General features: G+C 41.3%; 6 protein-coding genes and 1 long non-coding RNA gene across 13 annotated transcripts in view; 4 read left to right on the top strand and 3 right to left on the bottom strand.

Moving 5' to 3' along the window:
• ddah1 (dimethylarginine dimethylaminohydrolase 1) overlaps positions 1–50,334 on the bottom strand; it is an 81,216-nt gene extending 30,882 nt beyond the window's left edge. Inside the window, exons 1-3 of one of the 3 annotated variants that reach the window (XM_040129585.1) lie at positions 50,161–50,334; positions 47,118–47,237; positions 43,275–43,602 (exon numbers count right to left, since the gene is read on the bottom strand). In XM_040129585.1, coding sequence (XP_039985519.1) covers positions 43,275–43,568 — 294 coding nt within the window. In that variant the 5' untranslated portion in view covers positions 43,569–43,602; positions 47,118–47,237; positions 50,161–50,334. Of the gene's footprint in view, positions 1–43,274; positions 43,603–43,702; positions 43,726–47,117; positions 47,238–50,160 lie in introns of those variants that run through there. The other 2 variants (XM_040129586.1, XM_040129588.1) reach the window with 2 other exon arrangements.
• Positions 50,335–51,641: 1,307 nt separating this feature from the next.
• ccn1 (cellular communication network factor 1) lies at positions 51,642–54,465 on the top strand. The gene is made up of 5 exons (XM_040129521.1): positions 51,642–51,898; positions 52,105–52,333; positions 52,670–53,014; positions 53,160–53,362; positions 53,481–54,465. Exons 1-5 carry the CDS (start codon positions 51,851–51,853, stop codon positions 53,781–53,783), a joined length of 1,128 nt encoding a protein of 375 aa, XP_039985455.1. The 5' UTR covers positions 51,642–51,850; the 3' UTR covers positions 53,784–54,465.
• Positions 54,466–62,634: 8,169 nt separating this feature from the next.
• znhit6 (zinc finger HIT-type containing 6) lies at positions 62,635–97,841 on the bottom strand. Of its 3 annotated transcripts, none has more exons than XM_040128466.1 (10): positions 97,639–97,840; positions 95,362–95,427; positions 90,091–90,197; positions 89,666–89,751; positions 86,699–86,802; positions 75,682–75,750; positions 75,286–75,366; positions 72,890–72,970; positions 65,716–65,840; positions 62,635–63,421 (listed from the first exon to the last, which is right to left on the bottom strand). In XM_040128466.1, the coding sequence occupies exons 1-10, from the start codon at positions 97,752–97,754 to the stop codon at positions 63,027–63,029; spliced, it is 1,230 nt and encodes a 409-aa protein (XP_039984400.1). In that variant the 5' UTR covers positions 97,755–97,840; the 3' UTR covers positions 62,635–63,026. The 3 variants fall into 3 exon arrangements, with proteins under 3 accessions (XP_039984400.1, XP_039984403.1, XP_039984401.1); XM_040128469.1 differs by lacking the exon at positions 97,639–97,840 and adding an exon at positions 96,932–97,023; XM_040128467.1 differs by lacking the exons at positions 72,890–72,970; positions 75,286–75,366; positions 75,682–75,750 and having other exon boundaries at positions 97,639–97,841.
• LOC120790682 lies at positions 96,864–102,024 on the top strand. 2 transcript variants are annotated; one of them, XR_005707573.1, is made up of 4 exons: positions 96,864–97,133; positions 100,917–101,028; positions 101,467–101,630; positions 101,910–102,024. It is a non-coding gene; the product is annotated as an uncharacterized LOC120790682 (long non-coding RNA). The 2 variants fall into 2 exon arrangements; XR_005707574.1 differs by having other exon boundaries at positions 96,864–97,187.
• On the bottom strand, positions 99,489–194,896 carry LOC120790680 (collagen alpha-1(XXIV) chain). Its single transcript, XM_040128465.1, has 60 exons — positions 194,620–194,896; positions 184,493–184,563; positions 178,063–179,450; positions 172,475–172,528; positions 169,017–169,070; positions 163,421–163,474; positions 161,794–161,847; positions 158,698–158,742; positions 157,586–157,639; positions 157,025–157,069; positions 155,179–155,232; positions 154,420–154,464; positions 153,367–153,420; positions 152,636–152,680; positions 146,412–146,465; positions 145,981–146,025; positions 145,486–145,539; positions 144,919–144,972; positions 144,003–144,056; positions 142,120–142,173; positions 141,980–142,033; positions 138,946–138,990; positions 138,677–138,730; positions 137,280–137,324; positions 133,817–133,870; positions 132,490–132,543; positions 130,489–130,542; positions 129,871–129,924; positions 126,719–126,772; positions 126,424–126,468; positions 125,536–125,580; positions 122,728–122,781; positions 121,993–122,046; positions 121,800–121,853; positions 121,463–121,516; positions 120,151–120,204; positions 119,595–119,702; positions 118,711–118,764; positions 118,258–118,365; positions 117,594–117,647; positions 116,467–116,520; positions 116,267–116,323; positions 115,405–115,458; positions 114,419–114,472; positions 113,726–113,779; positions 112,131–112,184; positions 110,902–111,009; positions 107,367–107,474; positions 107,114–107,221; positions 105,738–105,791; positions 105,556–105,618; positions 105,193–105,246; positions 104,860–104,895; positions 103,762–103,797; positions 103,259–103,285; positions 102,531–102,596; positions 102,154–102,322; positions 101,866–101,975; positions 101,363–101,599; positions 99,489–100,980 (listed from the first exon to the last, which is right to left on the bottom strand). The coding sequence occupies exons 1-60, from the start codon at positions 194,670–194,672 to the stop codon at positions 100,834–100,836; spliced, it is 5,187 nt and encodes a 1,728-aa protein (XP_039984399.1). The 5' UTR covers positions 194,673–194,896; the 3' UTR covers positions 99,489–100,833.
• A 25,730-nt stretch (positions 194,897–220,626) lies between these two features.
• On the top strand, positions 220,627–224,780 carry c6h1orf52 (chromosome 6 C1orf52 homolog). Its single transcript, XM_040127699.1, has 3 exons — positions 220,627–221,077; positions 222,120–222,330; positions 223,042–224,780. The coding sequence occupies exons 1-3, from the start codon at positions 220,790–220,792 to the stop codon at positions 223,194–223,196; spliced, it is 654 nt and encodes a 217-aa protein (XP_039983633.1). The 5' UTR covers positions 220,627–220,789; the 3' UTR covers positions 223,197–224,780.
• A 10,109-nt stretch (positions 224,781–234,889) lies between these two features.
• Positions 234,890–285,203, top strand: syde2 (synapse defective 1, Rho GTPase, homolog 2 (C. elegans)). 2 transcript variants are annotated; one of them, XM_040128700.1, is made up of 8 exons: positions 234,890–235,174; positions 245,533–245,834; positions 245,988–246,384; positions 257,083–258,224; positions 264,342–264,468; positions 273,937–274,118; positions 275,475–275,706; positions 280,106–285,203. In XM_040128700.1, the coding sequence occupies exons 1-8, from the start codon at positions 235,048–235,050 to the stop codon at positions 280,837–280,839; spliced, it is 3,243 nt and encodes a 1,080-aa protein (XP_039984634.1). In that variant the 5' UTR covers positions 234,890–235,047; the 3' UTR covers positions 280,840–285,203. The 2 variants fall into 2 exon arrangements, with proteins under 2 accessions (XP_039984634.1, XP_039984633.1); XM_040128699.1 differs by having other exon boundaries at positions 234,890–237,151.
• Positions 285,204–288,358: the final 3,155 nt, after the last annotated feature.

Genomic DNA, 288,358 nt, shown 5'->3' with positions numbered 1-288,358 from the left:
CTAGAAAAGCTGTTGTTGAACAGTTAAACCAGACTGTACTGAATGACATTGGGAAACAGTATGTATTATGGCAATATGCTTCAGTAGACATCTGCCAAAAAGTTTTGTCGGGGTACATATGGTTGAGGACTAAAAGCTGAATGGAAAGTGGAATAGCTGACAACTGTCACCAGAAGTCATTTCCCATAACCTGTCAGGCTTTCCGAGTGCTGTCGTTAACCGCTTATTACCCTTACAGAATCAAAACCTCATCTGTACCAAAGATGATTTAATTGAGATGATATGAGCAGGAATCCCCATTGTTTGTTTTTGTTCAATGGGTTGAGGCCCCTGGAAAGCCAAAGTATAAATACCCAGAGCTCCCACATATTTAAGCTGTTTCAACATTTATGAGGCCCAATGTGTGCCACAGAACGGAATGTCCAACCAAACACAGTCTGCACAGATTTGTCTGAATTTATGTGGCCCGGTGCCTGACCTACCATGGCCTTTTCCAGGGGAGAAGAAAGATATGTTTGATGCTTTCAGTGCAGTGCAGAGGAGAGAGCACAGAGCTACAAAAAGGATGTTGAGAAAATAGGCATGAGTTTTTGTTGAAGGCTTCCCCTACTCTATTTATTCCCTCCGAAACAGGGAGTCCTCTTAGTGTATGGTGCCTGCTTGCTCGGAGAAAGAGGAACTCCCGGCTAAGAGTTCAGGGAAGCTACACGTGAGGATGGAAGAAAGGGGAGTCAGAGTCAGAGAATTTTGACCTCACTGGATATGAGGAGTCTGACTGACAAGAGCTGCTCCCTGAAAAATTCCTCCCACCATGCGCTCCGATACTGTTAGTTTTTGTTCATGCTATTGACATCCTGAATATCTGCAAAAAAGCAAACCAGAATTTGGCTGAGGTTATATAAACACCGTATTTCATCAGCTTTTGAAGCCACGCATACTGTCTAGATTTTAAAAAAATCTGTTGATGTCTTTTCATATCTGCATTCTTTTCATTGTTGAGGTGTTCCAGTGGCTGTTCTTCTTTACTCTGTCCACGATACTAAAAAGAAGCAAAAACATCATCATACCACACGGTTACACCCACGCTTCCCAAAGAATGCAATTGATGTCTTCCCAAAGGGGGAAAAAAGTTAAATTTACCAGGCAAAGTACAGACTAACTGCCCATTATGAGGGATTTCCCAAAACAGCCATGTGAAGTTAGATGTATGGGAGGGGCTGGTATGGAAAAATGAGGAAAAGGAGTATGTGTTTTAATCTTGTAAGGGGAAAAAAAAACAAGATGGGCCAAAAGGTTTCCCATAAATGTTAATGAAGGGCTTTCCCAGAAAGATTTTTTTTCCTCTTAACAGCATGAAACAAGAGGTCAGGTGCTAATATTAACCAGCAGGGCTGGATCCAGACACCTGTCTTTAAAGTAGAATAGAAGAAAACCATGTGGAATTAACCATACTGCAGGGATTTAGCAGTGAGGTAGCTAACTTTGCATGATGATGTGTTAGGAGAATTGAGCAGGCCCTTACACAGAGAAGGTAACAAATCTGAGAAAAGCCAAGATGAGTGCGTCATTTTTTACTTTTAGAAATAGCTTCAACCTATGCAGAAAGGTTGACCTCTGTAATGTCTCAGGTATGTTTCCAGACAGCTGTTGCTGTGGCTGCACTGTAGCGGGCAGAGTGAATATTTAGAAGGTTTATATGCTGCTTTTGGTGGGTTGTTGCACATTAGCTAACATAATCTTTGCATAACCGCTGCATGGTTGCTTGGCATTGCTGGTATCTTTATTGTTCAGGGTCTTTGTTAGCTTCCCGATACAATCTGATTTCTGCCTGTCAAAACCAGTTTTCCCTGTAGCCCATGATGGTTGAGTCATTACTGATTCCGTTTTCGTCAGAATCAATAGCTGCTTCAGAAATTAATTTAGGAGCAATTAAGCACAACACTAAGTGCTGGCCCAGGGTAATAGAGGCAGGTTCAGCTAGTTCTAGCTGATCGATGTAATGTCTTCTGAAGGTGCTGCAATCCAAATCATTTGTGTTGTGAGGAGTATATTAAATAACCTCAGTGACACAGTTTACCTGCGCTCACACACCTAACCCTATGGAATTTAGTATGTGCTAAGCCAAGGCAACTGGACTTGCTTGAAGTTCTTCGCCTCTCATCTGAGAGGAAGTTGCCTTCACTTTGCGCTTACAGAACACCAGGACCTGGATGACTGAGAATCTTCACAGACCCGTGGCATTTGAATTCGTGACGCTGGAATTTGATGTTTACATTTCTAGTCTAGGCTCAGTGTCTACGTTCTCAAATGATTCTGTAGGATTATATGTTAAGATACACAAAACTATTCACAGGATTTTCACGAAGGAGTAAGCAAGAACCAAATCAGAAGCTGTTCTGGGATGCTGAATAAATGCATGAATTGGATATTGACAAAAACATCATTGTGGAACTAATGCACCACTTCTTCGCCACTCTCTGTTCTGTAGCATAACACTGAATACTCATGAGTGCAGCCATATCAGATGATGAAACATACTCTACAAATTACCCCCGTACTGTTGTCCAGTGTAATCACCTCATCTCTGCTGAGAATCGTGTCAAGAGCACAGTAACTGAACCCAAGACGGACATCCTGTGCCGCACGAATATCTTAAATCTTAACAAGAGTTATTGTGCACACCTTTTTTTCTTTGATAGTGTGACAGTCCACAAGATTTTGATTTCGAGATGCCAGGAAAGACATTAAAAGCAAGTGTGACTGGTACAAAGTGAGACTTCATAGTTATGTAACTGAAATGTAGGATGTATTTCCCAACCAGGTATCCTGACAGTGAGAAATATCAGAGACAACTGAACTCATAAAATATAAAATATTTATTTTACCAAACCATTTGGCAATTCTACTCTCAGACAGTAAAGCAGCAAGCGATTCAGTTGTGTCAGTGTATAACAATGATGTTCATGTTAGGGAGAGGATTACAGTAGGTAACCCGTGCACATTTACCGTCCAAACAGTTGATATTCTATACAGTTTCTAATTTTGCATCACCGAAAAGTCGCCTTAACGGCATCATTACACTTGTATGCCAAGCCGGGTTGTTGGCTGTGTGTCAGTCTCCATTGGGCCAGCTTATTAAAGCTCGCTACTGATGTCATCATAGAGGCTACCGCCGTCTGAGGATGACTAAGCTGATAAAACACTGAATAAAAATTGCAGAGATTTTACTTTGATCAGCGATCACAAGCCAAAGACTTCTTATCACCCCAGTACAGTCAAAACTGAAACTTGATGACTGATGGTGCTTAGCTGTGTTGTATAGCGCGTCTGCCAGCTAGCTCGTCAGTAACTCTGCTATCTAGCTGACCAGTAATCCTGTTATTCCTATACTTGGCCACCGCAATCATCTAGCTAACTAGTCTGAACCCAGTCCCTGGCAGTCTGCTTCTGCTTTCCTGTCAGTGATAACAGCCTGCCAGCACTCAAGCCAGTCCAGCTATTTCTTTGAAGCTCCACATGTAACACATGTGTGTGTCTAGGAGGGCAACAGCCACTCCTTCCCCTACCTCGCACCGCTGAGGCCTGGGCTCACAAGGCCACAGAGCTCGCCTCTTACCCCCGGGCCTCCATGCAAAAACATCACCACTGCTGCAGTGAAACGAGACAGACTGTAATGGAAACGGCACACTTTCCAGACACTTGGGGGAATAGCAAGCAGCTCCGCCTGAGCCCTGTCAAAAAAACATACAGACTACCAACCCTGCCCCCCCCCCTTCCCTTCTCTGCTCGTCTGGACAACGGGACATCTTGTCTTTCAGGAAATAACTGGGCAGGTTATAATGATTAGAATACATCAGAGATAATAAACCCTCAAGTGGGAGGATTTTTCAAAGATAACAAAAACAATGAAAAGCCAAATTCATCTGGGATTCAGCATTCAGTATGTACCTGCTGATTTTTTTTTGTGATGCAGGTTCCACAGTATTGCTCACTTGAGTTTGGAAGTTCAGACATTCCTTTGACTCATACTTCCGTGTTTTGTGTCGCATACTGATCATTCTATGATTCAACAGACTTCCTAGAGGGTCCAGGATAGTTTAAATAATGTGAAAAATATGTTTCCACTAAGTCTCTCTTCTGGAATTTGAAGCCTCACCTGTGTACCTGCCAGGTTTGGTCAAGGATGCATTTGTTTCAGGGGGCAGCGTGATAGACATGGATGTCCTTTTTGTATTTCTCTTAGTCTTACAGTCTCCAGACTTGATATTACTGTGACTGTCATCGGCATGTATGGTAGAGCTAAAATGATTAGTCGATTGATTGTTTAGATGATTGACAGAAAAAGTATTCAGCATTTTTTTGACTATCAATTTATTGTTTAGATAATTTTTCAAGCAAAAATGCCAAAAGTTCTTTGGTTTCAGATGAGAATTTACTGTGTTTCTTTGTATCATATGATGGTAATATGTATGTATGATATGTATAGTATTTTTTAAATACATCAACTTGGGCCCCTGGAAATGGTGAAGGGCATTTTTCCCAGTTTCCTGACCTTTCAGACCAAACAGTTAATCAATTAATCAAGAAAATATTCAGCAGATCAGTAAATCAAAGTACTTGTTTGCTGCAGTCCTACTGCAGTCCGTTTGAGCTCATATAAACAGCAATCCAATTTAATCTACAACTGATTTGGGGGTTAAATTAGGATACAACCTACACTTAATATGGGTCTGACAAATTGTGAGTGGAGTATTGAATCCTGCTATTGGTGTCAGGATAGAATAATTATCTTAAGGCGTCCAAATTATATTTAAAACAAAAATGTAAATGAAGCAGTGTTGAAGTGAAGTCATGGCATCTGCTATAGGTGGATCGCAGATGAGTGAAGAAGGTATAAGGTGAAGAAGCGTGTCGTTCCCTCCCCCCTCCTTCATGTCACCGTTATAGAGTGGATCGCATTTCACCCTAACCCCCTCTCCATCAGCCGCCTTCCATCTTATAACATATAGTGCTGTTCAGAAGCTCTTAAACCTCGCCATTCTTCACATTCCCAGGATTCTGGATGGTGTGACCTCATTGGATGAGCAAAGCTGGTAGGAAAATAGCCCACGGCCGAGCCTTTGCTTCAACATGGAAACTTAAGCTAACAAAGAATGCATGACTATGTGCAAACTTGACTGTGGCTGCACTTGTGAGTGAAAAGAACATCTTTTCCTATGCGAGAATGTTTTCATTTCAAGGTACGGATTACTCTGTAGGTGCAAGTGTCAAATGTAAGTGTGAGCATCTGTATGGTTCGAGGCGGCACACACGCTCACACAGCACTGGCAAATACACTGGCACTGCATCTATCTGCACCTCGAATTGCATCAGACTGGCAAAGCCACTGTTTCAGCTAGAACCCGATAACCTACAAATCTAATCAAAATATTACCAAAGTTAGGGACATTAATAATGGAAGAAGAAAGAAGAAGAAAAATTTAATTAACTTATTCAAGGGGCTCTTTTCAGCTATCACCGTGATTCGCATGGGTTCAAATGTCCCATTAGCTATTAGCACTTCCTGCTTGCAGTGTATCCACGGATGTACAGGTAACGATCACGGAATTATTTTGATACTAAAGGAAACTTAAAAACTTGATGATAAATCAAGGCAAGTTCTGCAATTATAAGGTTTTTATTCTATGGCTTCAAATTTATGGTCATTTATTAGCAATGGACATTTCAGATAATGATATTGCTATTAAGTGTAGCCACGCTGAATCTAAAAATATCTTTATCATCTCTACGTGTTCAGATTAGATGAAGCTGACCCTGAGAAAGAGTCTGATTTTTGATGCAAATTGCAGCAATTGTGGTTGCTAAGGGTTTTAAAAGTACCTTAACTGGCTCCATGAGCTGTGAGTCACATCTTCTGCTGCAGCTCCAGCTGACCGTGTTGTTAAGTGGACCAAATCATTAGGCTAAGCAACAATAACTTATTTCCCATTGCTTTCAGAGCGCCGGCATGCAACAAAGCAGTAGCTTTGCCTTTCGTATCTCCCCTTCAACCTCCTGGGGAGGTGCACCCTTTTCTGCACCACTGCCAACCAACCAGAACTTCTTCAACTTTAAGAAATGGAAATGTTCTTCCTTTTCACAGGCTAATGCTAGAAACCCAATATAAGAAATTATTTGCCCCAGAGAGCAAAAAACTTCCTGTTGAATAATTTGATATTTCAAACTGTGGAAAATAAACTATCCATTGGAGCGCATCTCAACTGATGCTGTGTGTGTTGAGAACCAGAGTACCAGAGACTTTGAAATGATTTGGTAACAAATGATAACATAAAAACTATAATTTAACAATTTAAAGCAATATAAAGAGATTCTTTGATCACCAGGGGAGAGTAAGGCAACCAAACAAACTCACAGAATCACTGACTTAACATCAGCTTGGTAAAATGTACTTGTTTGCATGTCAATTTTGTAGATTCCTGATTTTTTGTTTATTTCATCTTTTTGCTGTTTCATGCTGGGCGGCCTACAGTTTTCTAAAGAGGGTTGACGTTGGGCGGGTGCTAATTCTGTGGTTTGATACAACAAACAACCCTTTTCACAACTTGGGGAGTCCCTTGACTTAATGTCAGCATCAAAAAAACAGATGCAGAGGAAGAGGAGATTGAGGAGGATGAAGAGGAGGAGGTGGCAGCAGTTGTTTGGTAATGCTTGTCACAGTTCTGACGGTAGAAAGCAATTATAACGCTCTCTGCTTTATGGAATGTTCATGGAATACAGGGGAAGGTGATCCATTATGTTTGCTAATCAGGCTGATTGTGTGTGTGTGTGTGTGTGTGTGTGTGTGTGAGTTTGAGTGTGTGTTTGTATTTGTGTATGCATGTGCGAGTGAGTTGCATGCCTCTCACTGGAGCACATAATTACTAGCTGGTGATAAAAAAGAGGAGAAGGGGGCATTGTGGGATAGCTGTGGCGTGATGGGGCCATTTCTACTAGGGTTTATTGAATGACTGTAGGTGGACATGATTAACTACATAGCTGGGAGCTCAGGTATGCCCTGACGCACATATAGGCACACACACACACACACACACACACACAAACACACAGGGATACATGCACCTGCATATAGCAGGCGTCACATCTGAAGGTGCATCAGAGCTAATCAATACTTTGTCAAATAAATACCAATATCTGCAAATGCTTAGAAGAACGGCACATGTACGCATAAAATGTCCCGATGCCTAAAATGTGCAGCATATACACATACACAAACCACAAATATGGAAAGATTAGCATGTCAGGTCAAAAAAAAATGGAAAACTGTTTATACTCATAACCAGGCTCTGAAAACAATCATTTAGTCAGGCTCTGCTGAATCATTTAACAAAACTGAGGTGGAAAAAAATATATAAGCACGGAGTCTGGCTTTTACGTAATGCCAGCAGCCAGTCAGTCAGAACCACAGGATGCATACAGGGAAGCAGAGAAAACAAACACTGAAGGATGTCCTTTCTGCATACTTGATGCTTTTCCCAGCCACAAATACCAAAGTTCACCCAGGACACTGCAAAACAGATTCACTCTTAACCGACCTGTGATTTTTCCTTATAAGGGTTTGAATACTCTAGGCCTTAGGTTGTGTGTATATGTGTATACGTGTCTGTCTGTCCGTAGGTTTGCTGGAGGAACTAGGTTTTTTTTTTTTTTTTTTTTTTTTTGGGAGGACATTTCCCACAGCTGGTGAGTCTTTGTTATCATCTAGAGATGGTGTCCCTGGCAGCAACAGTGGCAGTTTAGGAAAGCTTAAAGCAGATGAGGAGAAAAATTCCACCGTGACCACTTCATCTAATGTCGTTCCATTCCTCCGGTCCATGCCAGCAAACACACACGTACACACACACGTACACACACACACGTACACACACACGTACACACACACACATATGCACAAACAGAAACACAGAAAACCTCCTGGTGGTAGGTCTGTACTGGAACATTGTTGGAATTCTAGCAACCTCAGATCCAAACCCTCCCTTCCTCTGCAGTTCTTGAAGATTCTGCACCATTAAGGCTAATATATGCTGCAGTCTCCTCCGCCGCCACTGGAGGAAAACTGTTTAGCATTCCACACATCAGAGGAATGGTAACTCTCTGATCATTGTTACTTTCTACCAATGCTGTGGTCTTTTTGCAGGTGGATTTTTAAAATCTTATTCTGGTGATTAGCCCTTTCTTGGAATTTCTTACCCAGTGGAAATTTGTTATGGAAGTGTAAGTTTGTGGGTTTTGATACTGTTCAAAGTACTAATTAGCAGTACTAATTAAAAGTCCCTTTTGTCATTCTAAAGATATTAAATATTCTTGCTACAGCTGTGATTGCCTCCACTGCCTCATCCATGTGATTAAGACTAAAATGGTGCTAAAAGGTCTCTACAAATGGAGGCACCTGGTGGCTTAGAGGTTAAGACACATACCATATATTCTGATCGTAACATCCCTGGTTATGCTCCAGCTTTTGACCTTTATTGCTTGTCACACACAAACAAACAGAGAGACACAGTTTGATAAGCAAACCTAATGGATCACCTTCCTCTGTATTCCCTGAACATTCTTTGTTGCTTGATACATGCCCCTTTTTCCTCACCATTTCCTTTCTGTGTATCCACTGTGACTTATCCAATAAAGACAAAATGCCCATAAGACCATAAGAAATCATTTTTAAAAAATGGCTTCTACAAATCCATAAGATTTTCTTTTATCTTAGAGAAGAAGAATAAGAAGAAAATCACGTGAAAGACCAATGCTTTAAGAGAATGGAGACTACTGAGAATGATAATTGCCTCACAGCTACGGAATAACTTGAGATCAGTCCTATGCGGTATGAATGGTCTGGTCTGGGCCAGGGGAAGTGGTTTCAAAGTAGTTTTATTAACTCAAAACAAATGCAAAGATTTCGACCTGGATTCCTTAACAATTAAAGAATCAAAAACAGTAATTCACCAATCTCTCTAATAGATGAAACAGCTGAACATAAACATCTGCAAAGCATATTTGCAGAACATGAAAATCTGTCCTGCTAAAATAACAATACGGAGTCTGCACTTTGACGCCATATAGATCTTCCGATATTTGCAAGATTTACTTTTATCAAATTTGTAGGAAGACAGGGCAAACTGGGGAAAACTAGTGCTACAAGATGTGAACATACACATACAGTAACTCATCCTGATATAAATATGGTCTTGAGTGACTTGCTGCTGATAAGCTTTGTGTATGGTGACTTGACAGAAGAATTCTACAAAATGCCATCTGTTCTGCTACACATTTCTATTTTTAGACTGTTAAAACAGTTCTGATCTTGCTTTGAGGCGAGAGCTGTCAGATAACCCAGATCTCATCTGCAAAAGGAAGTTGACTGAAGTGAACCTACAGCACATCAGAACTAATCACGGTAGTACTTGAGACACAGCTGTCTAAAGTCTGACACTGAATGCTGATTAAGTCGCCCAGACCTTTGAATAAACATGACGCATGAACGAGCTACCTCAAGTGCACTCCTTATGGCAAGCGTGCAGGGACGAAGCATGCCCGACGTTCTGCCTTACAGGGACAAGGCCACAAAGTTCAACCTTGATGTCAAGAGGACACATGCAGCAGTTCACAGAGACAGCACACGCTCACTCAGCCATGCACGCATATAATCAGGCATGAATGCACATGCATACATTCAGGCCGAGTCAGCCCGTAACTGTCTAATCAACAGCTGCTGAGGCAGACATATGAGACTGTTGACTTCGTGCCAACAATAAGAGTAATACCTCACTTTTGAGTCATGGTTCAGGGCCGAACATGATGATAAATACCGTTGTGAGTGCCCAACAAAGGCTTTTCATTCAGGGTCCGAGATATGTTTAGCCCCCTGCTCAGGGCATGCAATGACCGGACTAAACAGGACTTCCATGCATGCTGTAAAACACTTGACACACCTTCTATGTGCTCACACCAGCAATGACATCAACGTACAAAGTGGCCTTCAGTCATTCATTTCAAATGACTGGATTGACAAAGACAGGAGTGCCAGACAGACAAATAAACAATTTAACTGGAGCAGAAGAGTTCAACTTAGAGCAAATAAGTAGCAAAATAGTGTATTGATGGCTAAGAAAATGCATTTCCTTTGTTTTATTTCCTTATAAAATTTCTTTGGACTTCAGCTCCTGTGTGTCAGTTCCTTCCAATTGCAAAATGCTATGTAAAGCTAACTGTACCTATAGTCAAGTTTATTTTTTTAAAATTCCCACTTAATAGTTTATACATCAGTAAATAACATGACAAATTATATTAAAAATCTAAGGTTTTCTGAACAATGAATGTAACACAACTATGAGAATCAAAACCAACCAATGAACACAGTTACACTGGGTACAAGAGACAGTTTGAGGACACGCTACCAAAAAAAAAAAAAAAATTATTGCCATAGAGTGAAATCAAGAATAATACCTACAAAATATACAAGAGCTGGAAAAATGAAAATGAAATTTAATGTCTTATTTAGTGATTTAATTTCCCATTAATGTCAAATGAGCAATGTCACGTTCACACTCACTGCCAGCAATAAGTAGTTCTCACCAGAGTTACATACATAATACAAAAAGGTATTTCTTTAATTCAGTCCATACTCTTGACAAACAATCCCAGCTTCCCAAAAGAGACTTTTTCAGAGGCTATCATCAGCACTTACCGTTGTAATCGAAAACACGCCAAACATTGGTCTCCGATAACAAACACCTTTCCTTGGTATCAGGCGAGGCCTTGGTGTTATCATTGGTGTGGATGGTGTTCTGAGAAGAACTTGTACAAGTCTGAAAATTTTTCCATCATGAGAAGCTTAAGAAACTTTATAGCGGAGCCTTGAATATTCGCAGGGATAGAGGTCTGGAGTCATGCAATGATCATATGACTGAACAACCGGAAAACACAGAGCCAAAGCCTATAGAAAACGCAACAATCGTGTGGACGCTGTCTTTGGACAGTGAGTGGGTGTATAAAATATCTCTCACACTCTGTCTTTTCCAACTTTAATTTATCATTCCTTTCCAGTTAAACTCTCAGTTCAGATGGCGAAAACTGCAATAAACGAGGCTCTGCTCAATGAGTTCAGACCCTGGCTTGTGTCTGTGACTAATCATGACCCTGCTGATTCATTTCCAATTATTCCTTCAGCTTCTCCACAGACCCCAAATACCCCTACTGGACGGCTCGAGGAATCTGCTAAACAATTGCATAATACGGTGGATTACAAAATGAAAAAGTAAAAACAAATCACTTGATGTAAACTGGCAATTTAACCATTTGTAGGCAAAGGCAAGAATCTAAAACAAATGAAAAATTTCAAAAACTGACTGACTGGTGACCGCAAATGAAGGAGGGACAGATTCAGTGGAAACTAGTTTGGGATGACTAAGGCCCTGTGGGTGACTTCGGGAGTGCTCTCCATTCGTAAAGGACCCTAGATGAACTTCTGGTCCTAGTTAATGTGCCGAGTATGTTCAGCTCCATCCCTTTGCTATAAGCATTGGAAACCAGGACCAAATGTTCATAAAGGAAAAAGATCTGACAGAAACAATCTATTCGCACATCACTGCAAAACCTTTCTAAATCCCTTAAACTTTGTTATGATTTCTGGCTCAATCTATTAAAGAGTTCCCCCGAAAAAGCCGATGGCTCCTATGCTGTTATCACCAGATGATGTAATGGGCCCAATCTGAGAGGATTATACAGATGGTGGGAGAGCTGAACTGTGTGTTAACTGAAGGAAAATGTGGATTCCTTTGACAAACTATGGGAAGAATGACGGGGAATTTGGCTTCACATTAATCTCTTCCTTCTTACAGAGAAGGTTTGGCTCGATACCAAATTGTTCCATTGTAAATGCTCATGAGCTGTAGCCTAGTGATTGTATTTCCTCTAACAAAAGTAAATTCCTCCTCAAGGCGGCAGGGAAAAAAACAAAAACAATGGGTCTGAGACAATGGAAGGGGAGGCAATCAAAATGCCACTCTGTGTCAGAAAAATCACTTCAATGCACTTGGTTTCTTATGTTCCATTAGTCACTGTCCTTGAATGGGAACCGCAATTGAGGGGGAAGAACATAGCAGTTTCATTAATATGATTCCACTTCCATTACATATCAACTTCTATAAACAACAAAGTAAAAGCACAAAACATTTCCCAAGGACAAAAGTACATCAGATGACTAAGTAAGTGATCAAATATGGTATTGTATGACAAACACCAAGAATGGCATCTTTTGCTCAGTTGAAAAGCACACATATTTTACATTCCGGATGTTTCATTTCAGTACATTGCATCCATCATGCATCATTCGAACCTCTTCCTATGCTTAATCTTTACTCACTGTGCTGAGCTCCATAAATGGTTTGTTCTTCTTTTCTAGGCAGGGTTAATCCTCCCTGCTTGACTTGTGATTTACGGGAGAGCTGTTTAGGTTCAGAACGGATGTGCAAGTATTTAAATCGGTTCCAGCTTCATATTTAGATCTCCTTGTCTACTTCTCGGTAAGAACAAAAAAATGTCAGCTCGAAGTTCCTTTAGTAGCTGTTCTGGAGCTTTGGGAGCTTCATCAGCAGGTCTTCATCTCCCGATTAATGTGTTATCTCTAAGACCCTGATCAAGACAAGATCCAGAACAGCTTCTAAAGGGACCTTGAGTGGAGACTGTTTTTTCAATTTTTTTTGTATATTTTCTTTGTAAAGTACTAGATAATATATAAATTTCAGCATATGCAACCCTTGACAAGTGATTGCAAGTAGACATAGCTGTGTTTTACAGGGTCAAAGGGCAAAAAGGTTGGGAACCATTGACCTAAATGATCAAGGAGACAACAGGTGTCTTTTCTATCCATTCCTCATCTACGAGTTTGTACGATGAGGTCATAGATACAACACTGAGTCATGATCCATACCGGCACCACAGCCTTACATGGTCAGCCTGTCCCTTTATGCATCTACCAGTCATGCTGACTAGTGCCAAGCAGGTGACATTCCTGAGGAGACTCTGATGCTGTGCCAACATGACAAGAACATTCCTGTGAGCCGGATGCGTGACTCTCCATCTGTTTGCGGGTTTATCTGTAACGTGGCCAGCATGCTGACAAGCATGATGTAAATGCTGAATTCGGGTGATGGGCAGGGGATCTCATATATGGTTCAAGCACACAGAATGATTCAAAATGAACAAATCTGGGCTGTGACGGCAATGTAAAGATAACCTTGTCAGAATCATCATATTTGAAAGCATCATATTGTCGGTACGCCTGCACACTAAATGTTATGTCCGTCCAAAATAATATACAAATTAGAAGCGTAAAATCAGTTGTCTCTTTTTCATGGCTCCACATGTGGCGATGGCAAATGATTAGACTGTTAAAACTCAAAGCAACTGGTAAACCTGTGACCTAAGCAATCAAGACACATAGTAACTGATGTACTGAGTGCCCCAATCACACATGAGATGACAACGGCTAAGAACATAACCCCCACATCTGGTTTACTGCCTCTGTGGTCACTGCAATTTAAGTGATAAGTGACAACTTTTTTTAGTACCCACTCACACAGATATTGCACCAATCAAATAACCAACGACAGACCGTCGTTACCAGTCAGAAGCAAAAATCCACACCCCCTTGAGAACACAAATGTAGTCGACACTGTCACTGCAGGGGGAAAAAAAATTAAGTTTCCTTATTCTTCTTTTTTGGTAATTACATTTTTGACCAAACAGGCACATAAGTCTAAACAAACACCCAGGACACCAACCTGAAGTCAAACATGCATATTCAAGAAATTCATCATTGAACTGCTGAAAAGTGGGTGCAAGTATGGCTGGAGAGTTTTGCTCCTAAACACCTTGATCAGGCTTGACAATTATTTTTGAAAGACAGAAATGTCAGCATATGGCAAAATAACTTTTTTCTTTGCATTCAGCCTTTATCCAACTCAGATTTATCATGGCCACTTTGTTCTAGTATGTAGTTTTGTCCACTGTGTCATTATGTAATGTGATTCTGACTTGCACTATGCACTAAAAGAGTCAAAAGCAATTGAGCTTGAGTCCATAATTTGAAACTGTGCATTTAATTGTAGTTTATGAATGCAGTACTTTCCCCAATTTTCCCATCAGTCTGCATGTATTTTCTACTGTATGTGTATGATCAAATGACATGTCACAAAATGTCACAGCAAACATAAAATATAATCTTAAAAGAAAAATCAATAATGAGTGGATCAATACAGATACAGGGATGGATCCACAGACTGATTTGTATGGAGGGCTGCGTAACAGTAACCACTATCACCCATTTCAAAAAGAATAAAAACAGCAGACAGTGTCAAAGAAAAAAACAAGTCTTTCAAACTAAAGGTGTCATTTATTTTTCTGTAAACCTTGAATATGATCATATAAAAGCAGACATGCTGTCAGCGGATTGGAATGTGAAATGGAGCACAGTGGGAATGTCTCACAGTCTCCTGGTGCGTGTGTGTGTGCGTGTGTGTGTGTGTGTGTAAAACTCCTCAGGTCTGGCATGGGACAGGTGTGCTTCTTGGGACAGAACAATCCCTGTTATTGCCCAGCCAGCCTTGTACTACCGCTACGTAAGCATCCAATCACATCCAAACACTGGTAAACAGGTAGAAGAGAACAACCATCAATCACTGTGTGCGCTGAGACCCGTCTCATTCCAATTACACACCCAAAAAAAAAAAAAAAAAAAAACCAACCAGCAACACAAAGAGCAGAGTGTATTTTTGGAGGTCAATCCTATTTTTCCAGGCATGTTTCTGTCATCATCATTCCTGGAGTAGCTCGTGTTTGAAGTCAGCGGGCTATAGAACAGCACAGCACTCACTCTGCACAGAGTGGGATGGCTACGCAGAGATGATGGGGAAAGCAGGTGCTGTGATTGGAGCTACGCTAGTGCCACAGAGGGAGAAAGACAGACAGAGAGAAATAGAAAGGAGACGGCAGCAACGACGACAGTGCGAGCTTTCTGACCTCATTTCCCCGACTAGACCCCAACTCCTTCTGATTTGTTTTCATTCCCACTTCCCCCTTGCTGTCTGATCAGTCGGTTTATTCTATCACACCCCTGCTCTGTCTATCCAGCCATCTGTGGGGCTGTGTTTATGTCTAATAGAGAGCAGGAGTGGCATAAGAAGGGAAGTTGAGCTGTTTTCCTACAAAGAGGGCGATGATGCTGAAAGCTCATGGCAGCCCCAGGCATTACAATCACTTTGGATTTTTACATATTTCACTGCTGCTTTCAAATGATTCGAACTTTGACCTTATTTGCCACTGACCAGTAGAACTTTAAAGGAAAGGTCTGTTCTATTAGAACTTGGGTCTTATTTTTTTTTACCTCTGGCCAAAATATGTACTCAACAAAGTTATTGTTGAGATCTGGGAACATGGCAGCAGCAAAGCATTGTCTGACCGGGCGGGAAACACACAGATCAGACCGGCTGTAAACAAGCCAACAGTTTATCAAGATGATCTAAACCACTTTATTTGAAAGTAAAATTGTAAAGTGTGCACACTTGAGACGTCAGTAATAATCCTTCATGGCACACGAAAAACAACAACTGTGTGCTTCTACTGCTAGATTGAACGACAACAAGTACATTGGGCCACGTAGAACTAGAAAGACAGTCTGAACTGTGATGAACGATTACAAGGTCAATAGGCAGTTTGGGTTGTAATTTTATTGTTCGCCTTCGTTTTTTGTTCCAAATAAGCTTGGCTAACCTCTTTTAAACTTGTATGGAACATCCGAGCGCTCGTATTTCTTGTCCCCAGTCACATTCTTTTAAGATCTTTTTCTTATCAAAGAGAAATAATCTTGTCAAAGCAGCATATGAATCATATATTAAACTTACGTTAAGGAAACTGGCCTTCATTTCTGTCTCTGTCTTTTCTTCAGCTACATCTGACCAAAAAACAATTTTGAAATGTAGATTGCAACGAAGCAGAAAATTTCATGTGTTACTGAAAGGTTTTTTTCTTTATATTCTCTATTTAAAGATTTTTGCACCTTAATTGTGTTGAATTAAAAGACGCATCAGTTCACTGCTCATATCAAATCCTTTGTTTATTAGTGTTAGGGGTCTGATAGTATTTAATAGTTTTATACTCATTTCATGAGATCTTATCGGGTAATTTGTGCTTACCCTCTTGGCAGATTTTTTTAATTTCATACACGCAAATCTCTTTAGATGAAGTAATATTATGCAGGTAAAAGGGAATTCTGGCAGTACATTAAATAAGTTACTAATAGAAAAACAAGCAAAACTACAATGATAAAATCTAAGTTGTAATACAGCAGACTTACCCTTTAAACACTTACAAAGTGTCTCTATTTTCCCCCTAGATAGTATAAGTCAAAAGGCAACGTATATTAGTTTTTCCTCTTCAGCATGAACCTAACAGTAAACATCTACACAGCAGAAAAGCCCTGGTGAGCTCTCCCCGGCTCAGCACAGACTGCTTATGTTTACTACTGCTCATGTGTCGGCAGCAGACTAAGTGAGGACGGGGATATTCGGTCTTCAATGTGTGCGAGGGAGTGTTTTCAAGAAGATACGGGGCTGATGTCCTCTTCGTCACGGACAGTCAGCCGAAGACGCAATGTGTGAGTGGAAGCAAAGAGGGAATGAGGAGGTGAGGAGGATGTGGGCGGTCGGGCCGTTACGGAGGTCAGAGGGAAAAGACTGATGTTACCTAATGGTTTGGTAATTTTTCCGTGACTTCTACTACATATCAATGGCAGGAGACGGCCTATTTAAAGGGGATGTCAGCATGCAAAAAACGTGTCAGTGCATGTCTGAATGTGTGTGTATGTGACAGAGAGTGTGCAAGTGAGTGTGTCAGAGGCTGACAATAATAGTAAGTAATGCGTGCCCTAAGTTCACAGCTAAGATAAGCATTTTAAGGGAGAACCTTTGATCCGAAAGGCAACATGGAGACCCGCCTGACATTTACATACACCATCATAATTAATTATTCAGACCAAAATGCACTAACAACAAACACAGCAGCCGTTGACAACCTGGTGCCTCGTTTTGATCATTCAAGACAAGACAAGACCAAAGATACATGCTGCGTGACGAGCTTCAATGGTCAGATGATTCACCACGATACATGGACATTATAATTGCAATGTTTTTCTCACTCTAATTCTCAGCAGCCAGAGAGGGTCACATCTATTCACATCTCAGTAAATAAGATGACTGTTTACAGCCCTTGAGTACCATAACCTCAATTATAGAAAATGTCAGAAACAGCTGGTTTTTATTTAGTGCTCACGAACGTGACACCTCTAGTGGCACCAAAGCTATTCAGTTAAACATTTTACTCTGCTCTCCATCAACAGTGGATTTGCAAAGTGAATACTGAGTTGACGGGCCAAAGTCACATTAGGGGTTTTAATCGTGTTGTGATGAAAAGAAACCCGGCACATGACAAACTCCTCAGAGGCCCGAGGCATGAAGAGTGGAGCTGCAATGGCTCAGGCCTCAGGAGCTGGCCTACACTAGTAACACACACTCGGGCGTGGATATGGTATCAGCCCTCCACAGCAAAATCCTTCAGGGTTCTACAAAAGATACATACAAGTTTATTGCAAAACAGTGGCAGGAAACAGAGCATGTGCACATGACACCACCAACACAAAGTTACATAGCAGATAATAGTGTCAAATGTTAAATATGTTTAGACTTGCGTACGGTGCCTGCCAAATTTATTTTAATCTCAGCATCGTCTGTTATTAATATCAAAGTACAACTGAGGCTGACAAGGTACCCTGTCATAAACGTAGGTGTTACATAAATGGACATTATGACATGTTGGTGGCATTAAATAATAAGTCAGAAATTAAAAAAGTTATTAGGATTCATCCTCTTTGGACCACGAATGTCTGTACCAATTTTTAAGGTGATCAATCAAAGAGTTGAGAAGACTATCTTTATTATTATCTTATACTGTATTCTATGTTCAACCAGTTGATGAATGCACTGGATGACCAACCAACACTGCCAACCCATGGCCACCTCCCTGTATTGTCAACAGTATATTGTGTAAATCTGGAGTTTGTCCAATGTTGCTTTACTGTACTTTGAATTGGAAACGACAAAACTGTTATCCTCAACAGCCATACGAATTTTCAAACAAGACCTTGTCCCCAAGAAACCCCCCAGAACGTTGACGTAAGTGCATCCTGGAGAGGCATGCTCAGCATAATGTACAGTACATTTCCACAGCATTAATTCAATCAGAAGAAGCAATTTATCATACCATGTGATTGGATTTCCATTAAAATCAAACAGAAAATTAATCAAAACTACATCCAAGCTTCCAGTTTTACATTTAGACCGGCCTAGATTTTGATTTGTTGGGTAAATCGTTAACATGCTGTACTGTATTTACCGTCACTTGAAACTGAAAGAATTATTTTGTCCTCCTCCCGGAACCCTCAGACCACTGTTTAGGGACTCAATAATATCTCAATATTGGCTGTGATGTATTATTTTGTTCGTGTTATACGCTGTCTACAAATTACCCTATTTGTCATTAGTTGTCTCCAATTTTGTGCCATGGTTCCCTGACCACTACATGAGCATTTACACTATATGACACAGTCTAACACTGGAGCTGCTGCTGTTCCATAGCCAGAGCTAATGAGGCGGACGAATTAACCAGCTAAGGATCAGTGAACCTGAGGCTCCTGGCTAGATCCATGGAAATCTCTGACAGGAACACATAGGAAGGCCAGTGATCAGATAAACTGCTATTCAGGTTTAAAGTGTGGTAGCATGTAAAACACACGCGGACACTTGTGCACAAAGCAGCGGCCGGAACAGCTGACCTGACATGCCTGGTTAAATAAGGTCAATCAATAGCATCCCAGAGCAGAGCAGTGAGGAGGAGGAACTGTGCAGTCTGTTATGGCTGGACAACAAGCGCGGCTCTCAGCCAACAGGACACACACAATGAGTTTGGTTCACTGCTTCTTGCTAACACACACAGTGGGTGTGTCTGGAAGGGATGTTTGTGTGTACTGGTTTGTATTTTGAGTGTATTGGACAAGCTTTTGAGGGTGTGTGCTGTCCTTGGACTTTTGTTTTTCAGTCTGTTTTCTTATCTAATTGTGTGTATATATCTGTCTGGCTCTGGATACATTTGTGTATTTATCTGTAAGCTTCTTTGTGTGTGTCTGTGTGTGTGTTTGGGTGGGTAAGAGGGTGGTCTAAGACACGTGAAGGAGAGGAATCGTGGACTCAAGCTTGGCATGTTCTCAGTACTTCCTTCCAGACTGCTTATGTCAGGATTGTGTGTATAGTCTATACCAGGGGTTTTCAAAGTGGAGACAAAATCGAGACAACTGTACCCCCCACCACCTTCTGGCCACAACTTAAAATAGTATTTGTCAATGAAGCCTGGTAAAACCAATTAGTTAGCTAAACTTCAAGCTTATCTTAAGGACATAAAGACCTGTATGACCAGCAACTTTCTGCTGTTAAACTCAGACAAAATTGAAGTTATTCTGCTTGGCCCCCAACACCTTAGAAACGCCTCATCTAATGATAAAGTTACTCTGGATGGCTTTGCCCTGGCCTCCAGCACCACCGGAATCTCGGAGTTCTCTTTGATCAGGATATGTCCTTTAACTCTCACATAAAACAATCTTCAAGGATTGAAGTGCCATTGAAGCTGCCAAAAATCAGGCACATCCTCTCTCAAAAAGATGCAGAAAAACTCGTCCATGCTCTTGTTACCTCTAGGCTGGAAATTTGTAATTCCTTATTATCAGGCTGTCCCAACAAATCTCTCCAGCTGATCCAGAATGCTGCAGTGTGAGTACTGACAGGAACTAGGAAAAGAGATCACATTTCTCCTGTGTTAGCTTCTCTGCATCGGCTCCCTGTAAAATTCAGAATAGAATTTCAAATCATCCTCCTAACCTACAAAGCCCTTAATAGTCAGGCATCATCATATTTTAAAGAGCTCATGGTACCCAATTACTCCAGTCTCCCAGAACTCAGGCTTACTTGTGGTTTTTAGAGTCTCCAAAAGTACAATAGGTGGCCGAGCCTTCAGTTATCAGGCTCCTCTACTGTGGAACCATCTTTGGGTCCGGGAGGCAGACACCCTCTCCCCATTTAAGAGTAGGCTTAAAACCTTCCTTTTTGATAAAGCTTACAGTTAGGGCTGGCTCAGGCTTGTCTTGAAGCATCCCCTAGTGATGCTGCTATAAGACTAGACTGCTGGGTGACTTCCCATGATGCACCAAGCTCCTCTCTCCTCCTCTTCCTCTCCATCTGCATGCATTCATATGGCATCAATGCTCGTTACTAACTTGACTTCTTCTCTCTCCCGTAGTTTTGTGCTTTCTCGTTTCTCTCCTCCCTCTTCCTGTCACTTTCTACAGGTATTTCTGCACCTGGTGCAAGAGAGTCTGGATCTGTGACTGCAAACCACCTACTGCCCCCATGATCCTGCTCAACACCCACTGCTTCAAATATTATGATTATCATCCATTATTATATTTAGTTTTATTAGTACTATCATTGACTATCATTAATACATTATTATTAGTTTTATTATTAGTCTCATTATTGTTACACATCTTTATGTTATACATCTACAGTGCTATGCCCCCCTCCCCCCTTTTCTCCTCCTCTCTCTCTCTCTCTCTCTCAACCTGTTCAAAGTTCAAGGTTTCTACCTGTTAAAACAGAGTTTTCCCTTACCACTGTCAACAAGTGCTTGCTCATGGGGGAATGTTGGGTTTCTGTAAATATAACTATAAAGATTACGGTCTAGACCTGCTCCACATGAAAAGTGCCCTGAGATAACCTCTGTTATGATTTGGCGCTATATAAATAAAATTGAATTGAATTGAATTGAATTGGTGGATGTAAACAGGAAGCATAATGTTGCCATGAAGTCATTTAGTTAGTTGTGGGCTACAGCTTGAGCCCTGTTTTTTCTAGCTTCATTTGGCAGACTGGCACCATTAAAAGTAAGCCAAATAAGATATTAGCAGTTGCTGGTTTCCTCGAATTGATGGATGTACAGATAACTGTGGCCGGGTAACTTTGATACTGAAGAAAACTTGAAAACAGAATGATTCTCAGGCAAGTTCTGGAGTTAGGAGTCTCTTTTTTCTATGATTTCTGATCAGATTTATGGAAGTTTTATGTACAATGGACACTTGAGATAATGGTATCCTTGTGAAGTGCACGTCACACTGAACCTTAAAGTATGTGTCTAAGGTTTACCTGTGATTGCCATGTGCCATGTGATTTATGACTCAAAAAAAGGAGAGCAATTTTTGATGCAAATTGTGGCAATCAGGCGCAGTGGGTTTTAAAGTACCTTAACTGGCTCCATGAACTGTGTCAAGGCCGCTGATACTCCAACTGTTGACCGTATTGGAAAGCGGGCCAAGCTACAATAACAAACATCCCGTCATTTTCAGAACACCAGCATGAACCTGTCCCTTTCATCCCACGCAGTATCGTTGCCTCACGTCTTTCCCTCTGCGCCTTCCCTTCAAGTCTCCCCCAAGGGGAGGCACACCTCACAGTTTGAAAACCTGTGATATATACTGTATTTGTAGCTCTGAATATAATTTTGTAGTGTTTCTGTGTACATGTACATTTTGGGCTGCACTGCGGACTCCTCAGCTAAGACAGACCGAAAGACTGGTAGAGTTGGAATAGATTCAGCCCAGCACTGTTGAGTTACTGGTGTATTTTTGAAGCTTCTACCGCTGAGTAAACCTCTTCCTTTGGTCTGTCCACATTATCTCTGGCAAACAAGACCCAAAACATGACCTGCACACTCCTCTCCATCACATGTTGTTCTCCCTGAAGACACGTTTCACTGCATTATGTGATAAATAGCTTTAGACAAGCATTTGTGTGCAGATTTCTCAAAGTTCAAAACAAAATGATTTTGTGGTAAAACTAAAATTTCATTCTCTGGACCGATTGCAGCAGATGCCACCAGCTAGAAAATGTCTTGTCTTTAACAGTGTCTGACATTTTGGTTTATGAGCAATTATTGCCATACATCTCACCAATATTATGCAATTCTCTAGGAGCTGTCAAGCAAACTTGAGGGTTTAGACAATTTCCACTAAGTGACAACTGTGTAATTTCAAATTTATTCGACCCAATGGTTCCCATGTGCTTCAACCATTACAGCTGAGTGCGCTGAAAGGGAAATTGACCCATTACTACTGAGGAAAAGATGGCAGTTTCTTCCTAATAGTTCCGCTGTAATGACCATGGCATCTGCAAGACACTTTACCGTCTCCAAAACATTAATGGAGCTACTTGACCATCATTCAGCCTGGCTGGACCCCTGCCGAGAATTGTGAACCCTGTGATAAGGCGAAAGATCACAGCAAGCCTAATTTAGTCTTTTCAGAGCTTATTTGGCTCCAGGCTATCTGAGTCATCACCACCTTTCAAGTCATTAACAAATTCCCCTGAGTCATGCAAGGCTTTTTACATCTAACAGTGACTGAGTGTGATATGACTCGATATCTCTTACAACTACAGTAGTTATGCTACTATTGTCACTGGGCCAACAGATGTAACCAAAACACACTCTAGAGTAATTATCAAGCCTGATTTATCGATTAGTTGACTTACAAAAAATTTTGAGCCAGAATTTTGATGATCTATTAATAATTTAATTCAGTTGTAAAGCAAAAATGACAAAAGAAAATCTCTCATTCAAGCTTCTAATACATGAAGATGTGCTGCTTTTCTCTGTTTTTAAGATTTTGGACTGATGGTCACAAGAACAAGCTTGAAGTCACCTTTGATATTAAAAAACTATGAAGGGCATCTGTCTCGACTTTTCCTTGTTTTCTCGCCCAAATATTTAATTAATTACACAGGAAATAAAAAACCTAAAGTTTAATCAATAATGGAAATTCTCCTGGACAGTAGAAATCATTCTAGAATAATTATCAAGTCAATAAAGTGCAAATAATCAGTAAAAACTTTAATAATTGATTAATCACCTCAGTGAACTATCAAGCAAAAATGCAAAACTCACTGCACAACTCACTGGTTCCAGTTTTCTGTTAGTGTAAAATTAATATCTTTTGGTTTTGGACTGTTGGTCAGACACACACATTATTTTAAGACATTACCATTGAACTGGGAAATTGGTAGGAACATTTTTCATGGTTTTATATTCAAAACAAGTCCTCAACAAGTAGTTGATGAATGAAAGAAAATATTCATTGGTTGCAGCCCCAGTTATAATTATAATTATTATAATTATAATATATTTATAATATAATATAATGTTATTATAATAATCAAGCCTGCTGCTGCAAATTTTAATAGTAGTATTGGTGTTCTACTTAATGGATTAGTCAATTGATCAATTGGTTCTTTGTCAATTTTCATTATCTAAATCATTTATTTACCAAAAGTGGCCAAAACCCCATATTTCCAGCTTCACAATTACAAGGTTTTGTTGGTTTTCTCTGTTTTATATCACTGTAAACTGACAACAGAAGCAACCTGGAGATGTCAACTTGGGATCTGGAAAACTATGATGGTCTTTTCTATATTTATAAGAAAATAGAATTAAAAAATAAAAAATAAATAATTACTCAGATAATTTAAATGATCGAAAGAGAAATCAATAAGGAAAATAACCATTAGTGGCAGCCCCAGATCCACAACGAATCACTACAAATATAAGTGGCGAATGCTATAGCTGGAGCACATTCACTTATGGTTGCTGATATGACTGTGTGACCTGTAAAGCTGATACTCGCAATCGGGCTTCCTGGAGTGCTAATGTGCTGATCCAGTCTGCTAACCAGCTGATAGGAACATCCTCTACTGGCCAACAGGATTCCAGTTCATCAGTCTGCCTCCTGACCCTGCAGCCCCTGACCTGTGATCACCTGCCAAGACTGTTTCCAGTGAACCTGGGCAGTGAGTGAGAGACTGGCCAAGTGTGATTTACCCCCTGCAGTGCTTTTATTATTAACCTGATCTTATGACAAAGATACAATGGTACCCATACATAAACACACATGCACTTAGAGGGAGACACGTGCTCTTTTGCTTTGTGCTATCAAAGATCTGGGGAAGGGGAAGACAAGCACAGAATTAGCAGATAGCAAGTGTGGGTTTATCTGTGTACATCAGTAGCTGCAGGAAGAAAAGGTCTAAATTTGTGAAAGATAAACTTACTAGCTCACTGTGTGTGTGTGCACACGTGTGAGCCTTTTCTACACTTTCCAATCTTCCGGAAGTCTGTTGGAGCCTCCCACTGCTCTGGGCCCCAGTGGATGAGTTATTATTGTGGGTTTGGAGCCCCAGAGCAATTAGATGAGTTTATGGTAAGCGCTAAGAAGCGGAGAAGCTTGTCATTCTGTCAGAACTGATTTCCCCCGCGCTCCAAACGCCGACCTCTCTGGGCTGCCAAGGGTGGACGTGGGCCACAGCCGTGCATTTAAAAAAAAGAGTTGAGGGAAGTGGAACGTTTTTGAACCCTGCAGTGATTCAGTTTTTACTTCCTGGAACTACATTTTGTTGCTAAGTGATTAGAGCCAAAACATGCTTGCTGGTGGCAGCTGTATTTGATGCCTGGCAACGTAAATAATTCCATCCAGTAAAGGGGGACTGATGGGAACTTGCAGATTTTGGGATACATTTGTGCAGAAAGATGGACCCAAAGTGCCTTGGTGGAGCACACGGGGTTCCCAAGGGCTTCTGCTCTAATCAAACGATTCCTAACGTAAGATTTTGTTCATTATATTTACAGTACAGTGCATGCATTTTGAATAGAAGTGTTCCATTTGCAGTAAAAATCCCCAACCGTGAGCCTCCTGTCTTATTCACTGAGCTACAATGTCTATCAACATACGATGCAAGTGCTGTGGGAGGTTGTAGGTATTCATAGGCTGCAGAGGGAGTCTGTAAAAACACACAACAGCTTCAAAAGATACCAACAAAGCCAATATAGAAACAAACCATGGGAACGTGTTCCCTAGCAGCATGACACAGGAGTGAAATTCAACAAAATTCTTTCCACAGGAAGAGTAAAACACATTATAAACAGTGAAATTACTAGCATAGCATTCCCTACATGAATGAAAGAAAAAAAATCTATGTTGCACCACCCTGTGCAGTCCCAAGAGAGTTTCCCAACATGTTGATGTCTTTTTTCCAATTGCAGTGCCAACAAAATACTTCATCTGCTCCACCTTTTAGGCCTGTGTATCCTCCTGAGTCTCTGTACTAGATTCACCTCTTTACCAAAGTGTTTGCCAGAAAACTAAATAGACAATCACACAATGGAACTTATGTAACTAACACCAGTCATGCTGTTCCTCAAACGTGACAATTTTCACAGCCCTGAACCTGAATACCCCACATGCGTGGGTGGGTGGGTATAACTCAATATAATGTACTGTACATGTGGCCGTATTTAAAATTCAATATCCACTTGTGTATTCTCGCTTTCAAATTCTACCACATAGTTCTGAGGTAAGGTGTTAAAGGCAAAACTCACCTTACTCGTGCTGCATCAGTATATAGGGTGCTTTGGGGATTACGATACGATCAGCCCCATCCGGCACTGCTGTACTTTCTAAATTTAGCAGTGCTGCTGGTTTTTAACTGTGATACTTGGTCAGACATTTCTTGAGTCAATGGTAGAAGGGCAAATTTGTCTGCCGCTAAAAGAATACCTAAGACTCAATTGATACAGACGACACTATGTTTGCTTTCCAGAATGAAATTAACATTAAAAAAATGACAGTTGAAGAGCGTCACCCGCTGAATTCCCGACTTACAAGATTTTCTTGTAAACAACCCTGGCTGCCGTATAAGATACAGTACTGTCAACATGACACTGCAGTCAATATGTGGATAATAGACTACTATATTTGTACTATTTGACTTCTGTCAGGCCTTACTCAACTTCCCTGAAATCTGATGCCAAAGCCCAGAAATTTTATTTGGACAAACATAAATAGTCTCTTAGGGAAAGTAATGGTTTAAATGTTTACTGTGCCAATTTTTTTTATTAAAACTAATGGAAGTTAGAAATAAATGTTTAGTCCTTCAGCTGCTGGCAGTAAAAAAAAAAAGAAAAAGAAAAGTATTCCTACGCTCAGTGGTGTCTTACGAGTGAATGTATGTGAGAGCTAGTGGAAGGCCATTATACAGTGTGAAGAACTGTTAAGACCAAAACGACAACATATGCTTTGAGACAGTTGCTTCAAGAGAGAAGCTATCTTGCACAAGTACGTGTGTGTGCTTAGCATTACATATCTATGTTTTACTCTTTTCATTGTGCATTATTTTATGTACATTTTATTACATGCCTATACTGTAAATACACAGTAGGGATGCAACTAAAGGTCTTTTAAACGATCAATTTATCCCTCGGTTTCTTCAATTAGGTGTTTAATCTATAAAATGTCAAAACCATGACATGAAACGTGACCATCATAATCTCCCAGAGCCCAATGCATCATCTTCAATTGGCTTATTTTGTCCAACCATCCATCCAAACCTCAAAGATATTCAATTCACAATAATAAAAAACAGAGAAAAGCAGCAACTTCTAACATTTAAGAGGCTGAAACTAGGAAATTGGGCATAAATCACTTAATCAATGAATTGTTTTTCATTTTTCCTATCAATGAATTAAATGACTGTTTCAATAATGACACACATTTTTCCTGGCTCTGCGTGTGCGTGACTGAGGAGAATGGTTAGCAGAGAAGAAGGGTGTGTTTTCAGTATGATCCTTGGCGTGAGAACAGACTGACAACGGACATCACACCACACTGTGACAGCCGAGAGCAGACAGGGGAGGCAACACACACCTCCTTGCCCAGCCCTGATACCTGCCCTGCCCCTACGGACCTCTCACACATCCAAATGCTCATACACACACAAATTGTCATCCATCAGACACATGTGAATACATACATGCACACACATACAGTACCTTTCACTGCTTCATGTGAAACCACTGGATAAAACGCAATTGACACAAGATTCCAATTATCGGAGGTTAATGGTGGTGTAAAAAATTGGATTCATATTCTTCAGCGACAACTGTGAAACTGTAGGGACTAACAGTTTTCCTTCTTGTTCTTCAACCTTTTTCATAATACACTTAACATGCAGAAACTTCTAACAGCCTATTTATGAGCATGTCCAAATCTGCTGAATAAAGGATTAACAGACTACAGTCAGACAAAACAAATATGCAGTTAATGACCGATACTTGATTATTTTGGCTGAGATCGCTCCTCCAAGTCTGAGCACTTCTTTCTCTTGTCAATTAGATAAATACAGTATGACATCAGAGGTGTTGGCAGACACATTTAAAGCGACTGTACTGTAAAGCACCGGGCACGAATGTCAGCGCAGTCGTGCATATAAATCACCACAAGTCACCATAATTACTTCCGCCGAGGAGGTCATGTAATCACCTGCGTCTGTTTGTTTTTGTTGGTTTAATTGTTTGTCAGCAGGATTACGTAAAAAGTACTGAATCAATTTGCACCTGGTGGAGGGATGAGGCATTGGACAGGCAAGCACCCATTAAATTTTTGGGCAGGTCCAGATCATTTGCTATGAATATGAATTTTTTCCACTGAAGCCTGGTGTATTTTGTTTGACATTGGCCTTGGCGGAGGTCTTTGATCTGCTTAGCACATTTTCTAGTTTCCACATGTAGCCACAAGCTGTAGGCCACTTCTGTTGGGTATATCAGCGTTTTTCCCGTACATAGGCTCTACTTGGGCAGCCCGCCCACGTAGATTCAGACGCACCCAGGTAGTCAAAATCAATCAGTTTCAACACAGGTAAATCTTAGTTTAGAAGGCCTTATTTCACTCTTTTCAGCATCTACCGATAGCTTGCATGTGAGCCGTTTGGGGGACACCTGTAAATTGTAGCTAACCTGGGTTACACTCTCCCCCTCTAAATCTGCACGAGTCTCTGCATGCACATCGATCACACGCCGCATTGCCGAACACCAGAAGTAAATTCCCAACCTCTGGGAAACACTGAGTACATACTGGTATGCTGAGAAAAACATTAGCTTGTTGTTAGCAGCTAATAAATAAAGCCTTGAGCTACATACAGCATAATGAGCAGCGGAATGACAGAATATTGGTGGGTGGATGACTAGAAAATACTACTTTAAAACCTGGAACTGAATTTAGTTTCCCAAGGTGTGAAAGTGCTCTCTCTTAGGCCTATTCTTCTGTAGGCAGTAATTCCAAAAAAAGCTTTTCACAGCTTGGTCTACAGAATATCCACAGTAACACGGACATTAACTCTGAAAGACACGGCATTGTTTTGTTTTCAAAATGTTATTTTTCAAAGCTTTAAGCCCCCCGAATAAAAATCCATTCAGCTCCAATGTATTAGTGTGGCAGCAACAACCTGAACCTATAAAGTCAAACCTTTTTTCATGGCTCCATACACCGAGAGATAAGTGATAAAATACTTTGTAATTTGGATTAACCTATACTTTAAAGGTTGTTTGATGTCAGCAGCACACAGAACAGATGTACCCGAGACACACTACTGTACACATGCACAAATTACACATTGGTGCAAGAGATGCAAAAGATGAGCAATCTCCCGTTGGCCTCCAGCCTCCTCCTGACACTCTGAGAACATTGTGGCACCCAGACGACACATACTGTCTCCTGACTCACCCTCATGTGGAAACTAGACACCCGAGTCTCACCTCCTGCGTATGAGAATGAATGGACATGCGCACAGACACAGTAAGCATGTCTGTGTGAAAGAAGTCTTGCATAACACATGCAAACACACACATTCATATGATGAATTAATGCATTTCAACAAGCAGTAAGCATATACGACAAAAATGTCTGCTTCAGTATTTTACACATCACAGTCATCACAGTCTTGGGGAGCACCACTGCATTGGTGAAACAGTTGTAGCATGTCTCTTCTGGCTACAGAAGGATCTGCAAGATATCTGACAAATTAAAATGCAAGAAGTCTGAAAATGAAACTAGACCTCTGTAGATCGCTCCTCATCTCTGCTTGAAGCTAGTGGCTCAAGGCTACATCAACCACTCCTGCGTTATAGGTAACGTAGCTGACAGGTTTTGACAGAAGACGGAAGAGGATTACATGGTTTATAAAAAAGATGTTTCTGGGTCTTCTGCATCGATTATGTTTTTTTTTTCATTGTCCATTGTGAGTCCAGCCAGTTATGGGAAGGCAATGTTAAAATTGGCAGAGCACTCTTTTAAATGAGAAATTACTGTTTGTTGTTTTGTTTTTTCAAATTGTTTGTTTGTTTTTTGGTCACTCGGGGGCAGCGGAACAAGCTGTTAACACAACATGAACATAGCAGCACCTTCCAAAGTTGTTGTCGCTAACTTGTTAGTAGTTGTCTATTTACACATCCAGCAGACACGCAGGAACATTAGGATTAATTTGGTATTGTGCTTCTGGCCTCCTGGTGAATGTAAGTCCAATATTCAGTGTCTTTTAACTCTGTTTTGGTCTCCACCACCTCATCAGGGAAATATCTGGCTTTTTAGCTGCTAAATGCTCTAATACCTTCACCAGCCAGTGATTAACTTTGTCTGCCTGTTGTTTGGCGCTGGGCATTCAGCATACAGTGAGTTTGTTAGAGCTTTCTTGATGAAAACAGCTGCCTGCTAGGATTGAAAATGGGTTCATAAAAGCAGAAAGAGTGAGCCAAAGCAGTAAATTTGTGGGGCAAACAACCAAAACAATGAACTGAAAGACGTTAAAAAACTTCATATAGCTTAAGGTAACTACAGGGTTCCATAAGCCTCAGTTTTAATATTCTTAAATTGAACTAATCACTTGTAATGGGCTTTTAAATCTATACACATTCTCAAATACATGCTAATACCCCGAGTAATCCAATTTGAGAGAAACTTTATGCTGAGCGGACAGACTATCAGAATAGTTGTAATATAATTTAACATTCAAATTGTTCAGTATCAGAATGTTGATATCAGCTTATGTCTTCTTCCTGCTAAGGACTCATAAAAAGAAATGAACTCACTCCAGCTATGCGTGCTCCTGTACAGAGAGAATTCAGTGCATAACGATTGTGATAAAATCACTGGATAATTAGCCTGGCCTCTGTTAATCTCACTTAGTTCAAATTGCTCAGTGATTCAGCGGTCCAACAGTATTTCTCCAAAGGGAATAAAAATCACAGTGGCACAGAAAAAAAAACACAATATCTTGCTCAGAAACATGACATTAAAACACATGGCTACAACAGGACCCCACATATGGTTAAGCAGCAGAGACACTCAATATTTTGGCCAATATTCACTCACTGTTAAATTCTGAGAGTGCCTTGTACTTTGGCATGATTACAAACTACTCTGCAAATGGCATTAATCAGACTGAATGATGGAGCAAAGAAAATGGCAAACTCAAAGAAGGCTGTTCTGGAGCAAAACACAACATCTGAGGTATATCACTTTTATCAAAGACCGATGTGTAGCCCTTTCCAATGAGCCGGAGAGCAGAAGAAGTTCATACAGAGGCACGAATATTCCATGCTGTGATGGATAGGCAAAAGAATTAAGAGACGACACGTGACGCATGCATCAAAGACAAAGTATTCACGCTGATGATGAGTTCTCATCAGTTTGTGATTAGCAAATATGTCAACAAGCACATAAAGACGCATTCCTTTTCAGTTCCAGATTAAACCTACATGAATCTGCACTAAGGAGGTTTGTTCTGGAAAGAGAAAAAGAAAAAAGTAAATTTTGCAGACAAGAAACAAGAAGACAACTGGCAGGAATGAAGTATGAACTGGAGCGTGATGCAGAGACAAATCTCTTCATGTTCCAGTCAGAAAGATAATTTTGAAACAATACTGGCTCTGTGTTCTGAGAGTCGAGCAGATGTGAAAACAGTGTTTTTTCCTGGGCAGTGCTCTGGAGGTTTTGCATTTTCGTCAGGCACCGCTACAGCGATGTAGAAAATATGACTGAGCCTCGCTCTAGCTTGTCCTCCCAGGACGCCATCCAACAATGAGACATGCGATTGTCATGCCTAAGTGTGTGCCTGCCGTCTATAGCACTGACAAAAGATAGATGGCGAATGGGTAGAGCGTGGTTAAATGCAGGTACGTCTGCAGGTAAAAGCTTTTCACTGTGTGAAATCTAGCACACCTCCATATGCGTACCACTATAGGTTAGCTCTGTGTGCGTGTTTTTTTTTGTTTGTTTGTTTGTTTGTTTTCCCTGATTTAAAAAATAATAGTTATACTGTGAATGACTAAAAGGGTGTGGATGGCCAGTCTATTTTGAGCTGCGTGCTGAAACGGATGTTGGCGTCATAGCAGCGTGTCACTGTGCCTCAGGGGTCTGGTTCTTAATCTTGATGTGTAAATGCAAAACCCAGCCCCTCCAAGTAATGTGAGGTGAAGGGGTAAAGTGAAGCAGTTCGCTCAGAAATAACCTGAGTGGAATTGACACGGAGGGCCTAAAGTTACTGTAGCAATTGGAGGAATTTCAAAAGGAGAAAATGCAATGGTGAACTTTTTTCAAACTGCCTAGAAATCCTTTATGTTCATTTTCATCTTGTGCCTCGTTTCCCTTGTTCTTATCTTTATGATATGATTGGTCGTGTTCAATATTTCATCGCTTACTTCACTCTTGATGTAACTCCAGATCGCCAGGAGCGCTGCTCTGTTTCACACAGAAACACCGTGCCAAAACCAAAACACTTTCAACCATGTTCTTTCAACACTGCACTGAGCCCTGCCTATATACGACATGTCTGCATACTCACTGCCTGATCGTGTGCAGAATTAGATTATTTCCGTTACCATGAGCTCATTGGAAAGCAGACCATTTACAGAAAGTAGTCTGATTGTGGGTTCCTTTGATCTTCTATTAATTTAAACTGCCAACTGGGGAAAAAAGCAATCACACATCAACCTCCCGGTGATAATTACAAGTAAGATATGAGCCGTGTTTTGACAGTCTCCCACTTGTAGTCATACGCAGTGGAGGAACGACACATTTGAACATTTTTCATACTAACATTTCCGTTAACATTCCCAGGCTACTTCAAAAGATAAACATGTTAATTAACACAGTCATATTCTTCAAACAGCAAATCTGTAGACAGACTCTGTTACTGCTGCAACTAATGATCATTTTCTATTATCAATCAATCTATTGCCTTTAACATAAATTTAAAAAAGGTTTTGAAAACTTCAACTTACAATACTCCACATCCCAAAGTGACATCTCAAAATAGCTTTTTTTTATTTGTCTGTCAAAACACCCCAAAGTGTCTGAAGGGAAAAAAGCAGAACGTCCTGGTTATGTTAAAAGGGAGATCTGTTTAATGTAATATAAATGTCAGTGTTAGACAGTGTAGTTCAAGCATCTCAAAAACAGAGGACCAACAGCCAAGGGCCAACTGGGGTTTTTGCTCACAAGCCCCAAGACTGGTGCAATAAACAAACAGTTTGACTGACAGCTGATATCTGTGCGGTGCAGTACTGATACATACTGTACATTACTGTACGTTGAATGCAGAGTAAGGGCAGCAGGTCCGCTATTTCCTCAGACACGGGTATATCTAATTTTTGCCACTAGAGGTGGAAACCAAATCCCATCAATAGGCCTTGAGATATGAAGGCTGTTAAGACAGTTGTTGTTCAGTGGCAGCAGAGAAAACTGGCCATCTAACCGTAACTGTCCACTGGACTAACAGGCAAGACAGATGGTTATAGCCTGCAAGATGTAAGAGATTCTTTTGGCTCTACATCTCCAGCAATCAGTAAAGTTGATGTTGACAGTTTGTATCTCTCATGGACCTCTCATGGCGTCTTTTTTTTTTTTTTTTTTTTTTTACGAGTGGGGAAAAAAAGGGAGGGGCTGAGAGTTAGAAGCCAAAGAGCGACGGAGAAAGTAGAACGAGAGAGAGACCGGGGAGAGAGACATTATTAGAGTTTGCAGAGATTTATCTCAGTTAGTCTTGATTGACATCTGCTATGTTTGCAGAGAGCAGAAAAATGTGACAGAAGCAATCACGGTATTACCAGTGAAATATTTATTTGGTTAACCTAAGGCCACTAAGCACGTAAATACAGTCTTACTAAGTTCTCAGTATTAGAAGGTTGTGTTGCATAATCTGCCATCAAACAACATCTGTCAGTGCTGTTTAAAAACAATATATATGGCCAGCATGCCCAAAGCAGGGAACCTAATACAAATGATGTAGTAGTTGGTATTTCAGAGCTCTTCTCGGCGTTTTAATAAGTGCTTTAGAAATCCAAAAACATCAGTATTAAGGTCGATGAGTGCACCCTTCAGATTCCATGAAATAACAAAGGTCAAGATGTAAAGCTCTAGTTTGTGCACAAGACTGAACGTAATCATTTCCCAGCACGGGTTAAACATTACCAAGCAACCTGCTCTACCATGCAAAGGTACATTTTATAGAGAGAGCTACAAACAACCTCGGAACATTCTTAGGCATATGCAAATCCTTGGCATTTGTGTTTTTTTGTGTTTATTTTGACATAAAATATCTTTCTCTTTATCCTGAAAAAAATCATTCATAAACCATTTACACAAAAGTAAATCTTCTCTGGAGCCAGGTCTGCACAAAATCTCCTGATCTCCTCTCAGATTAATTTACTCTGTATTTCTTCCTATGATGGTTATGACTCAGACAGCAGATAAAAGCTGACATTTTTATGAAATGAAAGGGATTTTGAACCCCAACACCTTCAAGTGAAATCTGGGGTTTTGTCTCGGCTTATGCTGCGCCCTCTTTGACCTTAGCACGACTTTTCTCAACACCACCATGCCTGGCCCACTTCCTGTCTTCCACTGCTCGGTCTCACATACCAAACCAGACGTTCACACACCCACGGTGACAGCTGAGCGTGACCCGGTCATCGTGCGAGGCTGAGAGGAGTTCCTGTTCACGAGTCTCCCGAGCTGTCTCACAGGCTGCTGCACTGTGCTGGCTTGGACGGGTTGTGGTGGGTGAACCCGGGGCCAAGAGGGGGCAGGGTTCCAAGGTGACGGCAGGGTGGGGAGGGAGCCGTCTGGTCTATTCATGCAGCAGTGTCTTTACACAACAGGCATGAGAGGCAAGGTCCTGGCACATGTTGGCCGACCCATACGGAACACACTGTGATGATGATGCTAAAACAAGAAAAAAAACAACTGGCCTGGAATGGATTACACCAGCTATTATTAAATCCATCCATAATTTTGTGTGTAAAGTCCTTCCTAAAATCTTAGTACAACTAGCTAGTTACACACCACTGATTTGTAAGAAGAGTCTTTTAGGATGACAAGCGATATAGTTTTAGGTAAACTTCTGCTAGCTGTTGCAAATATAGGAATGCTGTTGACGTTATGTTAATGTCTTATTTATACATGCATACCTGGGGGAATACGTGTTTCTGAGTTGGCAATATTCATGCAGTTTGGAATAAGTGGGAAATGTACGATTACGCTAACCGAGCTAAAGTTATTCGGTCATTTAGCTTAAGGTACTGGTATGAAGTTTGTAGTTTCAGGTATAAAGTGTTATCTTTGTGAAATGCGATTTAAAATGTAAATTTAAAATCTTTTTAGAGCTTAAAACCTTATTAAATATTATTTTATCACGTCAGGAACATGTGCCAACCACATCCCATACTACCTCTTTTACTCTTAATAATATATTAGCAAGCTATCGCTACTTTTGTCAGTCGGCTCCGTTAGCTACACAAGTTACCCCTGGTAGCTACTGGGTGTAAATATTTAGTAATAACTAATCTCTATGTATGAACTAGTTTGTATGGTGCAGTCCATTTTTATCCACTAACTCTCCACTTAGTAGACAACTACTGTATGTTACGACAAGGCCAAGCTCAAACTTGAGCACGGCCGTTGCAAGCCCGCTCCTGGCCTTTTTTCCTCTACAGCCTTTAGAGATTGCATCATTTAAATATTCCACTCGTAAGTCTGTTATTTAGTCTGGTTTAGTATAAGTAGTAAAAGAGGCCAGGTTGAAAATGTCCACCTTATTGCCAAAGTGTTTTTAGTGGAATGCAAAGACCTCATTTTCATCCCACTGGTGGTTCTCAATGTGTTTTCAACGTGAGTACATTTTCACGCCAACAAAAGTCATCTTGGGAGCGCAGTAATTTACCATCGCTATTACCGTATTACTGTAAATATAATTTATTAATCCTGTATTGAGAAATTGGGTAACCTATATTGCTCAGACAAAGAGGGATTTTTACTTTTTTACTGGCAGATCATCTACGTCACTGAGTTGCTGATTCATGGCAACAATGATCCTGAGGTTATATGTAACCAGCTTCATCTGAGTAAGACCTTAGAAAACCTTAGGCTTTGACACTATCCTCTGTGAGAAAATGAACAAGAGACAGAGGATGGGAGAGGCCGCAGAATGATGAGACGAGGAGTCAGACAGACAAACAGTGAGGGGAAAGGCGGGTTAAACGTGGTAGGAATGTGACAGACAGTTGGGGAAGGCACGTTGACCCCAGTCCACATACTACTAGTGGGTTCCAGGTGTCTCACCCGCCTCCCCTGTTCACACGCGGATGTCAAGCCTCCCCGAAGGAAACGAGGTCGGTTCCGTTAGGGAAGTCTTATAAGAGCGGGGACGACGGCAAGGAATCTGCATCTGCGGGCTGTCTAGTCAAAACAAGCCCTCTGTGCTGTCTGGTGTTAGTTTAGGGGCAGCTACGTGAGGCATGACCGGAAAGGGGCCAGCATGGACACATAAACTGCGAGGAACGAACCTAAATATTACGTCTATAAAAACATGACCTAAATATTGTGTCTGTGGAGCAGGATTTTCCATCCTGTCTCCAGACTTAAATTGACACCTAAGCCTTTTACACGTGTTATGACAGATTTTAACACTTCAAAATGACCATTATTTTCCAGGCTCAGAAAGCGTAACTTACAATAACTCCTTACAGCAGTATACCGTTATAAGATACAGTAAGTGTCAACTGGCACTAAGTCATCACAGTGTCTGAGCAGTACCAGTAAAAGGCGGTAAGTTTAGTAATCACCCCATGGTGGATTCAGACTGAAGTTCATTCAGCTGATAAAGTGAAATCACACATCACTGCTCAGTTCACTTGTTCCGAGCTCAGTTTGTTTTTGCTTCAGTAGGAACAGTGGCAGAAAAGTAGCAAAAGTGGGGAATCAGAAAAGGATTTTCTTTTCAGGCAGTTCAGTTTGACTGAGGGATTGCCAGCACACAGTAAAGAGAAACAGAAAAAAAACCACCCTGCAACTGCAGCTACTGGGAGACAGTGGAAATTATGTGAAGCAGTTTATGACAGTTCAGCAAAATCGCTACTTGTAATGGCTGCTGGGTTGAGGGTTGAGTACAGTTTTGATCAACGGTACTGCAAAAAGAGTACTGTACAATGTAAAAGTGCTGCACTTAGTCCAATTTCAACAACACTTCCAGGAAATCCTTTAACCTCGGCTAATTAACCTCTTGTAAATCTCATCAGAGCTATTCATCTGGACTGATATTTGAGTAACCTTTCCAAAGTTTTAAGAGAGGGAGAATCTAGAGTTATACTTGTGAAGTGGCTTCACTTTGTTGTTGTTGAGTATGCAGTGAAAATGTCGTTGATCCGCTACATAATGTGTTTGCAAATGAGATTCATTGAAGCGATGAAGTGGGATGGAATCGGTACCGTCAGACAAACAGGTGCAAAAACACCACTTTGATCAAAATGTCTTAGTACCAGATACCCGCCCCGATCGTAAAGCAATAACCAACAATCACCTATAGAGTAACATTAAAACCACATTAAATGAAAACCACATATCTCCTGAAGCAACACTATCAAAACTTTGCTATTCTCTCCACAAGTTATTTGTCATTGGGCTCTATTAACATGAAAGGGTGCCTGAAGTTGCAGTGCTATTTCCCTCACTTACAAGTCTAATTTTGTGCTTGTTTGGTAATTTCAAGGCTCCATACCAACCTGCTTGTGCTGCGGTGGGTGAAGTGGCACAGCAAAGGTTGTGTTTAAGCAGATTAGGCGGTGCAGCGCAGCTTTGGAACCAGTTCTGGCTTGAAGTGGTGGAGACACACAAATAGACCTCTTCCGAATCACAAAAGCCCATTTCGTGTATATATGGTATGTATGCTTTGCCTTTTTACAATTTGATATCTGAACTGCTAGATACAAATGGTGAGGTGAACCGACCCTTTAACCGACTGAACGAGGTAGAGCAGCAGATGGACTGAGATTGTTCAGCTCTCCACTCTGCCACGGAGAGGAAACCCAGATCCCTGCGGGGGAAAGCTCACTTCGGCCACTTGTGTCCAACAGCTGTCTGTTTCAGTCACTACCACCAGCTTGTCACCACAGTGAGAATGAAGAATGAACGGTAAGCTGAGAATGTTGCTTTGTGGCTCAGCTCACTCTCAGAAAAAACTTAAAGCAGAATTGCAGCCTAACCATTCGATATACTGACCTTCGGAAATACAAACATTTGTACACAAATCACCCAAAGCTCGATAGCAACACTGGGTCAAAACCTAGCATATGACTGGACCGTGTACGGTCAACGTGCAAAATTGAGGACGTAGTTATGTTGAGGAACCGCTGTAAACAACTACTTCCAATGGAAAGTAGCTAAAGCCTGCTCGAAAAGTCGCTAAATGTCGCTCGATAACACAATATGCTAATTAGCATATTCCTTACGTCACTGCGTCGTATTTCCATTCTGCCTAGCGTCAGCCGCTTTCAGCCCTTTATCTGTTTGCTTCTCTCCTCGCTGTGCTCACATATACAGTAATTTAATACAGCTGTATTCCCAATAAATCTGTTCTCATTCACATGTTTTTCTATGTCTGTTGTCAGACAACGGAACCAGTATGAAATACTGAATGAAACGTCACCCGTTAAGACCACATGTTAACCAGCAGTCACTCCCAAGCCACTTCCAAGCTGCTGCTCCGCAACGTCTAATCTAAATCACCATACACATAAGTTAAAGACAACGGCTGTGCTGTGGTTTCAGTTATATTTACTTGCAAAATGATCACTCAGAGAGAAAGTTAGAAGCTCGTTCACGTCTGTCTCAGCCGCCATGCGGTCAATTGAATGAGACGCATAAGGGGCTGTGCCTGCGCAGGGAAAGACAGACCTCACGCTCCCGGGGCAATAGCGGCGACTCTCTTCTACGGAAAGTAGAAATTATCCTTGCCTTTGTTGAATTCTCTCATTTTCATCTATCCAGAATTCATAGAAAAATTTGTCCTATTTAAGATAGTCAACAGCTTAGTGCAACAGATGATTTTATACGTCTATCCTAAGTCTGACCGTTAGTTAGATCTCAGCCATGGTTAAAGTCAATCTTTTTGTAAACAGCCCCTGGTCTGTGTGCAATACATCTGTGCCTTAAACTCTCCCAGTATCTGGGTATGCAATTCCCCTTTTACCCTCCCAAACATAAAGCTGTAGATACACCTGAACTCCTTAACCTGAGTTGGTGCTGTAAAACAATCAATAAAGTATGTATGCAAGCAAAAACATGTGAGTTTTGATTGGCACAAGGAGTGCCAGCAGTTCAAAACCTGCATCAGAGCATCTAGAGAGTGCAGTGACGTCACTCTGTAAAACTAGCGCAACAATAAAATCAATTATGAATTCATCCACAGCACGTCTGCAGTACACTGACTTTCCTCCTTTATGCCAAACACAAATACTTGAGGGCATTTTTAATTAGAACATTAACAAGCTGTTGGATTCACTCTTCATTAATTTTAAATATAAGCAATTTAGACAGTGAAAGGCACAGGAAGGAAAGTTTGGCAGCATCTGCTACTCTGCGACCAACGTGCAAGGTCTGGACGGTTGATGGGGAAATATTTTCAAGTAAGTCATTCCATGCCTGCAGAAAAAAATTCCAGTGAAACAATAGAGGTTATTATCAGTCCGAAAACTCGACATGTACATAAAATCTGTCTGCAACTGACTGTGGGTCAGTGTCTCTCTCCTGTAATCACGCCGCACAAGTTGGGCTGTGCACAATAAGAAAACAAGCATATTACAGTATGGTGTCAAATTAAAAATGTATAACGAATGCATTTCATGGCCCAATGGGTCACAAGTATAAATGCTCATATCACTATTTCAGTAATGCACTCCTGTCGGCCCTGAGAAAAGACTTCTTTATCTCAATTCAGAGAAAGCTTGAAAAAAAAAAAGTTTGGTATGGTATCTCATCGTAACAAAGTTACTAATAATTGAAAATAATTGGTAGTTGCAGCCCGAGCCATTTTTCATGATGAATAAATGGATTCGTCACAAGAGAGAAAGTAAAGGTCGCCTGACAGTCTGCAGCTCTGCGTCCAGCTTGGTGAACAGTTTCAGTTTAGCGGGCTAATGTCTAGAATTATGGAATAATTAACTTTGGCTTTTTGTTGGAGTGTTTTTAGACAGTTCTCCAGTCTGCAGAACACAATTAGGCAGTCCACTTTGGCAAGCATTTCCACTAACAATAAAGCTTTTAAGCCACAGCCTAATGGATGAGATTCCTGCAACCTAATTTATTCCATCCCATATTGTCTTGTGGAGTTGAAAAATATCAACCTTTATAATGAATTAAATCAGTCACAAAAAAAAAAAGATGGTCTCAACCTTTCCAAGGCACCGTGGAGAAGGATCAAATTGTGTGAACCAACTAGTTAATCTTCCCTGCAGTGACTTTGTAAGACGATTAGAGGAACAGAAACAAAGGGAACTTGAGGCAGATCTGATTGGAGAGGCCACCAGACCAAAAGAATTCCCACATCAGTTCTCTTACTGCATTGCACACCTGCTCTCTACAGTATCTGGGTCAAAGATTTTAAGCACAAGCTCAGAACAAAGTTCTCCCCTGACATTCCAAGAGACGCGAACAAAGTCCAACTTGTACTGCACGTATAACTATCCTGGCGAATGATAACATAAGAGGAGTTTATGATTGTCTTCGCAAAAGTAAGATTAGGAAATCACTCGCTTGACCCCACAGTATATTAATATCTGTATAACTCCAGAACGACTTACAAAAGTTAAATAACTGGCCACGTTAACAACAAGCAGTTACAGGTTCATCCTTCTGTCTGCAACTGAAACCAACTGAAGCCTGCCTCATGCATCTTGGCAGTAGTTTGGCCGCAACAAACGGAAGACTTAGAGGGCTGAAAGTATGGGAATCAAGGCGGATAGAATAGACAACGCTGTGGCCAACCATGCAATTGATTGAAAACCCATTTCCTGATAGTCCCTCATTAATCTTTTCCCTGGTAGTCCCTCATTAATCTTTTAAGGTTAGAAACCAGACTCGTCCAATTAAAGACAAGCAGTATGTTTTGTTGACTCCTGAGAATAAAACTCGATTCTCTTGACTCCAGTCCAATACTGAACTGGTATCGCAGCATTTCGGACGCAGTGGTGCGGCGCAGCCTAGTCTACATGCAAGGCTGCCGAAGCCAGGTAAAACTGGTGAAAATCGGCCCTCACTATTCAGTCCGCAGCAAATGGGAGCAGTTAATTGTTTCAACACGGGCACGTCTGCAGCTAATACTTATGCACAGAGCCTTCAACATGATGACATAATTGTAACTGACCGAGCAAAAGCAGGCAGGAAAAGCATTCATGGAGACTACAGGAAGTGGTTGTTCACGCAATTGCAGTTCACTTCCAGCTCCACCAACATACTGATAAAAGGGCTGAAAAACCTAGAGGCTCCGAATTTTCCCCTAATTTCTCAGGTCAAGAAAGATGCACCTAATAATTACAGCACCATCTGCTCGGAGGTGAATAGCAAAGCAATGCTCAGACACTGTGAGGGTATGTGCTATTTTTAAACTTACAGTTACATTAGCGGCTGACAAGCGCTATGATTATTATTGGCACGCAGTGTAATCTGTTACACACCAGGGAGGCTCAGGCGACCACTTTGACCGTTAAAGACGTGCTCCCAACTGACCGATCGCCGGGGCCGGGCCTGTTGCCATAGCAGCTGTTATTAACAGTGGCCAGATAAGAATCGGAGGAAAACTTGCTCAGACCGTATCTGCACTGAGAAATGTTACAGACTGCCATGAAGATTCACCCAACTGAGTTCTATAGTTGATAATAACTATAAGGATCAAATGTGCTTCCGATATACTACACTGCATGTTGAGTGTGGTTACGGCCATTATTCCTCAGTTACAGAAACAGAAAAAGGCACAGATATTTTTATTATTTGACTATATTCAAATATGAAAAAGGCCCTCTCCTCTGTGTGCAGATATAAACAGTCCAGAACCATGGGCCATGGCATTGATGGGCCCTATTACCAGCCAAATCACCATTCCTTGCCTCTCAGCCTCAAGCCACTACATTACCTCAACTGTCGAACAAAAGCCTTCATTCTCACTTCGATGGCAAGCGTCATTTTGTTGACTTTTCACAGCGCATCCAGCCGGCCACGGCACTTCAACTCGCACAGTAATAATGAAAACGACATCTCATTACGAACAAAAACATCCAGTTCAGCTGAATCCCTTCTACTTCTCCCCGAGACAATAAATACTTAAGCGTTCACTGGAATCCGGCCGTGATTTTCACAGGCCTGTTTTCGCAAACACGTTATTTATGCGCTTGTGCCTCGGAGTTTGCCAATTTTTCATCAATCACAGCTCACGTCTCCCGTGAGCAGAATACGGTAGAGACGCCAAACTATTACCATCGCTGTGTGAAATGTGAAAAAATTTCGCAATTTGAATGTGAGAAAGGGTTTTTGGCGGAGTGCTGATGCGGCTTGCACATACATGTGCATGCAAATGTAATTGGCACCAGGTTCAGCACAAATGAAAAGTGGTGGCGGGAGGTAGCAGCACCAGGCTTTTCAATCAATTTCCCGGCCGCCAATGAAGGGGGACCATTATCACCAGTGATCCAAGTAAAGTGACTCTGATGTGACATGACAGGGGCTTTCACAGAAGCTGTCCTACCGTTTACCCTCATTGTCATTCACACACGCACGCACGCACGCACGCACACACACACACACACACACACACACACGCGCGGCTACCCTACATTGCAGCTACCCTCACTAGGCAACTGAATGCACTCATGCTGTTGTTTTGTTTTCAAAAAAATGCCTTAATTCATTCATGTCAGCAGTCGTAAATCCTGTCCGCTCTTAAACTACAGGCCCCTTTCTTTTCCTTGTTCCTTTTTTTTTTTTTACTCGCTCCTTAGGTCTTGTCATGATTCTAATCAGGCAATTACTGTTTGAGTTGTGAAGTGAGACCTCTTGGGATGCTTTTGAAGGAGCGTCCAACTAATTCTACTGGCAACCTCCGAACAATAAAAAGGTGACGACAGACAATGATAACCATACACTACCACAAAAAGTGCACTGTATACACTACTAGATACGCAAAAAAAAAAAAAAAAAAAAAGAAATTGAATCTTTTTCAAACTACTGCCTGAATAAGAAGATCTATGGTGCGGGACAAGCACATATTGTTTGGAAAAATAAAAAATAAAAAAGGCATTGTCGTCGTTGAAATGGGCGTTGCCTGACGCCTAATCACCACGTCCCTTTTGCGTTCCGGTGTTGAACAATATGGTTAAAATGATGATGGTCTCGATGTGGCCACGCTGGTGACTCGTGCAGCCTTCGGCGATGTTGGCCCAGCGGAGGGTGCACCCTCCACTAAAAAAAAAAAACCCCAAGTTTAGCGCATTTTTTTTTGTTTTTTGTTGCAGGAGACCCCGCTTGGCGGTGCACAGCGGGAGTGAGCGTTAATTGGGTTAATTGTGAAGCGAATGAAAGGCTTCGAGGGGGAAACCGGTGATTTTACAGGAATCGTTTTTGCCTGTTTGAATTCCATCGCTAATAATCACCTACAGACTGTCACCCACTTTGGTATTCACCACTACAGCATGCATCCCTGCAGCTCATTAACTGCATGTCAAGTGAGAATAACAGGCAAACTGGGGGGAGGCGGGGGGGGGTGCGCCTTCCTATCCTCTCTCCCATCAAACTTTTTTTTATTTATTTATTTTTCATTTTCGGCTTAATGAATCAGGCTGCGGAACATACGCTGGCACCTTCCTACCTCTCTCCTCCTGCTCTCCGCCCCGGGTCTGGTGATGAGCGCCGTGTCACCGCACACCACGGCCGCGTCCTCCACGAACACGCAGTCCGGGAGCGACTCGTCCGCGGGGAGCTCGACCACCTCCAGCCCGAGCCTCGTCCTCAGGACCTCGACGTACGCCTCGTGCTCCCTCCGTGCCTTGGCGAGGTCCACCTCCGACTGGCTGCTCCGGAGCGCTTCTTTGGCCAGGGACGCGGGGATTCCCCGGACGACGGCGTGGGTGAAATGAGCGAAACCTGCCATTAAACCAGCCATGTTTTTGCTCTCTCTTTACTTGGCACGCTCAAATCTGAAGGGGGGGGGAAGAAAAGAAAAAAAAAAAAAGAGGACTGAAAAACACCCTCACAGACAATTCAGCGAATGAATGAAAGAAACTACTATCACTTAACCAGCTGCTGCCCGGCTTGCTTATTTGTTCCCCGTTAGTTTTTTGTTTTTTTTTGCGGGGCTTTTATTCTTTATTTACAGTAGCCCCTGCCGCAGACGGTGTCAAGTCAGCCCCGTTCCAGCCTCCGGGCGGGCGACAGCGCTTCGGCGACGCTCGCCGACCAGTCACGTGCAGCGCTCGGGGAGGGCGCCCGGCCCAGCGAGCGACGGTCGAGGGACGCGCGGAGCCCAGCGGCTCGGGCGATCCCGCGCCTCGGGTCTGCAGAGTAGAGCAGGCGGGTCACAATCTCTCAGGCTTTGGCGGTCCCCCTCGAAGAGTCGACAACAGAGGGTTCCGAAGGGCTCCCCAGATGTCACTATACATCTCATATTGTTTTCTCCCTATTTCTATTGTTACTTGTGGGGATATTTAAAGGGGCCCCAGTTAGTTCTGAAACAAATGGCTGATGGAGTCATTTTTCAAGCAAAAGTGCAATACGTCTACCAAGACTATATCTGAATATATATATATATATATATATAAACTGAATAGATCTAGGTGTTGTACTGTTGGTGAGACAAAATAAAAAGGAGCTTTGGCAAATTGTGATCGTCTTTTTCCACCATTTTTTCTTCTTTTTTCTGTCTTTTTTTTCTTAGCTTAATCAATGAATGACAAGATGACTGTTGCTTGCAGCCTGATCTCTACTGTAATGGTTTTTTTTTTTGGACCACTGTAATATTCCCGTATTTTAAGACTTATATACGGGGTGCTTTGCTTCAAATTTTGCATGGTTTTAGTTAAGTGACAATCAAGAACAAAGGAAACAATTTGTTAAGAATATGAGAACAAAAAGTTTCAGCAGCAGTGTTGGAAGTTGCGTGAACACATGGACGCCAATCATTTGCACATTCTCTGGTCATGTAACAAGATTGACATATGTTGGGAAAATACATTGTTTGACCTTTTAAAAAGGTTATGGGGTCCTCAAGATATTCTATCTTTGTTTTATTACAGAAGAAGTAGTATTAAGAAGTGGCCAGTATCTCTGTGAAACCTGACTGGTTGCCTGCAAGAAGACAATAACTGAAAAGTGGTATAGAGCATAACATCGTAAACAAATGGGTGGACACAGCAAGGGATATTTTGGAGGAAAACTGATTTTTGATTTGAGGAAAAAGTTGGGAGATCTTGCCTAGAAAAATGAGAGGAATGGACCACCTTTACAAAGATAGTATCATATCTGGACCTGCATAAAGCGGAGGACATAAAGACAGTAGAGTAAGAAGTGTACAGTATACCCTACTCCATTCCAACGCCTTGTTAAAATGCATTTCAATTGCTGCAAATAAAAAGCAGGAAAGAGACTATAAGAGCAGACGCCTGTTCGCCAACTTGAGAATCTGAAGACATGTGCAACTGTTTCACTCTTGGCAGACTTCCACAAATGTACACAACCGTCAAGGGCAGAGAGTATATACAGTATGAAGAGGGATCTCTGCTTGTCCTGCAGTGTGTGAAGCCTAAGGCAAGATGAGTGTGAAAGGAAGAGCAGTGGAAGGGTGGGTGGGGGCGGGTTAAACTCCCCATGGTGCCATCTAAGGAAGGTTCTGGGCCCGGTGAAGCTGTCTGAATGGATGGAATGTTTCTTCAGACGTCCCAGAAGCACATTCTTCCACCGCGGGACCTCGGTTTGTCTTTTCTTGTTCCAGATTCACTCAATTATCCCCGACTGCTCTAAACATTCCAGGAGCCCCACATTCCTTTTTCCGTTCCAGCCTGGATCACCCACCACCACCTTCCTCTCAACACTAACACCTGCCCCCACCCAGACCTCTTCTTTTTTTTTTCCATCATTTCTCATCACGGATGGACGTGGCCCAAGAAAAGACCCTCTCTTTTCTCTTTTCTCTCCATGCTGAGGAATTTGGGTTACTCTAGATGAAGGCAGGCCCTCATTCTTTAGGCACACCTGGCTGGTGCATTGTGCGGCTATAAAAGAAAATGAGTGAATGCAGGCACCGTGCTCCAGCTGCGGCACCAGAAGCAGCACCTCTTTATTTGTCTGGTAGGATTGGACTCATGATGAGATTGGAGACGTCTGAGGTGACACAGACATGCATGATTACACAGGTGCACAGAGCATATTTAACTCTTGGCAGTCAGGCAGATTCATAAGCCTCATCACCGCAGAAGATAAAGAGAAGAACTGACGTGAGATGAAATGATACAAATGGGTGTTTCTAGATGGAAACAACTGTATGTGAGACATTAGGATAGCAGCTACAGTTGGGGTCATATACAAGACGTCCCTCAGCATTCAACAGCAATGGACGAGAGAAGTTTCATTTAGAGGAAAGGATGCAGTGACATTATCATCACGTACTATTGTCCAAAAACGAGTTGTTTAGCTGTTTACGTGCACTCGCGCCGGGAACTGAAAGCAAAGTCTTAAAAGGACCTCGGAGCAAGTAAAGTCCCAAACAAAAGATGAAACAGATGCTACGGATACTATAGGTAGGCGAGTTCTTTTGAACATCGAATCCAAGATACAGCGTGCTGCTGCTTCTGCTGCTGCAAATACTCGCTGGTTGCACAAAATGTGTAATAATCCGCGGCTGAAAATAGTTCCAAACAAATGCACTATTTACCCCTGTTTGAGTACAGTTCGCTTAAAAACTGCACCTCTTTAAGGAAATTACTAGCCCATTTTCAAATGAAACTGTGTTCGTGACCGCGTGTGTTTGAGGGCCACAGACATGCTCGGGAAAACCGCGATGTACTGAAAGACAGACTATCACACTGGTGTTTTCTGGTGACTAACCACTTTTGTGGTTTCGGTGTTTCCATGGGATTTTCTGACTCCTCCTTTAAGTAATGTATTCGCACGTTGGGGGATCTAAAACTAGACAAGGCTGGTTGAGGGGAAACTGGACACCAAAAAAGTACAACGCTGCATCACACAGTCACTCCTGGAATGCAAAGAATTGCACTGGATTGATGATATTGTGTCAGAGTATCAAAGAGAGAATTTTTCCGGGGGCTTGTCTCTCCTGTAATTGATGTAGACACAAACGGCAGACATGTTTCCGCGTAATCATAACTGCTGATTACATGTTTTGACAAACCGAAGGCTCCTCTTTTGTCTTTTTTTTTTTTTTTTTTCTTAAACAGGCCCAGAAGATCCCTCAGATTTTTACATTCATGTCCTGACAGTATGTGGGTGTTTAACTGACCCTGTTTCACTGGGATTGATTTGTCCTTCTTTGTTCCACAGGCTTTGGGCAAGTTACATCATATCTGAGTAGAGATATTGAAGCTTCTCATCTGAATTATGTCCTTAGCCAATCAACAGAATAATTTGGTCATCCTGGACCAGTTTTTGCACCTGCAACAAAACAAATTAGGTTGAACTTCTGCCCGTTTGTCGCTGTTACCTTTACAGCCTCCACATATCCAGGTTTCGATCAGTCAGCAAAGTGTATTGCCGCACTTTTTCCTCCCTCGGTCAGTCAAGTTCCCGTCCCAACGGTTGATGACTTCACTCAAAAAGGCATCTAGCCCGAAAACAAAACACACGGCCAGGACTGTTAAACCGCTTTGAGCGGGTCTTGAACACCTAGCGTCGCTGCTTTCTCTTGTTGCTGCCCTTACATTAACACAAGTATGACGGATAAGCTAGCTCTCCGCTTATAAAACAGTCCACAGGGGAGAAAAAAGCCAATATGTTGCCGCAGCGGGGCATTTAAAGATGGCTGTAAAGGAAACACGTGTGATTTTTTTTTTACATTAGATTCCCCATCATGACAGAGAAGAAGAGGGTAAGCTGCTACGTCCATCCTTTAAATTTTCTCATCTCTGCCAGCACACCAGTTCTTTTGTTTTTTTGTAAATGTGTTGTAGCACCTTCCTGATGTGTGATATTTGCAGCTGATGTTAGCGTCGCCTTATAAATTCTGGTCTACACATTTCGCTCATGATGCCGTTTCCACCGTTGCCCGTTACTTGTGCGGGCTGCGCCACGGGCCTGAGTGTCCTCTGCTGTGGCCTTTAGCTTCACCACTGTAGCCTCAACACGTTGTAGCTCAACACCGGCCACAATCCTACTGAAGGGACCAAACACTGAAAGTACACCGTGTGTCAAAAATGTCCTGAAAATTACGACGGCAATAAGCGGGAAATGTACAGCAGGCATGAACCGACTTCTCTTGGTTTTTTGCACAAGATCCCAGATGGGGGTGGACTACTTTTAGAATATTTCTTTTACTTTTGGAAGATTATTTTGATTACTTTGAGGGGGAAAAAAAAGCCCTTTTCAAGCGTAAACTGCATGAACCAAAAATAATCTTGGAGGTAGAAATTACGCATCACAGCATATGAAGAAATTTTACCATAACAAGATTATGAAGGATTAAAATCCTTTTTTCCGCTTTTAAAGAATCAGCAAAACCTACCAACCGAAGTTAAACAAAAAAAGAATGGAACTGAATTCTTGTGAATCTATGTCCTCCCACAGCCTTTCATATTTCTTCAGAACTTGGCCTACTATTCCAATCGTCAGCATTATCTCTGGCCCCGCTTACACAAGAACGACCCATAATTTAGAGGACTTCCTCCCGCACCATGAACTGACAGACAAAGGAAGTGTTGCTCATAAAAGCTGCATACCATCTGTGACATTTATGTTGGAGATACTACAATAGGAATCTGTTTTTCTAAACATGCCGGGCGGTCCTGTTCTGTTCCATCTGTTGCTTAGGAGGCCGAGGGCCGCTCGCCACCGACTTCCTGAGAACCGCTTCTCTTCTGCTGTGAGCACTCGTGGTGTTATGCGAGCGTGGGTTTCCGTTACACTGGGGCCACAACACACAACAACACAACACAACACAACCCAACACACCGCCGCTCACACGTTAAGTCAACATCCCAGCTGGAGGGCGCCAGGCTGCTCCGAGATAGCCACGTTACAGGAATGGCGGCGTAGTCAGGCCGCCATTTCTGTAAAGGAAAGACCCCCCCCGGCCTCAGTTTTGGGGGGCAAAGGGGCATCTATACTGCATGTGCGTGTGATGGAGGGGGGGGGCCTTCTCAGACAGCCTTAATGGAAACTATTTTGACAGGACAATTACAACACAGAGCAACATGTCCGGCTTCAGGAATGTTTCCTGAGCTGAATGGGTAATTATGGAATGAATGTTATTCTCCATTGACGCACAATGACCAAACTGTTTCCTCTTGCCATAACAGACGCGTACACGCAGGCAGACTCGCGCACAAACCCGCTCATGCACACTTGGGATACTTCAGGTCAACCCAGGGGAGGACGGTCCAACAAAACATGACAGAAGACCTGCTGTCCGAGCGGTCCACAGACATTAAAGGGGTAGTCCAGCACAATTTGGTGCCGCGCCTCCGCAAGGTCGGGAGACTTGTGAGGGACCCTGAGAAAAGAAGGATCAGAATGGGTGCTCGGGATGTCCCGACTTTTAGCTCCTTGTATGGGCCAAGGTCAAAGAATACTGCATCCTACACTTCCCATAATGCAACCGGTACCGTGTTGTTGTTCAACCAGCCCCGCCTGCTAAATGTCCCCCGTGCCTTTCAAACTACTTGAGCCAGTTTGTAATTCACTCTCTCTCCTCTTCTGTCTAGAAGCCCAAAGCGAGACAGATGACATTACCAGGGTTGGGTTTTTTTTTTTTTTTTTTCTTTCTTTCTTAAACCCTGTAAAACTCCCGCCAGGGCCCTAGCAGACCTCTTTTTCCAACCGTGGCCCCGACGCTGACTGGTCCTCGCCACGGTGCGTAGCGCTGATGTTGACGCGCGAGATCGATGGTGGGCTGCCCCCGCAGGATCCCAGATGAGATGTTTACGTGGGCAAAGGGGGCTCGCACATTTGCATAACACAGCCAAGGAATAAACACGAGAGAGGGGAAAACACGTGCTCACGCGGACACACCCCCTGTCCAAACGGGCTGCACCGACACACACACTCAGGCACGCAGGCACACCTCCTGTTCACACACACACACACACACACACACACACACACACACACAAGCGGCGGGCTACACGGATCAGCAGCGTGGTGGCTCCTGAGTGTGACCCGTTCTGTTTGGACACCGGTCGCTCTTGACATGAAAACACACCATCCACAAAGCCATAGCCCCACACATCACCACCTAGTGTCCCGAACGGGAAGTGTGAACGTATGTCCACGAGATCGAACCCCCTTACGCCCAGACAGCCCGCGTGGGAAACCCTTACCTTTCCCGGAGCTCAGTTTGGAAAAGCGCCGGTGTTCGGCGTCAGCCCGACCAACTCGGGTAGGGAGCGACGCGAAAGGGGGGGGGGCAAAACAACAACAACAACAACAACACAATCGAGAGCTGTTTGCTTCCGCCGAGACGTCTTTTAAGAGTCCAGTTTTAGAAACAAACAAACAAAAACGGAGAAAGACAAGAAAGCGCCGAGACTCACCGGAGAGGCTCTTCGCCCGACAGGTTCAGTGCTGCCGCGTCGGTGTGTCTGTATGCTCGGTCTGCGCGGGAGGCTGCGGGGGGAGAGAGACGCAGAGAGATGTCCGATTCCCTATAAACACAAATAAACACACGCAGAACGTCCTCTCGAGGACCTGCCCGCCGTTCGTGGCAATAGTAACGGTTTCATGTTGCGACTTTACGCATCCCCCCCGTGAATGTTTTCATCAGTCGGGATTAATCTGAAAACTTCGGGGTAGGGGATTTATTGACACCCCCCCCCCCCCCCAGTAAAGTGAAGACAAAGACCAAGCATGTGCCCCCCCCCCCCACCACCACTAACACCACAACATCTCTGGTGGAAAATTGGATCAGTTCACCTACAGCAGGACCCCCGTTTCACCCCCCCCCCTGGAATAAAAAGTGATGGACAGATTGCGTGAAACAGTCAAATTGCCTCAAGGAATGAATGCGAAGGAATTTCCCTGCGTGAAGAACATATTTAACAAGCCTTTAAGCTGTCGGGAATGCTTTGTGGTCTGCTGGCCAAAGGGAGAGAAATATGTTAATAATGCAGACTACTGCCATACCAAATATGGCAATATTGTTACGTCTGAGCTCTGCCGCGCATCTGGAAATGCTTAGCTTCTCTGAAAAAAAGAAAAAGGAAAAAAGAAAAAAGGGAGAGCCAGAAATAGACACTGTGAAAGGTATCTCTGCCCACACCTCTAAAACTCACAGAGAGAAACCTTCAGAGGTGGCCACTGCAGCAGCCTTATTAAAAGTTTTTTCTTTTGTTTTAACGAACTGCTTTCATCAGCAAAAGCATTACTGACACGGAAATCAGCGCTGGTCTAACGTTCATACTGGGGGGGGGGGGGTATACATGACCCTGAAATGAGCTCGTAGTAACGTTAGACTCCTCTCGGGCTTGTTGTTTTTCATAGAACCCTGGGACGTTACTCTGATCGCGGGGTAACGTGTTTCAAAACGCAGAACCTGCCGAGTGATGCGCCGAAAAACCAGCGGGTTATAAAATAGGAAATCCCGTCTTTCGCTCATCTGCGCACAAAGTGGGAAAAAGAAAGAAAGCAAACACCCCCCCCCCGAGTTGTCTTATTGCCGTGTAGACGAAAAGTTACAACGAAGCGCATGAACTCCTCTGCTGCTACAGAAAAAGTTCTATTGAACTTGGTTTGATAGATGTGAGAAGCACGCAGAGGAAGAAAATGAAAAGAAAAGGGGAGGGGGGGGGGGGGGGGTAAACAAGAAGGGAAAAATGTGAGACGGAAAAGTGTGTTCAGATGGGATCCAGGGGGGAAAAATCCATTTGAAAAAGAAAGAAGAGGAAGGTTTAGACAGGGTGGAGCTTAGGTCTTGGATGGAAAATGCGCCGAGAAACATTCCTCGCATAGTTTGGGAACAGTTCAGCAGGCAGCCCAGGAACGACGTCAGCTTCCCACTACGGTATAAAAGTCCGGAGGTGGCCGGACCTCGGCAGACTGCAACTGCTTTACCGAGAGCTTCGTCTACTCCAAGGGGAGCCTCCGAAACTAGAGACAAGTCAAGAGAGACGGACGACTGAGCGAGGGAATACCTAAGGACTCCTCCGAAGGCAGACTATATCTACTTTTCGTAAACTGGGAACAGGATTCCTCTTGAACGCGCACAAGAAAAAAAATTTGTCCAAGATGCTGATGCTCACCGTTGTCGTTGCCCTCTTTGGGAGTCTGAACTTGGTGAGTCACAGTATTTCTCTGTTTCAGTGGGAAAGGGACCCGTTTCAGCAGTTAGAATTCAGCCCTAAGGAGAGGAGAGTGGGCAAATGTTTCTTTTTGAGGGGATGAAATGCCGGGAGAGTTTTCCCGTAGTTGTGAGGTTTCCTGTGGGGCATGCCTTCAGAGGTTTCAGTCTTTAATAAGGGCTTTTGTTGCTGGCTGCGCAGGTCCCCGCCTCCGCCGCCTCTTGCCCCTCCGTGTGTGAGTGTCCGCTGGAGATGCCCAAGTGCGCACCCGGCGTGAGCGTCGTCCTGGACGGCTGCGGCTGCTGCAAAGTGTGCGCCAGGCAGCTGAACGAGGACTGCAGCCTGACCGAGCCTTGTGACCACACTAAAGGGCTGGAGTGTAACTTTGGGGCCAGCTTTGCTGCTGCTACCACTCGTGGCATCTGCCGAGGTATGTACAAAGATCATTCAGCTCCATATGTGCATGTCCGAATTAGTCTTAAGTTTGTTTGTGTGTGTGTGTTTTAAATAAGGGGAGCTTAATTCAGGAGTATGGGAACCTGTGTGATTTCAGCACTGAGGAATGCAGCTAGGAGGGAAACTTAGTCTCAACCTCAAAGCACAGACAGCCCACTGTGGAGGGAAAGAGACTCCTCAGGCAGCCTGAAGAATTTCACAGTTTAACTGATCTTTATCTGGCAGCCATGTGATGGTCTTCAGCAGACGTCTCTGAGCAGAGCAGGAAAGAATAACATTCCTTTCCTCCTGTTTTTTCTCCCCGCTGCAGCCAAGTCAGAGGGCAGACCCTGCGAGTACAATAGCAGGATCTACCAGAACGGAGAGAGTTTCCAGCCCAACTGTAAACACCAGTGCACATGCATCGACGGGGCAGTGGGCTGTGTCCCGCTGTGCCCACAGGAGCTCTCCCTACCCAACCTGGGCTGTGCCAACCCCAGGCTGGTCAAGGTTGCAGGCCAGTGCTGCGAGGAGTGGGTGTGCGATGATGGCAAGGAGACAGACATCCTGGAGAGGATCTTTGGAAAAGACACAATGACTGATGAATTGGAAAGAGACCTCACCAACAGGAATGAGCTCATTGCGATTGTCAAGGGAGGACTCAAGTCTCTACCTGGTAAGAAGCAGTCTCTCATTCTGGAAATGATATGGGTTGTTGTTTTTCTGGAAAACATTCATGGAAGATCTTAAAATGTGTCAAAATTTAAGTTGCTAATATGATGTTTTGTTTTGTCTTTCTTCAAATTCCTTTTTAATCACAGCATTCAGACCACAGCCTGAAGTCCACATGTTTGACAGCCAGAAGTGCATCGTCCAAACCACACCTTGGTCCCAGTGCTCCAAGAGCTGTGGAACTGGCATCTCCACCAGAGTCACCAACAACAACAGCGAGTGCAAGCTGGTCAAAGAGTCGAGAATCTGTGAAGTGCGGCCATGCACCCAGTCACCTTACTCCAGTCTGAAGGTAAGCTTGAGCCCCCGTGACTGAACGGGATGAAGGCATGCACGATACTGAAAATACATCACTGCCTGGTCTGAGTGCAAAACTGACCTCCATCTCCCTTCTGTTCATTCTTCTGCAGAAAGGAAAGAAGTGTAGCAGAACCAAGAAGTCCAGTCAGCCAGTGAAGTTCACCTACGCCGGCTGCTCCAGCCTGAAGAAGTACAGGCCTAAGTACTGCGGAGCCTGCGTGGACGGGCGCTGCTGCAGCCCCCACGACACCAGAACAATCCGGGTCAAGTTCCGCTGCGAGGATGGCGAGACCTTCAACAAGAACATCATGATGATCGAGTCCTGCAAGTGCACTTACAACTGTCCCCATGCCAACGAAGCCTCCTACCCCTTCTACCGCCTCTCCAACGACATCCACAAGTTCAGAGACTGATTGGTGCAGCACGCGCAAACCCCCTCAACAAGAGGAAGAGATCGTCAGCATCACTGGCAGCCGATGGCAGTCCAGATGGGTGCAGGGGTGTAAATAGACCGCCAATCAACTACCAGCTTCTTGTTGTAACTAGATTCCCAAGGAATTGTGGGCTTACATCATGAGGACTTAATGAAGTGCACTGTTTGCTGTGACTACGTCAGCATTCTTAATAAGAACTGCTTCATATTAATGGAGCATCCGAAGTAGCTTCGTTATGGAGCAAGATGTAATTAATATTTGTACATTTAACGTTAGTCGCTGATATCAATTCACTGTGTATATTTTGATCCTTTACATCAGACATGACCCAGACCGTAGACTTGCGTGTGTATATGTGGTTATGCACATGCGCAACTTCAATTAGCATACCATCCTGTATCTTAAGAACAAGACACCGAAATGTAACCTCCCAACTTGTTTAACAAGCGTGCGGTTTCATTCCTTCCTGACGTGGGCATTATTGTTCATGTTTTGTGGCAGCTATTGAACTCCCTTCATGACAAAGACAAAGCGAAACATGTCAAAGGATGAATGAATGTTTTTATTATTGTTATTAATATTATTTATCAAAAAAAATGTAGCTACTTTATTTGGATATTATGTGTCATACTGGAATAAATTGTAAAATGATTTAATTTTATATGCTCCAAATAAAACTGATTTATTTATGAAATATAACACTGCCTGAGTTCAGTCTGTTCAAACTACACTGCAGGACAGAACAAACAAACAGTACTCCCAGGCACAATGGTGGGCGGTGGGGGGGGGGGTTGCATTTAAAGTCACTACTTCCTGAGAGAAATCCTCCTGTTATATCACTGTGTAGACCCAACAGATTCTCAGACAGACACCGAGCAGGGTCAGTCTGTTCTTATATAACTCAACCTTGGAGGCTCTCTCTCCTGACTTTCTGCGCTTTGGAATGCCATTCTGCAGCAGGGCTAGCTTGCTTTCATTTGATCTGGTTAAGCCATACACTTGACTGATTCTGAGAGAGAGGGGGGGGATTAAGTCCACGAGTAGCAATGAGCATGGGAGTATGCCAAGAATCTTAAGTGCTGCTCTGAATGGGCTGGGATTAGACACCATGCAACAAGGACAATGACTATTATTGTATACAACGGGGTGTATACAAAGCATGCATTCCCGGGTAGGCTTTTTTTCACACGGTGGGAGAGCTCTGCCAAATTGACCTAATTCATTAGCAGTTGCCGTTTAAAAGTGAATTAGTTGCATTGGCCCCTGCGGGCTCTTAAACCGCAGGGGTCTGCTAAAGAGTTGTAAACAGCCCTGCAGAGTATGGAGGGGGGCTCAAGTTTCCCTTCCAGGTTTCACTTTAACAGGCATTAAGAAATACTATTACAGGGGAGAAAAAGGGGAAGGGCAGGAAACGGGGGTGACATAGTTGCTTCTGTGGTCATAGAAGCCTTTAAATTCCGTTTTCCGGCTACTGAAGCAGTGTGTTGCGACTGTCACATAAACACCACTTGACTCCTTCTCTGTGTTTTTTAATTATTTATGTTCACCTGAGCTCGGATGGGTCCCGTATGCTTTAAGCCTGTAAGTTTGATGACCCCAAGGTACACGAAACCCCTGCAATATGAAACTTTATAGTAACACAATGTGTATCAGTCTGAAGAGGACGTGTTGTTTCTAATTTTGAGACACGAGGTCCGACGGCAGACGCTTGCACCTGGTATAAATACCTGCAGTACAGCTTGAACTGGGGTAGGGAGAGCAGAGCTCAGGGGCAACGACAGGGAAGGGTTTCTTTTTTGATCCAGGTAGAGGGAGCGGCTCAGGAATGCAGCAGTGGCTCAGAAAGCAGACATCCTGATGGGCGGCAGATGTTGGAAAATATTTCAGAGCAGCATGTTCACTTTAGCTGAGAAGATTTTCCAAATATACACAAATACGCCAAAGTACTCACTTGTATCCACAAAAGGCATTTTACCTCCTCACTAACAACCGTCAGAAGCCATCTGTCTCAATCAACATGGCACTTTTGCACAACTTTCCTGCATAGTTGCTGGAAATAAGTCTCAATCGAGTGTATTTAATAAGAGGTTGAGCAGAACACGTTGCCTTTGATTGAACTGCATACCACACAGGATGTGCCCATTGAGGTTTTACAGATTGCTCACATGAAAGGCTTCTGAGGTTTTCCTAATCACAAAGATGTGTGGCTGCCCCATGGAGCACGGATTTACAGTCAAAACACTTTCAGGGAGCCCTGTTTTTGCTCTTTCCCTTTCTGTTGCTCGCCGAAGAAGAAAATTTCCACCTCTGTCCTCTGTCCGCAGTTTGGAGAGGGCCATGCAATCAGACTGTCATTTGTCTTGTTAACACAATGCAGCTAACTTGGTTATGTAATGGCATCTGTATGTTATGTGAGCGGTTCTCTCGGTCATCCGTGGCATTCCTTCATAATGTACAGACAAGCAGAGTAGCGAGGTTCACAATCCCTCAGCCCTAACCGTCGCAGAGAACCCAAAGATTGCATTTATTGTGAGAGACGAACCATAGAGTCCCGGGCCAACACAGCACAAACCATTGAAAACCACTGCTCTAAGACACACAGGCAAACAAGACTCTCACACACAGGCGCCCCTGCATTAAAATCTCTCAGCGGCTACCTCATTCCCTGAACCCAAAATGTGTTTATATGACAAAGACATTAGCGTTGAAGATTCATCAGGCACTACGTAATGCCGCGCAACCAGAAGCTTCCAGGATAGAGAGTGACCATTACAACACACTGGAAGCTGCCGAGCACTGATGTCAGCTATTTTACAACCCCCCCGTCTATAACCTCCAGTTAATATTCACCGTTATAAGAAACCCAGGGGCAGGAAGCAGTGAGGGTTAGAGGCTGGTAACCGTGTACAAACACAGAGGCGTACACTTGTTTTAAAAAGCACCATCTGCTGGACAAGAGAGGAAAAAGCAGTCCGTGATTTCTATCTGGACTGACCGACTAACCCGTTAGTACTTGCACAATTTCGCTATCAATTGTGAAACAGAAGCTGAAATCGTGCAAATGCTATTTTAAAGGATGTATGTGTGTATTATCAAGTTAAACTTCCCACTGTAGCACGGCGACGTAAACGACACCCCTTTGCCAAAACCTGACAGGATGTGGGACCCTCTCGCTGCAATCAGCAGGAACACAACCACACACCAGCAGTGACAGTGATGAAGATATTCTGACACACCCATCAGGTCCACATCTGCAATTACATAAGAATTACTGATGATTAGGCTTAGGGGGAAATCAGAGTTGATTCCCTCCCAAGCTGTTGGATCGGTCCGTCTGTCCCACTGGCTACTGCAGTGATTATTTGCTCAAACAAGCCGAGCATTGATGGGAGCGGCAGCACTCAGTTTTTGGGCGTCTTGTATCTCAGCCCACTGGAGTTACTGTTGGACCGCGTAATCGCCATAATCTCTCCATACCGTCAGCAGCAGTTGAGCTCACGCTGGCACTTGACGCTCTTGCCATTGTTTGACACGGGCAGAGCAGTGAGGTCGCATAATCAGAGGCTGTATTGCTGCCCTCGCTTCCCTTTTGAATGTTGAGGTGATTTAACACTACAGGGCCCCTCAGTGCTCTTCTAGCGACACGGTACTGAATGGCACACAGAATATCTCAGATGCTGAATATCTGCAGATTACTTTACGTACTTTTGCATCACCTGCAGACATTCAACTGATATAACTTCTCAGTATGAAGTTGATTAACAGCAGGAGGATCAAAAAACTGTAACTCTAGTGGACACTAGTTTCCAAAAGCAAGTGGCGCAGCCCCATGTAGACATGCTCATAATTGACTCTAAAACTTTTTAGTAAACTTGGGACACACAAATTGCAGAGTACATTTAATTTCTTTCACAGATAATTTAAATCTGCACTGCAAGAATTAATGTCGTAAAAATACAATGGTCTTGGTTAGCGTTTAAAAATGTGCTTTGAACTCCTAAGCAGTGGCGGGCCTCAGGGTCGGGCTTGTGCTGATGTTCCTATGGAGCATTAAGTGACACGACTGATGTATTTTCCGACTCCTTTGTCTCCCCCATGCTGGGTAATTGCAGCCTGGTTTCCACTTTTGTGAAGGGATAAGGGCTAGCAAGACCTTAGTCATTATATCGCCGCCCACTTTCCCCCCGTGACACCATTTCTGATTCCTTTGGCCTTCCTTTGATCTCTGGAGCTGACTATGATTGTGCCACGGAAATGGAGCTAATGAGTGGCAACTATGACTGTGGGGTTTGGGCACTAAAAATCTACCTGCCGTCCTCCCTCGTCACAAATTGCAATTAGGTGAACACACACCAAGAAACACATATAAATGTAAGGAAAGGCACACACACACACACACACACACACACATACCAACCGCCGTCCTTACATTTAGCAGTCAGGATGAAAACAGACAAACTAAAAAGAATAGATGGCACGGCACAGTGATGACATTCAGCATATGTAACGTGAACGAAAAATGTCATGGCACTTAAAATTATTTTTTTTTTTATCTCAGTTGTAAAGACAATATGATGAATCATATAAGTGTTAACGTTTTCAGCATACATCAAGCTTTTCTGAGCGCCATATCCCAAGGCCCTGTGGGACATATAACTCTTCTCACCATACTTTAGGCCAGATGTGTCGGATCAGATGTGAAGAGGACAGCTCCACAGAAAGAAGTTCAAGAGGCACCCCACTCAGACTCCTGAAACACCCTCTATTGGCTCCTTTCAATGCTGGAGCACAGCTTTTTTCACTCTGAGCTTCCTCTGGGTGGTGACCCCGGACGTCCTTCACAGGAACCTCATTTTACTGCTTGTACCTGCAATCTTATTCTTTCCATCCTTTGGCAGAACTCACGACAATAAATGAGGGTAGAAACATGGATAGATATTGGACACCTAGACGCTTGGAGGTGTCCAGGTTGAGACTTGAAGTCTCATCCCAGCTGCTTCACGCTTGGTCGCACGCCACCCTAGGACACGAGTTTACCTCAACAGCAACCGCAGCCAAAAAGAAGATCAGACATCTCGGATCTGATGATACAGCTAAAAGCTAAGCAGCACTGGATATCAGTCATCTTTGGCCAAAGGTGTTTGTTCTGGAGTCCATAGGCAGGCCCTTTCCAGGATCCCCACCCAGAGGAAGAAGGCAGTATACTTCAAACAATCAGACTGAGCAGACGCTGCAATTCCATGGTGAAAACTCAAAGACAGCAGTGCTCAACTAGGGGCTCACGAGTACCCCCAGAAAAAGGAGACCGTTCAGCACCTATCCAGGACTTTGACAGCTAATGTCCTCCCTCTTGTTTCCTGTTGTGTCCCTCCAAAGCCCCCTTATAATAAAGGGATGAAAAATCCCCCAAAAACTACTTTAAAAAAATCTGATGCTGTGAGTATGTGTACGCCTATTTACAGTATACCTAGCCTGTACTACCTCATGCACCGCAATCCATGTCCTAAGAGTCTGTTCTCGTAAAGAGAGGCGAGTTTCTCAAGGCACCTGCCTCCAACCTGCCGCTCAACTGGCAGGCAACACAGCAGACGACCTACACTAGGCCCCAGAGGTACAAGCCCGGCTACAAGCTGCTTGGCTACAAGGAACCTTCCTAGGCCTGGTTCTGGCAACTGGACCTGGTTTCCCCGATGTGGCACGGCCCCCTCCCGAAACGATGCAGATTGTTGAACCGCGTTCAGCTGTGTGTGCTTAAATGCAGTCTCAACCAGTTGCAATTCGAGGCGTTCAAGGTATACAGCTAGGACGTGAGAGTTGATGTTAGACTGATAGTTACATGTCATTGGGATCATTTGGTACTCCCTTTTGATCTTGTTAACCAATAACTTGCTTGTACTTGATAATTATCTGGGTGAGAGCCGGTCAGTTAGGACAAAGCAGCTACCATGATATAGTGGAGAGAAAATATGATCAGAAAGTTTCGTGAGACAGTGGACGGTGCTCTAACAACTACTTCACCACGATAACTCAAGGCTGATAATAAAAGAATAACAAAGACAACCAGTGGGCCGTGTTGGTTCAAACTGTCAGCTTGAAACAAGGCAGGCAAAAGGGAACAAATGAATCACTTCCTGCGAACATCGTACCGGGGATCAGTGTCCAAGGTGACAGTGGTGACAACACGGTCAGTCTGTTTGTGTTGAAGTGTTGCAGTGACGTTTGATTATTCTAAACAAACGATGGGTTTTAATCAGCCAAAGGCTCTGGAGCATTCTGCCTCAATCTGTCCGAGAGGGTGATTGAATACGTGTACATACTACAGTAAAGTCCTCCCACAAGTTTAGGGTTCATCAGTGACCGGTATGTTGTGAATGCGGATTTATGAGGGAAACGTTTGGAAAAAAAAAAAAAAATCACAAAGGCTGAGCCTGTGTGTCCCGAAAAGGGAATGTTTCTGTTGACCAGACAACTTGTAGCATTACAAAATAACTGTCTCCATATTTTGTAATAGCTCTATGAGCTCAACAATGAAAGGACCATACAAAACCACACTGGTGGGGTCTTCCAAAATGTCACATAACAGCATGCCTTTTAAGGAAAAACAGATGGCCGCATTTAGTAGTACTTCTCTATGATTGGAACAGGGAGATAAGAAAAATACTTATCAGCTGAATTTTTAATTCAACATGTGAAATATGCATGCAATTTTGTAGTGTTGAACACAGAAAAATGTTTTCCATCCATTTAGGAGGTTCTGCTTGAGAAATGATTCTTAGTGTGCCCAATATCAACCAATCTGTGTGACAGGACCAGGACTTTGTGTGTCAATACCTGATTTTTCCCGATGCAGAGCTCTTCCAACATTAGGCTCTTTCTGGATAAGGCCACCACAGCAGAGATGTGTCCTGAAGCTGGTCTCATAAAAACCAGCTCTGCACGCAACACAATTGAGCCCTGCCCACCAAATCAAGACTGATTAAGTGCAAACCAACTTCAGACATTTCAAAGGGCAATTTAGTTAAATTGGAGGCCTTATTTCCAATGCCTTTGTTCGCCAAAGACTAAAAACAGTTCAGATTTACTTTTAACAGCAAACAGAAACAAAAGCACGGCTTTTGTGTGGTCACATATAGTAACTTTATTGAGATAGAAAATTAAGAGAACCGCTAAAATAAAATGGATGGTAGTTAAACTCAGGCAAAGCCGTGACAAAAGAAAGAACAGATGTTTAGGCACGAAAAGTTACTACTTCATATTTTCATCCACTTGGTGATGTCACATCAGCTCCTATACAGTGTATTAGTCTGTGTTAGTACTTTATGTTTTTCATACTAGACAGTGGATTTTGAACCCTAACTGTAGGATTCGACAAGTAGTCGATTTTAGCAGTCGCCGCGAGATGAAGCGTAGGTGTCCTGGCTGGAGGACACAGCACCTCCTTTGCTTTTTTTTTTTTAAAAAGGAATCAGTTGGCATATTGGGAAATATGCTTATTCCCTTTTTTGCGTAGAGTTAGAGGAGAATATACCTCTGCACAGAGCCAGGCTAGCCACTTTCCTCTATCCAGTCTTCATGCTAAGCTAAGCTAACCGATGGCTGTAGCTTCCTATTTTCTGGACAGCAATTAGATTGGTATCGGTCTTCTCATCTAATTCTAGGCAAAAATATGAATTAGCATATATTAGCATATATTCAGCAAACTGTAAGAAGGCCCAGATCAATATTATATAAGCATGGTCCCAAAATGTATAGCAAAATTTGAACATGGACATGAAAACTGCTATACTCATGGGGAGGGGCGGCACACACGAGTGTGTTCGCTGCGTCCTCCCTCACAGAGGGATGCGCGGTCAGATGTGAGATCATTGCCCCTGACTGCAGAGGGGTGGAAAATGCGTCATCACGGTCCAGACATCAAAGACAGCCCGCCTATAGGGGTTAACATCCAAAAGAGGTTAGCAGGGGTTATAAAAACACATCAGTTATTACTGGCACTCTGTTATTGTAATAAACTAACATTAGGTAAGACGACGGCGTGTAGAGGCACCACATGCGTAAAAGCATTCGCACAGGGAGACACCCCAGAGGTGTCAGAAAAACGAGCATGTCAACATGAACTTTTATTAGCTGATGTAAAAATGAGACTAATGGTCTTACTAAAGCTTCACAGAGGTGAAATTCCCTGAGATTCAGAGGTGATTGGGACACAGTGTGGGGCTGGTCTACCTTAGATTTCAATTAAAACAAATAGCCCACAGACGATATGTACTTTTGCGTGTCATGTGCTGAGACTTGTCTTAACTATTGAGCTGTGTTCACAAACAAGCTTGTTACTGACAAAATAATCTCACCTCAAGGCCATTTATTAGCTAGCTTCTTTTAGTTCTGGAGCTTTCGATCATATGGCATGATCGTCATAAGCAGGAGGAGTTTGCCCAGTAGTCGAATCATTCAAACTTCCTCTTTTCTTCTTGTTTCACGGCGCACACTATTTACGTTGGGAACAGGACTTGACAGAACAATTTCACCTCCAGGTCCATTTATTGAGCGTTCTAAAAGTTTTCAACCATATCATGTGATCTTTATGAAGAGATGGAGTCTGATGATGATTGAAAGCCTCAGAACAGCTACACCTTCAGACGGTATTTTCAGAGCATGAGCAGTGTGTGATGAAGATAGTCAACCCTTCTTTCCGAGGTAAAGAATGAGCTTCGAAAATGAATTATTAATGCAGATGAGATGACCATTATTTTTGTTTTGCTTGGTACGATACTAGTGTCAGCATCCCCCACTGATGTGTGGCAGTATAAAAACAAATATAAAATTTCAAAAAAAGGGAAGTCTTTATTTAGGAAAGTATGCTTCCATACAGATAGGCCAAACCTAAATTATAAACATTAACATGGAAATGATTCTCTGTAAACACACAGTGATACATTCGGTAAACCACTATACTTGTCAGTTAAAACAATCTGTATAAAAGGACTGAAAACACTGTATACTGCCACAAGACTGATGACTTCCTCTCAGATATGTCTGCCTCCTCTCTAATTTCATCCTGAACATCTGGGTATTATCATTCCAATCCACAGCTGTCAGCAGCTTTAGCTGATACATTCTCATCTTGACAGTGATGGTTATGAACAGGCACAGGCTATTACATAGCATCCTCCTTAGTCATGCTGACCTCAGCACTCTCAGTGGAACCAGTAATGTGCTCACTTATACACCAGTCCCTGCTGCTGTCACTGTGTCCACACTGTCTCCTAGTTCATCTTTAATCACCTGCACGTCATTAGCAGGGCTTTTGGCATCGCCACAGCTATTACCACATGGGGTGTTTTCTTCAGCATTTCCTTCCATCTCCTGTTTATCTTCCTCACTACTGTCTATGATCTCACCCTCTTCTTGCTCTTCCTGCCCTGATTCTCTCTTGGCCCTTTTCTCCTGTGGGGGTTCAGTTTCAGGGCTGGTCTCTGGAGCTCCCGTCCAGATGTTGGTTCCTTCTGCGGCGCAAGACCCTTGCAGGGATGGTGAAACTTGGGTCACATCCTCCTTCTGTGGGTCCACCCCTTTACTCTTTGATGAAAAACTACTGCAGGCTGACGCAGGTTCAGCTGAAACAATACAAGGCCATTTCTGGATAACATGATTAAACACTACTACAGTAGAATTCCTACATGTTCAAACCTATACACAGTCGATCAGTGCTGCATAAAAATGGTTAGGCGTAGCGGGGAGTCATGCTTAAACAGAAATGTTGAGAAAGAGACGGATCTTTTAGCTCCATGCTGGCTTCCAGGATTAGGCAGCGTGCCAAGCGGTTAGTTATGCAATAAAGTAAGGTGAACATGTGTGAAAGAAAGGTTGCAGAATACAAAACTGTAAAACGATAATTGTGAATTATAAGCAATTACTGTGCGACACTATGTCCATACAGTGTGGTGAGTCATAAAACACATGCAATAATGCATGCACACAGCTGCGTAAAATTCCCTTTAAACCTCAGACACCGTGGCAAACACATTTTCGCCTGTATTCTAAAAAACAGGCGAGGCTATAACATAGTAAAACAGGCTATAAAGGCTATAATATGACAGACTAATGTAATTCAGCTTTTCTTCTTTGTGTTGTAACATGAGACGCAATTAAAAAGCTATGCCTTTCTCCCATTAACCATTTGTCTTTGGCACAGACCATTACTTACTGAATTTAAAGGCCCCATGTCACTTTGACCATGTAAATTTGAGGTTCGTTCACATACATGACTGAAGACTTTGAGTTATAGATGGAGATGTGCATTCTCAACTGAGTATAAAAAAAAAAAAAAAAAGGTAGACCTGCTCTAGTCCAATGTTGACAAACATTACTGAAGTAAACAAACATTTCACAGCATTAGAACCAATTACATACTTAGATTTAGTTGTTGTCCAGTAAGAGACCTGTCAATAAATCTTAAGGTTACTTGTGTTATCCCGGTTCTCTGAGAAGAATGAATGAATCGCTATGGGATACGCCCCCTCCGATATTTGCAGAAGCACTTATTCATTACGCCACCCACCTTTATGTATGGCCAACACAATGTCACTTGCTCAACAGTCCTCATACTGGGGCAGACCCCTTTGGCGGCAGGCGCTAGTTTGTTGGGGAATGCGGTCCGACTTCTTTCACCATCGGTAGATTTTACCCTTCTCTGACCTATCTCAAACATTATACTATTGTGGCTTTGCTTACTAGAGACTATATGTTGGTTTGGCAAAATGTTCATGGGGCTAACTTTCCCTCTACATTTTGTTCATTTGTTCTTACTTAATCTCTCTCTCTCCTACATAGGGGCGGGTACATTTGGAAATGTAACATTAAAAGGTCATTTAACAATCTGATCCAAATAATTGCGAGGTAAAAAATGTTAATACAGAGGTGCTGGCTTAGGGTCAGTGAGGTCATGAATAAAGAGTCGACCTCAACTAACTGAATGTAGTTTAAACCAGAACACTGACCAGCTGCGAGCTGCCTGTATGGAGCCTGATAGACCCTTAACATTACTTTATCCTCACTGAATATGCTGCTGCCACAGTGTCCGATTGTTATCGCTTCCTGCCCAGCTTCCCAGGCCATGGCATGTGCAACTATCGGGATGTTTCTATGGCTAACATTATAGGAAAACAGTGTGGCACCGAGGCCTTATCACTGAAAACACACACACACACTCAGACTAAAATTACCTTATTCGTCATTCAGCCTGTCTGGGTCTGACAGTGTAATGATACGCTAACGCTAACCCTACTGAGATAGACGACGCTGTATGACCGCACTGCACATCTGAATAGGAAGAAATCGCTGTGTGCTTTTTCTAGATATAAACATCCGACATTGGAAGAGACTGACAAACAGGTGAGAAAAAGTACAGGCAGAACTCCTGTTTTCTCATCTTCTTTCATTTCACAACTCATGAAGTCACTGTTCAACGGTAAGCCATGTTTGATCCTTTTTGGCCATGGCTGCTGTTGAGGTTAACTTGGTGTGCATGATGCTGTGCAGAACACACTCATTTCCGTTGGGGTAGCATGTTGCCATAGTGAAAAAATACAGGAACGGGGAGTCTTAAAGTCTCAGCTGAAGAAACCAGGACGTGATACAATGCTGCTGGAATCGGGGGGAGTGGAGAGGGGATGGCGTTTTGGAGCTACGTAGAATTTTGAATCATGCCATATATCCACACTCCTGTTTGGTTAAAAATAAAAGTAAAAGGTGAAAATTGAAAAGGGATGCAAGCTGAATAGAGATGCAGAAAATATTTTCTGCAAATAAAGCATCAGTAGGTTAGTATTAGTGCAGAAATTAGCTTAAGGGTAGGATTTAGGAAATTTGTGACCTTTAAAACTAGATAAAGATGTTTTTGTTTTTTTACCTGGTCCTTTCAGTGGATATTCCTTCCAATGTTCTCTGCGTACAACATGCAGCACAGGATATTCAATCAGCGTTTTGTAGCTTAGGTTGTCCCTTAGGCTCTTCTGAATGTCCAACTCATGGTACCTGTTTCAGATAAAATTGAGGCACAAAAAAGGCAAGATGATTAAAAGACAACGCAATTACAGCATGCTAGGTAAATTATGTGACATTGGGCTCATTGTAGGTAATTTGAAGTTTTTAGGTGCTTGGTAGCAATGAAGACAGAGCGAAAAATGGCAGCTGTTGCTGGAACCCTAACTGGCAACTGCAGCTTTTTTATTTCCAGCTGCCTGTGGCACATTGATGGCTGAAAATCTTTTGAGGATTGATAGAGATTTAAGTCATGGCTTGGCAAACTGAAGATCCTACTTGGTGTTCGTCTCAAGAGATGGAAACTAACTTTACCAAGAATCAACAGCATCATTCACAAGCACATGGAGTCGTTGTCTTGCCCCTCCTTTAGCTCTTTGTATGAGATGACATCAGTCTAGTCTTGTCTCTAAGTACTCCTGTCATACATTAGGGATGGTCATAAATCACTAGCGTAAACAGTTAACTGGATTCTTGGGAGACACTGGTTGCCTCTACATTCAACTGATTCAGAACCATCCAGCTTAGGCTTTCATCACCAAGATGCAAGGAATCAGGTACTTTGGGTATATACAGTAACTGACATCATGCCTACCAGATGTCAAACCCCTGACAGACTGTAGATTTATGGAACCATGGTTTGTTTTGCTAAAAGCACAAGCAGACTGATAACCGCCCAGGTAGACACCCACTCCCCAAGCCAATCAAAGCATTCTGCTATTATGTGACATTTACAGGTCTTTACTGGAAGGCCAGCTTCCAAGAATCTCTCCTACCGGGAGGAGTTTGTCTTAGGTGGGCTAAAGATCATTTCACATGATCCTACGAAATAAAAGATAATATGTGTTAGCATCTCCTGCAGGATAGGATAAAGGAAGGAAGTGATAGTTTGTGGGTTTCATAACACAGGAAATTTCTTGCCAGAGTACAACAAATGGTTGCAGGGTATTGCTGACAAATCTCCACATCAGAAGAGTAGAAATAAGCTGTGCAAAGATGGACACAATATTTGGCAAATGGATCATAAAGTAGAACGAAAAAGGAATTAAAAAAAAAAAAAATATTGCAGCAAGTAAAAACAGGATATCTAAAAAGCCTGCATCCATTTGCAATATGCATACTCGACAAATGCTGTTTCCATTTCATTTGTTTTTATGTCTAACTGTAACAAATGAATGTTAGTGGATGTTTTTTATTTTTGTGACTATACACGCTAAACTAAAACATATGTGTTTGGAAACAACAGAGAAAGAAGGGTAGATGGCAAAGCAGACTGTGGCTCCCTGTGGTGTTGATGGGATTGTTAAAGCTCTGGCCACCTCTAGAAACATGGCTGGATGGCTCAGCCAAGGAACAGGCACACATCTGGTCTCTATATAGTGTTCTAGTGAATGAACAGAACAGAGGACAGGACTGATGTTCTCTTCAGGGAGGTTCCTATTGTTTCCCCTCCACTGATGGGACCCATCAGGAGGGAGATAACCATGGTAAGGAAACACTGAAAATATTTTGTTACTGAATAGACATTATTGTGATAAAAAAATATTTATGTTGAAATCTCGGGTTAATCTATTGCAAAAATAAATTGGACATGTCCATAGCTACTCACTAGTAGATACCTGTGATGTTTTGTGAAAGTGACTCACTGTAAGACTTTTGTAACTCAGATATTGTAAGAAAAATGTTCTTGTTTTGATTCATGTTGACCTTGGACACTCTTTGGATGCTGCTGGCTGCAAAGGGTTTCAAATGTTTCCTGGTATTTTTTTTATGTCAGCTTTTTTGTTGCCAATATTATGTCCTCAGTGTTATGCATCTTTATGATTAGGACAGATTAGGGCCTCATTTATAAATGTTAAGAATGCATCAATTTGACCTTGAAAGATGTATGTTCTGCTTATGCCAAAATTGTAACGTATGAAAAACAAAATTAATGTGAGAATGTGCAGATTTAAAAAATCTTTGAGCCAGATATAGTATACACATTTTCGACTACAGAAACAGTGAATTTACATAAAATGTTACACTGTCATTGCAATTCATTTTGAGTACTTCACATTAAAATATGAAGACTACTGACAGTCCTGGTCTTAATCACTTGGTTGTTGCTTGGATCTAAAAGCCCATCACCCAAATAGCATAGGGTATATAGTAGACATACACCATGTGTACAACTTCACACATTGTCGGAGACCGTAAGGGTGGAGGGTGAATGACGGACAATAATGGACTAGTCCCCCACGCCCCACGAGTACTTTGGATTGTTCCAAATTCTGTGTTGAAACCAGTGCAGCAGGAAATGGACAATGGAAGCCCCATTCTAAACACGTTTTGGCCTTATTTAAACAAAGATTACAATTTTAACTTCTTTTAATGTTAAATTGTGTTTTTTTAAAATATGACATCGATGACTATTATACTGTAAATTGAATTTTTTTTTCCCAACCCATTTCCCTTGAAAATGGATCACTGTCAGCATGCTTTGCTGCTTAGGATCACATAAATACACAACATTCGCCACTGTCGTTGTTGCAGAGCTTCATGAGTTATGAGAACCAAACTACATAAACAAAGCATTGCATTTTGGCACACTAACTGTCCTCGCGTTAGACTTCCGTCCATGTTGTTTTGGCAGTTCCATGAAGCTAAGAGCTCCGTTGGGCTGTTCCAGGAATTGGGATCACATCAACAAAAATGGTCCACTAAAACAGGGGCATCTCAAAATTAATTGGGGATTCCAGAATTTGACTGTCACAAGGTTATAAAAGGCAATGGTGGTGGATCCATTATAGTTGCTGCTGTGGTGCATGGAGGGGCATTTGTGGCAGAGAATATTTTGGGGTTTGGAGAGACTGTCGGAAAGTGTGTGGCATTATCTCCCCTATATGAAAGATTAGCTCATCTTGTCCACTCTATGAGAGCATGCGTTTCATCCTGCCTTCAAACGGGGCAATTCATAACATGTATAAGCATTTTTGCCTTCGGATGTGGACTGAGGACACTTTGTATGAACTAGTTTGTTTTGCAAATAACCTGGGCCATAACCTCAACGTACATCTGAGGTTGCTGGAACTTCATTAAATAAGGATGACCACAAATTTACACAGGCAGATATATTGTAACTGTGACACCCAACAATTATGCACTATTAACTGCTGCTATTCATGCCTTGCTATTTTAGTGACAATAACCAAAACCGGTCCAGCATTGCAGGAGACCTGCTGGAAAGAAACAAACTTGATCATAGCTCTAGAGAAAACTGAGGGAGAGCAGATCGAAAGGCTCAGGAGGTATAAGGAAAAGGTGTGCCGCAAATATGTGAGAGAAAGCACTGCTCGGGCAGGACAGAAACATCAGTGTCTTACAGGTCCACACAGTGGTTAAGGAAACAGAATGCACACACACACACACACACACACACGTTTCCTTTTTTTGGCTGCAAATGTAAAACCAGCATCTCTTACTTCTGACACGTCAACACTGCGGTGAGAGGAAGAGAAGAGGTAAGGGATAGGGGGACAGGGCATCCTCTGGATCTCAGGGGTGGAATGAATAAAAATAAACATTAAAAAATAGCACAAACAAACATCGAGAAGGGTGTGAATGATTCCCTTGATGCCCAGTCTGTCTCCTTTCCAGTAAGAGGATGTTGACTGATTCCACATCTATGTTTAGTTTAGCACAAGAGCTCCTTTATTTGACCGGGTTGATATTCCCGTAGACATTCAACAACAAATAATGCAGTCATGCCCTTTGTGTAAGACGTGGCGAATGGCCTCCGAGTAGCCATGACTACTGCTGTCGTGACTTCATAACATTAATGATACAGTTCAAAATTAGGGGTTTACATTTCAGAATGCATTACTCAAAAAGTGGAGGCCTCTTTGTGGTTGCAATGCCTTGACCCCATTTGGGACCCATAAAATGGGATGTGACCTCAGTCTGGAGGGGCCTCTCTTCTTATAAGAGCTATACTTTGGCCACGGTCCTGTTATGCAACTGTACCAGTTAATGTAAAGTGATTCTCCCTTGGCCAAGCATCCTAATTTTGCTGTACTTCCATTCAGCCACCCTCAATACAGAGTTGACAATAAACACTTACTAAAAATTGAATCACAGACTAAACAGACCTTCATTACACAAACCCACACTCACAGCTATTAAGTTTTGAGAGGAAAAGATTACTGAGAGAGAAAGTGGGATGGAGAGTGAGATTCATGCCAATGATTTACTCCACAGACTTGAAAAGACGCAGTCAAAACATGCCTTCTCCAATTGTTTGCTTAATGACTATGACTGTATCAGGTTAATAGCTGTTTAGGAGTCATTAATAAAATCTTTTTCTAGAAATGGGTAGAGCTGTTATGTGGATGATAACATCTGTTAAGACTCATTTCTTTAAAATCTCTCAGGAAAATGCAAGTTAAAAGCCACATTGTTGTGACTATTTCATGATACCAGCCCCGTCACCAACACTGAGATGCCGAAACAAAGGTGCCTACTATAAACTGGTAGAGCTGAAATACTAGGTAGAAAATAAAGTGGACAGTGAAGTGTTTTCTGTACATGGAAATGTGTAGTCAGAAACTGAGGTTCTTGACACATTTATTTATCTCAACATGGATTAAGTAACAAAGCCTGAAAGCTTATACAATACAATAAGCAATACAATAAGCTACTGTTGTAACAAAAAGATGCCTGGTCCTATTTTAAAGCAGGATTTTGTCAGCCTGAACAAAATCATGACAAAGGATATTCTGATTGTCTGCGGACAAGTTTGTGAAAATATTTACATTCTATTATTTTATTCATAAACCGTGTACTTGATTAGTCAACAGAACAGAAGAGACTAAGAGGATTTCCAGGTAGGATTACTTCACTTGAATACACTGCGTAGATGGGTAAATCTGAATTTGCAGCACGATAAAGTTTTGCAAGGTCAACTCCAATTTTTCAATTTTTATGTTATTATGAAAGCCCTCAGCAAAACATCATCATTATCATCTCTGTCTACTTTTGAAACTGTCTACCTTGAAACTATTAGTTTCCTTGAAACTATTACTTTCAAGGTATCACTAAGCTCGCATTCATTACACTAAACTACACATAAAACATAGCACATACATATTTAGCTCTGGGTTCCTCCTGTGAGCACTGAGGAATGTGCTGCAATCGTAAAACATCTGCACGGTTGTATCCTATTACACACACAGGCATGCATATACAGTATACCTATCACTACCAGCAGTGATGGAGGGGAGTCTACACATTGACAATGTGGAGAAAACCCCGGGTTTATCAGGCTTTCATGATCCTGTTTCTCCGACTCACGCTTATATAACATAATGGAGGGGGCACAAGTGTTCCTTGTTTTTGTGGTGTGGTAGTGTAATAAAGTCTGCATCCATATATAAACATGGAGAAGGAGTAACTAGGGCAAGATGGCAAAAGTCAATAATCACAAATTTTGATTAAGACCTACCTGTAAATGCATAAAACCGTTCTGGAGGTCTTACTGTGGTCGTAAATAACACTTTTGTCCAGAAACAAACATCTGACATTATAATTGTATGTCTGTTTATGATTAGGGCTTATTATCTTTAGTGTTATTTTATTTCTTTTTTTTTTTTTTAAATAAGAAGATTGACAGGAACTTTATGACCTCGTGAACATTATGTATTATTAATCTGTCATTATGCAGTGTTATAAAATACCTTGCAATTTATAAAACTATCATTATACTGGAACCATAAAGCTGATATCGTAAAGGTGTGTGGCATCAGAGATGATGATACATTTAAAAGCATTTAAACTTTCATTAACTTCAAAAAAGGGTTAAAGGTGACAGCCTGAGAGCTCATGCTAAACCTTGGCTCACACTGAGCTGTCACATCTCTACACTTGTCTTTCAGTAATTCCTCTTTATATAATGCCATAAAATATAATTGATCTGCTTAGAAAGTGAGTGTGACTCAGCCCACTGGGTAAAACAAAAGGAGCATGCGTGTGTAACAAGGATGAAGGATGGGATGGGAGGTTTCATGACGCCTCATGCTGGCCAGGGGGGTAGTGATTATGAGCACCAAGGAACATCTTTCACTCCATGACTAAGTGGAAATGGAGGACAGCCAAAGAATTCCAAAGAAGGCGAGGCAAATGGGCGCTATCAACACCATCCTCATGAAACCCTCATGAGACCCCCGTGAAAAAAAAACTTAAAAGAAAGACCGATAGGACGGGAAGAGAGGGCACACAGGACAGAAATTATGGAAACAAAGTGAGTGAGTGAGAAAGTGACAGAAAGCAGTGATGGAAGATGCAGAGAATTTTCTTGATCAGTGGAATGCGAAGCTTGTGTAGCTTTGCAGGAATTTACAGTGCAAATTATGTCGATTTCGCACACACTGAATAAATCAATCGTGACTGGCAAGCCTAATCGAACAGTGGCGGCCACATGGACGGGATGCCTTCGTAATGAAAGCACTTGCATTGTTTAATATCTTTACTTGAAATTGAACATTTGTCATGAAGAAGTTATTTTTCCACTAATTTATTTAATTGTAAGGGGTAATTTCAATGACCTCGAATCCCATCCTCTGCATTAGCTCCACTGCCCTTTAGCTGTGCAAAATTCCTCTTGCTCTATTAATAATTACACTACAACTTTGGCTAAGAATTGTGTTAGAACTCAAAAACTGTATGAGCAACCATGTCAGGTATGATAAAGAAACTCTGAAGGGGCATTCAGGTGGTTGAGTGGTTGAAGACACATACCATGTAACCACAATGCACCGCCTCCCTCTCCCTGAGTTTCTTTCTTCTCTATAGTGTTGTACTACAAAACAAAGTCAAACATACCAGGGATTAAACCCTGTTTAGCAGGTACCCACCTTGTTCAGCCCTAGCAGACCATGATCTCTGGTTTGACCCTGCAATTGAAATGACTATGGAAACCCCAAAAATATGTCTGATGTCAACCAAGAAAATATCACATTATTCGTTGTGTGAAATAAGACAGGTGACAAGTAGACAGCGAGTCTCACCTCACAGAGTTAGCCTTTCTCCCCTCTGCCTTCATGAAGACTTTCACATGATCAAATGGGGCGTGCACGTACATCTTCAACCTGAATCAGAAATTCACATCAACACTGGGGGTTAGCGACTCAAATCCAACCTCACCTAAAAGAGACAAGAAAAAAAAATGTGTGTACATTGGCTGAGAGAGCTCATTGAGTGCAGCACAGCAGAGACCCAAATGTCCACTTTTCTGGCATGCAGATTGATATGAAATGTATAGGCTCTGACTGAAGTATCTTGTGTAAGGGACAATCCTCCATGCCACTGATAGCCCAGGTACCTGAGCCAGCCTACGGGCCATGGAGAGTTAACCTCCACTCACTTGAATCTAGACTAAGCAGAGGCTGTGTCAACATGTCAGGCTGTGGGCCAAGTCAGGTGTCTGTTAAAGAAGTACACCAGTCTACAGTATGCTTCTGATGTCGGTTTTACAGTAGACTGCTTATTGCTGACTGTTATCAGGATAAGGCTTAGGTCAGAAGAGTCAGATTGCTCTTCTGTTAGAGGTTCAGATGAGGAACTCTGAGTATTCTGCAATCAAAGAGCCTGCCTTGTTCAAAGACTTGAAGTTAACGTTGGGAGAAACATGAGCCTGGGAAATGAAGAGGAAAGTGAAGCAGGAGCAAAATTACAAAGATAAATGTAGGAAAGTAAGATTGTGGGAATTAGACAGAACAGGAGGAGGAGACGCCGACCGAATCCTTCTTGAGTTAAATTGGATTGAGTTGGTTGATATGAAAGATCGGGATTGAAAATGACCTTTGAATAACATTTTCTGCACATTTACATTCAAGTTGAGCACAGCTGTGACAAAGTGAGATGTCACAGATCAACAGAGCGTTAAATTCACCACACATGCTCACATTCTACAGTTAATTTAAATTTTAAATAGAAAATATATTTGAATTTTTTTTGTGGAGAGGAGAAAAAAAGTCTTCAAAATAAAATACTTTGTGAATGTGAATCTGTTTAGAGCTATATTTGCGCCCTGATCCATTCCTTCACAAACAGGGCTCTTGTACATGCAGACTGATTTGTACTTTGTCTGTACACACTGCAGCCAAACTCAATTACAAGGGGTCTGGTCTGGCGTGCAGGCGACAGTGGACCTGTTACAGGTCATCAAAACCAAAGCCGCATTCAAGGCTACAAATGGCTGATATTTTTAGATAAAGAATGGTGCGGTTGGTAAGTAAATCTGAAATATAAACAGCCATTCCCGTTCTGTGTTTTCACAAGGGCTTAGTCTATGGAATGCCTTTAGATATTCAACCCACTGTTATTTATGACAAATAGCAAACATTCCATTTGAGAAGCTGGAACAAGAGATTATTTGGCATTTTTGCTTTTAAAATGACTGTCTCAGTCAACTGGTTATTAAAATAGCTGCCAATTAATCTCCTGTCAATCGAGCTCTAGTCAGCTCTAGTTTTAACAGCTGATTCATAAATACAACAGTGACGTTTAAGCTGAATCTTGACCAAACAGTTTTCAACAACACAAAAAGCTCATATGCTACATTACATCCCCAGGACAATGTGATGCAACAACAGATGTATGTAACTGCGTCACAGTAGCATTGGAACTGGGGCCGCTAAAAGTGCAGGTATCACTATAGCTGCATTACAACAGCAATTATTGTGAGAAATTCAATTTGCTTTGTTTTCTCCACTCTCTCTCCCGGTTGTTATGAACAAGAGAATCCACTAACTAAACCCAGCTACACAGTTTTTGCCAACAGTAAAACTGCTCATTTGAATTTCTCAAGAGAAAACAACAAGCTGAGCAGCAGTCATTATCCTTAAAGTCAGAAGTCTTCCAAGCCACGTATCAAACTAGTGTTGATACCTAGGTCTATTATGACATTGTTACGTTTTCTGTTTCTATTCATGAGTGACTGAAGCAAAACAGCCGACTAGTCTAAGGGGGTCTGGCTTTGCTCCAGAATTCAGCAGGAACTGTGGAGTGGAGAGATGAGAACGGCCTGTAGCAAAGACCCTGGCGCACCTCTACTTAGCACTATTCACAAAATCACCAATGTGAGTTGGATGCTTGGCCTCGGTGGGTAAATAGCAACAATTAGGGATGCACTGATATGATCATATGAATTGGAATCAATGCTGACATTGACCTAGGACCCAAGATGCAATTTCATACACCTCCATCACGTCCATAAAGAGAGGTTTGCCGATTTTATATTTTGGGAAAAAAAGTGCACTGGTATCGATTGGTACTCGACCAGTATGCTAAGTTTGAGATGGGTATCAGTGTTGGGAGTGAAAAAGTTGGATCTGTTCATCCTAACAAACAATCAGAACAAAAATATCAAATGGAACTTAAGTATTAATGGCACAAAGCTCACTTTTGGCGCCTCACAGGGTCCGACTCGGTAGGGTGGATATAAGGGGTCAAGATCTGCTCCATGGTTTGTGTGTCAGACACCCTAAAATGAAAAAGAGATTGTGGAGGAAAAAGCAAAATTAAGAGAAAATATGTGGACATCAAAATCCAAATCAAGTCACATCATGGTCGCAGCTTTGATAACATTTCTGTGAAGCTTAATAATTCTGTAAAAAAACACATACAGTAGCAGTCTACAGTATACACACAAGATATATTGTATCTATCAAAATGTTTTCTACAGCAACAAGTTGTCCTTCTGAGTATTGAAAGAATTTTTGATACTTAACACCAGTGTTTCAACAGAAATTTTGATGAGTGTATTATGAAAGAAACTGAATATTGTTATGTAACCCACCTCCTCTGACTGAACTCTGTGCTGCTCTGAGGAAAGATGAGTTTCAAGTGCCACATGAACTGTTTTACCCTGAATGAGACAAAGAGAAACTCATTTTTAGTTTCAGCTTTTTAAAAACCTCAGTGTTTGATGTCTGTTTTTCAACAAAGACAGATGAGGTCACCGGTGCTCCTTCACAGTCAAACACAAATGCCCTTGTTTTAATTCAGAGCATAAAATGGATTCACTCTTAATCTGTCCAAGACAATACGCCTGGCTGCTCCCCTGTGTGTGTGTGTGTGTGTGTGTGTGTGTGTGTGTGTGTGTGTGTGTGTGTGTGTGTGTGTGTGTGTGTGTGTGTGTGTGTGTGTGTGTGTGTGTGTGTGTATATATATATATATATATATATATATATATATATATATATATATATATATATATATATATATATATATGTGTGTGTGTGCATGTGTATATGTGTGTGGGTGTAAATGAATAAACCATAGTTGCCACGGAGACCATGACATATACACTCAATACTAAGACACCAGCTGGTGGATATCACATAATGATCCCCTCTTCTGGGGTAATGCTTTGGGGCAGTAACTATTAAATGTGGTTGGGTTTTCTGGGTTGCTGGGCGTGCTCTACAACTAAACATTTATCCTCTGAACAGCTGCTGTGCTCATATCTACTACTGTCACCATAATGCAGAAAAAGCCAACAAGATGTAATATATAAAACCGTTTGGGAGTTATGAATAACAAGATGTAATTCCACCCTTTTTTAATATTTTAAAAATTAGAGCAATTACCAGCAATTTGCTGACTACTGCCACTCACGGCCATTTGAACTATGGCAGCCTATATACCAATTTGTCATGTTTGATTTAATTTGACTTTGAAGAGAGGAACGGCTCTTTGTAGATAAACCCAAGTGCAACACAGAAATGTACAATTGTTGCTGCCCCTAAGAAATACAATATAGGCTATTGGCAAGGCATTAGAAACTCAAAGTTATTGCTCTTCCAGATTCATATACCCCACATACTGAGTGCTGAACATAACTACAAGGACTTGCATTGACCAAGACCACAGAATTTGCCATATATAGTGTGGAGCTGATTCATCAACCTCTTCTCCGGGAGGAGAAGTCGTTGGAGGCCTTGATGGATCTGAGGAATGAAGATGAAACATACCCTCAGAAAGACGCAAAGCTTAATTGTTAGGTATACGCAAGAAACCTTGTTATTAGGGCTTTAGTAGATTAAGATCACAACTTGGAGGTTTATTTTGACCTCTTTAATATAAAACCTTTCAAACTTATCCGAAAACAAAGCTCTGCACAGTAATCTGCATTTAACTCTGAGAGATTTCTGCTCATTCTGGGGGTAGAAATCTATAGCTACAGTGCTATTATGCTAATACGCTGTAATTTAGTAATGTTTACTATGTTAGCATACTGTATGTGCAGTTTGATGATCGGTCAGTTCATTGATTAATCGATTAACAAAATCCCTATTTTGATCATTTATCAATCATTTTAGCCTTATTTATGAAGCAATGTCAAAACATATCTCGTTTCAGTCTCTCAGTTGTGAACATTTGTTGCTTTCCTCTGTTTATGTAATTGAGAATGACATATCTTTGGGGTCTGGACTGTTAATCAGACAAAAGGACACGTATGATTGACATTTTTGCTAATTTTTGGCAGTTCATAGACTAAAGAATTAATCAGTAATAAACACAATCATGTACTCATCAGCTACATTAGTTAGTGCATGTGAAAATTTTGTAGCGGTGGACCTACATACTGAGTCAACAAATCAACAAAGTCATTAGGATCATGCCCTGAGGACCATTAAATGTAAGTACCAAGTTTCCTGCTAATCTCTTGATCTCTATTTTACTCTGGGCCAAAGTGTTGGCCAGCCAGACTGACGCACAAACTATAATGTAATGCAGCTACATCGATATTCAGATGTAGTCATGTCAAAGGATTTCGAGGTGAGAATAATTTGGACCCACATTTGGACCTAAGATGAAATTCGTATTTTACGTCAAATGAGTACAGTATAGCACATATAAGGTTCATACATATTTGCAGGGCAATAACCACAGCAAGTCTTTAACAATATATGTTTCATTATCTTGTACTGAAAATAATGGTTCAACACTTGACACATTCAGCTTTTGTTTGGGTCACTTTTGTGCTAACAGTGCACTTTTTGTGTTAACAGGTGCAAGGTAAAATGGAGTAGCACAGCAAATACTGGTCAAATACATTTAAAAAAAAGCAAAGATATGAAGTCCATATTCTGAGAAACTCCATAATCACTGGCCCAAGCTGCTCAACATGTGCAAGGCTCTGACGCTTGTGTTGTTTTTTGGGGATCCAGGTGGCACCATTATACAACTGGGGACATGTTTTTTTCCCTTGAAAACAGAAACAGGATGGGTAGGAGGAGTTCAAAAATGGAGAAATATGTGCAGAACTGGCAGAACACCCAATGAAAGGCAGCTATGAGTTTCCACCTGGTTGTAAGGAGAGGGTGAAGGGGTAGAGCTGTGAGTAGTGAAGGCAGCATTAGGCACTGTTTGGGAGTGTAGATCATGGGCTGGGAGGGGATTCCCTACGTAACTGTAGGAACACCTCTAACCCCTTAGTCAGAGGAATTTGTGTGTTTGCTTAGTTCTGGCTGAGTTTCTTCCTTGGTGCTTCAGTGTATGTGCACTTGTATGTGTGTGCAGGTGTGTGTGTTTATACGTGCAAGCAAATGAGGGTGGAGCACCAGGTGTGATGCCATTATTCTGTCATTACGGCAAATGGAAACTATGTCTTTCAATGGAAAAGGGGCTTGCCCAAAGATGCATGCAATCATTTCAGGCAAGGCCACAGTGCATACCTGGGATAAGTGCCATCATTAATTGTCGGGAAAAACGAGGAGAGAGCAGCATAAAAAAGTCAAAACAGAAGCACCAACAGTAGAGGACGCCTGCTATGAATACCAGAACCTCCTTAAAAATAACAGAATGCACTGCCTAGTCCCCCAACAGTTATTGCTGAAGGGCCTCGAGCAAGGTATTTAAACTCTAAGTAGAGTAGTGGCAAACAGTAAAAAGCTAGTTGTGCGGTACAGCTCCCTCATGTACAGAGGGCTACAAGTCGCCCTTAAAACATGCCTGTTTAAAAAGATTAGACACTTAAATTGCAGAGAGATCATGATGAAAGGTTTATAACCTCAACAGAATTCCAGGCAAAAAGAAATCTGCTACTATTCACGGCCTGCATTTTAGGGCATTTTTCCTTCAAGAGGGATTAGTCATCAAACAACTTGTTGGGCCACAAGAACTAAGCCTAACTGAATTAAATAGGATTTGTACATGGCCAGAATAGAGTGGGAAAAATGTAAACACGTTTCATTATTAATACTGTACAAGTAAATAGCTGCTTGATTCTAGGGACAAAACATGATTCCTTTAAATCTCTCAGTTCATGAGTGATGAATTAAATGGGTTTCAAGCTGTAAGTGTATGTGTGTTTTGTGTTTTTTGTAAGAGAGTAGACAGGGCAGTTTATCATCAGCTCTGGAAGTAAAATTTTAAGCTCCAGATTCAGGTTGTTTATTTTGTTTCATTCTGAAACCTCAGTGTCTCGGGTAAAAAAAATAATGGGGTTTCAAGTAATTTTCAGCAGGGCGGATAGAAGCAGTCATCTGTTGATGCTTTGCAGGTGGCTGTTGTTTCCACTTTCTTAAATTGGCAGAACAAAAGTATTTTGTTTTCCTCACTAGGTTATATAATATTAAACAATAAAAATAGCTGAAATCACTAGACTGCACTTCTTAGGACATCTTGAAACCTTGAAAGCCCCACTTTTAGAAGGAAAGGCCTGTTGTTGAATTTGTAAAAATAAAATGGTAAAATATTTCAGTTAATCAATGTTGGGGTTGATTTTAATATGCAAGCTGGCAATTTAAGTTATTCAAGTCCTAAACTTAGACTTAAAAGTGAGCAAAAGTGAGAGTGATGATTCAGGACAGTGTTTTGTCTTTAACATTAAAAAAAACTTAGATGGATGTGGTCATTTATGGCAAGAGCCAAGTTAGTCATTTTTGCCCTGAATAGCTTTATAAATACAGAGCCTGTTTTTTTAAGGCTGTGTACAAATGGTGACATTTTGGTTTAAAGTCCATAATAAATGGACTACAAAAAGAACTGAAGACCACAGTTTGCTTATAACAAAGTGATCATTAGATCATCTAACAGAGCCCTCTTTCCAACAGCAAAATCAGAAATCTTAATCTGGAGCTCACTTCCAGAGGTGAAAAGCCTGATCATAAACTGTTCTGACTAAACTAAAAAAATGTTTTAATCTGAAGAATGTTCTCCCTCACATGTATGCAAACACACACATATAGTTACAAATTGATAACCATCCAGTACCTCACTCATGAGCTGATAGACTTGCCGGAATCAGATTCTGTTGGCAAAAAAAAAAAAAAAAAAAAAGTTAATCAGTGGTACAGTATTAATAATAAACATGTTTAACATTTTCCACTCCATTCTGGCCATATGCCAATCTCATTTTATATAGTTAAGCTTCTTGTGGTCCAACAAGCTGTGTGAGGAATAATCCCTTTTGTAGGAAACACTGTCTATTAACAAAGGCCGTGTAAGGTAGCAGATGGCTTATTGCATGGAATTTTGAAAATCTGACAATCATACCCACTTCACGCAGTGATTGGCAGATGTGAGAGTGTAAAAGAAAGGTAGTGTTTGACTGTCTCTCTCAAGCTTTCTTACTTTTTTCTTCACGAGGCTCCCTCCGTCATTTTTTGTGTGTACTACTGAGTACATGACCATGAATGACTTTGAGGAGAGACTGTTCGAAATTATGAGCAGTTACCTTGTTCGATTCACTGCGTTGAATCAACAAAGACATGCAAAAGACTAAAGATTCTTGGAGAGGGATCACGTGTCTGTCTATTTCTTTTGCACTGCCTTCAAGTTCGGATGACATTTCACACAAACTACCTTGTTTTAAGCATATCGGACCCTTTAGCATTTCAGGATGCAACTTTGACTGCCATGATCCATGAGGGACGCTGAGAAATAAAGCAGACTAAGAGGAGGACTGGATGAATTAATTAACAAGAACACACAGTGTTGATTAAGTGCTCGGAGTTGCTTATGCCATCAACAGTAGAGAGCAGAAAGCTGACTGGGGGTCTGGCAGTCGGAGCAGAAATCCATCTGGATGGATTAAGGATTGGACAGATCCAAAAAAAATGGCGCAACATATGAAAACATGTGTCCCGTGTATCTGCCCATCAGAAGCAGATGCCAGTATTGGGATGGCAAGTGGGTGTCAGTGGAATGAGATGACAGGACTTTGGGGCCTCTCTGCAGAGAAACAACAAATAAATCCAGTATCCAAAACTATGGTTGGATCCACAACCTCAGAGGGTGGAGTGACTGAGAGATGGATGACGAAAGAGAGAGGAGACAAAGATTACAGGCAGCTGCATCTTGAGACTCCTCCTTTACGTTCTGGCTTGAACCTTAGTTTTTTGGCAAACGCTGCAATATTAAGCCATGGGACTGCTTTCCCTGAAAAGTCCAGAGGACAAAGATGCTAACATGTGTTGGGTCTAAATACCTGTCTTAATGTAACAGATGACTAGTGTACAGTCACACCAGTAGCTCCATGTGGCTTTCATGAGCATTACTTGTGAGAAGAAACAAAATTCTGAAAGGATGAAAAAGAAAGGGTGAAATTTGTGGTACTCTTAGATTCATACCACTAATGGGACAAAAAAACAAATAACAAAACAAGTTTGGGTGTGATATGCCTGGTCATTAGCTGTGGGTATCCAATCATGAATCACATGTTGGACGAGTGGTTGTGCTAGATAAAAAGTGAAATGATAACCCAGGTTATTATGATTAATCCTCTGGGGACTACGAATGTCAAGTTAATCCATCCAATAGTTGCCAATATATTTTGCCAATGTTCTCAAAAGTCATTAACACTAAAGTTGTCCAAGTACAACACTATGTAATTACTACTCACGGAAACCTAATTATTACAATTCAGTCAACCAAACATGACACATGGCGAGTTTATGTTCTCTCTAGCTCATGCAGCACACTTACATCTCTGGTTAATTTACAGTTTGGAATTTCCCTCAGAGCCAGAGAGCAGCATGTAGCCCACAGTTATGTGGCCAATTGTGATGACAGCGTTTGCAACACTGATGAAACTGCCGCTTGCCCTTCTGATGTGAGGGTCGCTCTGATGGAAGCCGGCATATGCTCTGTTCTGCATCAACAGTGGTTAATCAGGCCAATGACAGCCAGAAGGCTGTCTATTGGAGCCTAGAAACATTTGACTAAATGTGCTGCTGACTGTTTAATTCAAACTTAATTTTTGGAAAGTAGGAGTCGTAGTGCATGTGAATGTACACAGTGATGAGGAGTCATCCCCCGCCATGAAATCTGTGGTGAAATATGGCTCTGTCTGCTTTCATTCACTACTGCATTTATTAACCAAGTGTAATATTTCATACACAACTCAGGTTCTATAAAAACGTGAGATGAACGTTACTGCTACATTACAGCATTTTCAAAATTGCATGAATTGGTATAACGGAGGTATTAAAATTATAACCCTTTTCTAATGTCCCAGTATTGCAAGCTTTAGCTCTGGCATGTTGTGCAAGTGCATTTCCACTTCACCCTCATAGCAGGAGATAACTCTGCTGGTCAGCTATATTCTGACTCCACTTGGGAACAAGAGCAAACCATTATATATTTGGTGACAGCAAGCTAACTATGTTCTTTTAGCTTTTAGTAGTTTTGTAGCACCTGCATAAAATAGGATTCAATCTGACCTAGCGTTCTGCAACACTGCTGAAAAAACAATCACCACGTTCTTTGCCATGCTGTTGCAGTTGTAATGAAATCTGGAGAAGTCTTTTAAAGAACGGCTGACACAAGGCTGGAAAATGCTTTTCCAGAATGTATGTGCGAAAACGTGCACGTGGTCTTCAAATGTTCATGTAACTTTTAATATGTTTTTTCTTTTTCATCTTTTGCCGGCATTTCGACAGGAGTTGGATCAACAAATCAGCTTGCTCAATGCTCAGGTCCAAACGACAGGCTGTTAAGATTCAGGAGGTGGGACCTTGGGTTACACATAACACCCTTTTCTGCATGGACCCACTTAGATGTTAACATGTATATTCAGAGAACCATTGTTTCCAATATTGTAGTCACCAAATTCAGCAGCTGGCTGATAACTCTTTGACAGGAAGTGGTCTACATCTATATATTAATTTTGTTTTGTGCATTTATGGGTAGAGATGATCAGCAGGTGGCCATAACATGCCATTTAGTATGGTGCCACCATCAGGAAAAAAAAGTATGAGAGCATCCGCCTTTCCTTTTCCATAGTAACATAACTGCATACAGCAAGAAAGAAAGGCTTTTACGGACTAGGCAGTTGCAGCATGAACAAGCGGATGCCGACGAAGAGTCTGACAACTCTTTATTAGTTTTTGGCTCTATGTGAAGCTGAGATTACAGCAAAATGGAGGAGACAGCTTGTTTGACCACTGAAAAGAAAACATAGGCAAGAGGCAGAGTTTAGCATGCTAGTATCATAAACGCATGCAATGGATGGCGTGGTGCATTTTGAATATTTTAGGGTATATTAACTTCAAGGAGGTTTGACAAGCTAAAACCCTACATAACGCGCAGCATCACACAGTGTCTCAAACACACCTATGTACTCAATTCAGTCAGCCCATGAAATCTATTCATGGTTGATTATAACTTTACTTCATCTACAAAAAGTTTTATCAACAAATAGCACTCAGTTTCGGTGTTCATTGTTCTTTTAACGCCTGTGAATATATAGGAGCAAACTTAAGTCTCCTCTAACCTAGAGAACTGGGTTAACTGAGTCTGAATCCCAATATATGGGATATTCTGACATGCATGGCGCAAATCCACACCAGCTCATATTACAAATTACAAATTAAGTCTTAAAGAAATACGTTCAGTTATTATCCACACCAAATGCCTATGCAGTATGTTGTCTAGTCCACTCAAGCCGTCTATGAGGAAAAAGCCATGCCATGCCAGGCTGAGGCTGTAGAAAACATAATTCCGCCCTAACACAACTACTCCCAATGTTCTGCCAAATGCCAGCTATTATATACTTACCCTCCAAGGGCTGGACTGAGAGGCAGCCTGTAATTTTTCGTCAATCTCTTTTCTGTTCATGCCTTGTTTTTGAAATTAGTCACCGGCAAGAAGTGGAAAGAAAGTAGTTGCACAGTCATTATTTCGCGTACAAACATTTAATCAAAGAGACACATGCTCACAAACTCACACTCATGCACATACATTCACACTTAGACACACGCACGCACACCATCGGCAGGCATGAAAGCGCTCTAGTCAGCTGTCTGCCAGTAATGATCCTTCTCTGGCAGTGCGAGTGCGTAGCAGGGATATGTCGCTAACCAGCTGCAGTCACACTGCTCACACATCTGCTTTTTATATTATGTACTTGGTACATTCTGAAGCACATTCTCTCTCGATCCCTCACAACTTATTGTATACCTTTCATCCCATCCATTGTCTCTATTTTCTGGTCTGTGAATGGCACGCTGTTGCAGTTAGTTGAATAATCTTCACAGTGAGACATACTGAGACTAACCAGACTAAACAAAGAAATAAGACTGTGCAGCCTGCTCATGATTCCCCTACGGATGCTGTCACAGCAAAAGAATAAAGACTCTTCTTGTGTCTTCTGCTGGAGCAGTTGTGGGAAGTTAGCTAATTTCGCAGGGGCTGAACCTTTACACAATAACTAAAACTCCACAGACATACTGGTCTCATCCTACAAAAACTTTCTGTAACCATGGGGAGTGTGGGGTTGGAGGGTGGGTAGAGTCTGCTACTATAACCTGACATAATGCCGCCTCATCCTGAGATGTGACGTGCACATTCAATTCACTGCCTGCAAAACACCAGAGGCAGACATGACAGAGTGGCAGACTTTAAGGATGGAAAAGAGGGTGGTGAAGGGGAAAGTAACAACATAAAACCAGCTGGACAGACTGACAAAGAATTCTTTTAGTGGCAATCCTTATTGGCACCCAATGTTGTGCCTTGGCACTTTAGACTTGTAAAACTTTAATATGCAGTTCAATAACCATTTCCCCCTCTTCCCCTCCTCTATTCTTCCATTGAGGGATTAGAGTGGCAGGGCTCAGCCTCAAAAGAAATTGGGACATGAGTGGCGGGAGGGAGAAAAGATGCTAGGCATGACAAGGCATCAACCTTGTTTGCCAGCTGTATATTATTATGTGTGTTAAGTGTAATCTAAATAACACATTAATCACGAAAATGTATTTTTACCTTTTATTACAGTTTCTTCGTTGGTCACAAGGTGGGTAAAGCCAAAGTCTCACAAGACGATGCTTATTTGAAGATCCTTCGCATTTTGTGAATGTAATCAATGACGTCAGTAAACGACACCGAGGTCATCCAGCTATAATAGAGGCTAAGACAATAGAGAACTACTTATGAGGATATCAAGTATGTTTATAAATGATGAAACTAATTCCAACAAATTGCAGATGAGGTTGAGATGAGCAGCTGGGTGTTTACCTTCTAAGAGATCATTCTGAAACTAGTCTGCAACTAGCATGGACGTACCAAGCATGCTAATATTCCAAACTTTTTGACATCTTATCCTATAATATCTAAGCCAGAGAGGATAGACGGACAGATGGTGGGCATAATGATGTTCAAATATGTACTTTGTTAATGAATGACAAAAAAGCTTAATACATTATTACGGAATGGGAAACACAATTAACCTAGGGTTGAACTAATTTTTATTCACCTAGCCTTGCAGTAGTTTACAGATTGTTCCTTTAACTGGACTACTATCATACAGGAGGGGGATGCCTTGAAAACTGCCCGATGTTGGTTTGCCTGCGGCATGGAATACAGCTTAAGTGATCTCCGGCAGGGAGTGTGCATGGGTGTGGCTTTGCCGGTTGGAAGCTACAAGTCTACCGTCAGTGGTGACATCTGACAAGGGCCAAGAAGATGGCTGCAATTTACTAGCTTAAAAGGGTCCCCGTCCTGTACAACATAGAACTGCTGTGAAATAAAGTAAAACTGAAAACTCTGCCATGCCATGTCTGAATCCCCTTTGATATCTTTGCTAGCCTCAACCCATCTCGGTTTGTTATAATGTCAGCGATACCTCAACTGCCTCTGGTAACTCATATTTCAAAAGATATGAGTGGATGTCCATGTCTCATCATCATGCACAGGGCTGCCTGGAGATAACCTGAGGAGAGCCGGCACTAGACACAACTGCTGTTAGGGCTCAACAAGAGTGCCATCCTGTGGTTAAGTGAAACATCACTAATCAAAACCTAATTTTGATGCAGACTAAGCAGGACTTAAACTCAGAAAACCGTGAGGTGTTGCCTACGACTGTGACTGAGCGAATCACGAGCAGTCTCGCAGCATTTAGGCTTTTAGCAGTGCTGCTCTGGAGATTCATTGTATTACTTGAGTCTGTGCCACAGAATGTTAGTGTTTTGTCTTTTCTGTGATACAGTGACGCCAATGTAGGATATTTAAGAAGAGGATAACTACGTACATATTTCATTATGGTCATGACTTTATCAATACAGTAATGACAAAGTAAAAGTTTTTGTAGTCTTATTTAAATCAATAAGGATATCACGGCTGCTTATTCAATTGTGTCAAAGAGGAAGAGCGACTCCCTGCTAAGGAGCATAAGGGGGGGTGATGAGCCTGAGTCACTAAATTACCTCTGCAGTCTTGGCTAAACTGATAAAAATGTTCTGAACTTGGTGTTACTTTTACACTCTCTGCAACACTAGTTTTGCCAAACTACAGCTAGAGACTAGAAAGATGATAATATTTTGTTTTAAGTAAACATGTCATCTGTACCCGGGCAATCATATTCTTCTTACTTTGTAAGGAAGAAGGTGGAGTTTTCTTTGCTCTTAGAGAAGGTGATGGGGAGGAACCTCAGCGTGATGTTCATCTTTCTAGCGTTGGCTGCCAGCTTCTTTGCCTGGACCACAGAAAATCAAAAACAATACATTATGGTAAAGTATAGTAGTACAGCACAGTATTAGAGCTGTAATTTTGATAATCAATGAATCTTTTAAGTTATTTTGAAGCATCCAAAAAATATCTAAATTATGAATATTTCTTTGTTAATAAACTAAGTACCTTTGGGTTTTGGCCTGAAAATAAAAAAAAAAAAAAAAAAAAAAACAAATAATAAAACCAACCAAAACAAAAAAACAATTTGAATATGTCCAATAGGGCTTTGGAAAATTGAAATGGCGATTTCATAGCCCAAACAGTTAACTGATTTGAATAGATAGATAGATGATTTGATTAATTTCAAAATGAAAAAACAAATTATTGCTACAGTATGCACAACATGACCATAGAATATTCTGTATATTGTAGTGCCACAGAAAAGTATTGGTTGATGTACAGAACAAGTTAGACTTTTTTCTAACAGCCCGAAAACATATCAAGATTCATGAACAGTACAACATAACAGCCGTCAGAACTTTAATAAAAGATCTCCCAGCAGCAAACTTCAGACAAAACAACCCTTCAGCGAAATAGGATGTGACAGAAAGCTGCTATTCTTAGCCATGGACAGATTTGTTGGGACCAAAGACGATGTGACATCTTCTATAAGACCGAATAGATCTAAATACCAAACATCTGTTTTGCATCAATAAATCACAATGTGCAAGTTTCATTAACAATTAAATCTGAACTTCTCCTTACTGCCTTCATCTAAATTTGAAAGGACGTGCCTTTCCTTTCTGGCACTCATGTAGCTCCATGGCTTCAGATTGGCAGGTAGTAAGAGACAGTAAAAATAAATTTATTAAAGTCTAGGGCCTATAACTGATCACTGCACTTGTAATGATCTGGAACAAACCCAGATCTCCAAAGTCATCATGTGCCAAGCCTTTATCTCATTATTTAGATTGATTTGCGAACGCTGAAGCACCCACTGCCTCTGAGAATCCCACAAAGGAACATGCATTACTCTCCAAGCTATCAGATGTCACTGTGGCGTGCAGCAGTACAGGTGAAAGCTGGAAGGGTCACTGAAGCTTTCATAAATGAGTGTCTGTGGTTTGGCGCAACAGCGGTAAGTATTACACAACTACAGCCATTATCTAAATTATACAAGTGAAGCAATAAAACCACAAAGAGGAAAACATTTAGATGATGCTTGCTGATTTCTACTGTGGAAAAGCTACGTTGTGACTATAATTGTTTTCATATTCGTTATGTATATCTGATTATGGATCAGTGACATTTATGTATTTTTGCTATGACTCCTGTAAGTCAAATTATTGTAAAACCCATCATATGCATCTCTTCCTCTGACATTTTTGGGCTGGTTCTGAAAAGGGGCCGTACTAAAGACAATCGCGCAAATTAATTGCCCCAATAAAGATGTCAGCCTGACATTTCGGGCCAGTATTTATCAAACTGGTGAGAGTGAAATTTTGGACGGATAAAGAGCAAAAATCCTTGACTTCTACTCCTTGTCCCAAACTTAACAATAAAAGCTATTTATCAGATTCCTTACGACCTAGAAATGCTCTTTAACCTAAGTAACTTAAGAGTGAATCTTAGATGACTGCAGTACAGAGACAGAGGTTAGCACGCACATTCTTTGAGACATTTTTTAGAGGGATTGTACAAGGTATAACTGGTCGTGTTAGGGTAGTTTTAGCCAACTATTAGCACTTCATTTGGTCTTTTTTGCACTTATCCCAGGTACAAACAACAAGAATAAAGCACTGACACTGATTTGGCCTGAAGTCACTTTCCATGCACTTTCATTGTGTACACGTGTCAATGTGGTACTAAATTCTCTGTATGGTTTGATATTTCTGATATACAGTACCTCATCTACCAGCAACTAAATTTTATCTCCTGCTTCGGCCAGTTTTTCTGTTGCTTCATCCCTGTTTATATATCATACATATATTAGTTTGCAGCTGCTTTCACGTTTACTGATAATGGAGAAAATAAGGATATCAAACTAATAAAATAATGAACTTTTTAAGAAATGAAAATCAAAACTGTTTTGCAGAAAACGTATAGTGTAAGGATTTTTTTTAAAGAATGAACAACGGGGCACATGTGAGGGAAAATCTTGTGTCTGATTGGCGATCCCCGCTTAGAGCACTGGCGTGATAGATCGCCCTTAGACTTCAGCCTATGTGGGTGTGAGTTGCTTGATAAATGTGTCTTATCCTTGACTTTCACTGAAGGCCGCTTTTACGCCTAAGTTGACTCTTTACAGCAGTTTGATAAATAATGGCCCTGTTGGGTCAGCCCCCTCTTGCTCTTGGTGAAAATGAACAGTTATGAAACATAGTCCTTTTATGAAGCTTACAGATGACCAACAGTGACAACGAAGCAGAGAGGTCCGTCTGTTTTTAGTTGTTAAATATCAAAACAATTCAGGGTTTATCAGAAACATACATGTGTTGTTATTTGAATGAAATAAAACAACTACTTAAGAAAACCTCACCTCATGGTGTCTGAATGGTATGTTCAGATATGCCTTTTTATTTTGTTGAATCTCTGTTTTGTTCCTCGGGGATATAAAAATTGGATTCCTACCAGTTTTGAGTTTTGTTTCTTGAATTGGATTTACCAACTGAAAAAAACTGACGGCTTGGGATAAACTGAAAATGAACACTTACTATTGGCCATCATCACTGTAATCTACAGTATTTCATTCATGATCACGTAAATAAGAGGTCCGCTTGTTCAGGCATTACAGTCTACTCTGACATGGTCTGTTTCAGACATCTAAGATACTTTGCCCAACATCAGGCATGGACGATGACCTAATCTATGATGAATCAAGGACGTACTTTTGAAGTGGTACGAGGAGCCCGGATGAGGCCGTCCCTGGTGGCACCATCAGCAAATCGTCCTGTATCCTCCAGAAATCTGTAGTCTACAGTACAGTTAAAGGACAAACAGTTAACACACATAAAAATAAAAAGAGTTGCATTTCTTCTTTTATACCACTCATTAATAAAATACCCTCAAAGTTACTGTTTATCAACTATTTTAATCTTTAAACTACTGCAACCCATGAGAAAAATATTATCCTTAACAACCCACATTATACTGGTTAGTTCAAAATTCCCCTTGACAGTGATGACAGTCCAATAATACTTAAAAGTTACAATTCGACAGTGTCTGCCAAAAGGTTTTTGAATAAATACTGCTAAACTTATTCTTAAATGGTTTCTGTTTTTTAGTCATGGGAAAGAGTAAAGAGGATGCTGACCATTGAGGAGCGTCATTTCATCAAACTGGGAGAGGGTCACGAAGGCAGTTTTATCTCTGACTCCACTGCATTTAGAATCTTCCTTGTGTTTCTTCACACACAGCAAGCTGGAAAATATACACAGAGAACATTTGTTAAGTAATGTTTCAGTTTTTTTATTTATTTTTTTAAAGGAATTTGGTTCCGTGGCATTTCAGTTTGTCCAGACAAACAATCCGAGTCAGAAATCACTCCACATTTACTATATAGTGCGCTATAGTTACTGTCCTCCATTTTATGTGAGTGTTGTTAAAACTGGAGTGAGAGCACATGATTCAAAGTATGTAAATTTATCCACTGTGTCCTGAAAATGTCCCCACAATGGAATGAAGAAAGCAATGTCCACGGCACATACACTACTTTGTGCTAACAATCCCTGCTCGTTACTGAGTAAACCATTGAGTATTATATGTAGGGAGCAGTGAATGAGTGAACAAGGGGCTGATTTTACAGGAGCTGTGTCCGAAATCAGTTCCCCGCTCGCTCACTCCGTAAAAACTTTGCGTGAACAGAAGAGTTATTGTAATCCCGAGTCGGAGATATCGGGAATTTCTGACACAGGCGACATCTCCGACTCGGTGAAAATAACGACAGGCATGTCAACAAACTGTTGGCAGAATGGCTGCAAATACATCACCTCTGGCATTTGCATCCAAATAAAACACTGCTACAACTAGCTACAGTTAGTTTTGTCAGGTTTTTTTGCCAACTCTGCTGCAGAGGGAGTGTTCATATGTACATCAGCAGAGTGCTCCGAGTCTAAACTCGGTTCAAAAAGACAGACAACTCCATCTGGGTACACCCACCTGCAGTGCTGTTTACACATTAATGCGTAAGTAAAGATACAGTCAAAATAATCTAACAATAGAACAATGTTGGGACTGCAACTAAAAATTGTTTTCATAACCAATGAATCTTTAGGTTATTTTCTCGATTAATCGATGAATTGTTTCCCAAAACCCAAGGTGACGTATTCAAATTTCTCAAATCATCAGACAAACAGCCAAAAAATCCCAAATTATTCAGTCAAATTTCATAGAAGACTAAAAAACAGCAGATATCTGCATAGATTATTTTCTCTGATGCAGTTTCTCTCAACTGTTTTAGTCCTAAATAATATAAAAATAAAATGGGCCATTCTGCTGCATCATGAGTACCTTTACTTTTGATACTTATATAACATACATTTTGCTAATATTTACGTAGATTTTGAAAGCAGGACTTGTAATACAGTATTTTAACAGAGTTTTATTACTACTTTTACTTAAGTAAAGGACCTAAATACCTGCATTTTTGACTAAAACCAAATATGATGATTCCAAAGGTGCCTTTAATTGGAGTTCTGAAAGATCTTCTTAAAAAAAAAAAAAAATAATAATAATAATAAAACTTTGGGATTTAATCCAAGCATGGAAAGACTAATATTTTCAGACACTCGCTGAGAGACAGGTATTTGGCCAGGGTCACACAAAGACTGTACCCGTAGAAACTATGTAAAAGGAATGCCGAATGATGCCCTAAACAACAGTCAACAATGGGAGACGGGGCAGGACATCCCATAGCGCCCTCTGATGAATCTTAATGAAATTTTCAGGCACGACCTTTAATATGCCATTTAGAACTTCAAGGATATATCGTAAATGCTTCAGCGCTCCTCGCAATTCAAGGAACGGGCCATGAACTGTTGGCATTTAGAGTGGCATGTTGTTGCTGGCCATGCATCGAAGCGAGGTTCAGGCAGTAAAAAAAAACAAAAACAAAAAAAACACGGCAATAAATCAGGTATAAATATTGTATTTCTGTACACAAATGCAGAAGAGAATTTAAAAAATATATAATAACAAAACATGTGAGTCATTATGGCTTTTTAAAATCAGAAAAAGCAGAGCTATTCATTCGGTTTTTATTTAATGACATTAGACACAGATGGAAGACAGCTTTTAGTTTGTATGAAATCATATGATCTCATCGTACAGATAGAGCAGAGCAGAGTTTCGAGGGAATATCTACTGACTAACAACTCATCTTATTCATGTGCTCTCACTCCAGTTTTAACAACACAAACAAGTATTTATCTCTGATGAAACAATAAACGGTTTTGGCTCTTACGTTTTCGTTCTGGAAAAATCTGCCTGCAGTCATGCTCAAAGCTACTAAATTATCCAGGGTCATGGACTAGTGCAAATTGTTAGGGTGAATATGCCAATTGTTTGTCCTGTACCCATTCCATCCTTGTCTTGACTCACATTACATAACTTAAGACTCACAGGGAGACTGTTGGTAAGCAACTGGGGAAGATCATTTCAGCCAAATGGGAGTTTGGGCTTTAACCAAAGCCGCGGGAAAAAGTCTCCCTTTCTTCGATTCAATACAAGTTTTCCAGCAACTTGGCAGTTCTTCTATTTGTGCAGTCCTGCAATTCGCTACACTGAGCTTTCTGCTAACAGAAAGAATCAAAAGCAACAGTGAACAGGCCCATAGAACAACTGGCGTACTTAGTAATAGGGTTTCAAGTACATTATAGAAAGAATATGGGTTGTGAAATTGGTGCAATGTAATCTCAGTGTACTGTATACAGTCGCATGCAAAAGTTTGAGCACCCCCGGGTCAAAATTTCTGTTACTGTAAATAGTTAAGGGAGTAAAAGATGACCTGATTTCATAAAGGCATGAAGTTAGCGATGGCACAATTCTTTGATACTTTAAGCAAAATTACTTTTTTATTTCCATCTTTTACAGTTTCAAAATAACAAAAAAGGAAAAGGCCCAAACAAATGCTTAGGCTCCCTGCATGGTCAGTACTTAGTAACACCCCCTTTGTCCATTATCACAGCTTGTAAATTATTTTTGTAGCAGCTAAGAGTCTTTCAGTTCTTGTTTGGGGGATTTTCGCTCATGTCTTCCTGCAAAAGGCTTCTAGTTCATTGAGATTCTTGGGCCGTCTTGCATGCACTTTTTTTTTTTTTTGAGATTTATCCACAGATTTTCAATTATGGTTAGGGTCAAGGGAGTGCGAGGTCCACGGTAAAACCTTCCGCTTGCACCCCTTGAGGTAGTCCATTGTGGATTTTGAGGTGTGTCTAGGATCATTATCCTGTTGTAGAAGCCATGCTCTTTTCATATTCAGCTTTACAGGGTTTTTTTTTTTGGTTTTTTTTTTCAGAAGTTTGCTCCCAGAATTTGCTGGTTTTGTAATTGAATCCATTCTTCCCTCCGGCAGTGAAATGTTCCCCATCCCACTAGCTGCAACACAAGCCCAGAGCATGATCGATCCACCCCTGTGCTTACCAGTTGGAGAGACCTTTTTTCACTCTGCACCCTTTTTTTCTGCTCTTTGCAGCCATAAAGTTCTATTTTGACTTTGTCAGTTCACAGGACTTGCTTCCAAATTGCCTCAGGCTTTTTTAGATGTTCCTTGGCAAACTTCTAATGCTGAATTTTGTGGTGAGGACGCAGGAAAGGTTTTCTTCTAATGACTCCTAAAGGGATGTCATATATGTGCAGGTGTTGCTGCACAGTAGAATAGTGCAAAATTCCAAGACCAAGCCAAAATCATAATACACTTATCTTGCTTAAAATGTTGAAAAGAATGTTTCATCTTTAATTTTATGCCTTTTGAAGATCAGTTCATCTGCTACTTACTTGACGATTTGCAGTAACAGAAATTTTGACCAGGGGAGCCCAATCTTTTTCATGCCCCCATACATTAAAGGATCAGTTCACTAGATTTTCCAGCAAATTACACAACTTTGTCACTCTCAGTTTCTTGCAATTAAAATCCTTCATCTATTATTATGAGAAAGAAATGACTTTATGGAATTCAAACATGTAGTGATAAAATTATACATTATGTAGGCCCCTATGTACCGTGTAGAGAGTGATATATTAACAGAGCGGAAAAGATTAGTCAGTTAATCAGTCAACCACCAGAAAAATAATCAGCAATTATTTTAATAATCAATTAATCGTTTGTCATTTTTAAGCTAAAATGCTACAAAGACTAGCTGTTTTTAGCCTCTCAGAGCTGAAGATTTTCTGCTTTTCTCTGTTTTATATCTTTTCAAACCGTTCATCTTTGGGTTTTAGACTGCTGATTTGAAGCCGTCACTTTGGACTCAGACAAACTAGAAACGATACCGTTCTCTATTTTCAGAAACCCACCCTCTTTTGACTTTTGTGTGATCAGTTTAACTAGAGTGAATTTGCTTCTTAGACTGATTCACTTGGAAGATTTTTAGAGGCCTGAAGAGGACCAAGCATCCGGTATTTCAAAAGAGAAATACAGAAAAAAATATTTTTTATTTGAATGATCCAATATCGATTCTTAAAGTCCCAAGATCGATCTTTGAATTTGCAGCTTTTCTGAGTGAACATGTACATCTATGCTACATGTTATGTGCAGGCAGTGGTCAATCGTTGTACGTTGTTGACTCAGGATGGTAAGCTGACTCTGGCTATCTGGCATTGAACCTAGAGATCGCATCTATGAGAGGGACAGAGTTAAAAAAAAAAACAAAAAAAGACTCTGAAGACACTGATTTGACCTCTGTTTGCGTTTGTCATATTTCTGACTGCCAGATGTGAGGCCTTGGAAGTCGGGTGAACAGGGTGTGGATTCTACTTGAGTCACACAGACTGTCGTGACTCCATCCGACCATGTCGGGGAGCGAACACCAGCAAACAGCTGTGTGCAGATATCAAAAGGAGATGTCTGATCAACACAAACAGTGCAGATGAATTAGTGAGCAGACTCACAGTTTCTGTCCTCTCTGTGCCCAAAGTGATCATTAAAATGGATGTCTGCAATGAGTTGAGCATCTTTTACTGACAGTCCATACATAGCTGTATGGGACAGCATTTATTTTTAAAAGTATTCATAATGATGATGATGATGATAAAATAAATTCTTGGGCCACAATTTCATAAATTGGAAATGTTTTTATACGTTAGCCTACAACGTGCATTTTACACAGTTTAATATTCAAGGAAACAACTGTGCTGCTCACTTGTTGAATGTACAATAAATTTAAGTTCCCTAGTTAAATTTTGTGAAACGTTTCATGCGACATTGGTAATTATCTGATGTAACTGAATCATCATGAATCAAATCAAAATTAACTGATTCGGGACTTTGAATTGAAATCAAATCGGGAGATCGATATAAAGGCCTAATTTTTCTTTATTTTGCAGTAAAAATAATTCTATTACCTGTAATTCAGAGCAATAATCTCACCTGCAAGAATGTGTAAGACAGGCAGGACACCTGTACTTTGCCTCCTCTGACCCACACACACCACACCTGTTGGAAACACAACATGTCAACATGGTGCAGACCCACACTTTGAGCAGTTTTACAGTTAAACTGAGACAAACTGCACAGGATAAATAACGGCAGCAACAAGTGCAATAAACAGCCCACTTGATTAAAATATAATAAGAAAGCTGAAATAGATAAAAAGATGATAAGACATAAGAAATGATGAAGAAGTTTTTTACAACCAAGCCTGTTGTATTTTACGAACAACTTGTTGAAATTGTCGAATATTTCAAATATTTTGGCACAGTCTGGTACTTTTCTGAAAATACTGACTATATTTTCAAGAACTGCACTGAATGGCTACATCGGTTTTCAAGTGAGTCAGTCAGTCTTAGAAACTGTGTACAAAACCCTGAGTGTCTTCACGGTTTGGTCACCTGAACTGCAGGCTGTCATGGCTGGCATTGACAGCCAAATAACTAAGATGCCCCGGATGAAGCTGAGTGACCTGTATAGTGCCAGGACATGAGATAAAGCCTTCAGCATCCTGAAAGACATGTTCCACCCTTTACCATCTCAGTATGAGACTCTGAACTCTGGGAGGTGCCAGAGGGTGCCTTTGGCAAAAATGTCCTTTAATCCAAGTGTAATCAGCATTTTAAATTTCAACAAACTGATCAGAAAATCTTTCTCCAGAGTGTTTTATGTTATGTGTTGTTTTTTTTCATTTTTTTAAATTGTTGTTTGCAGTGTACTCTACACTTTGTTTCAGTAGCTTCATTTGCCCCAATTGCTCTATATACACTCACTGAGCACTTCATTAGGAACACTATGGTAATACTGGGTAGGGCCTCCCTTTGTTCTCAGTAGTGAGTCTCAGTTCTTCTTGGCATTGATTCCACACGGTGTTGGAAACTTTACTTTCAGATTCAGGTCCATGTTGACACGATGGCATCACATCATTCCTGCAGATTTGTCGGCTGCACATTCACGCCGCCGATCTCCCGATCTACCACATCCCAAAGGCGTTCTGCTGGATTCAGATGTGGTGGCTGGGGGAGGCCAGCGAAGTTCACGAAACCAGTTTGAGACGACCTCTGCTCTGTGACATGGTGCATTATCCTGCTGGAGGTGGCCATCAGAAGATGGTAGATTGTGGCCATAAAGGGATGCACAGGGTCAGCATCAATTCGATAGGCTGTGGAATTAAAACCATGACTGATTGGTATTAAGGAGCCCAAACTTTGCCAAGAAAACATTCCCTACACCATTACACCCCCAGCACCAGCCTGGACTGTTGATACGGGGCAGGGTGGGTCCATGGTTTCATGCTGTTGCAAAAATTATGACCCCACCATCTGCCTGCCTAAGCAGGAATCCAGATTCATCAGACCAGGCTCCATTTTTGCCCACTGCGGCGCAAGTGTAACCCGACGTTGTCCGCTGCCGTTGTAGCCCATCCACCCCAAGGCCGGATCCGTCGCGCATTCTGAGATGTTCATTTTCTGCTCACCCCCAGTATTAAAGGGGGGGTTATCTGAATTACCGTGGCACCGTCTGAGTAAAAACTGCGGAGACTGCTGTGCGTGGAAAAATCCCGGGAGATCGACAGTCTCGGAAACACTCCGATCAGCTGCTCGGGCACCAACAATCATGCCAGGCCAATGCTGCCACACGATTGGCTGATTAGGTGACGGCACGAACAAGCAGGATACACGGGTGTTCCTCACGAAGTGCTCGGCGAGTGTGTATGTATGCACTTCTGATTACACAGGTTACCCGCTGCCGTGCCTTATGTTTTGGTGAGACAACTTTTCCGCTGCCGTGAGCTGAATACAACAAGAGTTGTAACAAGAGTTGTATTCAGCTCCGTTCCGACACACTACACCTACACACTGCAGCCGTTCGTCACTTGTGACCGGGCTTTATAATCTGTCGTTCTCCTGGTGTGGCGAGGTTCACGTAAAAAGGGCTAAAGGGGAGATTTAAGGGGAAGTAATAACAGACCGAAAGGTGAGTTTTGGGGGCGACGTGAGTGGCATGTGCGTAGCTAACTATTAGCTTGCTAACTTTGTAGCTACCTAACGTGGACACATAAAGTTAACGGCCGTTTTGTGTTTGCTTTTGATTATAAAAGGGGACACACGCTATAAATACTACTAGCTACGGTCATTTAAACCAGCCTCGACCCAACACACGCGGTTATTTAGAGGAGACAGCAGTTTTGCTCCTGGCTCTGTTAAAACTACTCACTCAGAGAGAGAAATCTTCCTCTTCGTCCCCCTCAGCTCTTCCTCCCGCCCGCCGTCTTCCGCTCGGCTGTCGGCGGCTGACATTGCCCCCGCTGTTGGTAGAATCGCGGAGCACATCGCAGTTTTGATGTCGCGGCTTGACCGGCGGCATCAAAACAAAAACCGTCTTCCGCCGGTGGCCGGCGGCAGCACGTGGAGACGACTTCCGGTCGGAGAGCTTCTCGGTGGCGCCCCCCGGTGTCGGTGCGTCGGAACTGCGGCGGCGTCCGGCGCAAAAATGACACTGAGCCGACGAGGACGAGGAGGATGTTTATTCCATGTTCGCAGCGCTTGGAAAAACCAAAACAATAAAAAACGCAGAGCACAGAAAGAACAGAGCTTCTGTTTTAGCTTCCATGACCCCTGCGTAGCTGTAAGTGTGGACAGCCCTGTGGTCCGCACGGAGACTCGGGAAGTGGTGCAAAAGTAACCAAGTACATTTACTCAAGTACTGTGCTTCAGTACAAATTTGTGGTGATTCTACTTCACTTGGGCTTTGTACATTTTATTTTACTTTATACTTCTACTCCACTACACTTCAGAGAGAAAGGTTGTACTTTCTACATTTATTTGAGAGGTAGAGTTACTAGTTACTTTTCGTAGTAAGATTTTAGAATAATAATAATAATAATAATAATTTAAAAAAAAAAAACATGATAACGCTTATAAAATATGATGCTTTGTTCAAGGCTGAACCGGTGATTTTTCCAACATTTTTGGGCGTCCGCTCGTGTCTCCTCACCAACCTTTCAGACGTCTGTGTTAGCAGTTCCACCAAGAAGTACTAACACCACATCGTTTCGTTATGACACAACAACAACAGCCAACATGGTCCATTAGATCAGCAGAAAAGTCAAAGATTAGAGAAAAGTCCAAAAACTGGAAACAGAGTTGTGTATCAAGACCCAGTTTTTTCTTCTTCCTTCCACTCCCATTAATCATCTCAAAACCCCTGAGATTCATCTTATATATATATATCTAAGAACATATCAGTCAGGGCTTTAACTTGTAATGGAGTATTCTTACGTTACTGGTACTTTTACTTAAGGATCTGAATACTTCTTCCAGCACTGGACCTGGGAGTGTTTATTAGTAGAGTCCTAGAGCAGCACCAGTGAACTGTTTAAAATCTGTGAAACTCTGCAGATCCTCGCTACTTTTTAATGTATGTTTATCTAGGATGAGTTTATAGTGGTGGATGTGGGGGTGGGGGTCATAACAGGAACCTGACATTCATCCGACATCAAGTGTATATACCAAGTTTTCTTCCGTACTGTGTCCAACACTTTGAGTAACCTGCATCAGTAACAGTTGGTGACTACATTAGGAAACCTGTGGTAGAGGAGTTGAATCGGAGAAGAATCCACTTCGAGAAAAACCAATGTTTCCCTCTGTTTATTTACGTTTCACATAATAGTGACCTCACTGTGCTGATTTTCCAGAGTGCCAAAATAAAATCTTTCCTCAATTTGATTTTATTTCCTCAATTGAGATCATTTGGACTAAATGTGACCAAATGCACTTGCGGAGTCGTCAGTGTTAGTTTTAGAAGAGTCCAAACCATTTCACTGGGTATCAAACTTCATCTCTAACCTCTAGGCCGCCAGTCAGCCATTTAAAATAGATTTGTCAGTGGGAAACAGTTTATATGTATATACTGTATGTATTAGTATATGTCTTAATACTAATTCTGCCTATTTCAATTCAAGCTGACATTCAAGCGTTCTTTCATCCCAATTTACCGTAAGATTTTTTAACCGTTTTTAAAAAAGTACAGAAACATTTGTGGATAAAATGTTCCATTTATTTGTTTGTAGACTTATTTATTATTTACACTTTACCATCCAACTTTATCCGCCACAGACCTTACATAATTACATTTTGTTCAAGGTAATATAACTTAAGAATATGAAATGACTGTGTCTTGTGTTTTTTCTGACTCTGGCCTACTGTAGCTGCCAGTCCAATGACCCACCACTGAATGAAGTGAAACAACAGTATGATAAGCATAAAGTCACAGGTGTTAAAACACAAAAACACACCTTTAGAACATAAATACTTTTTTAGACTGATTTGTGGTTGACCAAATAAGTTCTCTGAGAGTATAATTTACTGTGATACAGTGATGTGAGCAAGAAAAAAAAAAACAAAAACAAAAAAACAGAACCAAAACAAAAAGGATATAAATAAACATACAGTATGCTGTCAATATATACACAGGAAATGTAAAAACTCACTGATGACTCATTCTTTGTTGCAGCACCAATGATAGGTTTCCCCTGAAAAACCTACCACATAGAAGGAAAAGCTACAAAAATATGTAGTGTATCAAAAAAAATGGTTCATAAATTAGAAATGACCAAATCAACATAAGTACTTATACAACATAACAAATCTTGATGTAACCGGTACATACAACACAAAGGCAAAAATGACTAACTTGACATTAGAAACTATTCTAGAAAGCAAATGAGCAGGTAGAGGTAGAGCACCATCTGTCAAGATGAACAGGTCCGACTGGGCAGGACCGAAGACAAAAATATCATGAAAACGATGTAAAATATAGCCGCTGATTGGAAAATGAAATATTTAAAGCAGTCACACGTTATCCACATGCTATTGCACTCATATAAACCGTTAGTAAGACAGTGCTCCTATGTAGAGGCCTGGCACACTCCTTCGGGTTCGGCCCCTGTGTAGGATAGTATGGGTGTGTTTTGGGGGTTCAGGGTGAGGCGGAGGGGTGAGTTTTGGGGTTTGGATAGGCTGCTGCTTACTGAGGCCCTACCCTGCGATCAGGGACTAATATGGGTCCATATACAGCCAACCCAAGCACCGTTTGACTGGAAATTAAACAAACAAAACATATTTTACACATTTATTGGATAAATATTGGTATACACTGTTCTCCTTTGGCCTTTTTGGCCTAGATGTTCCACAGAGACCGGGTTCCTCCTCATAGCTCCGCCTTCAATTGGACGTAGGGCATTTGTTACACTCACAAAGTCCCATTAACACTCTCCAATGAACAGGACAAACTCCCATGGACACTCGCTCCAGCTTTGTATTCATGCTTCTCTTTGGTAGGCAGCCATTTTTAAACAGCCCTGCATTTAAGTAGTTTGTGTAAGTAGGTCACAGGATGGTGACCTTGGTGTCAGAGGAAGCAGACCGGACCGATTTCTATATGTCGCTGACTGTTTGGCGGTGATGTGGGAAATTCCTGTATGTCTATAATAGGTAGCTGACGACTGTCCTGAGTATGGAAGAAGAAACGTGACTGGTGCCAGCTGCCATCTTGGATCTGACAGAGGAAGGGTTAAGGGAGAGAAAACAATGAAAGATGAGTCAAGTGATTCAAATTCCAAAATTCAAAAATAATTTACTAAATACATTTCATAAATATCACAAAGTGTGTCTGGAAATCTAAAAGTTGGAAATCATTTTTTTTAAGAGATAAAACTGTTAATATATCTCGTAAAAGATTGAATAACAGGAGTTCCTACAACACAGAAAGAGCTATATAGTGGAAATATCTGCAAATCAGCTCTTTCTAAATCTCTTTATGCCCTCATTTCCATAAAAGTTATGAATGCCTGGGACACCCCAAGATGTGAGAGCCGGTACTGAAATCCTGTAGGCTAAAGAAAACATTTGTTGAATTACTTCTCTGTCCTGCCTGTTACCTTGCACTCATCTTGTAGCACGTGTGGTTCAAGTAGTGTGTCTTGCTCAAACGTCTGTTTGTTCCAGCCACGAAACTGAAATGTGGTGTTTTCTTTGTGTACAGGTCTGCTGGAGCTGAAGCTGTCCGCCGGGACATAAGGTGGATCATTTAGGCAGTGGAGTGTGATGCTGTGGCTGGCCTCAGTGCTTAATAAATGGAGAAATTTCATTTGGACTTTCCCTACGCCAAACACCATCTGCGGAAGAGAGAGCACAAGAAGTGGCACAGTATGATAAAGACTTGCCTTTCAAATGTTTGAAAAAATGTAGAATATACAATATAGAGTATTGTTGCAGTTGCTGGTTATCTAAATTGTATCCAAAACATGGGAAAATACCACCCTTGATTATCTCGCTGATTCTTTTTATTTAAGATTTATGAAAGTCAGGGTTCAAACATCCCTTCCTTTTGTCTAGCACCTTGAGGATTGATAACAGAATCTTTTTACCACTTCAGTGTTACCTTATTAGTGGCCAGTGGATGTAAACAGGTCTGTCCCCCTGCAGTAAAGTTGCAGAAGACCTTGAAGGCGTCAAAAGTACAGCCCAGATTTGGATCGATCCAGAACCAGTCTGAAAGTCCCCATTCAGACAGAAGACAGAGGAAGAAAGGAACGAGGAGAGCAAAACAAGTGTTTTACAAAAGTTATATGTACACCTCTACATTTGCCTCAGGTTGTCTAACAAAAAAATCGTGGTATGAAACTCCTGCCATCCCATCCTGTCAGTGCTAGGTAGACAAGTCTCTCACCATCTTTCAGGTTGTGCTGACAGTCCAGGAGATCTTTACAGACCCGAGCCGGGTTCCCCCTTGTGCCAAGAGGCTTTTTGATGCTCTCGATTACACTGCTCAGGTAATGAAGAGTCCTCAGTATCTCCGTATTCTGGTCTGGCAGGCTCATCTCTGTGTTCTGGAAACTCTGGTTAAGAATAAGAAAGACAATGCTGTCAAAGTGCCTTCATTACAGTTACAATACCACCAACGAGTGCAAAACAGAATTTGTGAAAAACCTTTAAGTCTGTTCATCTGCTCAACCATCCCTCTGCCAATTTATCTGCCATGAATCCAACAATCCACCCAAGCAGGCCTACATGCGGCACACTGACTGAGAGCATTAAGTGTCTTACCTCTGTCCTGAGGGCAGCATTAGAGTCTGACAGACTGTAGACTGCTGAGTCATCATACATTTGCCTCTGTGGATTGAAAATCAGCATATTCAGTTTAATTGAAAACATAACAGTTTCAGTATCGTGTTCATTATTAAACTGAAATATTTTAATCCATGGGCCTGTTCACTGGTTAGAGAAATCATGGTAGTTTCAATACACGTCTAGTTTATAGAGAAAACTTTAATAGAATCAGACTACACTAAAATACCAGAGAAAAGCAGTAAAGTAAATCTTCCATCAATAAACCATCACATTCCTGACTTCGGTCGGGGGGAAGAATAATCACTCTGCAGAAACACTACAGTTATCGAGTAATGTGAGCAAACAAAAAAGGCACCTGATATAGCTGTTTTTTTTCTGGGTTCTTAGAACTGTTTGATCAGGAAAAGGCCATTCAGATAGAAAAAAGCCACACTTTATCCAGAAGTTATGACAGATTACAGATGTGAGGCGGTTTCTATCAGCCCCAGTAAAGGCTAATCATTTATCTCCACTGTCAATGCTACTGAACAAAAATACAAAGATTGTTTTTGCATGTATTATCAAAATCAACAACCCAGGAGCTGGACAATTTTCCCTCCAATTTCGTGGCCCGAATCCTCTGTCTTTTATATGACTCTCAAAACAGGACTCCTGCCTTCCAGATCATCGTGTCTGCCTGTCTACGACTGACATGAAGCACTTACTGTTGGACCTGGAGCACCAGGGGGTCCCTGAGGCGGGAAGAAAGAAAAAGACACAGTGAAAAATGATCCCTTTGTGGTCGCGATCAGTTCACTTTCTAGTAAATCATGTCTGTGTCAGTGGCTCGTTGAAACTATACTGTAGGGAGATGAGTGTGCAACCAGAGAATTGCCTTGTCTGGGCAGACCAAGTGAATTTAGACAAGAATAGTCTTTCAATCTAAGCATTTTCTAATGTAGCGTGTGTATATATATATATATATATATATATATATAAAAGAACAATTTAAAATAATTTAAAAACAGAGAATGCACATAAGTAATCCCAAATTGTCCTGTTTCCAGAGTTTTTATATGCACTACCCCAAAACAAAAAAATCAGTGTGGACGGAACTGAATTGTAAGTGAGGTCATCCATAAATCTTCAAAGTTAGAATCACAGAACCTTATTGTTATAGAGTTTGTGTAGTATTAAGATGAAATGGGATTATGGGGTTAATACTTACTCTGGGTCCTGGACTTCCCTGTGGACCTTGAGGCCCCTGAAAGTGAGAGACACACAGACAATGTTTATTAATATAGCTAAAAGCACGCAGAAATGATATTTTATCTGAATAATCCGACACTATCTGCATACTCCGCATTACTATCTGAGAGCTATATAAATAATATGTATTTGATAATTCATGTACAGTATCACATACTAAAAAGAAAACACACTAGAAGAAAATGTACTGACTCATCATTCATATTCTCCCTTCACCTTTCTCTGTGACGCTGTGTGGAATAGCAGGATTTTTACTGCTTTATCGTACTGTATGTGGTCACCTACTGCCCCCTCTGGCGGACCAGGGACCTAACACTGTTCTATGGTAGCTACTGTACCACGGGCAGCTGGACTTTATTAAGTCTTTCGGTGGGGTTTCAGGTAGTTCATGTCAACATATGTGAACGTAAGCACACGTTTGACCTCATCAGTGTTTGAGAAAAAAGGCAGAAGAAGGGCCCACTGTGTACACACTCTGTTTTTGCGTGTGTGTGGTTGGTGCAAATTGCAGAGGGATTTTGGCTGAACTGAAAATCTTACTACAGGTTACATACGGACTGGGAGCAGAGATATAGTTGTGAATATGCGGATTGCACCGTGGATGCCACGCTAACATTTTGACAAGGCATTTCCTTTATAGTGTTTACATAAGAGGGTCTGACAGTGCTGTAAGGCCACACAGCGAGCTCTGGGAGTCATTGAGTAACAGCTATTTTCACTATGACTCAGCCATAGCTGATCTGCTGTCACTTTAGGACAGTCATATAAACAGAACTACCACTGAACGCCTGCTAGCATTCATGCATTTTTAAACACAGCCTTTGTCATTTACAGTAGGTCTTTTTTTACACCCACAGTCTATTTTGAGGTGGCGCCATGATAACTCGCCAAGCGATGCTTTCTCAGTGAGGAATTTGCAAGTCTGAAACCTCAGTAGAGAGTAATCATGATATAATCACATGGTATATCCGCTTGTAATAATACGTATTGTAAATCATTATCATATGATCTTGACAGACTTTTGAGTTTTTGATTACAAGTTTGTATCAGATCTTACCATTTCGCCACTGCTTCCTTTTGGACCCCTTGGCCCCTGTGCAAAAGAAAAATAACAACATGAAATAATATACAGATACTTAACCCCACTCTGTATTCAACACAATCTTCAATTCCATTAATTAGCACACAGCTGATTTGATCAAAAGTAAAAACAAAATATATCTCATCATTACTTATAGTGTGTCTAAAGCTTTCTCACTTCTGACCATTATCTTCTGATAACTGTCTTGTCATTACATAATTCTCATCTCTCATTCTCTCACACACACACACACACACACACACACACACACACACACACACACACACACACACACACAGAAAAACGTACAGGTTTCCCCATTGGGCCCATCATTCCTTCAGGGCCTACAGGTCCAGTGAACCCCTGAAACAAACCGTAGGATTGAGGTTGAATAAACAAGTCTGTCTGAATTTACAACACAACAGTGAGACTGCTGAGAAGATGGTTACAATATATCCCGTATGTATCCCCTCAAAACTTCAGGTGTCCTGTGTTAATTACAAATAAAGGTGTATGTACTCTCCATTTTGCATGTATCTTCATAAGCCCTAGGTTACATAACTGGGCATAAGTGAAATCTTGTATTCCTTTTCGTATGACTCAATTTTTCGGGTTTGATTACCAGCAGTACTGTGATTGCCTACTGGTTCAACTCAACTCAGTTAAACTTACCAGAGTACCCATAGGGCCTTTAGGGCCAGGGAAGCCTCTCAATCCTAAATCACCATTCGGTCCCTGTTTGAGGCAAAAGGAGCTCTTGTCAGTTAATATATTTCATTATACAGGGACATTACACACTGGTACTTTTTCTCATCTTCTGTTATGTTTTGTTGGTTAGCTACTCAGTGTCTTACCTTTGGCCCTGGAAACCCATGTAAACCAACCATCCCCAGATCTCCAGATTCCCCCTACAAGCAGAAAAGATATTCACATTAGAGCAATGGAGAAGCCTTGCCTTTTTCACTTTTTCACACTGGGACATCCATTATGCATTTGAAAAACAAATCATAAAGGATATACACTGTGTGTGATTTTTTTTCATCATATTTTAACAGACTTAGTTGGTCTTTAAAATCCTTTTGTCCATTTCAAAAGAACTGGGGCACACACACAGGGCTTTATATCTGGATCTAAAGTAGCCCCAAACCACATTCACACATCCTCCTAGACACACATACACTCCGGAGTTTGGTGTCTGCACCCTGCACTGTGTCTGAGTGCTGTCTGTCGTCCAGAATGGCAGACACTATGTTTGTACAGCCAGTCATCCACATCCTGTAGACAGCTCCACTTACGGCCCTGCGACTTTGACCGAGAAACTCTATTCACTGAAAAGTGTAAAGGGATCTGACCCAAGGGCCTGAGTCTGCTCTCTGTTTCACGAGCGTCAATGGAGATAGCTGGTGGATGAAGGAAAGAGCAAGGGATTGAATGTTGTTTCTTTTTTTCTTCTTTTTGAATAGTTACATAAGTAAAGTGGAGCACCTCTTTTTCAGGTCTCTGGAGTGTGAGGATCTTACATAACTTGGACTTACCATGTGCAGTGTTTCCATTCCTGGTCTCGCCCACATAATTTCTTACTCTACTCAGGGTGGAAAAGTGTCAGACACGCACATTTTTAACCCCACCACAGATTGGCTATCTAAGCCCCTGCAGCTATATTTAGAGAATTAATAAAGAATAGGCTTATAAAACCCCCTTGTAACGAGAAGATTCCTAGGAATGGTATCAATTTAAGTAGAGCAATGTAGTGATCTACACTGTTATGACTTCAAAAGAAGTGTAAAAAACACAACACTTGGATAAAAATGAAAGAAAAAGGAATGAATCAAACATTACAAATAAACATCAAACGTAGAACAAGTTTTAAATAAATTATTCACATCAATGGGAGGATTTTCCACATAATTTATCTTGTCATGTATTTCGCAGTTAAGACCTGGCGGCGTGATAAGTTATCATGTGAATAGTTCTACTTGATTTTTTAAACTTACTTTACTTAATTTATGTTTGATGCTGTAGAACAATTTACACTAGTTAATACTGTATATATGAATGATACCAACACATCTGAACCTCAAACAAGTGCCAGTGGCCCTATAAAATAACCCTGCCCCAATGACCACAACACTACTGTCGTCACACAATTTTTTCACACTATGGAAAATGAAATTGAAACCTATTTTAAGATGGAGTTTGCTTTAAATCAGAAACACCTGTATAAACTTACTGGTTGTCCTTTGGGCCCTGGGCCACCTTTCCTGCCCTGGTCACCAGTAGCCCCCACCATGCCTTTGATTCCTGATGCTCCCCTGTCCCCCGGCAGGCCAGGTTCCCCCTGAACCAACAAAGGTCAAGAATTAAAAATGTTAGTATAAATTTGAAAACTGCTTTTTCACCTGAGACGTTTTTGTTTTGTCCAGACATACTGCAACAATTTAGAATACATCAAAGTCAATATTTATTACTAATATCGTTTTCACCTTCTGACCAGGTGGTCCTCTTTCTCCAGGTAGTCCAGGAAGTCCAACCTCTCCCCTGGGACCTGGACGTCCAGTAGGTCCCTCCTGTCCCAACAAGCCTCTCTGACCCTGAATATACACCAGAGTGGGACTCAATAACCTTTTGTCAATGTCAAATAAAACTGTCAAATCAAGGGTATGGTTACATTCAAATAGTTTTTTTTCACTATGAAAAATATAAAAACTTCAGTGGATTACTACCAGAATGGAAATAATTTAATGGGACTGTGACCTAAACTGGTTTTAAAGGTACACTCTACAATTTGTATCCTTGAGACCCTGCAAAAATAGGAGGAATGCAGATTTTTCCTCATAAGACATTGGCAAAGCGAATTTTAAATATGAACCTGTATTGTTTACATCAATGTTTACAGCTGGCATTCTTCCTCTTTCCTGCCTTTTCTGATGCATTGTTAAGTTTCTTAGATCGTTATTGCCACCGACAGTTGAGCAGTAGAATAGCATGAAACCATCAGCAGCATCCTTTAATACACCAATAAGGATCAATTTCTAACAGTCAACAGCAGGCTATGTCAAAGACAGGCAATTTGTAGTCAAAAGGGTAAAACATGCTAAACCAATGGTATGTTAATTTAACCAAAGAAAACAAAACATAAATCTTAATGTCTTCTGGAAACCTAAAATTGTCATTTTAATAGAGGGGGTTAATTGCTTGATGATGAATGCCTGTTTGCGCATCATATGCGACAGCTTATCAATTAATTCGTTACAATATTTATTTTTTGAATTATTATGTTTCAAGCTCAATGTTTATTTCAATAAATCTTTACACAATTCTCAATCTGTTGTACAGACATAGCTCTAAACCACAGTGCTCAAGTCTGCTGGCCTCTCCTGGTTATATTTCTGTACAGCACGCTCCTAAAGTGTACCCATAAAACTGACTGCCTGTCACTGAGTTGCTTTCTTACACCGCAGACCACAGCGGTTTCCTGCTCCATCAGCAGTGTGGCGAGGCAAAGGGGAGCGACCGATATAAGAATAACAGATTGAGTGGGTCGTCGCCTCACATACGGCTTCTGTTCCTTGATCACCGTGAGGAGAGTGGGTAATTCAGGGAATGGTTGAAATCACACCGCTGTAGGTGACCCACCAACCTGCCGGCGCTGGACAGCTCTTGCATAAGAAAAAGCCACTGGTCTCTCAGAGACTTAATTAAGACTGATCAATCAAACCCATCAAACCCTCGCACACACACATTTAGGGGGCACATAGCTGGACAGAAGCCCAAAAACATGGCAAGGACTATAAATATTCAATGTCACAGAAGTGTGGTTGCGCTTTTATCTGGATATCCAAATTCCAAGCAGTGCCCCTGCATGTATGCTATTTCTACCATCTGTAGTCAGTGCAAAGTAGGTAGTCTGTGGCTTGTTCATAAAAATGATTTTGTATCAGAGTTTCCTGATCTTGTCAAATGTAGATGCGTCTTCTTTTGAATGGCTGATCCAAAAACAGGAGCCTCCAGCAACAGCACCTTTCTAGTGTTTGAATTTTCATGCTGGTGAAGCTTTGTTTTCAGAGGTTGACATCCACTGCATTTCTTTCCTGTTGCTGACCACTATTATACTGTCCAATAAAGCAAAACTTCCCCTCTCACTGTGTGAATGCATCCAGCTGAAAATGTGAACAGGAATTAACATGCAGCAGATAATAAGGAAAACAATAAGTAAGAAGATCGTTTACAATCATTATGGGAATAATGACTAACAAGGACAAAAAGGATGAGAAATGCTCTGCAGGGACTCTGCAGCCTGCCAGCAGAGGCAGAAGGCCTTATTACAGTGTCTTTCCCACTATGGAAGTGAAACTGATGATACAGTTTCCTACAGACCCACCTGTTGAGAAAGGCCTAGGTGCTTTGTAGTAAAAGAGCACCATAAAAAAGAAAAACACAAAAGAAGACTGTCGGCTCAAGTTAACCTGCTATCTCCAAAAACATCTCACATACAAGAAAAGGTCTCTGCAAATATGCAAATCTGCATGTATTTTTAAAATTTTACGAAGTATTTTGTGTGATTTAAGAGCTGTTTGTGGGGGAGTTATGGGACTCACTCTGCTAGTGAGAAACCATATCACTTCAAGCCAAGTGAAAAACATCAGTGGCCAAAATTGAACTTACTAGACTTTTACACAATAGTATTATATGTAAATGAAAGGCAGACAGAAAGGACTTGGCTTTCTAGATTTTTGGCTGAAAAGGACAAAGGCATTCATGCATGAAATCTCAATCCACTCTGGCTGCACATTTATTTAAATAAACCCACTGTGTCGTACCCAGAAGAAGCCAATCAAATCAAACAAGGCATTTAATGATTAGTCAACCTCAGCCGCATGTCGAATCCTTAAAACATCAGATGGTAACAACTCAAGGAAAGCGTTGGGCACTCAGATGAAGTCAAATAAAAGTAGTGAGGGTGGTGAGCTCTATCCTTTTGTCTACTAAGGCACTCTGGCGTCTGCTGAAGCAAATATCAAAAAAGAATTAGGTGATTAAGTTGTCTACCACTGCATTTCACCTCAGCTATCTGGATTGCTGATCGTCCTCAGCTGATAATACTGAACTTACTTCATAACTCCACTTGCTATAAATAATAAAATAGGCAGCAAAGCTTTATTCATTGTGGCCTATATTTGGTCTATCCATCAGAGTACTGCCGTATGCTTGCTAAATGAATGGGGCAAAAGTGAGGAAAAAATCTGTGAAGGTCGTCACAAGGTAAAGTTGAAGGTGTATCATTGGCTTCTTAAATCCTTCTCATACAGACCACAAGTGTGCTATTGAGATTTAGCAGAGAGTACAGTAAATGTCCTCTAGAAATTTCAGTTATAAAAGTAAACTTTCTGACTCCCTCTGACCTACATTTTGGTGCTGAGCAAGATTGTTTTTAGAAATAGTATAAAACCTTTAGCTTAGTATTCGCTAAAATGCCAACTGCCCTTAAGCAGGCCAAAGTTCCATCAACAAAGTGAGAAGCAGCATCAGGAAAAAAAGCAACATGAGAGCAACATTGCTGTCAGACCACAATGACCTTGTTGGGGACTCCAGAAAACGTTCTGGATATATTCTGCCGAAAAACAGGATGAATAGAAATAATTGTGGGAACAAAGATCCAATTTCATGCATTGATTTTTGTTGTAACATCTGATTATAATGCAATGACACTACCGTTATTTAGAAAGTACAGAGAAAAGAATATAGGTTGCAGCTATATAACAATATTCCTATCTTTAGTGGTAGGGAGGGAGGGGTTTCATTTAAGTAAAGATAAAAGTCAAATGTGATATGAATATCTCTGTCTAAGAGCAAGAAAAAATGTAGTAAAGAAAGAGAAGCATTTCATTTATGTGCTCATGTCTTTCTTTATATTTCTTATTCCTTTGGAATAAATCACAAAATTTGGCACATGATTGAAGCTACATCAAAAAAAATTCAGATATACATGTCCGTTAGCATGATAATGTTGTTGATTACCTGACGTCCTTGTCTTCCTGGTAGTCCTGGTAAGCCAGTCAGTCCTGGCGGACCATCCGGCCCTGGGTAACCCTTCATTCCCGTGAGTCCAGGAAAACCAATCGGCCCCTGAAAAATGACAATGTCTCTCAAACTCGATCTCAGCCTGAGGCATTTACAGACTTACCATGAGCACTATATCATTGCTCTTACAGCCATACTAGATTTCAAAACCCTAATTCTTCCTCTGAAATCTTCACTCTAGATAAAGGAATGCCTTCCTGCAGACCTAAACCAGAAAATATTTGCCAGGGCTTTTTGCTTTTGCCAGCACCCAGTTACAGACTGTTAAAGTTTGCAAGTGTTGAAATATTTAGACACTTTAAAGAAAGTCAGTTTAGAGCAAATTAAAACACCTTGACTATCAACACACCTACTATATAGTAAGAGTGACTCATGTTGGGCTTATCCTGAGATGCCTAAATCCACCCATGTGGAATTCTGAGATGGTTAGAATTAAACAATGAGAATAATGTGCTCTCTGACAGTCCTGTTGCTTACATTAATCAACAGATTGAGTTGTGCTGCTGCAGCACATGACTAAGATTTTCTTGAAGATAACTCTCATTAACATTTACGCATGCTCAATTTGATTACTTTAAACGTATCCAAACCTTATGCAAATCTATGTTTTCTAGGTTTTGATATGATGAGATCAGTACAAGACGTCACCATCTGCTCTGAAAACTCCATCACTTTACATACTGTACCTGAATCATTTAAGTTGCAAACCACAACAACATCCATCTTCATGGGTTCGGTAAATTTCTGATTGTGTGTTGTTTTTTTTAAAGTACACTAATATCACTAATCAATCAGTTTGTCCATTCTTGTGATGATTTTTTGCTTTGTGTGTCTATTTGTCCAGCTTTTTCCTGTGTATTCTTAGATTCTGTCAAAAGTTGTATTATCTTAAGGCAGCTAATTAAACAGCTCATCCTTATTCTGAATAAGACACTATTACTGCTGCCACAAATACAGCAGGATATTTTCTGGCAAACACCCATACATTATATCAACTGGTGATGGAGACCAGCAAAACATTTTTTGAACTACATTATCTATTTATTATCTCTATTGCCCTCTCTAGTTTTTATTTGCATGCAGTGGTACCCAATTTATGACCAAGTGCTTTTTACTGTAATGTGGCTGCTGTCTCCCCCTTTAAGCTGAGATGATGTGATACTCACTTCAATACCAAGAGCTCCACTCAGCCCCCTTGCTCCTTTCTTTCCTGCTGAGCCCTGGATAACACACGCACGAAGAATAAGACATACATAGGCATTCACAAAAACACACAAGGTCATACATCTCACTTGCCTCTCACTGAGGATTTTAAAGACCATGTCCCATATGAGCCTCATGGAGAGCCATGTTCAGGACTGTTTTTATACTTTAACTTTATATTTATTGACTGTCCAGAGAGTCAAAGAAATATACACAGGTGTTTGAGTGAAATATGTGGCATAACACTAACACAGGAAACTTCCATTGCATTATGTTTTTAATAATAGTATACGCCACAATATATTGACATGATTCATAACACATACTTTCGAAACTTATTTATATTTGCATGTTTTAAAGCCATGTCATAAAGACAAATGGGGTTCCAACAAAAAATAACTACATAATACATAAAAACTCAGTCTATCCTTTTGAAACCATCTTTTTACTTTTGATATTTTCTCCCTAGGCCCCGTTACAGTAGGTTATATATGTACAATCCTAGAGGGATATCCCTCAAGGAATGCTTTACCAAAGCCATTAATATGAAACAGGAATACAGTAGATTCTGAAAGTTTCCTGTGTTTTCTGGCAGACTGTTTAGTTATTGATGTTTCTAAACTAATGGGTCTATATATGTCGCACATGAAGGGATTTCTCAAACTCAGTTTAAGGTCAGGCCAAGATGAATAAATTAACAGAAATACTCCCATAGTATTTGAACTGGTTATATAATCACTCCTGCATACAGGTTGTTCCACTTGTTGAAGAAAGTCAGCGGTATCTGGAAATCTGTGAATACTTCACTATTTAAATAGCTATGTGGAACTTGATAAAGGAGGCTCAAAGTTGTTTCACGGGAAATGGAAGTTATGTAATCAGAAGGCCTCTGACAAGGTTGAGGACTCAAAAGAACCTGACATCTTTGAAAGCAAAAGCTGTCAGTGCAGGAAAGGTTGTTTCACCAAAAGATATCTACTTCGATGCCAAATGCTCAAATATTGCTATTTAAGGATCATAGAACAAATGCATACTATCTTTGATAAACACAATAAGAAAAGGGAGAATTTAGAGGAGTAGAATCATGCATTAAGGGTGGCCATGAAAACTTTCTTCACATCTGTAGATGCTTTCTAAACCTCATTCTTTAGTTCAAAGCCTATTTCTACCACCTGGTCTCTTATACAGCTAAAAATCTTTTATTAGCATACTCATCTGGTGACAGGTGATACATTAAAATGCTGATTTGGACACAGGGCTGTGGTTGGACTCATTCTGGCAGCACACAGAAGGATTTTTCTTTATCCACAGTGTCAGGTACAAATGCAGCCCTACCAGACCCAACCCTGCTGGCAGTGGCTGAACAAGGCTGTGTTAATAGATATACTGGTTTTCTAAAACCCTCAATTAGGTCAAAAAAAATCAGCCTAGTAGTAGAAACAATCTGATGCTGAATCTTATTTGCAGGGAGGAGACACCGTTTATCACACTCTTTACTTTATACACGACTGACAAGTACACTTTGATTTCCCTGCTAAGGTGATTTGCATAGACTCACCAGAGCTCCCATCTCTCCTTTAGGGCCTGGTTCTCCAGGGAAGCCTGGTGATCCCTGAACAAACCAATACAAAAGACACACACACACACACACACACACACACACACACACACACACACACACACACACACAAAACAATAATACTAAATGAATCCACACCGTGTTTATATGATGACCTGTGGAAATATTGCCATCAAAATGGTTATGTTTTCAGAAAAACTACATATGTGTTACTAGGGACTGGGAGCAAACTTGGCAAAGGCATAATGGGATGAATGGCATTAAACCCTATCTACAGTGCTTCCTAATATGAGTCTGTACATTTTGGATACTCCTCGTGCCAATCTCAGGCCAAAATGACTACTTGGAACACAGGGTAGCTCATAACGTAATTGGCAGAATCACATGTAGTACATTCACATTCACACTTTTAAAGAGGATAAAGCCTTCTGATTTAAATGACTGTATGCTCTATTCTTGCGTCATAACATTTTTACATATTTTTACATAATTGTCAGTATCTTGTTTTGTCGTTTCTGACACTTTCAATCTTTTTCATACACTATTTACATTTAAGGCGCCCCACTGTGGGTACAAAACCACTGGTATGGTTATTTACAGTAAAAGCATTTAGCCAAAATATGTAAAAACTATGTACTTTAGCTAAAAAACTACAGACATTTAATGACTTACCGGAGGGCCTTGTGGTCCAACAGCCCCACGAGATCCAGTGGCACCGATATGGCCCTGTCAAATTTCGACGTATAAAATTATATTTTTCTCACTGATTCTCAATCTTTATCAGTACATATCATTCTCCAGTTCTTTAGTAAAGGGAGAACATAATGTGCAAAGCTATGTTATTTGTATTCTTATTAGTACCATTTCCACATACACAAAAGGAACCTGCTCGATTACAAGGTCTACGGCATCAAAACAATATACAAAAGTTTCTAAGAGAAGTTGTAACGAATGTATACTATTAAAGGAGTTTACTAAACAGGATCTATAAATTCTGCACTCGGATGAATTGCAATGAAAGCCGAGAGTGACCTATTATAGCATTTCATAAAAGTCTGGGGAATGATGACACAACTACCAAACTAAATAGTAGTTTTTATGACTTCAACCTAAGTTGGAGCTGGAAATGGGTCATGGATTATCTTGAGTGATGCTTCCCAGGACTGCACGTACAACAATGACAACAACTGTTGCCATAGTATAGACTAAAATGAGTCCTAGGCACAATGCATTAAAAGTACCTTTATTGTCATCCAGCACACAAGAGAGATGCTTAATATGTCACTCTACATTAAGGGAAATGGAGTAAGGTCTTGAGAGATTCTGGCATGACTGAATTTTTTTCAAATGTTCAAATTAGAGTAACCGCTGTAGCAGCTTGCTTACGCTTTGAATGTGTGTGTGTGTTTATGTGTGTGCATGTGTGTGTAAAGAATCCTGTGCCAGTAATGCATGAAGTGAAAAAAAAAAAGAAAAGAATTCCCCAGCATTATTCCTGGGAATTAGGTAATCCTCTCCGACATGTGTGGTCTGCCCTCATCTGAACAAAGCAGCGTTTCAATGGAACACCGAAAGAGTACGAACAACAATTAAACAGACAGGCACCCTGAGTAGCGACTGTGTGGTATGTCTGATGTTGATTTAATGGTTTTGTCTACCTGATACCCTTCATCCCCTGGCTCTCCACGCTCTCCTCGTTCTCCTGGGGGCCCCTGTGTAGACACAAATGCACACACATGAACGCACTTACTGTATATGCATGACTTAATTTATACCCACAAAGCTTCAATTGAACTGGGCGCCTACTTAAGGTCAGAGTCACTTCTCAGGCTAACACACATGAAACATGTTCTATAAGTGTGACCTATGAGTCCGGATCTTTACTGGAATCAAATGGAGAGGCTTAATTTCACCTTGTACTTTACTTTTCAGCCAATCTTGGTTAGGGATGCAGCGAGACAGAGGCTGCTATTGTGTTATTCATGCCGTGTACTGCAATGTGCCAATTTGATAATCCAATACTATTCATAAGGCAGGTTGCTATCTATATCTTCGTAGAGGTCCAGCCTCAGTGGCACTCTTGCCCTTGTTAAAGACAAAAATGTTTTGTATAAATTCACAGTAATGAAGCCCGTGACAGCTTTAGCCACAAAACATTTTTGTTCATCACAGCGTTGTGATTAGACCTCTATTTTATTATGGTTCAGTTTATGAACACAAACCAAGCTAAACTTAAGCTTTACCCTTACGTGTAAAAACCCTTGTTAAACATTTTTTGTAAATGCTCAGTCTGCAATGAACGGATCTGGACCACACAGGTTGATAATCGGGGTCCATACGCATGACAGACTCAAAAACAGAAACACTGATACATTGTTGTCAATGTGGTGCTAAAATCAGGAGTTGATCAGGATTAACTTTTACTTCCAGTGTCAATCCGGTATTTTAGCGGCTTGCATTTAAACAAAGCGAGGAGTGTTAGGGACCAGAAAGGAGAGTTTAAAGGAAAGCAAGACCTACTGGTTCACCTAAGGGCCCTGGCGGTCCTGGGGTCCTATTGTCCTCTCCTGGGTAACCCTGGAATGTAGCAAACACACAATCACACATGCATGCATGCAGACACAAGATTTTGCAACCACATAGAACTACTTTGCATCAACCCACTAAATCAAATTACTGAAATAAATCCATTTCAATCACTAGTTCTGGTATCATTTTACCTTTTCACCTTTAGGCCCTGGTGTTCCAATGGGCCCAGGCTTGCCAGGGTGACCCTAAAAAAACAAAAAAACAAAAACAAACAAAAAAAAAAACCCTGTTTATTGTACCCAACAAAGCCACCATACTTCTACTGGCTACGGCACATTTCTTTGAGAAACATGAGTTCCACTGTGGAGGCTGTCAGCATATAAATCAGAGCTGCCGATATAAACATGGTTCCTTGTAGAGAAGCTCTTACATTCTGTCACTTAAGGATTTAGGTTTTGGCACAGACTCAGAAATCACTCAGCAACCGGAGTCAAGTGTGAAGGAGTTTGTGAGCCTTTATACACATGCACTTGCACATGCACATTCACAGAAAAACGACAAGATGAACTTGAGGTGCCCTGCTCAAGTTATGCAACTTAACCCCAGTGTTGTTGGCACTGACCAGGCTGTGGAGTTCTTCTGGAAAAATTAGCCTGTATTCTTCATCTGGTTCAATTCCACCTCTTGTCTTTGTTCTGGTAGTTATTTGTGTAGTACTTTTAATGGGTTTTTCCCCCTGTTATTTTGTTTTCTTTGGATTATTAACATTGAACAACAATGGGAAATATAAGAATGGCAGGGAGGATGTGTAATGCCCACCAGACTCAAACTCAGAATGTCTCCAGCACATTCGAGGCTTACGGCACAAGACTACCAGGGGATGTGAGTTAGCTAGACTGAAATTAAATTAAAAAGATATGTGGAGTTGAGATCTGTATCTGAAGCATTTACTAAATTCCTCAGGGCACGATTAAGTTTGATGGATAATCCCAGAACAGCTCTTTTTACTTTGACCCTTGTTTTTGATTTTAGGGGAATCTGTTTTTCCAAACTGTTATCTAGATAACTCAGTAATCCTACTTTGTAGGATAGGCCCCCAGTGAATATAAGCGTAGTGGGATGTGCTGAGCCAAAACACAGACTCATCAGTTTACTCAACTATCCTGTAAGAAGACATTTTCTGATCAGAAATATTCACATTTTTTGTGAGTAAATTCAGATTATATACAGTATGTTCCGTATGTATATATTTTTGTACAGTATGTATGTGTACACTTTCAAGTGGTTATCATTTAAACCACAGGTAGGAAAAACTCACCGTGTATCCTGCCAGTCCTGGTTGTCCCTCTATCCCCGTGACTCCAGGCCTACCCTAGTAGCAATAAGAAAATGCACACAAAATAAGACCGTGAATCAGTCCTAGTGCTGTTTGTTTTGCTTTTTTCTCTGGTTGAGCTGAATATAATCTTGGCCTCAAACAGACACACATGCGAACTGAATCCTGTGACCAGAGTTGTTTTATGAAGGGGATATAAATCTTTTCTCCACAGCTATCACAACATGGTCTTATTGGTCCTGCTGAGAAAGGAGCTGCCTTTCTCTATAAAGAAGAAAGAAATGGAGGCCTTTCTCTTTTTCTTATCTTTTCTTGGTCTCTTTCAGGACTGAGACAAAGAAGGGCATTTGATACTTTGCTCTTAAAGGTTTAACACTTGAGAAAAAAAAAATCAGATATAACATTTCACATAATAAACAACTGGAAACCTCCTAACTGGGATTTAGAAAAAATGGATATTTGTTGATGTGCTACCAAATTATAGTAAGTATTAAGAATAATACAAAACAAAATTAATTATGAAGTATATTAAATTAACTATACTTCCTCAAGTACTGAGGAACAACCTTAAATACAATCACTCTGGTCTATAATAAAATTTCAGATTCTGAGACAGGGCTGGGTGAGAGGAAGAATGGGAACTTACTGGTGTGCCTCGAGTTCCCCTGGCACCTTTCAGCCCTGGCTCGCCTGACTGGCCAATGTCTCCTCGTGAGCCAATCTCACCAGCAAGACCTGGAGGACCTCTCTCTCCCTGGAAAGATAAAAAATGTCATTGGGGGGTGAAAAACAGCAACACTGACAAGGAGCCAGTATGAAGACTATCGTTTAAGTGGAAAGTGAGCACTCAGTCCCTTTTGGAAGCAGGAAGTATCCATCCTGTCAAATTGTTCTTTAGCAAGAAAACTAATCCATGCCAGGCTATTTGTCTTTAACACTGGCTCCAGTTACTTGTTTTTGTCCTCAGAACTTGCGTCAACACTTGAAATTAGACCCAAACGATAACTCAGACAGCTTAAACAAGATGAATCAGTAGTTTTCGGATGACTGACGGGGAAACATACTGTATTGGAAAAGTGGTGGTGAACAAGGGCCTTACTTTCTTTCCATGTCGTCCTCTGTTCCCTGGGGGTCCCAGTTTTCCTTCGGGCCCCTGTAACAGGAGACTCACTAAATGATTGTAACACTTTAAAAGTCTATCTTGTATTCAGGGGTATTGATGGCTGCATTTACAAACACCATACTATGAGTTTCCTCAGCTTTGTGACTTTAAACAGAATCCTTTTATTGGATCCTGTTGTTCAGAGTACTAGTGTCCACCTGATGACTTATAAACACCAGCTTGTGGATCCCATTTCTACAGCATCTTATCAGTGGGCAATTTTGAGTGCAGAGGGTAATAGCTTGTAGTCCACAACGTTGTTCAAAACTTTTACCAGATTTGTCAGCTTACATTTTTGTAAACTAAGCAATAGTGCTTTCCCACAGGGCTTTGTATGTGTACCCTGAAGCTCCCTCCCTTCCTGACTTCAGGGACCTTCCTGCCCCTAAACACCCACGACTAGATCTGGATCTGTATGTCAAAACAAACGAGCACAAAGAGACTGTGACAACTATAAGACATCGCTAAACATTCACAATCTATAACACAGTACCTTTTACTGTCCCTGTGGCAAAAAGTCTTTGTTGAAGAGAAGACTGACCCCTACTGGGATACAAGGGCATTAACTGGTTAAGAGGATTTGCAGGTCAGTTGCAGGTATTTCAAATTCTTAGGTTCTGCAACAAACTGCATCCATCTGACATTTCAATCAGCTCTAGCTTTAACTTAAACTGTGTACAAGTGTGTCTTTTCTGAGTCAATCAGAATGTCTAAATAAGCAGTAATTTCTGTTAAAAGGCCCCACCCATTTTAAATGTGAGTTTTTTTACTAAAATTGTTGTATCTGGTAGTTAAAGTTTGGAAACATAAAATAAACTTACACGGAAGCCTTGTTTCCCAGGCTCTCCAGGTGGACCTAGGGGCCCAGGGTCTCCTTCTACCCCTTTATCACCTGGCTCTCCGATAGGCCCACGCTCACCAGGCTCACCCTAACAGAGAGAAAGAGAAAGAGAGGCAGACAACCAGGAAAACAGAGTGAGAGACAGTTCAGTTATAATAGAATATAATTATAATTATATTTCATATTACTAACACAGACAGGTCAATAGGTCAGACAACCCATGGTATTCAGAAGCTGACAAAAGGTTTTAATGACATGGCTTTATTTTTATTTCTTTTATAAGACTTTATATTCCAATCCATTAAACTATGAAATTGAGTGGAATGTCGTGTAGTGTATGACTTGGCTTAACTTTTTAAATCCTGAACGATTCTCCTTGATGAACTAGCAAACTCCGTCTACTGAAAGCTCACTATTATTCTTGTCACATGGGGAACCCCACTAAACCAAATCCATAAATCCTTTTGGCTGCATGTTTGATTTTATAAGAAAGGAATGACGTTAGGTCAACAAAAACAAAGTCTTGTTATGTTTACCTTGGCTCCATCTTTCCCTTGAGGGCCGTCTTCACCAGGAGGACCAGGTGGACCCTACAAACACATCACTATTAACAAAACCTCTTCACTGTTGTAAAAAGTGAGAAATCAACACAATAACAATATTGCTTTGCTCAAAGTCAGTTTTTGGAGCATTGTGAAATGGGTATTTTCCTCTGTGACGGCAGATAGTTTAGTTGTATTTGCCCAAGTTTTGGGATATCATCTGATGTGTTGTGCTTAAAGCATTTAAACATTACAATGAAATAGTTCTTATGAAAATTTTTGAGCATCCTTATAGCTGTTGCTGTTAGCATCTCAAATCCTGTGCCGATTAACCTAAATAGTCTACAGGGTTAGATGTTGCTTATAGTACATTAGAAAGTATGTTTTTCCTAATTTGGGTAAACCAATGATGTATAAAGTGCACAATTATAGAACGTGCTTAATTTCCCAGTTTATCAATGTATGCAACTGTCAGAATGAGGGATTATTTAAGAGTTCAGCAGTAACACCAGGCTGAAAAGCAGTGTTTCATTGCATTGTTTCTCTGGATGGAGTACACCTGTACATCACGACATCAAGGTGAGAAGTTAGACCGCTGAAGGTCAGCAAAAACAAGATTTTACTCTTATATTTTTCTTTTAGTCAAGAGTTTATTAAAAGGGGTAGAACAAGAACTAAGATATGCAACGAAGAGATCTATTTTTTAAAATGAGGAGTGGCTCCACTTTCTTGACGAGAGTGGCCAATTGACAACTTATAAATGCTGATTTATTAATTATGCTGAAATTTAGTTCACAGTGTCTTGTTTGTGGAGACAATTTATTTTTTATGTGAAAGGAAAGAACAAAGTACAATCTAAAACATGTGTCATAAAACAGAGAACAGTAAGCATCTGTATTGAGGAAATTGTACAGACAAACAGCCAGGATGTTTGAAAACTACCGCATATGATCTCAGCTTTCTTTGGTCCAACTAAAGACAGTCATACAAAATTTAAAAAAATCCAGTCTCATACATTATTTTATCTGTTGTATGTGTTAAAAAATGTACTGTTGGTGTCTGATGTGTGAACAACCTTGTTTAATCTAATTCTATGGAAAGAAATAAAAAAGATGCAAGAAAGATGATGAAAGAAAGAATACTATTTATATAGCCCATCAGACAAAAACAATTCCATCGTTCTGCTTTCTTCAGGCCAGAGGATTACAGATCCTTGTCAGAATGAGGGGGAGTAAATATACAACTGGGTCAGATTTACCCAAACACAAGGAAGGAAGGGATTAGTGGGTGGTTTGCAGTCACTTACTCTTATCCCCTCCTGTCCCTGCTCCCCTTCAACTCCTGGTGGCCCAACATCACCCTGCAGGGACACAAAACACAAACCAGGGCTGTCTGGAGGTCAAAACACACTTATACGTGCTAAATTTACACTAACCACTGATACTTGAAATGGAGGCAGACACGACAATCAGCTGTTGTTTCACCCAAGGCTACAGTTGTGTCAAGTACAAACTGATTGAGCAAGTTCATGGCCTTTCATATTGCTAGAGGGTGGTGGAGACTGAAGCCCCACATAACAAGTGTTTTCTATGATGCAGGGGTGGGAGGGGTGGTTGCCAAAAAAATGGCAGGGTTGTACTGACCCTTAACCCCGGCTCTCCAATGGTACCCGGTTCCCCCTCTCCACCAGGACCGCCCTACACAGACAGGACAAAGAAAAAAAGGACATAGGTAATGTTCAATTCTTACTGTATACATAGGAGAGCCAAGTATTAAACCCATTAACACTTAAAAAAAATAGTTGATAAATAGTTACGAATATTTAGTGAAAAGTACTTCAGGTCCTTGCTCTCCATCAGGTCCAGCTTCTCCAGGTGGTCCTTTGGGTCCCTGCAAGAAAAATAACCACCATAAAATGCCTTAAGGACACTAGCTTATTGATACAGTAATCTTATTATTGACCTTACTATGTGCAGTAAATCAGAAAATAAAACATCAGAACAGACATAATAAACAACTGTAGCATACTACACGGTAAAACAAACACATACAGTTAAATGTTTGAGTCTGTAGAAAAAGAAAACTGAGAGCTGAGAAGGCCTGGAGTAAAACCTAAGAAAAGCCAAAAGCAAGATGAGACCCATAGGATAAACCATGCCTCTAGCGTTTCTGAAACCCCTCACCCTAATAAATATTTGTGTCTGATTGTTTGACATACTTAATGTCCCTGAGGGGTCGGTGGATTTCTAGAAAAATCAAGATCTTGAAGCCTAATCCAAGATGGGAGGCACAGGGAGTGGAGCTTTAAGGTGTGATAAATTCAGAGGGACTCTCAAACTGTGCAACCAGTGGCAATAATCAACATCAGAGCCTCTGAAGTGTTTATTTAGTCATTCTGACCATGACAGCCTCTTCCTCACGAAACCTTTGCGAGCAATAATTCCCTCCGTGCAAACGATCTCCCACAGTCATTACAGATTTTCAGACAGTTCGGCATTCACATTGTGTTTTTTGTTTTCAGTTTCCTAAAACAACCACATCTATGCAACAGTCAGATGACAGCATACTTACTGGTTCTCCATGGGGTCCGCTCTCCCCGGTGCTGCCTGAAATACCTGCTTTACCCTGGAAATGAAGAAAGTCTTGAGCTCAGCATAGCTTCAGGCATTCATTTGTGTAATTACAGAAAACAAGCATAAGAAAACCTGGCTTTGGCCTCGGTCATCTGCTCATCATTAGCATCCCCATCATTACCAACGTAACCACAAACATGATGAGTGAATAATATTTCACTATTGCCTAATGCCTACAAACATGACACAGAAACTCTTTGATGCGATACAAACAGACTAGCTGTCCTGCAATGTCAGATCTCTTTGTTGTAGTCCAAATATTGAGTTACCAAGTTTGGACAGGACCCCCCATTTTCGAAACAGCGTTTAGTCCAACGTTGGCAGAGGAAGACATTACTTTTATGTGTAAGAGGGAACTGTTTGATCCAAGCACTGAAATGAATGTGCCAAAATTGGTGAGATAGCAGTGAATTTAGTAGCATCAACCCGTTAACTGTAGAATAAATGGGTTAATGTACACTATTGTGAAATTCTACAACCTAACTCGTCAGTTAACACCCAAATATCTTCTGCTTCTATACACTCAAAAGAAAAAAATACATTTGTAAAAAGAAGTAAATAATGTCTCTTTAAAGATTGAAGCTGAATCAATTGAACAAATGAAAAATAAAAGATTAAAAAAAGATTAAAATGTTATCACAGCCTACTTGTTTTGTAAAAGGCCAATGAGAATAATTGCCAAAAGTTAGAGTGTGTTGAAAGTCATTTTTACAGGATTTATGGAAACTACAGTATAATATGGTACTTTGTGACAGCAACTACAATCACTGACTGCATTAACTACAAAAGTGCCCTCAGCACTGAGCTGAGTGGGATCTGACATCACAGATAACAACGTGATCCGGACACTATGATTTTTAATCATAGAACATAAAGGTGAGGAATTAAGCAGGACAGATTTTGAGAGAGATTTTATGAAACACAAGATGGCGCTATTACTCCAGAGGTGGACAACGAAAATGCTGCTGCCCTCAGTGAGGTAATGATAGTGAGTAAGCTATGAGGATGGGTAGGTGATCTTCATTTAACATCAAGCAGCGCCAGTAGGTCAAAGCTACTGAAACTTTTCACTCTTAAGTGAAAAGACACACTGAAACCAAATTTGGAACTTACTGCAAAAGACCTAAGTGTGTGTTCAGGAGGACAGGTCACAACTAGTGCGTAAGTGTGTGCACAAATGTGCTCTATGTGTGTGGTTGTACAGACGGCCATATCTGAGAGAGAGCACAGGCCTGCACGTGTCTGTGTGTAGTTCTGTGTCTGTTAAGAGTAATTACAAACAACCCTGAAATGTCAAATGTTAAGCCAGTACATTAGATAAAGTAGAAAGCAGCTGATTTGTCAGTGGAAAATAACACAAGCCAAACAACTGAGGAGAATCCAACACCGCTTATGCATACAGGTGATAGCTGTTTTCTCCAACTTGGGATCATCCATTGTAAATCCTGCCATAAATAGATCAAACAAACTACACTAAAAGAAACAAACTGTGGATGCCCAGCAATGATCTCCATGTGACTATTAGACATCCCACATGGATCTGCCTTTGAATCTGTTTTTGATCTGTTTTTGTTTGCATGTTTCTACCATCTGTGGAACATCAATTATTTTACCCTGTAACAGTTCAAAAGGATAACAAACCTACCATCTGTTATTTTCTTGATTGTAAAAACAGAAAAACCAAGGCTTTCCTGGCAAAATGGTCCTTCAGTGCTGCCAATTGTCTATGTATTTTGTTGCAATAAAAAAAGACACTGTGTCAGTGTTAGCTGTTGTCTTTGTAAGCATGTCATACATAGTCTTGCTAGCGGTTGAAAAGACAATTTCTTCTCGGTGGTTGTGCAATTCGCATCCAAGTTAGAGCCTGAAAAACCATATCATCGACTGTTATTAGCTAGATATATTGGTACTGGCACACATGTCGAAGGTTAAGTAACACGAAATTACAGTACAGAAATGCCAAACATATCTTTGAGGTGATAAATCAGAGTTTTGCCATTATATAATGTGTCCATCAGAGAGCACTGATAAGTTTATTTTTCAACTATACAATATCCTGCTCAGTACATATCTCGGTCACAATTCTTTGATAGCCAAGTTTAAATGATTATTGTAAAAATGTTTGATGAGTGGTGTCAGACTCCAGATTAATCCAGATTATACCAAATCCAGATTATACCTCTAATCTAAACCTAGTTCAAAAGGCACATCATGGCACACATTTCTTGACAACTGGGCATAAGATACAAAGGCAGTTTAAATAAAACAGCTCTTACAAATTAATCGTTTTTCTAAACTCAAAACATTGTGAAAAGTCTGAAAACACACAGAGAAAGCAAAGAATTACTCTGAATTATTTCTTAAACACAGAAGCGGGAAATGCAGTCTAGTTAAAATTATGTCAGTAGGCTGTCTTCATCAAAGCTGTAAATCGTAACAAACTGATTTTAGTGCTGTATACTCAACGAAAACCTTGCACCCTCACACACAATATCAGTGAGGGGGGATACATGCATATGTTTTTATGAGTCCAAGCACTGCTCAGTGTTTTCTTATATATGACAACTTCCTCTTGGGTGACTTTATTGGAGCAAACTTCAAGTAAAAATTATATATATCACAGGTGAAAAGAGGATGTGGAAATGTTTTACAAGCTTGTGTTCGCTGCTGTAGCCATAGTGATTTTTCTTGCAAAAGTGAATTGGATAATTAAAGCAGAGAAAACTACAAGTTAAACGTTACTTACAGGCTTTCCAGGAGGGCCTCTCTCTCCTGGACTGCCAGCCTTGCCCTTCGAAGAAAGAAATCAGCATTTGAATGATTAACATTCAGTTTCAATCAACCCCAATGATTTCAGTTTATCTTAAGAAAAATACTGGTATTTCTCTAATCTTCCATGTCTGATGACTAGTGATTTTGTGTATCCTGGGTTGTACAATGACATGATTATAAGCATCACCACACATTTGTAGCCTATATGTCAAGGTGGAGCAGCAACATCGGGATCCTGATCCTGCTGATATATAAGGTTTACATTTATCTTAGTTCTCCTTAGCAGATTTAGCTCAGGTTTCCGCACAACAAGCTGAAAGCGATACATAGTAACTGCATTTGGGTAAAACCTGATACAGAGGTGAGAAGCCAAAGTCCCACTCTGCAAATAAAAACTGATTAAAGGCCTACCAAGTTTTTACAGGGACCCGAGGGTTATACTGGATGCTGCGGTAATGTTTGAGATTACATGTGGTAATGTCTTTTCCATGAGATGTATGTGCTTCAGGAAGGATGTGCTTGTTAACCTAGACGCTGAAGGATTATGCCTTTTTTTATGGTAATAATTAGTCTTGGCTTTAAATAAGTTTTGGGTACATAAATTTGCCTTCTCGTTTCTTAAGAGCCTGAAACCTTAATCCAGAAATGTGTTAAGACATAAAACATTTACAGCATTATAACCATTCAGCAGTCAAAGGTACCTTAAAAGCATTTTTAACAACTATATATTATAAATATAAATGGGGGTCACAACCTTGTAATATTTTATCCACTAACATTTGTTCTTTTCAAGTCTTGGTCTTACACAAGAAAGTATAGGTTGAATGACAATGGTGCAGACATTAATAAAAAGACTACTTACTATGAATCCTGGCTGTCCTTTTTGTCCAATGTCACCCCTTTCACCCTGCAAAGAAAAAAATATGACACATATTGGCATTAGGTTTTTTTTTTGTCAGACGGAGTAATGACAAAACCCATTATTTAGCTGTGACAAAAAATTCAATAAAAGCAATGTTCCCAAGTTGAGTAGATAATTCGAGCACTAATGATTAATATATACAGGAAGGAGAACGCATTTCATGCTAAAGTACTATATCGATCCCATTTTCACATTCACATGGTGACGTTTTCCACAGGGTGGTGTGCATGTTTACCTTGGTGCCCTCAGGGCCTGGTTCTCCCAGTGGGCCGTCTGGACCCTGGGGCCCCTGTGCAACAACAACATGAAACACATCTTTGGACATCACACAACAAAAAATGAGCAGTACAGGAACACAGTTAGCATCAAAGCATCATACATAAGTTAACATATGTACATTTAACTTTGGAATAACATTAACGACAAAGTAATTACTCAGTATTGTTTTCCTTTCCATCCTGATGCCGTAGCCTACCACTCCCACATACATTCCAGGGGTTTCCCAGCATTGTAGCACCACCAGACAGGTAGGGTGACAGATAAAGATCTCTCAGTACAACCCAAGACCCTCCCCTTTTTTCTCCTGTCCACTCTTTCAGGACGTTTCCACTTTCAGCCTATCTGTGGTTTGCATCTTGTCTCTGCTCTTTTATATCTCTACCTTTGAAGACTCTGTCTGCTCCTAGTCTGCCTGAGCCTCTGGCTTTCAGTCAGACTCCCATTCCTCTCAGGTAACTCAGCTCCCTTTAAGCTTCCAGGTAGACAAACCCAGCTTTATCTTTCTTTGTCTTTGTTCCTTCCTGTAGTTCATCTCTCTCTCAAATCTTGCCTTAAAGGCTACTGAGGCAGTTATTTTTGCTAAATTTTTGAGGTGACCAATGCTACTGTGGCTTGTGGACCTACCTTACCACTGTTAAACTTGTTTCCTTTAAATTAGTTAATTCTAAGTTAAGAAATTAATTTAAAAAAAAAAACAGCTTCTGATCTTAGGTTGTGATTCATTCATTACTGTGATTAACATGTATAGCCTCATTAAACTGACTAGAAGGCAGGAAAATTTTAACAATAAACAATGTGTGCATACAGAAAAACGAATTTGCATCTTTAACTTTAGAAAGGTAGACAATCAAACAACTGCTTAAGTTCAAGTAATAGCACAAATTATTTATCACACAGCAGTTTTTCTACAGGAACATTTCTGGAGAAGGTGAAGTGCATTTCACTGTGAGTGATCATTAAACTGGGGGAGAGAAATCAGAGATAGATATGTACAAGCGAGGCAACCCATAGTTCAGAGGATGCACTTCCTGTTTTCCCACAATACAACAACTAGCTTTTGAACTAGCACAGGTGTGTGCCAAGTAGGGTAGGTAACTCCAGCTCCAGGATATTTTTTTATAACTCAGAGGGTAAAATGATAAGTTTGAGTGATAAGCAGTGTAGCAGTTACATTTTGCTTCCTTTATGTTGCATTCTGAGGTTAATCTCTTATTGACGAACTGCAGTGTTGAGAAAGCATGCCTGTTTATTTCCAAAATCGCTTCCCAAAACAAAAGCTAGCAAGGGAATATGTGGCTTTGGTTCAATTGATTTGTATTCGCAATTTTTCACCAGTCCATGATGGATCTTTTGCCTTGACAATGGAGACAAACTGCATCTTACCTCAGCAAGACAGGAAATGCAACCACATCTAACGTATATTACTGTAAATAACACAAGCTGTGGCATGTTAATTGCTGCCATACGTTTTCCTCGGCAAAATGTTAATCTTCAAGATGAGAAGTGAATAGAGGATAAAAGGAAGTGAAGTATGGATGAGTGATGAAGATTGAAAAGTAGTGTGGTAGTAGGTAGTAGTCAATTGGCTTGTTAGCATGTTCTTGCATTACCTGACACGGATGCACATTCAACTTAAGAGCTATAACCATGGCACTGTTAGGCAGTCTGGCACTGGAGTGAAGCAAAAGCAAACCATCAGTTTAGGAATGATTTAAAGTAAGTTAAAAGCAAACATAAGAGTTAAAAAGTCCAGCAAGGAAGACCTTCCAGGATGTGCTGCTGCTTGCAAGCGAGTAATGCAAGCAGACACTGGCAACCTTAGAGCTCTACCTTCTCCAGTGAGGACCTGAACACTGATGAGGAGAAACTGATGCCCTCCAGTACACAACCTTTAACTATCACGGACAAAACCTGGATAGCATGCAGTTAGTATAATCCTCAACAGTCATGTTCACAGTAAATACTAAATATTCTTTAAGACAACAGGCCATCAAAATATTTATGCACTGAAAGTAAATATTCATAGCATGTTTCAGCCAATGTTAAGGACCTACCGGATATTTCTAGGGTGAATACTATAATGTTGCAGAGATGACCATTTTATTGTATTTCAATGACTGTCACTAGCAAAAGGGAAAGGGATTGCGTACTTCTTCCCAGAAAGTAAAGCAAAAAAAAAACTCAGGAAATTATTAACCTGCAGTGCTTGTATCGCCAATATTTTTATAATCTGTTTTTCATTTTGATTTTTAATTGGATATTCACGTGTTTTTTACATTCAAACCAAACCCCAATAAATTCATATTTTAAAATGGTAAACAAAGCTCTATAAATTCTATACCATGAAGGTTCAAACTGTTCATTACACAAGCACAAAATTTAGGCTTTTTTTTTTTTTTAAACATAATAGGATTATTGTGATTTGCGGACCCCATGTTGGTCCAGGACCAAGTTTTTTAATTTAGTTTTAGTTCATTTAGTTGGATGCATTTTAGTTATATTACATCGTTTTAGCTGCTCTAGAATAAAAACAATTTAATTGTGCTTCCTATGGAAACTGTGATATAGTCTATGTGAGCTTTAACTCCAGACATTTGAGGAAAAATGTGCTGAAAAACTCAAATGAAATAGGTTTTCCTTTGTGCTTTGTTTGGGTACACTGTATAATCAACACAATTTACCTCAGTTGCTGCAACTGCTAGAGTTAAGCTGAAATTTCTGTAAAGCGCCTAGAAGCCTGACCACAAATCTATCTTTGCCTCCTCACCTGAAGGTGTCATTTTCCTCACAGCCACACGGTGTCTCACCAGTATTACCACACCATATCGATTTGACATTACCATAATGTCTTCCAACATTCCTGGGGCTTATGAAACAGTTGTAAATACACATATAAAGAAGCTTTGGCCAAGTGGAAGGACACACACATGTCTTTTAATTGCTTTAACTGGTCTCTGGTTTATGGGAATGGAGCTGTGATGTGAAACAGACAACCACAGGTCTGATAAGTGAAGTTCTCATGGTCACTATTTAGTTGAAGTAGGGTCACATTCATTACATATAAGGGACTAGTACAATTAATGTCCCAAATGTAAAGACAGCTCTTACCCTCCTGCCCTTTGGCCCAGCAAAGCCTGGAGTACCCCTCTGCCCCTCTGGACCCTGTGAGAAAGAACAAGACAGAGTGAAGATTAGGAAGTCGTGGAGGGGGAATAAGGAGGAATAAGTAAGTAGGTAGGTTTTCATAGTGTTTCTTTGAAATGATGCAATGGGTCCGATTATAAAATACAGAGGACATTTACACAAACTAAATACGGCAAAATCTCTCTACCCATCTTTAACCCACATTAACAAGAGCCAAATGAACCTAATGAATATAGTACAAAGGCTTCAACAGAACTACCGAAGTTTTCCAAGTTAATCTTGTGATTTAAGTGTTTATAATATCCAGCCAAGCAGATGAGAGTCAATGCATCCAAACTTCTCAATCCATTAAATACTAATGTGTGTGTGACTCAGTCCAAAATAAAGAGGGGGCAAGAGAAAACGAAATCCTCAGAAAAAGGTGTAAGTAACTGTATACAGGGAGTTGAAGTAGAGAAAAGTGAAGAAGTCTATCTTTTCAACACATACAGTAAATGTATATGTGCTAACATGCAGAGATCCCAATGCAAAGAATCGCTGTTTGGCATGACATAGTGGTGACATAGAGGGTACGACACTTACAGGTGCACCTTGCATGCCGATGTCCCCTGGACTTCCTGGCAATCCTGGATAGCCCTTTTACCAAAACAGTAAAAACAAACAGTAAAGAAAGGTAGACAAGAAACCATGTCAGTGTTTAATAGCATCTGTTAGATGGGTAGTAAATGTTATTACTATTATATAAACTATTAAAGCTATACTGCATTAGTGCTTTGGGATTTTCACAATAACTAGTGTGGAGCAACTGGCAGCAGCAAGACTACTGCAAGGGAGTAAATTAGGACTGTTCTTTAGAACTGTGCTTCATATATTAAGCTGCATTAGAATGTGCTCCAGACCCTTTCCAACAAAAAGAAACAGCTAAGTGCTATGGTCCTCATCACAGCACTGTCCACCACCCATTCTCTTTCTATAATAATCTAATAACGATAATAACATAATAACACAGAAAGTCCCTAATCCCCGCAAATTGTCTTGATCATTGTAATCTGGAGTGAAGGAGCCCAAAGCCTTCACACTGAACCAATCACTCCTTACTAATGTGGTTACATTATAGCAAAAACTGGTTCTCACAAATCACCGTAACTCCTCACATAAATCACAAAGCTCTCTCTCTCAGTCAAACACACACACACACACACACACACACACACACACACACACACACACACACACACACACACACACACACACACACACACACACACACACACACACACACACACACACACAAACACAAACTAGCAGTGATTCAATCATCTAACTATTCAGACAGCCAGCCATCAAATTAGTCATCCTCTCTTCCAGCCAGCCAATCAGTCAGCTTTTTAGCCAGTCTGTCAGCCAGCTAGGTCAGGACTGGGGCCCAAAGCCACAGACATGGAGTTTATCCAAGGTACCAGGACAGTGAACGATGCAGTCCAGCCTCTCTCTATGCACTCATGCAGACAGTGGAAACACTGCTGTACTGGACAGCAGCATGTCTTTTTTCTTTTGAGTATCAATACTGTCAAAATAATTTGGAATCCAAACACATTTTCCAAAGTAGTAAGTGGGATAATGTCGTAAAATTAACCTACAAAACTACAAACATTTATCAAACTCACCCTCAACTAACTGCATGGAGTTAGGGAAGATGACAAGACACAATGAGCCACTATTATGCAAATTTATTCATAGCAATGTAGCAGCAAGACCTTTTCGAAGCCTCTGGAGCCCTTTATGCTGAGCTAAAAACTGGGAGTGACTGATAGTGGCCAGCTTCTCTATTCAAACTCATACAGGAGCAGAATAGCAAACACCGTTGGTTCAGGTAGTTAGATCTATCATAAAAACTATTTTTAATTTAATGTATAGACTTTAACAAGTCTGTTGAGCTTTTAGAATTTAAGTGCAGAGACAATACAGGCGGAAAATAACAACATGTATTTCAGTGTCGGTATGTTAAAAGACTTTATGATATAGTTTAACACACAGAAACAGGAATTTCAGGACCTTCGGCTATTTACTGGCCTTTTTAGTCGCATAGCCTTTTTACCCATTAGTTAAGAGGTTCTAGGTAGGAAAAAAAGTTGAGTTATTAGATTTGGTCAACCAGACCAGATTGAGTGATTCAAAAGAGTCACTGAAAAAAATTGAGTTTTTCATCCTTATCCTCAACATAACTGGGGATAATCAATTTGACATGACTGAATTCTGCAAAGATTTGTATCTGCAAAAGTTAGAACACTGAGGAATCTGAACACCTTTAGGCCTCTAGTAAGTCTTCTTTCATTTCCATTACCTAATCCTTGTGGCTACGTAACACTCGCCAAAACATACAGCCGAATTTGCTTAGTGTTTCAGCTTTATATTCATCATCCTTAGACATTAGTTTACTGAAAAATGTTTCCAATGTGTCTGTTGTAGCTTTGCTAATTATCTTGGAAAACCAGTTTCAATACATACACTATGGTTCTAGGGTTGAACAACTCTCAGACAAGAAGCAGAGCTCTGCAGTATATCCTGAGTAACTTCACTTACCCTTGGCCCCTTCTCCCCGACTGGACCTGTTGGACCCGCTGGTCCACGGTCACCCTGGGGAAAAAACAGTAAGACAGAGAGAAAAAGAGCGGTTCATTAAACTATGAGCTGAAACCTAAAAAAAGAAAACCCCAACACAGGTCACATACACTTTCCCTAATAAAGAGCCATGAAACTGGAGAGCAGCTTCTTAAATGCAGAAGGTTAGAGTGACAGCTGGTTGAGTGGAGTTTAAAGCGAGCAGGTACTTTGAAACCCAGTTGGTGGCACTCTGCACACTGTGTTAAAAGTAAAGGTAACCCTGGGTGAGCAGTAAACCTGGCTAGGTCTCTACTCTAACCCCTCTAACACTTGTGTCAGTGATGCTTTAATCCTCTTTGAACTGTAACTTTCATGACTGTACAAGTACCTTTCCAGTTCTTGTTGCACTTCTACCAAACAGTGAGCAGAATACTTTTAAGGTGCTGTATTGGAAACTCAAGTCTAAATCAGAGGGTGGTACAAAATTTAATTTATATATAATGACAAAGGAATTTGTGGGCTGTCAGGGTATGGCTGGTGCTGACAGATTGAATAAGGGGGAGGATTTTGTGTAAGAGGAGGCAGAGAACAAGCAAGAGTTTGACAAAAACATGTTCTGACACACAGGGGGCTTCTGGATTGAAGGAGGGAACAATGGAGATAGGTGGCAAAAAAGAGGTGTTTTTTTGGAGGGCTGTCAATAATCGACAACCAGACCGCTAATAAAATCATTTCACTTAAGCGTGAAGGCTACAGAGCTGCTTGCAACATTTTTTGTTAACCTGAGAGGCAACGGGAGCTGAACACGGAGAAAACCTCAGAGCCTCTCCAGATTGCATCATGAGTATTTTGACATTATTTAAACTAGCGTATCCCCTTTTATATGTTTCATGTGTGCATATGCATTTAAAAGGGCATTAGTATAATACATATGTCAGCCCAGCAAATGTCTAATGACACATATCAGAAACAAATATACCCTGAGGTTTCTGACATATAGTGGTAGGCCAATATACTGAAAGAGATTTGTTAACTACTAAACTGAAAATTTCTCCTGAATTTACCTTGAAATTAGTCTCTTCCGGAGAGGGGCAGAGGGCTGAGGGGCAGTAATGGTGACATGGCTTTGACAATATTGTAATTGATGTGGATGTGAGAGTGTTGAGTGTTTATCTAAGCATGTGTTCTGGGCCCTCTGGGGCCTCAAGCCATGGCTGTTTACCACAGCCCTAATTACAGGGGTCTACTACTGACAAGAAGCCAGCTGATGTTGACTGACAGCCTAATGATAGAGAAACACACTCACCTTTTCACCGAGAACTCCTACCACACCAGCTATCCCAATCAGGCCTACTGGACCCTACAGAGGAGAGGAGAGGAGAGGAGAGGAGAGGAGAGGCGAGTAAGAAATAGTGATCAGCACAAACACCTCAGGAGAAAGTTTGTCAGTTTGAGGACCTGATCTTCATTCATGTACGGATTATTTTCCAACCTGTTATGACACCCGGAATGCAAGAGGTCATAGATTACAATGTAATGCTTACGTAAGAAAAAAACAGGGGCTGCTTACTTGAGGCGAAACCTGTATGTTGACTTCTAAATTCCAGGTACCTCTAAGTTTAATTCAATTTTAAATTTTCATTTATTGACAGTACAAATTTTATTAGTGGTACTTGTAAAAAACACATTTATATCTTGATTTTCATTACTAAAATACACGTCTATGTTTCAGAGGATTTTTTCTATATTAGGAGTCTTGCAGAGTGTAAAATCAATTAATGCTTAAGTAAAACTGAGACAGAGAAACAAAACAAAGCAGGCAAAACATCAGTATTTGCCAGAAAACAATGCCATGCTATCATTGGTTACGAATCTGTTTTCATAATCCTTGTGGAATTGATAATAAATGATTATTCAACAACAAACTACCAAAGATACAAAATGTTTGCTTTAAAAACTTTCAACAGCTTTTCCGAGTTGTGGAAAATGACTTGTATTTTCCGTCCAGAAGCAGTAATAACATAATTCATGATCACAATAGCAAAGATAGGGGGTTATTAGGGACATACTAATTTCACAGGACACAGTAACGTAATACAGATGGCCCCAAAAAGATACACACTACTTAGTGAAGGAGTCTTCATGGGGAAAACATTAGCTAATGTAAACATCAGAGTTATCAGAGGAGCTTAACCACTTCCAGATCAGTAGTCTGGGACAGGGGTTGTGGTTTGGACCTGTGCCAGCCTCTCCACTGGACTATATGGAGATCCAGGCCAACAGTAATACTTATGGGTCGCTAGGTAGACATTTAACAAGAAAGGGCAACTGTACTTTTTCAAACCCTTCACTGTGTTTATTTTTTATTAAGAAAGTAAAAATAAACTTAGTGTGAAGAGTGACCGATTACACACAAAAGGAGACATGCAACACAGTAACATGCACGTATCAAAAGCCTGAATAAAGCCACCATACTGCAAGTACGCAGCACCACAGCCCATGCTCTAAGCCACCAGAACACTGTAAGTTACAGAACATCTGAATTTCAGTGTTATTGTAATCATTCATATGACTGCCCAATTGCAGACCACAGTTTCACTTCTGGTCAACCGCGAAAGCCAGCATGGTCAGACTGCGGCAGCCTCTGGTTGTTAGAGCCAATTTCCTTAGCGATGTTTCTTCCTGGCAGAGTGATATATTCACATAGTTAACAGGTAACGAGATTCTACTTGACTGCTATTCTTAGTTTGATCACATAATCATATACGTAGCATGTATTTTTGTTATTTACTTTCATTCTTTTCTTATCTTTTTTTGTATCCTTCTACCTGTCTAGAGAATAAGAAAGCATTAGTCATAGAGTGACAGACAGACAAAAAGAAACTGTAACAACAGACTTGCAAAGTGAACTCAACAAAGTAAAAGACAAGGAACACAATGAGATTTTGTTCCATTTTCTTCTCCCTAACTCAGCTAAAAAGGCTAACAGTCTCAAAGTGTTATTCATGCATCATCACCTAAAGGGCATTATCCTGTTGGATTCAAGTAAAGCAGTTGAACGACGGATTAGTAGTAGAGTGTCTGTGAGGGGATGCAGCCTGCAGGCATGGGAACGGGAACTCTAAATTGACCTCAAATCCCTTAATTGGAACATGAAGTGGGACAATGTGGTACTCTTTATCATTTAACAGAAGGAAATGGTTTTAAAGGGGTTTCCATGTGACAGCGTCTTGATATAGGAGCTTTTTTAGTACTACTCTGAAGGTGATCTGGTTTCTCTGACACAGCCTGGGTTACAGAAGTATGGATATAACCATTAACCTTACAGTTAGGGAAGAAATATAGCCCAAATCACACATTGTTAAGAGTAAGGTTAAGGTTCTCTGTCACACATGCTACCTTCTCATGCACACATATAAGTACACACTGAGTCACCGATATGAAAATCAGAGCACAGAGTTTGTCATGTGAACTATATTTCAAAGCACACCTGTGGCTGCCTTTAGTAGTGGAGGACGTATACATGTTTTATTAGTTGTGGACTGGGGGGTGATTTAACAATGTAATTAAGCAGCCAATCTAAATTGGCTAAAATACACAACACTGTAAAACCTTCCAGTAAAAAACTGTTTACAGGAGGCCTCCCGGTGATACAGGGGCACTCAGTGAAGACAGGCGGCTTAAGGCCTCCTCGCATCAACCTGCACTAGTCAACAATAGTCCTTCTCAGTCTCTACACATCTAATTTATCTGAAAATTGATGTAATGGCATTCATTAGAGCCGTCATATGTTTTAAAATATTTTTTTTCACTGCATAGCCCCATGGCTTCAAAGGCCCATCTAGTCACTAACTGCTTAATCCTTCTCATATGTGCAGTGCAACAACACAGTCTAACATGGCCCACTTGGTTGCCTCCACTATGCACAGAATGCAAATATTAACATTAAGGGGCCTCCAGGAAGGAGGGACATACTTTGGATGCTCAGAGCAGTTGTGTGTGTTTGAGGATTTTACAAAGGGGAAACATGTCCTAACACTTCTCTAGAGTATTGTGTTGGGTATAAAGTATTAACTGAAGCATAAAACAGAAAGACATATTAAACTGTGATGTTGCAGTTAACTGCTAAATTTAGAAACAATCTCAACACGGATGTTATGGGTAGCTTGAAAAGCCACTTATTGTACAAAGATCAACATCTTTTTGGATTAAAATTTTCTACTTAAATTATTATAATTTGACAACACGCACCATAAGTATGGGCAACAACAGATCTCAAACACACTTTGCAGGCTTTGAGCCATAAACAAATGTGCAAGCCGAATGAGGTCACTTCCATAGAGGATCTCTGATTGGTGTTCCCTCTGTTCTACTGTGGTGTTCTGCCAATTTCATGATGAAAACACTGTTTGGTGGTGTGGGAGAGTATCCCAATTCCTCTTAACATTAAAAGTGGGTCAGTAAAACAGCAAGAAATCAGAAAGTGCTCCAGTAAGTTCCTCCACATGCCACACTGGTGGATTTCATTTACTTAACCGTGGAAGCACTGTAATGCATGACACTGGTAATGCACACATCACCAGTGTGCTGGTAATGTGTGCATTAATCTTCAAGCAAACTAATAAAAACATTTAAGGACAATTTAAGCTACTAAAATCAACAGCAGAGGCACCACATTAACACATACAGCGGGATTTAATGAAAAGCTACAGCCATCCTACTGTGGATTACTCATGTCATTACTAGAAAAAAGTGTGAAAGCAGCTTACTTGTGGTCCGATTTTTCCAACATTTCCCATGTCCCCTTTCTCCCCCTGCAAGCAGAAAACATCAAACAGTGTGCTGGTTAGCTTCCTGTAATTAAAGAGCTCACCATCCTGCCCTACTACTGGCTCAGGACTCTCAGGATATTACAAGTTCAAAAAGGCCTACACACACACACACACACACACCCACCCACACCACCACACACACACCCACACACACACCCACACACACACACACACACACACACAGCATGGGACTGAATCATTTTGTGTTGCTTCTCATTGTGGTTTGCCAATATGTATGATGATGTCTCTGGGAGAAGTAATTTTAGGAGTATGTTTACAAAACATTAAGTCTAGGCTTCCTAAAAGTGGGTCACAAACATTGTGACAGTGGCACTCTGTGGTTAGCACTAGGCCATAATTTAGAATACTTAAGTCTTGAAACACATTAATACCATGATCACGGCACTGAATTTATGGTGGGTACAAAAGCCAATATAGAGTGAGGGACAGGTATGGCATGCCGTGGTTTGCTGAAGCAAAAAACTGAGACAAACTGACAGCCCTAACCCTAACTCATAAGACTGTCATTGTGCCCTAAGGATGGATATACTCAGTTCCTTTAAAGTACATGTAGCCGATAGCTCTCATTTGTTTGGAATCACAGGTCTTCAACGTGAATGGCAAGAAGCTAGAGAGAAGAAACAATAGGCCCATACACCAGCAGTCTATTCCTTTTTCTTGATTTCTAAACTTCAAATAATTTGTGGCAATTACAGACAGTAAGATTAGTGAGTGCATAATGTGTAACTAGTTCAACAGCAATGTACACATGAAAAAAGCTTTTCTAAGCACAAACCTATGTACTTATTTTGAGATTATTTGTGACCAGAACTGCCATGATGTTGTCACCCCTCAGCTTGGGTTGATAAAGGGTTTACAGTTCACTATACGTATTTCTTTTTAATAAATATTGAATGAGAAAAAAAACTTATGAAAGTAGAAAACACCTTACATATTCTTCCTCAAGCAAAAACCCTTAAAAATACTTTCATCAAAATAAATTAAACTTAAAATATTTCTTCCTCTTAGGGCAAGGTCATGTTTTATAAGAATATCAGCCAAAAATTATGACAGCTCATGTTCATGTAAGACCAGACCAGTGTGCATTCTTTCAGAGACATAAGTGATCATATTAAGGTGCTGATGTCATCCATTTTTCAACTCCACAATGCATATTTAACAAATTTGTGTACTCCACAATACTGTGGCATGATATATTACGGAATATATATTACGGAATAAAATGTAATTGCCACAAATGTATGCAACTATGAATGTAGTGATACTACAGTCATAGTACAGTAATGACAGTACAGTTATGAAGTTGGACTCACCTCTAAACCCTCGGGGCCAGGTTCGCCTATGTAGCCTTTCCTTCCAGGTCTCCCCTGCAAAGACAGGGAGAGAGACAGACATACATGTGCACACACACAAATAATGATCAAAAGATAGTAAATCTCATAGTGGGTTAATCTCATCTGCTTCCTGATGGAACGTCTAGGTGAATCGTATCATTCAAACCACCTGCCAAAGGTTCAGTATATGTGCAGGTGTCTCTGTGTGTGTTTGTGTATATACAGTATATGAATCTGGGAGTTCTTACAGTAGGGCCGGCGCTGCCAGGTGGGCCGAGTGGTCCTTCATCGCCCTGCAGAACATAGTGCAGTTCATCATAAACTCATATTCATTAACACACATACATACAAACATACTCTCACATGTACACAGCTAGTCCCAATCTAGCACCACAAACCATCCATCAGGACTACTAAACACACACACACACACACACACAGAAAAGCACACACAGTACTATTTCATTTGCGTAACTTCAAACTCAACATTAAAGATCTCAACTGCTCACCTGCTCCTCACAGAAATTTAAAAATGTATCAAGCACTGCTATCCCCCTTATCACTCTTTACTGATAGAAATTCAATTTTGCTGATGAAAAATCTTGGTGAGCCAGATAGATAGTGTTTTATCATCACAGTAATATTTGTGATTACATAACACGGCTGAAAAATATTCTTAGAAGTTCTACTCCTGTAAAGGTATTGCTTGAATTATAAGTAATTAAACTTGCATGTAAAAGTACAGATGTTTTGCATACTGCTTTTACTAACAGTTGCATACGTGAGAGGTCTGCATCCAACCAGGATTCTTTGCCAGATCAGTGATGCTCTCCAAAGTGGCAAACATATTTTCTTTATAAGACAGCTATCTCAGAAATTACCATGAGGGAAGTTGAAAACAAATTTAAATTGAATATTTTTTAGTAATAGCATAACTGTAGGCAACTTTCTAATTTGTACAGATTGCAAAACAAAAATCTATTTACATGAAATTGAATGACTGATTTTAGAATGTATTTGAAAATGTTTTTGTATGAAAAAGCTATTGTTCAGAGTAATATAAAACATTATGACCACCTGACTAATATGCTGTGAAGCCAAAAGTGACCTACTGAGACATGGACTCCACAAGATCTTTGAAGGGGCCCAGATGTTAACAGCAGATCATTTAAGTCCTGTAAGTGTCAAGGTGGAGCCACCACAGATTGGACTTGTTGCTCCGACACATCTCACAGACGTGCAATCGGAGCTCATCATGTTCGTCAAACCATGTCTGAACAATGTATGTGGTGTGGAGGCAGCATTATCCTGCTGAAAGAGACCATTGCCATCAGGTAATATCATTGCCATGAGGTGGTGTTCCTGGTCTGCAATAATGTTTGGGTAGGTGGCACGAGTCAAATTGAAATCCACATGAATGCCTGGACACAGGGCTTCCCAGAAGAACATTGCCCATGGCATCACACTCACTCCACCGGTTTGTTTTCACAGTGCATCTTGGTGTCATCATTTCTCCAGGTAAATGGCAAACACATAACCAGCCATGATGTAAAAAAAATAGGGACCCATCGGATGAGGCAGTCTTCTTCCATCGCTCGAAGGTCCAGTTACAACACTTGCATGCCCACTGTAGATATTTTCAACAGTGGACAGGGGTCAGCATGGCCTTCTGACCAGTCTACACTGTGTATGTTCTTCTAATAACCATTATTAAAATTTGAGCCTTGGATGCCTAACACCCTGTCGCCAGTTCGTGGTTTGTCCCTCCTTGGAGCGCTGTCTGTAGGTACTCACCACTGCTGACTGGGAGCTCCCCATGAGCCTTGCCATTTCAGAGACGCTCCAACCCAGTTGTCTTGCCATAACAATTATGCCATTGTCAAAGTCTCTCAGGTCTTTACACCTGTCCATTTCTCCCCCGTCCAACACAGAGACTATGTGAACAGACTGTTCATGTACCATCTAATATATCCCAGACCTTGACATTCGCCTATGTTACGATATAATTAACGGAATTCACTTCATCTGTAAGCGGTCATAATGTTTTGGATCACCCGTGTATATACAGTAATTCCCACCCCTACATAACATCAGTTCACAAAACAGTTACTGGTACAAACTCAGCAGTAGTAGTAGTTGTATTAGTATGAATGCATTCATTATGTGCATTGAGAGGACATTTGGTGACAAAAGTCACACTTGAGAAACATTATGAAAAAAAGTAGACATCCTTTACATAATGTAAGTAAAAGTGGCAATACCACTAATGGTAAAGTACAGTTCTTCATTTAAGTAAAAGTCCCTGGGACATGGGGTTGCCTACGGGGTTAAGCCACATACCATATAACCACAATGTCACCTTTGTAGCAAACCACGTTTCCTGTCTGAATATTTATTATCACTATCAATTAAAGGAAAATAGCCAAAAACAATCTTTAAAAAAAAACTCTGCATGCAAACTTACATTTCAATAAAACTATAGAAATCAGTAGTAAGAAGTTTTGCAGTTAATGTTTGAATCACTCACTAAAATGTCTGTGTGGCCTCTACAGTTATGCTTATAATCCAGATGAGAGAATGCTGAGTTTATAAAAATATTTCCCCTTTGCTTCTCAAACCAAACCTACAATATTGACTTCAGCTGTCAGATAAATGTAATCCACTTTAAAAATATAACTTCTTTGGAAGTCTTAAGAAGTCTAACAAATTGGAATCAGTTAATCAATTTAAAAGTTTTACTAAGTACAGTCTTTTCACCTCTCTCCTTTTAGGTATCAAACTGAAGTATTATGTTTCCATACCAAAATTGTGGGTGTGAGATGAGAGTAAACTGGCAAACTCTACACCTCTGTGAGCGATTGCCAAGTCAATGCTGTAACATTCAGCACAATAGAAAAGTGTGTGTGTATGTGTGTGTGTGTGTGTGTGTGTTTGTGTGTGTGTTGTACACCTTCCAAAGGCTTCGGTTCCTTTTTTCCAGGGCTGGAAAACTTTCAGCCTTGTTTTTATAAGCACCCAATGGTGAATCATGACTTCACCCAATGGAAAATGCCCCGAGATATATCGCAGGGGAAAAATCTCCCATCTGAGAGGGAGGACTAAGTTGCAACAGTTTGAGATATGACTACAAGGTAAGTGAGAAGCACTGTGTTAGTTAAATCTTGCCTCAGAATAATGATTCAATGGAAATCTCTGGATGAGCCATATTTTCCACTTTTTTGAATTAGTGAGACAAGAACAGAGCTGACGTGTAGAATTAAGCTGGGTGTTGAATCGTCTCACCTGTGTTCCTTTTGGCCCCGGCGGGCCTTGGGGCCCTCTAGCTCCCTGCAAACCCTAAAAGACAGCCAAATGCATGAATTCAATAAGATGACATGAATGGATGAATGGATGGCGAGAGAGAGAGAGAGATACTGTTGTACCTTTGGTCCAGTTGGACCGTTGGGCCCTGGTACTCCTATGTCCCCAGGAAACCCCTTGCCAAAACAGGAGGAGAGAGACATTATTATTACAGTATATGATGGTATTATTTAATCTGTCATGAGTCACATGACTAATTGGTTGAGCTTGATTCCACGTATTAAATCAACTCATTGCAGCTTTGTTTACAAAAAGTGGCCCAAAGTGGCCTGTTAATGCGTTGATGTATTACGGCAGCTCCTTTTTGCAAATCACTGAAGGCAGCTTGCATAAATCAGACACAGACAGGGGTAGAGCCTTTCTGGCGTGTATAGACAGACTTATAGAAAACTGATGTAAAGATAGTGATGGATTACTAGTGAGCTGATAGAAGGTGAATACCTTCAGGCATACCTGCCATGACACAATCACTCATTTCAGAAAATATGCCTGCTGGCTGTGGCTTATGTGACCTATGGCCATGTTGCACTCCTGAGAGCAGCGTGTCTCTGACATTTTCCATGCTTTTCACGTACCATGCAGCATCAACAATGACCTCTTTGACAAAAGATGAGGCACTCTACACCCAAAGCACAGACATGCTGGAGGTAGATGCCAGAAAAAGGAAAGCAAAGGATGAAAGATTAAGATTTTGGTACAACATGTGGACGTTATGAAGTTTTGGCTCTTTATTGGTGTCTCCATTGTCCACCCTCTAATTCTGTCAGTGCCAGGGATGTACAAATAATTTAACTATATGCCATTGTCCCAGAGGAAGATTTGTATTCGTTTTTTCTTAATCTTCTTATTATTATGATACACTATAAAATACTGCAAAATTCAATCAGCAATATTTCAATGGGACTAAAAGTTTAAAGTCCCACTGGAAATATCTTGTGTCAAAAGTTCTTAATTTGACATGATGGTAGTTCTAGATGAAAGCTTGGGTGTGTCCAAAATTTGAGAAGTTCATCATGTAGGCAGTATGAATGTTCATTAAAATCATGAATATAATATACAACATTTTCATATTTCTTTTGTATAAGAAGAATTTTGATGGAGGCACAAGAAAAAAGGTAGGAAGATCACAAAAACAAATACTATTCTGATGCCGATGTTAACGAACATCGGCATCGGAATAGTATTTGATGATGATGATGATGCCGATGTTAATGAGAACATTGTTCTTGTCTATCTATAGGCAGTGCATTATAGTTGAGAGTATTTATTTTACAGCATGTTTTATATGTTCATTTTCAGTTATAAAACCATACACCAGCCTAAAGCCAAAACCTGAGATATTGTCTGTGCAAGTATAATGAAATCTGTATTTTGCAGCTACCTGCTACTTCAACCCTGTGATCATAATCTTGAGTGGGAGCAGGTCCAGCCTTGGCTCTACACTCACCACATTAAACACCCTCTAATAGGAAAGTAAAGATACAGCAGGATGATTATCTTTTGTAGCTGCATCTGTGTTTGGGCTGGCTCACCATCGATATTTGCTTTACTCAGCACGTACTGAGCATGTAGCTCAAAATCATGCTCCTTTTCCATTCATTTCAATATTATGCCACAATCTACCTCACTGATAAAAGTTGACAGATTTTAAGTTTTTTTCCCCCCTTTCTTCCCAATGTCTACCTACAGAAACATTTTGAAAAAGAGAATGTAATAATCAGGTTTACTAGCCTGGAAATAAAGAATGAAACCTGTCCTTTACAGTTACAAATTGACTTTTAGTAAAGTTATTTTTATTAACTGCATTACGCTTTTAAACACAAAGCATTGGTCACTGTTTACATAATGTGATCATGTTACATGGTCCTCCATTCTGAGAAAACTTGCTAACAAATAAAAGAATATGTTAAATATGAAAACTTGTCATATGCACTATATCTCCTACCTCTGGTCCTGGAGGCCCAGGTGGTCCTTGTGCCCCCACCTCACCAATTTTACCCTGTTTAAAAAGAACACATGAGGACAATTGCAAGTGAGATATTTTTCCCAGCTTAATTACTTGTTCCTTGTCTCTGATTTTTCTCATGCAATCCCCAATCTCTCTGTCACCACTTGGATAATGCGTTCTGTATATATTTTACACAAAATCTTAATTAATGTAGAACAGTAAACAAACTATTAAGTTTTGACATACATGAGGCTGTACGTACATTTGGTATGTTATAAGGTATCAAGGCTAAATTCAGGTCTATCAATCATGCATCAGACACTTAACCCCTCACAATTAATTGTGCACGCTCTCTCTCTTTCTCTCTCACTTCATAGTACTGCTTGCTTGCTTCGTCTACATTGTATACAGTTCGAGCATACTGTGTTGCAGCATTTGCAGATGGAGAAAGGAGAAAGTTTTTTTTTTTGGTAAGTGAATATTTTATTTACAAAGTATAAATGAAAACCAGTTACTGAAAAGATACTGAATTGATTGCATTTGCAGAATTAAATCTAATACGGCACAATAATACAGTAGATCTTCTTCTTCTTAGCGTTACACTGGGCCAACAATGTGGTTATTCTGATTACTTGAGGTCCTTGCTAACTTGAACTACAGCAACAGCTGATGTGGTCTACTGAGAAGCAAACAAATAGCTATTTAAAAGCTTTTATTCCAATTCTTTCTTCCCTCATTGGAACTCACCACGAAGCAAGTGCATGATAAAGCTGATGTGTTGTGAATGTAACTGAAATGAGTTTAGTTTACAAGCTAGCACAAATAGAGTCCAGATCTCATTATAGTGCACTGTGTTTACTTGGCTTGGTCTATAAAAAGCTGCACAGGCACATACACACTCACACAAACATACCAATGGTCCTGGTTTCCCTCTTGGCCCGGTAGGACCAGGCGTACCAGCAGCACCCTGAAAGATAAAGACATAACACTCTCAAACTGGTCTTACACACCCATTGTGTATGTTTGTTTGCATCCATTTCCATATATCTGAGTCCATGTCTGGATGCAATTCTAGCCATATTCACATGGGACAAGCATTATGTGGTTACTTCATGTGATTAATTAATCAACATCTGCATTTATTCAAACACACATATTGCACTTGTGGAATGTGTGATTTGTGAAAATGCTTTGATGGTTTTCCTGATTTAGCCAAGACACATGTCCCTCTATATATTCTGCTATTGTCCAAAAAAACAGATCACTTTCTACATTTCTAAACAATTAATAACAACAACAAAAATTAATTTGTTGTAAAAATATTATCAAGTGACAAAACATGAGTATTATGTTGGAATTTTAAGAATATAATCTAAGATGTTCTTTTTATAATGTGCTGGTCGTAACAGTTCCATGCACCATGTTCACATGGTGTGTATCTCTATTCCTTAAAATCTTACTTGTGTAACAGGAGACTTACCTTATCACCTTGGTACCCCATCTCTCCTGGTTCGCCCCTTCTTCCCACTTCACCCTGGATTTCACAGTATCATAGAGAGATATAACACAACACTACCCTGCCACAGTGATCGCAATACTACCATAAGTAAAACATAGATATAAGCACAGAACCTCTACATACAGTGTATACTGTATAATACATGTAAATAATGCAAAAACACTTGTAAACTGTTAAAACAAGCTGCTATCAAAATTCAGCTTGGATTTGAATATCATAAAACAAAGGGCTAAATTGTAAAGAACAAATATACTTTTTGCTATTATCGAGCAATATCAATATTTAACATAAACAACTGCCAAAGCATTCTGTCTAATATCATGATATTGAATTTAAGTGTGTATGGTGACTTATCAAAATGTCAAAAGGATCTCTTGTAGTATGTCCAATTATATGAGTTGGGCTACTGACACATTACACACAGATACACTGCAATAATATAAATATTTAGATCACCTTATCACCTTTCAATCCTGGCAGGCCGGCTCGTCCTGCTGGGCCCTGCCACAGACAGAGAAGAGGAGGGAGGAAAAGTAGAAGAGTGAGTGAGTGAGATAGAAAGAGAGGAGGGGGGGAAATCTGTAAGGAACTAGTGACTTCAATGACAGAATTCTTTTTGAAGCAGGGCTCTGCAAATGCAGTGAAGCCAAGGAGGAGGAGCCTGATGAATAATAAAAGTTGGCACTGTGGCAAAGGTTTGGAAGGTTATTTCTCACACTTTATTACCTCCAAATACTTTGACATGTCAGAATACGTATATATGGTGGTACTAGTATTATGACATTAAGATATAAACAGATTCCAGTTATTTAATATGACAACCAACTTTACTGTAAACTAAATTTCCTAAAATTTAGAGCACTTGCAGTAGCCAATGTCTAGTCTACCTGAGGTCCAAACAGACCAGGCAGTCCTCGCAGTCCCTCAGGCCCCGGGTCCCCCTGTGGAGAGAAGGAGGTACACAATGGAATTTATGCATCACAAACACACAGGACCACACACGAACACGAACGCACACAAACACAAACACGAACACGAACACCCATAAACACACACACACTGTCACACTGTCACACAGACACACACACACACACACACACACACACACACACACACACACACACACACACACACACACACACACGAACGGGTTTTTGCCTGACACTGAATGGCACTTTTCACACTAAATGTTTCCGATCTCCTCTTGGCAGTGACGTTATTTTGACATGAACACTATCTGCTGTTTCCTACACACAGCATTCCTTTTTGTCACAAACTTACATCAGAACTAAGCTGTGTGGACAGTGTTTCCAGTTGTTTTTTATGTGTCTGGGCTTGGCCCTGCTCACCACTGCCAGCCCACAACATCCACTCTAATTGACAGAGGCAAGGTGGGAATGGCCAGAATGTGTGGCTGGAACAAAAAATACCCTTTACAAGCAGGCAGGCAATTATGCTTGCCACTGATTGGGTTGTTTTCACTGTGACTGCTATAACAATGTCAGGAGCAATGATGTTGTGGTGACAGTGATGATGATGATGATGATGATGTGAGTGTGTGTGTGTGCTTCAGTATGAGCAAACACATATACATACAGTATGTACCATTCACACAGCGATCCACAAATAAGTTTACCTAAATTCCGCCTGTGTACCTATGTATATAGGCATGGATTCCTTTGATACTATGGTGAACATTTTTATTAAGAAAGCCAGGCAGCCTGCTCACTGAAGTTTTATTTTTCTCTTTGAGACAATGGGAAGGCTTAAAGAAGAAGGGATTAAGGTTGAAGATATGTCTCTGTCAGAATTTGCTCCAAGACAAGCAGGAGCAGAGTCAGTGTCTGACTTATGCAAAATGCTAAAAAGGTGAATATAAATGAATGCAGCAATAATTAGGAACCCTGAACTTCTTATCTCCCTACTCAGCAAAAAGGGGCCAGAAACTCTAAATTTTTCCTTCAAAGTACTGTCGTCTGTCAAAAAAACAATTAAACGCTCCAGTATGCAAAAAAGTGTAAGTGAGAGGTGAGTGAGAGAACATGGCATAATGTTATGTCATCAAGGACATGTGGCTTAAACTAGGAGTCCATCTGGACCCTGTAAGGCCAGTGTTTGATGTTGCAGCTCCTCTGTGGTACTGCAGCAGGATGGACACAAATCACATGCACTCCATCAAAAGAAGCTTTCAGCAGAGAACACATGAAAAATGGCATACTGAAAAGAGGGGATAAAAACTTTCCCCCAGAACTGTGGTGTTCACCAACAGAGTGAAGTGATCAGGTACATCAACATCCCACACAGAGCCTTTGCTCAAACCGCTGTCAAGATGTAGCCTGACTTCCAGGTGGTTAGAGATCATCCAAAAACATTATCTCCCAGGCACACGGGATGACAAGGGATTAAAGACTTAACAAAAAACAGATTGTTGCATTGCGTGCATGTTGTTTCATCACAACCTCTGAAGCCTCAGAAGATCCCATCAAATATAAAATGCCTCATTACCAAGTGTATTATATACTATATCATAAACTTGAAATGGAACATGGCAGTGGGGAAAGTACATTAATGTACATACGGGCCTCACCACACCATGTGATATTATCAAAAATCGGCTGAAGAGTGGTAAAGCTGTAACACGCACGCACGCACGCACACACAAACCCTGTAAAATTTCAAATTATTTTTGTCTCCACCTCACCTTTTTGTTTTTCATTCTGGCTGTGAAAGAGTGTCTGGCTGCATCACATTTTGTTGAGTCACACACTGGCGAAGACATCAAGTGCATACCAGAACGAACACTTGCTGCTCTGTTTCTGCTCTCTTTCTGATTACTTAACTAAAGGTCTACCTTTGTGTAACTGCCTTTCAATAAGTGAGTGAGCACGACTAAAGCCACAAGGGTGTGATTGACACTGGGAAGTGAAAATGAGTTTTAGATGTCAAATTAAAGTTCTTTGTGAGATCTTCTGTCAAAATCACTCAGCTTGAAAATTGAATATGAATTACATCAAAGACTGGATTAAGGAGGTGTAAGTATTTTGGCTCTCCTGTATGATTACTCAAAAGTACTTACTGGCAATAATTTGTTGATATAAAGACAAGTAACCCCTACATCAGCTTTAATTATTATTAATTAATTTCTGTGTTTCTGATTATTTTTTGGGTAATTTTTGTATAAATGTCTATATAATTATGTAGTTTCTGAAAAACCATGAGTAATACATGATCTGCAATATAAACAAATTTTCTTCATCTCAAACATTTTGGAGATATGAGGTTTTTTTACAGGATTGGCCATGTACATAATAAATCATTTTTGCAGTACATGGAAATCATGATCGTATCATCAGCTCTATGAATTTCCTTCATGGAGACCTGTAGTGGCAGTGGCAGTGTGGATACACAGCGCAGGGGCAATGTAGGCACACGCCCACATGGGCAGCAGCGGTAAGGAGATACAATACAGGGTCAATGCAATGCAGAGACACAGCACATGGTGGATTGCTACATTTAGTAAAAATACACTTTGTGTCTATATATACACACTCCCCTCTAAGAAGTCTGTTCCATTTCGCAGCAAATTGTTAACCACTCATGGTTTTCCGACGCATAAACCCCTTCTTCTATCACTAGAAGTCAGTAGGGGTGGCACCGTCTGAAGCATGAGTGGTTTTCGGGCTCCAGGTACTAACAAGGGTCAAAATTTGAACCAGAAACTGCACCACTGTTGCCTTACGGTCACCAACAAACCCACCAAATCCTCTTCACACTGGGAGCTTCTCTCTGAGCGCTTTTCAGTCTTCATTTTGGGTATTGGACTTTATAATTCAATGAGCCTCATCAGGATGAAACTCACGTCTCCCAAGCAGTCCTCTAACACCATGAGCGATTTGGTCAGTACTTGATCCATCTTTCCTAGAGCCTTTAAATGTTTACTTTAGGTGCTGGACTTCAAAATTCACTGCTGATCCTCAGGATCGAACCCAAGAGCTCAAAACTCCAGGGTAGTCCTCTTACAGCTATTTGAACAGAGACTCTGGAGCGCTATTTCTTAAAGATTTTGACTTTTTCTGTCTGACATTGGACTTCCAAAGACAATTCAAAGCAACTCACAGGGGAATAATCCCAAAAGCTACTAAAGTCTCCTAACTCCCTGAGCTATTTCAGTAGCATAGCTTGTTCTATTTTTTATAGCATTTGAGTCTTTCCTCTGGTTGTGGGACTTGTTAAACAGTACAACAGTTTGCCTGAGGATCAAACCCACAACCTCAAAACTTCTGAATGGTCCTGTTAGTCCATTGCCTTTCCAGTTTGCTACCATGACCTGCCAAAGGTGGTCACAACTTTTTCTTTGGACAGCACCCAAAGGAAATAGTCAAAAGCTCTAAGACAAAGAGTGAAACAGAACTTCACTAAAAAGCCCAGCATGTTAGAGGAGTGCTTGGAATACCAACAGCCAAAGTGAAGAATCAAAGGCTCAAAGAAATCAGCTCAGTGTATGTATTTCTCAATTTCTGACCAATTTGTTCAGGGTGTTAGAGGACTGTTTTGAAATTTTGAGTTTGTGGGTTCAATCCTCAGGTAACGTATTGAATTTTGATGTCTGACTTCCAGACGACAGACACAAAAGGTCTAAAACTACACGAATGACCCTGACCAACGGGATCAAGGAGTCAGAGGCCTATTGAGAAATTCTGAGGTAAAGGGTCCGATCCTTGTGTTAATCACTAAATTTAGATGTATAACACCTGAAGTAAACAATCGAAGGCTCTCACAAATATTGGTCATGTGTCCAACTTTACAACTAGCTCAGGGTGTTAGAGGAGTGCTCGGAGGTTTTGAGGACGTGGGTTTGATCATTATTAGCCTCACTGAATTCTGATGTCCAAAACCCAAAAACTCAAATGCTCTAAGAATTAAAATTCAAAAGTGTCTGACCAAATGGCTCAGAGTGTTAGAAGATTGCTCTGAAGTTTTAAGGTTATAGGTTCAATCCTGTTAAACTTTGATGACCAACATCCAGATGAAGGACTTAAGGACTCAAATAGAGCTCAAGTGTCTCTGATATGTGTTAGAGAAATGCTTTAAACTTTTGAGGATGTGGGTTTGATCCTGATGAGGCTCAGTGAATTTCGAAGTCCAACACCCAAAGTGAAAACTGAAAAGTACTCAAGGAGAAATGAAGTGTAATCAGTAGCATGGTGTGTGCATTGTGACTGTAAGGCACCAGTGGTGCTGCATCAAATCCTGCCCAGTTTCAGTACCTGGAGTGTCAAAACCATTTGTATATCCATATGTACACATCTGTGTCACTTCCCCTACTTCTTTTTTAGTTAAGCTGGAGTAATAATGATTTGCTTTTGAAAATATTGCTGCCAAGTTTTACAGCGACACATAGTGCTATGATCCATTACATAAGTTGGGCCATGTTAGTCTGCAACTCTGAAATGACACAATCAAAGAAACTGAAATATTCAGATGCAGTGAAAAATTCATATGGGGTTTACTTCATAGCTTTGGTACACGTGTTACCCTATCTGTGATAATAACCTTGTTTAAGTAAAAACAAAAACTTAAAGACAGTGTCTGCATGTTTGATGTCTGACTGTGTCAGTAGTAAAGTTGACTTACAGCCAGTAGCTGAGGTGGAGGTTAAGGAAACCCTATCCATCCAGATGTGTCCAGCACCACACAGAGTGACCCTTCAAACACCCCAATAAATCCCCATGTTATGAGGACAGCAAAGCAGTGGAAATGAAGCTTCAAATGATGGCACAGGAAAGGTGCCACATACAGTTGTATCTATTTTGCTAACATGAAAATGGGAATGTCTATAGGCCTCTATCAACTCAGACTTTGTAACAGTTGCCCATTCCACAGTAAAAAGGTCTTTGACCATCTAGATTTTTTTTCAGAACAGAAATAAGACAGAAATAATGATCTTCCCTGGTGGTTATGCTGGTAACATTTAAGGCCTGTGAGGGATTTTTTTTCAAAACCCACAAACTGGATGATTACTTAAACTGACTGAAAGAGTTGTGAATGACTTTTCTTTGGCAGCTAGAAACTGTTCTTTTCTAAAATTTCAAATATTGACTTTTGATGTGCACCAGAATTTCCATATATTTGCAGTGCCCTCATTGTACCCTACATGTACAACTGTGGTCAGAGCCCATGATGCAGGAATGGATTGACTGTTGCGGATGCCCAGAATAGGCACAATAAAAGGTGTTGCCCTACTGTGGTGACATGTCTGGCTTGTTTGGAGGTTTAATGTCCTTCCAAGCTGTAAGGCAGTTTTCACCAAATAACTCACTGTGTTTATTTCTACTTACAGTATCTGATCTGCTGACAAAAAAAATGTCTAAATGCCCATGTCTTTATGTAGACCCATTTTTGTACATGGGGAGTCAGCAGTTACTACTGTCAGTTACTAAGGCAGACTGGATAAGAAAACTGAATTTGTTAAGTTTGCTACCAGTAATTTTACTTAGTTAAAGATGGAGAAAGGTTAGTGATTGGTCGAGATTAGAGAAAAATAACATGATGGCAATCATGAGCTTGACGCAAGTAATATTAGATGTCATATCACCAGTGGTACTGCTGTAACACTTTAACATCCAATCTGTATTCTTTGAACACTTGCCTTACTATACATGTGGGACATCTGTCCAACTCGCAGTTGAATTATTCCACTTTCTTTTTACCTCTCAGCTGCACTTTCTGTTTCACTACTGTTTTGAACTTTTGGACTTTTTTGACACTGTCGTGCCCATGGAGTAAGCAGCAACAGGGACACATAACGTGCAGCCATGCCAGTTTAAGTGCTACATAGGCAAAAAATAGCTGGCTGCATAAAAAATTCACATTCATCATTCATGTAGCAATAAAGCACATCTTGCTATCCATCATCCAAATCCCAATCTAACAACTAGAGACAGACAAGTAGAAAGAAAGACGGACAGACAAGCAATCTTGAAAACGAGTACAAGGAGAGACGGAAGTAGAACTGTGAGCCAAATAAATGACAGGTTAAACACAGTGCCTATTAGGCATGGGAAATATAACACATTAATGAAAATCATAACATTGCAAAACTGATACTCACTCTTAGACCAGGAAAGCCGCTAATGCCAGTCCCACCAACAGGCCCCTGTGAAACATCACAGCAACATCCTAAGTACACAGGACAGGACACTTACAGTAATGTGCATTTCTTATTACCAGGGCTACAGTGGAAATACTGTCAGTGTAACTATGTTTTCATGTGCTAACCTCCTGGATGACATAGCATCTCAACATATTTATGTCTGGAACCTAAAAAGTAACTAATCAAGGTCGCTCACTGAAGAAAAACGTGAAATTATCACTAATGTGAGGCTAATTTATGTGTATCCTCCTGTACACTATAACTGAATATTATGAGACCTACTGATAAAGTTGTATGCTTTAATAGACAATAACAGTTTCTGTCAATTCTCTGTGATGCCAACTGAATGCAAAATTTTTCTTAAAAAAAATGTTACTTGATAAGAAAGGTTTATGTTTTGTTTGTGTTTTTGCATTAAATATACATTTTGGAAGTGGTGATAAAAGGCCTTAACATACACGAAACAGTCACATCTTATTAGCTTATGAATTTGAGTAAACTTATGTGGGAATCAGCTGACTACAGTGCATTTGTACACATAGTGACTGATGAGAGAGGACAGGTGACATGAAGGGAGACCCAGACGAAGGAGACGAAGGAGAGAAAAGTAAAATTGCAGGTAGAGATGTAAAGTATAAGACAAATAAGAGGACAATTGAAAACACCGGGATGACGACAAGAGTTCTCACCTCATTGCCATCAGGACCAGGAGGCCCCCTCTCCCCTGCATCACCCACCATACCCTGCAAGGGAAGTACATCCACATTCAATTTAAGAAAGTAAGGGCAGCAACTTCTAGTTATGCCCTCAATTTGGAGTATGTGGCACCCCCATACCAGGTGAATGAACAGTAGTTAATTTTGCTTTTAATTTCTCCCTTTCTTACTTTCTTGTTACTTAATCGACATTTTCTGCTTTGCATGACATCCCATCTTTACTTTACTTATGCTGTAGGATGTTAGATGCCCTTTCTCCAAGTTGTTGATCAAGATCAAATTTGCACTGACATAGTGTGAAAATAATGCTTATTTAATGAAGCAAGATTAGCTAGTGTATTGGTGAGCTTGTGGACTGGCTTACAACAGCCCTTGGGCCACAGACTTTGATCCAGTTAGCCAGACATCGCTCAGTGTTCCACATAAAACCCTTCGGATAAAACAGACACTGGGCTGCCTGCCCATTTGGCAACTTCAACACAGAGAAGCTAAGGCTTGTTTTTAGAACATAACTTTTCACAGTGTGAGGGCCCAATCTAGACATTCCATTTGTCTCTATCTTAATCTAACTGTAATTTTTTTTCAGTGCCACCCTGGAAAAACTTTAGCATTTTAGGACCAAAATGCATGCCCTTTAAAAAATTGTCCTATTCTCCACATCTCGAATAGTGTTTAATTCTCTAAAGGAGTTATTCCTCTCATCTGCAATGATAAAAATTGGCTCTCAATGTCGTGCTGGTTTAGCACATTCAAAATAGATGCAGCATACAAACGAATGTCCCTTTGAGGTCCTTGGGGCTTTCGTAGAAGTCAAATACTGCTATTTTAAGAGGATATATTGTATACTTTTTGTGATAGGTAAAATTCCACCAGATTTTGCAACCCCCTGATTTTCAGACGCTATAACGCATTCATTCATGCCTGCAGATGGCACCCCATAGGCATTGACAGATGACAAAGGTATATATTTTTATCTTACGAAGCAAATACGAACTATGGCAGAAATCACAATTGATATATTATTACATGTCTTCCTTTGACTCCAGGTTTTCCAGTAGGACCAGGAATGCCCTAGAAAAGAAAACAAGTGGATTAATAACTGAAATCTGGAACATGTCATGGTGCTGTTTAAACAAGGCTAAAATTAAGAAATTTCTACAGGATAAAGAAGAGTAGTAAGTATGCCAGGATTCAAAAATTGTTTCATCACAGTTGAAATAACAGTAACCTTGGCACAAACCAAACTGACGTGCAGCAAGCCATAACATAGCCATTAAGATCAAGATTTCCTTGAGACTGGACTCTCACAAGAAAGACGGAATGAGTGACGTCATTCAGGCAAAGCCCGAATAAAAATGATACATTTTCCTCACATTTTTTCCTGTAACCTAATCATTTTAAAGCTGTATTTAGTCCATTAGCCTCAAAAAAGAACAGAAAAATTAACAAATGACTGAGCAAAAAGATTTTCTGACATATAGTGGGAAAGTGGTCTCAGACTTTTGGACTGTAAATCAAGATATACTAGAACAGAGCTGACTGCAAAATGTTAATAAGTGCAAATCACTAAAAAAAAAAAAAAAATCCTGGAAGTTGGCACCTAACAAACCTCAGTCAGTGATATAATTAGTATGCGACAAGGAAGGAGAAAGATGGATGGGAAAGACAAGAAGTAGAGGATTTATCAGAGATAAATAAGAATAGTACTGGGAATGAAAATGCATCCAAGAACACAGCAATTGTGATTAAAAAGGTGTGTACTTAATATAAACAAACATCACTCACTTTCTCGCCCTCCAGCCCTGGTGGCCCAGCAACACCAGGGGGCCCAATGAAACCCTGGAAATTAGCAATATGTCATATCACAACATTGCCTGACCGTTACCAAAAAACACAAAACACATATTTATCAGTGTGATACTGAATTTCATTTGGACAATCTCACCAAAATACTATTCAAACTGATATTGAATAAATCAGTTCTAGCACGAACACTGTACATTGCTTGTAAATGTTTGCGATCACATAACAGTGATATGATTGATGTCAAAGAGCAGCAGAACAAGAAATACTTCTGTGCCATTATCAATCAATATTTTATACAGGTGGAAACTTTGGCCTGATGATGGTGCTGGAAATAGGTTTAGGCTGGTCACCCAAATTATTTGGAAGCAATGATCAATGATACCATATCACAGCACTTTACACAGCATATCTTGGTCTGGTCAGAGCAAATGAAATCGATATCGCTAACCTTACGCCCTGCTAGTGGGGTAAAAATCAGATCATGCTGTCAAAGGAGTTTGCCTTCTACATGCATTCTGAAACGTCTCTGACCCTGAACCTGATATATCCAGAGGGAAATTCTGGTGAAATATTTGGTGCCACTGGCTGGTCTGCTATGAGTTATTCTGTCCATACACACTCTCTACATTCGTTGATGAAGCCAAATGCAATGGGGCCACAGTCAAAATCTGGAGTGAGTCCGCTAACATTACGGTTGTATCTTAAATAGTTGTACATGATGGTGTCCTCATCAAGAGTGTATGCATTGGAGTTATTTGCCGCAGTTTTTGAGTAGGATCTGTGTCCATACCTCAAAGTCTGAGCCCATAAATCAATACAATTTTAGAGGCAGTTAGAAAGTGAGATTGCTTTCTCTTTCTTACACCTCCTATACACAGACAGCGTCATTCAGATGGTTGCAGCTTCAATTTTTCCATATGGAACTTCCCACCATCCTGGGGTATTTGCATTAGCTTTATGAAGCACATGCACTAAATGAATCCAACACATGAAACTCATTGCAGATACATGAGTTGCTCAAATATCTGCTAATGTGCCAGATATTACAATAGGACTATTATATCATATTTTTTGTACACTATAGGCTAACATACATCCAAAATGTAGCTATGACAGCCACCATAATAACAGATATGAAAGCCGTTAGAAGCTGCCCTTTTTAAAGATAACAAACAGTTGCATGCAGTTACTGTCATTCTGGACATGATATTTTTTTTTCTTTTTTACCATTACCTTGACATCAAGTATTTATGTCAGTTGGAATAGGATGCAGTTGGTATGTGTGAGTCATTTATGCAACACTGACCCACCCTTTCTTTCTTTTCTCTCTCACACTCAGACCTTATCAGTGCACTCTCTTTGTGGCTCTTTCTCCCAGTGCCTGCCTCAGTCTGACATAGCAATCCCAGCTATCCTATTTCTATGAGGTGCAACGTTCCACTTAAGTCCCTTCTCTCACTAGCTCATTTGATCCCATTCCCTCTGTTTTCTCAAATTCATACCCCCATCTGTTTGTCTTCTATCCTCTTCTCTTTCCTCTGTTCTCATATTTTTGTATTCCTGCTTGCTGAGGAATGAACCATACTAACAGGAACCAGTCAGCCTTCATAGAGACAACCCTGAGCCCCCACAAGCATTTTCCCATCAAAAGGTATGTCTCCATCAGACAGTATGACAGAAATTCAACTCAGATCCTAAGCAGTCTCTTTGGAGCAAGGCTGAAGGCCTGACACTGTCCTAATCCTTTCAGGAAATGAAGTGTTCAACCCAACGCTGCCGAGGGAAAAAAAGGGCTGAAGGAGAGCAGAGAGCTAGTTGTACTTACACGGACACCTTTAGGCCCTGGGTTACCTTGTGGCCCAGCTGAGCCCTGCAACAAAGCAAAGACTGATAAGGAGGAACTATTGTCACAGTACAGCTCAGTGATTTCACATGGTGATGCAAACCTAAACATATCAGACTTGACAATAAGACAATAGACTGGTAAGAGAAATGAAGCAGGTCTGATTGACAGACCGCTAAACAAAAATACAATTTTATAGTTCAAATTGCACTTTATATTTCCTCATCCTCACAGCTTTAAGTCCACAAACTGCACATATGAAAAAACATCAGGAAACCAATTTCATTAATTTATGTATTTCATTTTAAATTGCATTTAATTGTAAACTATATTTTCAATACAGAGGAAATAGCAATTGTTTACCACTTTATTCAAAATCTAAAATAGATTAAGAAATGTGTACAGGAAAGCAGAAAGCCATGTGCATCATGCAGTTATCATTATTTTTCTGTGTATTCGCTGTGGAGTTCTCAGTAGAGCAATGAAGAATCTCAGAGGATCGATGGAGGAACAGGAAGCGTATTTTTGCATTTTTCACTGCACCTGCCTGCCAGGGTAACCTGCAGCCCCAGCTTCCCCAGGAGGTCCTGGTATGCCCTGCAGTTAAGAGGGAGAGAGAGAGAAAGAAAGAGAGGGTGAAGAGGTGAATAGGGAGATTAGATGGATGGATAAAGTGAAAGAAGAGAAACATACACCTCTACCAGCATTGCCAACTGAGGAATAAAACAAGCACTGTTCATTCCGGACAACCTCCACCAAGACAACCCCGTCTATTAACTGTACCTTTCTGCACCCCTCCAACCTATCCCTCCCTCACTGGCTCACTCTGCTGTTCTTTCAGCCCACTTTTAAAATGATACTTTAAACTTTAAGCATTCTGCTGATGCCATTATCCAGCACAATTTAAAACAAACATTGGTTGCAGTAATAATAGAATTTTCTAATTGCCCTTTAAATTGGTTTTCATAGACTGCTGTAGAAATTTGTGGTGGAAATTATCGCTGGTTTGTAAAATGGCACCGTTACAAAGAAAACTAAATTTTTAAGTCACTGAGGACAAACTTCGTCTTCGAAAGTTTTATGAAAGTTTATGGTTACAAATAAATAAAACAAAGGCAGTGGCACAGGATCTCTCTGATTCTATCATTTAAAGGAATATAGGACTGTAACTGGTATTAAATTAATCCCTTGGATTACAGAAATTAATGCCTCCCTTTTCCCATAAACCTCAATGCTTAGAGCCTTCTGATTTGGACGCGTGTATAGGGCCTGTGTAATGAGGCTCGTTAACATTTAGCATTTTGACGAGGTGAAAATTTTTTCCATCAAAGACAGGGGGATAAATGGATAATAAAAAGAACTGCTGATGAGAGGGGACAGCTGAAGGACTGATGTAATTGCCTGGTGACGCACACAGGCCCAGCTGTGTGTATGTACAGTATATGGACTTATCCTGTTTGTGTATGAATATTTGTGTATGTATGAACACTGTGACACAGAACACAAGCACCAGTGCAACTATCGCAGAATGCGTCTCCAAACCTCAATTTAAAGGGTTTTGTTATTTGGCAAACACGTCCCCTCAGTGCTAATGAGAACTACTGGCAATATTGAACTTTTCTCTTGTTTACACACACAAACGCATAACTACTTACTTGTTCTCCTGGCAGTCCGGGTGGCCCTGTATAACCTTTAGGACCCTTGAAAATGGAATAAAACAATGTATTTTTAGTATAATTCAACCAAAAACACCATAGAAATGAACATCACTAAGAGTCTACAGCCATGCTAGTGGCTCTGTGAGGATGTACTTAGGCACAGCGGTACTTTGAGCTAAATGCTAAAGTCAGCATGTTAACCTGCTCACAATGACACTGCTAACATGTTCATGTTTTGCAGGTATGTTTACCATGTTCACCATCTTAGTTTAGAATGTTAGCACGCTAACATCATAAAACACAAAGTACAGCTAAGACTGATGGTAATGACATTAGGTCAGATAATACACAAAGTATTGGTCAAATTAAATTTTTGACTTGATGATGGCACTTCATGAATAGTCAAGGGATTGCCAAAGTGATTACAATTCATCATGAATATCCGCACCAAATGTCATCACAACACCTCATGGTGGCGCATGAGAAAAAGTCAGAGGATCACTGAAGTCATTAGGCATCATGGCAATCCATCCATTAGTTGTCATTACTTTTGCACAACATCTGCTGGTGGTGCTAGAGGAAAAGTCAGGGGATCACCAAAGTCAACAGGATTCATCCTCTAGGGAAAATGAATGTCTGTACAAAGTTACACAGCAATCCACGTGATAGTTATTGAAATATTTCATTCTGGACCAAAGTAGTGGACCAACCAACCGATCAACCAACCGACATTGCCTTCCCTAGAGCCAGGCCACCAGCATGGTTATAAATGTAGAAAATAAAACAATCAATCAAAATCACTTCAAAAGGGGCTGCTGGCGATTCATTTGATTGAGGAACTGATGAGATACCTTAGGGATGATAAGGGATCTAGGAATATTCTGTATCCTCTTACCTGCGGGCAGCATTTTGGTACCACTCTAAAGTTCCAAGGCTAATTCTTACTGAAAATGCCCATGCATGCATGGGATTCATGTCAAATGTGTTTGATGGTCAGTATTAAAATTGATATGGTTTTTTCTTCCTTTTACGTTGGTTATGTGTGTGCATTAGATGGGATTTTGTTAAGGAAGTACAGCGGGTGATAGTACAGTGTGTGATGTGTGTTTCAATGTTCCAGTCTCAATTTCAGAGAAGATTGCTCATTAAAACCACATTATTCCATTTGTGCTTTGTAGTCCATGACCCATTTTGGGTCCTCACCAAATGTATAAAACCATGGCTCTTTTGTAGAGTACAGTATAGGTGAGGTTTATGTAAAAAGAAACTGACGCATTTAAAACATAAAAACTTTCCAAAACAAATTAATTTGGAAAAAGTAATACAGTGATCCTTAAAGTGATCTTTGATGAATAGTTGGCTCATTCTAATCCACAGTCAATTTTGTGCTACAGCCAAATCCCATATTTAGTTAAACAAGCACTTCTTTGTCAACAAAAGAGGATTTATTGATCAGTAAATCAGAGCTTTTCTACTCTTAAGCCCCTTATTTTTCCCTTTTACGTGATTATCAACAACAGATGTTTACAACTCAAAAACACAGGGTGAGGGCCAGGTCAGTATCTTTTTGGGGCAGTAAGAGAGAGACCTTCTTGAACGCTAACACTGAATCCGTCATATGCTTCCAAGGTTGTGACACGTGAACATTCACACTCAATAAAAGGCCCACTTGGGAGTAAAGTGCATAGGCCCTGAGCCAGTCATTTCCTCTGAAAATACTTGATGGTGTACAGTTCATGTGCTAGATATATTAGGTTCAACTACTGCAAACACTGGGATGGCCTCCTGGGAGGAAAGGTGGTGGACAGCTATGTGGAGACCAGACTAAGAGCTTCAATAAGAGGCTACCTGGACAACTACATAGACATAGACTTATATTGACACTCTAGAGCATCCATTGTCTTGATCATAAGGACACATTGCTGTTGCTGTGTTTAGCATTTCTGTTACTGAAAGTGAAGATGTGGCCTTTTTGATACAGAACAGAATTTAACAGACAGACATCTGACATAGGAGGTCACCTTGCTGCCCACATGGCTACGTTAACAGGTACAGGGAATGAGCATGTGTGTATGAATATGTGCACACTGGCGGACATTGGAAGAATGCCAGTGTCCTTCATTTTATTGATAGCAGCGTCCATGAAATTCTCTTTTAGGCATGACGACTGCTGACCTGAGGAGGTATGGGATATTGTGCATGTCATTGACCCCCTGATCCTGGGCAGGGTGCCTTTCCTCTTTGGATGACCTTTGACCTTGACCTCAAAGCCTATCAGGTTTAAGCGAGAGACCAAAACATCCTAAAAGCCAGCTCTGAGGCTCCAGCTGAGAAGGGCAGCAACACAGTAAGATACTGTGTATGCAGAGACTGAGGTATGCAAAAATAGTGAAGAAAATAGTGTGAGGTAAACAAATGAAGCTTAAAAGAAAATTTAGCAACAAAAGGTGATAGATATATCGACATATTTTTTTCTATCATGATAAAGACAGCCAGAAAAACTGAAGGCAGGCAGAGAGCAAGGTGGGCTGTTGGCTGTCCCTTACCAAGTAACCTAATACTGACCACATTAAGGGGCTGTTGAGGCCTCAGCTAATGTCTGGCTAACAGTTGCGGGAGGACAAAGTGGGAACACTGATATAGTGTGTGTGCACGCGTGTGCGTGTCGTGTGTGTGTGTGTGTGTGTGTATGTGTGTGTGTGTGTGTGTGTGTGTGCATGCACAAATGCACAAGTGTGTCTGTACCTATGTTTGTGTTTGTATGCATGCTCTTCACTCTTAAAATTAACTCTTAATTCAACCTTTAATTTGTATGAACAACTAATATGTGTGCAATACCTCCGTTGCCTCACCAAAATACAGAGGATTTAAAGACTACGGTTATGTGCTGTTTTAAATGTAAAAAGGTGAAATGCTGCTTTAAAAGTATAATATAACCAGCAATTTGGTAGATTTCATAGATTTCTTAAAAACATGTACAACAGCATACTGAATTATTTGGTCACATCATACAAAAATGGCTTCTGACAGATTCTAAGTCTTCTAAGCCTTCTGCTAGTTTAAACACAAGCAGTTTAACACATTAAATCCTACCGGTAGCCCTGGAAATCCATCTGGCCCAGGCAGACCTGGTGGACCTCTGTCACCCTATTGAACAAATGAAAGAGAGTAACATAAGACAAGAGTGGAATGTAATGCACACCATCAATAAACAGATTAAGACAGTAATGCAAATATTTGCAAAATGCAATCTGTTGATTCCATTGCAAAAGCTTTACAAATTCATTATAACAAGAATGAGTTGTAAAATTTATAATAGTATGTTATGCAAGGAAATTCATCCCTTTGCTTTAGGTCTCTTACAGTTACCACAGATGCAATTTATTACAAATTACTTAACAGTGAATCAATCTAAATTTTCCAGCACAAAAAGCTCTTTAATCGTTTTTTTTTTTAACTCAAACGACTAATGAACGACAGGGCAACATTTCAAAATATTTAGGATCCCTGTAAATGTTTATCTAATGTTTATCTGAAGCAGAAAAAGTTGTGGATTTTCCACAGGTGAGTGGGATGGATATATTTTAAATCTGCTTTTTTACTTCAGACAGTGTCAACATTCTTTTTATATTAAAGATGTCTTACTCAAACTGCTTATGACCAATATTAATATTTGGCTATTATGAAAAATTAGATAAGATATGAATTGAGAGGATGAAAGAAAGAAAGAAAGAAAGAAAGAAAGAAAGAAAGGTATAAAGATGCAATGACAAAAGTAGAAGAGCGATAAGAGGTCTGCAATCATTTGTGGGGATGACAACAGGATGAAGTTGGATAAATATTTCATGGACACACCAAATATGCTTGGTTTTAAATGAAATTTAAAATTAATCCGGCTTTCCCAAAAAGGATCTGAGGGAACAATTTTACCAGGACTGTTTTTCTTATGGGATTTCAATGAGTGCACAGTGCAATTAAACTTGAAAGGGGATATTTAGCAGTGCTTCTCAGGAAAATCATTACTTTGATGCTGTTTGGAAGAAAAAGAGAAAAGGATGGAGAGAGAGAGTAAGAGAGACCAGCTGTGGTGACAGAGACAAATCAGTGATAACAGAATAAGTCAGAAATGTGGAAAGAGGGTTTAGAGGAAGTTGCTATATGATTTAATTGGGATAATGAAAACCAGACTCTCAACCTCATTGATAAAGCACAAACAAATCTGTACAGAAAAAATTTTATTAGATCAAATTTAAAAATCTGCTTTTCATCAACCACAAATTAGAAAGAATGGAGTTGTTAATGACTCATCATATTCAGAATTTTCAAACAGTTTTTATTACTCACTATAAATATTTATACTGTTTGATTTGAACCAACATTTTAGGATCCTTTTCGGAATATTTTGCTCCAATTGCTGGTAAATGAAATCCACAGCCGAGAAAAAAAGCAATCAGTGAGCAGATACTAAGTGAATTGATATATAGCACTGATGCTGTGAAGATCAGAAGCATTAGTATCAGCTCAGGTAAAATGTCTCAAGAGAAGTATCACTGTCAAAGGAGTAAAGGCTTTGTGACAGACGGGGAACAGACGAAAGATACATTCATAAAATGCCAAGAGGAAAAGAGAAAAAAAGAACACATGAGGACCTGGGAGAACCACAGAAAGGAGCAAAGAGTGACAGGAAGCCAGACAGAGAGACTGGAGGCAGATTTCTTACCTTCTCTCCTGGTGGAGCCTGGCCTGGAGACAGTCCAGGGTCTCCCTTTGAACCCTAAAATAGAAACAGGGTCAAAGGGTTAGGATATCTTAAGCAACACAAATTTATTTCTAATCTATCACTTACTGGTAGCACCGGTTTTTACAAATTATGGTTATTTAAAAAGAGTTCAACCTCTTGTGTTATTTATTATTTTTTCTATTAAATCATTTCTGAATGTAGTCATGAATATCCTTCATATGAAATAAAACATTGGCTACAAGTAATGTCATCATTAGAGCTTGTTGTTTTATTTAAATAACCACTAATCATGAATAAAAAAAAAATCTGCTAGGTCAGATTTTGATTTTGAGAAGAACAAATACTGTGAGTAAGAAAGTTAAATAAGTAGAATGAATTTACATGTTTTCCCTTTCTAAGAAACTAGGCTGCTCTTTCCCTAAATTTGTTATTTCCTGTTGCAAAACAGACGATGCTCCCTTTAAACCATCAAGTAAGCCAGGCCTTTCACAAAACAAAACCAGGTAATTCACAACATAAAAATGCAGTGAATCTGTTTCAATAATCTCACAGTATCAATATGATAATGAGCTTTTATAGCAACTTGTATAATATTAAGTCTATAACCAAGCAGCAACCGCTGTGGCTTTATGTAGAAGCCAAAGTGCAGATTCCTTAAGATGCAGTTCTTCTAATGGTTGTAAGATGCCAGATGCAAAAACAATATTCATCTGTACTGAACTCAAGATCCTCCTCTGGTGTTTAGGATATTGTGGCTCCAAACAACCAAGAAGCATAAAAGTTACAACCCTCAAAATGTCCCATTAGAAATTTATGGGTGAAGTCAGAGATGTCACATCCATATTGTTCTACCGTCTATGGTGACAATAGTTTTTAGATCAGTTCCATAAATGACACTATAGGCTTTAAAGAGGGATGTGTGTGTGCTGCAATAATAAAACACGGTGTTGGAAAGCACCGTCCACACCAGCAAGGAGTACCAGACTCTGTGAGTATGTGTGAGGTCACTTTGTCTTTGAAGAGGCCACTTTTGCTTTCTGATTTATTTCCGTTATTCATCCTTAACTTTAAGCTGTTGCAGTTTGAAGCCAGTCTGGGAGCAGTTTTCCATCATCCACTACGATAACACACACAATTTACTGAAATCTATGAACGGTAAGGATACTTAAGCCTGTTTTTAAAGTTTAAAGTGACTTAAAATGGCCGGAAATTCAAGAAGACCCAGGGAAAGTTACATCTTGCACTCATGCCTTTTCTTTAGTTCATATAGTTTACTAATTTCAGTTTCTTTCTTTATAAATACACTGCAGCTTCTTGCATACAATAGTTGTCCGTACAGGCTCCGAATAGGTATAATCTCCTTGGACTTTGAGCATTATATTTCCATAGTTTTGACTGACAGCCATTGAGACATCAGGGATGGGAAAGCAGAACTTCTACTACAGAATAAACCAGTGTTTCTTTCTGCTTGAGAAAAAAAGTCAACAGCGCATGAAGCAGATTGAAAGGCTCTTTTAATACCTGCAAGCACATCATCGCACCATTTCAGACTGTGAAATGTCAACTAAGCTCAACATCTGGGACGATATTCCTTTGTATTTGTCCTAATAAATTCCAAGAGTACATGTTTTCCAAATTGAGACAAAGAGTCTCTCAATCCCTATTCCACCTCCACAGACGGTTTTGGGTTGTGAGAATGACTCATTCACGTCACTACGGTATTAGATACACTGATGTTGGTTTTGTATGTGTACACACGAATGTGGGTGTACAGGCTGAAAGAACGAGTGAGCAGGCAACTCTGTATTTAATAATAGCCAATCACAGGCTCTCAGCCAAATGTGCACAGTGTCCCAGCAAGGTCAGAGGTGACAGAGAACAAATCCATCTATCTTCCTATGCTCTTTGACTAATCAGGGGGAAAACAGGACATTCCTCTCTCTATGTGTGTGGGGTGAGGTAGGCAAAGATCATAATTCATGAAAAGTACTTTCATATATTTTCCTCATCATTAGCTATATATATCTAAATATACATAGCTTTTTTTAAAATCGTGTTTCATATGTAATTTATCTCACTTCTTACATTTTTGTACTTTGCTAATGGTGTTCATTGTTGTTTTGTTTTATGTACAGCCCTTTGAGACATATTTTGTCACATCAGGCTATAATAAACTTTGACTTGACTTGACTACATATGTACGAACTACAACTCCAACCGAGAAGCGATCCACTTAGAAGCAAAAACGTTTCAAACCAAACGACAAAGGAAGGGAGACAGGACAAACGATTTGTCCTTTGTTTCTGCTCCTATAGCATGATTATTCTATAACTGACTGCACTGTGTATGCAGCCACTCTGTGGTAGCCAGTCAGGAACACAGTCACCACAACCGTCTGCGTGGGGCCACCCACATCCTTGCTTAGTTGCACCACTGTATCTTTTACATCTGGTCCCATAATGGGAAAAACTTACCAGGGATTTAAAAATGCTTTCTTTCTTTTATATGATGTTTGCTTCACATGTAGTTATTCATGGCTAATGGGCAAGGACTTGCACAATTATGCCCTGTGGTAAAAACCAAGGTAACATCAATCCAGGTGGATATGTCATAGGCCAAGCACCACCCAATCTCTCCCCCAGTCTTTTATTCTACACTGTGACGATACACTGGCTCATTGTCTGTGAAGATTCTCAGTCATCCAGGGCACGGTTTTCCAAGAAGGGCTGAACTAAGGGCAAACAGACTTGGTTGTAGATACTTGAAGAAGTTTAACCCCTCATCAGAGAGGCTTCTTCATTTCTGAAGAAGAACTGAACTGAAGAACTGAATAAGCCACTTGGATGAGAGGTAAAACATCTTCAAATATCTACATCCAAGTTCAGTTGCCCTCAGCTTAACCGTTCTTGGATACACTGGCTCATTATTATCATGCTTTCCTACATTTGGCTGTCAGGTCTAATCCCACTTGCACGCATTCAGGGTGGCAGAGATTGGCTCTTTAGGGAACAACGCTTCATTCTCTGCTGCAATTGATGCCACTTGGCATTTGATAAAAATTTAAACTACAGAAGATTACACTTTTTGGAGTGCAGAGAATTTAAACAACAACTCAGTGACCCTGTGACATCACAAAAACAGGGTCTTATAAGGCAAGCAACATGAGCTGCAGATGCCTCCTGAAGAGGTCTACAAACCGACGCAAGCCTGGTAAGACCTGAGAGCCTTTATATATCCAGGTAAGGGTCAGGCACATTTCAGGTGCATAATGAAGGTTTGGATCATGTTCAGGCCTAAAATATGCATACTACTCTTAAACTTTAGATGTTAGGAGCAAGTATTAATGTCGACATTAAACTTAAAATGATACACTGATTTAAAAAAAATAAAAAATAAAAAAAACAACCCTCCACCCCTCCTGAAGCACACACAAATGTGCCTTTTGTTTTTGCCATTAGCACGCTGTAAGAGATTTGGTTAACCTTTGCAAGATTGCTTTTGTCATTTTGTTCCTCCAACATCAAAAAGTGTTAAGTTACTTTTTACTTACTGATCAAATGTATACTGTTCACTGGTTTTTACTGGTTTAGTGGTATGATTGTTTTAGAATATGCAGTTGGAAGAGGTTTAAAGGTTTGTATGTGATGACTGGCTAACTAATAGTTAATGGGAAATACATAGCCACTATCTCAACTTCTTCTACTAAATAAAAATATATACAGAACATTAATGAAAAATAAACATATACAGGCAGGCAACGATATGATTATACACAGTCTGGTGTACAAATTAACAAAAACAGACAATTCAATCAGAAAGGAGGCACACACTTGGCTTCAAGCTAGATGCATTGCCATCTCTCTCTTTTGGTTCCATCTTTCACTGGTGACTGGTAGGCCAGTCTGTGCAATGACAGTAAACTTCCTCAGGCAGAATGGAGAGAGCTCAGGCTTTTCACCCTCTTTGAAATCTTCACTTTACTGCACAATAATGACTTCAAAATCAAGCCAACTGTGTCATTATAAACAATGGTGCAATCATATTTATCACCACCTCTAAGACATGTAATTATATGAATATGAGAGTGCATGAATAAAGACTAACTTTGGGTGCAGACAGTAACATTATACACTCAATCATCTGGTTAAAGCTCCAATTGTTCTATGTGACTGGAATTGTTCAGATTTTCTTGAATTTCATAACAAAATTGTTTATCTCAGCAGTTCAACTGGAATTCCACTTGAGTAGAATACATATGAAATTAAATTAAAAGAATAAACAAATCCGATATAATAATACATTTTAGTCTGATTTAATCAAATATCAACTTATCACACAGAAAAGCATAAAAGCTTCACCAAGAAAAGGTCCATCATTTCACCATAATGGTTAAACAAGCAACTGTGCACATTTCTATTCCAACATGGATTTGCATAAAATACTACCCATTCAAAATTCTGTAAAATTTAATGTGTCATAAATGTCCATAAATGGTCATTTGTTTTTTGCTACTACTCATTTGCAGGGGTAGTTATCATTCAACTTTTTTTCAAATTGTGGATGTCTTAGTTCCCCACCAGCCTTAACCATCAGTGTATGCTTGAGAAACACTTACAACACCATGACTAAAGAGAAGGCATAGCATGAGCAGCACGGTAGCAGAGCACCAGCAGCTCCAGCGCTGCGTGTGTGCTCAGGCACTGTATTTAGTTGTAGGTCACAGTGTTAGGAAGTGCTCAGAGCCCAATACACAACACCTGTAGTTACTTGTGTAAAACACTGTAAAACAGAGTTGGAGCGTGAAAATACCCATATACGCAACCATAATATACCCTTGCATCTTGACTAAGCATGTTGTGGAGACTTGTGATGTCATCTTTTGACAGACACTGAACATGTCCTAACTATGAGAAAGTAGAATCACACAATTAAATTGTTGGCTTGTTAACAACTGTGTGACTAGTAATGTCACACATTAAAGCCTCGTCCTTATGTGGTATTTTGTATTGTTGATTTAGCAAAGATTTAATGTTCATGGGTGTGATTATTAAATATTTATTTAATAACTATATAAAAATTTGCTACAAATGGTCAATTCCTTGATGCCACTGTCTCTGACTGAACTGTGCATTATGTTGAAAGAAAGGTTGTGTGTGTGACCTTCTCAGCAGAAGACACAGCATCAATGCAAAACACTGTTAAAAATCTTTCATCAGAAGTCCTAAGCACTGTTGCCAATAAGATCAAAAAGAGCACTGGTGTATAATTAGGGGAAGTCATAGAACACTTGTGGTGTAGCAATGAAGCACTTCACCTTTTGTCAACTGATTGCCACTCTTTTTCCAGGTTCACTTCTATTGACCAAAAACACAAGGTTGGATCTTTGTAATGAAAGAGTATGGGGGTAGAATATAGTATTGACCATTCCTGGCCTGTGTCTTGAGCTCAGTGGTGCTTGTTCCAGCCCTGAGGGTATTCATCTAGCTCATCCACACCAACAGATACTAACCAGAACCCTGTCTGACAGTCTCATGGAGCTGTTTAAGTCTTCCCACCATGGGTGAATGCCACTCACCTTGGGCCCGGGTGGTCCAGGCTGTCCTGGATTTCCATGTGGACCGTTGGGACCCTGAACAGATGCAGACAGAGAGAGAGAGAGAGAGCACAACATTAATATGTATTGTTGACAACAAAAGATCAGTATTTACGATGAATCATAAGACAGCTAAATTTTTGGCAGCAATGTGAACTAAAGGGAGATAACTTGGAGGTAGTTATGTTAAAGAAAATAGTTGCTCTAGAATCAGTTAATGCCATAGCTGCGCATATCATACATGCTTACAATAAACACATATTTTTATTGTGCCATTTTTGTTCACAATTACACTCCTTGCACATCACAGGTATGCACTGAATGCACAACCACACATGCACACTTATGCCTACACCTACATGTGCAGATTTATATGTATGTATACCATAAACACACCACATTCCTGCACATTCATACTACTGCCATTTGTGGGCCAGGCTTTCTCTGCACTACAGCCAAGACTCAGTAAGAAGGATCTCCCACTCTCTTTCTTCCTCTCTTTGACTGTCATTTTTAATGTCAGTAATCTGAGTCTGGTTTGCATAAGAGCATATTGCCAATAGAAAATGAAAGAAAAGAACATAAATACTTAAGGTCCTGAAGTATTAATTTGGTTCAAAGTTTTGATACATATTGTATCGAGTGTGATAGGAGAGTCTTAAATTTTAACTTACAAATAATTTTACTTAGACTCAAAATTACCCAATGTCTATGGGCTCTATTGTGGGCTTCAATGTTGGCTGCAAAAGATCGAAAAAAGGCTACTTCATTGCAAAACAGTAGTAAGAAAATTCTCTGCAGCCCTCTCCCTACATAGACAAAATACTTGATTAATGTATCGATCTCCACCTTCAGTACTTAAACTGTCACCTTCAGGGAATACTTACAATGAAAGAATCTCAAAAGCAAATTACAGTCTTTTTCCATGACAAATGCACACACCAAATGGCATGCCCTGCTTCATAGGCTTAAAGTCTGATAACGTTAACAATTACCGGTAGTATAATAAGTCTGCTACACTGTGCTGAGACAGCAGAGACATAACAACAGTACCGCACACTGCCCTCAGCTTCCCACCACATAATGATTCCAAGCCTCCCTCTGCCTCTACTTTATGAGTTAGCCTATGGGCTTAAGAGTAAGTTTTGAATCAGCCATGTGCTTCCCAAGACTTTTACAAGGAGACATGTTTTACTGTCTGCCACCTCTCTCTGTCTACCAGCCTGTCCTCCTGTCTATCTGCCTTCTAGTCCGCCTGTCGCGTTCTGTTAAAATACAGAAGAACATAAGGACGCCCTCAGACGGACATGAGTCCTGCACGAAAAACACAGCCCTCTCATTCATTTGAATGGAGTCAGTCTGTCAATTTCACAAGGGTGCTAACACAGGGGGCTCCATCAAAACAACACAGGGTTGTCCATCAAAACAGTTGAGCCTAGTTCCACTTTTGCTGCAACACAACATGACATGGTCCAGCAAGGTGCTGCATTCACCGAAGAAATAAATGTAATACATTTCTTACTTTGTGACGTGATTGCCGTATTTCTACCGTTTACCTCATGGTTGTCACAAAAGCCGGGTTTGATGCTTACTTATTTCCAAAGGAGCATATGTGCTCCTAAGTTGAAAAATTCAGAAACGCATAAAGAATTTTAGGGGGGCAATGAAATTGTATATACATTGTATAAACTGTATAAGCAGAACACGGAACACCTCTATAATAAAATGAGTTCTTCTTAGATCTAAATACCAAACAAAATTTGCTCCGTTCATTCAGAGACAAAGGATATCAGTGGTCCAGTAGCTTTTGTAAGCAGGTCATATGGCCCACTTTGAGCTCAGCCAGTGGTCCACAGCGAGCATGGGATAAAATTATTCTACTGAAGGCCCTTCCAAACAAAAAGTGGTGTCTAGAGGGCACTTTGCGTTGACAAGTAGATCATGTAACAACATTGGTTCAGCTTACTGAACACATCGTCGTCGTTGTTGTGTTATCAACCTCTTTGTTGAAAAAAAAGTAGAGGCTGCTTGGGCTGATTTTTGTAATACTTTTTTATTCACATACATGCTCCTAAATACATTTTACAGCTTGCACAGATCTACTTTTAGTTGCAAATGCGAGTGAAACGCTCCCACTGTCAAGCCCTGAAAAGATAAAATAATTGCTGCAATTATAACTTTACAGAGATGTAAAGTCCAGTCTATGAGAATTACAAACTGTGCAGTGCTGTCTGTTTCTCCAACTTCCTGGATTGACTGGGCTGACGTAGGCCATTAACTATAAACTCACACAGACATATAGTATGAGAAACAACAGCACTCATGCACATTAACATGAACTAACCACAATTTCCAACATTAATAAGCAATGATTTGTCACTGACAATTATTTGGACAAAAAACTGTCTATAAGTAATCAAACTTTAAGTTAATTTTAGTGCATGCTGTCTTCCATAAACACTGAGGATGTTGCTGTGCAGGGTAGAGCTTCTACAAAGACCAAGAGTGAACTATTATACACCTTCCCTCTAACACATACCACATTCATTTAGTAAAATGTCTCTTGTTCTGTATAAATATGCCTTCGGGCCTATGGCATGATCGCAGCATTGCATCATGACAGCCTTGGCAGTTGCATACAGTGTAGTCTTGAGATCAGAGTCAAGACACAGCCTGTGCCACTGACTCTGCTGCTGATTACATCTGAACTGTTTGATCAATCAACCTTGACACTCCAAAGATGCTGACAAGTAAACAATGTTCCCTGCATCCTCAAAGTGAACTATCTCGTTGTCATGTGCATTTGTAAAGCAAGGCTTGTTCCTGAGTTTAATCACGCTTAACACAAACACGTCTGTCAGCACCTTTTTCCTTCACAGTTGCAGCTGGATTATGATGGTAAATAAAGGAAAAACACAAAGGGGTAGTGCCTGCTGACTGCCATACCAAAAGTTGAAAATACAATAGTTAAGTCTTCGGCGAATGTGTCCGTGGTGTTCATTAGGAAGTTCAGTACCTTCAAGGTTAATAAACCTGACCTTAACCTCTTCATTGTGATCTTCTTCTCAGTGATCATACCACAATCTCGAAAGATGTTACAATACACTAAATCTACACAAACCAGGACTTTTTGTGCACAGCTGTCATTTCTTCTCTTTTCCTTTCCCGGCTTTCTATATTTCTGTTCATATTATCTGGGATCAGTGTACCAATTACAATTCTCGGTACAGATACACAGACCTCAACATATATACAGTAGTTTTCTACTGTACAGAGAGAAAAAAGACAAATACTGTATCTTGTAGTTGAAAAAATACCCTCTTAATTTTATCCCATGAATAAATACACTGAGTCAGTAAAAAACGCTCTTCCTGATCAACAGATTACACACATTTACAGCATGCTGCCTGTGTACCATTACCTTTGTGCAGGTTACTCACCCGAGAACCTCTTTTTCCTGGAGGACCAGGTAAACCAGGGGGACCAGAAGGACCCTAAATCAGGGAGAAAGATGGACAGGGAGAGAAAGAAGGGAATGTTTTCGAGAGAGAGAGAGAGAGAGTGTGAGTGAAGGGGAAAAAGAAATCAGAAATAGATTATGTTGATGGCAAGCAATAATACGCAGTTCACTTTCCAGACCTCTACAAAGATGAGTATGTTCTATATTTATGTAACATCTATGAAGTTCAAAGAAAGGAGCCAAATGTTTTGAACTGAATGCTCTATTAGGAAAGCTCTGAGCAGAAGAGTCCAGATACATTGTCAGGATGATAATTACGCCACCAACCTTTGGTTAGTTTAAGTCTATGGGATTAATATAATCGTTCATCATGGCAAAACATAGCATGAAACATATGGAGCAACTGCATCTCATGTTCTGGAGGATGCAAGATGTAAAATACAAAATCACATATTAAAGGGTTAAACTCATGCTAAATCACACTGAGTAGAATGTTTCTTTTTGTGTTTTGCTGAAAAAAGTACTATAATTTTCAAACATATCTTTTTTTGAACTGTGAACCACAATATCTGTATTTGGTTAAAAAAAAGTTATTATATAAAGGGACAATTAATATTCCATCATCAACCAGCCCTAATTACTTCCATAGAATACAGAACAACTTAAAAAATACTGAGTCTGAGCTTGTACATTAGGCTTGAAAAACATTTCCATGTTTTACTGGATAGCTTTTAAGAGATTGACTGGCAAAGTCTAGTTGAAGAGAAATAACCAAAAAAACTAAGAAAGGAAACTTAGAAAACTAAGAGCTCAATTTGATTCTTTTAAAATCCTGGTCTTTATTGAATACAAATACTTGGTACCATTTGGTGGAAGGCATTAGCTATTTTAGGTGTAAGCTGATTGAGAAAGACTTAAATTATCTCACATATCTTGGAACCAAACCATGCTATGGGCCCACTTGCTCTGTTGGGTGTACTTGTTTTCGTACTGTTGAAGGCTGTGAGACTAAATTTCTCATTTAAAGCAGGTTTTGTATTGGCCATTCCATCCATACAGTAACTCATGCTGCTGATCAATATTAATTGCTGCAAGCATATTTGGTCTAACAGCTCCTTAAAAATGCACTTGCTTATCAGTTCCTATCTTCAGGAAAACAGATATCTTCATTACTTCTTGGCTTTGTGTCCTCCAAAACTTGGTATGACGAGAAAATAGAAGGCTTTCAAAGAGTCTATCATACAGTAAACTCAATAAAAAGGTATGAGAACATACCTTTTGTGTATATAACATATCACTTTGTTTCTCAAGGTCAACTGAGTTCACTGAAATATGTTAATCATTGCTAATGGGGATTTTGAATAAACTAATAAAGTTAATATCAGAAATAGCAGGATCATTTTATTCTGCAAATTGAGAGTGTATTTTTTCAACGAAGTCTGTCGAGTAAGTCAATTCACTTGAAAAGAAAAGGCGAAGATTACAAACTTGAACAGCAATCTCCATCACTGGATAACATTAAGGAATCAGCAGGAAATCCCCCTCTGGTCAAGAAAGCTATTTATTTTTCAGACTGTTCTGCTACTTCTCAATGCCATCTCTTCTAAAAAAAACAAACTCAATATAAGGTACAGTAATCAGATTTTTAGAACAAAACAGACATTTAAATATTCTATTTAATTTTCTTAATTGTTGCTATAGCAAGAGCTTACACTGGGGTACTCTGGAGCATCCTTATCCCCTGTCAGAGTACTAGATCGGCACAGAGGGAGATATGAATAAAGAAACAGCTGTTTGTTCCTCTAGACTCCCACACATAGACAAATGGAAACTGTGACACACCACCGCCTTCACCACAACAACAGAGCCTAAAGAAACTGAGGCACTTATGCAGTAAAATGATAATATTCACATTCTTCAACTGTGCTGCCAAGGCCAGGGTCAAATCTACCCCAATGGCGTCAATTCAAGATGTCAATTTTCTGGAAAGCTGAGGGATAGAATGAATCATCTTGAACTTGTTTGACATCAACTTGAGCTGAATCACAATACCCCCTGTATTGGACCCTAACATGTGGTCAATAAGTGAGCCTAATAACAGACCATGTATCTGAGACATACCCATGAGGGGAAATGCATTGAGGAGGTGATGACCTGACTGGAGTCCACACTTCAACCCTCCTTCTAAAGTGTTCAGATTTGCTCTAAAGCATTGCTATAATCAACAATAGTCAAACCTTGTTCAAATAGGCCCAATTCATAACTTCAGAAACTTAAAAAAATGAAATAAAAAAAAACTACTTTAAAACGGTCTGAACCCCCACTCATACCTCACAATCACATATAGTTGCGATGATACAATGATAGCGATTTTGACTTTACTTAATTTTTGCACTTGTGAAATTGCAACTGACTTTCAAAAAACTAAGTTTTTGCAAAAATCTGTCCTAAGTTTCTTAGATAGCTAAAGAAACACCAGCAACACAACAGTATAACACATTTTTTAACAACTTTGTTCAATTATCTATGTTTAAGCAGAGTTAAGGGAATGCACATTTTGCCTACAGGACAACAACAACACTAACACTATCAAATTTACAACCTATCAGAAGATGACTCAAATAAAAAAAAAACTGACAATTACATCCCCTTTTACTGACAATCTATTATATTAGCTCTTCTTGTACCCTAGATGTGGTTGTAATGTCAATGTGTCAGAGGCTTCAGATCAGAATAAGGAGCATAAGCCCACATCAGTCTGATATCTTCTGAGACTTATTTTTAATAGGGAATCAATCCAATCCACCGTATTAGTACTGGGGTCCATACCCAATCTGCTTAAAGATCCCCTCCAGACACATTTTAACGTGTATAAAAATACTCACTCACTTAATATTTTGTTTAAAATGGTTTTTTCGCATAAAAGGTAAAAAAAAAAAAAAAAACTCTGAAAAGGGGCTGGAAGCACATTATATGCTTACTTCCTAGATGAGAAATTCTCGATCTATGAATATTCAAATAGGTAAATACCTTAGGCCTCGTGCCCCGCCCACCACTGCTGATTGTGCTAGGTTGACCGGTGAAAAAGCAGTGTGCATCAAGATGGTGTTAGAGGAAATATTGGAGGGATTCAGCTACACATTTGAGCCTCAGTCAGACCCAGACTCAGATGAGGAGACTGTTTTGCAACAAAATTGGCGTCTACCAGAAATATCAGAATGGTAAGAGTAGTTAGCTTAGTTACTTAGGTATAGGATGTATGAAACCCAGACTGTCTGAATCCATGTTTTTGAGAATGTCATTGGTGCACTGCAGTTCCAAGGTGGAAATACTCAGCCATGGTGTCGACTGCTTATTTCGCTCATATGTCATGTCTCATATTTCTCATTAAAAAAAACCCCCATCATATCAATATTGTAATAAGGTTAAAAAATTGATTGGAGGGGGTCTTCATTAAGGTCAGTATCTGCCCCACACCCGACAGTCCACATTAAATACAATTTTTTGTCAATGTGTCAATATACTGTAAAATTAGCTTTTTCTGCTATAAGTTACGTTCCTTAAGTCACTCAGACTCAGTTTTTAGAGCCACAGCAGTCCTTGGCTTCATGTTAGCTTATACTGTATAAAAATGGTCCCAATGGATTCTACACAGTGCACTGGCATCTGCAGACTTCCTGAGTTTCGGTATCAGAATCAGTACATAGAGACAAGTCAGATTTAGTTTCCATCACTTGCTCTTGTGATTTGATATACACATTCCCAACTTTTGCAGAAATTTCTTACTAACGGTGAGGCTGCCAATTAGAAGTTACATACAAGTTCTCTCAATTTACTTTATGCTTTCTATAGAAAACAAAACAATAACTGAAGTGTGACTTTTCTAAACACTTCCTCTGTGGTGTTGAGCAAAGCTGCAGCCAAGAGAATAAAGAAATTTCTAAGAATTTTTTTTATGAAAGCTGAATATTGAATAAACTGCTGTAAGTGGCAATTCAAATGTGAAAGGTAGAACCGATACTGGATTTTTGGGCTCGATGCAAATACCGATTTTCAGGGACAAAATTCCGATATTGATATAATCGACCACTATATTTTATATAATTACAGATTTACATATAGTGTATGTTAGAGTTATATTGAAAAGGGAAAATGATGATTATTAACTTTGCAGCAATGTATTTCAAAAACTAGCGAGCAACTTAACGTGAAGACACCCCTTGACTCCACAACACCGTGTGTTCAGCTGCGATGCGTACTCTGCTACTTGTGCTGCAGACAGTGCTGAGAGTATTGTAAACTATATAGTCAGAGCACGCTCTGCTGGACAAACTATACCATTTCTAATTACCCCAAGAATCTTTTTCTATGTTCTGTGAAAAAGGGTTTTCACATCAGTGAATACCGACCAACACATACACCGATACTGCTATATCTCTGATATATCATGTTATGGCCAATAATAAAATCGGCCAATCGATATACCGGTTGGGCTTTAGAAAAAAGTAGTTAATTGCCAAAGCACAAATCATGATTACAGAACATTTACTGAGACCAGAAGCAGCCTGTATACATGCCACTGTTCGTCTGGATATCTGGCTACAAAACTTTGAAATACTTCCCTTGAGGAGGTAAACCAGCTTGTTTTCAAGTTTAAACATAGAAGCAATGAGACAGTGAGCCACTGACCTTCAGTTGACCCAGCATTCAAAAAATACCTGCATCAAAGTGGTCGGACTAGTCAAAAAAATACAAACAGTTAATTATAAGACCATAAAAGAACAAACACTAGCTAATTTACTAATATTTTTGCCAAATCATGACCCACTGGAAAAGAGCCTGTGACTTAGACTGTATCGCGCTCATACTATGCAGTACAGTGTACTCAGGCTCTGTTGTGCAAAGGTAAGTTGCAACAACTGAGTGCTGGCTAAGCTGTGTCCCAGGCACTTTATAGTTGAGGTAGTACTATGGAAACTGATAGATGAGCTAAGACATATTACATCATTACATAAACTCCTAAATTTAAACAGATCAGGTAGAAAGACCTGACACATCTCACGCATGGAAATATAACCTGGATAATACCTGAAAGCCTGAGCAATAAAAGTATGTTCAGGGGCAAAGCTATCCTGACAGCCAGCTTACATCATAAAGGTGGATGGACAGCTATTTTTTTCTTGCCAGGATATGCCTCCAACCTTCAGATGAGTTACCCTTGCAAGCATAAGAGCAAAAGTGGCTTGCAATATTCCAGCAAGGGAACGAAGTGTTATTTTAACAACTTGTAGAAACATGAAAAAAAAGAACAGTGTTTGGACATGTCATCACCTCTAAATCACTACACTGCGGTGCCAAAATATTTGTTCATATATCCTGGGCATATGTAAGAAAGCCAAATTTTACAAGGCATTCAAACTGCTATGGCCATAGATTAGATTTGATTGCCTTGTACTGATATTTTCTACTTGATCTAAACAGCAATTTCCTGACTTGTGTTTCAAATCCTTAAAAATGTTCCATAAACACTCACAGTTCTGTTTGTTATTCATAAATTAAGTCACTTACTGGAGGACCTGGTTCTCCTTTGGGGCCGCGGAAACCATCTTCGTAGTCGTAAAAAAAGTCTGGCTCCTCATATCCATAATTATATCCTCCTATGTCTACATCATCATAGCTGCCATCCAGATCATGCTGTTCTGAGGTGTCCACCTGATTCTCCCGGTACAAGGTGGTGCCATTGGCTCTCAGATGAGTCTCCAGAAGCTGATGAGTTTGTTGGGACCCAAACCGAGAGTCCCTGGTGCTGGTGATGGAGTTGTTCCTGAGTCGTTCCTTCACTCGACTTTGCCTGTCTGGGGAAATCAGGCCTGGGGTGGCATCTGGAGTCTGCAGACTCCCAGAGCTGCTCTCTTCCTCTGTGCTGTTTTCAGAGTGATCAGTGTCACCCTGGGGCCTACTCCCTTTTGCCAATACATTTTTTGTAGTGGAGTTACTTGTGCTATAGGCGAGATCAAGAGCTGCTTGTCCACTCATAGTAGGTAAGGTGGGGCTTTCAAGCTGATCCACGGACGTGGTGGAGTGGGCAAGGCGATCCAATGTGGAAATGTGAATCTGGTCCCCCAGATGAGGTTGTACTGATGGGCTTGGAGCTGAATTCTGTGTGACCAAACTACCTTGGGACAGTTTGACAGCTGCTGTGATTTTTATGGGGGTATGATGGGTAGCTGCTACTCCAACAAGGTTCTTTATCAAGGGATTAGAAGGGGGGTCGTTTGCCTCAATATCCAAACCAGGATGTGGCAAAGGCAATCGGTAAGTGTCAGCCAACCGGCACTGTTTTTTAAGGTAGTTGCAGTAGTGCGCGGCAGCTTGGGCCGAGGGATAGATATCTAGTTGGCAGACTCGACCATTGAATGGTGCTGCTTTGGAGTTCATCCTCCCCAGAGTGAAGAGACCCCCAGAATCCCCGAGTGTCTGAGATCTCCCTAGGGTACGCTCCTGCTGCTGCACCGCCCCACAATCCGCATAGAAGGACACTGAGCGTGCACGAACACCAACAGCAAAAGGATGCTGATGCCCATCCTGCCAGTTGTAGGTGAAGTAGATGGACGCTTTCTCTGAAGTGTAAACCACTACTCTGCGTGGCAGCAGCTGAATGGCAAATCGCAGCCTGTCCCTGCCATCTTTAACACTAAAAAGAAAAGCATTGTTTGCTCGCCAGGAGCGTAGACTAACCACAACAGAAAACTCCTCGCCAATCTCCGGCGGGAACAGACTTCCTGCTGGAGCCTCATAGAAGGAGTTTGAGTCGAGTAATACCCCATATCCAGAAACAGGAAGGTTTAAATATGAGGGAACAGTGGTGTAAGTAGCTGAAGGTGAGTTTGTCCTCTCGGAGGGATTGTCTGTGCTGCTTTGAGCTGTAAGCCCCAATCGATAGAGGATATCCACTCCTGAAGAACAGAGGAGACACTGGTAAGGTTAACATGCGGAGACTGGATCACAAAGCAGGAAGGTTGACAATGGTTCTTTTAAAAAAAAAAAAAAAAAAAAAAAAAAAAAAAAAGTGTCCTGGACTTATCTTAAGTTTATCTCTTTTGTGAAAATTGAAAATTCCTTGCAAGATAAAGGCACCAAATCATGTTTAAATATATAAAACCGTATTGGAATAAGAATTTAGTAAGGCAACCTTTAAACATTTGATGTTGACTTGAGTCTGGTAGTTCAAGTAGGTGTGTGGGCCGCTCCATGACTACTGAGTACTCAAGTAATAATGTAGTAATGACTACTGAGTACTCATGTGTCGGAATGCCAAAAAGTCAATGGGTGCTGCAGCTGGTGTGATCCCATCGCAAGATGGTCCCTAGTTGTAACAGTAGAATACAACACATCCACTGAATTCATTAGAAAAGAAAAAGTATTAGGACAGTTAGCCCAGCAGTCTAAGCAAAAGTTTAATACCATGTTACTATGTAAAGTGCCCATTTCCAGAACCACAATTTTAAAAAGCTGAATTAAAAATCTGTCGTATTGCAGCTCTCACTGTTTACTGGTAGGTTTAATAAGTGTCAATAATGTTTTGTATTCCTCTTCCTCAGCCGCTAATTTTAATTCAAAAAAAGATATGTCATTGTTACATATGCAAAACATAACATAAATATGTCATTATACAAGTTATATGATTGAGAAATTAAAGTCTGGTAAGCCGTTATACCCTTAGAACAGTCTCCCCATGATGCTGGTGACCGCACTGTTTTGGTTTTTTTTGGAGTAAGTACCAGAAAGGCAGCTGTGGCCCAGATGAGTTGAGGGGACTAGGGAAGGATGGGGCCGAACTAGGATACAGGAAACCGGTCCACACAGCCTTTTTGAATCAATCTGTCACCAGAGATTCATGAGAGCAGCTTTCCTCCAAACGGTCCTGTCATTCTTTTCTCATGCCCACAGGTAATTCTTTAAAGAAGTTATGCTTAGTCTGCTGACAGTGAAGTACAGCCAGGCAAAAGTACTTATACATTACTTGGAGACAGAGGATATTCTGTGCAGTTTTGGCTTTGAGTAAAGAGCAACAGACAGATCACTATGCTGGAGGGAAATTTTTCACGTGTCACATATGTCCGTAATGAGCAGAGACAGTTCCAGAAAAATAAATAAAAATGACATTATTAATATGAGAAATGGGAACAAGGATAACTGACACATATTGTAATTGTAAATGTCAACTGAATCACAAACGGGTTGGTCATTTTAGAGGCGGACCTGACGTGTGTGTTTGTGTGTGTGCGTGTGCACATGTGAGAGAACAAGAGGCAGAGATTCAGAAGCGAGACAATGTGAGTGAGCGTGTGTATCTGTGAGTGTGCTGACAGACAGAGGCAGCAATGATATGGAAGCCTAAGAGAGGTAACACTTTAAGTCTGTGTGTATGTGTGTGAGCGCATGTAAGTATTTCCGTGGAGAGATCACAGGGGCAGTTTGAGGTATTTTCATTGCTAATCCAGAGACTCTTCCTTCCTTTGAAGCAACTCCTCCTCTGTATTTGGGGAGCTAACTTAAAAAAGGGGTTAGTTGGTTTTGCATTAGTGTGGGCGAACTGAATGCACTAACTCAACCAGTGATCTGCATCTACAGAGCAAAGCTTTCAAATGCACAATTGCTTTCTATTATTTATTTTACCCATTTAAAAAGATTTGAAAAGATGTTTTTTAAAAAGCTTTAGGAATGCAGACACTAAAAGTAAAAAACACAAGACATCAAAGCTGTAACATGCCTATTTCAGACGAGTTGCACGTGTACAACCTTTAGACCTTTCACCTTGGCCAGGATCAAATCAAACTGCCAATAACTTAAAAAATAGTGGAATGTCAACAGCAGAGAGGTTTGAATAAGCTACCACATGGTGGCTTTGTATAAGGAAGGTCTGTATAAGAGCTGCATAAGAAAATATCAGGAAGTAAAGGATATTATCAGTCACATAAAAGTTATATCTTAAAGTTGTCAAGGCTTTAGACATATAGAAAAACTGGTAACCTTCCTGTTACCTAACATTTGTGGCATGGGCTTTAAAAAGGCTGCGAGGACCTGATTTCAGCATATTAGCTATACGTGTTTTACAATTTCAGCACTGAGTACTGTTAAATACTGTTGCAGTGACCCAAACAACTGAATCAGTGTTGATGCAAATATTTACCTTATCAAATGAATTGGCCAGACATGCCAAATCCACGTTCAATTTAGTTGTTACTTTGTCACTATCACAATGCAATTTACGCATGACACCTAGAACAACACAATTTTAAAAAGTGTCAACTTATACTTAAAAACTGTTGTTTAGTTATAGCCTCATTTTACTTAAAACATAAACGAATGATCCCAGTCCGTTCCACTTAGTGAAGCATAAAGATTTTAAACTGAAAAAGAAAAAAAGAGCACTGTTATGAAATTTATGCTTGTTATCAGGCAGTACCCTGCGATTAGGTATTAGAATCTGTGGATGAACAGGGAAGGGAAGAACCAGGGAAGAGCCCGTTAAAGTTTGGGGCACATTCAGATCATTTACCATGAATTTTAATTTTATTCCTCTGAAGTCTGGTTTATGTTGTTTGACATTGGCCTTGGTGGAGGTCTGCGCTCTACTGAGCGCTTTTTTTTTTTTTTTTGCAATGTTAAAGAAGGTGATAAAAACAATTCCTGGACTGTCCCCTTTAATTGGATCTGCCACAAAATTTCACAGGTTATTCACTAGCCTATGTCCCATTCCACCACCAACTTTGGTCCAAATTGGTTCTGTACTTTTTGCGTAATCCTGCTGACAAATGTACAAAGAAACAATCCTGCTGACAAATGTACAAAAACAAAACAAGAAACAGACACTGGTGAAAACATAACCTCCTTGGCAGAGTTAACTAAAATATGGCTACTGCAGAACGTCAGACTCTAGAACTTTTATATTGGTAATCACAGGAATGCTTTTTGCAGCAACGGTATAGAATAGCAATAGTAATACAGTACAGTATATTTGCCTCTAAGATGGATCACTTATCAGACAAATTTCGCTAGTAGGGGAAGCAGTACATTTTGGGGAAAAGTGGAGTCCACAAGTGTTGTTTCTGTTCTATATGTGTGTAGGGGTAGAGGGTGAGATACAGCCAGAGAGAGAGGGAGTGCGATAAACAGTAGTAACATACAAAACAGGATGTGGTTTTGCAGGGCTTTTAGTCCTCCAGTCCACGTAGGGAAACTATCTATCTGCAGCCGATCTAAGCACGCACTGAGATGTCCTTGACATTCTTTGCCTGAGGTAACGTCAGCCCAGATTCCAATTAACCTGTCTCATACGTGAAGACAAGCTGCTCTAGTGCTCTGTGTGCATTCCTCCCCCCCTCGTTATGATGGATTGATCCTGCTTGGAGTGGGCTCATCAACTATAGATACATGGGGAGAAGACAATGCAATGTGGAATAAGGGGAGGGACACCAAGGCAGTTCACTTCCTCCATGCAAGGAGCAATAGACAGTGCACATACCAGCGGAGATGTGAACAATTATGTGAGAATTCATCATGAGGTCAACTTTACACAAGTGTGCATACACTATTTGGTATTGCTGGCAGTAGTCCAGCAATATGCCACTCAAAAAACAATATACCCTCTCAACAAATTCATACGGTGCAACGCGTTGGTTCAAAACTTATTGAAGTTTTCTTTAGATTCTTTTGACAGAATTCTTTCTTCCTGAACAAAGGCAAGTTCTTTCAAGGAAGTCACATCTGGAGGAATATCGGGGATTATACATCAACTGTCCAACGGCTATAAAGAAACCAAAGAAGTTGTAGTCACTCTACATATTGCTGGGAAAAAAATCAGCTCTGCTATCTATTATCAACTCCTAAATTCTGTCCTTCTCACCTTCAACTCCTGTCATTCTTGTTGCTAAGAAACGCCAAGTATTTATCTGAGATTTCCTGATTTCCTTTGCCTGAATGACTGGCGTACTTTCCCAGAGTACTTTCTTCTTAGCATGCACTTCACATTATTTTCGCATGTGGCATATTTAGAGCCTTCTCTAATGGACCAGAGACGAGAGCACTGAGAGGAAACAAGATGGGTAGACAGAGAGGAAGCAAAAGTTGAGAGGCTATTTTGGCTGCTTCTACATGCATGCTGAGGCAGAGAGAGAGGGCAAGAGCAGGCATGTTGAGGGAGAAGATTAAGAATGAAAATAAGAGCATGAAAAAGGTGCGCCTGTTTGCATCCACTGTCCATATATCTACTTGCTCCAGCATAAAATATAATGCAATAAAAAAAAAATTTTAAAAAATCACCTTTGAGTTATTAAGTATTGTACTATGTAGAAATGCACTAATTAGACTTTTTCCATCCCACTGCCACTTTAAAAACCCCTAACTTGGGTCATCTGCCGATACGAAGTACAAATCTGATACCAGTGCTCTCTTTTACCAAGATCTGTATAGCTCACTGCATGAAGCTTGGTGATGATTTTTATGTGAGGTAACATAAGGCCTGAGATAATGAATTGCTAAAAAACTGAGTGGTGTGCTGTGACTGTATAAATGTAACTAATAGCTGATGAAGAAACTGTATTTAATGTGGATAATTAAATCTGGTTGATATCCAATCTGCTTAATTAAGTCAGTGTACTACATCGGATGGATGCATAATACTATGCTAGTATACCTATGTTAAATTTGTTTATATAAACAATAGCAAATGTAAAAAAAAATCACCAGTCCATTTGGCTCACAAAAATCACTAGTCACTAGTATTTCAACTATTTACTGGCTGAGGCCAAAACCAATCAAAAAAGGATAAACTGGTCCATTACACTGCAGATGTGGCTAAACGATCAAATGTCAGAGAAGTTAGCTCACGAGTCACAAAACAAAAAAGATACAAGGAAAGGCCTTCATATAAAAAGAGTTCTAGGAGTCATCTTAATGTTAATGTTTAGTGATGATAAAGGGTTCTGTTGTTTACCTTGAGCTAGGTAGTCTTCGTCTCCAGAGAGTACTGCTGAGCATACTGACAGGAGCAGAAGAAAGTTCCACCTAGAGGGGCATACAAACACAAATTAATAACAGATTACCTAATTTTAAGAGCAACCTACTGAAACATAAAAAAAGGCAATGTAGACAATCCAATCATTGATCGTGTTGTGCTCATTAAGAACAATTCTGATCCAAATTCTGCTCCACACATGAGCTTCTTTTTCACTAAAAAGGCTCTACTCCCACATATGACTTAGAAAGTCTTAAGTCACCTTGTGCATTGCAGCCTGGGATGAAAACCAGGACTCCAAGAAGAAACCAGTGTGAGGGAGAGAGGAACATGATAACCGTACACACAGAGGACAAGGGCTGGGAATTCATGTATGGTCCTTCTTCCTGTGAGGCAACACTTATAACAGCACCCTTTTCCCATTAAAATACAATCCTAATGATTTATATGAGGAATTGCTGTTCATCGTAAAAATGCATGTCAGGTGGTTTTCACTGTATATGAAACTCTTAAAGGAGATATTTTAGTATACTACATCCTGACTACATAATGATTATCCTGACTGCAGTTACTCAGCTCACAGATGAGCCAACACTCAAGTCAAATACTACAACAGCTCTACAGAAAACACTGGTTTCTTGTTGAGGTTTTGTCTCAGACACAAGTGAAAAAATGGTGGACAAAGTTGTGGTAAGTCTGAGAAAAACACAGATGCCTACAACTTGGCTCTCTCTCCGTTCTGTCATCAACTATTAGAAGTCCAGCGTTACCCTGCTGCCATAGGGACAGGGATTCTCCCAGAAGTCTGTAGTTTTGAGTTGAAGGCACTGTTTTTAATAGGACTTGGAGGTGGTGATACATAGACAATAATTTGAGTTAGTAGAGACTGGAAATATGTCCTGTAACACAGCAGAAGGGAATTCATTTAGAGCATATAGAACAAGTTATGCACTGTGTACACTAGTGTGTTCCAATGAGGGCTGAGCTTTTCCAGCAGTGGTCATTCTCATGTAATGGCAGGAAAAACACAGGCGTAATTAAAAACATTAATGATGTGTTTGTCCAATTTAAATGTGTAAGTAATCCATGCCACTGAATCGGTTCCAGTGCCAAGACCTAGAGCTAATGGAAAGCAGTCTTTATTATCATTTTTAGGTACACCTGTCTCAAAATGTCCACCATGAGAATGGCCTGTAGCTAAATGAAACAATACAGCTGTTAAATCTGTTTCCCATCACCGCCTACAAAGTTTGTACCTCCTCCAACAGTATGAGAAGAGCCTGCAACACTGACACATAATAATGACACTAGTTTAAGAAAAGACCTTAACCAGCCGGCCATAACGGTCGGGTAACGTTAATCAAACGTTCACGGTTGTCCAAACAACGGTGTAAGCTAGGCTAGAGAGCTAAGGTTAATTAACGTTAACCTAGCTAACACCGCCCGTTGAAATGCTGGTAAACCTTAGAATCAATGACTAGGACGGTATTCGTGTACAACAAATCCTCACCCTCTTCGGGAGTCTTTTAAACGTGGTTCTAGGCAGTCCCGGCTGTAATAGGTCGCTCAGTGTCTGGAATACAAGATTTACAGTATTTTTTTTTTTTCCTTCTTTTTTACTTTAACCATTATTGGCCTCATTGGGATGATGGCAGCTTCTCCAGAAGGTAATTTTACTGAGGTGTCCCAACACTGACAAGGTGGAGGCGAAGAACGCCCCTTTGCGGCGTTTCCCCCGTCACGAATGTTATCTTACTTGGCTCACGGTATAGTGCAGCACCGCAACGACTACATTTTCTTTTTTTTTTTTTTTTGACAAATTTGTATGCTGTCCGTTTAGGCTGTGGTCAGACTATTTGCGCCAGTGTGTTCAGTAACCCCGCTAACGCTTCTGGACGCAAAACTTGACCGTTGCGTGTGCGAGCGCTGTACCTTTTAAATCTCGCGCACTGATATAGAAAGGTAAACTGTTGACCGGAACTTCGTTTCACAACACTTCCCAAAGAATATAGTCCCAATCCAGCCAAAATGTTTACAGAGGTTGACACCTTGTCCATGTTGTGCCCAATTTTTATAAATAAATGGGGAAAAAAACAACTAAACGTCTTGGCCGGAGGGCTACACACTAATTTGTACTATATACTCTGGTGTAAACTGTATCCTGTGCAATGTAAAGGTAATTTTTTTTAAGAGAGAGATGTGCTTACGTTGTGAATTGATTATGACCAAGTCTTTGCAACTATAAACTGACCAATGCCTGTAATGACTAATTCTAAAGGGTGTGTTTCTAATGCATTCATTAGGTTTCCGAACTCAAACATAAATTAAAAGTCTGTACTAGGGCGGAAATGATTAGTCGATTAATCACGGGGAATTACGTGGTAGCAATGTTGTTCATCGATCAATATTCATCAAGAATAAAAAATGCCTCAATTTACCTGAATCCATCCTCTGAAATATTAGGATATTTTGTCTTATTTCCTCGGATTTGTTATCATCGTAAGGGTAATACCTTTGGGTTTTCAACTGTTAATTGGACAAAACACACAATCTGAGAGCAACATACTCTGGGCTCTGGGAACTTGTGATGTGCCTTTCGCAGTATTTTCTTTTCATTTTATAGGCTAAACAATTGATTTATAGCTCAGAAAAATCGTCTCTACATTCACCGAAAATAAAAATAATTACTTGCAGCCCTTGTCCATATTGAGTTGAAATCAGTAGTCGGATATAAAAAGGAAACCTTGGAGCCCCTTAAAAGGCAACGGGACTCCTCTGTTTGTGAAAGCAATCAACTTTGACATTTTTATGCCTGAAAATATAGTGAAAAGTCATGCAGAGAACACCGTTGTGTCATGTCTGACGGCATAGTTGGTTATTAACAATTTAATGCTGTTCATGAAAAGATGCCCACACAGAAAGAAAAAGATTTAGAGAGAAGTGTCACGCCTGCCTTTTAAGATGAATTTTTTCAAGTTGTAGAGAGCAATTAGTTCTCAAAGCATTTCAAAAGAGTTGTCAGTCAGGCTTTTTTGACAAACAGGAGATAATGATCAACTTATATATTCTGAAAAACCACAGATACTATGTACTTTACATGATAACAGTGATGTACATACAAAATATCTTAGCTGTAATATAGTAATGCACAATCCATGCCTTTAAAGGAAGGGCACAAATCTTGATCGTGACACTAACACTTAAAATTGAAAGAAACATGTTCTTTACCTCATATTCCAAGTTTTGAAGATTTCCTTTTCAATTTCAAACAGTATTAATCATGCAGTGACATATAAAGACCTATATTACTCGCACTGCATATTGAGACCTTTTTAATAGTCAGTGAACTTCAGTCCTTTGACCTTAACTGACCCCACCTCTAGGTGGCACTGCCCACCGTATAGCTACAGCAGAAGGACAGCATTTACTGCATGCAATCAGTAAAAGGCCAAAGAAATTTAAGGGAACACAGAAGAGAAATTACACATTGCACTGGCATCATTCAGATGAGATTTCCACATGCATGTTTAAACCACTTTTAAATGTAAAAATAATCACATTTTTCATTGTTCTTATTTCCATATTATGCATGCTCTGTGTCCATCCACTCGCAGCAAGACTGTTAAGACACACGGCTACTCGTAATTTAACAGTCGTGTCATAGCCATGTCTGCTGAAATGCACGTAGAGTGTAAAGTCAGTTTTTAACTCAAGGAAGGACCACTTTCAGAGGCCAGTAATTACTCAGACTAAATGTAAAAAAGATCCCACATGTTTTAAGTCTTCCATCCTATTTTTAATCTGTGTCCAATAAACAGCAAAGATTGCAGAATATGTAGTTTCATCCATGTTGCTGTATGTAGTCTCATGATTCTTGTTGGTATCCTATGTATATAAATGCCAGTGACCTACTATGTAATTTTAGTACAAATATATATTAACATGGAGTATTGTCTCTAACTGCAGAAAATGTGGCAGTTTTAGTGCTGAACCATACCCCAACATACAGACGTAATGGCAATATATTAACTAAAACAAAAAGAATTTCAGCCTTACAGTAAGTTTGAGTTATATTTTTCTGTAGATTTGTTGAGAAAGATTAACAAGTGCTGAGTTTTATATTTTGCATGAAACAGTGGTCCAAGTCTCTGATAAACTGAGCATTTATCATCTACAGCTTTAAAGCATACTCTGTGCATTCAAAACAAATCAATCACATCAACAGTCCGGTTCAACATAACAGCTGCTAACACAGCTTGAAGTGGCTTCTGGGAACTAGTGTGATGATTTTTAACACTGACACAGCATGGTCGTAGTACAAAAGACACAAGGAGACAGTAGTCTTGCTATTTTAACGTGCAGTTACGTAAGACTACCAAAAAGAGTGTAATCAATCACAGGCTGCTGTCGCACCTTAAGCCTTCAGGGATTGTTATGTGAGTGTGATAGCTACGAACAGTACGATACTGTAGATGTCTTACAAGCAGATTAGCCCGGCGAAGAGGCTACCAGTGTTTGTGTGTCCCTGTTTGACGGAGATCCACAGACAGACAGCCATGTTTGTTTTCCCAGAAAAATGTGGCCTTGCAGACTTGAGCAAAAGAAAGAGAAGCAGAGGCAAACAGAGACAGAAAACGAGACAAAGACAGAGTAGGGGAAGCAGAGAGAACAAAGACAACAAGGGAAAAATGAAAAAGAATGAGCGTAAGTATAAGCATCATGAGCTGTATCTGTCACCTGTTCCCCATCGAGAAAGTGGTGCAACATTCCACTGCCAGGAAGACAGACATATCCCCAGAGCAGGACAAATCAATGGAGGAAAACAAGGGGAAATATATCAACACAATCATTCATCCACTGACAAAGGATAAAATTGACATTTATAAAGCCAGTGAGTAGATGGTTATGCTTAAAAGTTGGCAGGGTTTAAAAGTAGACCAAAAAAGAAGAAGAAAAAAACTAAATATAACACTTAACATTCCCTTTTGGAGTGTCAAGTGGGCCATCTGATGCTGATTCAGACAGCTTTTTTCTGCCTGTCTGTCACGCAGTCTCCCTGTTCAGGGCTATTTAAGGCATCCCCGAGGCTCTGCCACTAAACAGACTCAGGTCACTGCTTCAGCACATCTACAGTGATGTAAGTACAAGTGGTGGGAATTTTCCAGCACATTAACCCTACCATTTGCCATCCTTCTGTCTCGGCGTAAGATGATGGTCTTTGAATATATCATTACCTTCGGCATGTTTTAAGCCTTGGAAGCAAACAGGAAGGAAGTGAAGGAACTGAGGCAGATGCATATCCACAAGATACTGCAGGCTGCATGGTGTCCACCACTGCCTGCATATCCACCCGTTTTTTACCGTTTCTGTATTAATTTCTGAGGTAAATCCCTGTCTAAGTGACAGCACACTATGACATGCTTCCCAGTCCTTGCAGTTAATGGAAAAGACCGCTGAAAGCAAGACAAAGCTCCCCAAACACTGCTGTGTTGACTAAGGGAAATACCACTATGTGGGGAGTGGGTGTCATGTCAAGACTATAAATAATCACAACTTAAAACTCCCCTCTGCAATGAATCATTCAAAGAGAAACAGATCTTCTGTTTCTCCCCTCAAAATTAGCTTGGATCCCTAACAATGGCTCATTCAACAGGAAAAGGCTGTGAGGCAAAGTGCTCAATTTGGTTTGGCAAATAGGAGCAAACCTGCTTAAGTTCTGTTTATAGTCCTCACAGGGAAAGGGGAAACAATTTTCTTACGTTCATCACTTATTTCTGTCAGGGGGTGAGTTTGTGAGCAGTGATATTCACAGTATACTGTTTACATGTCTAATTTGGCAGGCCACTTACCAAATCCATTAGTACCAACAAAGCATGCAAAGCTGTTAATCAGCCCAAACAACTCTGAAATGTTTAAGTTCTTAAAGGAATAAACAAAAAAGAAGGGATACCAATAAAATTCCTGTTAATCTGTGTTGGGGGGGATTATGTTGAAAGCCAACAGCAGTTTTTCTTGACTTTTCCTTTGCTGAAAAGGTTCTGTGCTTTACTAAAGACATGTTGGACCATCTGAATAAACCTGATGGGAGTCACCTTGACTGACCCGTCCCGTTTCACCCCTTCTGCTGACTTTGAAAAGACTGTTTCGGCCTTCAGCAAATCACCACAGGAGAAGTAGTAGTCTGTAGAAGTACTCCACATAGAGTTATTATTCAGAAAATTGAGGTTTATAGAGCTTGACCTTGGAGCATGTGCTTAACCCCCACTGTTATATGCACCTATGGCAAAACTGTGGCTCAGTTGAGCCTGAGTTTTAAATGGAGTGGAATTACAAACAGAGGGGAGGCAATAACTCCACCACCTAAGCGGACACGGTGCGCTGAGCAGCCATAATAGAGGTAATTTTTCTATCAGACAGTGAGAGATATATTAGGCATTTGAAAAATGACATCTATCAGTAGATCCCTCACCAATGCGCACCATCACACGCACACTCACACACACCGTTCACATGCTACGAACAAGCGGATCTTTCTCTCAATGAAAACATCAGAATTTCTTGCTAATCAGGTGTTCTTTTCCCGCATACTTCGCTTTTCGGTCTCAACCACAACATTCCAGGACTTGAACAAGTAACTGATCCGCAGCCAATATCTGTTCCCACTGGCCGTGTGGCTGTTCAGCTTTAGCACCTGTATCCTGATCATAATGACTTCATTATGGAAGCGGTAAGTGAGCTTGTATTCTTCTCAACTCCAAATGGCCATCAGCGAAAATTACCAACAGGTCAAAAATTTCCAGGTTTCAATTGCTTGCTTGTAGTTCCTCATCAGCCAAGCCTTGAAATACTTTTCGTTTAATTTCCAAACTCCCCAAAGCAACTGATGAATAAAAATATAAATCAACATGTAATTCTCAAAAACCAGTAAGTCATGTTCGGGATTGCTTCTTCTCTGACAAAGAGCCGAGCATGGTTCATGATTGTCAGTTCACTCAGATCACCAATCTGGAGTCAAGAGGTCACTGCAGACCAGAGTAAAGATTGACTTAGTCCACAAGACAACGAGCAGACAAAGGGCTGTGAGTAAACTTCCACTGGGCTTTATTAGTTTGCCCTTTTCCTGTTGCGGGTGGACCTGCAGATGTTAGGAGGGTTAAATACACTCACTCAGACAGACAGGCCAAAATCCCTACTGCCACTGGTGTGGAGAAAGTGAGTATACTGCCGCAACAAGGTGGGCAGGCTGTGATCCCACCATGCATTACTTTTCAAGAGTAATCAGGCTTACAGGGGAGAAAATTCAGTTACATGTATCTCCTGAAACCATCAAAACATTTTCCTTAGTTCTCTTCATCGAATTGCAGCCAATTTCAGCAGTTTGATCTTTAAAGGGTCAATTCACACAAATTACAAAAAACAAACAAAAACAAAACAAAACAAAAAAAACCTAAACCTAACCTAACAACAGACCTCACAAGGATCAGTTTTATTATGTTTTGGCGTGTGTAAAAAATAGTTCCTAATAAAATGTTCACAGTGAGGTCTGTGGATTATTATCCCGAATAACCAGGACATTATATCTGGAAAGACACTTTACTGTTAAGATTTTTTTTAATTCTCCTGTGAAGGTTGATTTGTTCTCTAATGTCTGAGCCCCACAAAATAAATTCTATTATATTATCTATAAGCCACAGGTCCTAGCAGCCAAGAAAAAAAAAAACATAACTGGCTGCATGGCTAGACACCATTACTAGTGGGAAATTTTATTATTATAATTATTATTATAATTATTATTAATATTTAGTTTGGTTGAGTTCAAGTTTTATGTTATATCAACAAAATAAGATAGATCCATCCCATCACACAGTCAGGTATGACTTTTATGGGGATGCTTTCAAAATGTGGTGTATTACAAAATGTTTCTTTGCAGGATTTTCAACTAGAATGAAAACAAATGGAAAACAAAAGGTGAGGGCCATTTAAAGTAAGCATAGTAATCAGATGTGACGGCAGTATCATGGCGAGCTACAGTATCTACTTTCGCGTAATGTCTACAAGAGTTAGAGATGATTGACTTGCTGCTTGACTTGCTGGAAAAATGTCCCTTGTATATTTAAAGTTTCACAGTCAGTAGCCTGATTGGTGGTCCAGTCAAGTGGGAAAAGTGTGTATTTTCATATCTGCATCCTCATATTGAGGTCAATCAGTCTCCGCGGTAGCACGACGGGGAGAGTTCCGCCATGACCATTAGTGTAATCAGTGGTTATTTGCGTCTTTCTCAATGGAACTTTTCTCCGTTTCCACGGATATTTAGAATAACTGGGAAACCATGTATCCACCACTTCAGCAGAACTATACCCACTAAAACAATCATTGAAGCATAGCTTTGCCGCACTGCACAGCCGATGAGTCAGTCAAACCCAACGCAGCTGTGTGACAACATGTAAAAAATTGCTAGTGTACTACAGACAAGGCAACTGAAGCCTCCTCCCTGATCTTTCCTTTCAAACTTACTGGTGCTCTGATGTGATATGGATCATTTTATCAGCTATTGAATCGGTCCTTTTCCTTTAACAGCGCCACTGCTCCAGCGAACAAAGTGTTTCCTGGATCAGCTTCCTGAAAAAACTCATCCCCCTATTACGGGAATTACCAGCCAGTTGATACAGCATGCCCTCAGTCAAGTTTACAGTACGTGAGTAGTTGTGAGTCTTTGCGGCTATACAGTTCAACCACTGCCAGCAGCGGAGCAGCAATGCCAGCAACAGTGGGTGATTGTCTGCAGCCCAGGAGCCAGTTAACCACTGATGCATACACACTAACTCGCTCAGTGAATTCAAGGGAGGCCAGACTTGTTCTCAGTCAGCTCAGTTCAACCATAAGGCTCTCATTTTCACTCTCAAGGACAAAAAAGAGAAAAAAAAAATGGACCTCTCGAGATTTCAGGTCCACTTTGTTTTCTATCCGGCAAAACACTGTCAGCGGAGAACAACAGAATGCATTGTGAGCACAGGTCTTTTTCAGATCAGAACCGGAAGGGGTTCGTAATAGAGCACGGACAACTTGAACTCACGTCTGATGGCAGAAAAATACATTTCCTGTTCACTAGCCTGTGGAGGTGTGCGCATACCTGTAGCTCCACAGTCCCAGCTGAATGTAACAGGACAACAAAACCTGCATGCTAGATGTCAACAATACACACTTCCATGAGGAATGTTTAGGTTTAAAGGCACTAAATAACCCCCCTCACACACACACACACACACACACACACACACACCCATTTAAAGTCTAAACTGTGAGAGAGTTTGATTGATCTGTTAGATCCTGAGTCACTGGCAGTTGCTCTTATGCTTGTCTCGTAATAAAATATAACAATGACATGATGAATAAGCATTAATGCTCCAGGGACATCCTCCTTCGCCCTCTTTCTCCTTGCTTCAGTGTTTATTTCCAGGCTTATCGTAGCTATGAGAGTGAAAGATAAATAAAAAGAGGGGGGGTTTCAGCAGCACGACACACGGCGTTCAGATTATAACGCTGGAGATCCCAGGCTGCATGTTCATATGGCGAGTTCAAAGCCAAGACTCTCAGTTGTCAGCTACGTTTATCCGGAGCAACCGCGTATAGAACCGAAGTTCAAACACATGCGTCCGTGGCAAAGTAAGAAGGGTCAGATCGGAAGGGTAGAGCTGCACATTAGTGAGGCCAGGTACAGTTGCACTGCAGCTTGCATGAGTAATATGCGGAACTAAAGAGTGAAAAGTCAAAAAAAAAGAAGGGGGGATCTAAATGGAAACATGCTAAGAACAGATATAATAATAACAGTGGCCAATGATTCCGATGCTGAACTCTATGCACTTATCTTAGTGACCGAGTGAAAATACGGTGCATTGTCAGTCACGTTTTGGTGATAAGAACTTGTAGCTGCAGGGACTACGTTTAGTCAACGGGCGCCCCTGTCAGGGAAAGACGCCAAAGAACCAGGGCAGAGATAACTCCTCCAGATTTTAAATGAAAATCTCCTCTGGGAAACGCTTTCGGGGGCGCAGCTGCGCGTAGATAATCTAACATCTGCATAACCGTCTAACCAAATGGCCACTTACGTTGCTGCCGCGGAAACGTGTCCACTCCTTGTCCGTTGAGCTCCTAAATGCATTTGTATGCATTTGTCCAGGCAGCAGAGATCTGGGTGAAAACAGAATCACGCTCAAGAGGATACCTGTGCATGGGCTAACGCTCTGGTAATAGCCAAAAGGAGGTGTAAAGTACTGCCACCTCAGAATTTCCTCATCGTATCGCAGTCCGGAGGAGAGATCTCTCTCGCTCGTTCAAACCTGAGCCTCTCGGATCCCTTGCGCTCTGCGGCGCGCAGTGATCAGGCTACTTCTATCCAAAGTGGAGACGCGCAACAGTTGCACATAAAAAAAAGAAAAATTTAAAAAAAAAAAAAAAAAAAAAAAAAGATGTTGGCTCTTAGTGGAGCTGGTCGGGCTGCGGCCGCGTTCACTCGACTGCTCAGTGCGATACAGAGGATCAGAGCTCGGCTGCTTGTCTCCAACACAACAGCAGATCCAGCTCCGCGCGTCTTTACCTCCGGGCGGTGGTTTCTGCTATGTGCCTTGACTTGCACTGATGCAAGGGGACCTGTATTCACCCCAACACGGCTCCAGCTGGCGGTGTTGGATTTCACCGGTTACTGACTCGTGACATCACGGATAGCGTCCTGGCTTGCGTTCATCAGTCTCCTTTGTCTGCTTTTGACTACTGTATTAGCCTAAAGGGGGGGGGGGGGGGGTTACAATGCCTATGTATTCACAGCAAGGTAAGGGGGGCATATTCTGATTATAAACAGTAGCAGAAACTCGCTCACAAAGACGCACAAGTGCACGTCCTGTCAGACACACGTACGGTACGCACCAGGGCAGAAAAATAGACTCCTCATGTTGTTTGCTGTCAGGCAAGTCTGCCAGGTGCTGCAGCTGTTGTTCTGGCAGCATGACATGAATATCTGTTATCCGGCATTAGGGAACTCATATCAGGACTAGTTTACCACATTTAATTTGGTACTTAAAATATTATTCTTTTCACAAATATCCTTAGAAGTGCACCCTTGTCTACGAGCTGATTCTCTCAGCGGGGGTAGTGGATTACCCACTTATGATTAGACAGCAAAAGTACCTTTTGAATCTCAGTTGCACTTAACTGGTTGAAAATCAGCCACAACAAGTAAGTGAGAAACTCCCTTGGGCATTGCTTGGTTGGTTAATGGTCACCAGTGATCCTTCATGGTTCCAATCGTTAAAAAAAACAAAAATCATCTGGCTCGGGGTGAAAATATGCACCAGTACAGGCCCAGTGCAGTCCAGTGGTATGTGGCGGTGGTGTGTATAAAACACCTAATTGCATTCTGGTCTTAATTTTTCTTTTGCCAGAATCCAAAACAATTAAGCTTTAAACACAGGCCTCCGATTGACTGCACTTGTGCTCACAAACAAACAAATGATGATACAGACCACAATTTGACGTAATCACGAGCAGGACCGAGATCACTGAACGTGAGGACGGTTTAACACGTTGGGTACCGTGCCATTTGGTTTGAAGGCTTTGGATTTGGCATCAGATCCATCTGAAGAGATGAACACAAACACAGATTTATTAGCAATAAAACCCAAGTGGTGTTTATCATAAAACATGTTTGCTCTGGCACTGATTGCTTTTGGAAATAACCCTTCTTTGTTTCAATGTAACCATGTCTGAACACAGCACTGTCGTGTCTCCCCCTTAAAAATGACACTGTTTCTTTTCTTTGTCACTCCCATCGATTTTTTCCAAACAAACAGGCTCTAACCCACTTCCACCATTCCTCATCCAGGTTAACCCATTAACCTAGAACAAACAGAGCTCTGTGGGTCCCTGGGACCCCCACTGCCCCTCCCCCCACGCACCCCAGCATCCTCCCCCAGGCGTCCGCAGCCTCCCTCGGTTGGGCCTGCACAGAGACTTAGCCCATATGGTTTGCAGTTTAGGGAACTGGCGGGACGCTACTAGGAGACAGAGCAGTTCCTGCCTCTAATCCCAGGTGGAGCTCACGGGGTCTCTTAACGTGAAAAAAAGCGAAAGGGCAGTTACAGTGAACAGTTACAATGCCCAAACATGGAGTATTATAAGGGAGGTCAAAGTGACATGGAAACTCCAAGCGAGCCTGCCAAGCAAGTATATCTAATAAAGAGCATTCATTTTGTGGTGCCTGCAAACGAGGCATTTGTCTGCAGCAGTGGGTCAAACTCTCTTCTCTGTCTTCATCAAAGACAGTCGTCTGAGGAGGAAGCATGTCCATGGGATGCTCTCTCTCTCTCTCCCTCTCCCTCTCACTCTTTCTCTCTCAGCCTGCACCTCGGGATAGCAGTGCCTCAACCAGATGTTTTCCTCCACTTTCAGGAAACAAAATGGTTGAGATGCTGGTTCTCTGACAAGACCATGAATAAACATCGTGAACAAATGACTTCGATGACTTCGTAGCAAAACCCTAACATAAATATTGAAGGCTTAAATAACATCTCTCTTAGAGAATTAGAGCATTTGATGGGTACCTAGTTGAAATTACTGATTAGGGCCTCTCTTGCTGCGAAGACGTTGTATAAACCTTTTTACTGTATTATAACATAAAATTACATCTGCCAAATATGCACACTGATTTACAGCAAACTTTTCAAGATGGATATTCTCTCTGTTTCACATGTCCAGATGTGTACTAATCAGTCCATCCTGCACTGAGCATCAGAACGTTGGGCCTAAATAGTGGTGTCCAATAATCAGAATCAGATCACTTCTCCCTTTTTCTCTCTTGGGGAATGGGGAGATTCCAGATGAGTGTACACTGACACCCCCCCCGAAACATGTGCTATTCCCCTCCTGCAGTTTCATAACTTATCCAGCGAAATTGCCAATAAATGTGTTGTAATCAAGCCAGAATCGCAATGTCAGTCAATGAACCAGTGTTCTTGGACAATGACTACAGGGTTTCAAGGGGTACATGAAGGCCAGACTGGATTGTGATTAGAGCAGCATGTGGTCGCAAACTCCTTCCATATGATCAAGTAATACATAATGCAAGAAGCACACATATCCACTGTAGTTTGACTTCTTACTATACCAAAATAGCTTGTAAAAAAAGTTAAGAAGTAATGGACAACAACTTTCTTTTACATTAGCTGCACAGTTAAAAAAAATGTTTCTTGTTCAATTTCTTATGTTCGGTGTTTAAAAAAAACAAAACAAAACTTTGCGTTTGCTGTTGGGCGTCTTTACATAATTTAGACTCAGGTATGTCACTGGCCAAAGACCCAGGGGCTGCGTGTATTCCTACCTGCACACTCCTGTCTCTTCAGTGATACCATCTCCAGAGTTTCCTACTGGAAGGCCTGCATCCAACCAACCATGTGCTGGGTCGGAGAGCATATTGTCTTCCAGGTTAACATTTCATAGTACACTAACAGATTGTAAATGTGGAGTGAGTGGAAACTTTTAGCCTCACGGGACCAGATTGAAGCCAAAGGCTGGTTAAACAAAAAGAGAAACAGGAAGAGGGAGCGTTCTGCAGTTGGTAGAGCACAAAACAAAATGTTGTTTTCTAACCAGCCAGTAGACTCAATAAAAATGTGTTTTTTGGGTGCCCACTGTAGGTGCATTCTTCTCAACATAATGCCGCAGACACGGTTGGTTAAGTGTGCCTCATTAGGTAAACAGCTCATCAGTCAGCGTCTGCTATGAAGCTGGCTGAGGGCTAGCGGTGGGTTGGCATGTGTCTGTGCAACCAGGTTGAGAGCTGACTCTACCTGCGGACTGGCCACTAGACACTAAACTTGCCTCTAATTAGAAGACACGGTGCTGTGTAATTTCTGTCCTGTGTGCGTGTCACCGGCTTGCAGGGCTGTTATTTTGGCGAGCAGGGAGAGTGTGGGCAACAGCTGTGAGATTGCTCAACAGATGGTGGAATACAGAGCAGTTGATTGCTGAGACAATGCCCCGTGTAAGAGCGTGTGTGTCGTGAGGTGGTTTGCAGAGCTTAAGGGACCCTGGGAAAACAGCGAGAGAGGGGCCAGGGGAAACCAGGGTGAAGGGGGTGTTTGGGCAAGGAGGAAGTTGTTTGGGAGTGTGTAACGAAAGTGAAAGTCCCGTTGGGGGTCATATGTGGTGCAGAGGGCCACAGGGGAGGAACACACACACACTGCACAGGGAGGTGTTGCCTTGTGTTTGGCTTTCAATTCTAGTTGTGTGTAAGCCTTTTAAGCACTGCGGGTGGATTTTACAGTTATGACGATAAAACAGTACCTGGTTGATGGTTCATTTGAACAGTATCCCAAAACATCGGTTTCTTTCACAGAAAGCTGATGAGGTCTTTTATCATTCACTATGTGCAAAAATGTTTTATATTGTCTCTTTATTGTAATCAAATCACCAGAATTTGATCGCTCTTTCACTTCTGACTGTTCAGCTGCACCAACAGAGGGGTTTGTGTGTGTGTGTGTGTGTGTGTGTGTGTGTGTGTGTGTGTGTGTGTGTGTGTGTGTGTGTGTGTAATTAATTTTGTACATGCTGAGCAGACGTCAGCCAATCCCACAAAAACAAGCCAGTCTGTATCATAAATGACTCACATTTCGGATGAATATTAAGTAATTTATGTTTGTCTTAATCAACTAACAGTTCTTGTGAAACCAGTTCAGTGTCCGTATTTGAATTTAAGAATACCCAAGAAAAAAACAACTACCTGGCAGGAAAAGAAGAACAGGAAAAGAAGAAGTTTGCTGCCTAAGATAAAGACCTTTTGCTCTTTATGCTGTGGATGTAATCAACATCCCAGTTCTGCCTGTCTGCTGCTGTCTTTCCCAGGTGGCTCTAAAATCACCTGTTGCTAAATCAGGCCTCCCTCTCAAACTATTCTGATGGTTTCCCCATCTTTCTCACTAAAAGGGGGATCGGAAAAATTGCGTATTCTCCAAATTAAACAAATGTAAAGTCAAGAGGAACTTTGAAGGGGAAGTGGCTCCACTGCATGGGCATCCGAACTCTTAGGTTTAGATGTTGGGGAGAATACATGAGGGAATCATTATATGTGAATGAAAGTATTTAACTCTTCTTTTTGTTATTTTTGGATATAATTACACACAATTCACCCAAAACTATAGAGTATTTGCTTTGAAAAGCAGATAAATATAAGATCTGTTTTAAGACACAAGAGTCTTCATTTAGTACCTGGACCCTGCAAAATTGTTGAATGATTACGGAGTTGGGAAGTCTATATTAACGTAAGTAAAGTACCACTGACAACTGAAGTAGGTAAGTCATTCAGTGCCTCTCTAAGATTGTCTTGTGTGAACTTGAAGAGGCAGAGGCTCTGTTCAGTGGCTGAAATAAAGAAGAGTGACATCAAGATGTTTCCTGAAGAGAGGAGATAAGGTGGAAAGGTGTTTAAACTGTATGTTATCCAGAATGGTTAAAATACAGTTTTCCCCACATATGCTTGGAGGAAAGTTCCCCCTATTCTACTCTCTAGCATGGTTTGCTCACACTTATCCCACACATTAAATTGTTATCCTCCAGATTACACGCTTTTACCAACTATCCTTGGTTGGGCGTTTTCAAATCAGCCCGAGCAGTGTACAAGCTACAACAAGAGACGACAAGTAAGCTTTAGAATAGCACGATATCAGTCATGGTAGGAATAGTACTTCATAAACTGTGATAGGGACTACTAACCAAGGCACTTCATTACATGTGTTGAGAAGTGGTGTTAAATCTTTTGTTCTCTCTATTGCACTCAATCATTTGATAATTAGCAATAACAACAACGATTAGCAACAATAAAACCACAATGTTAAATAAATAGTCGACATTTTGGGAAGTACACGTGTTTGCTTTCTTGCTGAGAGTTTGATGAATAGCAAAATATGTGTCTCATACACTTAATAGGAAACTAGAGCTAGCCGGCGATTAGCTTAGCTTAGCATAAAGACTGGAAACAGGAGGAAGCAGCCTGCCTGGCTCTATAGAAATTTAAAAAAAAAAAAAAAAAAAAGGTTCTAGACCAACACCTCAAAATTGTATTAATTAATAAGTCATATCTAGTATGTTTCAGCTGTCCAAAACCAGACATTTTGGTTTCGTGGGGGGTTATGTGCTCTCCACCTTTTGGCTCTAGCTTCCTATTTTGCACACAGACATGAGAGTATTGTTCTGCTCATCTAACTCTCAGCAAGAAAGTGTATAACCAAATGTCCCAAAAATCCTTTAATACGGTTGTGAGATAAGTGGTCCCACATTTGATCTAATTTTGATGGTTTTCTTGTTGTCATGTGGATATATTTTGATAAGTCACACAGCAGCAACTCAATTCCTTCTTTTTTGTGAGCCAAACTGGTTCTCTGCCACCGTATTTTGGTCCCGACAAGTGTTAAGAAGATTCTGCAGTAAAACAGCAGGATAGATGCACAGCTCTGGGTCGTAGGTAAAGCACCGCACGTTATAACACAAGTTACACAGTACAAACTGGGGCGTTAGCTGCAAAAATCCAACAAACGTGTTACTGGGTGGTTAAATGTCTTCATTCAGACAACCTGGCTCGGCTCGGCCAAGACTTGGCAAACACAATTCCTCTACCACACCATCATCCCTCATTTTACAGAGCTCTGTCTGCTCTCATTTCGAGATGAGAGGAGAAGAGGAGAGTAGAGGAGAAGCGAGGAGAGGAATAGCGGGAGGAGAAGCTTGATTTCGGGAGGAGGAGAAAAAAGCCATCTTGACCTCTCTTTCATCTCTGGAGCTGATCCCCTGTCTGGCGTGAATTCTCCAAGGAGCTGGCTGTGGAACAGAGAGTGGCTTTATGCTTGCTTACTACAATGTTCCTCAGACAAAATCCCATTTCATTTCTGGAGAGGGTTGAGAGAATGCCTTGAAAGGCATGTTCTCTCTTATCTCTGTTGATACCATTAGGCTGCGAGTAATTTAGGCCTGATCCCACCGTGCGAAGCGGAGCCAGCGCTGATGATTATAATCTTTAAGCGAGGATGAAGTGTTGAACAATTGTGACAGTGATTGAGAAAGTCACAGAGAAAATCAGCAAGCTGTGCAGCGTGATGAATCCTCACACATGGCTCACATGTGCAAATCCTGGGACTGTATCAGATATCACTCCTTTTCTCCCAATAGTTCCTGCTCTCACTGTAACCATTAAAGAGAAAAAAGAAAGCCATAAAATCTAAGTACTAGACAATTTTAATTAGATAAACGGGTTAAAAGCATTTAAAAGAAAATGTCGGCATTTTGGGAAACACGCTCAATCGCTTCATTGTTGAGAGTTAGATGAGAAGATTAATAGCACTTTGTGTTTGCTAAGTGTGAGGCTACCCATGGGTTAAATTGGGATTTGCCAGGTGGGTGAACCATGGAATTATCAATCCAGGGTGGGGGGCCCACTTTAACCCCCCGAGGCTACTGCGAGTAGCTGGCTAACTTAACTTAGCATAAAAGCTTGAAACAGGGGCAAACAGCTCGCTCCCGCCCAAAGGTAACTAAATGCCCCTACCAGCACCTCTAAAACTGGACCGGTGACCGGGGTTTGCACCCATCCAGAGCTCCCTCCGTGGTTAGGTTTGGGCAGAAAAAGTGCTTTGGTTAAGGTTTGAGAAAGACTGTGGTATCGGTTTTATGTAAGTAAAGACATTGTATTTTCCCAAAATGTTGGACTTCTCGTTCAAGCTCAGCTCTGTTTTCAGGGGATGACACGGGCATATGTGTTGCCTTAGCTAACAGGGAAAGGCTGACTCAGTGTGGAAGGAAATGACTCCGAGAAAGCCTCCTCAGCCAAACCCTATCTGTGACAATGTGCGGAAAACACACATTTTATAATATTTGGAAGTATCTGAAGTGCAATTTACAAACACCAAACTAAACTCGGTTGCACTCAGATACTTGGAGAGCGGCTTGGGTCGTAGCTGGCTCCAGTGTCAGGCAGAGAGTAGCTGTCAGAAGAAATCACACAGGTGCTAGAGCGACAACAGGAGACAGTAGTTGAAGTGCTGCACAACAGCAACCTTGGTGGTATTGGCAGCCGAGACATCAGGGTTCAGCGGTATTCCGTGTCCCTCTTTCATTGGCAGAAGTGTCCAACCCAGAAAAGACTTCACACCAGCTCGCTGCCGCCTCTCCCGCACTTTAAGAGGGACAGAAATATTTCACGTCTGCTCTGACTGCAAGCCCGCTTCACCTTTCAGGTCAACCTCCACTCAGCTCTCGGAAAGTGGTTCAGGGGGGGAAGTAAATGATCATTTTCCCAACATTTTCACTGAATAAAAAGGTTCAAGAGACAACTGGACTCCACAAATTTCCTCTTGTCTTCCCTCATATCAGCTCACAGATTCAAAGGGAGAGATTAGGACGTTTTTAAACAGGCTAAGGAGCCCTACCGCAGGGCTAATTTTTTCATATCAGAAAGGTATGACACCTGTCACAACATCCCACTCAAGCATGGTGGCTCTGTGAAAAATGGACCATCTGGTTTCACCCATGTGACGCTCCTACAGGGTTGGGAAAACGGAAGCATCTCTCTCATCTTGAGCGCCAACGAGTTCAGATAATCTAAAAGCGAGCTATTTTGAAGCCACTTTTCTATGAATATACAGTTCACATCTGCTACTCCAAATAGCTTTCAACAAAAACCCTGAATGTTTGAAACTCTGTCTGGCACAGGTTTCAATGTTGGAGTACTCAGAGAAAATAATGAGAGGACACAAGGGGGAAACATCCTGTTTTTTTCAGTGACAGAGTTTATGGCCTTTACATGTCTCATGGCGTTTAACATCCCTCTTTCTGTAGCTGTGCCCCTGTGAAGGCATCTGAAGGAAAAATCAGCTCCTCTTCCTCTCTCAAGACGTCTTCCATTCTCCTTCTTACCTGTGCATGAAACTGCAGACAAACAGAAAGTCAGCGCGGCCCAAGTGCATCCACTCAAGACTTGAAAACAAAAACAATGAAAAACAGACTGACTGTTTATTTCATGGGAGATCAAACACACAAAAGCAAATGAGAAGATTAGAAACAACTGCACAGAAAATTGTTCCCAGTTTCGGCGGGGGGACAACGTACATTTATTGCTGCAGGAGAGGAGGACCTGGTGTGATCCCTGATTTCCAGTCATACCCCCGAGGAGGAGGAAGAGACATGAACAAGAAGCGGACAGGATTCAACATCTGAGCCGAAAAATGCGACAAAAGAGAACAATTTCAGATAGCGAATTTTTGGGTACAAAAATGTAAAAATCTGGGAAGTTACAGTTTTATCCGTCTTTCTACTGAGGTATTGTAAGATCACTGGTATCTGCAGTGTGTCCCAAAAGTCCACAGAAGCCTATTGAATACAAACCATTCAACCTGCAACAACTGATTTTATGGCCACTTGAGGGCAGCAGAAACAAGTTATAAATGACACAGACATATTATTGCATTTTGAACCGATATGGTAAACTTCAGGGGACATCATCATCTATTTAGAGTTGTCTTTCCGCCCATCTGATTAATGTAAACCCAATATTATTCACTCTCCCTTTAGCTCTGGTTTTTGGTCTGTCTTAAGCGGCTAAATGCTCTACTATGTTCACCAACAAGTTGCTATCTTTGTCTGTTTGCTGTCACTTATTTTATTTGCTGAAAAACAGCTGCCTTGTGAAGTGAAAAATGACGTTATGAGAGCGGTGAAAGCGAACCAGAAGAGTAGAGTTAAAGGGCTGTAAAACCAAAACAACGAGCCGAAAAGATGCTATAAAGCTCTGCACAGCTGGGAGAAACTGCAGAGTCGGGTGACATTTATCGCTACGAGCGACCTCTTTCACAGTACACGTGTCATTTTATCCATCGCCAATATAAAAGTATTGCTTATAGCAGCTTTAAAAGTATAAATCGCCCTAAAAGGTTCATAGGAATACAATGAGACTTATTACTCACAGTAAATTTCCACTCGCAGCAAACAGAACATGCCCTTTGTCTCTCTCACCAGCAACTCATGGGTGGCAAGGACCTTTTGTTCCTTACATGTCAGGCCTACTTTAAGCTCAGAGACCTCTCTATCCATCAGCTGCCCCGTTTAGCCATCTACTGTCACCAAGGCAAAAAATAGCTCTGGCTTCCTGCCTCACAGCGTCTCTGTCCACCGGGGCAAAGCGGTGCCACCTGTCAGCCAGAACCCAGGTTAAGAAGCCAGGCTCCAGACACAGATGGACAACCATCGCTGCCTCATGTGTTTGCTATCAGTGTTACAGCCAGGTTTGCTGTGGGCTGGCTCGCATCATCATTACCTCATACAGTATGTGTATGCGCTCCAGACTGCCGGGGGCGGCATTACATAGACATAAAAGAGCAGAGTCTTAGGTCACTTCTTGGATTAAAAAAAAGACATGAGTTAATTGGCTGAAAGGACTCCATTCATATGCTTTCTTAATGACCCTAAATCAGAGACATCAGGGGAGAGCCCTGATCTAGAATGAGGTTGAATGAGATGATTGGTGGAGCCTGGTCAGTGTTCAGAGATAAGAGACTCCAATTGTTTAACCTATGTGGAGCCAGATATATAGCTCTGGGTTGACATTAAGATTTGAAAACGGCTTCCTGAATCCATAGTGGTTGTTTGCTCACTTCAGCCGTCAATGCAGTGAAGTCATTCAAATGATCTCAGTCTTAGTGCTGCAAGTCAAATTTGATCAATGGTGGAATGAAGTACTCAGAACCTTTACTTAAGTAAAAGTACCAATACCACAATGTTAAAAATACTTCATACAAGTTGAGAAGTTTAGAGGGGAACTCTTTAAGTCTGAATTTGTAAAATGACAAATTATTAGCTGTAATAATGACAGCTGTCAAATAAATACAGTGGAGTAAAAAGAACAGCATTCCCTTCTGAAATGCAGTGGAGTGCAAGTATAAAGTAGCCAAAAATTACTCCAGTACATAAACCTCAAAACTGTACTTCAGAGGGCTATATTTCTATATTTTTCTTATTTTCGACAAATTTCTTGAGAAGGCCAAAACCAACAATAAATTGATCCCGCTCACACGTATTGCCCGTTTAGCCAAAGCTTGATAATCGCCTCTGATGTTTCCCAAAAATGTCTTAGCGGCACATTAGTGAGCCACACTGTTACACCGGGTGACATGTTCCTTCATTGCCGTGAACACGGGCACTGTAGTTGTTCTGAGTCAATCCCGCATTTGCCATCCGGCCGCTGTAAACACTCACTGAAATGTGCGTTCATCTGTGGCTGAAAATAGTCGCCCACAAACGTGCTATTTATTCCTGTTGGACTGCGCCCAGCTGTTTTAGCAGATTACTGAGATGACATTTAAAAGCAAAATTAAACTATAGATGTGGGATATGCTTTTCAAAATTTACATTTTCAGTAGGAACAAATAAGTGCCCCAGACAGGGGAGGGAAAATAAAATACTGAGGGATGGAACTAATGTGTTGCTGGTTTTGGTCTTTTCAAGACATTCGCTGACTCTATTATTGCATATGTCTGTTAACTGGATTATTGTGACATTTATTATGATCTCTTGATACTAAATGTTATCTCTGAGTTGGTAAAGACGCCAATTAAGTTGAGTCAAACAAAAACGATTTCTGGCTCTAAAACAAACTGTATATGAACAGTGGAAGAGAAACATTAGAAAATGCCCTTTTCAGGGGGACTTACTTTTTTGGGATGGAAACTGAAGACTTAAAAGGAATAAAACCTCAGATGAACTCATCCCTTCCTTGTCATTCGTTATTGACGAGGGAATTACTGAATATATGATTCAGTACATTCTACCCGACTGGCATCCTAAGAGGTTTTGATTTCATGAGGATTTTACCCCAGTATGTTTCCAACGAGACAACCCTGAGGGGCTCAGTAGTTGAAACTCTCGGTTCAGCCGCTCCGTTCTGCACAGTAAACTGCACAGTAGGACACCTCACTACCTGTCTTTATCCATTTCATGGAAAGATGACCAGATGTTTTGGACATGTACTGTGGTTCTTCTTCCTACCGGAGCTGTGATTAAAACAACATGGATATTTTCTGGGAACACATCCTGTTGCAAACCTGAAACTAAATGATACATTTACCCAAGCAGTCTAGACTGAGATACCCCTGATGTCAACAATGTCATGACTTCCAGACTGTTTTGAGCTGACTGGCTCTGCTGGACACAGGAAAGGATGGAAACCCAAACATTAAACTGGCCAAGACAGAGGTTATGTAAGAGAGTCTCTATAAAGAGACTAAATGAATGCCCGAAATAACAGAATCTAATGCTTTTAGTGTAAAACTCTAATCTGCATTCATACCATTGGCACTTCACATCTTGCTAAAATAATCTTTTCTGGAATTTAGAAATACTCATTTTCGCTTGATAATGATACATTTTTCAGGTTATCCAGCTGGTTTTTGGAAAGATCTTTTACAGGAATAGTTTGGCGTTTTAGAAAATACACATCTACGCTCGCTCTCTTGCCAAGAGTTAAACGAGAAGATCAATACCACTTGCGTGTCTGAACGCTAAATATGAGGCTACAGTCTGGACTTGGTCTAAGGTTGGCAAAATGATCAAAAAACAACACAAGTTAATCCATGAAGGTTATCAACACTGATCATGCAGTCACAGTCACTTTCCATGACAGTAGACACAGCTGACAAATGCGTCTGGCAGCTCTTTCGACAGAAAGAATGGATGGACACAAGGCAAAACTCGGCTATCCCAACTCTTCACAAAAAAAGACAGAAGAATTACAGGGAAATGTCGACACTAAAAGGAAAACAGCTTGAAGTCAGTGACAAAGTCCAAAAGTGAATTAAATGAAAAGAAATGTCTTTGTTGATCAAGACAGTGATCTGTGAACAATTTCCTCTAAATGAGTAGCCTGTGGCGTGAGTTAAGAAAAGAAAAAAAAAAAGACTAAAACCACACAATGAGGGCATCCAGCTATTATCTGTGCCCGCTGGTGGATTTACACACTGACTATATTGTCTTTTGGCGAACGCAAAGGAGGATAAATTTTAGATTGTGAGGAACACACCTAAATGAAACAAGATGACTGTCTGAAAGGTTGTTATGTGATGAAAAGTTGCAAGGCTAGAACAACACCCACCCCCCACCCCCGAGTATTCTTTATCTTTTTTGCCAATTTTTTGTCATTTTGAATTAATTTCCTGTGTGTTGCGTGTCGCCGGTCAAATGTTTCAGTGATACATAACCACGCCGTCTTTTCAGAGACTCCAGCTGCTTGTCCACTCTAATTCCTCTGCATTTATTTACAGCGCATAGACAAGGACACTTGATCTCCCCTTCACACGGGGCTATATCGGTTGGGCCCCACTGTATCCCCCATTCTTTTCCTCAGGAACAGAAATGGCTCCGGTGCCAAGACAAATGAGCACATTTGTGAACAACAACAGTGGAGGTTAGAGAAACGGGTGACACAAAGCAGGAAACATGTAAGTATTTCCATCAAGAGGAAGAGATTTAATCTTTTCAGCACCTTGGCCCATTTCTCCGAACAGTCCTGCTGTTTCTGTTCAGGTCTGACGTGAGTGCAGGTAGCATGGCTCAGGACTGCCTGGACAAATAAAGGCAGATCTCTGCTGCCACAGCTCAAACTGCTCTGCTGGCACCAGCCCATAGCATACAGTACCTGCTGCACACTCAGCTTTGCTGACCTGTGAGGTTTGTACTGTGCTGTGACATGGGTGCACTGATTTCTTCCTGTAAACGTCCAACAGAGGGACCCTGTGAATCTCCTGACCAAACATTGACCTCTGTCCTCTGTTTAAAACATAACTCGCAGATGACTTAGCATAAAAATCAGTATTTTCTTTTGTGAATGGTAAATTAAAGATTAAAGACTTAAGATTCGCACTTTTCTTTAAAACCAAAATCTTGTTCTAAACTTTTGAGAATCAAATACTCACTGGCAGCAGACTTAAAGGGGTTGCTCTGAAAAGGTCGTAACCTCGTTCAGCTTGGCTTCACAACAGCTACAGGGGATTCCTGTGACCTGGGAGGTGACCGACTTCCGGCAAAAAGATCTATAAATAGGTCCACACAAACCTCCCAAAACCCTTCCTGCAGCGTCACCAAGAAATAAAATAATAATAAATAAATAAATAAAAACAGCATTGGTCGATTGTTCAGATGCCTAAAACAACATTGGTGTGTTAAGATTTCCCTGACAAAGATGTCTTGTGGACATGTGATTTATGACTATTGTCTGTGAGAGGCAAAATTCTAAGTAGCGGGACACTGTACATAGTTAGAAGGTCAGGGTGGGTGGTTGGGCATAAAAAGCGTCTAACTTTGACTTGAGATTTTGCTGTTTGCAACCCATTTCCTAACGACAGTCTGTCAACTGGGGTTTCTTTTAAACCATGACCAGGGTCTTTCCCTTAACTGAAGCAAGTAGTCACGTTTGCCTAAACATTAACCATGCCCCGTCCATAGCAGTGACAGTTCAGAACCCACTCACTTGACACTGTCACAGTGAGAAAAGCACAGATAAGGAGCCATTGTTAATGTGACTTGTCCTGTGCTTTTCCATCTGTAACAAGTCTAAATATCTGCTACGAAAAAGGCTGACAACCAAAAAATGCTCATTTGGCTCAATTTAGAAGGCAGTGACAACCTGTTTTGTTTTGGTTTTTTTTGGTTCGACAACTTGTTGCTCCCAGAGTATAATCCATTGCTCCTCTGTTCCGCATGTTTGAATTGTCTGTATGACCCGTTTCTCTGGTTTGCTTTGGACTACACTGTAACTTTGGGGAATCAAAGCTGCTGCCTTCCACGGCGAAACACCCTCCAAACTTTTCAGCGCCACCTCTGACGCCTACGAGCGATTGGAGGATTTTATACCGCGGAGACGGATTTTTGCCGGAGTGTTCCTTTAAAGCCAGCCTGGAAGGAAATTTCAAAGGATAATGATGATAAAGCTTTATACACATCCATGTTTCTTCGGAACAATTAACCTTGTAAGCCTTTTCAACTTTGTTTTATTCAGATACGTCCAAAAAGCCGATGCTCAAATGTCAGGGAACATGTGATGAGAGCAAGCATCATCTTTTTAACAGTTCGGGTCAACGGTAAACCTTTTGAGAATGTTGGTGTGAAAAGGTGTTCCCCTTCTTTCCGTGTTGTTCTGTGCTCGTCGTATTCCTTCAAACAGTCCAGGTCAACAGGACACCGTCTGCACATTAGACCCAGGGTCAAACAGACACCTGCTGCCAAGACGAGCAGCCGTATAACTGACAGGCGTTAACACTCCTGTAACTACACTGCTAAGCTGTGTTAAATACGCTGCACTGCGTTAGGGTGCAGTGCTGCCCCGCTGCCCATATCCGAGCGCATCAGAACCCATCTGCAGGCCTTGATTAGCACTCCCATCTTCTCCCCTCCTGCTCCTCCTTGTCCCCCTCCTCCTCATCTCATTTCACACTAAACAAAGTCGCGGCAGGGTCCGATGGCTGGAGCCCCCTCTCTCTTATCACCTCACAGTCGGGGCCGCTGGCTGGGTTGATGAACTTGGCTGGAAGGAATCTGCAGGCTTCTCCACTTGACTGAGCAGAGCTAATGAGTCAGAAAATCCCACAGTCAGGGCTTCAGGGTTCACCATGGGCATCGGGGGAAACAGGTAGTTCAAGCATATAGGAGGGATGGTAAGATGTGTCTCATAGAGAGTACTTTGCGGTTTGTCGAAGATGCAGAACAAACACCGAGCTGGAGACGTGAAACACTACAAGGACTCCGAGGCGGAGAAGGCGTAGGAGGATGAAGAGGATGAGTGTGTGACTGGGTGAAGCAAGGATTACCCCTTTGATCTGTAAACCATGTCTGTATCGGAGAGGCTGGGGGACCTCTCCTTTTAGCCAGGTGCACTCTGTTCATCAGTCCGCTGCCAACCCCCCACCGAGCTGCCCCCAAGGTGTGAAATGTGCCCCCAATCCCTTTCCTGCATGCCCCATCACACAGCAGACCTACAGCAGGAGAAGGACTGGCACAGGAACAGACGGCGGGGGAAGCAGCGCACGGACCGAACCCTTCACCCGTTCTTATAATGTCAGTATCTGTGCATCGCAGGCGCAGGAGAATTATTAGTTCATGTTTAAAGGAATAGTTTGACATTTTGGGAACTACGCCTACACTGTGGCCGTATATTTACTGGCGAGATACTACGGTATCAAGCTTCTCATCCAGCGCTCAGCAAGAGAGCATAAAAGCCACATTTCCCAAAATGTCAAACTATTGCTTTAACTGTTGTCCTGTTAACCAGTTACTTCAAAAAGTTCAGGACCCGTATTTGTTTTTTTTGCCATCACCAACTCAAAGCAAAAATATCTCAGACAGATTGAAAAGTGAGAGTATATTGTTCCAGTTCACTTTTGCACAACAGCAATGAGCTCTGGTAACATTTAAGCTGGATCAAAGCAGGGTGGAAGACACTAACACAGAACCATAAACAGAAAACAGACTCAAAAAGACCAGTAAGGCAGCGTAGCATGTCTAGTTTTCCCAACTGTAAAAGGACTGAGATTGTTGACATCCTATTCACTGTTTCACAATAGATTATATCTGTCTGTCAACATTTAAAGTCCTTAAAAGATATATTTATACCAAATGTGCACAGTTGTCTAGGATATCATTTGAGAGATCAGATGATATAACAAAAAAAAAAAAAATTCCTTGAGTTAGTTTGTTGTACCGTCTGTTCACATCGTTGTCCCTTGCTATTCACTTGACTTTGAACTGTTTTGTGAATGAAGCAAGTATGTTTTTTGTTAAACATTACGTACAGTACAGTAATGCGTTGTTTCCTGATAAATTGTAGTAGAAACAGCTGACCAAGCCAGAGAGAGAGAATCATTATTTCTGGCACGCAGCCTTTCCTTCTTTTTAAAGGGGAAAATCCCTCTCTCGCATGGTAACAAATAGCTTAGATGTTTCCATTAACAGAGTGCTTTCTGGACAGAGGACGTTTCCTCTATAGGGATCGTCCTTATGGATTAGTAGCTTCAGGCATAAAAAAAAAATGTTGCAAACAATTCAGGTATTGTCTCCTTAACTTTGGAAAACCAATGAGCTGCAGAGGCGCTACAAGTCCAGGATTAGATTTTGGGGACTTTTTAATCTATCTACAAGCTCCTGACAACTTTCACCCACGATCAAACTCCTCCTGATTCCCCTTCCTCCTCTCCTGTTCTGTAGAGATGATTGGCAGACAGAACTGAACGGGCCCATTTGAATCATCCATTCGAGAAGTAGATGTTGCTGGCCTCGGCTCAAAGCATTCTTCCGTGACATGTGCAGAACACACAGACGGGGAGGCTCTTCCACGCAGTGACCAATCTGTTCTGCAGACAGCCTTTAGTCTCATCCGCGAGATCATAGAAGCGCCCTTGCCTGTCTCTGTTTATTTTTGTGCCCCTTCAGGTCCATTCTAAGTCTCTTTCTTTCAGTTAAGAATAGATAAGATGGGATTTGACCAGTATTAAATAGTGCTGCAAATCAAATGTTAGCTTCTGGATGGGATTGTCATACGTTTGTCTGTTAAAAAGCAAAATCTTCGGGGTTAATTACTGTATTTACTTCAGTTTAGCTCTCAACAAAACATCTCTACTTTTAAAGAACATGCACATCTGGAAAACAAAAAAGAAACATTACTGTCACATGTTTTCAAGAGATCTTGAGACCACACATTGTACAACCACTAAGAGCTTTATAAGGAAGAATTGGATAGTCAACAGCCAAAAGATGCAAATGTGGACTGCCGCAGCCTGCAGTCAAATCGCCTGACAATACTGATTTAGAATTTGGAACAAATGGCACCACTTTAATATAAAAGACAAAAGCCACAACTAGGAGGGGGATTCTTTTGAGAATTTGCATGCGGACATTTATTGATATGTTAACAAGCCCTGAATGCAGTTAAAGTATTAAATATTTGGGACAGTGAGGCTAAGTTTGGATTCTTTCCTCCTGTAGTTTTTCTGTGTGTGTTTTCATGTAGTCGAACATGCAGACGATGAAGACCCATAATCAAAAAAGTGTGTTTACCGCATGCAAAATCCTTCATCATTCCGACATTCATCCGAAGCTGTGGATCAGGGGAAAGACGATGTCCTGCCACTGACAATCTCACTGTCAAACTCACTGTCTACCACTCTCAAATTTGTACCTTTGTATGAATGAACCTCGCAGAATAAATTTGTGTCTTCATGTGTGTGTGTGTGTGTGTGTGTGTGTGTGTGTGTGTGTGTGTGTGTGTGTGTGTGTGTGTGTGTGTGTGTGTGTGTGTGTGTATGGGCATGTTGTGGGGGTTGTAGAGGAGGGAGAGCGGTTAAAATCAAAGCATCAGGAAGGGCATGGGGTTGAGTGTGCTGTGTGTGCTTACAACACAGCCATCCACACTGCAGGACACCGTGGAACATGTGATGGGGATGATCACCCCCAACACCCACCCCTGCCCACCCCACACCTCACCCCACTCGCCCGCAAACTGGCTTTTTGACCCAGATCTCCCACACCTTCTCCCAGCAAACCCCTCATCTCTTCTCTTTCTCTTTTTTTTCCCCCTCTCTCTCTCACTTTCTCTCCTCTTGCTACATCAGTTGGATCCCTTTCCGGCCTCCAGCCGCGAGCCCTGACAAGCCGCCGTGCAAACAGAGCCTCGAGTTAATGTAATGAGCCAAAGAATGCCACCTCTCAGGTCTGAAATCTCACTGAGTGTTAAGTGACCAGAGAAAACACAGTGGTGGAGGGTACGTGTGCACGTGCCTGTGTGGCATCAAGAGCCGAGGACACAAAAACAGGAGTAAAGAAGAGCAGGGGGGAGGAGGAAAAGGGAGAGCAAAAAGGGAAAGCTTGTGAGGATGGAGACGCACAGAGGGAGTGAATATGCAAATTTTATTAATGCATGTACACTCAGCATGTATACATATAACGATGCATGTTTCAACATGAATGTCGCCTCGCGACTCCCAGCTTAAACAGCGGCGTCTCTCTTTTTTTTTCTCTGTCAGGAAAAAAGGCGGAAGAGAAGACTTGTCATGACACCACATGTTATTTCCGCCTCATCTTTTTACAGTTAATCATATCAGTGCTGGACTCAAATGGAAAGAGAGAGATGGGGGAAAGATAACAGGAGAGATTATAGATATATATGTTGACCAATGCGGGAAGAGAATGTGAGCATGAATATTTGATTTCCGCAACTGCTCCTTTGACAGTTGAGGTTGATCTTTTTATTATTATTATTATTGTCTTGTTAAGCAGCACAGTGTTGTAAAACAGCTGCAAGCTGTGTAAGACTTTAAATCAAATGCTCTGGCCATATGATATTTCAATTGTTACAGCACATTTGAGATAGGACAAATTTTTACAGCACCAGCTGCATCACAATTTGCTTACTGGTTGCTCTTTTCCTGCTGAGCAGAATTACAATGCCCTAGCCACAGCCGTGCTTTGAGATAAATGCTAATTTCAGATTGCTGACATGCTCGCAATGATAGGCATAATGTTTACCCTGTTCACCATCTTAGTGTAGCATGTTAGCAAGCTAACATTTGATAGTTACCGGTAAATACAAAGTACAGCTGAGGCTGATGGGAGTGTCATTAGTTCGTTTTTTTTTAACTATACAGTCATAAACCAAAGTATTGGGCAGTATGAAATTCGGAATTTTGATCTGATGCTGGTGCGAGATGTAAATTCAGGGGATCCATATATTAAATGACAATCCATTTAATAGTTGTCAAGATATTTGACTCTGTAGCAAAAATGTCAACCTGATGATGGTGGAAAAGTCAGGGGGTTCACCCTCGGGGGGGAACTGGAATGTCTGTGCGAAAGTTAGTGGCAATTCGTGTAATAGTCGTTGATATATTTCAGTCTGGACCACAGCGGGAAAACCGGCCGGCGGACCAACACTGCCGTCCCCACAGCCACAACACTAGCATGGCTAAAAAAAACAGTTGCCCGTTTGACCATCAGCCTAGCTAAAAAAAAAAAAAAATACACTGTCACATAGCAGAGATGAAATAAAAAGTTATACATAACTCAAATTCAATCTATTTGATCCTGTGACAACTGACCAACAAATACCGTTTCTGAGGGTTTCACGAGATACGGTAGATAAATGATGACATAAAATTTTAATCGAGCAACGAGACAATCAGGGGATTGGCGGTAGCATCCTGTATTTGTCTCACATTCAATTCTCTGAAAACTGCATACATACAACCACGGCTTCAACTTTAACTTTGTCGTCCTCAATGGGAGTTTTATCTTCCCACTGCTGGACGAAACATAAAACACACCCAGACACATACAAACACAACATGTTTTTATCATCAATCCGAATCGAAACTAGTAACTAATATTATCAATTAAATGTTGTGGTGGGAAAAGTACAAAATATTAAGTACAAAGCAGCAGAAAATGAAAATACTCGAGTAAAGAAGAAGTACCTCAAAACTGTTCTTAAATGCAGTACTTGTACACTACAGTGTGCTCAGTAGAGCACATACCCCTGCCAAGGCCAGTGTCAAACAACATAGACCAGAACCCATCCAGAAGAAAAAAAAATTCATATCCATAGTAAATGATCTGGATCTGCCACAAAATGTAACGGATTCTTGCCTGGCCCGTGCCCCAAGCCTCCACCAAGATCGGTGCACACCGGCTCAGTAGTTTTTGCTGACAAACAAACAAACCAACAAACAGACGCAGGTGATCACATGACCTCCTTGATGGAGGTAATTATACTGTCTGGCTACATTTTGTGTTATGAAATAACAGCACTAACACAGCATGGCACAAGCGGTCCCCTCAGACTTAGCTCTCCGATGGTTGTCAGTAGCTTTTGTCAGTAGTACGGACATGGATCTTGTGGTTCTGATTATGAGAAAACAGCCATGTTTAGACGTGGATTTTTTAAGAATGCGACATTATCTTCTTGAAAAGACGTATTCTTTCCAACGCAGGCACTGATCTTGAGAGCGACGCATCTGTTTTCCTCATCAGTGGTTTTAAGGTCACTATTCTACCTCTTGTGTCATCCCACTACATTCACAAAGCTTCAGGTCAAAGGTCACCTAAGTGGCATCCGCCAGCGGTTGACTTGGTTGAAACTGCTTTGACAGTCAGTTTCCACTTACATAGTACGCCAAAAAATAAACGAGATAAGTGAAAAGCAGTGATATAGACTTTCACTAGAAACATGAAAAGTACATTCTTTACCAATTTCCCTTATCAAGTCTATAACCAATCCTCAAAGGAGGATATGTAGATGAGACGAGGCAGATGTGGTAGATTAAGACTGGACCCTTGGCAACAACAGCTGGATTGTGCCAAAAGGGGTTGCAACACCGTATCAGGAAGATCTTTGGCCCACATTGTTATGTGTGGGTGCAAATAAAGAGCGAGCACTTTCATCTGGGTTTTATGAGCACATCACCAAACCCCCTTTTTTCTTTCTCCAGGTGCTTTCTTGCAACTTCAAGATGGTGACCATGGGTTTAATTATGTCAGATGTAAACAGGATTTGCACCATTAAGATTCCAAATGCTCTGAATCAGTCCATTTGCCTTCGAAATTTAAGAGCACACACAGGGGGTACCACAAAAAATCTGAGATAGCATCTGATGCCTTGCGTAAGATAAAATTGATTCATTTCAGGCAAAAAAAAAAATCCTAGTTACCGCAAGTTAATTGTAGATAACATCTCTCCCTTGCTCAACCATTGCTAAAACTGCATAAGCCACCCACTGCTATGCTGCAACAGATGTGTCCCGACCTGAGTTATGGATAAAATAAAGACATCTAAGATGTTATGAATTGCCACAGTATATTAAACAGAGATGTGGAGAGGTGTGGCTTTTCACCTCCATGGGGAATTTCTCACGTCACGGTCAGCCCCTGTGGAGATCGAGGAAACAAAGTAAGTCAAAGGAAGAGCCCGTTTCGTCTTCCGAGCACATGCATCCTGAAGCCGGTCCAAGGCCAAGAAAATGATTGGAAAACCAACATGCATCCATCAGGAAAGCTTCAGCTCATATGGGAGGAAATTGAGCCGCACGCTGTCCAAATGGTATATCTGTCTGTAGCATATCTGTCTCTAAAGTTATGTACCTAAAGAAAAAGCATGTTAGAGGAAAAACATTAAAACTAGCTTTCCGGTGGTCCAATAAAATAACCGACAGAAGTGTTTCTTTGTGATCGAATCTTATTTTCATAACACACCACATCCTTGAAACAAATAAAACTGTACTGCAGGCAATTAGCACAATCTTAGCACACTGACAGAATTTTTTCCTCTTCTTTTTAGAAAGGTAAATCTTGAAACTGAGATCAAGTTGCTTTTCTTTATTTATTCATTTGGTATCTCCATAGTGAGTAACACCAGCAACAACACCATCCTCCTCTCTCACGAACCTGACCATTTGAGTTCTGTATCGCGTAGCCTCATTCATCCTGCTCTCTTTTGTTGAAATTGTAGAGTAGGCTTGTTATTAGCATTTGACTTATGTAACACATTACAAGACATATTTAATAGTTCCATTTTTTTCTATGTTTGCTTATGTGTTTCTCTTCCTTAACTGATAAACTGTGATTTTAGAGGTTATCGTTTTTATTTTCAATTCTCATTTTTGGGGAGATCTCCTTATAAGCCCTTTTAGGTTGTTTTTTTTTTAAATCTCACCAGCACAACCCTGTTTTATTCCTGTTAAGTATGATGTCTTATTTTTTTTTATTACATGTGCAAACTAAACTAAACTAATCGCAATGCAGCTGAGCAGCAAGGATAAAAGGCCAGGGACAACCTCGGATAATTTGGCTCGCATAATTTGAGGTCACTCTTACGACCCATTTATTAAGATGGTTTGAGGTTTGTAGAAAGGATTTAGATGAAATGAAACATCACAATGAAACTTCCGTTAGTCAGTGGCTGTGGCTGAAAGAAAAATGCAACCATAAAGCGCTCTGAGCGCTAAAATAGCTAAAACTATGACCCAGATACAACTTTAGAGAAGAGAAATTCACCGTGTAAGTTAAACAAGTTCAAACTTCTTTCTATACCATTTGTTCAAGCAGTGGAGGTCTCACCTGCCAGTCTTTGGCTTGTTCGTTACAACTTGACACAGTGTCATTAGCTGCCAACAAACATGGTGATACGTGTAAAAAACCCAAGCAGGGGTTGCAATAGCATGAAATATGTCCCAGCAATCACACCCACCCCTGTTTTGGACTCCTGTACTCCCAGACATCGTTTTGAAAGGTTTCTGTTGGCAGGAAGGTGCAATCAGCTAGTCAGCAATCTGTCATAATTGTACGGCAAACCCAGCAAAGTCTAGTTTACTTGTATCGCCTGCTTCTGATAGTGTAAAGATTAACCAAGAGCTATATCTTTCAGTGCTATTCTTACTATGACTATTGCTGCTGTTGGTGCTACTGATACTGATACAATTACTGTTAATACTGAAGAGGAGGAGGTGAAGAAAGAGCCAAAGAAGAAGGAGCAGAACAATCAGTCAGAACAAGAAAAGGTGTTTTTTAGCCCCATACTGAAAAAAAACAGTTTTTCTGTACATGAACTTTTACTGTCAGGATCTGTTCGAACTGGACTTCCAGTAAATCTCTGTGCAGATCTGACCTCCCACTCACCTAAAAATGCAAAAACACCTAATTTGAAGCATCAGCATTGTAATTATGGAGCATGGAGGGTGGGAGGCACGGAGAAGGAGGAAGGGAGAAAGAAATTTTGGGCAGTATATTTGGTAGATTTACGTCTCCTTGTCTATCCAGTGCACTTTAGTGGGTGTTTGACCTGTGCAGGAGGGCAAAGGCTGGCCCCTCTTGGTCTAGCTGGCTTAAGGAATCCCAAGGAAAACTTTTAGTGTTTCGGTTTACTGAACAGCTATTAGGAAGAAGGTGATATGGCAGGGAGGAGCGGAAGGTCTGAACCTTAAGTCTTTGGAAGGGGGTCTAAGTGTTTGTTAGGAGGCTTGGGAGATGTGGTGATGCATTTTATGGGAACAAACTGTAAATCTTAACCGGGTGAACATTTTTAAAAGGTAGACATGTTGCATTAGAGAGACTATTTATTTCCTGTGAAAAGACACGTTGACTTGGAGGAATGCGTTCATAAACATGCTGTTTAAAGTAGACCTTTAATCTCCAAACCTGGGTGGACAACGATTCTGCCGCCACTGCAGAGCTGCCGCTTCAGTCCCTTCCCTTCGGCAGGCTTTCGCTCTGTTTCACTGGTGCGACTACGCTGCGCTCTAGTGGTCAAAAGGTCTCGATGTGTTTGCTCTCTTGGGCGTCATCCAAAAAACTCCAAACATTCCTTTGTTCCAAGATGATCCACAAGCTGATGATCATGCTACTACATTGGCGCCAGAACTGAACTTCACTTTGACTCAACATCGTGCCGGTCATGTGCCTTTCTTAGTTCCAGTAAATGGCCTGATTCCTACAAAACGTGGGGGAAATGCACCATAACTGAAGAGGAAAACTAACTTAGTAGGTGGATAGTTGGGCAGCGTATAACGATCTGCAATCTGCTTTCCTGTTTGATTTGGAGGCAAACTGAGGTGGCCCTGAGGTGCAAAACACAACAGCGGACAAAACACAACAACATTTCAGAAAACACACACACAAAAAAATACAACACCAGTGAAAACATGGCAACAAAACAACAAACACAACATCATTTTAGATAACAGAAAATGTAGGGACAACAGTTCTTCTTTATGACTGGACACAACCAAAATAAATTCAAAGTTCATTCCCTTTTTCCATCTTGTGAAATGCTGTTGTGTTTTCTGATTCGTTGTGTTTTGTTAAATGTTAACGTGTGATCTGTAAATGTTGTTGTGGGTCTAACTTTGTGCTTTTTTTGATATATACTATTTTTGTTAGTTATGTGGTTGTTGGTGATGTATTTTCAACACATCAGAGATGTAATTGAACGGGAAAAAAAAAAATCTCATCAAGATCTAAAGATGATAAAACTAAAAAAGTGGGACACTTTGGCCTTGGAAGTGCTACTTTAGGTGTGTTTTGGTCGGTACTGGGCTCATTCTTCACACAACCTTGACAAATTATACATTGTCTGAAAGCTCTGAGTCTCCTGATTCTACCTTCTACATTTTTTTTTCACACAGAAGGTAGTACTACAGGCCTTATATTCTCTCTTTTATTTTGAAAAAAATAGGGGAGGCAAAAAACCTTACATTCCTTCCATGTTTGTGCCTCTGTAACTGTGGTTCAGTATCTCTTATATTCACCCTGACTTTTTGGTTGTAAAATTTGAAGTTTCACGTCTCAAAGGAGACCAGGGTCGTGTCTGTAATCAAAATAATAATGAATGCTCAAACGGCTTTCCATACAATAGCTGTCGTAGCAGCAGCAGCAGTAGGAGTATTAGTAGTAGTAGTACTAGTGTTAGTATTAGTAGTAGTATCAGTAGTAGTAGTAGTAGTATCAGTAGTAGTGGTAATAGTAGTAATAGTAGTAGTAGTAGTAGAATTGGTAGCAGCAGCAGCAGTAGGAGTATTAGTAGTAGTAGTACTAGTGTTAGTATTAATATCAATAGTAGTACTAGTAGCAGCAGCAGTAGTAGTAGTAGTAATATTAGTAGTAGTAATAGTAGTATTGGTAGTAGTAGTAGCAGCAGCAGCAGTAATAGTAGTAGTAGTAGTATTAGTGTTAGTATTAGTAGTATCAGTAGTAGTAGTATCAGTAGTAATAGTAGTAGTAGTAGTAGTAGTAGTAGTATCAGTAGTAGTAGTAGTATCAGTAGTAATAGTAGTAGTAGTAGTAGTAGTATCAGTAGTAGTAGTATCAGTAGTAGTAGTAGCATCAGTAGTGATAGTAGTAGTACTAGTAGTAGCAGTAGTAGTATCAGTAGTAGTAGTAGTAGTAATAATATCAGTAGTACTGGTAGTAGTAGTAGTAGTAGTATGTATGAGTTTTTAATCGACCTGCTCCTTTAATTAACAAACGCTATGAAAAAGCTTTACGACAGTTGTCACGACACTACCTACAAGCTTTACGATTGTTTGGGAGGCTGATTCAAAATGGAGTAGGGTCTATAGGTAGGAGCTCAACTGCATCAGGTTCAGCAGCTCTATTTTCATCTTTGCATCGTTTTTACTTTAACCCCATTTGATTCATTAGAAAATTAGTAACCATAGCACAATGTCAGAAGAAAAGAACTCCGGCTCTTTAGGTTTCTTCTCGAGCTACGACGATTTGAGCGACAGCAGCGACTCAGACGAAGAGGGAGACGGTCGGAAGAAGAAACCGGGGGCAGAAGCTCCTGGAAGCGGGGTCGAGTCCTCCCAATACGGGAAACAAGCGGCCGGTGGAGCTCCCTTACCCAAACCCGATGAGCTGTTCAGCTCCGTGTCTAAGCCTGCTTTCCTCTACAATCCACTGAATAAGCAGATAGACTGGGAGAGTCTGACGGTCAAAGCCCCCGAGGAGGTAAAATAAAAACACAAAGTAGATAGAGATGCAGACAGAAGTAGAGTAGAGTAGAGTGAAACTGTGGCTTTTGAGGCCCCCGGGCAGGTACCCACTTTGCCCGATTGCAAATCAAGCCTTGGTTACCTAGTTTATTAGGTACACCTGTGCTATCTAATGTGATCCAATTCCAGTGATGGTGTTTCTAATTTTTTGTCCATCATCATTTACAGCATATACATGTTGGTAACTTACATACATATGGCCACTGTGTTAGGCACACCTGTAAAGTCTGTTGCAGCTCAACGCAACAGCTGTTCCATAAATTCTACCTTTACGAAGTTTGTATTGTGTTGCGAATGAGTCGGTTTAATTATATGTTAATTACATAGTTAAATGTGTTGTTTTACTGGACTATATTATATTGAGAGATGTTTCTAATTTTTGTGCCCATACACGAGGACACCTCTGGATATAATGCACTCCAGCACAACACCACCACTAACTGCAAATCTGAAACGCATGATTAAATTAAAAGGTTTTTGACAGTGTCAAAAAGACTGAACATAATAGGCATCATGATAGCAGACTTTATTGCAGAACACAATTCATCTATTAATTGAATAGTCTGTCAAATGTCTGAAATAAAGTTTTTTTTTTTTTTAAAATCACTTGTTCCCAGAGCCCAGGTTGAAATCTTCAAATTACTAGTGTTTTCCAGGCAACAGTCCTAACCCCAAATATATTCAATTAACAGTCTCATAAAATGGGGGGAGTAAAGCAACAATTCTTCACATTTGAAACGCTGAAACCACTCTGCTTGAGGCTAATTGTTAGTATCTGCATATTACTACATAGGGACAGGGACAGAAGGATTTGAAGCATACAATATATGTCAACTCAGCAATGCTACGTGTTTACAGGAGAATTTACCTTCTGCCTAAGGGTTAGAGCTCATATGTGGGAGGCTTTAGTTGTGTAGTTTAGCCACGTTTCTAAACATTTCCTTTGTTAATTCCTCTAAGCCGGTTTTCCACATTATGCTCTTCTCTGTTAACTGCAGCCTGCCAGAGTGTTTAAGCCATGGAAGACAAATGCTGTGCCCCCTCCTGAGAGCTACACTGCAGAGCCAGAGAAGAAGAAGGGACCTCCTCCAGGTATGGACATGGCTATAAAGTGGTCCAATGTGTATGAGGACAACGGGGAAGACGCTCCGCAGCCTTACACTGGCAACGCCCGATTCCTACCTTCAGAGGAGCAACCATCAGACTCAGGTCAGTCCTGCAGGTTAATGACAGTGGGGCATTTTAAAACTGCTTGTCGGTGCTAGTGAACTGATGAAACGATCCCGGCCATAGGTTTCGTTCTCCTCGCTGTCATCACACCGGGTCTTTGGAAGTATTACTCCTTGGTCTCGTCGAGCATGTTTTGACTGCTGGCTGTAGTTGTAGACGAACTGTGTCAATAAATCTGCACTACCTGCACCTATTTAACCAGATTTATTGTCTCAGACAAAATTAAACATATTATTAAACACATATTAGATTTAAAAAGTGCCAATAAACATACTAGAGCCTACCACATCAATAAAGTTTATGTGATTTTTGGAGAGGTCTGTGTTAATTGCCCTTCGCCAACAAAAGCCACCAAAAAGGATCTGTGTGCTTGCATTTGTGAAAAGTGTGTGGACTGAATGGATGTAAACCCAGGACAACTTGGTAGTTACCCAGGGATACAAAACGCAACTTCACCTGCATTACTCCACCCACCTTGGTGGAAAATGGATGTTGGGAGCCTCAAAATTGCCAACCGAGCACAAGCTTAAAAAACAAGACCTGCGATAGCTCCGCTTTCTGCTTTGTTATAGTCTGTTGTTATGTTTAAGGAGTATGCTGTCGAGTAATTCAAAAATCACCATTTTCCACTCTCCCCCCAACCCCCCCAAAAATCCTCCAACCAACTGCTACCGCCCCTCTGGTGATCAGACGAGGAATCAGACAAAACGGCCCTCTCCGCCAAGAAGCGTCGAGTGGAGACCTTCCAGCAGAAGGAGAAGAGGAAGAGGGACTTGGGACAAGCCACCTCTGACAAGAACTTCGTAGAGGAAGAGAAAAGGATCCTCAGGCAAAAAATTGAGTGAGGCCTAAAATGCCTGCCACAAGGCATCAGTTTCTAATTTAAACCTTTTATTTCAGCAGTTTATGTTCACCGACATTAGCACAGTGGTCAAGTAGGTGGTTTGCTGCAAAGGTACGTGACCATTTTACCTGTAGGTTAACATGCTGTAATTTGTTTCAAATAACTGTCAGCACACTTGGAAGAAAGTCTTTATATCAATGGGGTGTCAGGCAAAGAGTGTATGGCCGTCGAAATGCTGACTGTTTTCCCAAGTTAGAGGAAAATTCAGGTATTTTACAGTCTGGGTCATTTTTAGTCATCTCTTCTAGAGACGCTGTAATGAGGCATATCACTAGACACAGCTTTGCATTGTGCACAGAGCCCTGGGCATTACCATACAAGTGGTCAGACAGATTCTTGTCCCAATTTGCCATCACCATTGCTTTACTCCAGAATATGTGGTTCAGACAACTGGGTGGAATGGGACTTGTTCAATTCTGTTTGATTGCTCTTGTCCCAGCAGCCCTGGATCCTTGCAAAGATGTGTATTACCATAACCAATAAAAAAGAAGGCCAAAACTAATAAGTTAAAACCTTGAATTTTGGTTAAAAAAGAAACTGCAGTTTTCCTATAAATGAGGGTTTAGCCGTCCTGCTGTGATCCATTAAACATTAAATGTGGTAATTTGGCTTTACCTCTTTTTTTTATTTAATTACTTAAAAACAATGATGTCTTGCTGTGGTAGTTTACTGGGTCTGTGTTTGTGAATTGTCTTGTATTTACTAAATATCTATTCACCACTGTACTATGACTTTGCTTGTGTTGTGTTAGTACAGTGTCTTTCCTTTTTAAAAATGTGATTTAAAATGACTGTAAATCTGTTGAAATAGTCTTTTTTTTCACAGCAGACATTTTGACTTGTCACAGTAGGAAAAGAGCAGTTGTTATTAACATTAACAATGGCTCTGATCTTTTCAAGTGTCCCACTAAGTCATGACAGTTTAACGGTGAGTCTGCATGCACCATACCAGGACCCTGAAACCAAAGCAGCTAAATGGAACTCTGCCAACCTTCATTTTATTATTTACACTAGTGTTTTTCCTGCTGTGACATGTCAAAATGTCTTCGGTGAAAAGGGCCCGTTACAATTTAAAGAAGTGCTTGTGCTTCCTACTTATGGGCACAAGGTGGCGCCGTTAAGCTACACTAGAATTCACTCCCTTCTCGTTCGCGGTGTAAATGTTGGGCACCCAAATCACAACCAGGGTCTTTCTATGTAAGTAGGGATTCTGTGGAAGGGAGTGCTGATCTTCGATTTGGAAGTTTGTCTTATCTCAGTTCTCTTGAGATACTTGATGCATACAGACTGTTTATTCAGTCTAATGTACCTTGTATTACACAACACTTTACATGTGTTCTGAAATAAACAAAATCAGCTTCCTGTATATTTAGTGTTATAAAAGAAGATTATTGGAACATTGTACCGCTTTATGTTTCTGCCAGAAAGTCTTCTCATTCACTGTAAACAGTTGAATATAGAGAATTGTTTTGTTTTCAGTGAGATATTACTCATCATAAACCACATAGGCTATTAAAGATATTTTACAGGAGAAAAGTGTTCTGTCAGTTATTTAAAGTATTTTTTAAGATGCGAGTGCGTTGTTGAACTCCACTTGTAGTCAGCTTGTTTCAGATAATGAATCGGCAGCAAAGAGGCCTAACCCGCCGTCCATCGCGTTCACTGAAAACCAAGTCTTAAAATTATTTTAAATTATTATTGTTAGTCTCCAGAGAGTAGACTAAACATTCCCAAATTCATTTGTTAAATATCTTTGTCCATTGGAGCAAATATAATGGTTTTCTAAGCACTGGAAAAAAAAAAAAAAATTGCACTTTGCAGCAGTTAAGCGATCAGAGGAATTCCTGGCTTATCTGTCAACGTGGGTTGACATGAAATAGTGGTAAATATGCCTCTGATAAAATTCCAGCCCCAAGGTATGTGCCTGGCCTTGTCTGAAATACGTACCTGGACCTGCGTAGCGGCAGCGGCAGCAGCAGCAGCAGCGGCAGCAGCAGCAGACTGATTTTATCGGCCATATTTACGAACAAATAACTCCTCTTTCCGTACTGACTGAGCAATGACCAGCGAGGTCACATTCATGAGTGTTTTAGAACTACTCATGTCGCTGTCAGCCCTGTAGCTGGAAATTTCCCAGAAAGTTAGTGTTTTGTAAAGGGCTATCCTTAGAAAAAGGTGTGAAGAACTTAAATTCCAGCTTTAGTTTTTGTGTTTTTGAGATGTTACTGTCTTCCTGGATTGTAGCCTCTTTGTGTTATTGAAATCATGTTACAAAAGCAAAGCATTTCTGTCTTCCCACTGGATGTCACACCTGACTGACCCCATCTTCATTTCATAAAAGAGATTATCGTGGCCTTATGTTACACTTGGTACCATCAGAGCGTCGCTCACTGAAGCCTTAAAAAGCTCTGATTAATGTGGCTTCATTAAAATTCTCTGTGTCTAAATTAAAATTTTAAGGTTTAGATTTTGTGGTCACCAAGTGGGCCTAAACAATTGTGACTTATTAACTATATTGAAAGAGTCTGCCAATAACTCAGAGCAAGTGTCATTCATTCTAGCCGTTTATCACTGTGACACATTTACTGGAAGGTCAAGACCTCATAACGGCCATTGAGTATTCAGGGACCTTTACTGAGCTGGCTGCCTACAGCTGCTACTATCTGACTTATGACATTTTCACACAGTCAGCACAATGACGCAGCTTGCATGTAAATTTAGTTCTGGCTGTTGTCTGGTGCCGCAGGGGGCCCACCGCCAGCGCCAGAAGAATACCCTTTCTCTCCTGCCTTTCTCTAATATAACACGGCGCAGAGTCTACCGCCACGTTGGAAGCTCTGCGAAGCTTGAAGACACAACGGTGCTTCGAGCCAAATGCTAACAGCAGCATGCTAACATGCTCACAGTTACAGTGCTAACACACGGACGGTTAGCAAGTGATATGGGATTGTCATTAGTTTTGCAGGCAGTTTTTCTCATAACCTCAAGTATTTGGCAAATTGAAATTTTGAGCTGGTGACTGTGCTTGATGGAAAAAGCCGGAGAGCCTCCAAAAGTCAGTAGAATCTGTCCTTTTTATGGACCTTGAATAAGGTCACAACAATCCATCCAAGAGATGTCAAGATATTTCATTCTAAACCTGAACTCAAGTCAACCTCACGGTAGCAGTAGGGGGAAACTCATTGAATCTCCAAAGTCGGCCGGAATCATCATCATCTGGGAACCATGAGCGTCTATAAAATTTCAAAGCAATCCATCCAAGGGTTGCTGAGATATTTCTGTCTGAACAGAAACAGTCTCTGGTGGACTGACAGACCGGCATTGCCGTTAATAGAGCCAAAATAAGAATTTATGGACTTGCTTTCTTGCATACTCGCTGCGTCAGTGTAGGATGCTGAATCCATGTCAACACAGTCACCGACTCATTGACTTCTCTAAAATCTTCACTCTTTCTCGGATGTTTTCTAGAGACAAACAGTTGCTTTTCACACCAGCAATCTGGCCGATGGTGTGAAACAGATGTTCAGCAGAACAGAAAACCTCTGTGGAGCAAGAGACAAACAGATCCTTGTACCCTGACATTTGAGCTTTCACTTCAGATTAGAAGCATGTTTACAATATGTTATCAATGTATTATACTGTGTAGAAAATAAAAAAGATCAAAGTCACCTCATGGCTCAGAGCAGGCCATGGTCCAAAAACCACAGGTTCTTCTCTCTTGGTCTCATATTGAGCGTGGAGTGGAATGTTCCAACGGATGGTCAGACAGTAACATAATATTGTAATTTACAGTAACATTGTGGTACTGGCGACTGATTGCAGATGAATATTTCCAAGTTCCCCCCTGTTTGAAGTTGACACACCCCTTTCATTCCTTTATACCACCCAAGAACATCTGTAAAGTTTCATCAGATACTCAGAAAAGAAACAGCATCAGTAAACAAGACTGGGAAATACAACATTTTTTTTTTTTTTTTTTTTTTTTTTTACACAAACTTTTCATTTCTCTCTCTGTAAAGAATTTCTCGTGCAGTTTTTTGGCAAATGATAGTCTATTTTGCCATACTTGTAAGCCCGCCCGCACCACTGGAAACTAGCTCTCATAGGCATGTTATATAAGCTGATTATATTTAATGGCTATGGCCACAAAAATGCCAGCAAGACAGAAAACCAGATATTGTCGCTATTCTAAGAAAACCATGTACCATGTCCCTTAATGGGTTGAAAATTCTCCTCCTTCTTAAAATAGGTAAATAAACCATTTAAAGGCCCATTGGATTTAGTAAAAGTGTCATTGTCACAAAACGGAAAACTCTTAGCTCACATAACATTGATGTCTTGGAGATACATGCTTTTCACGGGACAGTGAATGTGTTATTTTTAATGTCAAAATCCTTGGCATTTACACTTCAAATGATGTACTTGAAATGACTAAATGTTCCTTTGAAAGACTTCATGTAGTAAAAAGAACGTTTTTAGATATTTTTCAAGTCATCAGCTTAAGTAACTTTTCATATTAGGGATTTTTTTTTTAAAGATACTTTAAATTTATTTAATTTAAGTTACGAACATGAAGATAAACTTGTGGAGCTGAACGTTTTCAGCCCGTTGACATGATGAACGGACTCGGAGAAAGGAACGTTCCTTCGCAGTTCAGAGATGATGGAGAACAGTAGCAGGAGACAAGCAATCTGACCTCTTGTTGTGATAAACATGTCAGACGTCGTCTGTTGATAAGGATATGGAAGAGACACAAAGACAGGCCAGGCTCTGTGTGTGTGTGTGTGTGTGTGTGTGTGTGTGTGCGTGTTTGTTTCTAAAAATCAGCCAGCGGCGGCCAGCTAACCCGACTGCCAGTCAGTAATGGAGGAGATACTGTCCCTGTGAATTCTGTTATCTTGACCCTTGTCCTTTGCCTTGCCCAATCAGGCTTACGTGAGTGCAGCGAGTTGTTTGAGGTCCTCGGTATTTTCTCTCTCCTCGGTGAAGATCTGGATTGCTGCAACACATCCGATTGTGTTTCATAGGGCTTCTGATGAATCAAAATCCATTCATAATTTCCCAGGCTGAAGCAAATTAGTTGATTTACAGAAAATTATTTGCCAACTATAGTGTTAATTGATTCATCGTTGAAGTTAATCTTCAAGCACAAATGCCAAACATTTATTGGTTACAGCTTCTCTACATGTTTATTAAGGACATGAACCTCTGTTTTTCCTGTGCGAATTGGGAAAGTAGGGCCAGTAAACTACAGTAAACTCACCCTTATTACGTATCACACACCGCGATATGTGTTGAAGAGTCTAACTGGCAAAAAAAGTAAAAATGGCAAAGTGACTGCTGTAGGGAGTTTCGACGTGATACAAAAAGCCAAGTTTGGAAGACATATTTTACTGAGTAAGACTGCTGAATTTAGCTTCTACGAGTCACTGTGTGTGCTTCAGAGGTACACTTTATTCCAGACGCTACGGCTAAGGGGGTCTTGTTTGGTTTCGGTTTTTTTGCTATGCATCTTTATACAACGGACACAGTTGTCTCAGCCAACATGAGCAGACGGGATATTTAGGTCATTATCCCAGCTATCTCAGTCAGGTTTATATCTAATAAGATAAGAGCTTATCTGGATTCTGGACGACAGGATTATGATGCTTGGCTGCGACAACTGAAACACCAAACACCTGGTGTAAAAATACAAGTGTTTACAGCCAACAGGTCACTGATATTGGCCCATTATTATGGTTAGGATATTTTATGTACAGTAGTTTGTATGGGTTAAGATGGTTGTCCCCAGCCTGATCACACAGATGCGGTAAAACACTGCAAAGAAATTTTTGTTTGCTTTCATATGCATGATTCGACATTTTGTCTGATATACTACAGCCAGCAGCTGGTTCGCTTATCTCAGCATTAAGACTGGAAACAAGTGGCTAGGATGGCTGGGCCCAAAGGTAACAGAATCTGCTTACCGGCCCCTTTCAAAGCTCACTAATTAAGATGTTATATTTTGTCTGTTCAATCCATAAAAAATCCAAAGTGTGAAAACAACAGTTGAGCATTTTACATGGGGTTGTGTGCCAGACTGTTTCTTGGCCAGCACCGGTAACTTCCTTGAGTCTCCACATAAAATGTTGAATTATTCCTTTAATTACACTGTCTTTTGTAAATAGACGGCTTTGAATTAACCTGCACTCTATTATTGAAGAGTTTTAGTGTCTAATTAGTGTCTAGATGGCTTTTACGTGCTGATGAGAATTTACTTCTGGGGATAGAGATAGTAAGCGTTCGTACAAAACGTTGCCGTTAAAAAATGAATTAAAGCTGAGATATATTGTTTAGAACCTGACTTTCGCATCCACATCTTTAACAGGACACTGTTGTGGATAAAAATGCAGTGGGGCACAATAAGAGTTCATTTTTAGATTTATTTTTTTCTTCAGTAGTAAAATATGACTGAATGGTTATGACAATAACGTGCCTCTCTGGAACGTAAAGCAGCAGGCTCTTGGCAACGCTACTCAGACAGGGATCATCCGGCCTAATTTATACTCTGAGAAAGGCTTGTGTCCAAGGACATAAATTTAGTTGCGGTGTGCGCTGAAAAAAAAGGGGAAGGCCCATAAACCGGCTGGGACCTCGAGGGAGAGAGCCGGAGACACAGAGAGAGGGAACAATGGGCAGCCATCAGGAGGAGAGCCCTAACAGCTGCAAAGCCCCAATATTGCAACACACACAGTCACGTGCACACGCGAACGTGCACCCACATACGCATTGGGATTCGCTCCCTGCTTTCCTTTCTCTCTCTAAGTCACACACCCACACACTCAGTTGTCTTCCTCATACACTCTGGCCAGGCCATCTGAAAGGGAGGCGAGCTGAGCAGATGTTCTGCCGCTGCCATTCACAAAGGACGCAAACGACTGATTGAGGAAAAAGTAAAGAAAAAAAAAAGAGAGAAAAGGGAGACAAACTCGCCCATTTTCCCTTGAGTCAGCAGGCAGAGCAACTCATGACAAGTGCTAATTTTGTATTGATTTAAATCTCCGTTACCTTATTGGCTGTAGTTTTCATTTCATTCATATTTTCTTCAGTAGGGTGCTGACTGACCCTGTTACACACGGGCAGCCCGGTGAGAGGAGCCAGACGACAGTAAGAGAAAGAGAAGCCCAGTGACCGTACCTTGTAACTTACATTAAGCAGTGAAAAAAAGTCTTCTCCTCCTTTACCTAAGCAAGAACTCCATTATCTGTTCCATCCCGGAATCTAGGTATGATTTATTATCAGCAGAATGTGCAGCAGGCGGCCCCATTAATTATTCTAAATTAGATCACTAAATTATTGTTACTTGTGCATTTCTGTGCGATGCATCTGATCCAGGCATCGGGACTTTAGCTGCTTTGCATACTGGTATGCAGTTTAATGTCGTGATTCCCAACCAGGGGGTACTTGGAAAGATTGTGGGGTAGCTCAGATAAATAAAAAAATCCAAATAGAGATTATGATTTGATGGAGGGTGGGGGGAAATCACATAAGAGGAAAATAAAAAAAAATAAAAAATAAAATAGGATTGATAATTAATGTGATTATCATTACTTTACTTATTGTCACAATAACCTTCAAGCTACAGCAGTGAGTTAGTTGTAACGCTGACCAAGCGCTGGCATTATTAGAAAAGACCAAAGTGATAACTAACGGTGATGGATAAATGTCTGAAACGTTCAGCTTCCGCCACTCTAAGTGGTAGCAGAATGAAGGCCACTGGAAATAAAGAAAAAAAAAAAAGAAAAAGAAAATAGAGACCAAGGCCAAACACTGATCATTCCCGGATTGCAAGTATGGATTCATGTGTGCAGCCACTGACTCACTATGCTGTGAAATAATGTCCGCAAGGCCTTCCCCATCTCTCGAATAGGCATGGTGAAGGGGTATTTGAGCCCACGTAGGACTGTGGGGATACTTCACATAAGATAGGGTTTGGGAACACGCAATGCAATGCATCACTTTGCATAGGCTCATCGTCACGGCTTTTGTGCGTAAAATCTTAATTAAAGTAACTATAACTGTCAAACCAGCTTAAGTGGAATGAAAAGTGTGGTAGTAGCCAGGAACAGTATTAGCTTCAGAAATCAACAGAATAAAATGCAGGTGCACGAGCAAAGTACAGGTGCCTCAAAACTGCACTAAAGTACACGGCATATGACTGGATATACTGGGTTACGCTCCACCTCTGCTCACATCCCGGTTCTCCCTTTCCATGCATACAACAAGCCATCATATGCACCACTGCACAACCCCAGGCACTGTGCGATAACAAAAGATTGATCTAATTGTCAAGCATGCGAAACATTTGCAGTACGGAAATTACACTAGTTTATTGGGATTTGTCAAGAAGAGATTGCTCCTGAACTGCAGTGAGCACGCTGAGCAGTTGCAACACTTCTTTGCAGGTCCAAAGGTTTGTGTCCTTCCTGATGCATCTGGCGTCTCTTCCCTAAACCCCCCCCCCCCTGCTCTCCCTCTTTCTCCCTTTCACACACAAACACGCACTATTCAGCCTGCAGGTTTTGACCTGTAAATAACTGCCCAGACAGGGTCTAGTCAGTCAGTCGCAGAGGCAGGCCAAGGCGTCAGGGCCTACATGGCTCCTGCAGAGCAATAACAGATGCTTATCATGTTTTACTGAGGGGAGTGGAGGTGGTGGTGGGAGGGGGGGGGTGAATGTGGCACATTGGGGCCCTGTCGATGAATGGCTCCGACAATAACTGCCCTCAATCACTGGTAGACATTGTACCTTAGAAAATAGAGCCACGGTTATGCCAGGAGTGTTACAATGGATTCAGATTCAGTTGGAGCGAGCGTGAGTAGGTATGCGCGTGAGCGTTTCAGGGGGAGGCACACGGGAGCGCACGTGCGCTCATGCACCCGCTGCAGCTTTTCGGCAGCTCATCCTCTTGCACATTCCTAGTGGAGGCAACAGCAAACAAATGGCTTAAGGTTCAAGTGAAGTATGTTTCATTCCTTTCTCCGCTGTCTTGGCCGCTCTTAAAGCCCCGGGTTGCGCTGCGAGCAGGGACAGGGGTTAGATGCAAGGTCAAAGAGGAGAAGATTACTCAAGATACACTTCAGATAAAAGTGTCAGTCCAATAATCGGCGGTGATCCATCATGTAGCGGGCTGTGTTTCTGGGTTGGAGGATTCAAAAATAGCCTTTGTGTGTGTGTGTAATAGTGAAGATGAACCTATGAAAAAGACAAATTCCTCATGACATACACAATCCTGCTCATTTGTAAAGAGGGAGCAGATGATTCAGTGCTGCGAGGTTATCACCACCCTCATTACTGTTCTTTGCTGAGACCGACTTTATTTTTTTTTCTCTTCCTCTTTCTCTGTAGAGGGTCAGGCCCGTTTTTTTTTTTTTCCCCCCCTGAGATGAGAGTTGTTTCCCCCGCTGTTTGCTGAAATGCCTTCACAGCTACCAGTGAAGGTGGTAATTCGAAGTCCCGGCTCACTGCTCTCCAGCTGAAATTAATTCGCATTTCAGGGACAAATATGCGTTGAATTTCCATGGAGGGGCCTGGAGCTCTCACGCACCGTCACTCGGACCTAAGCTTACAGACCCATCACGGGTATTAGACTTTAAAGATTACGTTTACACACACGCGATTTAAAAAAAAACGAGAAAAAAAAAAAAGCTAACATTTTGATGTTATTTGGAGCCATCCTCATCCTTTCTAAGCACTACACACATCTTAAAAAGTTGAATGAAATTTCCTTTAGGCACGTAAGCACAATTCTTAGGAACTAATATTGATGTATTTCCATTTCATGCTACATAGTACTTGTGCTCCAATACATTTCAGGGGGAAGTATTGTACTTTTGGCTGCACCACATTTATTTCCTTACTAAAGTTACTTTTCAAATAAAAAGCTTCATCCAAAATATATGCTCGGCTTCTAAATATGATGCATTGTTACAGATAAAACTACCCAAAAGTTTATAAAGTAGTTCAAAGACTCCTCCACCTTGACGACATTTACATGCTGCTTACATAACAGTGCATTAGTAATATTTCAATAATAAATATAAACAATGTTTACTTTTGACACTTGAACCGAATTTGGCAGATATTCTGCATTTTTACTTGAGTAAATCTTTGATTGCAACACATTTGCTTGTAACGGAGTATTTTTTATATTGTAGTATATTGTAGTACTTATGTAAAAGATCTCAATACTTCTTCCACCACTGATGGAACTCGGGCTGCAACTAAAGATTATTAATCTGAAGATTGTTTTATCTATTAGTCGTTCAATTGATTATGGTTTTAATATAAGAAAACAGTGAAAAACCTCATTGTGGTTTCCCAGAGTCCAAGCTGATGCCTTCAAATGTCTTGTTTTTTCGTCCGACCCACAGTCCAAAACACCGAAGATATTAAATTCGTAAAGAAATAAAACAGCATATCATCACGTTGGAACAAGAGAATGTTGTCTTCCATTTTACAGATGAGATGCATGCATTTAGTGATTTTTCCTTTCAGAGTCTCATCTTATCCAAAAACATCTTTTTACTGTATAGTCACTGTGTTACGCTTTGTGCTTTTTAAATATAATTGAATAGTATTTGGCCTTGGTATTCGATGTTCGATTCAGAATGATCTTCTTTGACTTCATGTTTGCTGTTTATTACTGTGACGTTATGCAGTTGGACAGCATTTAGAAAGAGCTTCTAAGTTGTAACTAATGGCTTCATTGATGTTAATAAATCTTTTGCTTTATACTAGAGCTCTCATAGATCAGTAACAAGCCGTTAACGAGAACAACCTCAGCTGCAGGAGTTTGACTGATGTTTATTGTTTTCACATTGTTTTTTAGTTTTTGGATTCATCATTCAGAGCTTATGAATGAACTGTAAAGTAGAGCTCGAGCTACTGGTCGATTAGTTGATCCACAGAAGAACATTCCCTGCGGTTCCAGCCTCTCACCTATGAAGATTTGCTTATTTTCTTATGTGACTGAAAACTGAATATCTCCGGGTTTTGGACTGTTGGACAAAACAAGCAATTTGTTTTTGTCAGATTTGATTGGATTTTTTGTTGTTGTTGTTGTTCTACTACTCAATAACTTTGTGTAGACCACAATTAATCAAGTAGTAGATTTAATCTTGTAGTTTAAACGTGGTATTTGCATCATTCTAAAGTTAATATAGAATCATATGGAAATGTTCACAAGAAATGTTCACTTGTGCTTGATTTCACTAAAATCTCAAAACTAAAGTTTTCTACAGCTTTAAACCGAGGCCAGTATCCTCGGAGCTGCATGTCAGGCTCAATGTAGGCGGACATTCTGTAGTTTTAAAGAAGCTTTCGTGCAGTTTTCTTCTAATAGTGTAAGTGCAAGGTCCCTGAACTTTGAGCCATGAAAATATTCCAAAAATCTGAGCTGCAAACATGAGGAGAAGGTGAGGTGAGGCGCTAGAGAGAACCGAAGAGGGAGAAAGAGGGAGGGAGGCAAAGTGTGTGTGTGTGTGTGTGTGTGTGTGTGTGTGTGGAGCAGAGAGAGAGAGAGGGAGGGGGAGAGGGAGAGGGAGGGGGAGAGGGAGGGGGGTGCAGTTGAGCACAGAGATCCAGGAGTGCGTGAGGCGGCAGAGCGGAGGTGACAGCGGAGAATGGAGAGGAGCTCGTCCGCCCGGCGAGCTTTGACCGCGGCGAGCGAGGAGAACCCACTCGGTCCCTTCCTTCTGGAGCCAGCGTGCTGAAAGAAACCGGGAGGAATTAACTGGGGGCAAAGGAAAGGAATGGCTGATCCTCTGCGGAGGACTTTACTAGCGAAACTCCGGGGGAAGAAATCCAAGAAAGGAGCGACGGTCGGCGGCGGTGGATACGGCTCCGCTGCTGCAGCGGCGGCGAATGGGGGCCGAGAAGGTAAAGAAAAAGTTTTGCACACGCAGCGAGACTCCGGAGGGGCTCGCCCAGTAGTGTTGCTGACAGGGCTGGATTGCACGACAGAGAGAATGAGTACGTACGAGAATTGTGTTGACGGGGCGACGGTGCAAGCAGCGGGGGTGATAGTAGTCCGGGAGAGTCGCGCAGTAGAGTTGGCCGGCGTACGTCCCCGGGAGCGGAGCAGCGGGGGTAGGGTTCGGGTTAACGAGGAGCTCCTGGGGGTCTCACTTCAAAGAGACATGCAGTTTGGGGGACGCGTGTTCAGGGAGGGAGACAGGAGCCACCCGGGGCCCAGGTCCGATCACAAAATCACGTTACCGGCGGGGGGGCCGCATGTCCAGAGAAAACACTTCGTCTCGGTCCCGCGGCAGCGCAGCGTCGGGGATTCGATCGGGTTCGGGGACAATTCGAACCACGCGTTGTACCGAGCGCAGGTAGAGGCGCACACCGGGGGCGGCAGACCTCCAGAGGTCCGGGCAACCGCGGCTGATAGCGAGGAGACGGAGCCCAGGGACGGAGGACAGTCCCGGCACATGGCAGGGACTGCGCTGGCTCCACACGAACACAACGCCGACTGGAGTTTTGACAACAACTCGACCTCGGAGACAAACTCGCCAAGTTGCGCGGCGACTGCGAACCCAAGCCGCGTGTCAAAACACACGGAAGAAAACATGTTAATCAGAAACATTGAGAGCTACGATCCAGAGTATGCAGGCGACATTAGAGGGACTCCAGTCGGTCTGCAGAGCCCGACGTTTTTCCCCACAGAGTTAGAGATATGCGACGTTAACAGGGCGTCCCTGTGCGCCGCAGAGGGCTCGCTCAGATACCCCTTAGACAGCGAAGATGAGGATTATTATGATAATGAAATTCTGCCTTTTTATGAAACTGTTAGAGCAAAAGCCGATGGGGATAGAGGAGAGGGCGCAGAGCTGCCACAGTCTGGTCAGGACAAAGGACAGCCCGATGACTGTAACAGTGCTCAGGAAACAGACAGGCTTAGGAACCAGCTGAAAGAAGCTTATTACCTTCTCATCAATGCTATGAATGATATCAACCTGGATGTGCAGCAGATTAGCGGTGGTTTAACTGAGCAGCAGGCCGCCTCCTCCTGTAGTAGCCACTCCAGAGACAGTCTGTGCTCGCGGCTGTCTGCCAAAAACACAGGGGACAGTGACTCCTGGTCCTCAGGGGGAGACCACAGCCCCCAGCAGGTGTCGGACACTGACTCACTCCTGCTCTGCCTCGGCGGGAACTTTGAGTCAGGGCTCAAAAGTAGGCTGACTAGTAAGAGTATGGTGGACCTGTCTCTGACCGAGACAAGACCCTCATTGCTGCGGTCTGCTAGTGATGGAGCTATCAGGTATCCAGGTGGACTCTCGGTTTGTATTCATGTCCCTGGAACACAGAATCCAGAAGCCTGTAATGATAAAGAGGCTGCAGAGGCTGCAGAGGCCGAAGGGGCTAAAGTCGGAAGAGCGGGCGAGCTGTCGGGCCACAGTGCCATCAGCAGTGATGAGCTGCTACACGATGCCGGTGGTGAGGAGGACCGTGGCGGGCAGCTCCATGAGAGCAGCGGCTCGGTCAACAGCCTCACCGGTTCCTCAGACAGCAACGCAGAGGCATCGGTGCATCAGGGTCACGCCAGCAGGCAGGAGCTGATGCGAGTCCGAGCTCAGGGGGCCAACTCTGTCAACAAGGGCCACGGTGTCACCGTCAACAAGATGCAGGAGTGGATGCACAAGGGCCGCCTGCTGTCTTCAGAGATGAAGCAGCGAATAGAGGGCTCATCCTTGCCCCGCGGCAGAGGCCAAAACCAGGACCGGTCCTGTCCGCAGGCTAACCTCGGAGGCTCTAAACCTGGGGTCCAGACATCCGGCCCAGGGGCTAAATCTGCCAAGGCAAAATCACCTACACACAAGTCACCGCGGCAGCAGCAGCAGCAGCAGCAGCCAGGTAGGAAGGCTACACGGATTGGCCTCAGCTCCCGTGGATCCTCTGAAATCAGAGACCTCTCACCCTCCTTCCTCCCGTCTGATTATTGTCATCCTCCTCCACTCATAGTAGACTCCGTCTGGTGGTGGTCCACCCTGCACTCCTCCTCTTCTGGATGCAAAGCAAAGGGACGAGACACCTCAGATCTCTTTGCTTTCCCTTAAGGCTCTCTAACCGGTGGCGAGTTCTGTCCTTCACACTAATTTAGGTGCATTTTAACACTAAATTAATAGCACATCAGGTTGTAGGTCGGATCACTCACAGTGTAGTTCAGTAACAACTAACTCACTCTCCTCTGCTAGTTGCGGTGGTGTTTTTCGTGGTGTTGGTGGTGGGTTTGTGTGTGTGTGTGTGTGTGTGTAATATTTGATTATGTTCTAAATGCCAAATGATTTTCTGACTGTGCTTTCATATTCCGCTTGTGATGAGGTGTGGAAAATATGAGAACATCTGTATCATGAAACCTGAAGTGTTATCGATTCAGCTGTAATGTGCGACAGTCAGGGATTGGGTTGGGATGAAGATGAGTCCAAATGCTGGTAAAACAATCTCACCACAGCGTCCATTTAGTAGCTGTTCTGGAGCTTTCAATCATCTCGCCCCGTCTTCCACAGCGGATGCAGCTTGCCGTGGATCTGTAGCTGTGCGGATTTCCGTTTTTTCTCAGCACTTTAAGTACTTATCGTTCGCGTTGCCTTAAAAGTTAGGACTGCCAGCTCATCCTTGACCTCGGACAGCGGAGCTGACAAAACAATCTCGCCACAAGGTCTGTTTACCCGCTTTTTTTAAATCCACCTTTAATAGCATTCGCAGGAACTACTGCTTTGCACCAGTGATGATAACCTGCATTACGCTAGCAGCCCACGCTGCTTATTTTTTGAGTTAGCAATTCATTAGTTTTAGCATACAGCACAGTTTTACAGAATGAGTTGAACTTTTCGTCCACGCTGACCTCAACTGACTGCAAACGAGGCAGTTAGCCCGTTCAATCATTCAGGATTCGGAAACTGTCTGTGAGGAAAACTATGTATTGACATTTGTTTTAGAGGATCAAAAACATTATCGTCCTTTCTTTTCATTCTACCACTCATTTCCCTGCCCTCTGTAATAGTTTGTACGTGTTTGGGTGTTTATGAGTGCCAGCAAGCGTGCCTGAGAGTGTGTATGTTGTTCTGACAGTGTTTTCCATAGTAAATAGATGACCTGCCATGAGCGCAGGCTGTTGTTGACTGTCAGTTTTTGCGTGCTGCTGGAAATAGAGTGTGATCTCTGAGGCTGCTGAGTGGAAATTCTCTGTTTGACTTCCAGCCACTGTTGGCTCAGCACAGCTCCAACTTTTCTACGTCTTCAGCTCTGTCCTCTGCTGTGTTTTGGTTAAAATAACGACAGGACTCTTCTTGATATTAGTTTCCAAGGCCTCTTCCCCCCCTGGATTCTCATTTTTTCCCCATTTTGCTCAGCTTTCCCCTCTCTCTGTCCCCCACTGAACTTTTCCACAGTTGTGGCCAGAGGAATCCAAAGCAGGATAGAAGCCACTGGAGTTATACTCTGTGGTAGTTGTGTGTGTGTGTGTGTGTGTGTGTGTGTGTGTGTGTGTGTGTGTGTGTGTGTGTGTGTGTGTGTGTGAGTGTGCGTATTCTGTGTGTGTGTGAGTGTAGGGGGTGGGTTGGGCGGTCATGTCGCCTTCCTCCCCAGTCATTTGCTCTGGACAGCTCCATGGTAACTTGCATTTTAAAGAGACTTTAGATTGAATATTTAGGATGCCATTCCTGTTGTTTAACTTGTTTGTGTTGTGTCACTTAGTTCCGTGCCATGTATGAACAAAATGAAGGGTGATTAAGTATTTATTAAGGTCAGCCCTGGGTTTATCTTACCCCTGTGGGCCTCTCAGTGCCTCACAAAGAGCCATTTAAAAAAAAAAAAAAAAAAAAAAAAAAAGAGAAATGCCAAAAGCTCTCAAAAGAACCAGTGAATTGCTTGTCTTGGCTTGAAACTCTTCTAGGTTATGGATCTACTCTTAATTTATGCAAATATTTGTATATTTCTGACTCTCTAAAAATAAGCAAGTTCTTCCCCTGCAGTGTTACTTGGAAATTAAACCTCACATACACAGGACAGAATATTGGTTTAATTAGACAGGAGCTAATTTATTTCTGTTCTGACTTGTCCTTTAATTATTAAAAAAAAAAAAAAAAAAAAAAAAATTACGTCGATTATTACCCAGGGCTGAGCGGGCACATGTGTGAGTGAGGGATACTGTGCACGTGATCATACATATGCACATCTCTGTTGTGTACATACATGTTTGTATTTGCAGCTGGAGGATTTATAGATGTGTTGTGCCGTGGCAGGGCATTGGTGTGCCGGCAGGCAGGCAGTATCCAAGCATCGTGTTTTGGCTAGACCTGAACCCAGGAATGGTGTGTCAGTCAAACTTGAAGTTGAGACTGAACCATAGACACCATGAATGGAAGAGATCCACTCCCTGGTGGCAGAAAATCTTCTCTTTTATTTCTTTTCTTTTTCCCAGTCCTCTGTCCTTTTCAGTCCTCCGGTTCATACTAAGAGAACAATCATCCTCAGTCTACATGGCTGGAAATACTGACCCCTTTAGAAAAGAGCAGCTCTGGGGGGAAAAAAAAGTGGAATTGCATCTTGCATCTCGGCAAAAACAGCATCTAAAAGAGTAGTTCAACATTTTGGCAAGTATGTTTATTCGCTCTCTGGCAGAGAGTTACATGACAAAAAAATACCAGTCTCATATCGGGGTATTAAATATGAAGCTACAGCCAGGAGTGTCTGCTGGTTGCCCGGCGCCTGGTCCCAGACAAGAAGTAGTATGGCACACAAATCCCCATAAAACCACTACATGTCATTTTTATACTTGTGTTTTTTTTCTATGAATAAAACAAATGTGATATAACTTGCTAAAAAGAGGGCTTTGGAGTTGCGGGTTGGCAGATTTTGTTACTGTTAGAGAGGGCCAGGCTGGCTGCTTCCCCCTCCTGTTCCTAGGCTAAGCTAAGATAGCCGGCTGCTGGCTGTAGTTTCGTAGTTACCCCACAAACGTGAGCGTGGTATCCATCTTTACATCCAATTCCCTGCAAGAAAAGTGAACAAGCGCACTTCCCAAAATGTATGAAGTGTAAGTATGAGGTGAAGATATGCTGTGGATTAGGTTCACAGTGTATTGCTCAACATTTTGATTACATTAATTCCTGCTTTCTCAGCGAAATTCAAAGTAGCTATGAGTTGAGAGGTGTAATACAATCCTGCTCAACTGCTGTCAAGTCATGTCAGAACGATGTGGTGTTTGATCTCCGCATTGTGCCAAAAGCCTTGTTACCGAGCCGCTGTTTTTCTTCTCGCATAAACACACATGGCTGATGGAGGAATTACAATAATTTGTCTTCTCTGGTGTGTCAGTTCTCGGACAGATTTATGGAGGACTGGTAGCTCTAAAGACAGATCAGGTGATGGAGGAGAAACTTGAGGCATTGGGGTTCATACCAGGATGGTTTATGAGATGGATGACTCACATGATGGTGTCTGCTAAGAGTGCGGGGCAAACGCCAGCGAGTTGCTTGGTTCTTTTAAATGACTGATTAGCAGTAAAACAAACCGGATTGTGTTTATTCCTCCTTGTCGGGAGCTCCAGTGCTTTGTCGAAGGGCCATTCAGGGACTTGTCTAACATTTACCAGCGTTTTGGACCTAATTGGTTCACACTGTGAGCCCATGGGCCTTTTTTTAGATTGAACAGTTCCTCCCATGAAGCGCTTTTATGAGTTTTTTTTTTAAACTGACGCAACGAGACAGGACAGAGGAATGACTGGAATAGCTGCAACGTTGAAAAGAATTTGGTTTTCAAGCCAACGCACAGAGGAGGAAGTGATATTAGCATTAGCAGGCTGCGCTGCCATGACGCCTCAGTGGGATGCAAGTGTTGACATGTGATGCAACCCTGGACGATCTCAGCTCTGCCCTGGTGTAAAAAGAAAAATCTACATTGAGAATCCTAATTACCATATGAATGAGCGTCAACGGGGATGTATGGCACGCAGCTAAAGATTCCCTCTGAAGGGGGGGAGCCCGAAACTCTGTATACACAACAAAGTGTTGTCTGTATGTAGGAGAAAAATAACTGCACTTTCTTTTGCACTTATCAAAAGAGGAGCCTCTTCTGAAGGAAAAGGAATTCAGGAAATAAAAGAAAAGCCTATGGGAAAGTGGATCAAGTGGCACAGGCACAAGTCTTAGAGGAGAAAAAGATTCAAGATTTAGACATGAATATAATTTGGTTTACTGTCAGGATCACATGGCACAGGTTCACACCAGCACATCAAGGAAATAAGCCTTTTCCTTTATAAGTTTGCATTTCTTCTAGCACCTCAGACAAACCTGTCACGCTCCTCCCCATCCACCCCTCCCTCCCTGCCATATTCTCTTTCATTTTCTCACACGAACGTGTACCGTTGTACTATGTGCTCGGGCCATCTGTTACCTTCAGGTCAAGGGTGTGATTTTTTTTTTTTTTTTTTTTTTTTTCCCAGGCACTGAACACATCATCTTCATACCATGACGGCACAGGCTTTGTCAGCTCAGGAATGAAATTTTAATGGAGGAGTCTTTTCTTTTGCTCTGCATTGTGGTTATAGACACTTAGTCTGTACTTCTGATGGTCATCAGTTTCTCACGACAAGGGAGTGAGGAGCTGTTTTCCTACTTTTACTTGCTGGAAAGCTACCTTGTCTCATGTGGCAACATACAGGGGGTGTAAATGAACATTTAAACTACTAAAAGAATCAGCTTTTTAACCCCATGTTCGTTATTGGTTAATCTGCATACTATTTTCTTGATTAGTCAAGCAATTGTTTGATCTTAAAAATGTAAGAAAATTGTAAAAATTGCAGAACACAATTTCAAAGCCCAATGTGAGGTCTTGCTGTGTCCAAACCCCACAAAATTTCCCCTTTACCATTAAATGAGACAAAGAAAAGCGACAAATCCTCAAAACAGAGACGCTGTAACTTTACTTTCTTTTACATTTTTATTAATTGATTATGGAAGTTGTTCATTTTCCGATGACTGACTAATGGAGGAATCGCCTAAACTTTTCAGTTTTATTTTCTTTATTTCCAATCCACAAGTGACCTTATGGTTAATTTTTGATGAGGGCGTCAAACAATGCCTAGTTTCTCTCTCCTAAATGTTCCAGCTTCACTTCAAGCTTTTGTATTCTTTGTGCCCGTGCCTAAGCAAATGCCTTTTTAATTGAGTTCTTCAGTTAACACCTTTATGGCTTATCTCGTAAAAAACCCCTTGCTAACTATATGTTGCATTTTAAAGATTACTTCTAGGAAAAACAAACCTAGAGATACCATAATCTGTTTTTCTTCAGGCTGAATGTTCTGCAGTAAAAAAAACCAAACCTGATTGATAGAATCCTATTGCACATGAAACGTATTTGAGGAGACAAATACTGACGTGCTGACAGAGGAAGCTGAGAGCAGAAGGTTGAGATGGTTTGATGTTTAACAGCAGTGAAAATGGCTAAAGACAAACCAGTGGCCTGCTGTTGCTCCGGGAAGGTGTTACTCTCGCGGAGGAGTGCGACACCGGTGAGACTGTAAATCTGGAGCTGTGGTCTGGAATGCTGCTCATGTCGGAACATGCTTCCTCTTCCAGTTATGAAAGACCCCTTAAAGAAGACGGCATGCTAACAAGAACTCCCTGCACAACCATCTCACCTCTGTTTAGTCTCGCGTTAGCCAGGCTGAGCGTTGGCAGCAGAGTCTGTACTCTGGGTTTTGTCTTGGTCTTGAAAAATCCTCCTCGTCCACAAATGTGTGTTATTTTTTTGAAAAACAAACTTAGTTTCTATATCTTAAACATTCCTTTTTAGCTTAATTTGTAGTCTTTGTGTCTGTGCCTCTAAGTGCCTATGTGCCTTTTAAATTTAGCATCTTTTCAATTTTAGTTATCCCCATTTGATGTACACTGAGTTGCTAGTTAACTAGGTACACTTAGCTAAAACTAATACAGCAGTCCTGAAATAAATCCTACCTTCATGAAGGTTATACTTTTAAGTTTTTGCTGAAATCTGGTCTTAAAAATCTTTTCAGACTGACGTAAAAGCACTGCTTGCAGAGAGAGTTTAGAGGTCTACAAGGAACATCTGAAGACAAACCCTGGCAGATTATTATAGCCTGCCAGCTTTGGCCTACACATTAACTCATGGGACTAGTACCGAGCCAGAAACATACTTTTTCTCCTTCCCTCAGGAGTCAGCACATGCTAAAACTGCTGAGCTCCAGGTCCTCAAACACAACATCAACCCCCTAATCCGGGCTAATGCAAACACGATGCTGGCTCAAACGCTTCTCTGGCTGGAAACCCTCTGAGAAAGGAAGAAACGCTTAAAGATGTGCTTTATATCGTGGCAGCGCGGTGGTCTGTTTGAATTGAAATGAAACGGATGACGGAGAGGCTGGGATTGGTTGTGTTTTTGTTGTTCAGGCTGTTTATGTTTTTTTTCCACTGTGGAGATTAGGAATGCCTTAAAAGTGGCCTCTGTTCTAGCCACTGAAAGCTGTTTTATATACTCAGCAGCGTCTTATATAATCGGCTGGAGCTGTGCTCCAGCGGAGGAATGGCAAGCCTAACAGACTGAGTTTCATCCCACTTTATATCATACTTGAAATATTTCTGTAGTGGAAAAACAGTCAAGCAGCAAGCAGGAGAACAGAGAGCGAGACTTGTTCTGTTGTGGTGAGAGGAACTACAAAGTTGTTGGTGTTTATGGGATTTTGTGGCAGCAATTATTGCGATTCAACAGTTGCTTTGTAAAGTTGCCTTATAGATCACAGGAAAGCAGAGAGAGGCTGGTTGACTTCCAGGGCAAAGTAAATCCCAGTGGATCCCTCTGCTCTCTCTGTGCCGCTTTCAGGCTTTTACCTCAGTCTCAATCTAATGAGTAGATGTTATGTAATTTGAAACCATGTAATTTTTTATTATTATTATTTTTTTAATGCACCTCTGTTCTCTTTCCTTGGACTGCTCTGGATAAATCATACAAGAAAAACCCTCTTGTGGTTTATTCTGACTCATTCAGACTTTTTAAATGGCGCAGTCACACATACTGGACACCCTGGGTTAAATTTTCTATTTGATAAAGTCAAAATATTCCCAGCTCTATAATTTGGTGGATGTAGCCCGGCGCGCACGAAAATTCATTTCCTTGAGGAAAAGAGAAGTTGTCATTATAGCATGTGGAGGGACTTGTCTGGGAGCTGCTGAGGATCAAAACAGTCTGCTGTACATGTTAAAGCAAGACCCTGCCCTCAGCACCTCGCTCTCCCTGTCACGCACACACTCACACACACACACACACACACACACACACACACACACACACATGCACAGAGGTTGTTTTTCTCCGTCTGCATCTGCTCATCAATGCTTGTAAAAATATAAGCAGGGCAGATGATCCGCAGAGGTGGTTTTTGATTTCAAGTAAAAAACAAAGTTCTGACTATCTGAATAAAGACAAACATCCACAAACACATCGACACACTTGAAGCTATGCAGGCGCTCTTGTTGCTTTTGTTTGGGACATTGCGGGACCGTGTCACCCACCATCTCTATTATTTGTCCTTTTCCACTGAGCGCATACCGCCAACGGCTGTGCTTATCATCAACCCCCCTATTTTCGCAGCTGAAAGCGTTTTGTTGCTCTTTTTTTCTTCTAGTTGCTGTGACGGAAGATGCGTGTGCTCAATCCCTCTGTCACCCTGTCATCTCTTTTGAATTCAGAGCCCACATATTCCTGAAGCGAACCGGACCGAAATGGGATGTCACTGAGGAGAACAGGGAGGAGGTGCTCTGGGGGCCCGTGGTGGGATGATTGAAAGTTTGAATTTTGGCCATAAAAAACTACATGACAACGGTCCTTCCAAAAACATGTCACACTCAGATGAGATAGAGCAGAGACGTGGCTCTCTCTCTTTTTTTTCTTTTTTATGGCGACTTTAACAGGCAGAGGCAAGAATGAGAGAGGAGATGAGAGAGGAAAACTCCATAAAACCTAATGGTATTATTCAGTATTTCGACACCTGTGGTTTCTTGATACAGCTGTTATCTTCAATTTGACAGGACACAAATAGTCTTAGATCAATCATCAGGTTCTGCAATGGAATTCGGTTCAATGGCTACTTAATGATGATGATTATGATAATGATTAGTTGCTTCTTAATGCCAATCAAATGTTTTTTTTTTTTTTTAGTGTCTCCTGGCATGAAGTTGTTACGCTCACATTCTTCTCTCTCTCCAACGCTCCCTTAGCTTTCATTGAAAGTGTCCAAACCCCCTGTGCTAATGGCCGTGAGGGGGGCAGAGCCGCCGAGCCTTCGTCGTGGAGGCAGCCGCTTACCACCATCACCGTCTCCAAGAAGCGCAACTGGCTGCAGCAGAGCTCCCTTGGGAAGAATCACTGCACCAAGGACGAGCTGCAGGGAATGCTGGGAGCTGAGGAGGAGGGCAGTCACTGCTCCCATCAGCCTCCTCCTCCTCCCAGTCCCTCCCCAGACCACCTGAGACCCTCAGGGGGGGCGCCACCGCAGCCAGTCCGCCTACAGCTGCCTCAGGTTAGCTTCAATACCTCTCTGTTTACAAGGATGAAATTTATGGAGGTAACACAACATCCGACACGGTGGTTAATGCATTTCAGTTTTGCATCATGCTTTATCTCATGATTTCCTCGAAGTTTAACAGGAAACTCTGGCGCCTTCTTAATTCAGGTCAGCGTTGGTCAGGCCAAGGTGTCTGCTCACCCTCGGAGCGTGGACCCAGCCGAGGAGAACGATGCAGACGACGAAGGAGAGATCTGGTACAACCCAATCCCTGAGGACGACGAACCGGATATGTCTCACCGACCCTCCATTCGGCTGCTGGTCCCCCGTCGAACGGAGCCAGAGAGGAGGCCCAGCAGGGGAGGCGATGCGGGTCACAGTGGCAGGACCCTGGAGGTCGGCGGTGGCGCGGGGCCGGAGGCGCTCGGTGAAGGCCATGGTGACGGCCCAGGAGACGGGAGTCAGGGGAATGCTGTACATTCCACAGAGGCACTGCATCTGCACAGACAGATGCTCGCGTGCAAACCTCAAGAGGAGGGGGGGCCTTCCAACAGCAGAGCCACAGGTGAGGCAAAAAAACGAAAGCCATCCACACCTTCTCTCGTTCTTTCGTTCCCCTGCTGCTTTTCGGCGACTGCTTCTTTCACTCTTTCCCTTACTTTTCTTTGGGCCAATTATTTTCTGTCATTTAGTCTCTCAGCCAGTCACTCTGGGCAGATTTTTGTGGTTGTGCACACCTTGAGCACTAATTACAGCTGTGTTGAAAATGTTTCCAATCAAAGGATAAACAGACTTACTTAGCTGCAAGTCATTCCCGGATCACTATAGCTCTGCTCACAAACATATAAAGTATTTAAGAGTGAAGTTTCAGAATACGCAGGACCAAAAATAGAGTTTTGCTGGGTTTCAAATCCAAAATTCATCTTGAGATCTATAACAAATGTACTGTAACCATACTAGCTCAGTTTTTTTCCTTTTCTGTTCTGTTTGATCAGTGCAGACAGGAGCCTTAGCCGTCTAATCATATCACCCCATATCAGTGTCCCTCATTAGTTAAACTCAGACAGACATTAGCCAGGAGGAATTCCGAACTGGCATTTCTGAGAGGAAAGAATATCCATTTACGTGTGACTGCAGCTCACACACAGGGCTGTGAAACTTGTAAATTGGTGGTTTTTTAAAGTTTTTTTTTTTTTCAGTCCTCAATTGAACAAATGTCCTCTCACCTTGAAAGCAGGGTCATTAAAACTGCTGTTACAGTGTGTGCAGAAACAGAGAACAGATTTGTGACCCGCAAAGTTTAACCAACCCTACTGTGAAGGAATTGGGGCGCTCTCTGTGCACTTTTTTATTTGTTTGTGCGCGTGGAAATTGTTGACGACTCTGGTCCACAGCGACGGCGTAATGATGACAGCCAGCACACGGCTCCCTGTCTCTTAATAAGCTCGGTCTGCCTTTTTCTAACTTCCGACTTTTTGTTCTCTCTGATGTGGCGACATGGTAGTCTGAACCAAGTGGCATATCTTGAGCTGAGCCTATAATTACAACTTTTGACAACACTTCTGTGGCACGCAACAGCCATTTCTAGTTGTAAGAGCACAAAGCGAGGCTGAGCAGTTTGGGTATGCTTAGTGAAATCTAATACGTGAGCATTAGTGTTCACAGCAACAGATTTAATGTAGGGATGAGGGCTTGAAATTAGTTCAGAAATAACTTTTTCCCCCTAAAATACTGAAGGGTTTAAAAGTTGAATCGAGTCGTTGAGGTATGTTGTTAAAAATGAAAGAATATGCTTTTGGCTGCAGTTTTCCTTGTGTGAAAACACCAATCAGCATGTACAAATACACCGTTTATCTTGTGGAGTGGAAAGTCTTAACTGTCAAGGTGCTGCCTTATCTCCCAAAACAAATCTGCCCTTGACAAGGACACTGGTTTGATTGGCCGCTGATAAACTCCTTGATCCTCATTGACTGGCTTCAAACTCCTGCCTCTCACTGAGATCACGTGTGGCTCAGCAAAACTCTCTATCCTGAGAGACTTTCCTCGTAGGATTAGGATTAAACCAGTCCCGAATGAGTCTCAGTGTACTGGCCCAGGAAAGGCACTAATCATGGCACAGAGCTAATTAAATTTGGGCTATTTGCGCCTGCACCTTTTTTAGACCTATTTTGCAGTCTAGATGAAATTTGCTGGTGTCATTAGGCTCTGTCATGCTGGGTAAGCAGATGAGTGGACCCAATTGGAGGATGGAGTGGCTGGCTCAGCAGCTTTATAAGAGAAAAATCTTGTCCTGACCTCCCGAGAACAGAAAGGCTTATTTGATGTTCACTCAGGTGTCTACCTTTTTCAAAACTGATTTCCATCAACTCGCTACCATTCAAAGTCCGGTGCCGCATTTACATCCTGTAACAAGACTCTGTTTAATTCTGGAGCATTCAGTAGCAGGTCTGTGATAGCGTGGGTTTACTGGTGCTCCTCCTCCTGCTCCGGAACTGCCCCCTTCTCTGCCGCCTGTTGACTTTGCCATTGATTCCTGTGGGTTTGGCGACGCCATCCCACACTTGCAGCCGGTGCAACAAAAAAGAGCAACAAACCCGGCTACGTGTCATCAAAGAGGAAACACTCATTACTGGTTGTTTGTGTGTGTGCGTGTGTGTGTGTGTGTGTGTGGTGGATGCAGTGGGCACTTGGGTTTTAAATCAAAAGGAATGGTAGGCAGGTATAATACCACAGTCACCGTCTTTCTTCATCTTTAGTCAGAAACCTCCTCAACCTCTAGAAAATGCCGTGTGTGTCTGCCTAAATTGTGGTTTGTGTTAACACAGTTTGTGTTGGCTGCAGAATGACACTGCACTCCACCTCCACTCTTAACGGGTTGGGAGGGTTGGGGGATGGTGGGCAGGAGTGAAAAGGACAACAGCCTGCTGTGGACATTCAGTCCACTCTGTCCCATCCCTCTAATGCAGAGTCAAACTGGGCCCGTTTGGGGACATGGATAAAAAAAAGATTTCTGTGGACTTTTTGTTTATTTTCCTGTCTGATAAACTGGACTTTTATGGCCCTGTTTCAGTTCAAGTATACTGAAATACCAGATGGCTGATGAGCTGTTCACTACCACTTGCTGAAAGCTTTAAAAGCGAAATAAGTACATTATTCTATCTTTTAGCACAAAATTAGCATAAAGCATCCGCGGCGGCTGGGTTCAGTGACTCATAGAGTGAAACAGATAATTTTTCTTAGGCCAGAAAGAATTCATGTTTGACCCCATTTACTACAAGACACATATACTTGACGTTAAAGCTACCCATTTTGCAAATCATACAATGGTGTTTTAGACTTCTGAACTTGAACTTCCCATCACCCATTGATTTACCTTCATTTAAGTTAAGTATGAAATCAATTGACAGTCTTGAAACTGAGTTCTGTAAATCACAGTAAAAATCACTTTTAAATTTAGAACTATTCTTGGATATCACAAGTTACTTTATTGTTATGATGTAATGCAGTGCAGAAAGTCTAGACTGAAGCCGTGTTACACGGTGATAATGTAACTGACAAAAACGAATACAGGCTAGATGTTCACCGTGATGGGTTGCAAAGCTCAAGTCGGTTTGAAATGTCTTTTAATTGATTTTCATAATGTAGAAAAGTGAGTAGACGGCAATAGCTGCCAGAAATGCCAAGAAATATAGCTCGAAAAATCTAAACGCGTTTCCTAAGCTTGCTGAACCGCCAACATTCAGCAAAATGTTGCGGCTAAAGCGAGCCAAAAATGATCCTTTAATGCTTCTTAAGAGTGTGTACAGAAATAGCAGAATAGGAAACCTTGCACCAAAACTAAACCTCACTAAACACATGTGTTTGTTGGAAGTAACGTCCCCATCAGTGTTACCCCCGCAGTGTGCTGTGTCTTTACCGAGTCTACTGTACGTGTGTTTAGGAAATCATGATACGAAATCATGGGTTGCCTCACCACATTTTTTTGCTTGTACCCACGCCTCCTAGCGAATAAAGGCCTTTTGATCTAAGCTTTTGACAAAGTCCTCCCAAAAAACAAGAAGTGCAGCCACGGTGCTGAACTCTCCACTATTTTCGTCCCATGGATTCTGTCTGCTGTTTTTGATTCTTCATGAATGCTTCATGCTCAGACAGACTCCACTTTATCTGCAAGACTAAAAAAATTTGACAGGCCTTTCGTTGATTGAGCACGAATAAGAGAGTCTGCTGAATTAATGAAGTAGTGCAGATGTAGATGAATCTCTGCGACTATAGTTTCCCTCTGTTCGGCTGGTTGGTTCTTTTTCGCTCACCGGATACACTCCAGACTCCTCGTGTGCTGCCTATTGACGGACTTTTTGTCCATCTGAATGCTCTATTTGTATGGAGAATAATGATTGATGGACTTTGGGGGTGGTTAGTGTGGTGTGTTCCCAATCTCTTGTTCCCTTTAGTGCCTGTTTGGGGAATCTGACTTGGCCAGCGCTCAGAATGGGATCAGAGCTATTTCTGGGGGTTGTTTTGGTCACGCTGGCTGCCGCGTTTGAGAGTTGGCCCCGGCTGCTAAAGTTACATGAGAGTTCAAGCCTTTGAGTTCAAAACTGGAATCTAATCTCGGCTGACTATTGCACGGTTAGGTCTGGAGGAAGTCAACAACTCAGAGGGGCAATATTGTGAGCCCAGCACTTCAAAACCAGAGCAGATTCCTTAGCGTGGTGCTAGATGTGAAGTTCGGGTCACATAGTTTTCTCATGGCTCTTTTTTTCTGGTCTGTTCTTCATTTCATCACCAGAGCAGCTGTAGAAAACTGTTCTGGTCTCTGTTTCAAAGGGTAATTTTATTTGTGTGCCCTAATGCTGGATCCTTCCTTGCTATAACCGGTCATACTTGAATTGGAGGTCGTGACACTAAATGTTATCTGTAGGTTAGTTTGTAGAAATTTGATCCAGACCATGTGTTTGATGAGAGGTTTTCCAGGAGTGTTTATAACCCCCAAGCACTATTACCTAGGGCTGCAACTAATAGTTATTTTCATTACTCGTTAATTTGTTGATTGATTACTCAATTACATAGTAAAAAAATAGTAAAAAAAGGGCCATGACAACTTCCCAGACACCAATGTGACGTCTTCGTGTGGCTTGTTTTGTCGGAAACCAAAAGATATTCAATTTACATTGATGAAAAGCAGCAAATCCTCAGATTTGAGGAGCTGAAACTAGCGAATACAAGTTATCTCCCGGGAAATTGGTCCGCATGGTTGGTAATTGAACACAGCAAATGATGATACCAGTCCAGCTGTTCAATCCAATCTAATGCTCGATGCAGACTCTGTTTGGTTGCGTCCAGCCGGTGACTATCATGCCAACTTCAGCCGTCAGTTTTTTTCCCACACACCAGAACCCGATTGTAACTGACTGGGCTGTTTGTCTCGACTTTCCCCAACTTCTAAAACCTTAGAAGGTTTTCGTTTTTCCACGTTGCAAATGCACATTGTGATTGATCAGTCAATCACGTGCTGAGTTAAATCAAACAGATCCTGATGCATTTCATGTCATTATCAATGTAGTTACTAGATGACGGTTCAAAGATTAAACATGTGACCTTGGCTGTGTGACGTTGCTATAACACGCTGCAGTAAACCTTTTAATATTTGACAGATATCCCCTAGGATAGGATGCCCCTTGAAACCTGGTGTTTCGATGACACTGATTTATTTTTTTTTAATGTTTATTTTTATTTAGATTTTAGATTTGTTTTAAGGGAGATATTGACTTCATATTGTGACCTTTCTGTATTAAACATTATTGTTGCTGCTCAAGAAACGATCGTTTGTTATATTTAAAATATAGATAAATACATACCCTTCATCTGAAATAATTTTTAAAAAATAACGATTTCAAAAAGTGTTTTTTAATAATAAAATGGAACCGATTAGAGAATCAATGGAGTACTAGTACTGATAAAAACAGTACCCATGCCTAATGTCCTCTAATTTTTCGATTCATTGTTGTTTCACCACTACTATTTTTTTTTAATTTTATCCCATCAAGTTACTGTATGTGCAGTGTCTCACTGCCTCTTTGTGCTATTAACAATTGATTCTTCACTCATTCTGTGTGATGAAGGAAGCAATTCCTTCTTATTGATTTTTTTTTTTTTTTTGCAATAAGGAAGTAATTTAATATTGGTAGAGCTGAAATCATTGAGACTGTATCTCCATTAATCGTTTAGTACAGAAAATGTTTTTTGTTGGTTTTCCGATAAAAATTAGTAATTTGTCAACATATCATTGCATTCCTATCAGTACCTTGTTTGTTTGGATCGTGGCGTTGCAGCGAGGCCGGTGTGGATGTCTAGAATTAGCAGCCACTCTGTCGCTTGAGTAACGCCAGAGCAGGAATGCCTCCAGCGGTAGGTGAGTTAAGACTAAAGGGGGGCTGCTTTGGCAGGGAGCCACGTTGTGCTAGTGAGAAGGCCTGCGTGCTTGGATATATTAGCAGGGGTTTTGTAACCATTGTAATGAAACGGCCGGGCTCCCGCGGCCCCTGAAAGGTCTTCCAACACTGAATGATTTAGAGGCGAAAGGAGAGGAAGCAGCGCAGGGCTGAGCCTCGGTCACCGAGTGAAGAAACTACAGGACAAGTATGCCATTCACCCGTTTATTTACACTGTCCTTGTTTGTCAGCACACCCCGGACCTTTCTGTTTTTACATCTAACACACACCACACAGACATGCACACTCAAGTGAGTATGATTGGTTTTACAGGGGCAATCAGGGACAGCAGATTATTGTCTCCCTCCAAGGCTTATCAGAGTATGCCCAATGGCTGTCTCTGTCTTTCTCGCAAACAAACACACATTGTCACATACGCCAGGCCTGTAACACTGTTTAATCAGAGGACATTTCACATTATCCGACTATTATTTACGTCTTGACATTGGCTGGAGTGACATGATCGCCCATGCTACAAGACGGATGTAAAAATATTTCAGGCGTATTTGATAGTGAGTTCGCTACACTCACACACATGCACACACACCCTCCTCCTTTGCCTGTCTGGTGCCAGCGCTGTGAAAAGCCCTTGTCATAAATTCCTGGGCTTTGTTAAGAGGTGTCAGTGGCCGGGTGCCTGAGGAGGGCCACAGGGTCACGGAGGGCATGTGTGTGTGTTTGTCTTTATGTACGCATATTTACCTGCACTCTCTCTTTGTATTACAGTAATATGGCGAGTGCGTGTGCGTGTTAAAGTGTTGGGCGTGGAGCACACTTGCCTGGCTCAGGTGTCACCCAGAGGAATGCAGACCTTTTGCCTTTTGACCCTGGGACATGGCCCTGAAGGGTTGGGTGTCAAACCATCACCCCTGAACCTCAGCTTGCGAGGTGTCACATTACTCTCTCGGCTGCTGCCACAAGGTCAAAGGCTACAGGAGACACAGCTCTGTGTGTGTGTGTGTGTGTGTGTGTGTGTGTGTGTGTGTGTGTGTGTGTGTGTGTGTGTGTGTCAGAGAGTGTGTGAGGCCACAGTCATTAACAATGCAACAGTCACTAACTTTGTCAGAGGCTAGTGGACACTGCTTCAGTTCATGCTGATTATCAAATAAATGGGACAACAGCAGGACACTGGCGGAAGTTCTTTTGATTCTCACCGTTGAAGGATCTTACATGTGAAATTAGCGGATTTGAGAGTGTTAGCTATTCAAGTAAACGGGCATTAATGTAGGTCATAATTTTTTTTTTTTTACTAATAAAGTTTCCAACCAAACAGAGTTACTGCACTATTATACGTACTACCTGTCGTAGGACCTGGCAGTTTGACTAAAATCAGTGTCCCAATATTAAGAATATCTTCTCTTTTTAGCGATATGTGTTACAATTAGAACTGGGTAATGAACCTTGATACTCTGTGAGTACAAAGCGAAGCGTGTCAATACCCTCAAGTATCGAGAAGTGTGAAGTACCAAAAGTTCATGTCAAATGCTTAGTCATACACCGATTATTTACTTGTTCTTTGCTCAGATATTTCCTGATTTAAATCAGGAAACTTTTGATACTTTGCGCCTCATTTTATTTAAGCCAAGTTTTTATTTAGAGAAACCATAATATGGCCCGGACCTGACGTGCATTGTTTTCACAATAATTACCAGATGAAACAACAGACACTATGAACTCTATTAACAACAGTTGTGATCTATTACGGTTTTGTAGCTTTTTATACCCCACTTGTATCTACATTTCCTTCTCATTAGTACTGTAATTTAATACTATTAAGTTTAAATAAGAGCTTAAAAAGAGTTCAACTGTGTTTCATGTAAAACTAATTTCTCTCCTGAAATCCATGTTTCAGACTTGACCAAGGCTCTCTGTGTACCCGACCCCACCCCAGATGTTGTTTGGTGAATTTGCACCTCCATTGCACTCCACCCATATTCTCATTTCTCAGAGCGCCTCTGTGTCTATCATTGGCAGGAAGGCTGCTCAGCCAGGGGTGGGGGGGGGCTAAACATGGTTTGGTTAGGAATGTGAGAGAACAGCCGTGTTCATTTGTACATTCACCAGCCGGCTTGCCAGCCTTCCAGTCGACCATCCAGACCTCTGAGAGCCTGGACAAGGGGTGCCTTTGTCCCTCGTCTGCAGGCTACACCCTGCCCTGCTCCTGTCCCCCATCTTATCCTTCTCTCCATCCTGTTGGACCTCCTCTGCCTCCCTCTTTTCACTCTCGGACCCTCATCCCAGAATAGCACAGTAGGTCCCCTCTGAAAATAGAGCTGGTGCTGTTGGCAGGGTCAGGCTCTCCCTCTCTCTTCTTTCTACTTTGTATCCCTCTCTCCCCGCGTTTTTCTCCCTCACTTACAGAATCACTCTTTTGTTTCAGAGATTTATACCAATAAAGTAATTAGCCAGTTAAAACAGTTAATGCATTTCTATTTGAAATCACACATCTAAACTCAATACAGTATCATGAATGTATTTGATGTGTAAATAGCTCATCAGCCCCTAGACTTAGTCTCTTGTTTGATATCTAAGCCAGGTCTAAAAGCAATCAACAAAAGACCTTCAAAAGGTAAATTCTTCCTACTGAGTCATGTGGTTCAGACTTAAACTCCCATTAACTCAGGCAGTGAGGTATCCCCTGCAAAGTGTAAAAAAAAAAAATGCAGGTTAGACACAGAGGACGTCTTTTTAAAAGAGCATTGAATATAGAAAATAGCTGTTTTTCTGTTTGAGAGAGGCTTGAGCTTCCTGTTGGGCAAATTGCAGGATACCCATAATTTGACACATTCAGATTTAATCATTCAAATCGGGGCCTGGCTCTGTGTCAACAAATTTCTCTTTCTCTTCCCTTGCCAGTTTTTTTTTTTTTTTTTTTTTTTAACTCAGAAGATGAGTGAGAGAGTCGCATCCTGGTCAGTGATGGGGCTCGTAAAAAGTGTGTGGCTGTGAAGACTGGAACTAAAAATGTGTTTAAAGCAAAGATATTGATGCTATGTACAGAATGTGTAAAAATGGCAGTAAGAATGTGCATTGGTACATGGTTATCTGTCGTCATGATGGCACTTATAGTGAGCACATAGTAATGGATGGAGTGTACAAAAGCAAATATCCAGAAATATTCACATAGTGATATGACTACGTGGACATACAGGCTCTACAGTTAAGTAACAATGTAAGCAATTGTTGACTGGCTCTTAAATATGCTTCAATTGATATTTTTATACGAACAACGGATCAAATCACTGTGTGTATCTGAAATGAGTTGCTCATGATGATGAATCCACAGAGAATTATAACTCAGCTCTGCAATTTCTCTCAGCTCTATAGAGTTTTTATTTTTGGCGTCTTTGAGTTCATTGTGCTGGTTTTTACGGCCCCCAGCTTTACTGTTTTGAATTACTGTCACTGCTCTAATCAGCGTAATTTACAGATGCGGACAGCGGTTTTTAACTGAAAAAGTCCTAAAAACCCACTGAATGCTACCTGACCAATCACTAAACACCAGACAGACCGAGAACTATTGGTGCTAGCAACTGTTAGAGACTAGCTGGTGAACATAGTGGAGCATTTAGCAGCTGAAGAGCCAGATTTATCCCTCAGGAAATGATGCCGACCAAAACAGAGCTAAAGGGAGAGTGAATATTGGATTTAATATTTGCCAGGCGTCCATAAACACAACTCTAAATAACTGCCAATGTTGCTGTGTGGCTAAATATTTGCTAACAGGTTAGCCATAACAACTTCATAAAGTGATAATGTGGCAGAGTGGGTTTTACAGCTTGATATACTGCCCCCATGTGGCCAAAAAAACAACTCATGCAGGTTTAAACATTATAGAATTGTGGTCGGTGTGGTGAACAACCTGTTGAAAACATGGATAAAACCTGAAGCCTCTGTTCACTCTTGTAGACTAAACAATGGCTGTCACTCCTGCATGGAAATCTAGACCCTGAAATTTCATGGTGCAGACATCTAGTTAGGCGAGAGCTGCCTCCAAGGTCCAGTCCAAATGGACATTTTTCAACTTGAATAATGACTGAGTAACTCTAGCTCAGCCCTGAAGCAGTTGGTGTCTCTAGACAGACATTTCCCTGCTTATAGACCCACGTTTTTCCTGGTGCTGCAGCTAATGACATTCCACTTCAATTTCCCCGGTGTTTGATTGAATGAATGCCCACTTTAAGCAAAGGGGCCTCCTGGAAACTTCTTGGTGAACAATTGAATTTTTTTTTTATCTGTTTCTTTAAAACCGTCAATTAGATAAATCACTGTCTAGGTTTACATCCACAGACTGTAACTGTAATATATATAGTGCTGAAATGTTTACATGAAGCGTCGCCAGCTCAATGTAACTCTGTCAGTGGATTACTGGGTTGCATGTAAACCTAATCGCTTGATGATGTGCCGTGGAGGTGTAGTGCTTTTCTGAGATTACAGCTCATGCACACTTTGCCTTTGGCTTTTCAGTCTTTTCTTTCCTGTCTGTCTTCACTGGACATCTGAACAGTTACTTGTGATCACAGGAGTAAGGTGGATTGTCTAGTGGTAGAACCAGTGTTTACAGTGGCTTTAAGAACTTCCGACTGTTAGTACCCATTTGTTCCTGTGAGTAATCCAAAGATTGCTTTCTAAATATTTTCTTGCCGAAGACTTTGACAGTAAAAATGTTTATACTGTTCTAACAAGTGTCAACCTAAGAAAAATCAAAATTCAAAATGTGTCAGACTCCCCTTTTAACCAGCTTTTTTCTTGGTCTGTTATTTCCTTTGTAGATGGTCCTGAACTGCCCAATGTTGTCGGCTTCTCCCCTCCCTCCAGCCCAAACCCGGCCAAGAAGAGCAGCTCCATCAACTGGTCCTTCCCAGACAAGATTAAGTCCCCACGCACTGTCAGGAAGATCTCCATGAAGATGAAGAAGCTCCCGGAGCTTAGCCGGAAACTCAGCGTCAAGGGGACCCCGAGTGGCAGTAACAGCAACAATGGCAACGGAAGCAGTCAGTTGGAGCCGAGAGCCCATTCTCCCCGAAACAACGGGATTGGGTCGGAGGCTGCCCCCCAGTGTTCAGGCCCTCCTAGATTAGCGACATCTGGGGGTGGGCAGGCGAGCCGTAATGTGATCTCGCGGTACCACCTGGACAGCAGCGTGTCCACACAGCACAGCTTCAGCAAGAAGAAAACTAATGGCAGCTCAAAGTCCGCCAGTAAAGGTGGATACCTCAGTGATGGTGACTCACCAGAGCTGGTGGCCAAATCTGGGAAGCACGGCTCTGCAGAGGGGAAAGGAGGGAAAGGCAAGGAGATGGAAGGTTGTGCAAGCTCGAAACTCAATGGCACAGAGCTGGACATTGATGCTTTCCGCCATTACAGCTTCACAGAGCAGCCCAAGTGCAGCCAGTACATCTCTGGACTCATGAGCCTGCACTTCTATGGTGCTGAGGACCTCAAACCTCCTCGCATGGACTCTCGAGATGTCTATTGCGCCATCCAAGTGGACTCGGTTAATAAAGCACGAACCGCTCTCCTCACATGTCGTACTACCTTCCTAGATATGGACCACACCTTCAACATTGAGCTGGAGAACGCCCAGCACCTGAAGCTGGTGGTGTTCAGCTGGGAGCCCACGCCGAGACGCAACCGTGTCTGCTGCCACGGCACGGTGGTCCTGCCTGCACTCTTCCGGGTGACGCGTTCCCACCAGCTGGCGGTGAAGCTGGAGCCACGGGGACTGATCTATGTCAAGCTGAGCTTGATGGAACAGTGGCAGAACTCGCTGGACGGTGGGCCTGATGGAGACAGGGAGCCCCAGGTGTTTGGTGTGGAGGCGTGGCGGGTGGTGGAGAGGGAGAACACGGGACTGATGGTGCCACTGCTTATAAGCCAGTGCATCAATGAGATTGAGAAGCGAGGCTGCCAGGTGAGTCTGTATATGGTTCAGTAGTTCAATGAGTTCTCCTGCAAATAACAAGTCAACCAGGTGACTTCCGTGGCAAAGGTCCTGGTCCTGGTCCTGATTTCCAAAGCACAAGTCTTCAAATTGCTTGTTTTTTTCTAACACTGCAAAACCCTTGTATTCGAGAAGCTGCAAATGGGGAATATTTAGAATTTTATAACGGACTTGAATGATTGATTAGTTAGGACATTCGTTGGTCATTTTTCTCTCGATCGACCTCAAATTGACCAATGATTTCGGCACTTAAGGTGGCAAATACTGATTATTTTCATTATCATTTAATCTGCTGATTATTTTTTCCCAATTGATCCAATTAGCAAAATTACAGAGAATAGTGAAATTAATTAATTAGAGTAATTTCCCAGAGCTCAAAGTCTTGTACCTGATCCAATACCCGAAAAAACCCAACGATATGAAATTTACAATGAAATAAAACAGAGAAAAGTTACTGATCCCTTTTAGTTCGTGGCTATATGACATATACTATATACTGTATGTTTAAGGGCACACGTTTAAACAGTATTTGTGTAAGAAAGCCACTCTAATCCTATTTTGTATATTTAAAACGGATGTTGATTCATTTGAAAAGGACACAGTTATATAATACATATTTGTATGAGAGTGAAAGAACAGAAAGAGAAGTAATCTTACATCCAGAGCATCCTTTCAGCTCCGTATGTCGCGAGATGAGTATTCACCCTGCAGCCAGTAAAAAATGCTTGATGACTGGCATGAGAAGAAAAGATACCACACTTCATGATGTCACTGAGCCCTCCTGAGGCGACCGGCTCTTTTATTCAGCGAGGAGAAAGACTCCGAATTAAGAGACTGGTGTGGTGGTGACACGAGGGAGTAGGTTATGTGATTGTCTCCTGTTTTGTCCCCCTTGCATGTTTAATGTGCTCTTTAAAGCCCAGAAAGAGGAGAAAGAGGTGGTGGCGTTTCCCCTAATTAGAACTGAGACAGCGGCCGTAAAAGTGTCTGGCCACTGTTCCTGACGGATCACTCTGGGGGGAGGCATGCCAGGGGCAGTGGGTGCCTGGGGCCAATAGTCAAACAGTAGACCTCTCCAAGGAGCCGGTCTGTCAGATCAGACCCCGCGATATATTTCCCATTACCACTACAAGTAGTAGAGGTAACAGGAAACTTGTTAGTAATTTGTCTGATTTCAAAAATAGCAGATTATTTTATGTCCGATTAAAAATTCAAATGATTGCCTCTACTACAAACAATTATTTAACAATTATTAAACAATTAGATAATGAGCCTGTGTATCACAGCTGGTAGCGCAGAACACCAGTGCGTTAACTAGTGATTGTTTTCATCATCCATTAATCTTCCAGTTATTTATTTGATTAATCAGCTGAGCATTTTATAGAACCTACCATCAAATTGTTTGGTTTGTAAAATGTGAGAAAATAGTCAGAATCACCCATCACATATTCCAAAGCCCAAGGTGACATCTTCAAACCAACTAACAGCTTAACAGTTGTTTACTCTGTTAATCGTTTGGGCCATAAGATGTCAAAACATTGTAAAAAAAATGCCCACCTAACCAGAGCCCAATGTGACAGCTTCATATTGTGTCTTGTCCAAGTAAGCGTTCAAAACCCACAGATATTAAATTTACAATAAATAAATTACAAAATGGAGAAAAGCAGCAAATTCTGACATTTGAAGGGCAAGAAGCAGCAAATGTTTGGTATTTATGGTTGATGGATAATAAACTCAATATCAAAATTTTATCTAATCTCGATTGCAAATAGCCTTTAGATTGCAATAGGTCATATTTGTGCAACGGGGCATCATATACGTACATGTCCTGGATCATGCACTTCCCAGAGGTCAGGTTGCTGGTGCTGTCACTCTGGGGAAGCTGTCTGTGGCCAAATTCACCTAGCGGCCCTCTTCATGGGCCAGCTATGGCTTTCACTTAACCAACAGCTTTTACTCAGCTCGCTCAGGTGTCCTCTGTTTATCTGATTCAATTTGCTTTGTCTCGCCAAATTGTGATTCATGTTTCTGTCTCTCCTCGTCTGCCTCTGACTTATCTGTTTTTCTCCTTCTGTCTCCCTCTTGTCCCTCACGGTGTTTCTTCTAATCTGTTTTGCGGCCTTCTTTCATTACCGAGATGTAGAGGAGACTCGGCTCAGGGTATCAGTCGGAGATCAAGTGTAAGTGCTCCCCCGGGTTGAAGGCAGACAGGGGTTAGGACGGGGTTGACACCGGATCCCGGAGGAATTTGGAGGTTGTGTCACCAAAGCACGCATGGCCAGATGTGTAGCTGTGTGCCTTTACAAATGATTATGTGGATCTTTGATGGAGGCTGAGTCTCTAAGAATTGCGTGTCCTTAGGGCTTCTCCGAGCTTTTAAGACGCTGGATGATTGTGGGTGTTTTTGAAAAGACTGCAGATAATGTCTGTGTCAGAGACTGGAGTTATGTGCATGAGCACTCTGTGTCCATTAAAAGGAGGTATATTTCTAAAAGGAGCTCCCCCGGTAACAGAAAAAGAACACATATGTTGTGACATGTTATGAACGGCTACACATCTGCACCATTTTAAACAGAACAGAAATCCTGGCGTTGCATTGTTAAAGGTATATATGTTGTTTGGGACTGCAAGTATCGATTGATCCGACGATTATTTCCTGTCAAAGTGCTTGTCACGATCATCTCCAGAATTCCGATTCAGTTACATTGCCGGCTCCCTCTGTCTGCTAAAGGAATGGCTTCTGGGCTTTCAGATGTAAGTCGCTGTTCAGTAAATGTTCAATAATGACTTTATTCAAGAATGACAGTGTTGTTACGGATAGGGCCGCAAGACTCGTGCGATACTTGGCATCTGGCACACGAGAGGCATCGGTGGCACCGCTTTCAAAACAGCTGTAAGTTAAGAAGCAAACCTGAGGAGAAAGAGGAGTGTTTTCTGCGTTCTCACAGGCTACATCAGTGAGGGATAGTAAGTTGTTAATAAAATATTTTGGAGCTGAAGACTTAATGGCCACTGGAAGCACGGGGGATGCCTGTCTGTGCTCCTCACTACTGGATCCCCTAATAACTTTTCTCATTAATTTCATCGCCTGTCAGGTAGACTCCCCTTTAACTCCTTTACACGCTGTATGTTGAGAGTTTTTTTTTTTCTGGATATTCATACTCTTAAGCAGCTGGTATGAGTGAAAGCTTACAGTTAAACTGATGGAGTGATGATTACTGTGGTTTTCTGTGGGTTCCCCCCTCTGTTCAGCAGTGAGGGGGAAAACAAATCCATAAAAACACATTTTTATATAGTGATCTGACATGACATGCCATGTTTTTTGGTTTGTTAAAGTGATTTTATTACCTCTGTGTATACGGAGTGATGAAAAATGTACCACAGTTGGAAATGATTTTTAAAGGAAAAAAAAAAACAAACAGACCACGAAATCTTCTAGTTAAAGCGTGTAATTTGTGAGGTTTTGCTGATTTTCTTTATCTTGTGGGATGGTAAACGAAATATTTGAACTGTTGCTTGGACGAAACTAGACATTTGAAGATGAGGTTGGCATTTTTCAACATTTTCTGAAATTTTATGGACCAAAAAAATTAACTGATCGGTTGAGAAAATAATCAGCTGATTAAATGATAATGAAAATAAACGTCACGTGCGGCCCTGCTTTGGTTGCTCGTAAATGTTTTTGTGTAGTTTATGTGTATCGTTACTGTGTCTTTGTAGTCGTGCCCTTCTGCTTGCAGACAGTACACGTCTGCTCTCCTGTCATATGTGTATGTACACATGTGGGGGATCCCTGAGTCGTGCCAGAAAAGGCATCCGCTTGTTTCGTCACGAAGGTGCGAACGTTTAATTATTTACCCGCTTGTGCCTATTGGAAAAGTGAGCGGTGTTTAGAGGAAGTAACTCGGCGGACTGACTTTGTTCGAACACTGAGGAGCATTAGTGCGGCAAAAAGCACATTTCTTCCTTTCCTTGCTCTTCTCCCTTGATGTCTCTGTAAAGTTGTTAAGCTGATCCCAGACCAAAAAAAACAAACAAAACAAAAACAGACCGATCCCATCATTGGCTCTGCACTCACCGAGCATCCACATTCCTGTCTAGGGAACTTGTTTTGTTTTGTGGTCATTGTGTCTGCCTTATTCTACATATAGGCATTTGCTTTTTTTGTGTTGCCTGGCAGCCGCAGTGCAGAGGCGCAAACCCTCTTTTTTGCTAACAGCTGTTCCCTGCCTGCACTCGGGCTCTCCCCCAAAGAGGGGCACTCTTTTTTTTTTTTTTTTTTCTGAATGGACTTGTTGTTCATTGTGCCCAGTGACTTCTGTTTACTCTCACACAAAGCCAAATCCCTGGCCTAATCTGTCCTCCTCTGTCCCTCTCGTGTGAGGTTTAGAAAGCACTCCTCAACTGGACGAGGAGAGCTCACAAATAGTTGGTCTGGTGGGATGGGGAGACATTATAGTGCTCCTACGCTGTGGCCCGGAAAGGCCAGCAGTGTGTGTGTACAAGTGTGTGTGTGTGTGTGTGTGTGTGTGGATCTGGACCCGACCCGCCATTCACAGCCCACTGACTTAACACGTTACCGGGGCAACCACACCAGTTGGTCTGCTATGCCACATACCAGACAGACACATGTAGGAGAAATTATGGTATGTCTGTAGCCAGGCCTAATCCCAACATAACAATGAGACCTCTGGTGCCGAGTTTCAACTATCAAATGTCAGCGTCTCGAGGAAATAGTTAAGAGCTCCTCCAGGTCACACTCTGGACCTGAGGGTAAAGAAACATAAATGCTTTATTGCTGAGTGCTTCCATTTTTTAATGCTGAGCTGTCTGCTTGGTTTTCAGAAGAGCTCGGTGTTTATCCGTTCACTCATAAAGGCGTGAGACTTTAATCACGCCTCTGAGAGTAGTTTGGTACAACTCAGAGCAGAGCTCATTCTCAAATGAGCCAAGTGACGAAACCGTGTTGACGGATGTATCGAAAATGAGGCTACTTGCTGCTTTTTTCAGGGAAAAAAAAAGTTTTGGAAGTGAGACCATATCTCTTGAAAGAGGAAATAACCAAATCTTCCTCTTACAATCGAAAGGTTGAACTCGTTAGCAATAAAACACAGCCACCACTTCAGTAACACACACTCAAGAATTTTACTACTACAGCCTTTGTTTGGCTTTGGTCTGACCATAACAAGTTAACGATGACCGAAGTTGCTTTACTGCGCAGTTTTGCCGTTCCCATTGCAACTGTCTTCCTAATTGTGTTTCCAGTGTAGTACCACGTTTTGCCGCGTGTCGGATAAATATCACACAGTTTTTATGTTAAGCAGGAGTCATATAGACTTTCCTAGTCTATCCTCTGTCTCTCTCTGTTGAGAAGAGGCAGCCGGTGGTCGGTCAAGTCAAGTCAGTGTTATTTGTCCAGGCTGAGTTTGTGTCGGGGCTTTGCAATGTACGCAACATATGACGCACTCTATCCTTAAGCCTTCGATTTGAAAAAAGGGGGAACCGGCACAAAAAACTTCAGTACAACGGGAGACAGACATTACGAAGGGGGGGGGGTCCTCGTGAAGAGCAACAGAGGAGGGGTCCTCTTCCCCGATGCACACACATTTAATAAGTACAGTGTCTGCAAGGGAGGCAGTAGTAGTCGTAGTAGAATAACAACATGGAGATACAAGATTAGGATAGTAAGTGCATAAAAATGGAAGTTCAGTACAAATAGTGTGATATTAAGAATAGTAATAAGTCAGTCTTCTCACAGGGATTCGGTTGTTTTGTAAGAGTCAAAGCAGCTTGTAGCAGCTGTATCACGCCGGGCCTCCTGTGTCCCATGAAAAAGTAATGCCTGATAGTTACTAGAAAATATAACATTTTGTCAGTTGTTCAAATAAGCTGTCATTTTGCAGAGGTAAAGCAGACCAAGGTTTTGAGACGTGTACGAAAGTAGTTTTGGCTTCTGTCCAGCACATTGTTTGAGTGTAGACACAGAACTTGATCGATACGGTTGTAAAAATGTCCGCCTCCCTGTCAACCGTTTGACTCCTGAGCCATGCGTGTTTATTTGACTTCCTTGTGTGTGTGTGTTTCCAGGTGGTGGGTCTCTACCGTCTGTGTGGATCTGCAGCAGTAAAGAAGGAGCTACGCGAGGCATTTGAGAGAGACAGCCACGGCGTGGAGCTGTGTGAAAACACGTATCCTGACATCAACGTCATCACAGGTAAACGGAGCACCGGCCACGGAAAACATGAGAAGCTAACACCCTCGGTGTAATTAGGAACTGGTAGTTAACTACGTGGCATTTCCAAAGAGCACTGGTGTCCTTCCGGTCTCAGGGTACATCTGCAAAATACCGTCCTACCCGTACTTCATTAGGATAATACGCAAAACAGTACACCCGGTATACGAAACATTAGGTACACTTAGGCTTCCAATGAAACCGACTGAGCAGGTGATCCCAGATAAAGGTCAGTGAGTCTTGATCAGGGCTGCAACCAATGATTTTTTTTTTTTTTTTTTTGCCCATGGTCCATCATTCCACTGATAATTTTTTAGAAAACTGCCCATTACAGTTTCCCAGAGCCCAAGTTGGCGTCTTCGGATTGCTTGTTTTTGTCCTGAAAAATCCAACCCAAAAAATATTAACTTTCCCACCAAAGAAGAAAAAGAAAAGCTGCAAATCATCATATTTGAGAAGCTGGAACCAGAGTATTTTTGGCCTCATTGCTTGAGAAATGACCTAAATGATGAACTGACTGTTAAGACTGTTGCTGATTAATTTTGTCATGATTGCCTTATTAATTGATTACTTTACTTGGATTACTTTAGCTTTAGTTTTGACCTGTTAAAATCAGTTCTCTCATGACACAGAAGAGGAAGAATTTTTTTTTGAGACAATTGAAAACATTTTGTGAAACATTTTTGAGACATGTTGCTGAATGGGAGGCACAAGCTTATGAGGTATATGGCAAAAATATTTATTACATTGAACAATATCTACATTTTAAAGCCTCAATCATCATACATCTGTCAGAACAGCACGGTGTACTTTATTTTAAACTTTCCTCATTTATCATGATGATAAAACTTTATTTATACGGCACATTGTTTGGCGTTACACCATTAAAAAACACTGAAAAATAGAAAGATAAGAACAAAACTGAAACCAGGGAGATTTCAAAACACACAAACTTGGAAAAACAAGTAGTAGGTAAAAATGAGTAAAATAGGATTAACTAAATTAAGTTTAAGCTCTACAGTAAACGTAGGATTTGAGAAGTGATTTAAGCAGAGAAGGGAAGAAGAAGAGTTACTCAATTAAGAGGGTAAGGCAGTGTAGCACACCTACCTTAATAAGAAAAACAAATGGGGCAATACTCGAATGGAGTCTGGATTTAGTATAGATCCAGTCCTTGCTCCAGTAAACGTGTCTGAACCGGCGTGTCCGCTGCAGATAGGGCAGCGCACGCATACGTCTGAGAGTGTATATGTGAGTCTGCTGTTTGTAGTAGAGGCATTCCAGCAGTCAACATACCAGTATAGGCCGATGCCTGAGGGAAGGGCCCACACACACAAACACGCAAACACACACACACACACACACAGATCAGACCATGCTGTACATTCAGGGAATTCTTACTCCTTCAGGTTTGTGGTTGAGACATGCTTTGTACTGTCCCTCCTAGGTCATGTTTTAGTCAGCTCTCAGGGTTTCTTTCTTTTTTTAAGGTAAGCAGCTCAGGTAGCGTAGGTGTAAAGGTTGTTTGACCCTCCCAGAGGCAGTGCTGCACATCTCATATGCGATTATTTAAAAGCCGGCAGTTTTAAATGCCACTCGAATACCTGTCAGATGCAGCTTCTTTCCGCTCTGTTGCTGTGAAATTAAAAGTGGAAAACAGTGGGTCGCGGAACATCTCGCAGAGTCTTCAGCTTACAAACACAGCCGTGTCACCGGATCGAGGAGTGACTTCAGCGGCGTGACACATTTTCAGGGTGGGGGCAAAGTTGTTGAAAATGACTTGGTCATGATTTTTTTTTTTTTTTTCCTCCCACAAAAAGAGGAAGACCATGGAAACCCCTGGGTATTGTAGAAACTGCTGTTGTTTTTGAGAAGAGGCCCCGTATAGGCCTGGTCCTACCATGCCTGCTTTGATCCGCGTGCATTTGCATGGCAGGGCAAAGAACACAGTTAACAGTTGAGCGGGTTAGAAAAAAAGGGCCAGCACCAGCGTGGATTGTTGGTTTTTGCTCGCAGCCTAAATTTGCTCTGCCAAGCGAGTTGCTGTTGCAGATGGGCCTGAGTGAGTAGAAGAGGACAGGGAGAGCGGGGGGAAGGGAGGCAGATCAGGGGTTTATGGTGTGTGCCTGCAAAAATGTCCATTTGGGGATATAATCGTGGGTTTAGTCTTAAAACATAATTTCCAGAATCATTTGGTAAAAACCTGCCAGTTGACTGACCCAATTTTGCTTTTCTTGACAGTATTTTTAAATGTAATCTCCTTATGTTTCAAGAAATGCCCTCTGAATTAGCTTAATAATTGACATGTAAGAATAATGCTGAATATTGGATTCAAAAGGAATCTCTGCAGTGTGGAGTCAGACTAGGGGCTAATAAGCGAACAGCAAATGGATGAGCTAAGAGGGCCGGCGTGTCACACGGCTAATTTAAAAGCGGAGGTAGTGAAAGGGATTATCCAGGGGTCAGAGTTCAATCCAAAGCTTGCAAAACATGTTCAGTGCGCAGCCCTCCATTGTTTCAAATCACAATTCACTCAAAGGGACCAGAAACGTGTCATCAACATGAGCAACATGCTGTGAAAAATCAAGGCAAACAACATTATCCTCAGCAGTTTTCCTTTCTCCTCTGTAGTTAATCTGTTCGTTACACTTTCTGTGAACACGTACGACGCTCTAGAAGGCAGCCGTAGAAAGAGTCTGTGTTGCCGTAGATCGGCTGCAAGGTGGTGGATGTTGTGGAGCCGGACGAGAGGTATTCATAGCCTCCACTGGCTCCTGGCAATCACCGAACCGCTTGGGAGGATAGCGAGTCAGTTTCATTTGTCATTTTACTCTATTCTGAATAAATGTTGAAAGTGCTCTCTCTTATTCCCACATACTTAAATGTACAGTGAATGCACCAAACCTTTGACACCTCAAACTTTCCGTCCTTATTTCCGTAATCAGCAGAGGCACTACAGCAGATCTCAGACACTCTAGATACGGGCTGCAAGAGACGTCTCTCTAAAAATCATGGTCGCGAGTCCGGCGCATAACTCGATTAGAGCAGGACTTGTTAGCGTTCAGACAGTTTAGACATGTAAAAGAGACAACAAATCGGTACCGGAGAGATCCCTGAAATATTTGGTAAATTCAGTGTAGATTGAGGGCGAGAATCTAAGAATGTCAATAACAGCTCTAATTTAAAAACTTCAACATATTCACTTGCCGCGGACATTGTTGAATTGAGGAACGATTCACTGCCAGCTGTGGCATTTAACGATGCTTCTCGGTAATCTTTCGTGTTGTCATGATAGCTTTGATAGATAGAAACAAACTCAGAACATCGGATGATGTTTTCCTACTGGGTGAGGAAGGCTTTGCACAAGTCGTTTGACACGGCAATGAATGTCTGTTAATAAAGTCTTTATCGAGCTGCTGCGGAGCTCTGTGGCTGGCCTGTGCCACCGGCAGAGCCTTCAGCCACTGGCAGCGAAGAGTGAGCATTAGCAGACCTCAAAATGTTTACAAAACCAGTTTCAGGAAATCAGAATTTACTTTAGGATTCACACACTTGCAAATAAGCCTGGTTGGATGTATGTATGTATCTCTGTATCTCTATACCTGGTTGGATGTATGTATGTATCTATGTATCTCTATACCATATGTAAATAATCACTGAATCACTGTGAAAAGGTTCGGTTTTAGAGGACAGTTTAGTGACTTTGAATAATGATTAAGTCCTCAGCCTAGCCTTTTTGGCCTGTGTATCGAAAAAAAGCTTCTAAAGTGACCCCGTGTTGGGAAACTGGTCCAGTTATACGTCCTCTGTCCTCTGAAAAAGAAACCCGTGTGTCTCGAGCCATGCTGGTTGACAGCTTAGAACAGTTATTGATCCTAGTTTGTGGCTTTAATTTGCCTTGCCTGACTCATCTTTTCCATGGACTACTTCCCTACTTTGCCACCCCCCCCCCAACCCCACCCTCGGCAGTACTCCAGTGAAGACATGGAAAGTCATTAACAAGTGCCCCCTTTGTTGCCGAACAAACACAGATGGTATTTGGCTCACGCACGGGGGATTAGCTGAACCCTGGGCCGGCCAGGGAAGCAGGCAACCACTTTACAAAGAGCTCCAGGCCTGCGTGGGTGTCAGAATATTTCTTAACCTGCAGGTCGGGAATCAAAAACCGGTTGCAGACCTGTTTCTGACGAATCCACTTGTGACATGAGAGCGCCACTGTTAGGACTGCGGTTTGGTTATTTTTGGGGTTTTTTTTGGGGGGGGGGGCTACATAAAAATTGGAGCAACCACAGTGTAAACCTTTACCACTGGACAGGGCAGCGACACACACATCTCCTCTGGCCCCCCCTAGCGCTGTTGGGGCGTGCAGGACAGCAGGGAGGGGGTAGGACGGAGAACAAACCCCAGTTTGTTCTGTGGGTGAGGCGTTGACTGCAGCACTGACAAGAGGAGTGACCTCCCGCTTTGTTTGAACAAGAGGTCAAAGGTAGAGCTGTGCCCCAGTGCATTGTGTGCCTTGTAGTGTTTGGTGGCACATTGGGAACATTGAAATAGTCTGAATTGATTTAAAAAAAAAAAAAAACAACTAACTATTTACATCAAAATACCTTAAGCTGCTATCATCTGTAGCTTTAATGGTATGTAGTGCTTCATTTCATGGTTTCTCCTTTTTTATTGCGGAGCTGCTCGGGATTTCAGGACTATATCCTCCTGTTCGGACTTTATCAGCCATTCACGTAGGTGGAGATAATGTATGTGTATGTATAATTCATATCTCTGCTGTGTAAAGCCCAACCCCAACAGTTCAAATGCGCGAGAACAGACACTCAGCGTGTGCTTGTTGTCAACTTGGCTGTGAAGGAGAGTGAAGTACGTGCCGGGGAAGCACACCTGGTCACCCCTGTGCCCATGACCTTGTGTTTATGTGTGTGTGTGTGTGTGTGTGTGTGTGTGTGTTTGTGTGTGAGTGTGTGCTGATCAGGGGCTAAGACACAAAAGTAAACACTAACACTGACTAATAGCAGGTTAATGATTTACCTGAATGGCTGTATTCTCCTCACATCAGACAAACACAAGCACATATGCACATGCACGTGCACAAAGTCGGTGTGACTGGTGTATTTTCTTTTAGTTCTTGCAGTAGAAAAAGCCTAAACGTGTGTGAAGCGTTGCTAACGTGAAACGGTCGTGCTGTTTTTGTTTCTGGCTGATCTGCCTCACAGCACAGGGAAGGTCAGAGGGTCCACCATGCTTGAGTTTCCATTTTAAGGGGAAAAAAAAACCAAAACAATGTCAAGTGGTATCTGTCTTCATTTTATTTGCACTCTTGCTTAACAAAAAAGCTTTACTTTGCAGAGATAAGGATAAAAACACACGGCTCATTTTTGCTTCCAGGCAGCCTGTTTTCCTGTGATGAAACAGGCAGATTATTATTATCTCTGTAAAGTCTCGGTAAAGATTGACAACAGGAAGCAGGAGGATGTTCACAAAGCATTTCTGTGTAATCTGTTTTGGAAATCAGCGCGTCTAGGAAAGCGTTAAGGAGAGTGAATGTATCTTGTGCTTATGTGTCCTTATCATGTTTTGCTCCTACCAGATTTCATACCGAACCTGATGAAGATAAAAGATAACAGAAGCATTCGACAAAGTGAATCAGGACTAAAAACAAAACGGAAACATGCTGCCACAGATCAGCTACGCACAGGGCAAAGGGGACACGTTTAATTACAGGGACGTTTTATCAAGTTCTTAAGTGCATGTGTGCCTTAAGCCGTGTTAAAGTCTGACCCCGCTGACCTGTGTTTACCTACCTGACATGGGAGGGCTGACATAGGGCACCAATGTCTTAATTTTTTTGAGTATGTGTAGGTTTTTCTTCAGAGCCGACACTAACTGCCTCAGGAATGCACGATATTTCTGTGTGCGGACACGTGCGTCCGTGTGCGCGTGTTAGTTTCAGGGCGTGTTAAATCTGGAGTTCAGAAAAGGGAGTTGTGGAGAGGGCTCAAAAGAAAGAAACAACACAAGGTATTTGTTTTGTGTCAAGATGCCAGCTGTCACAAACGGTAAATTATTTATTATTATTTTTTTAGTTCTCTTATTATCTTTTTATCTTTATCTTATTATCTAATTATTTATATTTATTAGTTATATAGACGGATTCACAGCATAGAATAATCACTAAAAGGTCAAATTCCACTTATAGCATTTACAGTCTAAGCTAATTGTAATGCTTGTCGCGGACTAGATCATGTGCAACTGTAAAAACACAATCAATACTACAAATGTGAAAGAAAATACCACGAAAGTAGTAATAAGACTAAGAGTTTACAGCCATGCTAACAAAAATTAGCTTTTATTTTTTTCCTGCGGATGGTGCAAGATGAATAGTCAGAGAATCACCAATGTTATTAGGATTCACCTTCTGGAGATCATGAATAGCTGCATCAAGTTTCATGGCAATCCATCCAATAGTTGTTGAGAAATTTTGCTTAAAATACTAATAAAACTCCTGAGTAACCGAGTGTATGACTGATCACCCTGAAAAGAGAGAACTGATGACAGGAATTCATATTATTTTTTTACCTAGTACCTAAATACTTTGCGGTATTGTGGTTGATAAGGGGTTTGATCTGTAAACGTAATACTTACGGTTTAAACCCGATCATTCTCCTGATGAGTGTGGAGTTTTTGTTTGTGCCGAATGTCATTGTGAAGATACTGAACCTCATGCTGACTTCTGAGACTTTGTAGTGTAACGCTGAACTGAATTTAGGTCCTTCTTCCGCTCTCTAATCCCATGTTCAAAGGCTCCAGTGCCCGTCTAGCTGTTGGAAAAGAAGACAGGAAATTTAACTGTGTCATCACCTGAAATCGCTGAAATTTCAGGTCCGTTTTTTTTCAAGAATTTGTCTTCTCACTTTATTCTCCAGAGATTGATGGGTGATGGACGTACAATGCAAGTTAGGAATAGACTGAAAAGCGTTAAGCCTCAGGCTCACTTAAAGAGCAGAGTGGGGACTTGCCGGGATTAAAAAGTTAGCGTGTTAAATTGTGCTCTCAGCTCTCCTTACTGGGCTTAAAGGGATGTCAGTGGATTTACGGCGAATCTTATTGTAGTTTTCTGTAAATAGAAGGCAAGAGGCAAAGAAACAAAACACTTGCACATCATCCAGTGATGTGCAGGTGATGACGTAGGAGCCTCTATTTACAGCATCCCAATCAAAATCTGCTACAAAAGCTCGAGGGATTTTGTCACTACTTTGGGAATTTCAAGGAACAGGATGGTGTTTGACATAGATACAAATGTCTAAGAATGTTGTAAGCGGAGTATCATCATCATCAAGATACCCAATACATGGGGAGAAGCATAGACAACAATGAGCTCAGCTGAGCGTAGGAGCGCTGTAAACCATCGAGAAGAAACTCAGCTGTATAGAAGTAAGTGATATGGAGAATAGTAAAGTGAAATGATTCTCTAGAGCTCAGCTGAATGTGAAGTCTCGGTAAAAGTGTTGTATAGTGTTTAGCCTGTAGCCAACATAACAGGGAAAAAAAACTAACATGAATGGGTCCTGCTCACATCCCTCTAGCTGACATACAATCGCAGCCTCGACCAGGGATCCGAGTTTGTAGCGAGCCACTCCAGCCAGTCCCCAAAAACAATGCAACAGCCCACGGCACAAAACCCGTTCAGCTCGAATCCTGTGTTATGTTATCTGAATCGCCATATTTGACTGCGCAGATCAAAAGCATGATGTTTGTAAGAAAGCACAGCCACTAGAAGAACTTAATCAATAATAGCAATGGAAATGCTGCACATAAATAGAAGGAAGAAGCACAGGAAGAAACCAGCGGCCAGCAGCCACCGTGACAAGCACTGCCCACGAGCAGATCTGTGGGATGTGGATAAAACAGCCATCGGCATCAGCGGCATTGTAGCTTACTGATATTACCGAGCACACAAACGCTGAACAAAGCCAAGACATCTCATGATAAGCATGTTAGTACAAGCAACTGATGTAGAAAAAGCAGTGATCCCTGGCATCTCAGTGGTCGTCACGGTCCAAAGTTGCCAACATCGTGGACAGGAAATCTCTTATTCTGGCCTCAAGTGCATGCTTGAACCTAGCAGCAGATAAGATAAGTGACTGAAAAACAAAAGTTGCAGAACAACAGCCGCCGCAGCAGCGCGATTAGTCCTCAGCAAAGCCATCCTGAGGCAATGCGATTGGACAGTCGCCAGGTGAACTTGCTCGCAGGTGTCACTCTTTGTTTGTAGCTTGTTTTCGTGGCATAAATTGGCAGAAATCAAGTCTGTCAGACCTTTCTTTGTGATAAAACTGACATTAAAGTTGCATTTGGCACAAAAAAGGTTATCAGGTAAAGTGTGCTGTCTGCAGTTTCACAGTGGTTTGACCAACAACATGCGTTATACGAGGGTTATTTGATCCTTGCAGTTCTTAGGAGGTGCAGAGTTACTGTTTTCGCTACCCTTAATAAACACAGCGCGTGTTGCTTTGGAGCACAACCAGTATTGCTGATTACACAGCCGTCAGCCTTCTCTGAAAACTGATCCAGCTTCAATGCAGGGGGAAAAAGAGAGCAGACACTCACCACCACGAGCTGTCAGACTGCCAAGAGCCTTTTTTTTTTTTTATTCCCGTATTTATTCACCCCCACCCCCCACCCCCCTTTGCCTTTGATGAAAAGGCATGCCAGCAATATTTCAGGGGCTTAGCGGAGACAGGCAGCGTGGGTTTCGTGTTTTCCCGTAGCTTTTGTCAGAAGCGTGGGTGCGACAGGTCACAGGTGTGAGTGCGCCAACACAGACGCCAGGAGCCCGAAAACTTTTGGCCGCGGAGTCACGCCCGACTCCAATCAGGCATCCCGGCAGACGCCACAGGGTAACCCGCAGAAACAATGGGACCTCACTTTGCAGCCAAGAGAGTGCGCCAGGTTCATTTGTTTTAAAAGAGAGGGAAAATAAAAGCTTTTTATTTCTCTGTCACAACACTTCGTAAGGATGTGTTGTTAGTGATTTTTCAGGAATTTAACTCAATTCAGTTTTATTTCTATAGCGCCAAATGATAACAGGGGTTAACTCAGAGAACTTTTCATGTAGAGCAGGTCCAGACCGTACTCTTTATGGTTATATCTACAGAGACCCAGCATTCCCACATGAGCAAGCACTCGGTGACAAGTGGCAAGTAAAAGGTAGAAACCTTGAACAGAGCCCGGCTCGTGGTGGGCGACGGTCTGCCTCGACTGGTCGGATCAAAGCTGCTAGTTTGGAGGATAAGAGGGATTTCTCAGTTCAAGTGCGGGAAAAATGAATGACCCTCAGCTATGCTGCAAAGAACTGTTTTTTTTTTTCCTATGTGCTCGGATGTAACATCCACCCCCCTCTCTCAAGATGTATTTCCTCTCCTTTGTCTCCCCCTCCTTTAGGGGTACTGAAGGACTACCTACGAGAGCTACCCTACCCTCTTATCAACAAGCCGCTGTACGAAGCCGTGCTGGAGTCCATGGCCGTGAGGCCTCTGCGCATGGGAGCAGCGGGCTGCGAGAATGACCAGGCCGACTCAGAGCACACCGTCGGCCTGCTGGAGAACCTGCCAGAGGTGGAGAGGGTGAGGAAGATAAACTGTAGATCCCCCCGCTGGATCTCCTAGTCATCATTGTGCTAGAATATTGTCACAGAAGTGGTTGCGAAAAGGATAATTGTGGCGTAGATAATGATGGTCATGATGGTAAGATTGCTACCGTTTATTTCTATTACGTAGGCTTTTACGTTGGGTAATATTAGGGGTGGCACACTGTCCGCGTCCCTGCACCACTGTAATTTTCTCCACATTTTTTCACCTTGATCTAAGTACTTTCAGATTAATGATAAATGTGAAAAGTGGAAACTCAAGTCCGACTGGATTTCGAGGGCCGACACTGATATCAGTATTTTAGAATTTAAAAATCTGAGGTAAAATGAGATGAGAGACAGAGAGAGAAGGGAAATAAAAGTCCCGGGGATGTTGCGATACATGGCTGGTGTTTCAATCCAGATATTTTTTTCTTTTCCGTAAACACATAAACACATATTTGCAGGATCCCTTAAATATTTGGTTTTTTTGTTCAGAATTACAACCACGACTTGTACTAAGACACTGTTTTTGAACTACTACAAATGTATCGTAGTATTTTTTGTACCGCAATTTCTTGTTATCAGCAAACATAAATGCTGTTATCAGTATCGCTGCAGCAAGCCAATATCGGCCGATACACTATGTCCGCTCAGCCAATTTATTGTTACAGCTCTATGAGAACTTGGGCAGTAATGACAATAAGTTGCAGTTGCAATTGGGAGCGAGAATGAGACAGAGTCTTGAGACTCGCCGCCAACAAAAGTAAACGCTCAACTCTTTGCCACACAGATGTTTTGGTAGATGTAAGGTCATGAAATGGCTGAAAATAGAACTGTTTTCCTAGTTACAACCAGTACAAATGTGACTCTGCTTATGGTTTACAGTGTACAGTAGGCTGCCATGCCCACATGGCATCAGATAGCTTTGATAAGTTTGTTTTTAGAAATCCCACTTGGAACAGTAGTTTGAAAGGCTCTTCTGCTTAGACTTTCCAAGCAAGAAGTCAGAATTTCCTGCCTTGTAAAACTTCTGAATGCTGCGTGATATTTCTGCTAATAGTACAATCACAGCTGTTACAACAGTGGGCAGTCCTACAAGATGTCAATGTAGCATTCCTTTAAAATCTTGCCTTGTTTGCAAAGTGTGTAATCTTCCTCAATTTCTTACATGAAATACAGTTTTTTACTGGTACAAATAGCATGTTGAAGTAGCTTTTGCAGTGGAGCTCCGCTGCTGCCAGTGGTACTACTACAACTACTAATCATAATAATGACATGTCTTATTTGTCTGTGCCTCGGCTCTTGTGTGTCTGTGTCTGTGCCTGTGCGTGTGTGTGTGCGTACACGTCAGATGACGCTGCGGAAGCTTCTTGACCACCTGAAGCTGGTAGCATCCTACCAGGAAGTGAACAAGATGACGTGCCAGAACCTGGCGGTGTGCTTCGGTCCGGTGCTGCTCAGCCAGCGCCAGGAGGCGTCCTGCCACACCAACCGCGTCTTCATCGACTCCGAGGAGCTGGCCAGCGCTCTGCACTTCAAAAAGCACATCGAAGTACTGCACTACCTGCTGCAGCTTTGGCCAGGTGATTAGGTTATTTTCTTGCCTTCTGCAAATTACTGAACACATTTTGATATCTTCAAACGTTAAATAAATACTTCCAGATGGCTTGATAAGACATCTGTTTTCCAGTCCGGTTATATGTCCGTACTCCATATACCAGTCTTTTGCCTGGGGGTCTCGTACAGATCAGCACTGGCTGCGTGGTTCAGCTCTACAAAGAACTGTTAAGGGGCTGGGCTGCTTTGATTGTTGAGGTTATCCGCCGCTGGCGCAAGTACAGCTGATAGCCACCGGCCGCCAGCTGTCGGCTCCCCAGAGATGAAACTCTCCGCAGAGTGCTTCATCATGGCAGACTGAGCCAATCGGAGCTAAGCCAGCAAATCCAAATGTAAACCAAACTTTCGAGGCGTGGCCCCCCCGTCTTAAGATAAATCACCAACCAAGGACAGATGCCCCGTACCAGCTTCACTCAGCGTAGGTCATCTGTCCGCCCGCACAGCTGCTCTCCTCCGCCAGCTGCAGCTGTCTGCTCGGTGTGAGACGTGAAGGAGTCCAAAGTTTATTCAGGAGGGAGCAGAGAATGATGAAAAGAGTTGCAGGCGGTGTAAAATTTGTATTGGCCGCGGCGACTAATTTGAGACGTTCTTTTAACTTGTGGGTTCAGTTTTAGGAATTTGTGTTCACCCCGACTCTTATCAGTGTGTGAGTGGCTGCTCTGGTGCAGCTAAAGTCTCAGCTACTCTGGCAAACTAATAAAAATATCACAAAATTGACCAGTGTGCGCTGCCCACGCGCTGACTGAACAGATATTAACATTTGAAAATCCATTATCGCTATCAGCACAAAACCCCCGTACTGCAGTTTGCTGGCAGTTTGCCTGTTCTAACCTCATTAAATAAAAAATGCATTTTCTTCTGTGGGTTATTACCATTTTTATAAGCATAAAGGTTATGAGGGTGGTTGAAAATCCATCATCCAATTTTAAACATGCACGGTCATCAGTCCAAAACTCAGCCAGCTTACTGTTTCTTAATTAAAAAAAAAAAAAAGTTTCTGTTACTCAGAGTAAATGACATCCTGTTAAGTTTGTCTCATCGTTCCAGTGTGTTACGAGGCACCCATTTTTCAAAATGCGCATGCATGCTGTCTGCCTAGCATCGCGTTGGGACGGACTTTTATCCCCGAAAGGTTCAAATCACCCAGAGCGCTTCCCCGTAACCCGCAGCCTCAACCAGATCTGCTGACCGGTGTCGGAAGAAGAAGTGACACGGTTTCTGGTCTGGCCTCTAAATTTAACTGCATCCTCTGACGCCCGCATTGAACCGCTTCTGTGTAAACCTTTGAAGGCGAGCGCCCTCCTGCACATCCCCTGGGGAAGAAACAGAGAGGGAGAAACGTAACTCAAGCAACCGAATAAGTCGGTGAATCCTGTAATTGCGGGTCGCCGATCGAAGTACGAGTGGAATTTCAAAAGATGGACAAGAAAAATTGCAAAGATATTTTTATCCTAGAGGCCAGAACGTAAGCGTCCTCAGTCAAATGGGGAGATGGGAGAAAGTTGTGGAGTGTGTTTTTGTTGTCTTTCTAGCAAAGAAGGGATTCTCCACTCAGGTCTGCAGCTGACGTCACCCAGCCAGTGCCTATAATGACCCGTAATAACCTTGACAAAGTTCTCAGTCCCGGTTCGAGCCTTTGTTTACAACCTCAGTGACATCTCCATTCGGTCCGCTTCCCTAGCTCAGAGCATAGGACGCCTAGACTATAATTAAAGACATTCCAAGCTTAACCTTAGCCCTCAGTCCCTGAAGCTTCACCCTACATTTCACAATCATTATGTGATATTTTCAGCCGCCTCTTCACGCCTCTCACACACACACACGCACGCACACACACACACACACACACACACACACACAGCCCTCCAAGGCATTGTTGCTCAGGGCTCGAGTGCGCACGGCTTCGGGCAAGTGCCGGGACATTTTTAGGCTTTCGGCATAAAAAACACTGACACAATGTACAGGGGAGTGCGAGATGGGGCCTGAGGCCGAGGAAGTGTTGTGAGGTGAGTGTGAAATATGTAGTGTGCCAACTGTATGTGTGAGCAGATGTGAAGAGATGGTTAGACAGACAGGATGACAGAAGGAAGAAAAAGGGGAATCCGTGTGTGTGTGTGTGTGTGTGTGTGATGAGTGCGTGGGTGCGTTTGTTTGTATTAGGTTGTGGTTATTGTGCTTGTGTGCAGGGATAACACTTCCAAAATCACCCAACAGCATCATGTTCAAAGCGCAGCCCTCTGGAGTCGTTCTCGTCTTGGTTTAACTCCTTACACCACATGCACGGTATCCTTTTTTTTTTTCAGCACAAATTCAGCTATAAGTCTGACTAATCATTTAGTCAATTTAACATAATGACACAGGCACCTACAGAAACGTACAAATCGTTAGTGATAAATACTCAGAATATTATTGTAGAACAGTTCAATGCTGAGCAAATATTGGTTCACTTCTTAACTTATTATACACACAAATACAGCAGAAAAATGTAAGAAATAAATGTATAAAACAGTCTATTTACTTGCGATTTTATTTTACCCCAACTCGTTTTTGTGCCCTTTTTTTTAAATCAAAAGTCTATGTATGCCATTGTACATCAATTCAGAATTTTAAGTTTCTTTCATAAAAAAGCCCATGCTCAGTCTGTCCACTGACGAAAAGACAGAGGGGAAAATGGGCACATAAATTAGCATTATTCCTATTGTAACACAAGTTGCAGGATTTACGTCTGCTTTCTTTCTTCAATTTCTACGCATGTCATCGGTGAATCATGTCTGAAATTAAATAACATGGTGTCTCTGAAAGGAGGATAATTTCTGTTTGTTTTAGGTGTTAATTGCTCGGGTCTTTAGCCTCAGGAGAGCTGCAAAGCACGCAACCGCTGCACATAAATGCTGTATCAGCAACTGCCGCTCCTGATGAATGAACTGGAGTCCACACGGTTCCCGATTCAAAAATGTCAAGGTCCCCTTTCATGCCCCACGGAGACAAAATAAAATTCCTTTTTTTTTTCATATTGTTCCTCTTGTACGTGACTTACGGCGCTAACGTTGAACACGTTTTGTTTTTTTTGTTCCTTTCCAATCCAGTAAGGGAGAGCTAGAGGTGTCAACAAGTGTAGGTACACAGAGATAAAGAAAGACAGGTAACCGGACTGTGCTGGTTGTGGTGGAATGCTCGCTGTTCCGTTTTGTAGCACAGTCAGATGATCCTTTCAATATCTGCAAACAGGGTTTCGGTTTAGTTAATTTTTAAAAATTTCGGTTTAGTCAATAGTTGATAACAAACCGACCAAGAGGTGGGCACCAAAGTCACAGAGTGTGTTGGTGTGGCTTCAGCATGTGTTTGTCTGTGAGCACGGCGTGGCATGTTCGTATCTGGATTATTTTGGCAGAACGTGTGTCATGTACCAGGGCTCCCGGAGCTCAGCGAACTCACTGCTGACTTATTTAGATTTCTCTGCCAGAGGACTATTCAGATAGACCTGTGGTCTTTTTCAAATGGTAAGAATTAGATGTGTTACCAAATAAACGCTTCTAGTTATCAAGGCATGATTTCCAGTGTCAGTTTGACCATGAAGTTGCCAATAGGGGGGATTTGAACACTTAAAGGGTCAGTTCATGCAAGTTAAAAAATTAATATTTTGTCACTAGTGATAACCACCTCTGCAGATAGTTTCGATTTGTGTGCCCATGTTTTCAGATATCTGCCCTTCCTGGAATTTTGTTTGTGGCATTCAAAGCATTGAAAAGCTACATTAAAAAAAAAAAGAAGCAAAAAAAAACAAAATTCAACGGTGATGTGACTGTCCATACACAGTACTCCAGATGTTTACACATACACAGTCCTCACTGTGAACAGCTTTCCCTAGAGCTACTTCCCAGTGAAAAATAGTCCGTATGATAACTGGGGTGGTGGCAGAAATATCAGAGACAGACTTGTGCAAATAAAACCCACAATCTGCATGGCTGGACACCACTAGAGTGAGAAAATGCAAATGTTCTTTTCTTTTGTAATTTGGGTGAACTAACCCTTTAAACGAATATTTCGTCATTTTGGGAAATATTCTTTCCAAAGGTAAAAAAAAAACAAAAAACAAAAACCCACCTCAGATCCAGGCTAGCTGCCCCCCCCCCTTCCAGTCTTGATGCTAAGCTACGCTAAATGGCTGTTAGCTGTAGCTTGATATTTACCACACATGTGAGAGTGGTATCAATCTTCTCGTCTAACTCTTGGCAGGAAAGCAAATAAACATATTTCCCAAAATGTTAAACTGTTCCTTTAAGGATATCAGTTCAAATAGCCGATATACTGTACATCTGATTAACTCTGCTTGTCTTTTGTCTCTTTTCCTCTCTGCTCCTCCAGTCATAGACCCACATGGCCAGTCCTCCTTCCAGCCCCCTGCGGCCTCTTTGGCACCGGCTTCATCAGACCTGCTGTCGGCTCCTCCTCTACGGCGGAGAAAAGAGCGACCCCAGGTCCTGAACCTCACTGAGGCGGAGATGGCGGGGGTTCTGCGGCCCAAACCGGGGCGCCTGGACAGCCCCAGCAACCGCTACGCTGGTGACTGGAGCGGCTGTGGCGAGAGCTACTTCCCCTCTGAAATTCTGCTGCCTCCCAGCAAAGAGGAGGCGGACTATGATGACGTTCCCTCTGAGGATACAGAGGCAGCTGAGGAGGGGCAGGAGAAGCCTGAGGACGGAGAGGAAGATAAAGGGCAGAAGGTCACAAGCCCTCCGTACGATCCCGCTGAGCAGGAGCAACCTCCAAGAGAGGAGGTGCTGAAGGAGGAGGAAGAGGACATTGAGGAGGAGGAGGAGGAGGAGGAGGAGGAGGAGGAGGAGAAGCAAGGAGAGAGTGATAGTTCAGGCAATGGGCAGCCATTAGAAAACGAGGAGGAGGAGGAGAGGGTGTGCGACCACATCCTGCCGCCTCGGCTGCCCAAAGAGCACACCTACCAGGCCTACATGAAGATCCAGGACATCAGCCCCGTGCTGAGCAACAGAGTCAACCTGAGAGACCTGCAGGAGAGCATCGACACTCTGATAGGTAACCTGGAGAGAGAGCTCAACAAGAACAAGCTCAACGTCGGATACTGACTCCTACCACCGTCTCTCTCACACACACACACACACACACACACACATCCACTCACACACACACTCACAAAGCCTGATGAGGTTAGGGGAAGACCTTCTTTTCCGATCAAGGTGCTTCAGGATACAGCCACAGTGTTTCCATGGAGATCCTGAGGTCACCATGGCAACGTGGCGTGCAGTGCTGCTGTAAAAACCTAGAGGATGAGATGAGAAGAAATGTAACGGGGCACTTCTGGCGTTTGTACCGTACCCATAGACATTCCTAATGTTTTTATTTTCCTTTGATTTTGTCGACTGTCTTACTTTATGTTGTTGTTGTTGGTTTGTTTCAGTCCGGTTCTGTGTTCCATGTTGTTATTGTTGCTTCTCTTCTTATTAGAAGAACCCATTGACCCCTCAGGGGTTTAAAAGGTGCCTTAATTGTGTGAAGGTGGTACGTCGAGGTGAAAATCCACCCTGGAATGAAATGCCTCCCCTCCTATGATCTTGACACAGTGTTGGCAACCAACAGGATAATCTCTGTGAAGACTTTTTACATTGAAAAAGGCAACAGTATGTTATATTTTTTGGCAGGTACGAATCAACCCCTGGGTACTATGGGGTTCTAATCATGTAACCTTTTAAGCGGTGATACTGATGCCAAGTTACTCATGGACTGTATTTATCCACTTCTAAAAACTGAGCATTTTCATACCAAAACTTCTATGTGCTGCCAGAGCTTCGCCAATCCTCGGCAGAATCTGAAGCAGCATTTGGACGTGGGACACTTCCACATCTAGTCAGTGGTAGGAAAAAAATCTGGGATTCATTAGGCCTTTCAATTAAGAATTGGTTTCTAACAAAAATATGTAATTAGGTAATTAAATCAATAAAAAAGATGTGCAAAGAAGACAAAACCATCCTGCTGGTCAAGGCAGGCCCTATATCGTTTTTTGGAAGCAGAAGAAATAGGTTCCCATATTTTTCTAAACCCAATATTGACCAGAACATTAGCCTCTAATGCTGAATGGAAAAAATCCAGGACTCCAGAGTTCCAAGCTTCAAGTTTCATCTAGTTTCTAGCTTCTTATCTTACTATTTATTAAATGAGATACTCCAGGGATTTAAAATTGCTTTCAGAGATTTACAATAGACAGATTAAGAGCAGAGTGGTCAAAATCGAAGCAGCAGAGGCTGAGAGATCCTGATTTTTATGGGTCCAAAACCCTAAAACTTTGGGTCCCACATTTCATCCTAGATACAAAATGTTTTGTTTTGTTTTTTTTAACTTCAGGAAAACTCCCCCCAGAGCCATAGTATTATAAAACTATTTCCTAAGGTTGAGTAGAACTCCTTTTGATGAGTAAACTGAACTTCATGTGTAAAATTGGTGGAGTGTTCCTTTAATGCAAACCAAGATCATAGAGGGAAGTTGTGCAGATTCTGTTTCAGGGTTTGGGTTTTCCTTTTTAAGGCAGCGGAGAGCTTTCGTATTGAGGTATGAAACACTAAATGTTGTACAACAATAATGCACTTATGAGGCAGGCAGTAGTGTAGATTGTCATTATAGATCATGCATTAAAAAAATATTGTGGCCGTAGACTGAATTGAGGGAGAAGCAGCTGCCACTGAAACCTCCTCTTGAAAGAATTTGGGTTGAAATTTATTTGCTTTGCGCAAGATTTTTCAATGTTTAGACACCCGTCTACAGCATTACACACGGCTGTCAGAGTTGGATATGAGATAAGGGGAGAAACGGTCGTCTTCTCTTGCCGAGAGTCAGATGAGAAGATCGGTATCCCTCTCACGTCAGTACGCTCGATATTAAGCAAGAGCCGGAGGAGCTTTAGCTGTGAAACTGACCCGTGGCTCCGTCTTGATGATACGTGAGCCGAACCTCTGACTCTTGTGTCAGTTTTCCCCTGTGCGCTGGTTAAGCTTCTTTATCCGTCAACCCCTTGTCCAAAGGTAAAACAGAGCTTTCTTCCAGCATCCCTGGATCTCACTTATTAACAAGTTATATCTTGTTTGTTTAACTCATACAAAAAAAAAGAAGTTCTTTATGCTAAGCAAGGCATCTCCTGGCTCCGGCTACATATTTACCACACAGACATTAGCGTGGCATCGATCTTCTCATTTAACTCTTGGCACGAAACTGAAGAGGCCTTTTCCCCAAAACATCAAACCGGTCCTTGAAAATCCTTCTTACTCTCTCGGCTTTTGGCAAAAGCGTGAAACAGAAACAGCCCAAATGTGAAGCACAATTTTCAGAGCAGCAGAAGAAACCGCTAGTGGTGGGCTTCAGTTAGTACAACTTAGCTAGCTGCCTAAATCGACAGAGGACGCTTTCAGCAATCCAGGGATTCAGAATGATCAGTATTTAACCTATATGTATGTGTATATAATTATATAAATGTATTCGGAGTATATTATTTTTACAGCTTTTATTTCAATGGCGTATTTAAGTACTTCCGATGACCTCGTAGTGTTGACTTGTAGCAATAGTCGCTTTTCCTCCCCTCAAGCTACCTGTACACATCTTAATGTGCTGGACTAATGGTACAACTCTAGCTGTAAAATATATGATAAAATCGTGCTCTTGCAGAAAAGTGATATTGTTATTTTTGTTATATTGTGTATATATTTGACATTGTTTTGTGTCTCTGGTGGACTAAGCTGTGTTCATGTTTTTTTTTGTTTTTTGTTTTTAAGGTACTGAACGTTGCATGGTCAAAAGCTTTACTGACATAAACAAGGCTCTTTCTCATCTGCCTTTGTATGTGATATTTATGTGTAAAAAGACTATTTTGTAATGTATGCTTGTTTGTTCGTCACCGTGTACCTCCAATAGACAGATAATTGCATTGTTCAAGCTTTTCTCCAGAGGACTTTCAGGCAGACAGTGAATCAGTTTGGTGCAGTTCCGACTGGGCAACTCTCCAATTACTTTCTCAACTAATCGTTTGGTCTGTGAAACGCCAAACAAATTGTGAAAACTCATAATTTTTCCAGTCACAATTCTGAAAAGCCCAGTGTGACATCTTCAGTGTGCTTTCTTTGTTCAACCCGCGGTTCAGAAGTCAAATATATTCAGTTTACTGTCACATAAAAATAAGAATAAAAACAGCAAATCTTCAGAATTTACAAGCTTAAACTTGTGAATTCTTGCTTGAAAAATGACAATGAATAGATTATCAAAAAATACTTGTCTGTAAGTTTTTTTGTCAATCAACTAATTCTTTCAGCTCTAAAATATATAAACCTAAAACATGGACGCATATCCCTGTCCCATCCAACCCACCTCTATACGACCACTGCCAAAAATGTCCATCTGATGTCATCATCTACACACTTAAACCAGTGGAAAAAATATGACGACGAGACATTTTCACTTTTATGTGATTCAAATCAGAATCACCTTTAATCAAATGTTATGTTCTGGAGGAGAAACCGGACTGACCACGAGTGGATTTGTCTCAAAGATGGACGTTTGGGGTGGAGTTTGCGTTTTTATCTTCCCACGTTTTTTCCATTTTATTTTTACCCTGTTTATTTTCTCACTCTCGTTCCACACCCCGCCCCTCCCGCATGGTATCTGTTCACGACCCTGCTGCTTCATGGTGAAGCTGGGGCTGCTGCTGTCAGTCTGAGCGGGTCTGGTGAAAGTGAGTTTCAGCAGGGTTCCTTTCAAACCATCTGTCTGCCCGTGCAACACAAAAACAACCGGGGCCCCATTTAAAAAAAAGTCGTTGTGGAGCATCGGCCGCGCTTTTGCTCGCTTTTAGATCCTTTATTGAAATTTGAAGATTGTTTTTCAGATCCGTAAGCTCCTTACACACTTTTCAAAGATCCAATTTGACGGAGATTTTTTTTTTTTTTTTATCGAGGTTGTCAGAGTGATACTCAAAGGACACACTGAAGTTAGAAGTCAGTGTCTTTTATGGCTTTATGACTTGACTTTTTGACTTTTCCGGATTCTTACTGACACATTAAACAGAAATTGAAACGCTTATAATAGAGGTCTTAATTCAGCACGAAGCCTGTTTCGGGGCAAAACAATCCTGTTAAATCTGTTGGTCAGCTGCATCCTGCAGGGATGCCAGGCATGCCGTCTTGGGACAGAGCCACAACCGCTCAAATCTAACTGCTGAATGGAATAAGAGCAACATCCAGTTTCATTATCAATGCATTCCTCTCTGTCTTATCCTCTGAGCTTCTTCCTCTGTCTGTCACGGAAGGAATCAATAGTAAACACCTGCAATATTTTTTTCACGTTGCATCTATCTGTCTCGTCCTCTTTGTCCTTTGGAGAGAAAAATGCCACGTGGAAACGATCGCTAAACAAAACAGAAAATTGCTTTGTATGGATCCTGAGAAATGTTATGGTCGTAATAAAGTATATTATTTTACATTCACACGCGGCCTCTGCGTCTTTTTGCCAGTGACAGTGAAGTCCGTCATTGCCTCTTGGACGCTTATTTTCCTTGTTTTTTTATATAATTACCTTCGCAGGACCGATCCAAGGTTTTAGTTTTAATGTCATCTTTACTTAGCCGTGACTACTTAACGTTAATTGAATGTCCAGAACTACCCAGATTTAAATGCTCATTAAAACTCGCTTGAGCCAAAGCTTCCTTTACACAGGAAAGGGATCTCACAGATCTGATTGTGCAGCTGTCTAAACAAAGAAGAAACGTTTCTGTTCCAACAAAAAGAATAGCTGGGTTTGCACAGTCGGGATTGTAAATTGGTAGTGCAGAGTTAACATCTTCTGACCCCTACGCACATGAACAAGGCTGGAATTCATTCATAAAAAAAACTTTGTTCTTACAATTATTTATGCATTATCTTGTCACATCACTGTTGACACAATTCGTCAGCCGCACTTACCCAAACAGTTCTGTCTTTTTTTAAAAACTGAAACCCAGTGGGATAAGATTTCCTTAACATTGGGAAAGAGACTGTTTGTGGGTTGTTTTTTTTTTTTTTTTTCATCCCTTTGCTGTGGGAGCATTGTAACCCAACCTCAGCAGAGCACAGATAAATAAGTCGGGGAATTGCCCTTGCTGGTTTGTGGGAATCTCCCGGAACGACTTTCAGCTTCAGGGACATTCCCAGCATGCAGCTGCATTTAGCCGTCCAGTAAAATCCACTGCTGGAAGGCTGCACTTTGACTGTGGCTCCGAAAACCAACATTACCGGCAACATTCGTGAGATATATACTATTAGCCTACACTTAGAACAACGTGTACCACAGGTAGACTCCGAAGCGGTTCGCTGAAACAGTTAAATCCCTTTTAATGTGATGTATTTTTCCAAAATGAGCTCTAAATTCAAGCGGGACTGTGAAATCTGTGCCCAAATGGCTCCAGCTGAGGTGATACACATCTCTGGCAGCTAGCATGAGAAGTGAGAGCGGCCGCAGGCCTCTCGGCTCTAAATGGTTTTCAGCCTTGTTTGATGTCACTACTGTAGGTACATATCATGTTTTTATGGCTGTCTTAACAGGTATGACGAGGCTTTAAGGTACAGCGTGTACACATACCTGCGTGCACCCTGCAGCACTGTTTTATATCGCCACTAAAGTCGAGAAGAAAAAAAAAACACCCATCTACCTTCACTAAACCTCCATAAACATCCAGACTGGAATTTGTTTGGAGCCAAATATTTCACAGACAGTTTGAAAATGTATATCATTTTGAATAAATGAAATATGATCCTCTCAACCTGTTTTATATATATATATATTTTTTTCTAACTTTTTAAATTCCATCTTTAAACATATGGAAAAAAGGTTTTATATTTAGATTCAGGTGCTGACTCTAAACGTAACAAGTCCCTTGATAAAAAACAAAAACTTCATCCCCGTTTGACTTGCGAAGGAGCTTTTCTCAGTCCCAATAAAAGCAAGAGTGAAATCCCATATGGGGACAGAGGTAGACATAATAACACGGGGCCTGTTTGGATAGTCAGGGTCGCCACTTGATATCGGGCTATCTGTCTGAGTGAACTGAACTGAACTTTTGTTCATTTCTAATTTGGGAGAGAGGAGAGATATGGGTCTCTTTAGGTAAACATCCTTGACAGCCACCTGCATGTGAAACCAGACCTTTTATCCCTTTCCTCTTCTCCTCCTCTGTTCCCTTAATCTCCCCTGGCCTTTGAGTCAGCATCACGGCTGACAAGCCAACCACACAAACACATCCTCTTTGTTTCAGAGTTGTTTTTTTTTAGTTTTTGTTTTTTCTAATCCGTATAGTGTAGTTTTAACCATGGCAATAAAGACTAAAGGTTTGGGGAGATTGAACCTTTGGCGAAGATAACTGCTGAGTCATGGGACGTCGTAGCGGACATTTGAAACATGTCATGTGACGATAAAATCAAGCTGTCACTCTAAAAACAACTGGTGTATGCAGAACGGTGGTGTTTTAGGCCAGCAACATGTAGCCCGGAGCAACAATCACATCCTAAGGAAACAAGAACATTAATCTGTGCAAAATCCAGTAAGGATACTATTTTTGTGCTGTTCTTTGTGTAAACGTTACCGTTTCCCTTGGAAATTTTCATTGAAGGATGTAGCAATGTTTGCTCTCTCAGTTCTGCTTATACCGGGGAGTAGAATCACATGTGTGCAGCCAAGGTCTCATCTTATTAAAGAAACAAAAAAACAAAAGCTAAAACAAATACAAAATTACCAAACAAATATAAGTCTCTTAAGAAAAAGGAAAAAGAACCAATTTATTGAACATTCAAAAGGTCACTATGTGCGTGTGTAGCATATACAGTACATGTATTGTCAATATATTTATTCAGCCACCCTTGTAGGCCTGTTTACCATTTCCAGGTAGTTGATAAGTCCATTGAAAAAACCTTCTGCCTCTGACCACCTTCCTCCCGATTGGCTTTTGCGATTTGTCTGATGACCTATTTAAGTCTCTAGAGTTAGAGGGCCTGTAAGTTGTGCTGACCATGGTCTTAAGACAGCGGTGGCCTCAGGCGGGTGGCCGTGGACGCGCACGGACCACTGCCTTTTGGGTTACTCTTCATTTTTCCTTGTGCTTTAGTTTGTTCTTAATTTCCCACTTGCTTCTCTGACAGCTCATTTCTGTCAAAAAGGGAATTTTGTGACTAATAATTCCTGCCCACACGAGTATTAATATACCCATGATAATATACCAATATGGTGGCCATAAGCAACTAACCACCTCTTCTGCCTTGGTGCACGTAACGGAATAGCTCTGCAGTGAGCTAAACACACAGGGGTGACGACAGCAGTTGGCCTTTGAATTGTGGAAATGTAAAAGCAGTTTCGATGACAGTGATGAGATACTATAACACAAGAGTTACACCAAAGAGAAGTAAAAAAAGAATGAGTACATTAACAGGAAAATTGTATCCACATAAGTATAGACTAGCTCCAAATATGTAAGCCTGAAAAAACAGCTAATTGATTGGTGTAATTGCAAACCCAGCAGGAGCAACCATTTTGGAGTAATGCCTGAACATTCCCAAGTTGTGATATAGGAAGGTTTTCCCATTT

This window comes from Xiphias gladius, chromosome 6 (genome assembly GCF_016859285.1).
Source record: "Xiphias gladius isolate SHS-SW01 ecotype Sanya breed wild chromosome 6, ASM1685928v1, whole genome shotgun sequence".
In the NCBI taxonomy this organism is placed as follows: domain Eukaryota; kingdom Metazoa; phylum Chordata; class Actinopteri; order Istiophoriformes; family Xiphiidae; genus Xiphias; species Xiphias gladius.
Note: the sequence above shows the minus strand (reverse complement) of the source record. Positions and strands in the feature narration are given on the sequence as shown.

What these genes read in the sequence shown, in the direction of transcription:
- c6h1orf52 (XM_040127699.1), top strand. Translation starts at nt 220,790, where the DNA reads ATGTCAGAAGAAAAGAACTCCGGCTCTTTAGGTTTCTTCTCGAGCTAC. An exon ending in CGGTCAAAGCCCCCGAGGAG is followed by an intron (nt 221,078 to 222,119) that starts GTAAAATAAAAA and finishes TGTTAACTGCAG; the next exon opens with CCTGCCAGAGTGTTTAAGCC. An exon ending in GGAGCAACCATCAGACTCAG is followed by an intron (nt 222,331 to 223,041) that starts GTCAGTCCTGCA and finishes TCTGGTGATCAG; the next exon opens with ACGAGGAATCAGACAAAACG.
- LOC120790680 (XM_040128465.1), bottom strand. Translation starts at nt 194,672, where the DNA reads ATGCATTTAGGAGCTCAACGGACAAGGAGTGGACACGTTTCCGCGGCA. An exon ending in TGGGGTACCAAGGTGATAAG is followed by an intron (nt 144,973 to 145,485) that starts GTAAGTCTCCTG and finishes TTTATCTTTCAG; the next exon opens with GGTGCTGCTGGTACGCCTGG. An exon ending in ATGGAGAGCAAGGACCTGAA is followed by an intron (nt 121,854 to 121,992) that starts GTACTTTTCACT and finishes CTGTCTGTGTAG; the next exon opens with GGCGGTCCTGGTGGAGAGGG.
- syde2 (XM_040128699.1), top strand. Translation starts at nt 235,048, where the DNA reads ATGGCTGATCCTCTGCGGAGGACTTTACTAGCGAAACTCCGGGGGAAG. An exon ending in TCCGCCTACAGCTGCCTCAG is followed by an intron (nt 245,835 to 245,987) that starts GTTAGCTTCAAT and finishes TTCTTAATTCAG; the next exon opens with GTCAGCGTTGGTCAGGCCAA. An exon ending in TTCCAACAGCAGAGCCACAG is followed by an intron (nt 246,385 to 257,082) that starts GTGAGGCAAAAA and finishes TTTCCTTTGTAG; the next exon opens with ATGGTCCTGAACTGCCCAAT.
- ccn1 (XM_040129521.1), top strand. Translation starts at nt 51,851, where the DNA reads ATGCTGATGCTCACCGTTGTCGTTGCCCTCTTTGGGAGTCTGAACTTG. An exon ending in TCTTTGGGAGTCTGAACTTG is followed by an intron (nt 51,899 to 52,104) that starts GTGAGTCACAGT and finishes CTGGCTGCGCAG; the next exon opens with GTCCCCGCCTCCGCCGCCTC. An exon ending in CACCTTACTCCAGTCTGAAG is followed by an intron (nt 53,363 to 53,480) that starts GTAAGCTTGAGC and finishes ATTCTTCTGCAG; the next exon opens with AAAGGAAAGAAGTGTAGCAG.
- znhit6 (XM_040128466.1), bottom strand. Translation starts at nt 97,754, where the DNA reads ATGTGCTCCGCGATTCTACCAACAGCGGGGGCAATGTCAGCCGCCGAC. An exon ending in AGGAAGATTTCTCTCTCTGA is followed by an intron (nt 95,428 to 97,638) that starts GTGAGTAGTTTT and finishes TGTTTCCAACAG; the next exon opens with GTGTGGTGTGTGTGGGTCAG. An exon ending in TGTCTTACACATTCTTGCAG is followed by an intron (nt 90,198 to 95,361) that starts GTGAGATTATTG and finishes TATATTTTCCAG; the next exon opens with CTTGCTGTGTGTGAAGAAAC.